This window comes from Rousettus aegyptiacus, unplaced genomic scaffold (assembly GCF_014176215.1).
Source record: "Rousettus aegyptiacus isolate mRouAeg1 unplaced genomic scaffold, mRouAeg1.p scaffold_m13_p_7, whole genome shotgun sequence".
Lineage (NCBI taxonomy): Eukaryota > Metazoa > Chordata > Mammalia > Chiroptera > Pteropodidae > Rousettus > Rousettus aegyptiacus.
Window position 1 is genome coordinate 91640748 of NW_023416310.1, and position 260199 is coordinate 91900946.

The window sequence follows — 260199 nt, forward strand, 5'->3', positions numbered from 1 at the left end:
GCCACAGGCTAAACTTGGCCGGCAGCTGAACCCCTCTCAGGACTGTGCCACTGGACACCTACTTCACAGATCCACACTAATAAGATCAGGGGACTTAGGAGCTTTGCTTAGTACATAGAAATAGACACAGAAAGGCAGACAAAATGGGAAGACGAAGACGCAGAAACCATATAAGAGAACAGAACAGAGATCCGGATATAATGGAGTCAAGTAATTAACAGATGCAGAGTTCAAAACACTGGTTATAAAGATACTCAATGAACTTTTGGGAAGTGTAGAGAAGTCTAACAAAGAAACAAATATGGAAATGGAAATTATAAAAGGGAAATGAAGAACACATTATCTAAGATGAGAAGTATATTAAATGGAATAAACAAAGTGAATAAAGAAGAGGATCACATGCCCTACCTAGAGGACAGGAAAGCCTATCACAACACTCAATCAGAATGGCAAGAAAAAGGATGCCAAGACTATAAAAATGATTTATGAGACACTATTAAGTCTCCAAATATTTGTCTGATTGGCGTAACTGAAGAAAATCAAGATGTTGAAAAGCCGTTTGAAGAAATCATGATGGAAAACTTCCCTAACCTAGTGAAGGAAATGGACATAAAACCCCAGGGAGCTCAGAGAATTCCAAAAATCAGGGATCCAAAGAGGCCCACACCAAGACACATCATAATTAAAATGCCAAAGGTTAAATACAAAGAAAGAATATTAAAAGCAGCAAGAGAAAAACAAATAATTACACATAAGGGAACACCCATAAGACTGGCAGCTGATTTCTCAAAAGAAACTATACATGACAGAAGGGCTTGGCAAAAAAATATTCAACAGAGTGAAGACCCAGGACATACAACCAAGAATAATTTATCTAGCAAAGCTATCATTTAGAGTTAAAGGGCAGATAAAGAGCTTTCCAGACTAAAAATAAACTGAAGGAATTTATCACCACCAAGCAAGAGTTACAGAAAATGTTGGAGAGACTTCTTTAAGAAGAAAAAACATGTATCAAAAACAAGAATAAAGAATGGTGACAACTAAATTCCTATCAATAAGTACCTTAAATGGAAAAGAATTAATTGCTCCAACCAAAAGACAGAGTGGCTGAAAGGATAAGAAAAAAAGACCCCTACATATGAAAAGGAAAGGAAAGGAAAAATATATTGCTTTGATAAACCTAGAAGGTATTTAAATCAGACAGAGAAAGATAAACACTATATGATTTCACTTATATGCAGAATTTAAGAAATAAATAGAACAAACGAATCAAAAACAGACTCACGAATATAGTGGACAATTTGGTGATGGACAGAGGGGAGGGGCTGGGAGAATGAAGTGAAGGGTTAAAGAAGTACATATTAGTAGCTGATGGATGGTCACAGGGACGGGGAGCACGGCATAGGGAATGCAGTCGGCATTAATACATTGCCAGGTGGAGGGTCAGGGGAGGGAGGGAGCAATTGGGGGATCATTTTACTAACTATATAGATGTCTAACCAATGTAGTGTATAATTGAAACTAATTAAAAATTTTTTAAAAACTGCATTGTAGTATCCATTTAAGAGGGACTTTTTTGTGATTCCTGTACCTGGGCCTATGTCTTGGATCTAGGTGGGGAGAACTTCTCCTTTGAATGAATCACAAACCTTTCCATGACCTTAGCACCCTTTCTCCATGCCCACTCCTTCTCACCTGTTGAATTACCTGTCAAAAATTGCTGGTGCACCACCATCTACCTTCCTTTTCTACTGCACTAAACCAGGATATACTCACTTATACAGTTCTATTTACTAGTATACAAAAAAGTAAATTTCAGGAAGTAGAACATAATAAATGCTTCTTTTCTTCACATTTAAGGCTTGGGAACTTTATGTGGGAGGAGAAACAACTTCAAAATACCTGTTGAGACAAGCTTTGCACTTTATTCTGGCTGTGGCCATATTTCTGAAATCCACATTCTAAGCAAGCCGGACAGGTTTGGGCACTTCATCTATGTCAGTAGGCTTTCTCCAAGCCAAATGCAGGACTCTCCAATTCTTACACTGGGAGAAGAAGTCCAGCTTTCACTGGGTAAAATACCATTTCCAAGTGAACCAACAAGAGCACTAGAGTTTACCTCTGAATATCCTGGGAGCCAACACGTGGCTCTCTGCTCACCCAAGGCAAGTAGGCATTTCCAGCATTAGGTTTTTACACAGCTCAGACATAACCTTTGCATTCCAGACCATGACAAAGTCACCAGCCCAATCCCACGCCCTCTTATAAGTCACAGAAATTGAGGGACAGAGACTTGCTCAACGTCAGACAACTCATAAGGACTGTGCTCCTAATCCTCTGCCCTTTTAGTAAAATGTGACACTTCCTTTTGGCAAACACAGCCACCACTGGGAGTTGTTCTGACCAGCAGCTATAGAGGACTGCTGCTGGCAAAATCTTCCTTCTCTTCTGAATTTTCCAATATAGATCCATAAACTACCATATGTGGAAATGGTGGTAGAGATCTCCCCAAATTATTGTGACAGAAAAGAAGAAGTAATGGAAGAAAGGAAAGAAGAGAGAAAGAAAGAAAGGACACAAAAGAAATTTTTTTCAATGTGTCAAAATTTCTGGATTATACCAAATTAAAGTAGTGTTTTACTTGATACTTCCTGATGCCTTTAATATGATAAATTTCAGGAAGTAGAACATAATAAATGAGTTAATATTTATTATCAGAGTTAATATTTGTTATATCTTTCTTACCAAATCATTCTAAGTATGTTTTGCTGCAGCAGAGAAGAAATAATTTCCCAACTTTTAGGACTGTGATCTTATAGTTAAGCAAGTCATGTATTTTCTATTTTTCAAGACTTTGCAGACTAGCTACTAAACTGAGTACTTTGATTTTGGTTTCATTCAGATTGGCGTACATAGAGTATGGGCATTTCCCTTTCTGGAACTTCCAGGTCCCCAGCAATGATATTGCCACTAAGAACACTGGTCAATAGTTACACTTTAACCATACTTATAAATTCTAGTTCTTTAAAATACCATTTATGCTTTCAATTTCCCAGTTAGTGACTGGCATTCATCAAGGACCTATTCGGTCACCCAGGGTTTTCGTTACCCCCTCCTCCTCTACTTTACAACTTATATTTCTCTGTTCTTTCTTCTCACCCTATCCCCAGTTCCAAAATTTGCAAGAGATTTGGAAATAAATAAAAAGTAATATAGATATACCACTCTGCACCAACAGAAAGCTATAGAGAGTAAAGAGTACAATAGAAGACAGAGTCCAGAAAGGCAGAAGGCTAACTTCGCCCCACCCCCATCCTTGTTCATACACATTCACAGTTCCTTTCCCTTCAACAGTTGTTCAGAGTCTGAACAATTTTTTTAAAAGTAAAATGTGGTCAGAACTATAGTTCTGGAATATTAATCTGATGGTCATGTATGTATATTGGACTAGAGAATTAAAAAAAAAAAACAAGAAGCAAGAAATTTATTAGGAAATCATTTTATTAGCCCAGGTAAGAAAAAAAATGAGGAATTAAACAACAGTCTTGTCAGTGAGAAATAAGCAGAGACTATAACAACCAGTGATATTGTGGAACTACGATTTGTTAGACTTGGCTTTGAGCTTGGCTGATTATCAGGAGAACAGTAGTGACTTCATCGTGACACAGAAGCAAAGGAGGAAGATGAAGAAAAAGACATTTAGTTGAGCACTTACGGAGACTGAAGGGTTTCTTCAACATCTAGGTGGTTTTTCCTCATGGGTAGATGGCAAATGGAACTAGAGAAATGGAGTTGAGGGTGAGCCCCAAAGACAGGATGGCTAATGACATAAACAGATAGAATATCTTTTAACTGCCATCAATTAAAATATGACTGATTTTATACAGATTAAATGATAATTTTATTCATGTTTCAAACATACTTTTAAAATAGCAAATGAAAGTTGCTAAAATATTTTTTAAAATTGTTTATGCATTTGTTTTTTCATATGAGTAGTTTGGAGAGTAGGAGTGAAAAAATAAATCCCAGCCACATAGTTCATGGGTTGAATACTCTGTATGACAGTATATGTATTGTGTTTAGTTCCTCATGAATCTCTTCTTAAAACTTCAAAGTTATTACTTTTCATGGAACTGTTTCTTTCCAGCATTATTTAGGTATAATTGACGATTAAAAATTATATATATGTGGTGTGTACAACTAAATGATTCGATAAAACACATTGAAATAATCACTATATCAAGCAAAATAATACATCCATCACTTCATATAGTCATCATCATTTTTGTGTGGTAGTGAGAACACTTAAGATCCACCTTCTCAACAAATTTAGAGTATACTATGCAGTACTGTTAACTATAGTCATAGTCTACATTCGATCTCCAGAACTTATTCATCTTGCTCAATGGAAACCCTGTACACCTTGACCAACCTCCCCCTACTTTCTTTCTTTACTGCCCCTGACAACCACCATTCTACTCCGTGCTGCATTCGTCAGGGGTATTAGCCTGCAGTTTTCTTTCCACCTTCCTTTGTCTACTTTGTCCTTTCCACCTGGAGTATTTGTCACATAGTTAAATGTAGCCATCCTTATAAGTCAACAGCAAATGCCTCCTGTCCTATGAAGATTTTTTTGATCACACTATATGGAACTGTGAATTCCCCCCTTCTATTTTCTCATTCCTTGGCATTTTAAAATAATGTTTTGTAAAAAAAAAATAATAATATTAGTATTTGTTTTTAAAAACAGACATGTGTGTCCATACTCACCTAAGAATCAGGGAAAGTCGAAGTGCTCCTATGAACAGCTAACACAGACCTTACGTGTGCTCCGTACTTCTTGGTCACACTGGTTAGTATTTGTTCTCATATCACAGATAAGGACCATTGCCATTTTTCTCTTTTCTCTTCTGTCAGCCGTTCATACCACTTCCAGAATAATATGCCAAAATGACTAATCATGGCTCATACTCACTCCAAAAACAATGAGGAACCTCTGTTGTCAACTGAATAGAATTCATTCCTTAAAAAGGCGTTCAAGCCTCTCCCTTATCTCACCCCCTAACCTATATTCTCAAGCTTAGTTTCAAACGCTTCTCATGCCACAGCCTCACTGCAGCTTAACTCCTCACCATCTCTGAACGTGTCCCATAGTGTCCCAGCTCCTATCTTTCCTGCTTCCTCAGCCAGCAATGCCTAGTACCTGCTACTCCTCCCACTTCCAAACCCACATCTAAATCACGCCTTTGGTTAGTAATAATCCTTCAATTAGCAGATCAAATGCCACCATCTCTGCTCTGAAGGGATAGAGACACCCTGGAGCGAATTCAAAATACGGCAACGATGATGGAGAGGGACTTTTAAAACATGGCTTTTGAGGAAAGTTTGAAGAAATTGAGATGTTTACCATGGAGGAGGAAAGATCTAATGACAGAAGAGCTACTCAAGTCCAAGGGCAAAACCTAGGCCCAATATTTGGGAACTGGAGGAAAACATTTTAGGCCAGAACAATTAAGAAATATTTCACCAGTGAAAGGTGTCAAAAAGAAAACAATAAAAAATATCTATCATTTTTTAACACATTACCTGTGCTAGAGGCTGTGTTCTTTGCTTCCATGCCTCATCAGCTTTGATTCTGTTGACAAGTCTGAGAGCTGGGTATTATAATCTGCATATTCTAGATAAGAAAATGGAGATTTAGGGAGATTAAATAACTTACCCAAGATATCGTTGGTAGAGCAGCATTCAAACCTCATTCTGACTTCTGAGTCTATGTATGTTGCACCCCCTATATTGTTGTAATAGGTACAACAACACATCTTTAATACATCTTTAGAAGTATAAAAGCAAAGTGTAGATGCACACTTGGGGGACAAGAGAATGAGGCTTTAGGCAGATGATGAGTTGAATGGAACCTCTGCCTGATTTTAGGCTTTTCAACCACATGAAACTTTAAATTTTAATACATAACATGCAGTGATGAGTTCAACAGGACATTTAAGATGAAAGCAGCAGAATTGGCAAAAGCAGAATATTATTTCTCCCTTTCTCCTCAGTATGTCGATTATAACTTTATTATATTCTTCCTTATATTAGAGATTTTTTACATGTCATATATTTCTGAAACACCTGTTTCACAGATAAGGAAACCAGCCCTGATGTAGATGTTTATCCTCATGGGTCTCCTATCTCGACTCTCATACCACCTACTGAGGCTTATCACCACCATGACACTAGCCCTCCTGCAAGTGTCTGAAGACCTCCTTGGTACTCGATGAAAAAAACATCACAGTCTTGATCTTCCTTGATCTCTGAGTAGCATTCAACACAAAAGAACAGTTTACCCCTCCATAAAGCCTCTTCCCTTGGTTTCTATTATATCTAAATTTCTCTTTTTTCTTTCAGTCTTTCTGATTTCTGTTTCTGAACTTCTCCTACAGGGTTCCTGGCTTTGTGGTGTGCTGAAACACTGATGTTTCTCAAGCTTCTGTGTAAATGCTCTTCTCTGCTAATTCTACCCACTTTCCTTGAATAATCTCATCCCATGGCTTTATTTCTCAGTGGCTTCTCCAACTCCTTATCTCATGTAAAGTCCTCTTTTCTGAGTATAGGTCAGAAAGTATTTGTTGATAAATGAGTAAATGCAGAATGAATAAATAAATATATGAGAAGTAACCAGGTATTTCAAACTCGAATCCAGTAAATGCATTCTTATCATTGATTTTAGCATCAATTAGAACTGACTTCAAATCCGAGCTTTACTCCTTACTAGAATGATGTTTGTGAATTGAAATGCCCACGTTTTAGTTTGTTTAATTTTGTCACTGTTTGTTTTTGTTATCTTTGTAATAATTTACAAAATTATAGTTATATCCATCTTGACCTTTGTTTCAAGTCAGTAATTGTGAGGAATGCATGAGTTCTCTCATGAGAGAGGGTGGTAGGAATGAGAATTATTCTTACTAAACTGAATTAAGCTGTTCCATCAAGAGAGACAGGATGCCTAGCAGTATGCAAGGTAGATGTTTTGTTTTGTTGTGTTTTGGTTTGTTTTGGTTTGGTTTATCCCCAGGCTCTGGGTAGCTGCTGATGGCAGCTGTTCACAGCTCAGCCGTAAGCAGCATAGTGAAAAAAGCATATGAAGGATAAAGGGTGGTGGCCAGATTAACTCTAATCCTAGGCATCCACTACACATACCTGTCATGAATGGCAATGCCTCAGAACATGAGCTCATCCCCGACCGACCGTAGCCAGGGTGCCTGGTCTCAAAGATTGAGGGAATATAAAAGCAAAGAGGGAAATCACCTCTTCAGTCATCAGAGAATGCCATGGCTAGAAGGTACTCAAGTCAATATCCTACGCAATGTTCTCATTGGAAAAATGGAAAAACTTGGGCCCACAAAGAGGAAAAAGCGCCAAAGATCACCCATCAAGTTAGCTGCAGAGCTGAGATGCAAATATAAGTTATCAGTCCACTACATATTCTAACCACTCCAACCACCAACACCATCTACAAGGCTATTATTATAATGACATTTTCCCCTTTATTAGGGAATTATGTATATCTAGGAAAATATTAAGGAACAATTTACATATAATTTAAATATGCATGTGAGAAATAAAATATAAAATTTGTGAGTCTTGCCAAACAGAAAACTTTGTAACTACAACCACACTTAGAACACAAAACATCCATCATCCTGAAAAATCCCCTCATGCCCATTTATAGTTAGCCCCTCCCTTCCTGCCCAATGCTTGTCAATCACAGATCTATTCCCTGTCCCTATAATTTTGTTTTTCTTCGAATATCATATAAATGAAATTAAAATTATACAGTATGCAGCATTTTGAGTTTGGCTTCTTTCATTTTAAAATAATGCATTTGAAATTCATCCACGCTGTTGCATGTATCAGTAGTTCATTCCTATAGTGCTCAGCAGTGTTCATTCATGCAGATGGACCACAGTTTGTCTATCCATTCACCAGTGAGGGGATGCTGGATTATTTCCAGTTCGGAACTATTACCAGTAAAGCCTCTATAAACAGTCATGTATATTTTTTGTCTGAATATAAGTATTTATTTCACTTGAGTATATCCCCTAGGAGTGGGATTGCTAGGTCATATGGTTAAGTACATACTTAACTTTATGAGAAACTGCCAAACTATTTTTCCATTTCATAATCCTCCCCAGCAATCTATGGAGAGTTCCAGGTTTTCTGTACACTCTATAGCACATACCGTTATCAGTTTTTGCTTTTTACATTCTGATAAGTGGGTAGTGATACCTTATTGTGGTTTTAATTTACTTTCTCTGATGATAAATGGTGCAGCATATCTTTTCATGTGTTTATTTGTTATTCGCATATCTGCTTTGATGACATATCTGTTTAAATATTTTGCTCTTTCTTTTTAATCTGATTATTTTCCAATTATTTAGTTTTGAGAATGATTTGTGTATTCTGGCTATAAATCCTTAAGTTGACATGTGACAAAGAGTTGTTCATATTATTTATTCCTTATTATTTGTTAATAACTATGGGGTCCATAATGATGTCCCCTTCTCAGTCCTGATACTGGAAAATTGTACCTTCCATCCTTCCTTCTCTCTTCTTCTCTCTCCCTGTCTCTTTCATTGACAAGTCTGTCTCGATGTTTGTCAATTTTATTATTTTCTTTCGAAGGACCAGATCCTGGTTCTATTTATTTTTCTCCATTCTCAATTTAATTGGTTTGTGCTCCTATCTTTATTATGTTATTTCTTTTGATTGACTTTCTCTTTATCTAGTTGCTTAAAGTGGAAGCTGAAGTCATTGATTTCCCTCTTTCAATACAAGTATTTAGTGTTATAAATTTACTGCTAAGCATTGCGTTAACTGCTTCCCATAATTATTATATATTTATTTTTATCCAATTCAAAATGTTTAAGTATCTCTTAGGTTATCCTCTTTGACTTACAGATTATTTAAGACTTTTTAAGTTTAGTTTCCAAATATTTAAGGACTTTTGACATATTTGATTATTTAATTTCTAGTTTGATTCCATTATAGTACAAAAAAAACATACTTTGCATTATTTCAATTCTCTTAAATGTATTAAAGCGTACTTAATGACCCAGTAAAGTCTATCTTGAACAATGTTTTCTATGCAAAAAGAGAGAGAGAGAGAGAGGAGAGGGAGAGAGGGAGAGAGAGAGAGAGAAGGAAGGAAGGAAGGAAGGAAGGAAGGAAGGAAGGAAGGAAGGAAGGAAGGAAGGAAGGAAGAAAGGTGCATTCAACTATTTGAGGTGATTATTTTGTAATGTAATTTAGGTCAATTTGCTTAATAGTGGGATTCATGTTTTCTGTTTCATTCCTGATTTTCTGCTTGTTGGTCACTAACTGAGAGACTAGTTTTGAAGTCTCCATCTATAATGGTCAGTTTGCATATTTCTCCTTTCTTGTCTGTCAGTTTTGGCTGCATAAATTTTGAGGCTCAATTGTTAGTTGTATACACATATAGAATTGCTACATCTTTTCAATAAATTGATCCCTTTATGATTATGCAATGTACCTCTTTATCTCTGGTAATATTTCTTGTTCTGAATACTATATTTTCTGAAAATAATATAACCACTCAAGGTTTTGTTTGCTAGTGTTTGATGATATATACTTTTGTATTCACTTACTCTTATCTATATTTTTATATTTAAAGTGATTTTCTGTATCCATTATAGTCTGGCAATCTCAGTCTTATTACTTATGTGTTTAGATTGTTTACACTTAGTGGAATTATTAATATGGTGTGTTAAAATCTACAGTGTTGCCAAATGTTTCCTTTTTAGTCCATCTATTCTTTCTATTCTTCCATTTGCCTACTTTTGGAATAAATGATTACTTCTTATGGATCTATTTTATCTCCATTAGTGACTCAATAGATAAGACTCCTTAAATTTGTAGTTTTTAATTTATAGTGAAACATTTCAGTTTTCAAATCGATTGTGTATCCACTACCTCATTGGGTAACAGAAATAACTTGTGGTTTAAGTATTATATACCTGCATCTGGCATAGTAACTTATGTATGACTGACATAGAAATATTTACGCTCTGAATTCAGTGCTAGTGTCTTCATAATTTAGGAGAAATTATGTGACTTTAATGCTAAATTAATGATAAATTAATGCTGCATTTTTTTTAAGTCCCCCTCATTCTATCCTATGTGCCTAAGTGAGGCATGACCAAGTACATCTTCTAGAATGTTGACTCCTCCTTCAACCATAGCTCTAGCTGCCAGAAAAACAAATGCCACTGGACTCTTAACTGCCTTTGTACCTCATCTATTGGCCTTAGCTTTGGCTCTCATTCTAGTGGGGCTCTGGAATCACCTCCAACCATGGACCCCAATTGTCCATTCTCACATTTAATGAGCATTCATTGAATTCTCACTGCATTTACTCAGCACTATCTACTTGTCAGTCGTAGTTGTAGGCAAAAGGTATTTGAGAGTAAAGAAGGCATGACTCAGGCTTTAGGAGCCTGTAGCTTAATAAAGCTGTCAGATATAAAATAATAACTTATGTTTCAATGTAATACACACAATAATAGAGACGTGTACAGAGTGAGCAGACAGCAGAGTGATTATCTTTGCCACAGACAGGTTAGGGACGTGGTCACGATGTTTACCTGAAGCATGTAATAATATTTGAAAGATGGGTCGGTTGGGGTTGGGTATTCCAAGCAAAACTAACTGAGTGATAGAATAAGTAACAGTCTGGAAGTATGCCTGGTCAGATAATAGAGGAATGTATATGCTTAGGAAATGATGGAAGGTTATAATACAAATAGCAACAACTCTTTATAGCATGATGTCATTCTCATAAAAATTTTATGAGGCTGACACTCTTGTTATCTTCATCTTAAAGGTGAAGAACCGAGTTTAGAGAGTATTATTAGCAACTTGCCAAATTTCACTATTGGGAACTGGGAGAATTATATTATATAACTGTGAGGGTACAAACACTGATCCTTCATAGAGGACTGGATAGAAACAAGCAGCGCGAGCATTCCAGTACGTGCCAGGTAAATACCGGCCCTGATGAAGTCAGAGATGGAATCCAGAGGCCTTACTGCAGACCCTGCATTCTAAGACTTACTTATTCTACACTACGGCTAAGATCAAGATGGAACTATTGAGTGAGAATAAAATATAAAGGGCTTTCTCTATGCGAAGTAAGGACATGGAAATTATTAGAGAAGGAAAATGACAGAGGAAGTACACATAATGATGTTTTAGAAGAATGAAAACCACAGCAATGTTGAGGAGGAGGGGGAGGCAAACATCAGGAGGACGAGATCACTATTAGAATAGTCAAGACAAAGTCCTAAGCTATGATACTTATTGTCAAAATAAAGAGAATTTCATAAATTAAGAAGAGAATCAACAGGACTTAGTGAGCAAATAAATGAATTTTGCGGTGAAAAAAGAGCTAAAGAAAATTCACATTTCTAACTTAGGTAACTGGATGGATGGCAACTGCTCAGCTGAGACTATCATAGGGAAATAACAGAGGAAAAACTAACTATGGGCTGCAGTACTTCATGATTTGTGATTTTTTACTCACCCCCTCACCCACCCACCTTTCAGTACTCTGCTTCCTCTTCTCTCTCTGTCTCTCTCTCTCATTCTCTCTCTCTCTCTCTCTCTCTCTCTCTCTCTCTCTCTCTCTCTCTCTCTCTCTCTCTCTCCATTATCTCTTCCTGGCATGTTCATTAATAAAAACACGTTTCAAGATTCAGTGAGCGCACTTTAATTTTTACTTCTAATATCAACACTGAAGAATTTGAAGGTTCATTCCTAGAAATACTCCATGCTCTTCCATGCCTCTGTGCCTTTGCAGATGTCATTCTTCCTACCTAAAGTGTCCTCCCCATAGTTTGCTGGCACAGTGATACCTGCTAACCCATTTTCAAGGGCCCAAACAAATTATACCTTCATGATTGCTTCCCAGGCAATGTTAACCACTCCCTGATAATCTGTTCCTTACTCCATTAGCAGTTCTCATATTTCAATTGCAATTATTTGATTACATGTTTGCATCCTCAGCAAAACGTGAGGTCAGGAACTGTTGTTTTGTATTTTCTTGTCTCCAGTGTCTAGCAGAGCACCTGGTAAATAGTGCAAGCTCAGTAAATGTCCAACGAATAAGAAATCAACAAATCGATTAGTGTCATGAGGATTGACTAAGTTATAAGCTATGTGTAGAAAGGTGATTGGGTGACAAAGACTACGGACCTTCCTCAGTATATGGGCATCATGGGAATGAGAGGCCTACCTGAAGCCACATGCATTCTTTCCAGGGCTGGAATGAAAATTTAGCTGGAGTGAACCAAGAACAAGAAAAGGGCTAATGAATTTCTTATGAGGAATATATGGGAAAAACATGTTCCAGATGTGATATTAAAGATCAACTGGAGCCCTTCAAAAACTTCTATTTTCCATACATGATTTTAACTTTTCACATACATACTTCTAGCATTGATTTGACCTTCTAAATCTTGTCCTTCACTCCTGATCTGAGGTTTAATGTAAGAAAACACTCATGAGGATCTCTATAGGTACGAATGCCAGATTCAGCAAATAAAAGTACAGGATGCCCTATTAAATTTCAGTTTCAGCTAAACAACAAATTTTTTTTTTAGTATGTCCTGTTAAATATTTGTGACATACTTATACTAAAATAATTACTGTTTATTTAAATTCAAATTTAATTGAACATCTTGTATTTTATTCTATAGCTGTATTTCCAGTTTACTTTCTGCCAAGATGCTTTCTGCAAGTGTACCCTGCACTTCTGATACATCAAACTGAGCTAATACAAGAGGTGAATGATGTGCGCCAGACCTTCATTGAGAAGGTAATGGGAAATCTAGGGACTAATGGCAAAAACAGAGGAGACACAAATGAATCTGTGAAAAAACAGGACAAAGGCTGCAGGGCTCCTTGCTTGACCCAGGCTTTTTGCCAGTAGCTGCACTGAGCAAATATCAGCACAACATAATATAATAGTTAAGAGCACGAACTTTGAAATCGCATGTCCTTAAACAGGGTTCCTTGCTCTGGGTCATACATGATTTGTAACCCTGGACAAATTACTTTACTCCTCCAAGCTTGAATTTCCTCATATAAAATTAGGATAACAATAGCAGCCTTCCAACATCTTTGTTGATATGTTGCATCTAGTTTGATACCTGGCCAGAGTTAACAGTAGCCTATTATTATTATTATTATTATTATCATCATCATCATCATCATTATTAGCCCTAAGGCTGTTTGCATGGCCAACTGTCACTCCGTCCTCTGGGACAACCCAAGGTAGAACAGGATAGGGTAGGATAGGATAGGATAGGATAGGATCACAAGTCTATCTTTTATTTTTCACTTAATATGTACAAGGCACTGCGCTGTTTGCATGTTATTTTCTAAACCAATCTTCATAACAACTCTAAGAAATATTATTATTCCTATTTTATATGCATTGGATCCAAGGCATAAAGAAATCATATTCTGAAACTCAAACCTAGTTCTGTCTGAACCCAAAGTCCATACTTTTAACCACTAACACATACATCAAAATCTCTCTATGAGTTTTCCTACCCAGACTGTAAATCTTTCCTACCCTAAGGACTCTGATGACTTGTACTTATGCATGGAAATGTCCACAGGAATTAAAACATTCCACATTCATTTTGTTCTCACATCTCCTCATCAAATAGAATGGCATTTTGGAAGAAGGTCCTCATCCTTCTCTCTCAGCTGAGTCAAATCATCTCTCATAATCTCAGTTTCTCCTCTAGTTAAAGTCAAATTTATTTGCTTATGCCAGTGGATGATAAGTGATAGCTTATATTAATATGGAATACATTCTTTATAGTTTATCAGGCATTTTATCTGTTACCTCCTATATCCTTAAAACAGTGCAGGTAAGTAGGCAGAAAATTATATGTCCTAATTTTACAGATGAGGAAACTGAGACGAAGAGATGTATCAGTCATTTTCCAGAGTCACGCAGATAATAACTGAAAGAACTATTACATGAGTCCAGGCTTCAATTCCCAAAATTATTCATTAATTTTCCTATTTAGTGCATATTTGTTGGATATTCAATGTATATCTGTGTGTAAGGCACTGTCCTAAACCCCAGTGCTGTCTCTGTGAACAACACAGAATAGAATCCTTCCATCCTGGATTTTGACATCTTGAGAAAAGAGACATTAAATAATCAAATAAAAAATAATATTGAAGTGCTAAAAAGGAAGATCACAAAATGTATAAAAGGTCATAACATAGGGATCTGTGTTAGATTAGAGGGCCACAGTTTTCACCAAAAAATAAAAAATAAAAAAGATATTTTAGCCAAAATCTGAGGCTAAAAGGAATAAGCCACGGGAAGAAAAGAGAACACAGCAAACAGAGAAACTGAGTGTTCGGCCTGGTAGGTGCTTAATCAGGGTCTCACAGTGGAGTCATGGTACTGACAGGAAGAGAAGCCAGCTATCCTGACCCTCAGGATGCTGCTATTTCCTTGACACCAGACCACCAAGAGCATCTGATTCAGGACTCGTCTGCATTCCCCTTTTAGCTGATATCTTTGAGAAGCCAGCAGGCCTCACTCCTAGGCTGCAATATCCAGAGCTTTGGCTTGCCTGTACATTGTTCTTGTGATGAATTAGAAAAATATGCCCCCTCTGGGCTGAGGGCTCAAAGCTTGTACAAGGTAAAAGGTACCGATTACTACTCTTTCCCAGGCAAATCCAGGCACATGCCAGGGCCCATGATGTGTCTAATAGAAAACACCTGAATGTTATTTCTCCACTAGCCCTTTGGGCATGCACAGTGCTCAGTCCTAAGCAGTGAGCCTGATGGCATAAATCTAGCTTGTTGAAAGCTTTCCACCATGGACCACGATCTCTAGATCACAACTCTTCGTACAGGAGAGACAGAATCAGAGTCTTCATGAGAAGATAAGTTGGAGAGGCCTGTATGCAATAATTTTATTGTTTCTTTCTTTTTTGTTTAATGTTTGCTATATGCCTTGAGTAATATGTATTTAATTGTGAAAAAGATAGCCTTCTGCCCATTGGTGGAGACATTTAATCATGCACCTCTTAGGTACATGAGAGAAACACCTAGTTCTTTCTGGAAAAACCAGAATGAGTTCCCAAGGCAGTCAAAGCTGAGACCAACATCAAGCACAATAATAGGCTCTTTAAGAATTCAGGAGTGAAAAAAAAAAAGTCTGACCTTAAGAGTTCCATAAGCTAAGAGAGAAAAGAACTATTAAAGTACTTAGTCCTCAAACGACAGGCTAAGGGTTCTACATGGCCGATGATAGAGCAACTAACTGGAATACAGTGGAATGGCCATCGCGGGGTTTCACAAAGAAGGGGGCATTTGAACCTGAGCCCAAGGAATTAGTAGAAATGCTCCAAGGGAAGATGATGGGGAAGATGTCCCAGGAAAAAAATAAAGAACATGAACACAAGCATAGGGTTGTGAATGGGCATGCCCATGTGGGCACAAGTAATTAGCTCTGAGCATGGGAAAAGAAGCAGAGTGCACAGGGAGGGAAGTAGGCACACCTCGACAATCTAATCTGATGCTTCTTCCTTGATACAGAATAATAGTTCTGGCTGATACACACCTAATTGTTACTGCTGGCATCGGAACTACTTCCAAAAAGAGTTACTCCAGCGCCATTTACAAGTACACATTAGAAGAACCAAAAGAGTTTTTCTTTCCCTATATGAAAAACTAGGTTTGAAAGATAAGATGGGGCAGGGCTCATTAGTGGAAATCTAAGAGCAAGCCATGTAGACATCTTGTGCAACAATCTAAATTCCATAGCAGATGAGGTCACCTATAAATGTCCTATAAATGGGGCAAGGCTTTGGGTACATTGCAACGCTTTATCTTCACCAATAGTCAGTGCTACAAACATGGCTGTCTCAGTGCTTCGGATGACCAGTGTCCTGGGACTTCTTATATTTATCCTGACTTGCTATGCTGGTAAGTGCTTCCAAATACATTTCATGCAGTGTGCAGTGGTTAGCCATGATTAGAGGAAGTTAGTGGCACTGATCCAGAACATAAAAGAAATAGAGGGGGAGGGACTTTTAGGCACTGGACTGGAAGATAAGAGGCAGATCTTCTAACAAAAAGAAAGTAAGATTTTTCTTTAAATGTGTTTCAGTTATAGCCTCTATCCTCCAAGAATGTATGAAGTCTGAAATAATCTTCTTCGTATATATTCATGTGATATAGCCAAACTATTATATTATAAATCCCTTGAGAACCAGAGGTGTTTATTTTTTCATGATTAAAACTAATAATGTTTAATGGTGAAGAGTATATACTCTGGAATAAGACTCCTAAGCCTGGCTCTACCACTGATCATGACTTCAGACATGTTATTTAATCTCTCTGGACCTTACATGTAAAGAAAAATGTCATTAATTAACTTCCTCATATAATTATTATGAAAATTAAAGAGACAAAACAAACTGGGACAGTATTTGGTCCATAATAAGCACCCAATAAATACTAATTATTATCATGCATTATCTCACTTGATTCTTATAATAATATTCTTAGGTATAAATGCAATTTTATCATTTCCTTTTTTGCAGGTTAATAAACCAAGCTTGCAGAGGGAAAGTTACTTGGGCATAGACACAGGTAGCAGTGGCACACCGGGGCCTGAAACCTCAGTCTCTCGATCCTTTCCATTATAACTAAGCATCTACTTCTTTCATGTCTGTTCCAAGACATAGAGAACTGCAAGGCAGCATGCAGAATGCTCATTAATTTATTTTTGGTCTGCAGAAGATGGTGAGCTCTTGACTTGTCTCTGTTCAGAAGGATAGGTCACGGAACACGGACAGTGCAAATACCGCCTTTTAGACTCTTCTAAATGTAACTCGGCAGAACTCACATGCTCAGCCATGGACTGTCCACTGGCACAACACACAGGCAGACACTCCAGCAGAATCACTGTAGAGATGGCCTCAGAGGCTACTACGTCCTTCTACTCCTAAAGTGATCACCCCCAGGAAAGGGAAAGGTCGCATAAACTCCGAAACTGGTTTAATTACTTCATGGCTTTATCTTCAGTTTCTTCATCTGTAAAACAGAATAACTATCAACTGCATTAGATCAAATGAACATGCTTTCGTATCACTTTGTAAACTATAAAAACTGTACAAGCATCAGCACTACTGTAATTTTTCAGAACTTAATGATTACATGAACAAAGAAACTCAATAACATAGTTAATGTAAACAAAGGCTATTCCTATTATATTTAAAAGAGAAAATATTCAACTATTGGCTTTGATAATTTGTTTTTAGAATGTCAAATTTCTCAATTTTATTATTATTAACTTTTGTTTCATTGTCCAACATTTTCAATTTTCTTAATATTTTAACAGCACTTTAAAATTTTTCATAATGTCCTAAAGCACTAGAGGAGAAAGTTACTATGAACCATTTTGATATTATTATTAATAATTGTAATACTATAAGCAAGCATTTATTGTGAGCTTACCTTAGGCCTAGTATATATATATAACATATGTAATATATACATAGATATAATATACATGAAAGGTAGTCGAAATATCTTTTAATCCTGACAATAACACAATGAGGAAACAGAGTGGTAAAGTGTTGTGTGCAAGACGGCACGGTTAATTTTTTGAGGACAGAAATCAAACTCCAAAACATACGACCCACCACATCCTAATACCTCTCAGTATATACATGGTCCAAGGACTGGGGCCAAGGATCCGATTGTCACACATGCTCCATCCAGAGCACACATCCAGTGCTCCTTGCATATTGCAAAGCTACCATTTAGTGTCACGTTAAAATAATAAGTTGAAAAATGGTTATGCAAGCAGGCGGATCGGAACACAGGAGAAAAAGAATTCACTTTTCATGCAAGGAACTGGTGTGCTGTTCCCTGATAAGTGTCTTCGGGGGACAATCGCTGACAGGCAGTAGTATATCACATAAATAACGTGGTCTAAGGAGTAAAAAAAGAATTAGGTCAAAACCTGGCTCAGCCACTTTCTAGATGTGTGATTTTAGGTGAGTCATTTAATTTCCGTGAGTGTCTGTTTTCTCTCCTGTAAAACTCTAGTATCGTCACTGAACTGAATAAGGACGGAAGCGCTATCCAGCACCTGCATAATGGGCATATCGCAAACATTCATTCTCATTCCCTCCCCTCCCCGTGAGGAAAACAAAGCAATGCTGGTCACTGTGGTTGCCCTGAACTTTACTTGAGGGTCGGGTCACATCTATACATGTCCATTTTTACCTTAACGCTTAGCATATGCCACGTATATAATAGTAGGGCTCAAAGAAAATACTTGGAGAAGCCAACAGCCGAATGAAGGAATACTTGGTGATTGCCATATTAGTTTTGGTAATAGGTCCCAGACCGGTGCTTCTATCAACTCTTTTATTGTGGCATAGTAAACGATAAATGTTTGCAAAATTGAAAGCCATTTTTTTACTAAGAGTTTCCATTTTAGAACGCAAGACTTCGAACATAAATTGAGAGCCTCCACACAAAAAGTTAGTTATATTCACTTAATTCAGAGTCATGGGATACATTTTCTAGAAGTTGGGGCTTTCTGAGTCAAAACTTGTGGTGGGATTGCCTGATAAAATATGGGACACCTAGTTAAAACTGAATATCAAATAAATAATGAATAATTTTTTAATTTTTTTTTAGTTTAAGTATGTCCTAAATATTGTATGGGTCATTCTTATGCTAGAAAACTATTTTTTGTTTATCTGAAATTCAACTCTAACTAGGCATCCTGTGTTTTTACTTACCAAATCTGGCAGCACTACTTGTGAGGCTATTAATAAAATGAAAAGATTAAGTCTTACTTAATCTTTGGGTCCAGCTGGGAGGCCAAATGTACCTAACTGCCACTCTTTCATTCCTTCTAATTCCCTCAACCGTTCAGTCCACTCACTAAAGCCAGACTCCCCCAAGGGAGCTTGCATGTCCCCAGCCTCACTCTCTGGATCCTTGGTCTCATTCCAAAGGGCAGTCGATTAAGAGTCAGGGTTGAGAGGCCTACAGTTATAGTTTCAGCCTCTTTTCTTATTCTAGTGAGTCTCCTGCGAATCATTTTTTCAGTTTCTTAGCCCAGTGAGTTAAAAACTACATATCCCATAAGACTGGTCAAGGGTAAAATTACACAGTATTTTTTAAATCATTATTTTTAGAACTATCAGCTGATGTACAAGTGATATAATTTCTCCTCATTGTCATTGTTACACTAATTTCTTTCAGTCTTGTAACACACTCGTGGTTAGATCACAACTTTTCTGTCAAAGACTATGCAGTTCATCGCTGAGTGCTGAAGAATCCAGATTATAAAATCAGTCAGACATGGGATTGAAGTCTCTTTCTGCCACTTACTAACACGGTGACATCGAACCACTTCCTAAAGCTTTCTCAGATTCCATTTCTTTATCTTTAACTTGGCATAATAATTTTACCTATCCCATAGGGTTTTTGTGAGAATTAAATGAGGCAATGAATGCATGCCAATTTCCTGTCATGGGTATGTGCCAAACAAATACTACCCATTATTATTTCATCCTTATTATTACCATTACCACAGGCCCAGGGATTACATGGAGAAGGAGACATGAAATCAGGCATTCTGTGTTTCAGGCCCGGCACTGGCATACACTAGCTGCTTAACTCTGAGCCAAAGTTACTTAACCTCCATGAGCCCGTTAAGTCTTCTCATCCAGGAAGGAAACCAATATCTACCAAAGAGTTACTGTCTATTGGTCTGCTCGATTGTTTTCAGGAATAAATGAAATAAGTGCATGTGAAGATTTTCACTGGGCAGGTATTAAATACTAATAAACGCAACTACATGAGGCTCCATAGTTAGTGGTAGTGTAACAGGTGCTGGGGGCTTCCCTGTCTTGGTGCTGAGAAGCTCCTCCAAGATTCTGTTGTGTTTTTCAGATGACAAATCAGACCACAAAGCAGGCCACAAACCAGACCACAAACCAGACCACGAACCAGACCACGAACCAGACGACAAGCCTGATGACAAGCCCGATGACAAGCCCGATGACAAGCCTGATGACAAGCCTGATGACTCAGGCAAAAAACCAGAGCCGGAGCTCCCCCGGTTCCTACACCTCTTGGGTCAAGAGATCATTGAGAACGCAGTGGAGTTCATCCTCCACTCGGTGACCAGAGAAGAACGTAAGCGCTGAGACAGCCTTGCTTTTGTCTAGTTCACCGTTGGCAATGACCGCAAGGCATTAAAACGAGTGAGAAACAAGTACTGCACATGCCCGTGTATTGTTTTAATTGTAAAGTACTTAAGCTCTATTTGCACCTGAATGAATTTCCCTGAAGTCTTTTGGGGTGAGCACATTCCCCTCAAGTGGTTCTATAAACATATGCTTTTTAATCTCAGGACCAAGTAACGGGGATAAAGAGCACTAGACCAGGGGACAGAAAGCCAGGTTCTGGTCTTGACACAGATGCTACTCTACTGTGTGATTTCGGGCAAGGCGCTCCCTCTCTCTGTGTCTTAGTTTGCTCATCAGTAAAATTAAAGGAATAAAGCACCTACCCAGTGCAGGCACTGCAGTTCTTTGGTGAAAGTGGTGGGTAATTGTGTATTTGTTAGTTACAGTTGGGATGAGTCCTGCCTTTATTCTCATTTGAGTAACTCAGGAGATGTAGCAGACAGTGGCTAATCTCTTTTTAGAGACAATCTACAGACTGAATCGTATGAGTGTTTTAATCATGAGGGACCGCCCTGGGGGCAGATTACACAGCCCAGAATTTTACCAATGTTCCCAATCTGCTTCTAAGCTTCTAATACATCTGATTCTGGCCTACAAAGCTCTGATTTTTACTTCTACTCCACCCCATTCTTCATTTTCCCCACATTAATCTTCCCAAATTCAGCTCTCCAAGATAGAATTTGTTCTTTTGAATTTCCAGGTACTTTCAAACTCTACCTCTCTGAACCTCTGCTCTCTAATTCTGTCCTTCATAGACCTCTAAGCAGAGTTTGACGAAGTGTGGCCTCTTAACCACTTGCTTCAGAATTCCCTTGAGAACGTAACACAAAATGCAGGTTCCTTCATCCTATCTTTCACCTTCCTGGGACAAGGCTAAAGCTATGCTTTTTCACAAGCTTTCAGGTGATTCTGATACACAATACATTTTGAAAGCCCTTGAAGGAGCGTGCCTTAAAGATCCACATAGCCTTTAAATTGGTATCTGTATTTTGTGTAGATGTGAATATTTGCATTTTTCTGGAAAAATTGCTTTTTACTTTTATTAGATTCTCAAAGGGCTCTATGAAATAGTGTATTAAGAACTACTGTATAGAACTAATAAGGTCTTTTTGTAATCTCGAATCTGATTAAATCAATATGTATTGTGGGTGGACAGGAATTTATGTACAGTCCTCGTGTGCAAATGTTGAAACTTACAGACTTTCATTTTTGTATCGTTGTTTTGTTTTTTTGATGGTGGTTGCTTTTGCAACTGGTAAATGAGGAAACTGACAAGTAAACCGTAAGAATAAAACCCATATGTACAAAGTACAGATCAGACTCCAGTTGAACTCATATTGTTATAAATCACAAGCAAGGGGTTGGAACAAGAATAGATCTTTTGATTCTTCCTCTGGGGAATTCCTCAGAGATAAAATAGAACTTTTTTTTTTCTCTCTCTGTTAACCCTGAAAGTTGACTGTCTGAAATACCAAAGACTTGCTGTCAGCTCTGGGTTCAGAAAAGGCAGCTCATCTTCTACCATTTTCTCTTCCATTATATTCTGAGTAAATGGTGTTCTTTCTGTTCCTGAAACTTACAAACATTTCAGGCTCTCTGTCCTCGCTTTCATTTCTGTCTAAAATACTCTTTCCTATTCTCACGGCTGGTTCTTTTGTCCTGCAGTTCATTAAAAGTCACCTCCTAGAAAACTATTCTAAGCACTAATGTCATCTTCTTTCATTCTCTGGTTATTCTCTATCACTTGACCTTGCCATGGTGTCATTATAACCTATATTACCATCTCAAATGATCTATTTTTAATCATGTAGCTATCTGAAAGTAAAGACTGATCTATTTAGCTTGTTGTTACAGCACAGAACCTTGTAAGCTGTATCACACACTCTGTCAAAGGGAAAGCCTTAAAAATGAGCCGGGGCAGGGCTGGGAGGTTAGAGGGGAATGGAAGGAGATCATTAAGAAGTATTCCTAAACATGTAATACGTACGAAGTAAGGGCAGGAATTGTGAAGGAACAATCTAGACTGTAAATCTCTTCTCAAAGAATTTGCAGTTTTTATGATAAGATGACATGAGCTAAATCAACGATAAAATGCTACATAAGATAAATGTCAGTTAAACATCACAGGTACTTTCTAGAGAAAGGAGCTGTCACTGGGGCCAGGATGCTAAGCACAGTGCTTATGGCAAAGGTGAGACACAATCTGGACCTTAAAGGACTTAGTGAAATTTGATTGAAAAGAGAGAATGACAGAAGTCATAGACTGCAGTGTGGGTCCCAGGTCTGGCTGTGATCCAGGCTCATGGCTAGGGACAGAACTCTGGATTTAAAATGTTACATTAATGTAGTAAGGCGGCTGCGCCTAACTTATGCAAGTATGACTCAGCTTATTGTTTATTATTCATGTGTGGCTGAATGCCACTGTTGTTCTCTGACATATATACAGCCCATGCGGTGCCCAGCCAAAAAGCATGCACTCCCCACAATAAAGCTGGTGCCTGCCATTTCGTTCTCATGTCGGCTCCTCGTGCATTTTTTCAACTGGACGTCTCACCACCAAAGCCTTCCCTTCGTGATCAGCTCGGCGCTGACATGCAGAAAGAAGAAATTTTGGTTTATTTACTTCAATATAGCCGATGCCTAAGTACTGCGTCAGGCACATAAGAAATGCTGGATATGTACTTTTAGAACAGTGAATCGACCGGCTCATTCCCTCCACCTGCTCCCTCAACATGCCTTCTAGATACTTTAGAGCTATGTAAACCAGTTTCCAGTCACCTTTGAGAAGCCTATAATTCTTCTGAATTTTCCTCCTCCGCCTGGGCTTTCGGGACAAGACATTTTTCTGGTTCTCTTCTTACCTCTAGCCATTCTTTCTCATTCTTTTTATGACTTTTCTTCATGCATCTGCCTCTTAAACATCATTGCTCCTCAAGGCTCCAAATGTAGCCTGCTTGGTTTTTCATACTGGGAATATTACTTAGACTCTAACGAGCTTCGATTTCAGATGTCTGTCGCACTCTTTTTCCTGAGCTCCAGTCTGAAACAACTGCCTGCTACAACACCCCACTCAGATCTTCCATCAACACCTCAAGTTCAACTAATCTAAATCCAAGCCGCTCATCTCACTTATGTACCTGCTCCTCCTCTGGTGTCTTTATCTCTCAGTAAGTCACATCCACTGTCCCTTAAAATCTAAAACCTCAGGGTCTCCTTGGACCCTTCCTGCTCATCACCACCTTCACCCACTTGCTGAATAATCTACCCTTAACTTTTTTACTACACCATTCCTTTTCTTTAACTCCACTGACTCGTCGGCCTAGTCAAGTCCTTTGTCATCTCTTTTCTGAGATCTTTTTTATTAGATCTGTAATTAGTTTCACTGTTTTTATCTACCTTCACTCCAATCCATCCACTAACCTACTATCAGAATTACCTAACAAAAATGCAGATTTGATTCCTACGCTTAAAACCCTTTTGTGAATTTCCTTTGCCTACAAAAGCAGAGCAAGTACATTCAGTTGATGTTAAAGGCTCTTCCCTGATGTCAACATGTCTTTTAATCATTTCTCTTGCTCCTGTAGCCAAGCACCTGATGCCCTAATGACAAATGGATTCTGTTTCAGAGCAGACCTTGTTCGTATAAATTGCTGATATTTTTGCACATGCTTTTCTCTCTGCCAGCAATGCCTGGCCCCAACCCCAACCCCCAACCCCATTCTCTTCACCTGACCAGTCTAATCATTTTCTGAAGTCCAAATCAAAGACAAGCTCTGTGAAAACATCACAGAACTCTACAGTTAAAAAATTCAGATACTTATACTCTGGGATTTCATAATGCTTTGTAGGAACATTTATGACAGCTTTTCCCCCTCATTGTTTTAAATTACTTGTATCTTAATGCATCTGTTTTCTCCACTAGACTATAACCTCCTCACAGACCTTATTTACCTTTACCTTTCAGAGCTACCCCACACCCAATCTTTGAAGAGTATAGTGGCTCTGGAACTGATTCATGATTCTGGAGATCTAAGTTTTAGACTTTGCTTTGTAGTTTACCAGCCATGTGACTTGGACAGGTTGTTTAATCTCTCTGCGCTTAAAAAGATAAAAATTCATTCAGGTTTTCCATTCGATAAATATTTATTAATTTATAGTATATGCCTAGGCATTGTTCTAGGTGCTGGGGATATGTTACTGAACAAATAAATCAAAATGTATGGGTATATGGAGTTTAGATATGAAGAAAACTAACTAATAGATTTGCAGATTCAAAGAGGTAATTATGCATAAATGGCTTTTCAACCATGAACTATTATGAAAATCTTTGATCTTATTTCTTTATGGCATAGGAAAATCTGGAGGAGAAAAATATGGACCAAACATTATAAGACACCCTAGAGATCATCCTAACATTTCTATTCAGTCTAAATTATAATTCATATTTTTCTCTCTTATTTTCTTTTCAAGAGGATTTATGGAATTTGATGATAAGTAAGAACATTCATCAAAGTGACCTCCCAGGTGATTTTAACTTACGATTTTCAAATAAAGTAATAGTATATGGGATAAAGCAAAAAGGGTCTGTCTGATTTTATGTAATGAATTTGGTCACCCATGCCTACCTAGCAGCAAAAAAAAAAAGTATAGTTTTTGTTTTGTTTTTGCTTTGTTCTTGCAGGAGTTTTTAAAGATTAATTTTAAAGATTTTTTTTTAAATCACCTTAAAGATGATACTAACATAAGGATTAAGGGCGGAGGCACGATTGTGGTGTGAAACAAGTACTAGGAGTTAGGAGACCTGGTTCTTGTCAAAACTCTATTAGGAACTTGTTTTGTGCGCACCCAGCCTATAAAATGAGAGGGATTATATGCACTAAAATCTAAGGGACCATGTAATCATGCAATTTAAGTCACTCACAGGAAAAGTGAGATTTGCTGAACTTAATTGTATGGGGCCAAGTTATGAGCGAAGAGGAAAGGATTTGAACTCATGCAGCTTGATTCCAGAGTCTGTTCTTTCTCACTAAGCGATAATGCTACTGGAGAGCACAGGAGAATGTTGTAGGGAGCGGGGGGCAGCAGAAAATGGTGATTAAGCTATTTGGCCTTAGACATGTCTCAAGGTGCCCACAGAAATAAACCGCTGCTCCTTTGGTTAGCTGAGTTACCCTGTTTGCATCTCCAGGAGGCATGGACTTTCCCATCTTCCATTTCACATCTGATCTGGGAATGCTCCATTTCCCTACTAGCTCCATTTCATTGCTTGGGTGTGATTAGTATATAAGCTAAGAAAGCCACTACCAATCTATACCAGGACTTAGCTTACTCTTTTCCTAAGCTTTGAAGGATGGAAATCAGGTTTGGGGCACTGGAATTAAGACTTGCCCAACCCAGCACTCCCGATTCTCACCCCAAAGCCAGCCAAGCTCCTAAAAACAGTCGGTCATGTTTGCATTTTTCCATTCCCATCTTTTCAGAGAGCAGCCTACCTCTCGTTGCAGATGTCCTAACCCTTTGCCTTCATTCAGGCTACTGGACATATCTCTCCCTATTGGTACCCATGCCCCAAATTCTTGGAGTACTTTCTTAGAGACTCAATGTATGAGGCAGTCCAATAGGCAGACAACGTGAGAGAATTAGAAAGAGCAAAATGCATAGAGAAGTAAATCTGACTTTTAATTTGGCTACTTATTGATTATATGACCATGAGGAGGTTACTTGGACTTCTTGAGGCTCCCTTTCCTCCTTATTAATATTCAAAATGTGAGGGACTTAATTGTTTCAGATCTTAATGCCAGAATTTATCTGTATCTAAAAAGCTTTGAATAGATTTATGAACCAATAAACTCTAAAGGGCAAGAAGAAATGGCTCACTCTAGAGACAAAAAAAAAAAAAAAAAAAAAAAGGGCTTGAGAGCAGGAAGCCTCTAAGACAGAGGTTAAATTTTGTATGGTTTGATTAGGTATATCTCTTCAAACTTCAGTGAAGGTGCATTTAATAAGTAGCTTTAAAAGTTTCATTTGTATGATAATTGTCTCATCTAATCAAAAGCAAATCGTCACATTAGATGCCAATGCTTCACAGAAATGTCTGTTTCTCCAGTATAAAATATTTGGCTAAAGTTCTAAATTATTTCCTAGATTGAGACAGATAGATATTCCATCTTTCTCCTACAACATGCACACCTCTTTCCTGTATGCGCCTTTAATGCTTATTTAATCCATGCCTACTATGTGTCAGATTCTGCTAGTGCTACTAAGATGAGTAACACTGCCCAGCCACTGAGAAATTAACGGTCTAGGCTATCACTTAGTACAAGGTACCCCAGGACCGTGGAGGGAAATAATAAAGTTATGTATAAAAGTTCCTTGGACATGCATTGAAGAAAGGATATAAAAGGGAACATCTAGGAGAAGAGGTGGGCATTCAGAGGGCTTTACAACGAAGGCGAGCTTCTGCGTGCATTCTCAGGTGATGTGTAGAGAGGGGCAAGGTCTCAAAAACAAATCAGCCAATATTTGGACACCTGATCAATCTGAGTCTATTGATCACGTGAACATGATTTCCTTGCATTCATAGATTTACAACCTTAACTCTTGTTGCCCTGCATCACTTAAAGTCGTCTGTGTCTTAAGTCATTTGACATATTACAATATAAATTTCCTTTCTCGTGTTAAAAGTAATCTGATAAACCTTATTAAACTATTAAGATTATCAAAGGAGTGAAAGATGAGAAAGAATTTTATGAATTCTTCATTTCCATATACATTTATTCAATTTAGAAAAATATACTATGGACACTAGAGCACATGCTTAGACTTACTGAGTTAGAACTTCTTAGGAATAAGTATATTTAATAGGTAATTCGCATGTAGCTAATAAGTACAATTGCAGTTGGGCATGACGTCATTCAGTATCCACTCCACGAAGTCTTATGACAAAAGATTCTTTTAAAATTTCAGGGGGAAAAAAATGCCTTCCCTAAGGACTGCTGCCTCTTTCCTGATAAGATTTATGTAACTTTGCCTATTTCTTTTTTTCCTCTCTATCTGGAAAGTCAAAGTTAAACTGATGACTCAATTTATGTCTATGTTTAACCTATGTGCATTCTTTCCTCATCCCTGTTACTGATTCTTGCTCTATACATCTTGCATTTTTGTTTTTGTTGTCATTGCTTATTTCCTCAAAGACAGATTACAGTTGATTTCATTAAAACCATTTCACATTCTAAAGCACAAGGACATAAAAATCTTTAAGAAAAGATGAAAAGGTCTTTGCGTTTTTCTTAAATCTCAAGCCATCTCTAGCTAGCAATTGTTTCCTTCTCTCCGGCTTGTGTTTCTAAGGAGACACCTTCATGGCTCCAGAATAAGCCAAAGGCAGCCAAACCCTGCTTTTCCAGTTCTGCTTCACAAGTCCTTCATGACAGAGGCCTCAAAGCATCACTCAGCAAGTTCTCAGCAAGCTGAGGGCCCTGACTTCGACCAAATACAGCTCATTTTGAACACCCTGACTTTGCATTTTTGCTTCTAGAAGTCAGAATAAACGTGTCCTCTTGGGGTCCCATATCCTAGTTCATCGAGAAGGTTTTTGTTGGTGGGAGTAATTTTTCTGGAGCATGTTTAAAGTATTTAATGCTACAAAAATAGCAAATATATAAGATTATTAACCAAAACACTCAGAGAATGGTTCAAAGTAAAGAAACTAAATCTCAGACAAACAAGTCCAAAGTTGTAACAATGACAAATGATAAAAAGAGGCTTTTAACCTTACTCCAAAGAACAAGCTCTTAACTCCTAAAAATGTATGAAGTTTCGAAGTTAAAAGTTTCTCGTCTTTTATAGAAAGTGTTTCAAAAGTATCTGGGCCCACTCTCCTGGACTGGTGAACAAAATACTGATCTATTTTAAAAAAATAATAAGGTTAGTGCTGTTCCACTGAGGCCGTGTTACTCTCGTAAAGCAGCAGAGCGTCAGGGCGGCAGAGCCCTTGAGAAGCCTAGTGCAGCCGGGTGGTTTGTCCTGTCACCTCACCACAGACGTGGATCCTCAGGGGCCATTGCTGTGGTCCTGGCCGGGTAGTCACAGAGGATCGTACCATTATATAATCTGACCCAAAAATGCCGGGAAGATTCACCCAGAATTATGTAATAGGCACAATGAGACGAGACTGAAGTCATAGATCACGATGACAATTCCGGCAGCGCTCTAGAATGAAAGATCTACGTGCTCCTGCTACCCAGTTCTCAAGAGCTGTCCTGGGTCCTGTCTCTCTCAAGCACTTTGACTCAAAAAGCAACTCCTGTGTACTTTCAATAAATTTTTGTTTGTTCGATTGTCTTTGTATTTTTCTTAGCCAGGATAGGTCTTCGTGCAACACAAAGATCCTTTAATAATATAAATGGCTAAATCAAGAGCGAACACCTACTAACTATTGGAAAATACATTAGATCTTCTACAACAGATTCAGTAAACCCACCCTCTGCATTTTCTAGACTGTGCCAATTTTTCCTACAGCTTCATTGAGGTATAATTGATATGTAATGCTATAGATGTAAGATATAAACATGATGGTTTGATACACATATATATGCAAAATGATTACGACAATACTGTCAGTTAACACATCCATCACTCATACAGTTGCCATTTTTTGAGGAAGTGAGAGCTTTTAAGGTCTCTCTTAGCAACTTTCAAGTACACAATACAGTATTGTTAACTATAGTCACCATTCTGTAATGGACATTAGAGGCCCAGAATAGATTGACCTTATAACTGGAAGTTTGCCCCCTTGAACACCTTCACCTATTTCCTCCCTGCGGCTCTGCCCCCGGCAACCAATCACAAACCTACTCTCTGTTTCTGTGAGTTCCATTTTTTTTTTTAGATTCCGCATATAAGTGTGATCATACAATATTTGCCTTTGTAAATCTGATTTATTTCATTCAGCACGATGCCCTCAAGATTCATCCATATTGCTGCGAATGGTAGGAGTTCCTTCTTTTTTTTTAACGTTGAATAATATTCAGTGTATATACAGCGTTTTCTTCATCCACTCATCTGTTGAGGGACATGGACACTTAGGTTGCTTCCATATCTCGGCTACTGTAAACAATGCTGTAATAAACATGGGGGTGAGGATATCTCTTCAAAACAGTGATTTTATTTCTTTTGGATATATACCCAGAAGTGGGATTGCGGGGTCATATAGAAGCTCTATTTTTAACCTTTTGAGGAATCTTCACACTGTTCTCCAGCATGGCTATAGCAATTTACATTTCCACCTACAAGGCACAAGGACTCCCTTTTCTCTACATCCTTGCCAGCACTTACCATTTATCTTTTGATAATAGCCATCCTAACAAGTATGAGGTGATATCTCTTAATGATTTTGATTTTGATTTTCCTGATGATTAGTGATACTGAGTACCCTTTCATATACCTGTTGGCCATTTGAATATCTTCTCTGGAAAAATGTCATTAGGGTCCTTTGCCCATTTTTTAATCAGGTTATTTTGTTTTGTTTTGTTTTGTCTTGTTTGGCTATTGAGCTGTTTGAGTTTCTGATATATTTTGGATATTAACCCCTTATCAGATATATGATTTACAAATATGTTCTCCCATTCAACAGATTCCTTTCTACTTGTTGATTATTTCAACACTGCTAATTTCAAATATCATATCTTCTTAACCAAAATCACCTAAAATTTGTATTATATTCAGCATCTGACATCAGGCTACTTCTCCCCAACAAAAGTGACCCAAATATACCTTTTCAGACTCCGAGTGCCTAACTTGTGCCTGGAAAATAAATTTACTGTAACTACAGTAATCAGTGTACTATGTTTGGGAAACATGCTCTATCGGAGTTTATCTTAATATAGTCACCTCTTTGTTGTACAATTTTAAATCACTCTTCCATGTTGGTAAAACAAAGACAATAAAAGCAGGTGCCAGATCAGTTCAGGATTTGATGCACTGCTAAGAAGTAACTGTCTAAGATCCCCAGTGATCGAGAGCTTGAAAATTTCTAATTGCTTAGTACAGTTTCCTCTTCCTATCCTTCATTGCATTCTCTTCCTGCCTTCCAATGAGGCCAGCAAGGGCACCCGTTTCGAAGACTAAGAATCTCTTACATCTGCATAGTGTTTTTCTGTTATAGTTCCTTCACACTACTATCTCACTGTAACCTCATGATTGCAGTACACTTGAAGTTAGCTGGTCAGGCATCATTTTATTCATATAACAGGTGAGGAAATTGAGGCTCAGGAAGAACAATCAACACCGTGCCTAAGATATATAAGCTGGTATAGGCTGAATGGGAACTCCAACCAGGTTTTTCTGACCTCAAACACAGCACGCCCCAGTGACACCCTGGGGACATAAACTATATAATCACCACTCTGTCCCAAATCCAAAAATTCCTACCATGACTTTTGTTTTTCGAAGGAATTTACATCTTGGATGTTGTATAGTACTTATATTAATATATAATTAAAGTTATATTAATTCCTCCTACTACTTTCTAACTCATTCTGAGCAAAATCTGTATTTTTTAAATTTCCTGCTTCTCAACTCTTGCCCAACTACTCATTCCTTTGCTCCCTCCATTCCAGTCATTTGGGGTCCCTGCCTTTCTTTAAACACTTTGGGCATGTTTTCCTCAAGAGCCTTTCACTAACTCTTCTTTCTGCCTAAGATACCCTTCCTCAAGATAGGCACATAGCTTGTTCCCACCTCAAGTCCTCCTCAGAGGTGATTCTCAGTGAGATCTTCATTGAGCATTCTACTTAAAATCGCACCCTCTGGTCCACCATTTCTTATCCTCTTTGGCCGCTATATTTTTTCCCCTAGCACTCATCTTTTAACATAGTGTTAAACTTTTTAAAAAATTTTGTTCCTTTTTCTGCCTACTCCCAAGAGAATGTAAGTAAGCTCCATGAGGCAAGAACTTTGCCTCTTTTGTTCAACGTTCCTGGAACTAAAGTAAGCGACTAGAACGGTGTTTGGCAGAGGGTTGCTGATCAATCAATATTTGTTGTATTCTATAGTAAATAAAGAAATTGAAATCATATAAGTCCCACATAAGAACAAGAAAATAAAGATGTGACATTGAACATCCCGTGGTTCTTGGCTTCGCATAGTTCACATGATGAAGAATATGTGACCACATAATTAACTAACCATACTCAGCATGATATGGTTTAAGAGAGGCACAGATATTGTAGTCTGGTAAGCAGCACAAAGAGCCATTAATACTCTCTTGGGAGATCTGAGAAGACTTCTCAAAGGTAATAATATTTGAACTGTATCTTGATAGATGAGAAAGGATTTGGAGACATAAACAAGCAGAAGGAAGGTCAATTAAACCAAAGGGGACAGCTTAAATTAAAGCTAGCTAGGATGATAAACAAATAGATATTATAGGAACATGCACCACGTTTGGTCCTTCTACATTATTTAATCCTCACATCAAGTACAAGAATTAGAAATTACTATTCCCTTTTTGAAATAATGCAGTTGAGAAGGTGGAAATTTGAGTAACCTGCCCAAATTCACTTAGATCACTAATGCTAGAGCCTGAACTCGACCAAAAATCTGTGAGAGCCTAAAACCCCTGTCTTTGACTTCACTGCTTTTTAAGTCAGTGGTAGAATTTCCTTTTGTTATTTTTGTTTTCATTTTGAGAGGGAAGGAAACTTAATGTCTAATGTATGTTAACTGGCAAACCGTTTTCTTCAAAATTTCACTTCAATAATTATTAAAACAGCATATGCTCACCCTAAGAGAAAAAAATGAAGCAAAAAGGGAGAAATATGTATATATTTTGTTGTTAAGTTTTGAGAGACATGCTGAGGAAGAAAGGAACATGGTGCTCTCAGAACCTATAGCAAATGTGTCTCATCTACACGGGTGACCAGGGAGAGTTTCCTAAGTAATTGTGACTTCATCCGAGATATGACAAAAAAAAAAAAAAAAAAAAGTGAAGTTAAATAAGAGAAAAGTCAGGAGAAGAAAATGAAGGAGAAGAGGTATTTATAATTGAGTGGACAGCATTTGCAAAAGCCTGTGTCAGACATACTCTGTGCCAGCAATGAAGGAGGTCGAGGTGGCCGGGAAGCAAATCAATGCTAATGAGAAAAAGGGAGGAAAGCGAGCGCTAGCCTGACAGCTTTTCAACTGGTTCCTTTCTAAAATTAAAATAAAAAATACAGCAAATAATTTTACTTACTTATATGTTTGTTTGTATCACCTGCCTTAAACACAGAGGCCAGAAATAGTATGATTCATACGCTGCATCTCCTGTTCCTCCAACATAGTAAAAAGGGACGCATTGTTTCCTCAGCCAGATCATACCCTAGACATAGTCTTAGTCCCCAATCTCATCTTTGGGAATGAAATTGTCTGACCTCAATCACCTCGGATCACAACTGCTTTTTTCCAATGGAAATTTGTTAATAGCTATCAGAATTTTAAACATCACACAATCCTTGGCATTGAATTTCCATTTGTAAGATTTTCTGATAAATTCAAAAATGAATGCGAATATACGGATATTTGCTATAGCACTCTTTATAATATGGAAAATAACTAGAAGTAAATATTCGCAAAGATGACAGTTTAAACTATGACTCATTCATATGTGCATGTTTTTAAATGTGCAGAAAATGTCTTGAAGAATCACATAAAACTGTTGATTGGTCTCCTCTAGTTTGTGGTATTTATAGAAGAAAGGAGTGTTACATGCATAATTATATATAGTTATATATCATTATAGTTATATATGACATACATTAATTAAATTGTATATAATATGTATTTCTATACTATATCTTCATAGTGTTTTAATTAAATTTTTTGTTTTGAGATAATTATAAAGTTATACACATCTGAAAGAATACAGAGATCCAGTATATTCTCCACTGAGTTTTCCCCAATGTCAGCAATGGCTTGCAAAACTACACTACAATATCAAAACCAGACAAGATAACTGGTAGACAAGAAAACTGATACAGACAAGATACAAGACATTCTCATCACCACAAGGACCTCTCATGTAACCGTTACACTTTCCTCTTACTTGGACCCCCACATCACAAATCAGTTTTCTTTTTTCCATAATTGTGTTTTCTATTTCCATAATTTTGTCATTTTGAGATTGACAAATAGAATTATACAGTATTTAACTTTTGGGGATTGGTTTTTTTCACTTAGCATAATTCCCTGAAGATTCATTTAGTTTGTTGTATTTATCAACAGTTTGTTCTTTTCCATTGCTGGTTGTATTCCATCCATTAGATATACAACAGTTTAACTATTCATTCATAGAAAGACAACTGAGTTGTTTCCAGGTTTTGACTATTACAAATAAAACTGCTATGAACACTTGTGTATAGGTTTTTGCATAAACATTTTTCATTTCTCTGGATAAATGCCCAGGAGTACAATTGGTGAGTCATATGGTAGCTGCATGTTTAGTTTTTCAAGAAAATGTCAAACTATTTTTTCCAGAGTAGCTATATTATTTTACACTCACATCAGAGATCCAAGTTTTCTACATTCTCATCAGTATTTAGTGATGTATTTTCATAATAAGTTTTATCAATAATTTCCTTCATAATGTTTATTACAAGTTTCTGGCCAACTTCTTAAACATAGTCTGTCCTCAGATTCCTTCTTAACTCAATCACTCTCATTGAAAATACAACCTTCAGTAAAAATGTCAATCCCCAACAGATTGCCATATAACAACTACTACTCGGAGCCTGATGCCACAGAACTGATTCTCAGTCTTCTCCATTTAGTAAGTTGAATGAAAGCATAGTTATCCATCTCAAATATACAAAACACACCAAAATGGGAGAGCAAAGAATAGCTCAATAATACGAATGATGGGAGAGAACAAAAAGGTCAAACCAACAAGACAAAATTAACAGAAACAAATCCTTCCACTGAATTAAAACAGACCCAACATGGACGACCTTCAGGGTCTGTGCTATATTCCGAGGAAATGACATGAATAAGTTCAAGTCCCTCTGCATTTGACTTTAGTCTAGAAAGAAGACTTCAAAATAGTATAAAAATAAGTATGTCTACTTCTCTGTTATGAGTGTTGATTTAAGATAGTATATGTCTGTTGAAAAACTATCAAAAGAGTTAGAAGCTGGAGAATAATTCTTGTATTTTAAGAAAACACTTTTTCTGCTGTGTGGCTTGTAAAATGGAAGAGATCGGCTTCGGGAATACAGAGGCTATTTGAGAGATTAACATGGCAGTCTGACAAGAAATGAATGACACACTTTGGGAAGAGCTGGAGTAATACTACAGATAATAAAAAAATGTTTATATTATAAAGAAGGTTTATAACAAATAGGACTTTCTTATCAATTAGAAAGTAAGGACAAGTTTCTGGTCCAGGGAGCCAGGAAAATAGTAGTGCTATGTACCGAGATAGGATATTAGAACATTGGCGCATGTTTCGAAAGAAGAATAATGAGTCCAGGTGGAAGTCAGTTGAATTGAACATAAAAAAGGGCATCTGTTGGAGGTGTCTTATAAGTGGCTGAATCTCTTCTCCTCAAAGAAAAGATACAGACCATAGCTATAGTTCCTAACAAGGATATCATACTAGCAGCCATAGGAATGGATAGATTCCCAACGAAGGTGATGCATAAAGTGAAAAGTGAAGAAGAATCAAGTTTAGAATTTTCAGAGGCATCAACATTCAAAGAAAGTCAGGACAATGAAGACCATTAAAAGAAACTGAAAAATAATAGTCAAAAAGTAAGAAAAAAACTAGAGGCAGGAAGAAAGATAATCCAATAGAGTAGTAAATATCAAGTAGAATGAGATACCTCAGGTGGCAATTTATTTTAAAGAAGTCAAGTAAAATGGTAAATAACATTATGTTCACCCATATTCGGCACCCTCCCTTCCTGTAGGAGAATTGTGTACCCTTTTCCTAAATATGTCAGACATGGTTATGAGACTTGCTTTGGCCACTGAAACAGGACTAGAAGTGAGGGACATCATTTAAAGTTAGCCCATGGGTCTCTAAGTTGTCTTTTCCCTTGTGCCGTGATGATCAGAAACACTAAAGATAATGACTGTTTCATCAGTTCTAGGTCACAGAATTCAGACAACATGAGGAACTATAGCCAACTCAAGATGGCCCCATAGTGTGAGAACAAATTAAAATGCTGTGGATGTACACCCCTGAGATTTGGGGTTATTTATTTCTACAGTTGGGCAACCTATTCTATTCTTACAGACTCGGGTAAAATGAGAAAGAAAAAGAAGAAGTTTCACAAAGTGCAACAGTTTTAGTTATAACAAACACAAGGGTCAAGAAATGACAGAAAATCAAGACAGTTTTCGAAGGAGAAATGAAAGTTAATATTATATTAGTCAGGAGCCAACTAGGGAAACAGAGATGATTTTAATGTTTAGAACAGAGGGAATGTAATACGGTAGTCCCCCCTTATTTGTGGGGAGTATGTTCCAAGACCCCCAGTGGATGTCTAAAACCACAAAGAGTAGCAAGCAAACCCTATTTATACTATATGTTTTCCTATACATACAAACCTATGATAGTTTAATTTATAAATTCGGCACAGTAAAAGATTAATAATGACAATTAAATAAAATAGAATAATTATGACAATACACTTTAATAAAAGTCACATGAATGTCTTTGTGACCATTATTTAGTAGCATAAGGGTGACTTGAACATAAGCACCGTGATATCATAACAGTCGATCTGGTAACTAAGAGTGCTACCAAGTGACTAATAAGTGGGTAGTGTATATGATGTCGATATGCGGGACAAGGGATGATTCACATCCTGGACAGGAGAGAGCAGGACAGAGTGGGATGGCACAAGATTTCATCACAATACTCAGAACAGTGCAATTTAAAACTGATGAACTGTTTATTTCTGGAGTTTTTCATTTAATATCTTAGATCATGTTTGACTGCGGGTAACTGAAACCACACGAAGCAAAACTGCAGGTAAGGGGGGACGGCTGCACACACAAATAATTCGAAAGATAACAGAAGACCTGAAAGCCACATAGGTGATGGAGAGGCAGCGCCTTAGAAACTGGTATCAGGAGGAAGCCACTACCAACCTGAGCCGGAGAGAGAAAGGAAAGAGGTGGTGTAACCAGAGCCAGCACCTGGAGTCGCCTGGCAAAGGCTGGAACCAGTGCACACCCACCCAGCAGGACCTGGTGGCTCAAATGTATACAGGCGCTTCCAGAGACTTCTCCCAGACAGACAGGGAGAGGAGGCCACACTCTGGCTTTCTCCTTTTCCCACCTCCTGTCTCCTGCCTGGGCCTGCCAGGTGCAGAATGCAAGCCAAATATTAGCTTACCTGGGAGCCTGAAAAAGACAGCCTGCAGGGGTCGGCTTCATGCCTCCTCTTTTCCCTTACACAGAGCAGAGCAGAGCAGGGGAAGGGTGAGGAATGGATCCGAGAGCGAACAGTTCTAAGACTGGCACAAGATCAGGTCCGAAGGCAGGCTATGGAGAAGCTCCATGTAGGAGGAAACTTGATTTTTCATTAAGGCATTAAAATGTTAGCAGCAAAGAGATTGAGCTATTTTTTTCAGTATGGCTGGGGGTAGAGCACAGGCAAAGAAAGGAATCTTGACGAGAGGACACAGGTAGACAAAGGCCAGATCATGAAGTGTCTTGCATGCCATGCTTAGGAGCTTGAAACCTATTTTATCTGGTCATGTATAAACAGAACTATATCTTGGAAAGATAATTCTGGTATCATTATAGATGGCGGCATAGGAGAAAGGAAAGGATAGGTCAGAACCCATTTGCCAAAGTCTGATATAGTCAAGGCCTAACTGGTGAAGCTATGCAGTGGCCCTCCCGCAACTACAAACGTAACGGAAACTTGCCTTCCGGTGATACTGGCTCCAAACCAATGAGGCTTATGAGACCCTAGTCTTGTCAGGCAATTCTTTGAAAATTCTTTTACCTTTTATGTTTTAAAATTTCTTTAGACGTAGGAAAATAGGAGCATAAAAGGTTTGGAAAGACTGTCACAGAAAGGACAGCTGCAGACAATGGAGATATTTAATGTAGAGGGGAAGAGAGGAAATTGGAGCAACGAGTTCCCTTTAACAACAGGCTCTCCAGAGTTTATGACCCACGGGGAAAATTATACAGTTAAGCCCTTCTGAATAGAGCCCCCCAAACAGAAATAGGACAAGCTGAAATCTCTTCATTGTTTTATTCATTTTTCTCGGGGGTCATTGCACTTTAGGATGGAAAGCTTCGGCCAGGGAGGAGGGGACCGTCATTCTCCTTCCACCTCCACTCTCGCTTTATCCTGACGTCACACCACATGTGACAGGGCTTCCTGAAAGGCAGAAGGACAGTAAAAAACATAAGAGCAGCTTCCATGTAATTAGCACATTTCCAAAATAGTCACTTTCCTACTTAGCACCATTTTACTGATGGGAAAACAAGCTCAGAGCAGAATCCAGAATCCCAGAGCTAGGAAATTGCAGTCACAACTAGAACACAGGTCTCTCTCGTTCGAACATCCCTACTAGAAAAATCTAGGTATGAGATTTCCTTGACGTTCCTGGAGAGATGCAAAGTTTATATGAGCACAATCAGAAAGGGAGAAACACACATTCACAGTGAGGAGAAGGGTGAGGTGGGAGTGGGGGTGGGCAGGGCGGGTACTCAGGGTGATGAAGCCCTGCCCTTCGACAAATCCGCCCCACAAGCTGTAGTTACCAGCAGTTTCTTCACAGCCTCAGAGGCCTCTGGGGTCAGTCCATTCACACTCTTCCTGAGCCCTTCCAAAAGGTACTCAACAGAAATGCCCAGAACATTAAGAAGAAGCTTTAACGGATCCTTAAAGGGGAGAATGTTGTCCAGAGGTAAGGCATCCTTGACAGGATTCAGCACACTGCTGACAGGGAAGGCAGAAGCTGCAGAGCAAAAGAGAGTCCAAGTGAAACAGAAACATCCCGCCTCTATGGCCTCAGCGTCTTCCACACTGCCCACCAAGGGCCTCACCCCAGCCCTACAACCTTGAGGTCCCACGAAAACTTCTGCCTCGGGGCCTTTACAAATGCTGTTCCGACTCCCTAGAACCTTCTTTCCCCAGAGAGCTACAGGTCTTCCTTCCTCACATTATTTGATGTGTCCTAAAGTGTTACATTCTCAGAGAGCTGTCTACAATGGCACCCTTGTCACCTTCTGTCTGTGTTTTTTTTCTTACCACTACTTAAAAATATTAAATCTTATTATTATTATTATTTTTTTTTGTCTTCATCCTCTCACTAGAATGCAGGCTCCGTGAGAACACGGAATTTGTTTTATTCACTACCGTACTCCATTCCTGGAATAGACTCATGTAGGAAGTACTCAAAAGATACTGGTGATCAACTGACTGGGGATGTATTTTGCATGTGGCTATCTCCACAGCCCACAATCGTGAGACCAACAGGGGAGATGCCATGATGAATTTCCACCTGGGCACATGAATGAACCCGACCATAGCCCAGGAAGCTGCTCCATGATGGAAAGGTAATTAAGCGCCGACTCGATGCCAGTTGGTGCAGCTACATAGATGAGTAAAACGAGAACTCCATTCGGAGAACTCAGACAGTCTGTTGGAGAGTGAAGATCTGTATACAGCACGATGTGGCATGGGCTGCGCTGACATTATGGACAAAGCTCTATGGAAACACAAAAGAAGGAATGACTAATGCTAACGTGGGAGAGTGCTGCGGGGATTGTCCAGAAGCCAAAGCTGTGTCTTGAGGCAAATGTCAGGATCGCGAGGTAATAAAGGAAGCAACATTTTAAAAAGGAACAAAATGAACAACAACAGTACTGAGATGTGAAGATGCATGTGTATGCACAGGATGGTGACTCTTCTGCCCAGAGTGGCTGGAGCGCAGAATTCCAGTGGGTATGCTCAAGGGGGATATAGGTGAGCCTGTAAAACTCAGGTGAGGTCAGGCTTTTGAAAGCCTTGAATGCCAAACTAGTGGGTTTCAGTTTTTTTTTTTCCTGAGGGCAGTGGGAAGCTAGCAACACTTTTATATGAGACACCTGCATTTCATGTCTTCAGTTATAGAAAGATAACTTTCACATAGACAATGAATCAGAGGTAAAGTATGAAGGGAAAAATATGTATGACATTTTTATAGAACACATGTGTGGGTATGTAAACACACATGTACATGATCTTACACATAAGAATTAAATGGACCTCCTGCTAGCTTAGACCCTGCCATAGTTCATTTTCCTTTGGAATCCTCTTTATTTACCCATTTAAATTGTAAAAATGGAGCCCGAGCACCTGTCTTCCCTTCATCTTTTACCACCTAGTTTCCCTCCAAAATTCTCTTCCAGAGGGACGATATTTATTTCCCTCCACTCACCTTTCAGATGCCACCTCTGCAAATAGTTCTTTGTCCCTGGACACTAAAGGACAACAAAACAGCTAAAACTTGGGAAGTTACAAATTGTCGAAAATTCAATAAAAACACAAAACAAAGTAGCCAGTGTAGGTGTGGGCAGAACCCAGGTTGTCGTGATTAATCTCCTTAGTTCTTATTCTAAACACTTTGGTGAGTGTCATCTCTGTATGTACTCACACATTTCTGGGGAAGGACCCTCAAAGCTTCCTGTTCTCTGAATGAGCGGTGGCCATCACAATGCACTTTGCAGATGCACCCAAATATATCTTTCTGTTAGTTACAGTGACTCCCTCCAAAAAGAAAGGGTCCATTCCCATTCTCCTGCAAGATGCCAGCTTCTCTACCCCACCTAGAAAGTGAACTGTTCATCCCTCAGCACTACCACAGAGCACTGTCTATATACTTTGTACTGACTTCTGTAGAAACCTTACCTCCTCTGTCAGACTATGAGCACCTTGAAAATGCCAATTATATCTGATTCATGTCTGAGTCTTCTAATGCTTATCTAGTTCCTGACAGACTGCAGCCATTCAATACATATCCATTGAGTTTATGAACAGATAACTGTAGCTATTTCTCAGGAGATCCAACCTAGAAACCTGACTGATTAAAGATGATAGCAAGAATGACTCCATATAATTTCAAAAGCATAAGAGAAATGAGTTGCAGGTCAGATTTTGACTAAAGATTAAGGAAGATAAAGAAAATCGTAATGATTAGTGAATGTTCAACAATGAAATCTGCTAACTTCTTCTTTAGGATGCGCTAAGGATGTTGGATTAGGGCTTGGACTGAGGGCTGAATGGGGTACATCCAAAATCACTTCCAACCTTACTATTCTGTGATTCTAAAACTCCCTCCACCATATTCCACTGGGAGCCCAAGCTTACTAGTTGTGTTTCTATTAACAGAAAAGTAGAGGAATATCATACGTTCCAGGCTACTCACCAGAGTAACTGCAAATGCTGATGGCCACCAGCAGGAACACAGTGACCAGCTTCATGACAGATTATCTGTGATATTTACTTGGAGTTTAAAACTGAACTGGAAAACCCAGTGAATCCACCGAGCCAGTGGTTCCACTTGCAGTATCAAGTGTAACCGCTGCTTTTGCACACACACGTATTTATGCACTCACCGAGGACCTGAATTTCAGTCACTACCACTTGACTCGCCCCAGCAAGGAAGAGCATGAAGGTCACGTTTCTTTACTAAACACATTAGAGGTTTTTCCACTCTCCTCCACGTTCCCATGAGGAACAAAGCCTGAACTTAAGCATTTTCAAGGGCCTCTTGCACAAGCCCTGGCCCAGAGATGACAGGGGTTAGCAAAGAGCTCTGGGAGTCCCTCTCTGGGAAGAACACTGAAAAGAAGGGAAGGCTTTACCTTTAGATTCACAAGAGTGAAATTTCTGTTCTTTTCTCCCAGCTTTGAATTCATTTAAAGTTCAAAAAATTATTATCTGATGAGCCACTCAATTGTAGAAGCCATCTGGAGGTCCCATCATCCCTAGTATAATATAGACTCAGCTCAATGGCATTTAGTGGCATATTTCTCCACCCACCCCATTTGCACTCACACATCTACTATGGCAAATTCTTTTATTTTTTTCCTACTGTCTCTTGGTTATTTGGGGAAGCCCCAGGATGTGCCTTCTCTGTGCTCTCATATAGAATAATAGGCTCAGGATCTAAAATCAAAAATGCCTTTTTAAAAGCCTGAGATTCAATATTTATTTCTTTGTGTAATTGAATCAGACATTATATCTGTAGTACTGGTCTCTTCATCTAAAATAAGGACATTAACAGCAGGACAGTCCCAAAGGTATGTGACCCTGAGGGAAAAAAAATTGCAAGACTCTAGCTATATAAACAATTTCAGTTACCAAAATATGCATTTCAGAACCATTCTGAAAGTTCAATCCCTTGTAATAATGCAAAAGAAATACTATGCTGGCCGCAGGAACAATCTGCTTAAAAGGCTGCCCTCCTTGAAATCAGGGCTCAGCCATGGGGACCTAGGATGACCCTATTTGTAAGCCCAAGTCCTGGAGTTCCGTGGGGTACCTGGTGCCTCACGTGCAAGGAAGTGGGAGGAAAAGAACCCTGAGGGAAAGAAGCAAAGATCACACTCCCTCACTAACAAAAGTATCCATATGTTTACACATAGAAAAAAAAATAATATATGCATATGCACACACACAAATCACATATAATCATCAAGCACTGCTGTTTTCACTTATTTGTTTAACAAATATTGCACATCTACTGTGTGCCAGTCCCTGAGTCTGGAACTAGGACTGGAGCAGTAAACCAGACAAGCAAATTTCATGTGTTCATGGAGCTGGCAGTGTAACGGGATAAACAGACAATATACAGGTAAACAAAAAAAGACAAGAACTACTAGTCAGTGCCATGAAGAAGCCAATAGGCTGCTACACTCCAGAACAAGTGGATGGGGGGCCATCAGACGTGAAAAGAGATTTGGTCTTGGCTACTTCTATGTTATGATTCATTGCATTAATCATGTCTTTTTATTTTATATTTGTAATGTTTTGACATGTTGGAGCTTTGCTGGCCCTGGAGAGATTGTCTCTAGCCAGAGCCGGCTAATTCCTAGAGACAATAAACAATGCCCCTGGGCGTGCACCTTTTATATGCAAGCCAACCAGTACAGAGCCCATATTGCCAACCACCTCCTCTAAGGGCCACTATTCTGCTGCCCTGGGCCAGGTACCACGCAATGAGGGGCAGCCCTGCGCCCAGAGCCCACTGAAACTATTCAAATTAGCCTACCTTAAACCTGCCTACCCTGTCTCCCCCATCCAGCCTATGGCAACCACAATAAAGGCTTTTGCCTACTTGCTGCCCGCTCCTAACAAACTTGGTGCTTCCTGTGCGTTCCCTCCCCTTCTCTGTGAGTATAACAAACTATCTTCTCAATGGCAGTCATATCCTGACCTGTTAGCCGGAATAATAATCAAACATATTTTAAAACAGCCATCTAGCCTTTCTTTGTGACTTCGTTATGGTGCTGATACTCTCTCTCTTTGCAGCATAATTATTTGTACTGTCTTGTGTCCCAGGACTAATCTTTAAACATCTTGAGGGCAGTTTGTTGTGTTCATGTTTGGATCCTAACACAAAGCCCTACACACTTGATACTATTATTAGGAACCACTGATCAATGCCAGGCAACACACTTTGCATATGGTATCCATTTCATTCTCCCAAAACCACTGATAAGAACTTTTATCCCATTTTATAAATGAGCAGTCTGAAGCTGGAAGCAATGAATGGCCAAAGTCATGTAGAAAATATTGTGACCAGAATTTGAGTCCTTTCTTTTCTGATTTGTATTTCTTTACCTTCAAATAATTAATATGCACTTCCAATAAGCATTTGTTAAATAAGTTAATTCACGAAGAGAAATTAAAGGAAAAAGAAATGAATGTCGGTGTTTCTCAATTTTGGATGTGCTTTTTGAATAGATTTTTTTGGGAGATTAAATGTATAATTGGGAGTATAAATTCAATTAGCCATTCGACAACTATTTATGAGCATGTTTGATATATCTGGTTCTGCAGTAGTTTCTGGCAATATAGCAGTAATAAATCAGGCATGATTCTTAGCTCATTTGAAATATATTAAAGAAAACTGTAAGAAGCAGTTGGTAAGTCTTTTTTTTGTCTCTGTAAGAAGAATGACAATTACAAAGAAGTCACTGAATGTAGTTGCAAGACACTGATCAGAAAAAGAAAAGAATCTACCTGAGATTTTATAATTTTACTTTTCCTCCTAGCTGAAAGGAGAGTCACTGCAAATCACACTGGAAATATCAAACCAGAGCCTGTTATCTTCTTCTCCTCGCTGCAAACTGGATGGTCAAAAGCTGCCCAAACTTAAGCTTATATAAAAAGGGAGAAAGTCTTAAAATATCTTGTAAAACACCAGCATTTAACATACAATCAAGCATCACAGTTCAGTGTATAAATCTCGTTAAGCCTGGAGAAGAGTAAAAATATCTGTTTCTGGCTCCTTCTATATTGATCAATTCCTATTTAGTGAAATCAGATCATTGTCATTTGAGGCTAACTTTTAGCCCCTTTCCTAGACACTGCAGGGAAATCCAAATAGAATGTGAGTCCAGGAGGATTTAACACAGGGAATGGTGGCTAAACCAAGAGCCGATGGAAGAAAATTCTACAGAGCATCAGAAGGAAGATAAGTGACTGATTATTCAATGAAGACTTCATGAATGCAAGTGGCTCTTAAATTCGAAAGTCTGAATAAGCAGAGAAGATAAGAAACAAAACTAGATTTTACAAGGTTTTATTTTAGAAAACTAACTGAGACAATCCTGTGGGCTGAAAGGAAAGATGTGTGGACAGTGTGTCATTATTCATCTTTCTGTGCCCAGCACTGTTCATTCAGTGTCTGACCACGGTAGATGTCAAACAAATGTTTAGTTTACAACCAAACAATGAGTTGTGTCAGGTGAGTTAGATGAGAAGGAATGGCTATAAAATACTAAACTCTATCTGAGACTGATCTGACAAGACTTGATCAATAGTAAGAAATATGGGTTCCTGAGCAGGAGGAAACATGGTCATAGGAGTTTATAAAGCAGATCAGTGTAAAGGGAGATGACCTTTACTCGGCGCAGATGACCCCATACTGTCAATCCGTGGCCCACTTCCACATTCACAACTAATGTCTTTGTCTTGTTAGGGGACCAGGATAGCATCTGTTATACCTTACTTCGACCAAGATGTCAGCCCACACAGAGCTCTTCGGTGTCCTGGAGGCATTCTCCACACCATGAACCTGTCCTAAGTCCTGCCTTTCAACTGCCCTCTGTAGAGGCAAAACTTCGCCATGTACCCTGGCAACCTTGCAGGGATCCACGCAGGCAAAGGGTTGAACTGTTGCTTATCTGAGACTTAGGGGAACACCTGTGACCCAACTGGAAACCAAGAGGATGAGAGGCCTGTAGGAGTTGCTGTAAGCCATTTCTCATTCGCTTTCCCATTTCCCCTGGAAGGCTGTCAAAAGACATTTCTCATTGCCTCTCAGGGTTTTCCTGGCCTACCCGCCTGGGAACGGAGCAGCAGAATATAAAACCAAACCTCTTAGCTACAGTCTAGAATTGACTGCTCATAAACAGGATCTCCCACAGTTCACACTGCAGCCATCCAGTTCCTCTTGTTTGGGTGTCATCCTTTTTGATGTGTGAGACAAAGACGACAGGGAGCTAGAACTTCCGGGTTATTCTTCTTGTGGCTGTCTACGGGAGTGAGGTTCCAGTGAACTGAAGTTCACTGGATCTTTAGCAGTGGAATCAGTCAGGCCTTGCCTTTGCCCCGTTCGATTATAGGTGAGCTTGAAATACTGCCTACAAACAGCCAAACTGCACGTTTTCCAAATGGGCGCAGCTCAAAGAAAAACGTCAAAAGGTCACGGTGTACTTGGCCAAGTTATGGGTCCTTGCTCAGTGCCTCAGCTATAAATCATTTCCCACTTTCCAATGTTTATACTATGACTCTTTTGACCAGAAGTACAGGGTGGGGAGGCCTTTTGACCAAGGCATGTCAGCTCCTGTCAAGCCTCACACAAATGTGCATAGTGGATGATGTTTGCTCAACAAAGTCTCCAGCTTCTCCAAATCTTCCCAGTGTTGAGGCTGCTCTTTTGTTCCTTGAATGACCTTATTCTTCCATTAGTGATTAAGAGCACTGGTCCTGGGGCCAGCTTGTCTGCATTCACATCCTGACTGGGGAAACTAACTTACCTGTTGGGGAGGCTGCCCGACTCTTCCACTGTATTTTGTGGGAAGGTAATTTGAAACTATATAAATATCCCATTCCTAATAAACTTACAATTTATCTTTAAATATCAGAATGGATTCATGGTTTCCTACTTTATTAAAAGGATTATAATCTATGACTATAATGTTTTCTTCGGTAATTAAATTGACCCAAATTTTGCCAGTGAGAGTCACTTCGAGTTGGCCTCTGCCTTTCTGTGTGTCTTCATCATTCTTCATGTACTTTCTTGCTTTCTGGTACTGTAATATGTTACAGGCTCATCTTCAATACTCTCTGTCCCAGGATTGGAATAAACCCTTTCTTCAATAGTGACCCTCAGTTCTTTGTAGTAGAGTAATATTATGGAATCATCCACACACTAGTTTGCTCATTTCCGTTTGGGTTTTCTGTTCCAAGGCCCTCTCAGTAGACAGAGCTGAGGAATACAGATGTAGATGTACATGTAGACATAGATATAGACAGACGCGGGGATATGTAAATGCCTCTCCCACTCTGCAAGGTCTTGGACTCTCTTGCTGTTTGTTTTCTCAGTGGATGCACTCCTTATTCTCTCTGGACCCTGACTCTTCATGCCAGGCCAAACCTACGAATGCCTCAATTTTCTTAGTGAAATCAGTTCTCCAATGAAAGAAGCTATTGTTTTGTTCCTATCCTGTGTCCATGTCTCAGTTTATTGGCTCAATCCACTTATATTTATGATGGGATGGTTAAGTATATAAAACACTGGCATCTGTAGTTGGCTGTGGCTAGGAGCTCAGAAGGGCCTGTCTCCACGAATTTGAGAAAGTGTATTTCAAGATAAGGAAATTGAAAGTATAGATTTCCTAATGCTTAGCCTCAAAAGATACAGAGCATCTCTTATGCTACATTCTATTATTTCAATCAAGCTGTAAGACCAGTCTGGATCCGAGAAGGGAGGAATAGATTCTACTTCCAACTGCAAGCAGTACATATTATATTTAATCCACGATAAACCTGTAAGAAGAAGGTTTTCCAGGCTTTCAAAGGCTCATATGAGAGACAATTAATGAATGTGGGAACATTGGCCTGGAGATAAAATAAATCAAGAAAACCTTAAGATAATGTTTAAATACTTGGAGGGTTAGCACAATGAAGGAAGAATAGACTTGGAGAGAGAATAGAATTTGAGAGGTTTTTTTTTTTTGAAATGTAATTAAAAATTATAAGAATTGTATAGTTTAGTAACTCAGTATTAAAAATGACAAATAGAGATTGACTGTTATATTTACTGTAGAAAAAGTTCTTCCAATAGATTAGGTCATCTTCATTACCCTGTCCAAAGCTATGATTTATGATTCCAATAGGTTCCTTAACCTAAAGCTTAATTCACGAAAAGAGTGCCCAAGACTGCAGTAAGCCTCTTTAAAACTGGTCAAGCTTCTCACTTGCTATTTTTTCTGGAACCGTATCACCAGCAGAAGTCTCCAATTCAGCAAATAATTGGTATACAAATTATTTTCCCTATGGGTCCCAATGTTTTAAAGGTTTTGGCTATCAAGTAAGTAAAGCTATAATAATTTAAGTCAAAAGTAAAGCTATTTGATCTTTAATACCAATTTAAATACTTAAAATATTTATTTTAAAAAATATTTAAAATAACTTGCAATGTCTCACCAATATTTTCACGAGTGACAATATCACAGGTCCTGAGATCTGGGTCCTCTGAGTTGACAAACTAGCCTAGATTATGTCTGATATGCCTCCCTGGTCTAGAAGCCCTGTAACTGCACATTTTTTTTCTTCCATGGAGTAAGAAGTCCAGGCCTTGAAAAACCATAACAGTTTGTGAAACTTGATGTTGAACATGAATAATTTTGAAAATGGTTCACAAGTGCCCCCTTGTGTCCAGTTCAGAGATTGAGCTAGAGTCGGTCTACAAAAAGCAAATAAACTTAACAGAAACGTTACTAAATGCCCTCTTTGTGCAGGTCCTGTGCTAGAGGAAAATATGTATTATAAAGTTAAAAGGAGAATTGGAGAGCTTATTGTTTGTTGTTGTTATTGTTGTTGTTGTTTATTGTACTTCTCAAATGATAAGCCAACTTAAAGAAACACTATGTCAAATGTAGCAGATTTGGAAAATATAGTAGATTTGGGCATATGTACGTGTTTTTGTGTCTCAGTAGGTTAGAGTACACAGAGTGATGGCAAAGTAGTCAAACTGATGAATGTACCTGGAAGCCCTGCGAGCCCCTAATCCTCAGAGATTTTTATAGCATCCCTAAACATTTAGCAATGTAGCGGGAAACTTTCAGGATCCTTCTGTCATGCCCAAACTTTGATAAATAAACACATTCTGGTGAACAGAGGCTGTATTAATATTCAATCCTTGCATTCCTAAGTCCACAGATGTCAAATGCAGGACTTCCAAGATATCATCTTCAAATGCTTTCATAGTAGAAACCATTCAGAAAGGATAGAGCTGCTTTCTGATTTCACATGTAAGGAGTTTGGAAGTCGCCACGCTGACCTAACAACAAGAAAAAAGATAAATAGACTGAAAATCAACAACTCTTTTTGTATCTAGACACAGGGCAAACCTCTGCCCCCAACATTGGAGAGATAGACAGGCAAATACAGGGAGTCACAATTTACCATAACAGAGACTCATGATTCACATTTATTATTTATGTTAATATATTTATATTCAGTATTGAAATTCAGACATATCTAATGCTATCCTTTACCTACTCTTCCAATTTAAAACCTTCACTCACTTTTCATGCTTCCCATAACGTTCCCCCTCCTATCTTTGGGCAAGTATCCAGTTCTGAGATTCTGCATGAAGGGGAAATTTCTAGACATTCATTCTTAAGTGCCATTACCAGAATTTCTATGAGACTCAGTTTTCTCACCTATCCAAGTATAACCTGGAAAATGGTCTTGAAAATGGCCTTTCCAATTACGAATACAAACTCTCTGTACTCTTTTCAATATTTGTGTCAGTCTAAAACTAATGTAAAAGGTTTACTTTAAAAGACAGCAGGATGTAGTGAGAATTAGGAGAATGTTTCAATGAGTTAGTAAAAGTCTGAATTAGGGACTTATCAGTGGAGAAAAAAGAACAGAGGTAAGTTTTGAAAGTAGGTTCAACATGACTTGGTGACTATGTTAGGGGAAAAAGGAAACTGGTGAGAGATTACCTTATTAGCGAATAGCCGAACAAGTCCTAATCCAAATCCTATGCCTCGTTAGGACCATTAGATGCATGGCATATAACTTATGCAAGAGCTCATCTAAAAAATCACAGGGGAATAATCAAAGCATGGGGCAGAGCAATGGACTAGAAGTAGAAAGAAGGATGTGGATAAGAGAGGAACTATGAATTTTGGTTGATGAGATCACAGACCATGGAAAAGTAGGGACCAAAGACAGCTTTAAGCCTAAGATTTGAAATGATGTTCATGGTTTCAAAGGAACAGAAGTTTGGCAAAAGAGGTTTGAGAGGAAAGGTGATCAGATTTGTTTTATAAAGTATGTCTGAAATGATGTCAGGCGTTCAGTGGACATGTTTCATCATAGAATAAAGCCGGGGAGAGTCTGGAGACATATACCATGCGTCTAGAGATGTGAGGAAGACTGAAAAGAGCACTTGAATTGTCAAGAATGAATTGATAAAATGCGAGAGGTCAGTTTCAGAGCGATAGGATCAGCAGCCAGAAACCACTCCAACTGTTTCTGTTCTTCGCACACACTCTCCCTCTTGCTGTAGTTGTTCCATATCCACCCTATATTTCCTCATTTGAAATGTGGTTAGTTATATAATACTGATCTTTCGTCCCCAAATATATGCCTCTACCTTTAGCTATAGATTCTTATCTGTTTTCATATTTCACAAAATCATATTCTTTTCTTCCAGTAAACACATTTCTCAACTGTAATGCTTCCTTGTTTGAGTATTTAGTTAATTATTGCCAGAGAGGAATCAGTGCCAGGTTGGAAGAAGAACAAAGCTTCTGGGAAGTCAGACTGAGAGCCCCATCAACAAGCAAACAGCAAACCTTGTTGCCCGGATGGGAGGTATTTACAACTGTTCTGGGCCCAACGCGGGTGGTCCCCAACACTGATGGTGGGCCCTTTTTAACAAAGTTAATAAATATAAGAGCAGTTCAGAAGTTTCCTATAATTTAAATATACATTATATAAAGCTTTTACCAATAGGAGGAAAGAGAAAGGGCAGAAAGTTGATCTTAGGTTTAACGTGAGCTAAAGTATGGCAGCCAAAGCAGTAATAACCATGCATGGAACTTTTCGTGTCATGGTCTGAGCTGTGAGCTCTACATGCATCGCCCTCTTTACTGCACATGACAATTCCGTGAAGGAGGGATAGGTCCCCATTCCTAATTCCTAATTCCTAACCCCACAGAACTATGAAAAACAAGTTTTTGTTTTATTCTTTAAATCATTTGACAGCAAAACCTGTAGTGATTATTTAAGGCTATATATTTTGTTTTCTTATTACATTACTATGTGTTTGATTAGCGGGTACCATCCTAGACACCACTCAGTTTTTTGCAATGAACAGTATATACATCATATGACTTATCTAAAATTAAAAAAAAAAATTCTGAATTCTAAAACTCATTTGGAACCAGAGGTTTTGGAGAAATGATTGTGAAAATTGAGGGTCAGAAATGTGAAGTTCGGCTAATGTTACATGGGCAGAGATTGGAACTGAGGTCTGTTGTTCTCTGAAGACGGGCCTTTTAATCAGTATGTAACGCACTGAAAATGTTACCTCGACAGCTGGCACCAGAATTTATCTTAGGGAAAAAAACTATCTTTTGGGGGAAGATACCCTGAAAAGAATTTATTGGGTGTGGTATCTTAAGAATCTGGGTGTCATTTGGTTCTGTTTTACACAAAGAAAGAAACTGGTTGTTTCGTTCTAGAGTGGAGAGGGTAGAAAACAGAGAGGAGGAGAAGCAGCAACCAGACATTTGTGTGGTTGGCTTTTGCCTGGAGGAAAACAAAGGCTGATGTGTCATGTTAAAGTAGTCTGGCGGCCGGTATGTGAGGCAATGTCCTCCACCATTCCTTTGCAAGCTCGTTAAAGTCTACTATGCCCACAAACGCTTAAAGTAAATGGATCATTTTCCCCATTTTATCAGGAGCCTCTAGATTGAACAGTGTGTTTAACTCTGGAGATTTGAAGAAAAAAAAAAAAGTCGTAAGTCCAGGAGTTTAGTGTAATAGAAGAGTGAGAAAAAAATGAAAAGTTAGAATTCTTGGTTTAACGTTCTATAATAGTAGCATGCATAAGTGCAGGGTAGGAACAGATAAAGGAGCAGCTCTTACTGCCTTGTAGAGAACCATTATCCTAGCTACACATCTGCTGGGGTGGCCAAAGACGATCTTCACATAACACTGCAAAGTGCTTCTGTACTACTATTATCTGGAAATATACTACTAGTATTCCCAAAGCTGGAAGAAATTTTCCTCGTGAGTCTCACAGTTGCTTTTCATCGTCTTCAGCAGTCCCGATTAAAAAATATGATCGTCTCAAGCTGTCTCCTTCCTTTATTATCTCCACAGTAAATATTTATCACTTGACTTTTATGTGTTGAATACTGGAAGGCTCTATAAAGGGTTTATGACATTATTTTCTCTCCACTCTGGTAAATGATTAAAGAAACTAAGAAGTTTGAGCCTGCAGAAAAGAGTATTTAGAATGGGCCTAGTAGTTGCCTTCATAAATCTATAACTGAAGTATATTGTTTCCTATCTTAAAACTCTTTATATCCCTAAGTCCACTTTCAGTAACAACCTCTATTGCCCACTCTCTTTGGAAAATAACTTCTTGAAGTAGTTATGTTTTGTTTGTCTCTATTTCTCACTATCTGTTTACTCTCTAAGTTACTATAAATGAAATTTACATATTCCTTCTACCAACACAAAACACATAAGTCTAATTAAGTATTTGTTGAATAAAAAAGGACATCAGTTATAAAAGTTCCAAGTGTTGAGGAAGTGGTAAGGTTGAAGCACATCCCCATCGGTTCACCCTAGATGATCAGATATTCCTAGTGTCAGCAAAAAGATAGAAGTGAGAAAAGAAACTTAGCATATCATGTGAAGGGAAAAAAGATGTAGGTAAATTTTGTGTAGTAAAGGAAGTAAAAGTATAACTTTGAGTTGGAAGATAATTAAGGAGATTTTAGGCACCACTATTAGAGTTTTACACACACACACAGAGAGGGGGGGTGACTGTTCTTAGGCCATTGCCGTGGTCAGACTGTCCCAGAGTAACATCCCAGGGAGTCCCCTTTAAAAAGCACAAAGCCAAGATGGAACTGTCCTGAGAAAGAAAAACTTGAAGCAATATCAAATTAGTAGTCAATAGACTAGGTTATCTCATGGAAGAGAAGATCCGAGTGGAGTATAGTCATTATTAACAAATATTTGAAGGAGGATCATGGCAATAACAAAGAAGAATTATTCTGAGGTCAAGGATTAAGAAAAATAGATGGAAATTCCAGAAGGACAGGTTTCAGCTCCGTATAAGGAACTGCCAATCCCTATGTATCCCCTGAAGTATTTAAGAATTGGCTAGATGCCCATCAGTAGATAGATGAGAGTTGGAACAAATGATTCTTATTCTTCCCAGTCCTATGAGGAACACAGTTATTCTGTAGAACAATTGCAAACCCTGGAAAGGTATGTTGAGACAGGCAGCTGACATTCACTTTGCCTTAAAACTGTGTTATTAAAAAAGTAGTATTTGTATTCCCTAAGGTGATGATTGACGGTGATGATGGTGATAATAATACAATGATGATGTTAAAATAGCCACAATTGGAATGCTGAGGAATATCTTAGCCCAGTTCCTGACAGCAAGTGCTCATCGCCATTGTCCCCAACATTCTCTGACTATAAATAAACAAGCCCAAGAAAGAGAAGAACATGTCAACACAAGATAGATTCTCAGTGGTATCAGTTAAAGACCTATTTCAGTGAGACTAACCTGGTCTGAGATGGATCAGGGTAGATTTTCGCTAGCCACAGGATGGGCCTCTACAAAGTCAAGAAATATTAGCCAATAGCAAAGACAAGACATCACAGAGGGTAAGCTGCCATCTACTGCGTATAACAGTAAACAAAGGTGGTGCATGTATGAGGCGCAAGTAGCATTATATAGAGAGAAAAACACATCAGAAGAAAGGTGTAGTATCATATCTGAGCAAGGGTAGACAAAAGAGAAGAGGATGCAGACAGTTACCCACAATTATATGACCAACTTGTTTTTGGCAAGAGGGATGTTGCATAGTGATGAGGGAAAATGGAAGTTTTAATTATGAAAAGTGATTGACAAATCAATGTTAAAAAATTTTCAATGTTAAAAAAGATTCAATAATCTTGACTTCTATTTATATCATCCACAAAAATTAATTACAATGGATCGCAAGGCTTCTAGAATTATATAGACTACCTTCATAATCTTGGGGCAGGCAAAATTTTCTTAAATGGGATACAAATAAAAACAGTAACAACAATGAAAGGGAATTGCTAAATTGGGCTCAGTTAAAATTAAGAATCTTCATTCACCAAATAATATCATTAAGAGGATAAAAATATAAGACACTCAGTAGAGGATATATTTAAAGAAATTGAAGCTAGCAGAGTGGAGATCTTGCAAAACATGAGACAGGTTGCCAGTGGCAATATTAAATTAGGAATCAAGGCATCCTGAGGCTTAAGCCAGTGTTCTAACCATGTCATTAAGCTTAAATTAACTATTTAAAGCTGTAAAGTGGTAGGACATAAAGAAGTGTATTGGGATGATTAATCGAGAAATTTGAAGTCAGATATACATTATACATACACATCTATGTATGTATATATAATGTATACATATATATGCATATCTATGCATATCTTTAAATGTATATATCATAAATATGTCAGTATTTGATATAAATATATATATGTCATACACACACACACACACACACACACACACACACAGGAGTATTTGATCTCTGTGACCAGGACATTAAACAACTAAAATATGTTGCTTCAGTTTTCTTGCTTGCAAAATGAGAATAGTAATGCTGTAGGGATTAAAAATGATGAAAATAAGGTAGCACAGTGGCTGGTGTAGACGCTTTGGAAAATTTTCAGCAGTAGTGTAATGGTAATAATTGTAGTTATATGATGATGTAATTAATACACTCTTTTATTTAGTGATAGCTTTATGAACTGGCATGAGAGATAACAAGAGAGAGGAAATTGTTACTAATTGATTCAAGTACCACAGATATTTTAGCCAAGCTTTACAGAATGGGTACAATGAAAACCATGGGAACCTGTTTGGAGAGCAAGCAGTGAAAAGGAAACAGAGTCACTAAGAAAAGTCATGAAGATTCATGAATAATAAAAAATAAGATTAAAAAGCAAAGGCACAGCTAAGTCAAAGAGGTCTTCAAATGTTAGGTTAAATACATTAGGCTCCATATCTCTAGTTTCTGTCATTTTTCTTACTAGTCAAAACTTGGGCACAAGGTGAAAAAGGTGAAGGGGAATAAGAGGTACAAACTTCCAGTTATACAATAAATAAATCACAGGGATGTAATGTACAAACAGGGAATATAGTCAATAATATTGTAATGACTTTATATGGTGAAAGATGATTACTAGACTTATCATGGTGATCACATCTTAAGGTTTATAAATGTTGAATCACTACATTCTACACCTGAAACTAATGTGACATTGTATATCAATTATACTTTAATAAAAAACAACTTGGGCATAGGATGTGAAAATCAACAGGTGCCCAATAAACATCCCCATTCCGGTAAGCATTATCAACAACCATTCGAAAGTTCTCTTAAGTTTTGTCATTATTCTTTATTCAGGTGAATAATTAGTCCTTGAAACAGAGAGAAGAGTAGGTCATAATATTTGCCTGAGTTCCTGATGATATAAACACGTAGATATGTACACAGAGAGGTAAGGAAGGAGAGATTTACACAAACCCAGGCCATGTAAACACTTTAAATATGACTGAACAGTCTAGCACAGTAGCAGACTTGTTCCACTCCCTACTGCAGACAATATTTATCTTGTCAAGACATTTATCATGTGAAACCTAAATGTGCCATCCATTATTTCAATCAATGGGAAGAAGAGTGATATTATTATCAGCTAGCAATAATTATTTTAAGGAAAATTGAAGATAAGATTTTTTGTACAATCTTTTTACTCTTCTAGGTTTATTCTCATGTCAGATGAATACATTATGATATGTATTTATGTAGTTAAGGAAAATGATTTACCCAAAATCACATGATAGTTGAAATGGCAAATTTGTAATTGGAGCCAGATCTGTCTCTTCATGTTCTCGTCAATTTGTTGCCTCCAAAGAGCCATTTCCCATTAGAATTTTTAGGGCTAGTTTCTAACTTGAATTTTATCCTAGTTTTATAGCATTAAGAAAATCAGATTGTATGGACTCCACAGGATATCATCATAGTGAAATGTTTTTCAAACTCTAAGTCAGGATTGGAGAACTAGGAGAGAACAGAATAGAAAGTACAAGAATCATCACACATAATAAAGCTACATTTTGCTTCTTAACAATTTTATTTGTTCACGTATATGTATACATACACTAAGCCATAACACAAGATTTATTTTTAACTTTGCGTCCACAGTCAAAATGTGTAAAAATCACTGTTTGGTGGGAAGAGCCCAGGCTCTGGCACCAAAGACAGACCTCGATCTGAATGCCATGACTGCCCCTACTATTACCTAAGGAGTTCCATGACAAGATGGCAGCCAATTCCCTTCTCCTCAGACTGCTTTTGAGGTCAAAGAAAAATTCCTTTTCTCAAATATTAACCCCCTTTGACAGTGGCTATTAGAACCTTCTTATTGGCAACAGAACTACTATCTAAATCATTATTTAAGATGGAAAAAAAAAAAACTTTACTCATCCAACCAATATCTATCAATGCTTAGCCTAAACTCCATGAGGGCAGAAATCATATTCATTTTCCTGGCACCCAGGCCAGAGCTTCTAAATAGTAGGAACTCAATAAGTATTTGGATTATAACAATGGTTAAATAAATAAGATTAAATGAACTAATAAATGACTTCTATATCAGGCACTGGAGATATAAAATGAACGAGGCATAAATCTGGGTCTTCAAGAAAATTTGTGTGTGTGTGTGTGTGTGTGTGTGTGTGTGTGTGTGTGTGTATAAATATATATACTTTAATTCATGTTTCCAACGAATATTTATTTAGGAGCTACTATTTTCCAGGCACTTTGCTAGAGAATGCTGTAAACATAACAATCATATTTGCTTCCTAAAGGTGAAGATACATTATATAATGGTCATATGAAAAGGTGTAGAATAAAATTTAAATGTTATGTAGGTCCCATGAAATCATATAAATAGCAAGGCCTAATCTGAATGCAGAAAAGAGTGATGGAGAACTCAGAAAAGCAGCTCCATGAGAAAATTATATTTAGCCCCTAACACCCCCATTAACAGGAAACAGAGAAAGGACCAATGTAGCTTGACAGACTGAAAGAGGAGGAAATTGATAGGAGATAAAGTGAGAGAGGTAAAAGGAGCCAGATCATGAAGAGCTAAACTGTCCCTGAAGATGCTGAACAATGGGAAACTGGAGAGTGGCATGATCGCATCTGCATTCTATGAGGATCTCTGGACTGTCCTATGAGAGCAGCTTTGAGAAAGAAATAACAGTAGACTTGTTGGGAGACAACTTGAAGGAAATTTCAGAAAACCAAAGTGGAGAACTGATGGCCTCATCTTAGATATGACCATGTAAAGTGGTGAGAAGTATCCAGAATTGAGGTTGTTTTAGACACAGATTTAAGAACAGAACTTGAATGTGGAAGAAATTAAGAGTGGAAAATGGTGCATGGTAAGGGCCAAGGGAGGCATCAAGGAGAGCACTTAGGTTTGGGTCTGATCAATCAGATGGAAGGAAAAGAAGCAATGGGCAGACGGAAAAGGAAAATATTTGTGGTGAAGGATCGAAAAGTAGTACAGAACATACTAAATTTGAGGTGCCTATAAGAGGTCCAAATGGTCAAGAAGACACTTGATATCTGGTCTGAAGATCAGAAGACAGATCTAGGGAAGAAATATATATTTGGAAATTTTATATTTTATAAATGGGTGTGTGTGTGTATAACTTAAATGATGTGAATAAACGAGCTCACGTAAAGAGAATGAAGAGTGAGGCATGAATAGGGCCCAGTGCCAATACTTGAGAAACTCCAAGTCTTTACTTATTACAGGAAGAAGGATCAATAAAGAGGATGGAGAAGCTATGAGTGATGTAGGTTACCATGCAGCTATGAACCCCAAGAAAAGAGATTATATTAAGTGTGATCAAGTGTGAAGAATTAGAGAGCATATATTCTTTAAAAAATGTTTATGGAATTAATCAACCTGAATTCATGACCTAAACAAGAACAACTTTACGGGCAGTAGTAAAGGAGGGAGCTAAAATGGTAAAGGCTGAAGCATACATGGAAGATGGGGGAAGTAGTCATATAAACAAACAGTTTCGACAGTGTGTTATATGTTATATTCGGGCATGTTCAAAATGCCGTGGAAGCCTCGACTGAACTGAGGAAGCATTCCAAAAAGAAACAACATTTGAACTGATTCTTAAAGAAGAGCATTCGGGTTAGACAAAACAGCATTATAAATACTGAAAAAAATAACAACAATAAAAATAATAGTAACGGATAATATGTCTAAGTGTTTACCATGTGCCAGAAACGGTTCTAAAAGCTTTACAGGCATTAATTCACCTAAATTACAACATCAGCCTCTTTCTTCTACTTTCGGCGCCATCACTTGGTTGGATTCTTACAGTAGCCTAGCAGCTGACTTTTCTGCTGCTGAACATGCCTTCTGGTTTATTCTCGCCGAAAAATTAAAGTGACGTTTTAGAGCAAACACCATCCATACTCTCCAACTGTTTTCCCGTTGGTGAAAACCAAAGTCCTCACCATGATCTACACGGCCCTTTTTTATCTAGGCCCCGCTGCCTCCTTCATCTCACCGCCCATGTTTATCTCTGTCACTCTGCTCCAGCCAGACTATTTTCCAACACGGAGAGCAAGTTCCTGTCTCGGTGTCTTTGTACTTGCTCTTATCTCTGCGTGGCGTGCATGTTCTTGGATATCCGCATGGCTAAATCCCTCACTTCCTTCATGTCTCTGTTCAAATGTCACCTACAGCAAAGCCTTGTCCGACCAACCTGTCATACCGTCTCCCAAATCCTCCAGCACACTTACCCTCTCTATACATTTTTTCCATGCTATGATCATAATGTGATATGCTTCATGACTATTTTTTTTTTTATTGTCCGTCTTCCCCAACTAAGATTCAGTGAAAGCTCCATGAGAGTAGGGCCTTCCATCTCTATTCAGTGATATTTCCTCAAGATAAGTACAGTTCTTGACACGTGTCAAGATCTGTGAGGGTCTGCAATTTTACCCTACTTGAAAGCTAACAAGTTAACTTGCCATGGCCAAATGAGTGTTGGCAGGAGACAGAGGGGTCAGAGACAAGGGATTTAATTGTTTAATAGTAACAGTCAGCAGGTCAGCACTGGCTGCAGTTTCCCAAGCCCCATTTTTCACAGGGTGATGTGAAGAAGGCCAAGTTGTACCTGAACAGAAAGAACAGTGTGTTACAGGAGTAGGAAGCCCAGCTTTTTAAAAAATCCTTCATCTTTTTAAATGGGCACTATATCTCCATAAGCATTGCCCTGGAGAGGGATATGATCTTTATTTTACTGAACGTAAGCAAACCTCCCCTTTATTCTAGAGAGAGAGAGACACTATTCCACCTTCCCAGGCCACTTGTTACACGCCCTTGAGAAGATCATCTGAAACACAAGCCATCAGCACCTCTATCCACAAAACATGCGGAAACATGATAGAGAGTGAAGAACGGTCTTCCAGTAACACAACATAGACACAAGACCTATTTTTGAATGAAAGGTGAACACTTTGAATTAGGTGCTATTATTACTTTTGTCCTTAAATGTATAAATCGAGGCACAACAAAAGTGAACTAGATATACAATAGCAGAGAGCCAGTAAGTGTCTCTGTCAAGCACATTCTAGCCCCAGAGCACACACACACCTCAGGAAACTGAGTCCTCCTTGTCTCTAACCTTTTCCTCTGTCTGCTATTTTAAGCTCTGTGAATGGGTGACAGCAAAAGGAGAGAAAGAAGAGAAAGAAGAAAAAAAGGGAAAAGCCGAAGAAAAACAAAAAAGGATAGAAAGGGGTTGTTTTTTAAACATCCACACCTATTCATTTATCCAGAACTACAGACTATAAGAGATCTTTGAGATTCCCTTACGGAAGAAAAAAACTGGGGCTCAAGAAAGGAAAGGCCTCCCCATAAACATAGAGGTTAAAGAGAGAACTAACACACTAACCACCCTTTAGAACTCTTTTCCCAACAGAATTCTTGGCCTTGAACATTTCGGACCCATGCTTTTCCTTTCACTTTTCTTATACAGATGGCATCCAAGCCCGGGGCCAACCTACTGCAAAGTCAATCAATAACCAAGGAGATCTACGACGCAGGGCAGCAGGTGGAGCTAGGGCTGTCATCCTGCCTATATAACTCTTCCAGTCCAAGGGTTGTGAAGAGAAGTAGTAGGTTCAGTGTGGTTTCTGACTGAGCTCTGGACACACAGCTTCAGTCATGAAGGTAACAGGCATCCTGCTTCTCATTGCCTTGGCTCTGATGAGTTTCTCTGGTAAGTGTTTTTGCATATTTTTCTAATTTGAGTAAAACCTGCTTTAATGATCACATTACCTTCTAGGTTTAGGCATAGCCTAGTCTTGGACAGAACTTTTGGTCCCAGTGAGATGAAATAAGATCAATGGATGAGAATTACAGAAAGAGTAATTTGACATAAAATAGGGAGAACAATTTTTAATATTATTTACAAAAGGAGATTTAAAAGTAATTGCAAAAGTTAGTTTTGTGTCAGAAGACCTGATAACCACTCATGGTAACTGTTTCACAGCTAGTTATAAGCTTTCCATATCTTCATTGGTAAACTGAGATAAAGATATTTGTATCACTTATATCACTAATTGTGAGATCAAAGATCTAAGTAATCAGTTGTTAGAATGTCAGTGAGCATTCAGAAGATATTTGCTCAGTGTCTATTCATTTCAAGGAAAGGGGTCAACTTTTCTGAAATACCAAATTGAGATACTTTGGTCATAATCAAATTTTTGCTTAATTTTTTTTTAGTATTCATCACACAGAGTGAAGGGACCCCAATGAGCTGTCCTTGAGAGAGAACAGGAATAAGAAGGAGTAGGGAGTGGAAAGGCCAGCAGAGAAGTCACAGTCTTAAACGGAAGCAGAAAATTCTGAAGTAGAACAGGTCTGGTTTCTTCCGTTCAGGAAGCAACTTCACATGTCTGATTTATGTTTTCTAGGTAACGCTAGAGCTGACGTCACGGGAAGAAAGGTAAAAAAAATTTTGTAATTGCTTATCTCTCAGGCTAGAACTGTTTGTTCCAATCAAAGCACAGTTTAGCTGTTACCTTTCAGTTTCACCCGAAGTCAAGACGAGGAGTATGAGTGCTAGCGAGGCTTAATTTATTAAACTAAGATAGTTAATAGTAGTTACCCCAAAGGAGCTTATGTTGAAGGGAAAATTAACTGATTCAAAGGCGACTTCTATGTAGTCATCTAGTGCTTGCTGCAAAGGGATTTTTTTTTAACATACTAGGGCTATTTGGAAGGGCAAGGATTTAGGGCGGAAGCGCCCTTAACCTCACTCCAAATATCACTTCCTCCGTATGTGCCCTCATGAGATCATAAAGTTCTCCAAATCACCAAGGTGGAGCTCTAATTAATAATGAGCAAAGGAAAATAATAAACTAGGTTCTTCCTCAAGGAAAATATTCTATATCTAACTTTTCCATTTTTTCCTGTGTTTATAAGGTAAAATTCAGTAAGTTTGGAGACCAAAGGAAGAAGTGTTCTTCTTCTCATTACATTTATATCTAGTGGAGAGGCAGATAACAAACCAAAAGTACATAAGTGAATAAATTATTATATTTGTGATAAGTGTTATAAAGAAGTTTTGCGACCATTAGGAACTTAGCCTAGTGATCAGAGAAAGTCCCTAAGTAATTGAGGTTTATTTTAAGCCATGAAAGATAAATGAGTGTTAGAAAAATATAACCGGGAGGAGAAGTAGTAGAGTGAAGGCATTAAAAGCTAAAGCTCAGGACCTACATTGACTGGGTTTGAATCCTGGATCCAAGAATTAAGAGCTGCGTGGCCATAGGTGATATAATTTGTGCCTCATTGTCCTCACCTAAGGAGGAGTTTTAAACAGAGTAATAAATTAAAAGCACTTAGGACAGTTTCTGGCTTATAACAGTCATTCAGTAATTACTAGTACTTCCTGTCACAGAGGAAATAGGTCGTGCAAAGACCCCAAGGTGGAAGGCACCTAGTATCTTCGAGCACCTAGGATCTTCAAGCACCTAGAGAAGACCAATATGACTGGACCATAGTGTGCAAGGAAAAACATGCCCCAAGGTGTGGCTGACCTGAAAGGGGCCAGCAGTAATCAAAAATTGAACATTATCTAACTTACCTTGTTAAAACCTTGTAACATCATTGTGAAGGAGGTAGGAAAAATAATAAGATTCCCATTTTGCAGATGAAATGACTGAGGTTCACAGACACCAAGAGATTTACCAATGCCACACAACTTGTCAATAGTATAGGCATTTCTTAAAGCAGGTTTCCTGACTAAAATTGTGGATTCCTTCTCTTGGAACACTCTACCATTCTCCCAATTACAATCATACTTCTATATTTTACCCAAGCAACTCCAGGGAGGTAAAAACCATTTTAGAGATTTTACCGTACACTCAAAGAATAAAAAATAATGGAAAATTATTGTTAAATTCCATTTTTAGGCAGTATGTACCAATAAACTGAGTGGATGTCCCAGGATATACAACCCTGTCTGTGGGACTAATGGAATTACATATACAAATGAATGCGAGTTATGTATGGAAAACAAGTAAGTACAAACTTAAATTTCTTTTAAAATATATTTTAAACAAGTTGTCTTAAAATTTTCATATGTCTGATCTTTTCAAGCCCCAATCAACAATCCAATAACAACAATCTTGCCATGAGAGAAACAAAACACCTACTTTTTCCAAAAATAAGTTTCAATCCTTTTTCTCCTTATTATATATCTAGCATAATTATATAGAGAGGTGTGTGTGTATATGTGTGTGTATGTGTGTTCTGATAGAAAATGATATTTACTGTGCCAAGCTTTGCATGGGGTATTTAATATTCACAATGAGACTATGAGGTAAATAATACTAAGCTCATTATACACGTGAAGAAGTTGAGATTCATTAGTTTAAATAATTTGCTTCAGATCACCCCGCAGTAAGTGGCAGAGCAGAGGGCGAATCCTTGCTCTTTCCACTATTCTTTAAAGTCAGATACCAGACTAAGTATCTGTGGGATGCAGAAGAAAATTCAACATGCTTTGTCTCTCAATCTGCTTACCCTCAATGCTGACACCGTGTGACTGATGAAAGTATGAGCACAGTGCTCTGAGAGTACAAAATTAAAAACAACTAATTATGCCTGCTCGGGTTTGGAGGCTTTCTCTCTGCCATAAAGAAGGAAAGAAATAAGAAGAACAAAAGAGAGACAGGAATTAATAACACTGTGCACTATAAAATGTGTTAAGAAAAGGACAATAGAAGAGGGAAAGTGTTTGAATGGTTCTCTCAATGAATTTTTTAAAGAGTCACTGGTAGATAAAAATCCATACTTTTATAGCAAAACGGTAGACAGTCTGGATTTTAAAAAGCTCATACACCTAAAATACCCTTAAATTTAAAATGTCATCCTTTGTGACAGTAATGATTGTGTTTACTAAAACCTCAAATATGCAAATAAGAATTATACAGATTAGGTAACCAAAACATATTTTTGTAACACTTTTACTTATGGACATGAGCTCAATGAAGCTCAATTTCTGAAGTGATTGCCGACAGGTGATGAACCTCAGACTTGGGCAGTCAAAAATAGATTTGCCACAGATTTTCTATCTTTCTCAGGACTGAACACTTAATATGTGGCAGCCCTGTGCAGCCTCCTCTGCTTTTATTGTGCTTATGGCTAAGAGGAAATAGGTCATGAGCGCAAATAAGGTAGCTTCTTGTAACTTGTGGCAAATGCCACCAAATGAGCTGTGTGAGCCAAGTGCTATAGGAGTGAAGGAGAGATACAGATTCCTTCTTACTTAAAGGGTCAAGAGAGGATTAATGAAAAGGATACTATTTAAATAGGGATCTGAATTTTGGTAGCACCACAAAAGTATTCCAGGTTAAATAGAGGTGTAAAACAATCAAAACAAATAAAGATTTAGTGAGTGACCCAGAAAATTCTTAGTTATTATGAAACTGCTTTGTATTAAAGACCTTGATTTAGGCTCCGATGACAACATACATTTCTATTATTCCACAGTATTCGTTTTCTATAACACACAACCCCTCTTCGTGGTCCGCTTTAAATCATTTCAGAAAATTTTCTGCATTTTAAACAAGGATTGTGGAAATAGTTCTTCATGGAAAGAGATTTAATATCTTAAAGTTTTACACTCAAAACATTAGGTGTTCTGCTTTGTAGTAAATTTCTTTCCACATTAAAGATTTATAAGAGGAACCTGAAACCACTTGCTAATTTTCTCATGACCTATGTTGTTGACACTAAGATCAAACATCATATTTCCATCCAAGGGAAGAAAAAAAACAATAGAACAGCCTTGAGACTTAGAAAGTTTCCAAGAGCCAAGACCAAAAGGCCCAGTATTTAGAGTGAACCATGTTGGAAAAATAGGAACATAGAGCTGGGACACCCTATTCCCTTAGCCTTTAAAACCTATCAGGCTTGCTTGTTCTTTCTATTCCATAAAAAAAAAAAAAAAAAAAAATGTACATGGGAGGAACATTTGAACATCAGAAATGTAACTTTTCTTCCTGTATTTTTCAAATAAGGCCTACAGAGAAAATGTGGCTTTCTCGAATGCAACATCTTTTCAAATGTACCACATTGCCTTTCTCTCTACTGCCCATTAAAAGCACCAGACAAATGCACTGTACAGTTAACTACGGTGAGGTTCTGACTCTAGTTGTTGGGTTTTGAGATAAGCATACAAACAAGGGCTTGTACGTCCTTGTTCATTATGTGCTTGACAGATATATTCAGTAAGGACCTTTTCCTATTTCTTCTGTGTCTTCTTAGGGACTTCATACTGACAAATTCTTTTCAGCATTCTCTAGTAGAACTTTCTGCAATGACCGAAATGCTCTCTATCTATGTTATGCAATATGAAAGCCACTAGTCGTGCCACCAGCACATAAATATAGCTAGTACAACTGGGAAACTGAATTTTACTATTACTTAGCTTTAACTGATTTTAATTTAAATACCTATATGTGGATACCGTCTACTATACTGGACAGTACAGCTAGAGAAAAAGTGAACTATGTGCTCCGTTTAGATGTTTGTGCTGTGCATACTAACTCAGAAATAAGTATCATGAGTGGTTATGGAACAAGAAAGCATCAAAAGCTCTTAAATTAAGAATTGGAAAGGCCCAGATACATACATATGTAGAAGTTAGATGTTCTCAAGTAATAGAGAAATAGAAACATTTTATGTCAGTATATTCAAGAAAAAGATGGATTAAAAAATGAGAGATCTGGAAACAATCTCATGAGGAACAATGATAGGATTTAGGAACATTTGTCTTAGAAAAGAGAAAGCTGGTTTGGGAACAGTGGTGTGTAGGGAGCAGAAAAGTTTCTATCTAGAGGCGGGATGCTTAAGGCTGGCAGATAACATATGTGATAGAGAGATGACTTCCTCTTGTGAGATCTCATGGATGTGCATCCCTAGAGTCCTAAGGCAAAAGATCAATTAGAAGGGCTGCAATAGTCCAGACAGCAACTAAAATGGAATTATGGTTCCTAGAAAGTCACATCAAGAGCAAAAGACGCAACAATGGACTGGAGATTCATTCAGAGGTTTACTGTAATGCCCTATAGATCTGGAAACTCTGTAAGGACAGATATTTTTCCTTCTGTTATATCTGCAGTGTCTGTAATTGTTCTTAAGCAATATTTGATGAATTAATGAATAACTGAATGAATACATGAACGAGAGAAAGAGAAATGGGAATAAATCTCAAACCTTTCTATCTAAAATAAAGCTAGACATTTTGTTTTTGTTTTTCTCCTAGAGTCAACCTTTTTTTTTTTTTGTCAGCAAAGTTTAAGCAATTTTTTTTTCAATTTCTTCTCCAGGAAGCGCCAGATTCCTGTCCTCATTAAAAAAGATGGCCGTTGCTGAGAACCAAGGTTCTGAAATCCTATAAGGTCACCATGATGCCCAGTTGGCCTGACTGCTGAATAAAAATGCATCTAAATACTTTCTCAGGTTCCCATGTTTTTTCCTCAAAGGCATATTTGATTATACCAGGGACAGAGGACCAAGTTTATGAAACCCAGAAATCCTATAATTTCAGGCAAGGTTTCTTTTCCTTCATGGTACTTTTCCTTTCCCCATCTTCCTTACATTCTGAGGACTCTGTCTCAGGAAATATGACTGCATATATTAAGTGATGGGACACAGCTGATCTTCATTGCATATAGGATTAGAATAGCACTTTGAGGAACAGTTCGAAAACTCCCAGCTCAAAAACGTTATCCGTCACCTTTCACTGACCAATGTAATGCCTTTAGATTTCCTTGGGATTTAAATGAGCATCTATTGTCCTTGACACTGATCTAGGTACATAGTTGTGAGATTTTAAAGAGCTGCCTAACTGGAAGAAAACAGTTTAATCTTAAATTTTTCCATATATCTTAGAATGTAGATTTAAGGTGAGACACGGTTTTCTCAAAGAGGCTTGGAATCATTGAGGGAACCAAAAATGCAGCATATTCTCTACTATGCTGTGGGCTTGACTTAGAGATCTGCATCATAAGTCCTGATAGGTTTCTGCAGAGAGTAAACAAAGACTTGATTCTGACGTAATTTGAAGAATGGTCTCTTTTACCACCAAACCATCCCAAAGAGTTGATCTGACAAAGAGGGAAGGGACTATAAACCAGATGAACTGATGGTGAGGACTTTGTGGAGTTCATTTTGCTTTACTCATGAGCTACGATAACCCTGTAAGGTTATCTGTGTGTTGTGAGTAGACGTAGAAAGGTTAAATAACCTGGTTAATATCACCAACAAATAAGACGATAGAGTTAGACTTTTAATCCAGGGCTGACTCCAAATCCAACACTTCTTCATCTAAACCACAATCACTTCTGGGGAAATATTCCTTATCTATTTCCTCTGTAGGAATTTTAGGAAATATCCTCATATCAAAAGGCCTATATATTTATATTCAGAGACAGCAAATAAGGTATAAATAGGGAATTACCTCCAAATAAGAAAGTCTCTATGATTACTCAAAAAGAAAAGAGAAAGCAACTTGATTCCTGAGCTTATATGAAGAACTAGCTTAGAATGGACAAATGAATGGAAGCTTGAAAGAGGCTGAGATGCTTCAGGTTCTCTGATACATTGTGAGGGAACAGATCACCCATCAAACCAGAAATAGCCAATCAAAATCAGCCCCACACCTGCAAAAAAAACTGACACTCAAAGGTTTATGCTAATTTCTTGTGATATTCAGAATCTACATGTCTTGAAGTTTCAATCTGACCACTAGAGGATGCTGTGGTCTGACGAGCGCCTGAGGCAAACAAGCACCTAACAGCTCACTAGATAACATGCTAAGAAATGTTAGGGATGCAAGATGGCTTCCAATGTTTTCTCTGGGATGCTAGAGGGCACTTGGAGGGCACCCCTATTATTAAGAAAATTAGCCATGGAAAACGGAAATTAAAATATTGAAAGCTAGAAATGATCATGTCCTTGACAAGAATTTGAAACTCTGTCCAATGATGAATGGCTGAAAGAAGTAGGAAAATTGGATCTGATTAAAAGGGAAACTCTTAGAAATTTGGTAGGTCATTTCAAACAATTTAAGGGAGAGAATGTCAACACCATAAAAGCAAAATCTTTGCTCTTTTTTCAATGCTGTGTTATGGGCTCAAAGGCAGTATCTAACATTTGGAGGTGATTAATTAATGTTCTTTTCTTGCTACATAAATGAAAGAGGAAGAGCAACGAACATGTGTTGGTTGGCCCCAACAGGTAGAATTTAGACTAATTAGAAAGGGATTAAAGAGAGACTGATTTGGGCTCAGCAGGAAAGCATATACTATAATAGTTAAGATCAGAGCTCTGATTTAGAGTATGTGGGCTGAAATCTGGCTGTCCTACCACCCAGCCATACATCCTGGGAGAAGTCAGAGAATTTCTCAAAGTCTCAGTTTTCTCATCTCTAATATGGGGTTAATGATAGCGATTCTCTCATAGGGCAATTGGCACAATGCCTACCATACAGTAAGGACTCAAGAAGTATTAGCATTACTGTTATTATTCATCTCATACATGAGCCTTTGAGCTCACTAAAAAGGTCTGGTATGTAAACATTTCCCTGATAGGAGGATCTTCGCTTCTCCAGGTAACAATTCATCGCATTATTGAATTGTCAGGGATTTTATGAAAGAGATTCCTCAACTGGGTAGCAGATTGTACTAAAATCTCTCTGCTTTCAATTGTAAAAAAATTCCATAATTGCACACCACACCTTCAAAGTAGGAATTCAAGAGTCGTGGTCAAGAATGAGCTTTGTGAACTGAAAAAGTTTTGTGGCCTTGGTAGGGAAGTGGGTAGTAAACCCATCTCCCACCATTAGGTCCCCAATGCTAGGTAAAGACAAGGACTGCAGTCGTCACAAATGCAGGGCCACACTACTGTGGCTAAACTCCAGGAGAGCATGGTCATGAGGTCAATAGATATCTGTACAACTTCCTTTATTGGTTTCAGAGTATTTGAAATATGAAGCTATTGGAAGGGAATAGTATACCAAAAGTGTTTTTGCCCCATTGAAGAAGTAAACTTGTTTGAAATTACTATTTTTTTTAAACAAACTATACTAAGTCTTTGAAGAAATAGGAACATAAGAAATATAAAACCTTTATTTCCATTTCTCTGATCCGATTTATTCCCTATAAACCTTAGCTTATTCCAACTAAGTAAAAAAATAAAATCTATTTGCATAATAAAGGAGGCAATTACCTTAAAAGGTACAGAGCTCTTACCATTGAAAGCCTTGGCATGGCACTGTCAACAATTTCCTTTGTTTTTTCATTAAGTGGTAGCAAATTTTAGCAAAAAATATGGAATATGTAGATAAAATGATGTTTACAACAAAGGAACAATATAGATCTTTTGCTTCTAAATAAGTCAATATTCACTGAAAAGCTAACAAACAACAAAAAAACAGGCTGCTTGGGGTGACAGGTAACATATTCTACTTATTGTATGTGTACTCATGAATAAGGAGTGTAAAATAAAATTAATACTTTTTTTGGCTTTTTATTATTCCCTGTTGGAGAAAGAAGGAAAAAGAGAGTACAAAGGGGACTAGGCATGACCAGCAGAAGAGATTTGTTATAAATAGAAACAGAAAAGTAAGCACAAAGAGAAAACTACAAAAAAAAAAAAAAAAAGAAAGAAAGAAATATCTGTAGAAGTTAGAGGGGAGGAAAGCAGAAAGAGCCATGTGTGCTACGAAGCAAACCAAAACAAAACAAAAAATCATGGAGATAAGTACCTGACTAGAAAAAGAATGAGAAACAGAGAGAAAGTGAAAATTTAGTAGTGTGGTTCTGGATGGTCACTTTTAAAATAAGTTACTATATTTTAAATGTCTCATCCTAAATTTCAAGTTTTTTAAAAGCCCTTTTATTTACTGAAGTAAATTGTATATGCTTTTCTTTAAAAGTCACAACTACATTTTTTAAATAATTTTTTTTTTGGAGTTCTAGAGACCTTTAAAATCTTCAATAAATGACTTAAATAGAAATTAACTGCCAAACATAAAGACGCAAATTAGCCCAAGTGAGAGTTAGTAAAGAATAATAGGTAATAGAAGCTGAGCTGTATTGAGTAATTTTGTGTGTCAGACCTTACAATAAGAAATGGTAACATCAGTAGGAGTACAACCTCCCGAATTGCTGCTCAGCTCCGTGATATGGATGCAACCATAGAAGCAGCGGCCATGCATATGACAGCAGCAGGACTATGAGCTCCTGCATCCCAGCTCCACCTCAGGATGCAGTTTCATTGTTAATGGCAGCACCTCTAGTGGATAGTTTGGCAGGAGCAGGCAAGGCTCTAGGTAACACACTTCTTGCTTTTGTTCTTTCAGCCCTTCTGGGACCATTGTAACCAGTTCTCTGTGTTAAATCCCTCTTTGAAATATTCAGCGTGTTCTCTGATTTCTTCTGGGCATGACACTAACTGATACACATATGAACCTCTGATTTATAAAATATGGAAGAAAACTGTTTTCCAAAGCTGTCTACTCTTTCTAGTCACTATTTCCTAGCCTAGCCTGGTTTATTGTTTAGCAAATTGGGCTGCTCATCTCAGCCAGAAAAACTGTGGCATAGAAGAAAAATAGTTACGGGATCTTAGGTAAATTAAAATCATCTTTTAGTGCAAATTTCCTTCAAAAGGAAATAAAGAATATAAGGTTGCCAGAAAAAGTTGAGATAATTATTAAATGCAACACAAAATTATTTGCTTAATAACTAGTTAAATGGCTTTAGAATTTTTTTAAAAAACCCTGAAATTAACATGAAATATGAGGCTATCTGACTGTTAAGGGGTTGGAAGTTTCTGTTTATTCTTCTTTATCCTACTGCTCCAATCTCTCTCTCACACCCCCAACCCCTTAACTCTATATCTACCTCCCTAGATTCTTTCTCCTCCTTTACTTATTCTTTCTTTCTCTGCTATAGATCCATCTCCAGAGAGGCATAGTCTGGTATCTCCCTTCTTTGTTTAAAGTCACTAGTAATGTAATCCCATTATCCCAACATCTGCAACTATAACTAAAAACTTAATTTACTAGGTATTATAAGTATTATCTACTGAACATTCCCCTGCCATGTAAAAAAAAAAAAAAATGGAAGTTTCAAAGTCTGTAGAAGTGTAATTCAGATATCATTTAATTAACTTGGAATTATAACAGGCATAGGTACTTAAAAACAAATATGAGAAACTCTGAAGAGGCTGGCTAAGCAAGATATTGGTCCAGGCTGAGGGCGAAGGATCAGGATCCTATCCAGAGATGATGCTGTTATGTTGGTAGGTCCTAAACAGAAGTGCCCTTCTTTGCTCTGCTGAATCATAATCCTCTGAAGAAAGGAGCAGAGGGGCAAAAGGTCAAGGAATATGCTGAGTCAGTGAGCCAGTATAAAGAGAGATGCTGAGTCTGGGGAAGGAAGAAGAATGCAGAAGATGCTGACTTCCCCTTGTCTAGAAAACCCCTACCACTACCTCTACCATTACCCCAACCTGTAACTCTGAAAGCTACCGCTAAGAGGGAGCATCTTGTGAGTCCAAGGGCCTAAGGGCCCAGAAACGCAGCCTCGCTGGGCTCCTCCATGGAACTGCTACTGATCACAGCGTAATCAAGCAAAATGTCCTGAGCATGTAGGACCCCTGGATGAGCTGCTCCTTCTGTTCTACAGATAAAATCCTGAACACACTATAATGGAAGAAAGGGCCACTGTCCATGAAAAAAGGAAATAGATGTCAAAGGAGGCAAGGTTCAGGAACTGGGAAGTAATGCTTTCAGTGAAGCCGGCAATGGGAACAGGGCTTCTTACGGGTTGGAGGAGAAGAACATGCATGCTGTGGGTAAACAAACCTAGGGATCAGGACAAGTAAATGTCAAGGAAAAGATTACCACTGCTGCAAACACATCATCTCATCCTCGTGCCAGATTTCTTACCTGTTGCTCACCCCTACTAACGAATCCTGCCCCCACGTAATGTATGTCCTTACTTCATTTCTACCTTTCTCTGATCTTACCTTTACCTGTTTGTATTACCTTTAGCTAGAGTTCTATTATAAGACAGTAAAGCATATCATCCCTACAAGTTGAGTTTATGAGAAATAAAACGAATATTTTTCCCACTCGACTAGAAAGGAGGCTTATTAATTGATAATTCTGAAAAGCTAGACAGTTTTCATCTCAGATAGTCAAGAGTCAAAGGCCACAGGTAACTTACCTGACATAAAGTACTTTCAACCAAACATGATTGAGAGAGACTGGTATCAATGATGCTAATTTCTGAAAAAAATGTGATTTGGCCTATTCTAAGAAATCTGTGTGAAATACAGGCATACCTCATTCTATTACACTTCACTGTCTTGTGCTTTGTGGATGTAGCATATTTCTACAAATTGAAGGCAAGACTTTTCACCAGCAGAAGATTATGACTTGCTGTACTTTGATTCTCTACCATGGAAGTCTAGAACAGAACCCATGATCTCTCAGAGGTATGTCTATTCTACTACTGGAGCAGGCAGAGACCAAGGTGGGGACAGAAAGAAAGCCCCCTAACACTAAGGCGGCACCTGGTTTCTTATTATATCTTTGGCTGGAGGTCAGTTTCTGGCTGTAAGCAAGGAACTAAGGAAACACTCACCGCTGTAGCGGGTTCTTCTGGCAATGAGAAGATCTGTACTTTGTTCCCGGGAGAGGAAATTGTGAACTTCTCTAGGAGGGAAGGAGGGAGAAAGAAGGAGCAGTCACTCTGCCCTCTCCACTCTGACTCATGTATTGTTAACAGTCCTGTATTGTCTAAGATGAAATTCCTCTTAGAGCCCTGAAAACCCAGGCTTTCTTTCTGCCCCCACCTTGGTCTGGTGCTCTTTATGATGTCCAGCATGGCCCTGACAGCAGCCTATGAGCTTAGCGTGTAATTGTCCACCCATCCTTTGAGAATGAAGGGAATTTCAGGGATCACATCTTTTTCATTGCTTGAAAAGGAAAACGGAGGGTTGGGCATCAGATAGAAACATCTGCCTCTTTCCTCCTAAACTTCTGATTTCTACCCTTTGACAGTCACCAAATCCCACCTGTCTAATTCCCTTTGAAAACCAAAGAGTAGAGAGAGGTATATGCTTCGGTTTCCCCGCTTTGATTCCTTCACATTACAGAAACCAGTTACGCGTGCTCCAAGACAACCGTTTGAAATTAGCTTTGAATAGGCAAGGTTTGCTAGGATCCATTTTTCCCCTTGGCCTGGGAGAGAGTACTGCACTTGTGAGAGAAGGAGAACCACAGGTGCAAGGGGCAAGGAAGGCAAGACTGAGCAGAACGTGTAAGGCAAGGGCCAAGGACAAAACAAGCATTGGGGCGGGATTTCCCAGAGCTCAGATCATATCCGTCTCACACCCACACCAGGACCAGTTTGAGTGTTCCCTCCATTCCAGCAAAGCTCTCCAAGACTCTCTGCCACGTCCCAGGTTAACCTCGTCCCTCGCCTGATCCAGATTCTAAATCTTGTAATTACCTGTACAGCCTCTGTTTTCTCAGCATTTCTGTCTGCATGTGTCTGTTGCCCCAGGCAGACCAGGTTTGAGATATGTCCATCTGTCCCCTGAGATCAACTTAATTTAAATGAGCATGTCCTCCTGGCTGCAAACAAGGTAGTTTTGTTTTTGTTTTTTATTGATGTTTCAGGAAAACTGGGACAAAGTCACTTCTAAGATAGAGCACTCCATTTATTTACTCAAAGGTACTAGGAAAGAATGATTGATGAGCCAAGGTTTGCTTTTTACCATATGTAACCAAAGGAGCCTGCGTTCAGTGTTGCTCTGTTTCTCAGCATGTGGTCAATGGAAAGCATGTTTAATTGGAACAAGAGAGAGCTATTTAAGTCACTTCCTTTATTTTAGTGTAAATATTAGACTGTATATGAATCAGGTCTTCTATATAAAAACAGGAATTTTTAAAGCCATTAAGTAAATACAAAATAATTAACTTTCACCACTTAAAACAAGGATGATCCATGTATTGAAGCATATGAGCATTTTTATAATCAGAAGTACTGATTCTCAGGCCTAAAAGACTACTTGAATATAAATGGGAGAGTCTAACTAAAAGGCTTTTTTCTAAAGATTTACATGACATTTTTTGTATGATTATCTGGATCCTGCAGTGAACCTGACCTTGTGTTTAACTTGGTTTTGCCACATTTGCTTACCTTGCCTTTCTGATTAGTCTTGTTCTCATTGCCCTTTTCACCTGAGATTCGCTTCCCAAGTAATTAATTGCACGGAATTCTCTCCCATTCCAGAGAATATATTCTTGATGCTCTTCATTGCACCATCCTTGAGGTATTTCCTTTCAGTAAAGGCTGGCAGAAAATCACATCAGTGCCAATGCAGTGAGATTTGTGAGACAGGATGATATTATACATGGACGTTGGCTATTTGTAAATTCCCTTACATAGGTAGGCTCTATAGGGCATTTGAACTATACTTCCTTGAAGAATAATTACATCATAACACTGGTCAACAACGAAAATTGTTACTCGACCAGACAGTGGGCCCAAAAAATCTCCATAGCCTTCAAACATTCAACCGCGCACTTGTATTGTGTAAAAAACACGCAGCAGGAGCTCAGGAAACCAAAGGGAGGAGAAAAGACTACATTCCATTTCCTACCTCTTCTAGCTCCTGCTTTACTCATTTGGGCATAGAAAGGAAAAAGGGGCCTGAAACAAAACCCAGCCTCTGCTGTAGATCTCTGTGACTCCATCCATGCTGAGACTGGGAGCCATGGGAGAATGGGGAGCACACACTAGAGGTGCACAGGAAACTGCATGCCTACTGATTGTATTTGAGTTAACTTGTTGCCCATGGTAGGCCATGTCCTACGAGGACTGTCCAGTAGTTAAGGCCCTTAGAAGGGCCAGTAGAGCGGAGACCCTAATAAATGAACAAACAAACATCTCAGCTCCAAAGGTCAAATTTGGAGAGATTTGGATATGCTACTGAGAGGGAAAGACACTCAACATGCAATAGAAGTATCTTACATTCAATAAAGTTTGAAGGAGAGAGTTAGATGATCTCTAAATGTTCTTCCTTGGAGAAGGAAATCATAATACTTGATTCTCAACTACAGATCCCAACGCTAGTATTGTAAAAAACTTGCCAAGAATTTTATAGAACTTCTAACCACAAGAATAAAACATATGGCTTGCTTCCTGTGGGATAAAAGTGTCATTTTCTTAAAAGGGGACACTAGGAATTTTGACCCCCTCAGAGGTCAGAGTCCTGCCTACCTAAAAAGCAACACGAAACTCCCTCGCCATGGCTGAATCTCTTATACTGAGTATAAGTCAAGAAGCCACCACCTAGAAAACTTCGAAGGGCTCAAAGGACAAGAAAGTGTTGTCTCTCGGTTTCACGACCGCTCTTCAATCTCTGATTTACAATGTTAGGCCTGGGACAATGCAAACCCCATCACTGCTTGACCAGCCAGCCAACTCTGCCACCAGGGCGGGTGGGTGGGGTGTTGGAGGGAGACTAGAGACTGTAGGCGGGGGAAGGAACTTGTTCTTTTCCATTTGTGTCCTGTGTGTTTGAGGTCCCCGTGAGCATCACTCCAACAACATTAGGAATGGGGGTGGGGCAAGAGGGAATAAGTCAGTGGAGGAGAAAGAGGGGAAGGAAAAAAGGAAACCTGCAGAAGAAAGTTATAGACATTATGTTCTTTTCCATAAATATTTCTGTGTGTATTTCCTAAAAACAAGCGCAATTGATACTTCATGACAATTGTTATGAACTCCTCATAAGAAGAGTTCAGTTATTAATTATTAATCTTTTGGTTTTCACACAGGGTCCAGCATATCTGCCACTATGCCCGCGCCCCCCAGTGTGATTGGGTCAAGACTGGTTCAAGAACCAGCACCACATTCTACCTGAACACATTGTTTCCATATATTCTCTTTTTTGTCCTCTACTTTCAGTTACCCCTCTCCCAGAAGCAGTTGTAAAACGGGAGGGTATTGTGAGAGATGAAAACATTGCATGAAATGAGAAACCCAAAATTTAACTTTGGGCATGTTGTGATTCAGTGAATGGGGTCAAAAAAATTACCTGGCGAGACCAAGATATGAAATTCCATTTCTTCATCTTCAGTATCAAATCATTGCGCCCTTAACATTCTGTGTTAAGGCCTCTCCCAGAAACAAGAGATAAATATTTATTCTGTCTATTGATTCAGGTGATACAAGGGTTGGCTATTAGGACCTACAAAAGATCAACTACTAGCTTAGTTTATTCAAGGTCATAAAGATTAGCCTTGTGGGAGTTCATTGGAAGATGGTGGATTAGGGTTCGTCTCCTCCCAAGACCACATTGAAATTACAACCAAATTATAAAATAAACAACTTAGAGGGTCACCTGAAGTCCAGCTGATCATAACACCTACATCCGATAATATAAAAGACCCACATCGAAGCTGATCCAGCATAGGCAATAACCATCAGCACATCACTTTGTAGTTCTCACCGGGTAGTCCTGAGCAATCAAAAGCAGTGGCTGACCTTGGCCTAGGGGGAGTCCCTTCCAAGGGGGGGGGCCACAAAACTAAAGCATCGGAGACTGACACCAGACCACAACAGAGCAACTCCTGACTAGTTCCAGTAGTGATACACACAAAGGGTGGTTGCAACAAGTACACAAGCCTGCTAGGGCAAATCCCACTCAGTGGAGTCAGCCCCCACATAGCAACTCTTATTCTGAAGGTGCAGTCAATTCCCAAAATTAGTCGGCCTGAATGTTAATCCCACCTACTGATCTACTAACAACAATAAAGGTTTAGCAACAACAGAAGATCACACACAACCCACATAGAGGTCACATCCAGAGCTCCCAGCACGAGGGATCAGGGAGAGTGTGCCACTGGGCCACACACATAATGCCTTCTCCATTAGGCCACCTGACCAATGCTGACACACAGAAACAAACACAGAGAGGCTAATAAAATGAGAAAACAAAGAAACATGCCACAAATAAAACAACAAGAGAAAACTCCAGAAAATAAGCTAAATGAAATGGAGGCAAGCAAACTACCAGACACAGTTCAGAATAATGGTTATAAGGATGCTCGAACTTATGGGGAGAATGGATGAGCACAATGAGAACATCAACAGAGAGATAGTAAGCATTAAAAAGGACATAGAAACCATACAAAAGAACCAGACAGAAATGAGGAATGCAAAGACTGAAATGAAGAATACACTAGAAGGATTCAACAGTAGATTGAACGAAACAGAAGATCGAATCAGCGAATTGGAAGACAAAGTAGCTGAATATACCCAAACAGAACAACAAGTAGAAAAAAGAATTTAAAAAAATGAGGATAGTTTAAGAGACCTCTGGGACAACACGAAGCATAAAAATATTCAAATCATAGAAATACTTGAAGAGGAAGAGAGAGAGCAAGAGATTGAGACTCTATTTGAAGAAATAGTAACAGAAAACTTCCATAAGCTGGCAAAGGAATTAGACATACAAGTTCAGGAAGCACAAAGAGTTTCAAATAAGAGGAATCAAACAGACCTACACCAAGACACATCATATTAAAATGCCAAAGGTCAAACAAAAAGAATCTTAAAATCAGCAAGAGAAAGAAAGCTGGTTACTTACAAGGGTACCCCCATAAGAATGTCTGCTGACTTTTCAATGGAAACTTTGCAAGCCAGAAGGGAATGGCAAGAGATATTCAAAGTTATGAAAAACAAGAATCTACAACCACGAATACTCTACCCAGCAAGACTTTTGATTAAAATGGAAGGTGAGATAAAGAGCTTCCCAGACAGAAAAAAGCTTAAGGAACTCATCTCCAACAAGCCAGCATTATAAGAAATGTTAGAGGGTCTTCTGTAAAAAGAGAAGGGGTAAAAAAGAAAATAGAATAACAAATATGAATAATAAAATGGCAGCAACAATGTACCTATCAGTAATCACTTTAAATGTAAATGGATTAAATGACCCAATCAAAAGACATAGGGTAACCAAATGGATAAGAAAACAAGACTCATGCATATACTGTCTACAAGAGACCCACTTCAGATCAAATGACACTCACACACTGAAAGTAAAGAAATGGAAAAAGATATATCAAACAAAATAGACTTTAAAACAAAGCCTACAATAAGAGATAAACAGGGGGCATTATATAATGATAAAGGGATCGATAAATCAAGAGGACATAACCCTAGTAAACATATACGCACCCAACATAGGAGCACCTTTTGAGCAATTATTGACTGACATAAAAGGAGAGATCAATAGTAATACACTTATAGTAGAAGACTTTAATACCCCATTGACACCAATAGACAGATCTTCCAGGCAAAGAATCAACAAGGAAAAAATGTGCCTAAAAGACACACTAGAACAGATGGACTTAATAGATATTTTCAGAGCATTTTACCCCAAAGCAGCAAAATACACATTCTTCTCAAGTTCACATGGAACATTTTCAAGGACAGACCACATGTTAGAAAACAAATCAAGTCTCAATAAATTTAAGAAGATTGAAATCATATCAACTGTCTTCTCTGATAACAATGGTATGAAACTAGATATCAACTACAAGAAAAAAAAGTGGAAAATACACAACACATGGAGACTAAATAACATGCTACTAAACAATGAATGGGTTATAAATGAGATCAAGGAAGAAATCAAAAGATATCTAGAGACAAATGAAAATGAAAACACAATTACTCAAAAGTTATAGGACACAGTGAAAGCAGTCCTAAGAGGGAAATTCATAGCAATACATGCCTATCTCGGGAAACAAGAAAAAGTAAACAATCTAACCTTACAATTAAAAGAACTAGAAAAATAACAGCAAACAAGGCCCAAAGTGAATAGAAGGAAGGAAACAATGAAGATCACAGCCGAAATAAATGAAATAGAGTCTAGAAAAACAATACAAAAGATTAATGAAACCAAGAGCTGGTTCTCTGAAAGAATAAACAAATTGACAGACCCTTAGCCAGACTCATCAAGGAAAAAAAAGAGAGGACTCAAATAAATAAAATCAGAAATGAAAGAGGAGAAATAGCCATGGACTCCACAGAAATACAATGGCTCATAAGAAAATAATATGAGCAATTATATGTCAACAAATTGGACAATCTGGAAGAAATGGACACATTCCTAGAAATACACAATCTCCCAAGACTGAGTCAAGAAGAAACAGAAAATCTACACCAACTGATATCTACCAATGAAATAGAATCAGTAATCAAAAACCTCCCAAGAAACAAAAGTCCTGGACAAGATGGCTTCAAAGCGAATTGTGCCAAACATTCAAAGAATTATCACCTATTCTTCTCAAATTATTCCAAAAAAATTTAAGAAGAGGAAAGGCTCCCTAACTCCTTTATGAGGCCACCATTACCTTGATTCCAAAACCAGACAAAGAGATTACAAAAATAGAAAACTGTAGGCCAATATCTCTTATAAACAATGATGCAAAAATCCTCAACAAAATATTAGCAAACTGAATTCAGCAATACATTAAAAATATCATACACCATGATCAAGGTGGGATGCAAGTTTGGTTCAATATATGCAAATCAATTAATGTGATACACAGCATTAATGAATAGAAAGATAAAAACTATATGACCATATCAACAGATGCAGAAAAAGTGTTCGACAAAATCCAGCATCCATCTATGAAAAAACTCTCAGCAAAGTGGAAATAGAGGGAACATACCTCAACATAATAGAGGCCATATATGACAAACTACAGCTAACATCATACTCAATGGAGAAAAGCTAAAAGCCTTTTCCTTAAGATCGGGAGCAAGACAAGGATGCCCACTTTCACTACTCCTCTTCAACACTGTATTGGAAGTCTTAGCCACAGCAATAAGACAAGAAAGTGAAAGAAAAAGCACTGAATTGGAAAGGAAAAAGTAAAACTCTTGTTATTTGCTGATAACATGATACTATATACAGAGAACCATAAAGATTCCACCAAAAAACTGTTAGAACTGATCAATGAATTCAGTAAAGTAGCAGGTTACAAAATAAATATTCAGAAGTCAGTGGCATTTTTATACACCAATGATGAACTTTCAGAAAGAGAAATTAAGAAAACAATCTCATTTACAATTGCATCAAAAATGATAAAATACCTGCAAATCAAATTAACCAAGAATGTAGAAGATCTGTTTTCAGAAAATTATAAGTCATTGGAAAAAGAAATTGAAGAAGATGCAAATAAATGGAAGCTCATACCCTATTCGTGGATAGGAAGAATCGACATTGTTAAAATGGCCATACTACTCAGTGATCTATAGATCCAATGCAATCCCTATTAAAATACCAACGGCATTTTTCAGAGAGCTAGAACAAATAATCCTAAAATTTACGTGAAGCCATAAAAATCCCCAAATAGCCATGGAAATCTTGAGAAAGAAGAACAAAGTTGGAGGTATCACACTACCTGATATCAAACTATACTACAAGGCTACAGTAATGGAAACAACATGGTACTGGCATAAAAACAGATACACTGACCAGTGGAACAGAATAGAGAGCCCATAAATAAAACCATTCCTATATGCTCACTTAATATATGACAAAGGAGGTAAGAACATAAAGAGAGAGTCTCTTCAATAAATGGTATTAGGAAAATTGGGTAGATACGTACAAAAAAAAAAAAAAGAGGAAGAAGAAGCTGGATCATTTTTTTATATCTCTCCTCAGGCAAGGAAAACAAACAAACAAAATAAACAAATAGGACTACATCAAACTAAAAAGTTTTTGTACAGCAAAGGAAACCATCAACAGAACAAAAAGACAATTGACTGTTTGGGAGAAGATTTTCGCTAACGATACATCTGATAAGGGGTTAATATCTAAAATTTATAAAGAACTTCTACAAGTCAACAAAAACAAAAAACAAAAAATCCAATTAAAAAATGGGCAGAAGACTTGAACATATCCTTTTCCAAAGAGGAAATACAGATGGTTAGCAGACAAACAAAAAGATGTTCAATGTTGCTAATCATCAGAGAAATGCAAATTAAAACCACAATGAGAAATCACCTCACGCCTGTCAGAATGGCTATCATCAATAAATTAAAAATAGGAAGTGCTGGCGAGGATGCAGAGAAAAGGGACCCCTCATACATTGTTGGTGGGATTGCAAATTGGTTCAGCCGCTATGGAAAATAGTATGGAGGATTCTCAAAAAATTAAAAATGGATATATACCTTTTAAACAAGCAATTGCACTTCTGGGTATTTATCTTTCCAAATGACCCTTGCTGTGAACTGGGACTCCATGGGGCAGACATGAGAAGGGCAGTACATTTGGTTGGAGATTGAGGTGTATGAGACACATCTGATCCTTCCATCACTACACCCAAGTCAACATCTGGACTGTACACCGCCTACCGGGAGTGTGGACAGAGGAAGTTCCAGAGCCACAATTCAACATGGACCCTTCTAATCCCAGAGGCCAAGAGGCTCCTCTCTGAGGCCTCAGCTCCTTTCTGCCTTCTTAAGCTCAAAGTAGACTTCTGGACTGGAGCAGACACCCACCTCCCCAGCCCTCAACTTTATGCTTGGCTGGTCATGGTGGGTTTTATATACTCATTTAAAATTGAGAAAACTGAGGTTCAGAGAGGGGATCACACAGCTAATAAGTGACAGAGTCAGAATTCAGACCAACAGCTATCTGAAGTCTCCCAAAACTGAACTCTTTCCACCAGTTTAAGGCTGCCCTTTTGGCTTGTTCCTCGACAAAGATGGATGCGTGGATAGGACGATGGAAGGGTGGACCAAAGCATCCCTGAGATCACTCTCTGTGGGTGGCCCTAAATTCAGCATGAGGATACAGAGAGGAATGAGACATAGTTTATACCCCAAGGAGCCCAAATTGCCAGTGAGTGCTTCTCAAACTTCTATACCCAAGTACCCACAAATGACTGAACATTCCCTACAAAGCCACAAGGTGCTGGGGAAGCCTGTGCATTTGCTGCAAGTGAGAAATTTCTCGGAATTCTCCACTTTTAGCTTACAATTCACATGAATTGAGTGTGTTATTCCATATCCCCTCTCTCTCTCTCTGTCTCTCTCTCTCTGTCTCTCTCTCTGTCTCTCTCTCTGTCTCTCTCTGTCTCTCTCTGTCTCTCTCTCTCTCTCTCTCTCTCTCTCTCTATATATATATATATATATATATATATATATATACACACACACACGATGGTTTGTAAGTTGTACTGAACCACTCTTATCTTTTCATCTGTATATCGCTTATAAAGATCTAGCTTATCAATACTTTTGGGGTCAGTTTTAAAATATTTTAGGTCCTATGATATAAACAAACAAACAAACAAACAAACAAACAAACAAACAAAACCATTGATGTGTATATTTTACATTTGCCTGAGGGTCTTGATCCTACCATTTTGAAAATTATACTTAAACGAGAATTTAGAATTTTATAGATTTATTTGAGAGATGAATTACAGTTTTGGTAAGGACTGAGAAATTTATTAGAAAGAGAAATAGATGCTCTGAAAAAAGAAGCAATTTGGACTTAGGGTAAAAGGAAAGAGGTTTAAAGAGTTAAAATGAAGAAAGCTGCTTTGTTAGACTTTAACTACCCCTCTCTGGGTTTGGCCCTACCATGACCCCCACGTAGAATCAAACCTACTTGGTTCAGAATAGTAGTCTCCCACTTCTCAGGAAGACCTCTTAGTTTTTAGCAGGGGCCACAGCCAGGGGCATGTTAAGCAAGAGGCCCCAAAAGGAGGTAGCAGTGGGCAGATGTAAGAGAGCTCAGAGATTTTCTTGTGAAGTTTTGTTGCCCACAGTGGTGATAGTGGGGAAGGGGGAGCAGAAAACTCCAATATCTTCATTGTACACTTTTCTAACATGGAAGTGTTAGCAAACTCCAGGCTCCCAATCTCACACTTCAGACCAACCATAATAAACAAATCAAATAGGAATAAAAGGTAAATGCAGATGTAAACATTTAAAGGAACTAGGCTCATAAATGAGACAGACCACGAAATGTATAAGCTCCACTTTTAGCCTACCCTTTTCTCCTGTCAGTCTCTCGGTATGTCTGTCAGAGGAAAAGAAGTACTTAGCCATTTGAGGGAGCTAAAAGACCATTTGGGGGTCTTGAGGCGGGAGGTATTAGGGAGTTCTTTCAAAATTTTGGGAGCTGAAAAGATTGGGCTTTAAAGGCTTTGATAAGAAAAATTCAGATAAAGGGGATAGATAATATGAAGAACAGCTGGAACTCACGGAGATCCTTTTGCATGCCAAGCATGTGCTAAAGTTTTTACAAACATAATTCATTTAAATCTCCATTCAGTAGGCAAATGCAATTTTTTAACCTGTATGCATAGATGAGACAATGAGAGAAGTTATGGTTACCTCAAGGTTAGAAGGTGGAGGAATCAGGATTGTCCACTTAAGAACCACTAGTTGTGGAAGAGAATATGATTTGCAATGTTTAGGAGGCTGAGTAGAGGAAGGGCTGCTCTTGTTGGCAAGCTGCTTCCCAAGGCTGACGGGGTTTTTGAGTCAAACCCTGGTGTTCTTCCAGCCTTCGTTTATCCCTTCTTAGTCAAGATGCTTATCCATAGTGTAGATTTGCTCAACACGCTGACTGGTCATTCATGCCTCATTCTCAAGAGCACTAGATCTGCAGAGAAAAGGAGAAGAGACCCCTGAAAGCTAGGTGCTTAGAACCCCTTCAACTTTCCCCACTCTTTTGCAGAGCCAGAGCCCTGAGACTTTCCTGAATACAGAAGGTAAAAACTAATCAAAAAGGAAGATAGTTGTACTTAGAAGCGATCTTTGATACCGGCCTCTCCTTTGGCCCCAATGTCGAATTCATCAGCAAGCCCTCGCAATACCACTTCTAAAATATATTTATTCAAAATAGTCCGATTTTCCCCATTTCCACTGTCGCCACTCTAATCTAACCACTATCATCTCTAGCCTAGATGACTGCAGCTTCCTAACTATATCCACTTTTGCCCATCACCAATTCATGTCCCACAATGCCTAGAACCAAGTTTAAATTCTTCAGTGGCTCTTCAATGCATTAAAGAAACCTCCAATCGCCTGATGGTGGGCTACAAGGATCTGCACAATTCGATTCCTGGCCACCTTCCCAACTTCCCCTCATGCCACTGTCTCCCATGCTCACCATATCAAGATGTACTGACCTTCAAAGTTATTTCTCATTCCTGACATTCTCTACTCTGAGCTCATCCTTCCATCGAGAACTCTTTTCTTCATTCTTACATGACTGGCATAATCCATACGTCATGTCTCAGTTTAAATGTCACCCCACAGTGAGTCATTCTCCCTCTCTCCACCTCAAGTTTTACCTTCCTTTCAGTCATTCATTGTTTCATAGCACTCGTGAAAATTTGCTATGAATTTAGCGGTTTGTTTTCTTGCTCTTAGCTGCCCACCCGCTAGACTCTAAGCTCCACCAGGACAGGAACTATGTCTGTTTTGTTTGCTGTGAGATGTATGTGTTTATTGTACTTCCTGGCTCATGTTCTCCACTCTTAGTGCTGTATGTAATAAGGCATTTTGAGTTCCTGAGCACTGTAAAAATCATAAAAATTATGGTGCCTCCTTTAGACAACTAAAAGTAAAATCTATGCTAAAATTAAAACTTGCATGTATAGTGAAATTAAATCAGCTTACTGTAGATTTTCTAATTGCAAAATTTTGGAAAAGATCATTGAAACATAACTTTTCTCATTTGTTTGGTGTCCCTGATTTGCTGGTAACCTAAGCACATGTGTTGTCTGTCATTGGGTAATATACAAGTGCCCAGGACGGGAAAGGAAAAACTGTTTCTTGTTTCAGTATCAAAGCAAAGGGTTATATTATCATGTACATCTTACGTAATAAATTTGTACTGGAGCAGTGGTCACCTTTAGCATCACACCTCTTTTCCCATCATAAGAACAATGAATCTGTTGGCCTCCCTTCATGCTTTCTCATCCTACACAGCCTACCAGCTCCTTAGCTATTGACAAATTCTAATGACCCAAATAAATTAATAGAAGGAAGAAGTTGTGCGAAAAACATGTACGTGGCAAACAATGTATATGCAAAAGTATTATGCTAGTATTAAACAAAAACTGAGTAACATGCTGTGTTCTTCCACATCTCAGGACCTGCATACGTTTCCTTCCCTCTGTCTGTAACGACTTGCCCCCGCCCCACCCCACTTTCCCTCCAGTAATATCTTTCCTGGGCTTCCATACTCAGTTATATCCTCCCTTTGTTTGCTTTAAGAGCTTCCTGTTGTTCTCTGCTGTAATCTTCATCATCATTTATTTTAAGTAATTACATAGTCTCACTTTCTTTTTAGATTATAAGCCCCATGAAAAGAGTGCTCATGTTATCTTAGTCACAGCTATGTCCCTGGTCCCTAGAATAGCACACAGTAGCAGCTAGCAATAAATGTTTGTTAATGTTTCAAAAAATGAATGAATGAGCAGTATCCCTGACCTCAAAGTGCTTATAATCAAATAGAGAAAGACGAAGGAAAAAGTCATTTACTACTCAACATCAGAAGTGTAATAATAGACATAACAGGGGACAATGGCAACTTCAGTTCTAATGCTAATCCTGGTATCAGCAAAAACTCCCTGAGGGGAATGATGGATAAACACTGAAGGCTAAAGAGTTGGGGCAGAGTAGTGACTTCCAGAGGAGATGGGGCAAGCAAAGGCAAAGGTGTCTGCTTGCCATACAGGGAGTCAGTCACCCATAAGACAGCTGGCCACAGGAGTACAGAGTTCATGCCTGCTTACTGATGCTTCCCATAAAGATATGCAACAAGGTCAGAGGATATTCTTATTCTTAGTGAACTCGAGAAGACCCTGACTGTTTCCATTTAATATTCTCTGTAAATATACACTACATTAATAATCTCTTGTCGATGAGACAGGGAATAAACTACAGTTTATTTGAACTCCTCCCTCTTTGCCCCTTTTTTTGCAGGTAAATTAGGTTACTGGCCTACCTCTGAGATAAACAACTCCACAAATCCTCAGAGCCTGCTGAAAGCTGGTCTGCGGTCATAACAGCAAGTTCATAAAAATAATTCTGAGTGATCTGAGTGTTTTCGAAATATCCAAAAGAATGTGCCATGCATAACCATACTTATTATGTTATATTAGGAATGATATTAGCTAATATTATTTGCCATTTACTATATGCCAGATACTTGTCAACTCTTTGTACACATGAACTTTGATCTTCGAAACAACCCAATAAAGTAGGTACTGCTATTATGTCATACAATGAAGAAACTGAGGCACAGAGAAATTAAGCAACTTAGCCGAGGTCACTCAGAAAACAAATGGTGGAGCATGAACTTAACTGAAGTGTCTGTTTTCATTTTACAGCTTCCTCCCATTATGATATGGTTTCTCCTGAAAATTTAATGCTGCTTTTGGAGCCAAGACCCAAACCCTGTTCCTTTGCAGACATCTCATAGATTTCAGAAGTCAAAGTTGGAAAAGTCTCGAGAAAGTTAGACAGTCTGGTTACTGGTAGTATTATTGGAGGAGACACTCTCAGAGCAAAATCAGTATTTTCCAAAGAACCCATGGACACTACTGACAATATACTAGATGAGTCTGAACATGCATGCACAAACATTTCCATTTTAATAGCTATGTATTTTGAAAATACAGATTGGATAGACATTACACTAATATGCATATATACCAATAAAATAATTATTTCTTTTCAATTTTGAGAAATATCAAAAATATATGACTACACAAATAATCTTATAACTTATATAGCCGTGATTCAATTCAGAGGTTGCTGACATTATAATTATTTATTAATTTATTCATTCAAGAAATATTTATTGAACATCTAATATGTGTCGGCATGTTCACAAATAAACAGACAAACAAACAAAAATTCCCATACCTTTCAGAGGACCTGAATAGCATTTCTCCAAAGGGACATACAGACAGCCAACAGGCATATGAAAAGATGCTTACCATCACTATTCATCAGACAAATGCAAACTAAAATGACAATGAGATATCACCTCACACCTGTCAGAATGGCTATCATCAATAAATCAACAAACAACACGTATTGGCAAGGCTGTGGAGAGAACACTTATGTGTTGTTGGTGAGACTATAAATTGGTGCAGCCACTATGAAAAATAGTATGGAAGATCCTCAAAAAATTAAAAATAAAACTAACACATAACCCAGCAATTCAACTTCCTGGTATTTATCTGAAGAAATCCAAAACACTAATTTGAAAAAACATATGCACCCCTATGATTTACAATAGCCAAGATATGGAAACAACCTAAGTGTCCATCAGTAGATGAATAAAGATGTGGTACATAGATACAATAGAATATTACTCAGCCATAAAAAGAATAAAATCTTGCCATTCGAGACAACATGGATGGACCTAGAGGGTATTATGCTAAGAGAAATAAGTCAGACAAAGACAAATATTATATCATTTCACTTATATATGGAATCTTAAAATAAATAAATGAGTGAACAAATAAAGCAGAAACAAATTCATAGTTGCCAGATGGGAGGTGGGGTAGAGGGCTGGGTGCAAAGGGAGAGAGGATTAAGATATCCAAATTGCCAGTTACAAAACAGTCATGAGGATGTAAAGTACAATATAGGGAATATAATCAATAATATTGTAATACCTACGTATGGTGTCAGATGGGTACTAGACCTATCCGTGTGATCACTTTGTAAATTACATAAACATCTAATCACTATGTAGTACATCTGAAGCTAATATAACATTGTATGTCAACTATAATTGAAAAATAAATTTTAGTCTATGGCCATGCTACCCTGAACAAACCTGATCCCGCCTGATCTCAGAAGCTAAGCAGGGTCAGGCCTGGTTAGTACTTGGATGAGAGACCACCTAAGAAGACCAGGTGCTGTAGGTGTAAAAAATAAAAAAATAAGAGATTGTAAGCTGACAAGGTCCTTGCAATCTGTGAGGTCAACCAAGGGTTGCCTCGCCTAAAAAATAAAAAAAAGAAAAAAGAAAAAGAAATTTTAAAAGCTATGACCTTTCATATTAGAAGATAATAAATACTAAAAAAAAAAAATCATAAAGCATGGTAAGGGGATGGCAGTAGAGAAAAGGAAATTTAAAGTTTTATTTTGTTAATTAAAAATTATTACAAATACATTTGAAATCTCTTACTTAAAAAAATAGATGATTTTGCTTTAAGTTCCTTTCTCTGGGGACACTCTATTTACTATGCCTATTTTATCATTGTTTTTCTGAAGCCGGAGACAGATGTCTTTTTAAATAATACATAATTAAAGTACATAAAAATAAATGCTACATAAGTGAAGTAAATATCTAAAGAAATTATTTGATAATTAATAAATATTATTAGATAATAATAACAGTGCTGCATGGATATGGCAAAGAATAAGAGAATAGTATTTGAATGTTTAAATTGGGGAATTATTCACCTGGAGAATACCAAACACCTTTTTCTCCTGCCCATCCTGCCTAGTTGATTCTGTTTGTGTTGGTGGGAAGAGAAAACTAGAATCACTCACCCCAGCCAGGTCAGCTCCTGGTATTGAAGATAAAATAAATGCTCCTTTGCAACGTTAGTGGGGAGGATTCCATCACCTAAACACATCTGCATTTCTACAACCTGCAGGTTTCTTCTCTGCTTATTTACAGGATCATCTCTGTGGAGACAGCAGGAGATTCGGCACAGAGAGAAATACAAAAAGAAGCAGGATCATCACCACTTATTCTTTTATGTTACACAGCTCCACTTACATGACGCTCATGGTTCTAGGTACTTTTGCCGTACGCTTCTTTCGCCGCAAACATTTTCGCCACGTAACTAATTGGCCATAAGGCAATTTTGCCGTAAAAGGAAGGAAAAAGAACCACAAATAAAAGAACATTAAAAAGGACATCATGAAACATGAAAAATGAATAACAAAATTGACTTTATTGCAAAATACAAGATATTTGAATGCATTTAAAATGTCAGTAGCATCATGGCAATACTACGCAAATAACTGATTTTATTTTGTGAATTGTACCTAAATGCCCTCCCCCCGTGGGAAATTGAGTTCAACTCTACGCTCTCAGAGGTTTCTCCCCATTGTAATGTTTCAAAATAAGAAACCACTAATTCTTTGGGGCAAATCATCATCATCTGGAAGAAATGTTAACTATTTTAAGACCACCACCACCATGTCTACTCATAACTATATAGACCATTATGAAAGGTAAGATTTATGTATATTATAAAGATGGGAGTAACTGTAAGAAATTCATCCAAACGACCAACCAACCAAGGAAACAAAAAACCCAAACTATCAACCGGTTACTATATCTTTTTTACAGAGGTTGACTTGTCAAAGGAGAAATTAACCAACCCAATGAAAAGTTACAGTATCTTTTACGACAAAATTGCCTTACGGCCAATTAGTGATGTCGCAAAAACGATTGCGGCAAAGATGCTTACGGAGAAAATGCCTGCCAGTGATGCTGACGTGGAAGTGCACGCGCGTCCTGTGGTTAGTTGGTCAGGCTCTGGTGGAAGCCAGGGGCCACGGGCTGCACAGAGCAGGATCCAGGCTTTCCCATGGAGATGGATAAGTGCCGAGGATAAGTTACAACCCTTAACGCAACCACCTAAACTCCTTAAGAATGACCCCATGCAGGAAAAAGTTCTCTCACATTTTAATATTAATTACTTAAGAATGAGTAACAAATAATCATAGCTAACGTTTATTGAACACGTAACGATGTACCAGACGTGCTAAAGCTTTATGTGCATCATCCTATTTAATTCTCACGATGACTCCGTGAGGTACTACGATTACTGCCATTTAACAGGTGAAGAAACATAGGTTCAGGCAAGTTAATTAACATGTCTCAAATCATATCTATGGTAAATCGAGCCTAGGCAGTCTGACTTTGAATTTTGTACTAATCCCATTTGAACCTATACATAACACTATGGGTTAAGAAAAAAGTATTTTCATTCCATGGAAGAATGGCAGAAAAATGTAATGGATAGGAGAGCAGATGCTAGCGTTAGAAGAATGAAAGTTTTAATTCTGCCTCTGCCACTTATTAGCAGAATTTGGAAATTTGATCTAACTCCTTGAAGACTTAAAACCTCCCACATTGTCACACTTTAGAAAACTTTTAATCTCTCCCTACCTGTTGTTGTCATTATCGTCATCATCATCACAGCTATCACATATTAAATGTTTTCTCACATTAATTTTTTTCCCATGTCCGAAATTGCTATGTCATTCCTTTAACTCTTTAGATTAAGAAGTGGCTACAATGTACTATTACTACCACCAATAATAATAGTAGTAATAGTCATTTATTGTACACTTACTACATGTAAAGTGCTTTTAGTGTATTATTTTATTCTACCTTTATAACTACTATATGACATAAATACTAGTGTTATATATAATTTATAGTTAGAAACGTAACTCACCTAGAACGCAACACTGCTAATTTCACCTCCTTTTCTCCTACTACCCTGACTACCAGTTGTCTTGGGACCTCCAAAAGAGCAGGAAATTGAACACTTCAGGAGTTTGACACACAAAAATGTTTGCAACTATCCAAGTTGTATTCTTGAGAACTGTGATTGCTCAAGAAATCTGTCTTCTCTGTTTCAATTTCCTTTTCCACAGAGGAGGGCCAGATATCTCTTGGTCCTCTTCAGAGGGGGAGCTGAAAAAACAGTAGGAACAGGTGACTCACCTGAAAAGAACAAGGGAGAGCGAGTAGTGCCAAGGAATCAGACTATTGTTTTATTGCAAAGTCCAGGCGCTTGCTTTCCTTTTTAACAACCTTGAACGGCATTGAGTAAAAGATGCTATAAGTGACAAACATATTTGGAGTGATAATAACTTCCTATTTGACAACATCATTTTCTCCATATTTGTTATTAGTTTTTACTGACGGCAAATTTAATACATTTCATTGGAGAAACCATAGAAAATGCACAAATAGCTATTTTGATGAAATTTAAATTATCCTTTTTCCGTGCCTATACACACACCTTTGAATCGTTTTTAAAAGACCCGAAGTCCAGAAGTCCAGGGTAGGAGAGACCAAGAGCATCCCAGAGGCCAGCAGCACAAATACCTTCCCCTCCAGGTTTTGCAGCTCGGTTCACCCATCTCCCCTCCCCCTTAGTCTTGTCGCTTACCATTGGTCATTACCATGACAACCAGCAGCTGCCGGAGCAGGCAGCCTCTACCGCAGCAGGGGTGGGGCTGTGGGGGAGGGGGCAGGAGAGGAGGAGCCAGAGGAGGTGTCTGCTGCAAGTTCCTGGCTGTTTCTGAGCTCACCCCATCCTCCGAGAGGGAGGAGGCCAAGTGGTGATGCTGCTGCTTCTGCCGCCTTGACTGCTGATACTCTAGTGGGGCTGGAAGGGTGGTTCCTATTCGCACCATCGCCAACCCGAGACGGAGGAAAAAAAAATATCCCAGCAGTCGCTGCTGATGTTGGGTTCGGAGACTGTATCCCACTCGGTCACAAGGAAGATGGATTCAGTTTGCATCTCTTCCCGCTTTCAACAGCTTCTCCGGGTCTCAGCATGGTAAGTAGAAGACTGTGGTGATATCTTTTTGGTTTAGCTTGCTATTAAATGACCTGTGTATACATTTGTGGCCTGCACTTGAACAATGACTCCCTCAGAGTAGGAGAGGAAGATGTGGAGACAGGGATGGAGATGGAGAGAGTGGAAGGTTGCCAGGAAGAGAGAGAAGTAAGAAGGCATCCGCTTGCTTTAAAAAAAAAAAAAATGATGTTCTGATTTTATCTTGAACTGACTTAGAATGCAGACTGAGCTACCTGGTTGCTTTCCTTCTAAGCTTAGCAACAGAATCAGGGGGTGGAAAAAGAGCTCACAACAAATGGGTATTATTGAAAGGAATCATTTTATTTGCAGCTTTCCCGTGTAGGGCTGGGCCTTCCTCAAAATCACATTCGGTGCGTTAGAAGCTTCCTGGCCTAATTATAAGGTGCTTTTGCTTGTTTCCTTCATTGCTTAGAAAAAGTGGCCCCAGAATTTAGCATTCTTTTTCATATATCTAATGTACTCTTGTTGAGAAACCATTAGCCAGATACAGTTTCATTTTAGTGCATAGATTTGATTGTGAATATACCCTATGGATATGCACATATATACGTGTCACTTAGCATTTATAGTGCATTTTTGAAACATTTATATGCAGAGCATTCTTTGCAATCATTTTTATGAGTTATAAATGCCCTTGCATGCTTGGAGGTAATTGCATATTTTTGAAACCATGCTTCTGGTTTATAATATTATTCATTGGCTTCATTTAGATTAATGTCAGATTTATTCTTGTTATTGTCCTTTAGTTTCGTTGTGACCAATTAGGACAGATGCCTATCATTTAATCTGTATCATAGCCCTGGATGCGAATTCATAGCCTGCCTCTTTATTTTTAATTAGGTTTGTGGGGGGTGAATGGAGAGCCCAGACTTGACAATGATGGGAAAGGGAGGTGGCTTGTGGCATTATTTTGTGTCCAGCATCTTGCCAAATGAATGTTGAAATAAATCAGATTTCTCGAAATTCTACCCCAATCCTTTCTTGTTGGTGCCTTGTGTCCCAGAAAGCGCAGACGAGCCGGAGGGTGACATGCATTCTTTTTATTTAACAGTGGTGCTGTTTGCCGTTCATTCCTTCGGTATCCAGGCACCATTTTAGAGTTCCCCAAAATGTTGTATTATGGATTTACTTCTTCAGATGGTGAAGTAGGAAAGTAGGATTGTTTTGAAAAATCTAGATGTTCTCAAGTACCTGAGCCATTTCCAAATTAGCCTGCTTACACAATGAAACAGGAGAGAGCAAATGAACCAGGAGAGAGCAGAGCTTAGGGCAAGAATGTGTGATTTGTAGCCGAAATGGGGAGCTATTGTAGTTTACAAATGCTTACTGGGATCTGCTTGACCTTTTATTATGTCAAGACTTTAACGCAGCTCAGTAGACTAAAGATGGTTCCATTACACCCAGAGTAGTGGATTTCATTGAATTAAAGCCAAAAAATTCCTTAAAGGTAAAAGTGTGCTAGTAATACTACATTCATCATATGGGTAGTTATATCCATCGATCTCGTCTCTAACAATATCATTGTCAGTGCAAACATTTTTTTTTACAGTGTAAAATATCAGTATTTTTTGTTTTAATCTTGCATTTTATTTTACACACAGCCCAGCCCTTCCCCCTCCATTTAAAATTTTATTTGTATTTGAATCAGGTTTATAGTTTAATTTCTCTGAGAGTAAATGTCCTCTTTGGTTTATGTATGAGAAGGCTCTTCAGCAACTTAATGGGAAGAATGGATTTAATATGCTCATGGAATATTATAGATTCACAACTCTGTAAGTCATGCTACCATGTGCCTAATTATAACAACTACATAAAGTGGGCAAGGAAAGAGGTAATAGGCTTATATGTCATATCGAAATTTTTGTAACACACTGCATCCTTCATTTTTAAATGATAACTTTTGACCTCCAAAAATTAACTTTCAGGTATATCTATAGTAAGCTTTAAAAAGTTAGTATACATTATAGTTCATCCTGTTTCTACAATTAAAACATATCTTGGGGTTTTGTTTTATTTCCTTTGTGTTGAGTATTCATTGAGATGTGGTTTAATAGGTGAAGTTGATACAATTTGAGCAGAAGCAAATCACTGTAGGCCACAGGACATAGACCTGATGGTTGATGTTTCAGCCATGTGGTCAGACCCCTGATAGAAATACAGGTCTGGTTTTCATTCCCATAACTTGAGATGATTAAATGGCCTTTGCTGAGGAACCACAGAAAAGTGAAGGATGTTTAAAGGACTACAAGCTGAACTCTTTAAGAAAGGATAAGGAAACTAGGATCACTTCCCTGGAGGAAACAGAGATGACAATCATTTGCTTCAAAGAGCTGAGGGTTTTTACAAAGGACATAACTTCTTGCTATTTTTTGGAACTTAAAATATGATGAATGGGATTCAACTTCATTAGGAAGAATGAAGATTATAATACAAAATGTAGAATTTCCTGATAGCAAATATGAGCTGTCAGCTGAGTAACCAGATAAGGCATTGCATCTTTTATCAAAACTTCCAAAAGTATAATCTAGACATAGAGATATTTTGAATGAACTAGATTCTTTCTCAAAAACTCTGGCTTTTTCTAGAGTAAACTTTCCATTTAAGAGTGTGATTTAGTTGTTTAACATCAGAGACTTCCAGACCTATAACAGTAGGACTTCATTTTGTAATGGGCTTCTAAATTACAGAATCTGGATATTTTTAAAGAAATCAAGTGCTTATCTTTTTGGAGAAATTTATGTCATTTTCTCAGGATGCAGGGAACTGGATGTTGGCTTCTTCATAAGAGTCCTTTCTCAGTAGCTCTATGAAATGTGATGCCTAGTAGCTATATTAAAATTATTCCCTTTTGCTTGGCTAACTTGGAAAAATGAAATGGGGTTTAATAGGGTCTAGATACACAATAATTCAAGAGCCATCAAGTTGATGTCAGGAAAAATAAAATACATGAAAGATACATCCAAAATTATTGTTTAAGTGCACTGTTTTAACAACAAATTAGTTTAGTTAATTATCTTTTTTCTCAAACACTATGTTGAAAGTGCCATTTTCGTTGAGAAAGTAAATACTTTGACTGGTTTTTAAACTTTAGTAAAACTTGTTTTAATTGTAATAAAACACACATTATCTAATTTCTCACTCTGTGATAGGATGTTCCTATTTCTTCACGTGACCCAGAACACATTTCAGTTCTCCATGCATGCTTCAAATCTCCATTAGGGTGATTTTAAAAGTATCTGGAGAGTCAAGACTGTTTTCTGCATTTCTCGTAGGTTCATGAAAAAGATTAATGCTTCCTTTCTATGGTTTGTGCCTAAAAGAAAACCAAATTTATCAGGAAAGTTTCAACATAAATAATTCAACATTCAGTTTTTACTAAAATAATAAAACTAGATTTATACTTGAGTTTTATTCTGAGGGGTCAGTCACAATTCCCCATTTGCACATCCCAACTGTTATTCTCCCAAGTAAAAGTATGTTTTCAAATGAGATGACTTAATCAATTAAAAAACAACTATCTGTGGAGTTCTTATATGATTAGCACAATTTGCATATACTACTAACAGAATCTCTTTGAGTGATATAAGATGCACATGTGTGAAAGAGTTAATGACAAAAACATTGTATCTTATGTTAATCATTACACTTTTTATTAATATAATATTTTTTAGTTCTCATTTTACATTATTTTTCACTTATATTCCCCCAAATTTTATCATGCCAGTAAAGCTAGTGTCAGTGTAATTATTTTAAATAAGTACAAACAGGTTCAGAGAGGTTAGATTTGTGCAGATATGGGTTTGGTAAATGATTTAACTGAGCCTGGATTCTGAATCTCATGAGCCCAAATCTGCCATATTAGAAAATTTAACAAATTATCTTGACAGTTTGAATTTTTCATCAAACATCAAATATAGTAAATCTGCATTAAATGTGGCTCGTTTTTATTTGCATTTTAATTTTAATATTTCAGGTGCCATGATTTGCTCTTTGGTCATATTGAATTGTCAAATAGACTGTATGTTTAGGGTATCAGCCAAAAAAAATGGTGCAAGCAAAAATTACTTTGGAGAAAATTTGGGATTCCTGATATTTCAGAAAAGCATAGAAGTATTTGTGTAGGGAAAAATTGGAACTCTATTTAACTGATATGCACTTACTTTATAACTTAGTATTGTTTTTATCTTTAATGACATACAAGATAGGAGGTAATGTAATTTTTTTCTGTGCCTTAGACTAAATTAAGATTCCTACAGATCCTAGACCTTGAAAAAATGTAGCCATACCTCCTACCTGTATGTCCTAAGACTCTCTCCACTCCACCTACATGTTCTTAAATAGAAAAATGATATTAAATCATATATTTGTACATCAGTCCAACAACTTTCTGATATTTTCCCTGGACAACTACTTTTCCACTTTTCTAAAATATCAAAAATCATGTACTTTTCTCCAAAACATTCTCATTTTTTTGGTGTCTCCTTTTCTTTGCCAATGCCCTACTTTGACTGTTTGGTAATTTGGTGCTGGCTAAAGAGCAGATCATGCCATCTGAATGACCATTCCACATATGGAATTGTCTTTCATAGTTAATTAGCTTGCAGTACAAGTGAGATCTGTTATACCAAAGATTTTCTGTGTTAAATCAGTATTCACCAATATAATTAAAGGTTTTCTTCTAAAGGCTTTTTTCACATTTAAAAAATACACCTCCCTCATTGTGAGAAAAAAGAAAAGACAGAAATGTATACCGAGAAAATACCATATGTCTATCATCAAGAGATAATTACTGTTAGCATTTTAGAATATTTCCTTCTTGATTTTTTTTTTTTTATGTAATGATATAAACACACTCAGACATACAATTTCATGAATGGGACCATACTCTAAGCATTGTTTTATAGTTCTTTTACTTCATATAAGGGGGCCATGTATCCATATCTATGAAATATGTCTACTAAAATTTTAATATCTGTACATTTTTCTTGATGATTCAAGGTGTTTTTTTCCCCACTTGGGGGCCTTTACACTTTGCTTTTAAATACTTCTTATGATACAGGTAGAACCTGCTTGATTTACAGCAGCTGTGAGTCAAGCATTATTTTCAGGAAATATGAGATCTGTTACTGTGACCTGTTACTATCTCTCACGATGAGTATTAAATCTCTTGTGGGTTGAGAATGAATGAGTTTTAAGCCCGAGTCAGTGAAATCCTTGTTTGAATCAGTAGGAATTTGACCAGGTGTGTGCATAAACAGCAGTTAAAAAACAAAAAACAAAAACAAATGCCTTTCAGAATCATGTAAATTTTCCTCAGTGTGGTAGTAGCATCCTGCAGTCTTAACCTCTGTGACCAACTCAAATCTTTTATGGAAACATATTTAAACAACATACATTAGCTGTCACAAATATATCTTAGACTAAGGTATATTTTTGGTGTCTGTATATTCCTTAAACCTGTATAAAGTTTTTATTTTTTTTTTATATTTTTATTTTTTATTAAACTATAGGTGACCTACATTATTATATTAGTTTCAGGTGTACAAAATGGTGATTCTGCGTTTATATGCCTTACAATGTGAGTACCACGATAAGTCTAGTAACCATCTATCCCATACAAAATTATAACGATAAGATTGACTGTGTTCTCTATGGTATACATTACCTTCCCATGACTTAATTATTTCATAACAAGAAGTTTGTACCTCTTATTCCCCTTCACATTTTTCATCTATTACCCCACCCCTCCTGCCTGGCAACCATCAGTTTGTTCTCTGTATCTATGAATCTGTTTCTATTGAGTTTTAAACCTGAATATAGTTTTAAATAAAAGCCCAGTCATCTGACTCTTCCTCTTTTAAAATATGAAGGGTTGGATTCTTCTTACACTTTAAGTTTGAGCTTTAAATATGACTCCTTGGAGAGGTTTCTTTCCTTAAATATGTAGATCTCTACTATTTCTCTGCACCCTGTGTGTTTCCTTCACAGCATTTATCAAAGTTGTAATTATAGAGCTATTTATTTACTTACTTGATTTTCCCTACCCTTCACTAGATTGTAAGCTCTGTGAGAGCAGAGAATGAAACAATAACACATGACTTGGTACAACCAGTAAATACTGATTAACTGACTGACTTACTGACTGGGCAGTTCTCTCTAGCCTAAGCACCTCTGGCCTAAGATTGTAGAAAAGCTTTACACTATGATTCTCATCTTTTTATTTTGGCTGTGAAAATAAAATGGGCTGTATTTGTATATATGATATTCTCAGGACTTTACATTTTGATAAAAGAAAACCAAATTTTTAAAGGTAATAAAATCACGACACTTAAAAATCCAACATTACAAATTGTTCACTATACGCTATGTGACACAGATAAGGAAAGCTGTAAACATTTCTTTCCTTACTTTGTAGTTACTTTTATTCCTTTGGAAAATGGATTTGCAAGTCAGAAATAGTGATATCGTTATAGGAACACCTTTGGAGTCACTAATTTATTCAAATAAATTAGTTATTTAATTAATATTAGCATCAAATTACATGATACACACTCATAGCTATTTTGCTGTTCTAGAAATCCACCCTACTAAATTTAATAACCATAAACAAATCATTCCTTCATATCTATATCAAAAAAAATTAAGCTGAAATAAGGATGGACACAATAACCAGGCTCAAAACATAAATTAAGGCAACATCTTGCTTTCATGAGCGTTTGAATTCAAATATAAAAAGAGTGAGTTGAAAGAAAGAAATATCCTTGGCATATACAGCGAAATACCTTCAAACTAATGGAACAGCCACCTCTGTAGGTGCCTTACCTGCTGATGCACTGAAATTTAAGTGTGAGGGAAGTCTTTCTTTCTTTGGCATCTAAATCAAGGTCGTTCGCTGCAATGCTTGGAATTCTGGAGTCCAGCTGCAGTTAAAATATACATGGAAAACCAAATCTAAGTTTAGTTGACACTATCTGGTCAGAAAACAATTCATTGGTTATTATTTTCAAGAAGGAAATTTTGCTGAGATCATCGTGACTCTAAAAAAGCCTCGTGAGCATGTGTTTAAGAAAAGAGGTTGATATTTTCATCATGTCTTCTGTTCCAAACTGGAAATGTTCCTCTGGAAAATGCTACCCAGTGTAACCACAATGAAAATGGAAACCAAGCAAATGTTTCTCACCTACATTTCTTATCTGCTCTTATGTGCAGCATTTCGTGGAGAGAGGTACCTTCCAAAAATAAGCTGAGTTCTTACTCTGTAGTCATCACTAATCCATATTTAAGCCCTATAAACAATTCATAGGTCAGATAGACCTAATTTGAACATATTCTCCAAAAATTGCATTTTAAAAAAAAATACAAGAATGCTGATGAGAGCTAGAGGGAATATTAAATAGTACCTTTTTATAGAATTTAAGATATGGTGTCATTCTACCAGCAAGCCATTAAAAGAGTAGCAAGATAATCAACAATAATTCTTTATAGAACAATAACCAATCTTGAGATTTTATCTTAAATTAACAATGAAGTCACATGAGAACTCGTAATATTCTCATTCTGCCAATTGGCACTGACAAGACAGAGAGGAAGACTGAGGTGTTTTAAAAATATTATCAGTCCCATATTTCTTTCTGTCGAATTTCCTAGATAGTTCAGATTGTGAAAATGGGTACTCTGAAATGACTGGATTTTTTCCCCATCGTCTGCCCTGCTCTGGGTACCTAAACCCAGAGGAAAGAATTACTCTAACTGCATGCACTGGCTTGGTCTTTGTCTTCTGTATCTCTTGAGGAGGAATTTAAGTGGTAGTTAATTAACCATAAAATGGATTTTGTATTTTAGAGAACAGATGATATTTTTCTGTGTTAAAGAAAACATCTGAATTATGACTTAACTTTTATTTTTAAAGCACTTGATAAAAACATTCACAAAATTTAGAATTTATAGTATTTTGATCCAGGTGCCTAAAACATTAGCAATTATTAAAAATAAACCTAACTTTAAAAAAATGAAGTAGCAAGAAATTCCATACCCCTAGTTAATTTTACATAACAGTTAGCCATCTTGCTCTCTTCTTAGCTAGATTGTCCATATTTTAGGCTCCACGGGGTGCACTGCTACACTCTGAAACCAGAGAAAGGAAAGTACAACAAGGGAAATTGATTCTTCCACCACAGTGCGACCTTCAGGTTTTTATCCTGTACAGAGCCCATTCTCTAAGTGCATGCTTAAACAGGCCTGATTCATAATGCTTCTGTCTACACAGGTTTGACTGTGCATGTTGTTTAATCTCTTCTAACTGTGGTATATGATTTTGTATTTTTCTCCTTTCCCTTTCCATATGGTTTTTGATATCAAACCTAAATGGTTTAGCCAAGGCCCCTGGAAGATAGTAAAGAGACAAGACTAATATTTCCAGTTAGTCATTGTTCATTTGCTTATTGAACTTTTACTAACATTTGAATAGTTTGAAAATATCTACTGTCTAAACTTACATTATATAATCTTCTTGCTTTGAAACATCGTTCTTTGGATGTATTGTCAACTGTAATCTAAGCAGAATTGATTTGTTCTCAGCTCAAATGGTGCCATCGCTTTCTTGATGTCCTTAAAAGTTGTTTGACTAAGGAAAGATCTTAATGACTGAGAGTAGCTGATAAAACAGTGGAAAAGCATTTTGTACAGGAGACAGTAATTTTGCAAAGAAGCATTCTCTCTTGGGTCCATCTGAAAAAAACAGGTCTTGATGCTCACTCATCTCTAATAATTAGGGATATCCATAGTTTCAAATTTTCTTTAGAATTCAGGTAAAACAATTTATTCCAATAATGAATGAGATAGCCCTGACCCTCTTAATAACAGGAATAGTGATATGCTCTGAATAAAGCAAGTATAAAAAGAAGAAATCAGAATGACTCAGTTTCCAGAAAAAGAAAAAAAAGCTAAATTCTTTGAGCACCTATCATGTATCTATTAAATTGTTTTCATCCACGTCCATTTTTGCGATCCTAACAAAAGAGGAAACCAACTTTGCGAGAGGAAAATGAAGCTCAGATAGGTTTAATTTCTTAGCCTCAGCCATTCCATTCGTAACTTTAGAGCTAAGAGTGAAATAAGATATGATTCTGTAGCACGGTGATTAAAAACTGGAGCTTTGTGGGCTGGACCCAGCTCAGTGAAGTGTTTGTAAACATGTGTAAAGTGTTTGTAAATGACAATATATGCTTCCAGCACAATATTTTAAAAAACATACTTTTATCCAAAACTATAATTTGACATTTCACAGAACATCTGAGTGTCTGCCTCCTCTCAGAAAATAAGAAAAGCTGGCGTCACTAGGCCCACATCTCCTCATGGTAAACTCATCTGGAGCTGAGCAATGGGCGTTACTCTGGGTGGCTCTTGTGCTCTGCAGTGTGCGCTGCATTGACTCCCAACTCCCCTGCCCCCTCAGTTGATTTACATTAACTCTTTGACCCTTGCGACAGTTGGGCTTTGACTCCCATTTAGCCATTTTCATTCCGCTATACCATGTTCCTTCCTAGTTAATCATCTTTAGGGAAACATTCATATTTCTTTAATATAGCAGCTGAAAATGAATGTAAAGCAACAACCCAGCAGATAACCATTTGATAAAATGCACTATTTCTATGAAATTTAATGCTGTTGATCTGGTTTTGAGGCACTCACCGTGATATTTTAACAAGATAATTTATAACTTAAAATGTTTCTTCTTGTACCCCATCCATTATTTTTTCTCTTTATAATTTGTAAGCTAAGGCATTTTTTCACAACAATGAATATGTATCCAATATTTTATTTTACAAGTTACAAAGAACTTTTGATATTTAAGTTCTCACAAGCATATAGAGGTGATATTATATACTATGTTATATTGCATTATATCACATTATATTATATTATGTTACATTATTTATAATCATCCTCAGGGAAAAATTCTGAGTGTCTGTCTATATTCGGCATCACTTAACCACAAAGTGAAAAGTATGGTACTCGAATCCAGATTTCTTTCCTTTAGAATTTTTTTTGTTCTATAAGATGCTACCCCAAACAACCAAATGATCCATGAGTGATGTGAATCAGGGCCAAAAAAATATGACATGGTTTGACCTGGCCTGTACGTCCTAACTCAGGCACTAAGGCAACTTTGGTCTTTTGGTTGTCCTCACCAAGTCCTTCAACTTACATGCAACCAATGGATATCTATGTGCAGAAGCAACTAAATAAGTCAAGAGCTTTTGGAGGGATATGAATAAATAGTTCCCACATGTGTGTCATTATCATCATTATCAATACCATAAAAGCCTTATTGAAGGTCCTGAAAATAGAAGGCATTCATAGACTCCGATTATTATCCCTGGTCCCTGTCCAAAAGGAACTTATGTTTTTAAAAGAACCAAATTTAACTAGAATATTAACACATGTAACACTTACATGGAATACATAAATAGCACCACAGTTCCCATCAGAAGTCTTTGTGTTTGAGAAGCGATCACTGCTTCTAGCTAATGGCCTATACTATTAATGCACATGTTGAGGAGGATGGCTTTGAATCAGTATTCAATTATTTCTTTCTCTTCCTAAGTTATAGCTTTCACTTGATGAGCCAATATAATAATGATTTTATCAGTAGAGATTATTGAAGTACATCAATCGACTTTTTGGACTAAATTCAAGTTAAAAATGTCTAAGACATTTTTTTTAAAACATTCGATATTAGTGTTAGTCATTGTGTTGGTTTTTGTTTTTAATTGTGACCTATCACAACTGTGGATACAGTGAAGCCCTTTAAAAGATATGTTGTAGAAAAAGTTTCAGTGACATAGAAAATATGTAAGGTATGTCTTTTAAGTTTAAAAACAAGTCAAAATCAAAAGGTGGAATTTATTCCAATTTTCTAAAAGGGAAAAATTACACAAACATGTATATATATATTTTTAAAAGGACCAAAATAGTATAAATTAAAATATTAACAAGAATTAATTCTGGATGGAAAGTTTATGAGAAATTTCTTCACTGAGTTTTTTTTTTATGTCTTCTAAACTTACTAAAACACATTTTACTTATTTAATTAGCAAAATGTGGTATTTTTAAATGAAAGGTTTTATCATCAGAATTTCTAAACCTCCCACAAAGCCAAATATTGAACTATCTAGAGTGACTCTACAGGGCTTCTGGAAGATGGAAGTTTTGCTTTCTCAGGGTTAGCGGTTACAGACTGGTTTCCATGCACAGCGTTCCTGATTAGCTATAACCAGAAGAAAAAGGATAGGAAGATAGGAGTCTGGCTCTCTATACAAAATACCCATTTGGTGTCCTAAAGTTTTGAGAAAACGATCCTGTCACAAAATAGATTGAAATCCAATGATATAATTGATGTCATTGATATTCTGTGTGCCAAGATATCTGTTTTCTTTAAAAATTAAAATATTTAATTTTTACCGTGTTATTTCCATTAGCTTCTAGTGGCTTTAGTTCACAGTAGTTATTTGAATCAGTGTTAATAAGACAGAACTCCAAGCTTAACTTTATGAGATTCAGTCAAAATTCATTTTTAGTGATGACCTCAAACGAGGATAATTAGATGAGAGAGCAAAAATCCACACAAATTATTCAAAAGTCTGACCTTTTTCTCTTTAGGAGGTAGACACGGTTATCCTCACCATGAAGGACCTGCTTACACTTTTGCTTCCCTCTCTGTAGTTTAAACGCAGTAAAATCTTTCTATTCTGTAGTCTAGTAATGATGATGGTGGTGATAATAATGAAGACGACAGTTCATACTTTGAGGGTGGGGTCTGGAGTTGCTCAGCTCCAGGGAGGACTGTGTGGGTGGCATCTCCCAGAGCAGTGCAGTGGAGGAGTACTGAATCAGCATCTGCTGTGTGTCAAGTGAAGTTCTGAAAATTTTACAAGAGTGACACGTTTGAGGTAGGCACTGTTATCCCCCTTTCTTACCCCTTCAGTTGAGAAAACTTAGGGAAATGTTCAATCAGCTAACAAATAGTTTCTGAATGGTTTCTAAGTGCTTGTCTTTATAATAGGTGTATGGGATAAGGATCAGGGCCCTGTTCTCAAAAGGTCTATAAACAAAGGGTAAACAATAAAACATAGCAAATATCGTAATAGTATGGCTTTCCCATTTAGCCACCAAAGGACATGGTCTCACAAAAAAATTAAATACCTTAACTTTTGTCATCAAGATATAGGTTCTTATTTAAGCTAAACTGTGTTTGTTTCTTATTGAAGAAATAAAACAATGTGAAATATGTTTAGTGACTATTTCCTGTTGCTGTATTTTACACATTGTGATACTGTTCATTAGAGTGTGTATTTTAGTACTATCTGACCAAACTCATCTCAATTGATAGATCTTAAGATAACTCAAACGTCTTATTTCTCATGTGAATTACTAACTAAAGGTTATGTTTTTGTCTTCATGATACATCTTGTAAAGCTGTTCAATGAGAAACTAGGGATATATTTGAACATTTTGAATTAAAACAACTTTAATGCAGTCTTCAAACCAAATGCAAACTCATGTTTTTTAGATTTGTGGTCCAGATTTTAACACAAAGAAAAAATAAATTAAAAAATAATTCCGATGCCTCAGAGGTATTTTTCTAAGTTAGGTACATGTGGGGAGGAATAGAGAGTGGGAACATGCAAAGATGAATAGGACTCACTCCCAAAGGTGCAATAAACAGCAAACAGTTAGGCTCTGAAATTATGCCAAAAGACATGGAGGCCTTTATCAGGCCGTAAGACCGTTTGCAAATTGGATATCAAACGTTCTTACAAGGAACATGAATGAAGAAAAATAGTAAATATACAAAGATTGAGGTTATTCACCTGCAAGTGGGGAAAGGTATTGTAACCTACCTTGCTTTAAAGTTAGAAAGAATGTTACAGTGACGGGAAATCAAGCCATAAATGGCTTCCTTTTTCAGAAAATAATGTATAATATGGATTTTAAATATAAAGTAAAACAAAACCACACAAACAATTCACTTTGCAGCATGAATTGTTTGCTGTGCTCTGAATTTCAGCATACTTGAAACTTTATCACTTGGGGAAGTATTAGAAAACAAGTGAAGTAAGGAATGAGTTAAATCCTGAAGAAAAATTATGAATGGCCTTCTAAAGTTTTTTTTTTCCCTTCAAGCTCTTTCTAGCATGTGAATCTAATGAGGCCATATGTACAGCAAGTATTGGAAAACATGTTAGATACATTGATTCCAGTTATAGTCAAGGGACTCTTTCATTATTATTTTTTCTGTATGTAATATAGAAAAAGTAACCCGGAAAGTGAGGACAAATATAAATCCAGAGGGAAAGGGGTCAGTGGGTATTTAATGAGAGTATTGATCCTGACTCGTGTGCCTTCACTTCGGTGTTTTTCCTTCTTAGAGCTGTGATTCTCTTTCTCTGTCTCACCTTCTCTCTCTCTCTGTCTCTCTGTCTCTCTCTCATTGATGACAGAAACTTATAAAACCGTGGCAAATCTCTTCAAGTCTTTATTTTTCTTTAACTAAAAGAAAAGTTTTGGGCTAGATTATCTACAAGAAGGACCTTTCCAGTCATAAATATGTTTATGACTCTGTGACTGCCCATCACATTTTTGTCAGTCCCGTGTCATAGTAAATGTTTCCCGAGATAATAAAGCAATCTCTGCTTTGTCATTTTTCTCTTTCACTCAGTATGTGTGTGTGAGTGTGTGAGTGTGTGTGTGTGCGAGAGAGAGAGAGAGAGAGAGAGAGAGAGAGAGAGAGAGAGAGAGAGAAAGAGAGAGAGAGAAATAAAGAGAGAGAGACACTATTCATTTTAGCAGATGGTTGTTATATCCAAGCCATACATCTAAAGGGGCATGTAACGTGGTATACTGGTGGGCTAATTAGTAAGTCCAATGCATAAAGGTATTGAGTTTACTTTTTCTTGACTTCAGTCCAGATACTACATCCATAGGTGCTAATGTTTAAGAATAAGATGAATGATTGACAGAAATATTATTGAGAGGTTTTCTGGCTTATTTAAGGGGTTATGTTAGATTAGTTTCAGGGACTCTTTCCATTCAGCATTATGAATGCATGGTAAGTAGACCCCCCCAAGGCAGGAGAATTCTCTGCCCAATAAAATATTTGTTCTTGCACATTCAGAAAGTCACTTTCTAGATTTTCCTTTTTAGAGGCCATGTTGGAAACCAGCTTGCCATATGTGTGATATTTTAATCAATGTATAAAGATATCTCTGCTTGAAAGAAGAAAATCAAATAAAGGGCCCAGGATTATTATTATGTGTGGGGGTAAGGGTTCTCTCCATTTCTCAAGACACCTTTTGCTGTTGTATATTGACTCAGCAGAATTTCTCCTAAAATCAGAGAATTCCTTGGCTTGACAAGTATTCTTTGCCCACAGACTTTGTTTTGGTGCCAGATTCAGATAGTCCAGCAGTGATTTCTTTCTTTCTTTCTTTCTTTCTTTCTTTCTTTCTTTCTTTCTTTCTTTCTTTTTCTGCTTCTTTCTTCTTTCTTTCTTTCTTTCTTCTTCTTTCTTTCTTTCTTTCTTTCTTTCTTTCTTTCTTTCTTTCTTTCTTCTTCTTCTTTCTTTCTTTCTTCATTCCTTCTTCCTTCCTTCCTTCCTTCCTTCCTTCCTTCCTTCCTTCCTTCCTTCCTTCTTCCTTTTTTGAGGGAGAGGACGAGTGACATAGTGTGGCACAGTGCAAAAGCACAAAACTGGGATTCAGAAATCCTGGCCTTAATGTGAATTCAAATCATTATTATCATAAGTGTGTACAAAGATGCAAAAATCAGATCAAGCAAACCCAAAGAACACCACCACCAATGTAGAAATGAACAAGCTTCCTATTCTAGCTACTAGTGATTATATGCATTAATATAGAGCTGTTTCTTTTTTGGAAAGTATGACCTGTTGGTTTATATTCATGGATCCTTTTCTTAACTTACAAAATGAATTCTGATAAACCATTATTGTCATCTATTAGTATTTATTCAGTGCATACTCATACTGGGATCCTTCTTAGTCATTCTAGTTATTTTTAAATGTATCTCTTAAGAGTATGAATTGATCTCCATAAATTATAGGTCAGTTGAACAGTTAGATTTATCACTTTTGCTTAATTTATTCAATGTCCTTATCACTTGCTTGTGTCTTTGCTCCAGCAACCCCTTTTCCTCCCACTCCATTTCAACATCCTCTTTCCTCCATTTGCTGCTGTTACTTACCCTGACACCAGAATGTAAGACCCAACACTTAGACAAATCTTTCGCTGGCAGAGTAGTACAGTGCACTCAGATCTCCCCTTGTCTGAATTCCTATCATACTTGTGATCACTACTGCACTGTTTAGTGCATAATTGTTCTCCTTGTTTCAAATGTTTTCCTTTTGTTTCCACATCTAGATTGAAAGGCTCTTGAAGAATTTATAGTTGTTTTCCCAGGGTGGAAGGAAAACTCTATTTTTTGAGTGAATCCCATACGTCATGTACCATGCTGGGTGTTTTGCATGTTATTGCATTTAAACCCAATAACTGCTCTGTTAAGTTGGTATTAACATCCTCGCATGTCATGGGATGACGCTAAGAGAGTTTGCCTGCTTTCCTAGGCCACACAGCTGGTTAGCGTCAATGCCGTCTGCCTCTGGGTCTCGGACTGTTTTCTGTTTCATCGTATTGCCTGTATAGTTGATAATAGATCCCTTCAATGTGGTAGCTCATTTGTAACTTTAATGAATTTTATACTTTTCCTTATTTTTGCTTTGTTGACATAGTTAAGGTAAAATGTAATGGTGGAAACATTAAATATAATCAACTTTTGGTTGTTTGCCTTTAAATGGCCTTCCCTGTTTCTGCCAAGTTTTTCTTCCTTTTTGGTGACTTCCCCATATTTTTTCCATCCACCAAAACACATTAAACCTTAAAGTGCCAGGTCATTAAACTCCTATAGCTCAGGAACATTGTTAAAAACATAAGTATGTGGTAAGCTCTCCTTATTTCCCACATGAAAGAAGTTACCTTCTCTCTTTCAATTTGCAATTTCACTCACCTCTAGATGAAAATATTCCCCCGATTGCTGATGCACCAGACTCGAGATAAAAGGCATTGAAAAGGAAGCAGTGATTCCAGACTATATTCCCTGCAGTGCCTCCAGGATATTCAGAAGCCTGAGGTAACCTGACTCCTGCAGGAGACAGCGGTGTGGAATATTCATGGAGAGGATGCTGAGTAGAAAAAGGCTCCCTTTCAACTGTTCTAGCTTAGCAGGAAGCAGGAGACAGCTTCAGAGGTGCCCCCCAATTTAACCACACTTGTGAAACTCTTCAAGCAGTACTGACAGATAGTAAGATGGCACAGGTATTTATTAATTCCATGAAGAACTAACACTGGGGCTTGGTATGCAGTGTTCACCATTGGGAGCACCACTCGCCAACGGTGGCAGCCCAGGTGTTCGCATGTATCAGAAACATCTGCATCTGTGTCAGCTCTTTTCTCACTGTCTAACTGGTGAGAACACCTTTATTTAGGAGCTTTTTCGAGAATCCGTTACTTTTTAAAAATTCTATTGTTATAAAAACAGATATTAAGCCACACCAGAGGAAGGAAGATTCCCCGTGGTGTCCTCATTTAACTCTTCGGTTACTCATATTTCCTTCCAGTCTGCCTAACACAAACATGAGGTCATGGTTATAATTAGAATGCGTATGCCTTGTGCAGGGCCTCATACTTTTCACAGTGGAAGAATATCCCTTCTGGATAGGAAGAGTGTACCTGCGAGGCAAGAGAGTTGCTTATGCGCCCTGAATCCCCGGCCCCTCTCAGCTCCTCAGGGTCTCTCCTCCTGCTGTTGTACTCACTCCTGAATCATTCATTTCTTTCTCTTAACTCAGTTGCTGGCATCAGCATATAAATAGGCTCTTGTATCTCACATCTTTGAAAAATTCCTCTTTTGACTTCACTATCCCCTCTAATCGCTCCTCTATTTACATTCTGGCCTTAAGCAGCAACACCTGTTGAAAAAGCTGTTTCTCAGTTCTGTCTGTACCTACTCACCTCGGGCTTTTCTCTTTAATGGGCTGTAGATGGGCTTCCATTCACATCACTCCTGATGAAACTTCTTTTGTCAAATCCCCAGGGACCTCTGTGATGCCAAATTCCAATCATTCAGTCCTTTTCTGTGCTCAGCTTCTCAGATAAGATTGTTGACCAGTCCTTTCTTATTCTTCCCCTCATCATAGTTTCTCTTATACATAGTCACCGATGATTTGATTTCACTGGCTCCGTCTTATCCTTTCTTGTGCCCGGTTCCTGTTCTGCTTTGCACTTCCAAGTTCACCAGGACTCAGTTCTAGACCTCCTGAAGCTCCCTGCTACACTCTCAGGTGGTCTCATGCATTTTTATCTATAGGATGACAACCGTCATTTCCAGTCCTGATTTCCGGGAAGTCCAGAATCATACTCAGTCGCCTATTTAACATCTCCACTAATGGGTTTACTGGTCTTTCAAACTTAACGGGACAAAGTAGAACTCATGTGCAAGTCACAGGGAGCACAAACTAGTCCTTCCTTAGTCTCCGTCTTAGTAAATGGCATGTTACTAGGCAGTTACCTTCCTAGTAACAGTCGCCATTTTCCTCTGCCTGAACCCCCCTCAACAACCCCTAGTGGGACTGCCTGCTTCTTTCTCCCTTACAGTAAATTCTTCTCACAGAGATCGGGAATCCTTTTAAACATAAATCAGATCATAACTTCAAAATCATCTAATAAATACAAACTCCTTATCCAAGTTTACGCAGCCTACAGATGAACCCTGCGCACCTCTATAATGTATCTCTTCTGCTAGCCTATTCCTCAGTGCTCCACTTTCCGCTCTTCAGACCTGGCCATGTCCTTTTCTGTAACTGCTTAGATGTAGTTGTAAAATTGGGAAATAGAGGGCAATGTTTTGATTGCCCCAGTACTTATGTGTTCCCATCGCTGGTCTAGTGGCATATTAATTGGAGGAATCAAACTTCAGGAGCCCTTATTATTTTTCGTCTCTTCACGAAACTGTTCCTTACTGCCTCTGTTTTTTCCTAGAATAAAGTTCATGATGACATGATGAAAACCTTTTGATAGATAAATGTGTCTTTTAAAAGTTAAATAACATGATTTAGTGTATGCATGAATTTAAAAAAAAAAAATTCATGGCTCATGTTATCACTCATTTCATGGGAAGGGAGACCAGGGTCCAGTGATGACAAGACTAAGCTGAAGGGAAGTGGCAGAGGCCAGATTCACACCCAGGCCCGTCTGACTCCAGAGCCACTGGGATACTATGCATGACTGATTGATTGATGTGACAAGCTCTCTTGTCTCATGAAGACTATAACTTCTCGAGATCTTCTCTAGATTTTTATAAAAATTTCAAGACCAAGTTTAATCCCGTGGGTAGAGAGACTAAGGTGTCTCCCTAATACCACGTATTACAGCTTCTGCTTTGCTACCAAAGTCAAGAACTAAGGCAAGGACTTCATTCATGAAGAGTTCTCGTCTACCCTCAGTACTCTGCTCCACTAGGGAAAAAATCTGTGGGTAATTTGTATTCATTGTCCCAGTGGCTACTTCAGGCCCTCATCCCGTGGGTTCCTCATTTTTGGTAGTAACATTTTCTGTGAACGGACTGAGTCCTACTGGATGTAATCACTATCAGAGCATATTAGCCAACCTTGACCTAGCCCTTTGCCTGCCTTTTGCTTCATGCCTCCAAACACTGATACCTAAATCGGCTTCCTTCACGATCAGCAGTTTTAATTCACAAGGACTCCTCTTTTTCTCTACAAAAACCAGTTTCCTTAATCAAATAGCATAAATCATAACATACATGTCAAATTCCACTAGTCTCTTCCTCACGTGAATTAAATTAGCATAAAATCAAGAATACACTAAGTACTTATTGAGTGTCTATTAGGAATGTGACAGCATCCAGCACGGTTTCCTGAATACTAGAAGCACTCCGTAATTGTTCCTTTTTCTTGTCTTCCTTTTTTTTTTTTTTACCTGTACTTCCGTTTTGTTCACTGTTGCTCACCTGTGTTAACAGATGGCAAAGTCTTGAAACAGCAGCTACCACATGGGAAGGGTAAAATGCTGGCTGTTTATATTGACAAAGCCTATCAGCGGATGAATGCGAGCACTTTGGTGACTAGATGACAGTGGATGGTTTTCCACCCTTTTCTCCTCTCATTCTCTGGTCTCTGTTTACCTGTCTCCAGAGTCCATTGAGTACAGAAGCGTTCCCAGGAGCAACTGTCTTAAAGAGATTTATTAGATCTCGCTTATAAAGCTTTTTTAATTCCTCAAACAAAAAGAAATATAAATACAACACATCATGCTCGACAAGTGTTTTTGTTTAATGTTTTATAACCATGAGAACTTTTCAGGCACAAAGCCTTACTGAATAGCTCAGAAGTTAAAGTATGCGTTAATTCTAAGGTTAAGTGGTTAGAATGTTCTAATCTCTGCACATACTACTGTAAGGGATGAGAGCAGGAGCTTCCCTGTCATTTTTATTGACCTTTACCGAAGAATTATTTCTTCTGTAAAGACAGCACAAATGCATATTGTCTTTGATGCAATTCTTATCTCTGACATTTCGGTCACTACATAAAAATGTAAAGTACTTTAAAAAATACTTTGTTTCAAGGTATTTTAGTTTCATTTAATTCATTATAGTTGCAACATTAATAATTAAGTGACTACTCCTTTCTAAAAAAATATTTAAATATTCCTAATGGGCCCTTCCCCTTTAATTGATATACTCATCTGTTTATGATACTTTTATATGGATGTTTGTAAGTAACCTGTTCCTTTTTGTTAAAGCAATATAAGATATATATATATATATATATATATATATGCATATAGATTAATTAAATAATCTCCATTCTCACTGTGGGTCCCCAATTGGAATACGTTCAATTTACTGGTACCTTAATATCAGTGAATGCTGAAATCCTCTAGCCATTAAATACTTGTTCATGGATTAGTTGTAAAAAAGAAAAAAAGAAAAAGAAAAAAAAAGAAAGAAAAAAATTTACCTTGATTAATTTCAAACAATTAAAAACAACAAATTTGGAGGCACTGGGAAAAATAGTGTTTATTATCAGGTTAAACCTTATTGTTAACATTCATGTATGACTATAACTACCATTGGTGTTGCTTTTGTGTTTTGGGTCTTTATTCTCATTCTCACACTTTGCCTGGGTGCACATGATCTCGCCTTTTCTGTGACTCTTAAATCTATCTTTTCAAGACCTATTTCTATATTACAAATTGATCCTTGGAAGTATCAATTTGAATATCCATGGACCTTCCTCTTATGTCCCAAATTACACATCAGCACCTGCCATAATTCAAGTGCAAATCACTATTGTCAGTCATGACACTCCTTCATCCCTTTGATTAATTCATTCAGAAATCATGTTGATTCTTCCTACAAAAAATGGATTTTCTTTATACAGCCTTATCTTTTTCTTTGTCCTCACTGCCAGTACCCAACTTTGGACCCTCTTCAATTTTCGTCTGGATTATTTCCATAACCTTTTAATAAAGTTTTCTGGCATTTGGTTTTTCCAAAGCTGTTTCACAGCTCCTGGGATTATCTAATCAGCTTATTCTTGATCATGTTACTCTGATTCTTACAAGCATTCAAAAAGTCCTTGCTGCCTGTAGAGTAAAGCTCCAATTCTATAGTCCTAAAATCTGAACCCAGTTTACAAGTTTTATATTTCTCACATTGAAATGTGCACAACTGCACCTGACCGCTATCCCTCACCCAACGCACATCAACGCAAGCTCTAGTCTACTTATAATGGACTTATCTCTAGTCCTCAAGCAAAAATATTTTGAGTCTAGCTACTGCCTACCCTACCTGGTGTTTATTAGCCCAGGCTTTCAAGTCATACAGACCTAGAATGGAATACAAATTTTTCCAGTGACTACCTGTGAGGGCCTAATCTTTCTAGACCTCAGTTTTTTTAATCTGAAATATGGGGATTTAAAACAAGGTGAATTTATTGGGTTGTTGCGAAGAATGAGACATATGTACTCAGTACAGTACTGTATTCCTGGTAGACTTTTGAGAGATACTAGCTTGTCTTACTGAAAATGCACCTCCTCTTACAACTGATTTCTGAAACTCCAGCCATCCTTAAACTTAGAGCTGAGTCGTAACCTTTCCTGTATAGCTTTCCTTGATCCACACTTCTCCCAGCTCTGCCTCCATGAATTCATTATTAATCATCTTTTTATCTAAAGTCCCAGAGCATTTGGTAATCCTATTATAAGCTGTGTCTCATTTTATTATTATTTATGGATCTGTTTCCCCCACTGGAATGAGGAGAGCTCGCGGCCAGGGGCAGCAGCTTGTTCATTTTGTATCCTGGCACCTAGCACAGATTCTGGTGTATAATAGGCATGGAGCAGTTGTTCACCAAATCGAATTTGTTGGATTCTTTAAACATCTTATTTCCTTCCTTGTTACGCTATTTAGAAGTTGTTGTGCTTAAAATTGAAAAGATAAGCCAGTGATAGCATTTTCTAACCTCCCACTTGTATGAAATCAACTTAACTTGGAACCATTACTATGACATCTCGTCTCCAAAAACCAGACTTAGTAACTAGAATCTGGGGGGAAGGGAGGTGGGGCGGGGGGTGGGGAGACAAGGGAAAAAAGGAAGCATTCAATATCTTTAGTTCTAAAATTGCTTGGCTTGTTGGCACAGTAAGGTCAGTGTAGTTGCGTCATTGCATTTGGGAGGACTACACAAATTCATTAGTGACACAGACAATATGATTTGGGGTTTTGCTCTAGTCATCAAGCCAGATGTGCAAACATCAGAGAATGGCTACAGTGTTCTAGTTGCAAAAAGCAAGTGACCAGTGCAACCCTTAGCTATTATAAGAAACATCTTCAACAAAAAATACATTTGGCCGAGCACACAGAGACAGTGTGTTATACCAGATTAACCAATAACATTTACTAAGAATTGGGTTAGAGTTTCTTCTCGCTAGGAAAGTGATTAATACATAAAGAGGCATGTAGGAGGTACCTGCTGCAACTGGTTCTCTAATGCTTACTCTAAAACAATCTCTTTTTTTTTTTAATTCAGAGATTTCACATTTATAAAATAAATTGGATTTACAGCTTCTCTTGAAAAATGAGACCCTTACTTTTCACAAAGTAAGGCTCATTGGCAGCCAAGAAGCAATTGCTCACTTAAGGAAGGCTATTCACCCTACGGTCCCCCTCACCCATTTACATCTCCTGACTCAACTCAGTAGGACAGGCACTTGTGCCTTTGATCCCTTGCTCTGAGCCTCAGTTTCCAAATCTGTAGAGTTGGCATAGTAGCAACTAGCTCGTTGGATTTTTATAAGGATTAAATAAGGTGATGCATGTGAAGTGCCTCTTTGAGTTTCCGATGTCATAGAAAGTTCTCAGAAAATGATTGCTGACTATTTCTTCAAAACCTGTATTTATTGAACTTCTGCTGTGTGCAGGCACTGGGCTAGGCATGGAGACATAATGGCTCTTGCTTCCAGAGTGTTTATGGTTTAGCATCCAAGGAAATGTCAGTTATCGCTCTCTTGGCCATGTGACTCTTGTTCGTGTTATGAAAGAAGGAGGGAGAAGAAGTTATTGGGTTCTTTTGAAAATCACTGCACAGGAAAAAAAATAAATAAGTAAGAGAACGGATAGGCTTTGTTAAAAGGCATTTCAAACCGAATGTCCCCCAACAGCTCTTCGGTCTCACTCTTCCCAGGAAGCTACTCCTCCCCAGAACTCCGTTCAAGCCAAAGCACGAGGAATATTTTGATTCCTTTCTATGCTCTCCTCCATCCCCACCACGTTTAATTTGTCAGCAAATTCTGTCAGCTTTTGCACAGCACGCTGAGAGCTGTCCACCTCCCACCTCCGCTACCAGCCAGTGCGAGTAGAGCCACTGTCGTCGCCTCTCCATTGGATGACTGCGCAGCCTCCTGACTGCTCCTCCTGCTTTCACTCCACCACGCTTTTTCTGTAAAGGGGCAGATAGCAAATACTTGAGAGGTCAAAAAAAAAAAATGTTGTGGGCCATATAGTCTCTGTCACAACCACTCAGGACTGCCCTTCTAGGACAAAAGCAGACATAGATAATACTCAAACCACTAGGCATGGCTGTTCCCCAATTAAACTTTATTCACAAAAACATGCTGGATTTGGCCTGTGGGCCACTGTTCTAATTAGGTACACTTAACTTAAACCTCTGCAAAGGTTTCTCAAAGCACTAAGAATACATCCTCAGCTCTCCTGGTCATGTTCTGCATGACCCCAGCCACATCATCCTTCATTCTGATTTTCAGACACACCAAACTAATTCCCGCTTACGCCTTTGCACCAGGTCCCTGAATTCTCCTCCCAGTTCTTGGTGTGGCCTGAAATTCAGATTCATTCTAAATGACTATTTAAAGTCGTTCATTACTATCTTTTATGATCTTTTCAATACTTACCATCATCAGAAAATACCTCATTTATTGATTTGTTTCATTTCAGATGGTTGTCTGTATTTATTACATATCAGTTTATAAGCTAGCAAAAAAGACTTAGCTCTATCCCCAGGACCTTGCCCAGTACCAGGCAGAGAGCAAGCCTCAAAACAAACAAACAAACAAACAAAAAAAACCTTTTGGAAGGAAAAATAAATAAACAAATACTCTCAATCGGTATGAACTACAGTACCACTTTAAGCCTATCGTCCTTAAAGGCCAGTGGAACCTTATCAGTCAGTGCAGGCCACGGTTTCATTCTGCCCTCCTTGATCAAAAATTGACAACTGTGGTTGGACCTAAAAAATGAAATTGTAAATCCTTTTTGACAAGAAAGAATTTGAATTTCAGAAGGAAAAAGATTCAATCCATACAACAAAGAGCCTGTGTCATTGCTAAGTTTACACTGATTTCCGCTGTGTGGCTGGTCTTTGCCTGTGGCCTTTTGCCTGTTTTTTGATGTCTGGAGGGAGGTACTCAGAGGAGAAATTTTCCAATAAAGAGGAACTTTACAAAACAAATGTTATTTGTAGGTTGTTAATATTTTTTTTCTTTTTATCGGAAGTATGATAGCCAAAACATCTGAACTACCCCTCTCAAAAGGAACACAAACGTTCTTTGTTCTGATAAGCCATCCTGTTCTTCTTTGGATAACTATCACCATTTTTTTATAGGAGGACAAGAATAATTTAATATAAATATTAGTCAACATATTAGTCTACTCCAGCTGTCATAGAGGTAGACCACAGACTGAGAGACTTAAAAAACAGAAAATTCACTTTCTCACAGTTCTGGAGGCTGAAAGTCCAAGATAAAGCTTCCAGCAGAATTAGTTTCTGGTGAAGCCTTTCTTCCTGATTAGTAAAAGGCGACCTTCTTCTCACTTTGTCCTAACATGATCTCTTCTCTGTGCACGTGGAGGCAAATCTCTGGTGTCTCTTCATCTCCATTAGAGGACACTGGTCCGATTGAATTAAGGCTTCATTCTTATGACCTCATTTAAACTTTTTTACTCCTGGAAAGCCCTATTTCCAAGTACAGTCATGCTGGAAGTTAAGGCTTCAACATATGAATTTGGGGGAACACAGTTCAGTCCATAACAGTCAGGAACCTACAAATGCTTCAGGAATATAGTTTTCTTTATTGATTAAAGGAGAAATATATATGTATTTGTATTTACTTGCACCATGAATGGTATCTTCTTAGGGAAATCTTTTTACCTTGAGTGCTTACTCTTTTTATCTTGTCCGCTCTAACACTTTATAGCCAGTGTCAATCTTGCAACTCTTAATAAACTGGAGATCAGAGTTTCCAAATAAAAGAGAAGTACATACGAAATTTATTCTGTCAGTGAGATGGGAGAACAAAGGAAAACCCGCACCGTGGGGCCTTTATCACACATGGTAACAGCACAAAGACACCTGCTGGGGATTCTGTCTCTTGGGTTAAGAATGAAGCTGTTTACCATCAAATGGTCCCCCTTCCTGCCATTTCTCACATGCCTGGCCCTTTCGGGGTACCTTTTCCTAGAGAGTTATTTATTTTCAATCCCTTTATCTTCACACAAGTTTATTTCATAATATTTGTGATCTCTCCTGAGGAAGATTTTAGATCTGGATGAGAGCAGTTGCTTGAATGATGAAGGAGCTATTCTTTAATCATTTGATTTTTTAAAAAAATTGGAATTTTTTATTTATCTAGCAAACTTTACTGAGTGCTTACTATGTAAGAGTCACAATGCCAAGTAGCTTTTATGAATATTTTTATTTAATCCCATAAAATATCCTAAGAGGGAAGTATGTTTTTTATCTTTTATTTATAGAGAGGAAACTGAGGTTTGGAATAGGTAAGTTAAAAAAAAAAAAAAAAGTTGGTAAGCCTGGGACTTGATTCCAGCTTCATCCAGCTGCAAGGTTGAACCTCTTAGCTAATGTGAAAGTTGTTTCTCATTTATTAGTCATTCTGAGTAGAACTGGACTCAAGCCCTTTGTCATTATAACTTAATGTCAGCATATATGCCAAATATTTTCTATGCGACATTCGACTCTTCATGATCCAACTTCCTACGTGAAGGTCAGTTCACTCTAAGATTTATTATGCATCTACTACTTGGAAGACACTTATTAGACAGTGTGAATGGGGCAGGATCCAGCTTTTCAGGTGATTGACAGGTTGGCAATGCTGTCTGACAGAAGCACAACTAACAAAGTACCAAGTGACAAAGAAATACCTTCAGCTAAGAAAATTGGAAAAACAAAAGAGTAAGGGAATAATTTCAGCTAAAAGTAAGGCAGAAGAATATTGTAAGAGTCTAAGTTTGAGTCCTAGCTCTGTCACTTATAAACTGTGTGACTGAATGTATTTCTCTAAAGCACTTATAAAATGAGGATAAAGATGGTCTCTGTTTGCTAAGTCAGCTGTAAGAATTAATGAGATAATGCAAGAATAGTGTTGAGTACTGTGTCTGGCATCTAGTAAATATTCAATAAATGTTAGTAAATATTATTGTTGCTGTTATTGTTCAGACTTCAGTCAGGAAAATCACTAGATTGAAAATAAAGACAACTAGTCTATCCATATTCCAATAAGTAAGATCACAGATTTAGAGTTGACAGATTGATATGTGTGTTCTGGATCTGTCACATATTAGTCTTGTAACTTTGGACATGTTTCAACCTTTCTAAGCCTCAGTTTCTTTAACTCTTAAATGGGAATAATGGTGACATCTACCTTGTAGCATATCATGAGTTATAATAGTAACAACATTATATATTTACACTATAATTATGATGTGCCTGGAATTGTTCTAAGGGCTCCACATGTATTATTTTTCATGATCCCCATGGTAACTCTATTAGGTCTTATAACTATCCTCATTTTACATATGAGGACAGTAAACACACAGAAGGTAAATGAATTCCCATATTCATCAGCAAATAAGCTGTAGAGCCAGGATTTGAACACGGACACACTTTAATGCTACGTTATCCTTTTCTTGTTTGTTACATAAGTCTCTTTCTCAGAGTGCCTAGTGCAATGCAAACATTCAGTAAACATTCCCAGTCGTTGTCATCAGTAACAACATATGCAAAATAGCTCCTCAGAAGAGGTAGTATATGAGATACCCTTTGAAGATGCACTTAACTATTTACTTGATGACAAGTAAATAGTTAAGCAAACCCAGGCCTTGAGGGAATTTCTGCATTTAGACATCCAGACATAGCTTATGCAAAGATAACAGAGGCAGGAAGACACAGGACATATATGGAAGATAGTGAGAATTTAATCTGGCTAGAATATAGGATGAGAGAGAAAGTCTGGGACAACAAGCCTGAAAAAAACGTAAGTTGGGTTAACCATTGGAGTGGTTTAAATTGCATGAAGGTATCTGACAAGGGAAAGTCACTTACTGGTTTTGACTCAGAAGAGATACTCTTAGGCAGTAACTTTGAAGAAGGGTTGCAGGAAGCAGAGTCTGGGAAAGACTGACTAATGGAAGGCTACTGAGTTAGTTCACGTGGCATATGATGAGGTCCTGAGATAGACCAAGTGGCCACAAGACTACATCACAGTCAGCCTCTGTCTATTTACGTTTTCGCTAATTACCAATTTTTATTGCAAGAATCTTCTTTTATCAGGTCAGCTGTATCCAGTGTTGTAATTTTTGTTTTTCAGCTTGTATAACTTACCCCTAGAACAGAAGTTCTTGATGCCAAGTACAAGTGATGTTTTAAGCAATTTTTTTTTGCAGGGACATTTTTACATGTAATGATTTCTAGCCTTTATCCCCATCAGAGAACAAGCAGTTCATTCCCCAGTGTTTGATTGCACAGCCTTCTCTTGGTCGTACCATGTCACCACCAAAATTTATAAGCACCTTGTTTTGTAAAAGAACTTCTAATGACTACTGGGCACAAGCTTCAAAGGGTCCTCGCCCATTGGACCTCCCAGCAATGAATTTGTTGTCACACATGAAATGCTGTCTACTAAGAAGGCTCATTAGAGACTCCGCATTCGAGGTTTTCACTGGGCACTGGTGACATAGAACTCTCTACCGAGCATGCACAAAAATTCGAGACTCTCCCGGGTCTTCAGGTACCTCTGCAGTGCCTGGGTAGGTAATGTAGGCGCTGTGGCATGTGGGCAAGGGGGCATTTGTACTTATGTGAAGTCTTTTTCACAACCTAGGAACCATGACACTGCCTGATCATTAATAAACATTGGACACAGCTTATTCTGCATAGAGAGTTGGTCCTGGTAAAGGCAAGTAGGAAAACATTTCCCGCCTTAAAGTGGAATAAGCAGCTTATAAATGCTTAAAGATGTAGGAATCGCAAAAAAACTATACTAAAGCAAACCTGTAGACGGGCTTTCAGGTCTCCAATTATAAGTTAAATATGTGAACAGCAATAATGCCTCAATATATGTAAATGAGACTTTATGAGTAATAATCATTTTTAAAAAAACAAAAATATATTTTATAATGAATGAATTAAAAAGATAAGTGTAAAAACGGAGGAAATACAGAGATGTAATAAGTTGATACTTGCAAATATTTCATACTGCAGTAATGGAACTAGGTAGTGTTTCTTGAATGTTTTTACATGTTTCAAGCTCCATGATAAATTCTTTGCATATATAATATAAATTTATAATTCATGTATTTTTATTTCATGTTTATTATTTATGCTTTATATAGTGATTATATTTACATATATTCCTATATTTATACATAAACCATATTTTCTATAAAGGATAAGGGCACCTAATGTCTCAGAAGAGCAGTTGGCTCCAGGAAATTGGTCCTCTTCTGGCAAATTGGAGGTCTGTCTCCATGTTAATTCTATTTCTCTTTTTAATCCATGGATACAGTTTAGGTCATCCGGCTTATTCTAGGGAGGATTAGATGAGAAAATACCTCTCCCAGGCACAACTGAACGAGAGGCCATTAAGCAATTCCTGAGGTTTGGTGAAGCCCTGCTATACCGATAGCTTGGGTACTCCAGAGAACCCTGAAAAGGTGTATATGTTTACTCTGGCTGACTCTGACGCATGGAAAAGTCCACTTCTTTGAAACCACGTATTTATTTTGGATATTCTCAACTTAGGTCCTATACTCTCAGAATTTCAAAATTTAGTATCACCTCCTCAGAATTCAACTCTAGAAACACAGCTAATACAGTAAGAAAATACTATTACTATAGTAATAGTATTACTATATTACTATAAGGGTGTGACTTCTGTTTTACCATATATTAATATTGACAAAAATTCTGTGCACATTTTTCTGAATGATGAATCTGAGGCTCAGAGAGTCTCTCTGAATAGGCAAAAGAACAAAAATAAATTCACAGAAGTTCAGGTACTAAAGTTGATACTCTGCATCTTGAATTAATAATAACATCACCCCAAGGCTGTTTGTGTTTTGTTTTTGTTTTTAAATACAGCCAACAAAGTTGATCCTTTAATCTTGAAGCTCTCGGGGCGGGGGGGGGGGGGTGGGCGACATACAGGTCAGAGAAGAGTCTGTTATTCGCAGGCTCAATAACAAATGTGAGAAATATAATCATTAACAATGAAAGGAGAGAGAGTAAAAGGCCATAAAAATCAAACATACAAGGTGAAAGAAACCTCCTGGCCGTCTGGAGTGAGGGAAGCGTGGATCCTTTCATTGGTCTAGTGAGCAAAAGGAATAAGGGCCGCAGTAAAGACAGTCACTGGTCCTTTTAGTGAGAGTTTGTTTAATCAAAGACCGGTTAATCAAGCAGAATCTAACAAAATCTAAGTTTGGGAAGCAAAAAGAATCAGTCTTGTGTCATCCAAATCATTTCAAGACAATTTTAGTTGCCATTTTCCTACACTGGCAAATATTTTACTGACGAGCAGTTCTCAGGTCATTGATAAGTGTTTGTTAGAGTGCATCTAAATTTCACTCCTCAAGGCACGTCTGTCTGTGTTTTCCTATAAGATCTGTTGTTCAAGGAGCAAACTCGATGGGGCTATAACAGGAGCAGAGGACGGACTTCATGTCCAAAGACAGTCTCACATTTAAACTTCGAAGCTGTGTTTACATGAGGAGCAGTGTACAATCACAGAGATACCTTGACAGGACTGAAAACGCCCATCATAAAATCTAAAATTATTGTTCCATCGTAACACCTTATGGCCTTTGATGAACTGGGATTAATTTTATTTAATAAATACTGTAATCGTTTTTGTGGGGAGCACAGTTATTTTGTTTTGCATCATTTGTATTGAAGTAGTATTAATGGGTTTAATAGGCTTATAATATATAACCACTTTTGGAGAATTATTTTGGATTTTTTTTAATACACCTGGACTTTGATAATCTTTGTCAATTTATTTCTAAACATTAGAGAATGTTTTTCCAGTGCATTAAGAATTTGAGCATGTTGTTAATAATGTCTTACAAAGGGCAGGTTTGAACCTGGTGGCTTCTCATTATGGACATAGTGTCATTACAAAAATATGACATGACAAACTGGAGAAGACTTGTTTTCTTTTGCCAAGCATCATTGGGAAAAAAATTCATTAGCCATCCCAGATCCACTTCTTGCTATCTCCAGATACCTTTTGGAGACAGGCCAATTCCCTGTGTGGGCTTATTTATTTGTCTCTTTTTTTTCTTTGAAAAACAAATGAGGCAACTTGCTTATAAAGAAGGAAAGAGAGGCAGAGAAAGAAAGAGAGAGGGAGGAGGGGTGGAGTGGGGGAGAGAGAGGGAGGGAGGGAGGTTGGGTAGGAGGATGGGAGGGAGGGAGGGAAGGAGGGAGGGAGGAAGGAAGGAAGGAAGGAAGGAAGGAAGGAAGGAAGGAAGGAAGGAAGGAAAAATTGGGTACTGCAGAAAAGGAATATTGAATTCAGGTTTTGATTAACCTTGGAAAAATGCCAGCCTCCACAGAAGAGCATAATTTTCAGTTCTCTTTTTTGAGGCTGAGTCTTTTGGAGAACATCACTATGAGGTTAAGGGTTTCAAGAGCCTTCTGGTAGTTCTGGAAAGTTCACAAGGAAATCAGAGCCAACTCAAATGTAATACCCAAGCCAAAAATGAGAGAAGGAAGACAGATCTTCTAGACAAATACCCTACATTCATTAGGTTATTAGGTGCTATAGACCATTCTTAAATAAGCACTGAGAGTAGCATTGGACTGTTCAATCAGGTAGCTTATCCATGAATTATTTTCTGTGATAATAGAAAAGCAATAAGGATAATCTACTAACCCAGATTTCTTTCTTACTCAACTTTAGCTTCATCCCATCAGTGAACAGAAGAGATTTTAAAAATATCTGAGCTATAAGTTTCCTTTGAGATCATAGTCTAATGCCTGCATTTTATTGTGAGGGATACACAGATTCTAATTAAAAGAAAGGATTTTTCCTTCACATACACACCCATTCAAGCACTATTATTCAAGTACTAGCAGCGATTTTTGTATCTTTAAACAGATCAACCAGCCTTCTGCACGAAAGCTATTTCGAATTCAATAGATAATATAAGGTTTATTTGGACAATGCATGTGAGAGTGATGAAGAATGCTAACTCAGCCCAAATCAGATAGCCTTGGCTCCATGCCTGTCATACGTCCTACAAGCTGTGTCTCCTATGCTCTCTAGGCATGTTTCCGTATCCATAGACAAAAGGATCAGTGAATACATCCCTCATAGCATTGGTGTGCGGACTCATAAAATGATAATCTAAAGGATTAACACAACAAGTCATTTATTTATCACAGTAAACACTCAGTAAGGTAGGTTATAATTATTGCTATTTGAAAGATTTCTCAAAGAGAAAAAGCTGAACATTGAGGATTGAGATATCGTGTAGAATTCTAGAGGGCTAATCCAAATTCAGTCCTATTTCCAGTTTTCAGTGTTTAAAGTCAACAAGCCTTGCAGTGTACCTACTATATGCCAAGTACTGTGCTAGATATTTTTCTAAGCCATTAATATTTATATTTCAATAATTAATTTGCTCCTAACACAAAAATAGTATAGGGATCATTAATAACTCAGTAAGTTAAAAAGGAAATGCCTTGGAGAGGCCGTAACAGCTGAGCACTACAGGTCATTATTTCTAGAAGGACCAATTGAACAAATGTAGGATTGAATACAGTGGTGCCCATTCACTTACACAAAAAGAATTTATTGAGCACCAACAATGTACTTTCTTGACCATGCTGCATAAATAAACCTTCATATCTCACTCCCTTTCCCTGCTTTAATTTTTCTTCTTAGTTACTTGCCATACTACATATTTTTTAGTTGTTATCATCTGTCTTCCCTCAAGCCTGTAAGTTCCATGAGAGCCAAACTTCATTGGTTGTTCAACTGATAGTTGGCACATAGTAATTGCTCAATAAATATTTCTTGAATAAATGAATGAATACATGAATGAATGAAAGCAAACTTACTCCTTGCCACAGAATAGCTCGAGAATAAGTTGGCTTATGCAAGTCCACTTGCTGTGACTGAGCGAGAACTCAGAGCGCATGGGAGGCCAGGGCTGTGAGGGGCTTGTTCTGCACCTTAGTTGCGTCGAATAAGCAATTTATCAGGGTGTACTATGCACTTTGAGCCAGTAGTTCAGTATTGGTTAGCTGTGCTTTTGTGACAGCTCAAGGTATCTCTAGTTATTGTGAGGAACATGTTGCTATCCCACCAAAGTCCCACAAAAATTCATTTAAAAACAAACAGTAGTATAAAAATATATATGATCCACATGGCTTATGGAGAGAGAGAGGATTCATGTGGCTTAAGAGAGGTCACAGGTAATGCAACAAACAAGTAACAATACCCTGTTCATCAGTGTGGTTCCACAGTAGCAAAACTGTTGTCTTTTAATATCATGTGTCTATGTGTGTATGTGTTTGCATGTCACATGTGTGTGTTTGTGTTCAAATGAAATTTTCATGGACCTTTTATTAATTGATCAAGAAAATAAGCCAAATTTCTTGCTTCTAGAGAAATGTATATACTTATATAACTTTTATCTTCTTATATATTTAACAAGTTGTATATGTGTTCATTTAGAAAATAAAATGATAAAATTCAAAGAAATAAATACAAAATAAGTGCCATCCACAATTTGGTCAACATTAAAACTATTGTCACCTTGATTGATACAGTTAGCTGTGACCTCCAGCAGCAAATGGAGTTCATCTTGAGTGCTGTTTCTTTTCAGGAGTTTTGCTGATGCCCATACTCACATTTCATTTCAGCTCGGGTATTGATCGTATTGACCATTGATTTTAAACTAGTAGCATTAATTTAATAATTCAGCTCACAGGCTTTCCCTGAAGCTAGGAAGACAACACTTTCTTGTGTATTGCTTAAGGAAAGTTATTTTCCTTTAGTTAATCTTCAGAATAAATATTACCCATCTCTATTTATTTTCTGTATAAGTATTTTCTTTAACCAATAACAAATATATAACCAAACTCTGTAGACAATGGCAAAGTAATACAAAGATTTCTTAAATTTCCTGGTAAATAAATCAAGAAAAAGTAAAATTTCTTGCTTATAGGAAACATATACTTATATAAATCTTACCTACTTATATAATAAACAAATTCCATGTGTTTATTTTAGAAAATTTAGAAAATAAAGTAATAAAGTTCACAGGAATAATAAATACAAAATAAATCCCACCCACAATTCTCCTCTCTAAGAAATAGCATTTAGGCATTCACATTCTGAAGCTGCAGTTGGTATATATTTTTTAAGGTATATATCTAATCGTTTTTTGCGATGCAGTTATCAGAATTATTTTAAATATTCTCTGTGCATATATTTTTAATTTGTATTTGGTGAAGTACTGAAATTACTTTAGAATGTAGGTAAGGTTTTAAAAAATTCTCATGCAGTGATACCTTATCACCTAACTTAGCTCGTTAATGTCTGTATTTTGTTTAACTGGGTTTTTTTTTTTGCAGCAGCAGCAGGATATAGCTAATAATGCACTTACAGACCTGAATAGACAGGGCACTCTGTACTGATCACCTCCCTCCTAAGTCAGTCCCATGTGAAATGTGAGTTGTCTAGGGCACTGTGAGGGGCTGCAATAAATCATCTCATTGGGCCTTCCAACTCTAACGATTTGTGATTATACTTAAATTCCTCTTCACATAAAAGGAACCCGCAGTGCATTTGAGAGACAGTGTTCCTCTTCACCAAGCTTATAAGTGAGGTTTGTGCTTCCAGATGGGTTACAATGATGACAATGAGACGCTTTCCTCCCCTCCCCCCCCCAACTTCGCCCTTTCCTTATGCCGAGGGATTCTCAGAAGATGAGAGAAGAACCTGCAAAATTTCAGTATTATCGTGACCATCCCATACTACTTCTAAGTTGTCCAAAAGTTCTTGGAAATGCAGATAGGCTTTCCCCAGTGGGGAGAACTTGGCATCGAAGAGAAGATCCATCGAGGTGACTACCAGGTTCTAGCCATGGAAAGGCTGTTAGTCAACTGGCAGAAAAAAAGAAATTTTATGAAATTGGCTTGCTCTTTAGGACTAAGACTATGACCAGATCTGCTTGTCACAGCTGCTATAACTAGCACCCTAACCCCTCCCCTCTCCTAGTAATGTTCAGTCTGATTTCACAGTGCACTGATTGTGTGTGTGTGTGTATAAAATGTGTATAAAATGTATGCAAAAATATGCATATGTATGTAATGGCAATCAGTCCTCAATTTCTTCTTTATATCTGAGTAATTAATGTGTACCTTCACTCTGATTTTATGATTAGGCGTGAGATCTTAGTGCCACCTACATTTCCAGTTTACATATTTGTCCCTATATAACATTATGCTAGAGTACGTGTGACAATTACTGCTTTGCCTTGTTGGCACCAGGCTAAAGCCAGGAAATCAGGTTAAGAGTGTTAAAACTGTGATCAAGAAAAAGCACCATACAGTTTTATGGATAGGAGTTTGGTATCTGGTAAATAAAGTTTTCCAGTTGATTAAAAAAGGAGAAACAGAGAGCAGTTTGTACATGTAGTCAGTTGTACTTTCAACAAATACAGCTAATAGAACACAATAAAACACTTTGTTTTTTGTTTTTATTGCTTTCTTTAAAATTTACATACTAGGCATAATCCTTCTAGGATCCTGGATGGAAAAGGCAAGGAGCTATGACTTTTCTGGTCAGTCTTAGGTAATAGAAAGTCCTGTGATTTCTTTAAATCACAGATAGTCTCATTTTACTAATTAGACTATCTAGTCCCAGAAGATGATTACACCGAACTTAATTTAATGTTGAATTTTCTCCCATCCACAATGGCAGCTATCTTCTTGGAGTTTGTGGGGAGAGGGTGTAGGGAAGTCCTTCTCTCTTTCTCACCCCCACCCCCCAACTCCCTCTCTGTGTTTGGAGCATTGGGAAAAGAAAGGCAAAGGAAGATAAAGGAGTTGTTATTACTTGAATTGGTACTGTTCCAAGATGGCTTCTCCTATGGACTTTATTTTTTTCCTGCAAGAGAAAAGTTTGAAGCTAACTCTTTTACCTTGTAGACACATTTGTGTGTTCTTCATGTAGACATTCTTTGGGTACCTGGAGCAATAACTCTCATGGTCACCCCTTTGGCTGGCCACCCTGTCTCTCTGCTGCTGGTTGTCTGGGAGGACAGTCCACATGGACTCTCATGGGTAGGGTCCCATTGCTCCTTCCAGGTGGTTCTCTTCAGATACGTGAATATACCCCTAAACTAGCTTCTCCCCCATGTAGCTTAAATTTGAGAGTAAACGCACATATTCTTTGATCTGCTGTTAGAAGGAATGCAGTGACAGCAGGAACTCTCTTTCACTGTCCCAGTAAAGCATGACACCGGCCTCTCTGCTGCTTCCAAAATTTCTTGGTAGAAGTCAGCCTCAAGCCCATTGCCTCGAAGGTTCTGGGAGACCCATATCAAGCTCTCCCAGTCCAAGCCCCTCACTAGGCTTCTGTGGTGAGGACAGATGTTTCCTCCCTCATCCCTTCTCCTTGGTGAGGGTTAAGGAGCAGGTGTGATATAGCATCTTCTGAGACCTCTTTTACAAAATCAGCTAACCAAAACCCTTCTCTTCACCCTCAAACATTTTATATCCTACAACTTCTTTAAGATTCTTCGGTGAAGACCCATGGGACGTAAAACTAGTTGTCAGGATATACACTGAAAACTTATATTTTGATCTTATATCTTTCTTCGGCTTGCAGCATTTATTATATCATTGGCCTTGATGAAAATTTTAACAGCATTCTTTTACTCATGATTATCTCATGATCTCATTAAATCCTAATGACCATAATGTGAGGTTGCCGACACTCATCATTCTTTTTCCAATGTGCAGATTGAAACTTAGCAAAGTAACTGGCTCAAGGTCACACATCTGGTAAGTGGCAGAGCTAATATTTGATTCTAAGTTTTTCTCCCTCCAAAGCCCAAGCTCTTAATCACCAACGTCACGTTTTCTAATACACTTGCCATTATTCATCTAACAATTCTATAAAGGAAGTTCAAATTTCAGTGTTCAGTGCTAAGTAATTGTCTGCGTGACCTACACATCGTATTGCCATACCTTGAATTTTTTTCATAAAATAAAGATACTTAAATCCATCGTAGTAACATTTTATTTTTAAAAAGCATATCTATATATGCATGTGCTCAGTAAGATACTTGCATCAACTGAGACATTTAAGTCACTCAAATTAATCCATCCAGAATACTGACTATCTTTAATGAGAATGTTATTTTCCAGTAGAATGAGCTTATTTCATGAGCAGAATCTTAAAATCAATCAGCAGCTGTTGGAGCCAATCCCTGCATAATATTTTAAACAGCTATACCTATGGATCTGTTACAGCCTAAAGGCACTCTTGGTCAAAATATGTACTTTAAAGATTACAAAATTAGGAGAATTATGGAAAAATCTGTAACATTTTCAACCTTCAAGAACTTCAGTTCTAAATTTAAATCTTCAGCATCTCAGTTAAGGGAAATTAGAAGCGCAGAGCCACTTCATTTCTCCCTGCCTCAAGGAAAAAGTACTTGAACATCTTGGTCTAAAAATGAAAAAATAAAAATGTTCATTCTTCTTTATTATAGTCCAGATTTATAACACTGAAAGAGCTGAGTTACAGCAAAGCTAGAACAGGGCACAAATAAAAATTTGGTGATAATCATATGCTTCAGCTCTATAATTAATTTTATTAGGAAATATTTTGACATTAAAGTTGGAACTGTTCTACAAGATCAGACAATACATAAATCAAAGAAATCAAAATTAAATATAGCATTCAAAATTTCTGTTATACAGTGACTGTTCCTGGAAATATTCTGGCTTTTTTCTCCAAATTGTGTTCTTTAATGGAGATTGCTAGGACTGACATCCGATAGTCAGCAAATATCTTAACTAATAGGACCAATGCCCATCCCTGTAGTAAGAGACATAAATGAATACTTGTGTGGTTTTACAAATCAAATATCTCAGGCAATAATAGTAACTAGGGATACCTCGAATCTTTCCCTTTTAAGCATAGTGTCTCTTCTTGTCTTCTTCTCGTCCCTATATAACATTGTAAACTTAGTTAGGAAATAGTAATAGTCAGCAGATATATGTGAAAAATTGACCTTAAATTCCCTAAAGTGCTACCAGCTACCTGAATATGTCCAGTATTTTAACATTGAAACAATACAGGGCTCACATAAAATTTGTGTACATGCTCAACATCAGATATCTTTAAAATCCAGGGTTTTGATTAAATGAACATTGCAAACTCCCCTTAGTAAGTAATGTTCCTTAAATAAAATGGATTAGTATTTCTAGAATGTTCTTGGCAATGATTGAAGTAACATTTTAGTTTTAATTAATCAGGAAATTAAATGAACTAGAAAACTTTAGCTCTCGAGACTTGCAGGTGAGAAACAGTTTACTACATTTCTTTCTTAAGTCAGGTTAGGGAATAAGAGGTGGGAAATAACATGAGTTTATAGGAATTGCCTTATTTAATCTGCCTGAGGCTCAAGGAAGAGAATGACTTGCCCAGAGCTGTAATGAGCCAGAAGTCCAGACTGAGACCAGAACTATCAAACTCCTGGCCTCCAAACCAGTGCTCATTCTTGTCCACGTGCTGACTTCGTTATTTCATAGAAATGGTACCTACGCTGAGTGACCAATAATAGTGTTTGCTCGGAAGTACAGTAGCTAAAAGGAACAGAATTTTGAACTATACCTAATGAACAGAATTTTGAGATAGCCAGTTATTAACTAAAGCTAATCATTAAATATGAGAATTCAGTTGGTGGAAATCTTAGCAAGATGCTTCTTGTAATAATAACGAGCAACTTTCTTATTCTGTAAATTATTGATTTGAGTTTCGTACCACCCACTTTTTTCAAACAAGGGAATTAAGAGACAGGTTCAGTAATTTGACCAAGGTGATGTTGTTGGCAGAGCCGGCACTCAAACTGAGGTCTGGCAGATGAGAAACACATTGAATGGCAGGGTTCTTGGAGGAGTCCTTTTTTTGGTTGCTGACTCAGCATATGGAGATCCACAGGAGATTCCCACTCTGACCCTCTGCTGGAACCTTGCAAAATTGTTGGCAAGTCTGCGTTGGAGGAGGGAGCCTTTTCTTGTAGTAGAGCATTTTCTTCTCATGTAGATAGATGTCTGTAAGGGCCCTCAGGGTGCCCCCTACACCTCCTCCCTTTTACGCAGAGGATAAATCAGGCTCTGTGTTCACACTCATTAGAGAGAGAAAGCAGTTTATTAGAAGTTTGTTACGATCTGCATGTAGTTTGTAAATCTTACCCCCAAAATCAATTACTATTGTTCTTCTTGGAAAGCAGTCTATTTTGTCAATATCCTTACATACGAAGATGCTGAAACAGCAATGTCAAATGGAAGGATGAACAGTATATCAAAAAATAAACAAGAAAACGAAAGGGCGTAGAGAGCAAAGTGGAAAACACCAACACAAAAGGATATTAGTCAGGGGAGGCAAGAGCGAGGCGGTGCAGTAACAGCGCCAGCACAGCGACAGATACTCCCCTCCATGTCTTTCTCCTTTGTCGCTCATGGAGCCCAGCAGGGACCCGAGTTGTTTCAGATTTTCTGTGGCTGATCTGCTCTCACCACTCACAACTAAAGTGAATGACATTGTCATGAGTAAAGTTTTTTCTTTTTTTTCTTTTTGTTTGTTTGTTTGTTTGTTTGTTTATTTATTTATTTATTTATTTATTTATTCAGTGAGCATTAACTGGACACCTGCCTGTCAACCTTTGTGCTCATCAGCGGAGATGAAATGATTGATGCCATCTCTCCCTTTAAGAGCCTCAGAGTTTAATGGATTAAAAAAAGTCCTCACCTAAACCATCACTTCATTATGAGTAACAGTTTCACACGGGCGATCTTAAATGTCAATCCGAAATTCCATGAGCATCATAAAGATTTTAATTTTAAGTATTCCTTTGAAGGTGCCTGGAAGACAGAAGGATTCTAATATAACCTTGTAAGATTATAACAGCAGGATGGTGTTAGGTATGTCAGAATTTCCTATGTGAAAGGGAAATATCATAGCATGAGATGAAGAGCAAATTCAAAGGTCAGATAGATTTGGATTTAAATCCTGATCTTATGAAAAAGTACCAGCTGTGTGGCACTGGGCAAGCTGCTTAACCTCGCCAAGCCTTAGTTTCCTTACTCAAGCAATAGGGTGATAGTACTAAACTGACCTCATCAAGTTTTTTTGAGGATTAATGACATAATGCAAGCAAGGCTTTCAGCACCTAGTAAATGTTCAATACACACTTCTCATTATCACTAACAGCTCAGGTCATAGTGCTCTTAGTAATATCACTTATTATTATTATTATTATATCTGAAAGATCACAACAAGCCCTATGTTTTCTCTTCTATCTACTATTGAAGCAGAAAGGGAGAAATAACCATATTTAAATTTCACTTATTATAATTTAAGAGTGTGTTCTTACAAAACACACTCCACTTCTTATGAGAGATAGAGCCATCTCTTTTTTTCTGTGATAATAGCAGCTATGAATAGAACTCTAGGGGCCCCACAAACACATGGTGAAAGAGAAGAATATTAAGAATTTCTCCAGCAAGATGGGAGACGGGCATAAAATGGCAGTGATTCCAAATGAAGCCACTAATCTTTTTTTATCATTATGTTGGGTGTTATAAGAAATACATGAAGTCACACGACCTGCTTTCTTAGATGCCATTTAATCAAAGCTTTATACAGAATCAATTAAATGTGCTGAAAAGAATTTGTTAAACATGGGCTAAGGTGGTAGGAATTTGGAGATGCAAATCAGGAATCTGTATTAACCACTTTTCTTAGAAGAACCAGTCAGGGACACGGAAAGAGATCATCCATGCAGAAATTAATTTAACTTGCAACTGTTCAGTAATATTTAATTTTTAAAACACGCATATCCCAACCATGTTCCAGCTTTTCTATAGTGATGCTTTGTATGCACAACACACTGATCCTAATTGATATGCTGAGTAGTTTGTTTCTGCAAGGTTCAAATTCTTGATACATCTTCTGAATATCAAATACACGGAACAATGCTGCAACACTGGCAGATGTGCAAATAAATGTGTTATGTCGGGTCTCTGCCATGATACCAAGAACAGCTAATTTCAAAATCATCCTCAGCCCCAGATGGCTCAAAACAAAATAGTTTCGAAATCTAGGTGACCTATTTTTCAAAACTATTGTTGTGATTAATTTAGAGAAAAATAATCTAGATTAAAAAAAGGGAGAGGGAAGAGCATGGCTGTGTTCTCTAGGACGCTAAATCTGAGGCTCTTTTTCCTGGGTAAACGTGACCATGAATTTAAGAGACAGTACAAAACCTCTAAAGCATGTTACTGAAGGATCTTTGGCTTTCGCAACTTTTTTGAAAACCTCATCTAGAATCCGTCCCAATAACTCCTCCTTTATTGTGAAGCCTCAGAAGTAGGAGGACTATGTATAATTTATTGTCCAGACCTGGACACTTTTAGATTACTGTTAATAGTTACACGAGGAGAGCAGGTGTGAAGCAAGTCTGTTCTGAGCAAACTGGAATGTTACTATTGCTTTACTCAGAAGTCTAACTTATCTCACATCCACTGGAGGATTTCTTTCATCTTTAATGATTTATTTTTGTAAAAATTCCAGCAATGCCTTTTATTGTCATACTAGGTTAGGTCCTCGGGGCCTCATTGACTTCTGTCCCCTCGCCATTTGAAATAGAACCAATATTCTTGTTTCTGCATTACATCAGCTCTGTGAATATGTCCTGGGACATTCACCCTCATATCCTGTTCATTCACTTTGTTCCAGTCTAACAACTTGCCTAGTTTCTTCCTAACCCCTCTACCTGCTTGCATTCTTTATTAACCTAAAATGACCTGAAATCACTCAGGCTTGACCTACAGTTAAAAAAAAAAAAAAAAAGGCATTGGTAGGAAATCACCCAGGATATCACTCTGGAAAAACCATTTATTGAGCATTTTTCTAAGCACCAGGCACATTTTTTCTATGCCAGGCACTTTGCGTACATTATTTGTATTTAATTTTTGCAACCATATTTCTGATAGCTGTTATTATTCCTATTTTATAGATAGGAAAGTGAGATTTAGAGATGTTAAACAACCTCTGTGCTCTTGTAGATAATGATACGGCCAAGCCTATTTCAAATCAGGCACACCTGACCTTGAAATTGGCTTCCCGAACTGCTGCACTCTACTGCTTTCTCTGTTAAGGACAAACTCTTATGCTTGCTCTGCTCTCCTGGGAAAGGTTTTCAGGGAATAAATATTTCATAGAAGAAAGCTTTTTATTTGACAGCATCTAACCCTGCCTTAGCCTTTTGAAACTGTAATGCTTTAGAGATGTAAACCTCGGTGATTTTTCTGTCCTTTATTCTCCCTCTCCCCCCAGTTGTTATTGATGACACTTGAGCATCTCCTTTCAGGTTCCTAAATGCTGTCTCAAACATCCTAGAAGGTGAGCTAGGCGAGGATCGAATTAAGACTTTATAGATGAGAAAACAAACACGAGAAAGTTAACTGTGCCGGCCAAGGTCACGCATCTGTGACTGAAACTGATGTCAGCTAACTTTTAATTCAGGAACCCTGGCAAATATGGGATAGCAATCTATCTATCTATCTATTTATCTATCTATCTATCTATCTATCCATCATCTAACTATCATCTACCCACTTACCTACCTACCTTTCTACCTACCTACATACCTACTTATCTGCCTACCTACTTCCCTGTATACCTACTTATCTGTATCTCTAGACAGTGATTTTAAAAATGCTGATACAACTCTTTTTAAAAACCAGTCAGTTCAAACTGCCTTGACTTGTGAAGACTTCATGATGATGGAGCAGTTACATGAAAATCTTCTGTAGCACCATTTCACATAACACAACTGAGTTTGAGTTTGAATTGAGTCTATTATTAGCCCAGTTAACTCAAGAAATTTAGTAAATCACTCCAATTAAAGTGATTACAGTTCTCACCTGATAGAGTTGTATAGATGGATTTAAAGAGCTGATGCCTATACAGCATTTAGCCCAATGCTGGGCACATGATAAGTACACAGATATTAGATTTATTTCTTTTTATTATTGTTACTGTTAAAGAGCAAGAAAGACATGAAAAGAGACTGCTCTACAATACCTTGCCTTATTATATCAAGCTGCAGGTGTGATAATAAGAGGGCGATGACAAAAATAATGGTACGTTTGGCATATTTACATGGACCTTCATTTATGAGCATATGGCACATTAAATAGTAAAAGAAAACTACTTTGCTTTGTAATATGTTATGCATCTCTTCTTTTGGGTTTCAGACCATTCGTTATATTTTTAAAAGAGTTAAAGTGTTTGGGATTACTATGCCCAAGCTCCTGTGAGGAGATAACTATATAGCGATAGCTAGTGGATAAGATAAAATGAGTATTTCTACAGCCATGTGCTGTTCTTCCCTGTAATGTTAATGATGGTTTATACAGACTGCATAATGAATGAGACACAAGCAGAGCTGTTATTGCTAAAAATAACTACATCAAAAGGCATGGAAGAGTGAGGGAGCATCGTCTTGTGAATATTAAGTAGTATCATCTTTTTACTCTATTTGGATTATTTTTACCTGTTTTTTTTAATTGCCTATGACTGAACACCCAACAATGAGAGAAAGATTTTAAAAAAAAACAAACAAAAAAAAAAAAACCCCAAAAACAGTGACCAACCTTCACCCCAGGATATTATCCAAATTAATGTTAAAAACCCAGAGGAGGAATTGTAATCGAATGTACTACTTAAAATGTACAAAGTCATTGTATTAAACTCTTCCCATACCTTGTTTGAAAAAAGAATTTTTTAATCACACAAATATTTCCTGTTTTAAGGAGAGTTATTTTATATGGGCTTCACGTTAGTTCGAAAACTCTTCCAGTTAACATGTGAGAGGTTGCTAATTTATTGAGTTTAAATTGTATTTTATTCTCTAAAGATGAAATCTTCTCTCATAGATTAAGGGTAGGAAATGGAACTATTTTGTTTCATAAAGTTTTATGTAAGGTAGAATGTTGGCTATTAAAATTAAAGTGTTATGTCAGTTTATAAAATGTCTAGCTAGGATATTAAATGTCATATAAATCAACATGTTTACAAAATACACATATATCTGGATTTTGTGTATCTGTGCAATATATGATGTGGTTTTCCTAGGTCTGATATTAAAATGAAAGTAGTAAGGCATCAAGTTTCAGTCGCTGAGAAAGACAACCCTATCAAAATGTAAAATATATGGATGATAGTCTAAAACTCCCCCAATTTCCTTTGGATTCAGTGCTGTGCTAATAATACATGGTTGAATTTTTCAATATTCAATGTGTATTTAATTACATAAGATTCTTATTTTTCCTCTCCCACAAATGCTTTGCTGTGCTGGGTAACTATACTAGTACTGTCAAAGTAGTGCAGTCTTTCCTGCAATAAATGATATGAAATGGGGTAGCAGGAAAAAAGGAAAAAGTTGCAGATAAAAATGACCTATACTATTTTTAACCTTCAGTTTTTTACACTAGAAAATAATTCTTTGAGAAAATTAATTATGGCATCACGAGAATAGTGAATTACAGTTAAGTTAGTTTTATCAGACAAAACACCAAACTTGACATCTTCAACATCCCCATATGACTAACATTGTCCCATGTTATCCTTTCTTTAGCTACACTTTGCTGGAGCTGGTCATGCACATTAAAAGCCTCAGGTCAAATATTCTTGTGAGAAAAAAAAAAGAAAGAAATTTCAGTGTATGATTCTATGATACTCTGGAGTTCGTTGGTGGATATCCTCAAAGATTTAAAAAACTAGGAAATCATTAAGAAGAATTGTCAGGAAACAACCACTCCTTACATAAGGAACCACAGAACAATCAAAAACAAAGAAAATGAAAGGTGGGAAAGAGGTGGCCATGGAGAGAGAAAGGAAGGGAAAGAATAACTAAAAAGAGCAAGGAAGCAAACTGAAACGTGCGATAGCAAGTTATATAACAGCAGCATCCTTAAAAGAATGGGTATTTATAAAACCATCAAGGTGAGAACCGCAAGCAGAAGGAAAAGTAGTGTAGAGAGTGCAGACAACAATTAGTTGATTTTTAAAATGGTGTAGATACCGAGGACCCTTTAGAAATTATTCATTTCACTGGCTTTAGGATGTACTATCAAGTGCTTTTATTATGTCCCCAAAATTATAGTTTTCTCCTAAGTTCTTTTGGACTGATAGGAAATATTTAATCAACAAACTTTTTTCTATTAATTTAGAAGTTATACACTCCTTATTTTATTCTTTTAGTGTCAACCTTAGGAAGTATATTCTAGAATCATCAAAGTTTAACTTGAATTCATATATCTATCTTCTTCCAAGACCTTAAAACTATGTTTGCTCTTCTTGATTATAAAATTGTGGGGGTTTTTTTGGTACATTATATATATATCACACAAGAAATGTTCTTACTTTTAAATAGGCAGTGTTCATTTAGATTTGCCTAGATAACTTCCTGCATCATTTTCTTCTGCCTAAAGAATACTCTTTAGAATTTTCTTTAGCATGCATCTACAATGTCTATTTTACCTTCATTCTTAAAGGTTGTTTTCAGTGGATATAGGATTCTAATTTGACAGTTATTTCCTTATATTGAAAGTATTATTCCACTGTCCACAGCTTCTCATGTTGCTTTTGAAAAGTCAGCCGTCAGTTTAACTGTTGTTCTTTTGTCATTCAGCCATCTATTTTTCTCTGACAGCTTTTAAGATTTTCCCTTTATCTTTAATTCTTGCTATTACTTATTGGACTTCGTGACTCTGTGGATTGCTATGTTTCATCAATTCTGGAAAAAACTTAGCCATTTCTTTTTTGAAGCATTGCCCCTGTCCCATTCTGTCTCTTGGATCCTTTGATGGCTCTATTCTTTCGTATCTTGGACATTTTACCTCTTTCGATCTCTCCATGCTTTCGACCTAGCTTTCATTCACTGATTCTGTCTTCTATTTCACCTGAGCTGCCAATGAATTCATCTGTTGATTTTTAATTTTGGTTGCTGTTTTTTTCGTTTGTATAATTTCTATTCTTTCCCAAATTTCCTGTATCACCTTTTATATTTTCAGGTTGCCTTTCAAATTTTTCAACCTTGATTTTTATCTCCTTGAATTAAGTAGGCATATTGTGTTACAGGACTTTTCTGATAATTACAATATTTTAAGTCTTTGATTTTCATCTCTTGGTTCTGCTGGTTCTTATGCATGTTTTTTTTTTTTTTTTGGTCTCCTCGTGTGTTTGGTCACTTTCGATTGTGTGCCGAGCATGATGATGTTCATAAGTGTTAATAGAAATCATTTGAACCCTCCAGGTCGATTTCCTTTTGCTTTGTCCAAGCTTGCATGGACAGTAGCATTCTGGGATTACCTTAATCTAAATTGGCAGTTTGAGATGTTCTGGGTCAACTAGATGACTCACAGCCAGGCTGCCGTCTTTATGAATATTTATTTACTTTTACTTCATATTTTCTTTTAGTATACAGTGCTCTGAGGTCCCCACCCAAAGCAAGGACAGCTTATCTGGATTCCAGCATTTTCCTCTAGCCCCATTCATCTATCAAAATCTCAGTTCAGCATTTTAGCCATCTGTCATGGATCAACAAATACCATCAGACCAAAACCCCTGAGTGCTCTGTGTTCTTATTTCTGGGTTTCTATTTCTCTTCAAATCTCAGCCTGGTAATTCTTTATAATCTTGTTTGCTCTTCAGTGCTTTTTAAAATTTGGCATTTTTACCCCCAGCCTTTTAAGTTGTCTTTATTGATTGAAGCTTGGTCAGGATTATTTAGTCTGCTATTAACTAAGTATAATCACCAATATACTTAAAATTTTTACCATTTTTCCTACTATTAATGTCCTCATAAGCATAAAGGACATTATCTGCTTTTTTAGACTCTTTAGAGTTAATCAATGCATGTAAAGCCCCAAGAATAGCATCTGGTCCTTTAGTTTATATGATTTTTCCTAATATTATTGCTGTTTGTTTACAGTGTCTCATGTAAAAAATGGAACTTTGAAATGTGAGCTCATATTTGCAGAAAGGCTTCTTAGTTTGTAAACTATTACAAAATTGAGCAAATGTTAAGCAATTTTGTATTAGTATAATAAAAATATACTAATTATGTAGTCCTTGAAGTGAAAACAAATCTGAGCCATTCATTTCAGATACAGCTGCATTGTATCATTCCTGGCTAGAAATGTTTTAAATGTAAATGTAACAAATTAAATTTATACAATATATTATTGATATTCAGGTTGTGGCTTATTTTTGGAGAATGCCAGTTTCGACAGTTCCTTTTACTCTGACTTTTCTCCTCAAACACGCATTTCTAAATTGTTATCATATTCCTTAAAGGAAGCCTGTCTAAGTAGAATTACTTAGATTTATGAACTCAGCATAACAAAGAGTATTTATTTCAACCCTTAGCATTCTTAAAAGAGTTACTGCTAAGGGTTTTACTAGAGAAGGAGAATGGAAGTATTTGTGTTTGAAGCTGAAATGGGTGCCCTTCCATTTTTGCTTTTAAACATTCATAGACGTGGCCATTATTTCCATCAGAGTGAGAGGAATGGGTGCCAGGTGCTGTGTGGTTATAGTGTCTAAATTAAGATGGATGAAGGAACAACCAAGTGAAACATCCAATTCCTAGTTTTAAAATGTCTTCTCCCCCTTCCACTAACTGATATTGGCAATGTGATTTTATAATGTGCAAAAGCCACACAAAGAGATGAAAATGAAGCCCTATGTAAGTATTATTAGTTGAAGGACTCTAAAATTTCTCACTTGGCCTGTATCTTCCTACTGTTTCAATAGATTTCAGGTGATTTTCGAAGAGACTCTGCCAAAAATATGATCATTTTCATACATTATTTCTCAAAGAGCAACATGGTGTATATTTTCAAGATCTAAATTATGAATAAAGCGAGCTTCTTTGTATAATGTTCTAACATGGCATAAAGTCTGTTCGACTAGTTTAAAGTTGTATAGCTGGTAGAGAAGTCTTTATCAACACCTAAAGTCTACCATTTACTAAGAATTTACTATGTATCACACCTGCGATTTATATTCATTGTTTCATTTAATCTTCTAAAAGACTCATGAGAATAGAAATAGTACTATTTCGTTTTTAACCCCTGAGGAAACTGAGGCTTAATAAGTGTCTGTCCGTAAGCCGTCTGCATTCTCACCAGTATGCTGCCCTTCTTCCACGTTCTTAAACATTTTTTCTCTGTGTCTGATTGAAAACTCTAGGAAGAAAAGAAACCCATCTGTTTTTTTTTTTTTTTCTATAGACTGCGGAATCTCTACTTTCAAGCATGGTGCCCAATGCAAAATAAATGCTTGTTGAATAAACTAATAAATGACTAAATGAATAGCATATACATACCATTTTATTATCACTCCTGTGGGCTGGCAATTACCTCAGGATTCTAGGAAACCACAGTCTCTGGGTTTGATGTATGTTTCTCCTTACGTTAGGCACAAGCATCTGTTTCTTAGCAGTCATGGTCACGTTCTCTTTTGCCATCAAGCCCATGTTCTCAAAGTCCTTATGAAAATGAAAATTAGGAAAGTTGTATTTGAAGGTCGGTCCATTCATGTCTCTGCTGTTACAGAATGTTGTCATTTAATATGTTATCTTTTCAACGTCAATGAATAGTTTTCAGAAGGATTTAAGAGCCTACAACTTTTGGCTTAAATAATAAATAGTATAAAGATTTTTATTTTTCTCTTCTCAGAAACATTTATTTGTTACCTAGATATTTATTTTACTACTTGGAATGGGTTCCTGTAACTTTCAGAAATCTGCATCAAGACATAAAATAATATAACCTTACATTTGCATAATGTAATTAAGTTTTCTGAGCTGCTTCCCATCACAGTTATCATTTTATGTTTCTTTCTAGGAGAGCCTTGGTGCATTTTAAATTCATCGTGCCCTGATAATATAGAGTCAAATACCATTAAAACATTGGTACTGAGGTATAAAACTACAGCCTTCATTCGTTCAGTACCATATAAAGTGCTTTCACATATATTAATGGATCTCACAACAATGCTAAGAAGGACATAAAGCAAGTATTATGATCTTTATTTTATAGACCAGGAAATGGAGCCTCGAAAGGAAGTTAATTGACTTGTTTCTGAAGGTCACCCAGCCATTAAGTGGCAAAGCCCATACTAGATTCTGAGATTTCTCACTTTTAAGTGAAATGAGCCAGTTGTAAAAGACCAGATATTGTGTTTTTTACTTCTTGACACGTCTCTGTACATACTATGCATACCTGTTGGTTTTAGGTATTTTACTTGACTTTTCTTTTTTGATAGTTAATATTTGATGGAAGAAATGATAAAATTGTGTCACAGCAGAATCTATATATCTGCATAATGTTATAAAGCATATTATTTTTGAAAAAATTTTAATATGTGAAACAAACAAACAAAAACCCCTCCAAATCCCTTGGAGAATAACTAAACCAATCTTGTAATTGTAAGGATGAGTAAACTGGGTTCCAACAAAATTAGCTGACTGGCCCAAGGTTAAGAAAGTAGTTAGTAAAAGACCTCGGAATAGATGGAGCTCATGTTTCCTGACTAGTCTATCTGTTTGGTACTTCTTCAGATTTTATCAAGCCTCTGTTATGTGTAGATCACTCTGTTAGGCACTGAAAGATGTGAATACCAGTAGAATATCATTGCCTTTAAATAATTTGTAGTCCATTGGTGAGATGAAGTCTGCATGTTAATGAATAAAATGCAAGGCGAAGTGTGATGGGACCTTATAAAAACTAACAGAATAAAAGAAACATTATAATAATATTTTTACCTCCCATTTACTTTACATTGACTTCAGAGTACATCATTAGTACGTGACTTGCTCAGTTCATAGGATAGACCACAGAAAATATTTAATTGCATTTTTTAAATATCTTCAAATGCATACTGTATACATCAGTATATGTGTACATATCTAAGTGATGCTTAATAGACTCGTGTGCATGTATATAGAATATTTATATGGTTGTAATGGTAGGCATGTCTGTATATGTAAGTATAGATGTATATGTACATAAATATTTTTAGGGGTTGCATATGTGCATTTTTTCCCCTGTGTACAATTTTTGTAATTTTTTTTCTATTTTATTGAGATAAAATTGACATATAACATTGTATAAGATTAAGGTATACAATATAATGATTTGATATATGGATTTATTGCAAAAATATTACCACGATAAGTTTAGTTAACATTCATCACCTCACACAGTTAGTTTTTCTCCAGGTGATGAGAACTTTTAAGATCTACTCTCTTAGCAACTTTCAAATGTACAATACAATCTTATTGATATTCTCACTACACTGTATGTTATAGCCTCAGGACTTATTTATCTAATAACTGGAAGTTTGTACATTCTGACCACTTTCACCCAATTCTCCCACCCTTCACCTTTATACAATATTTGTCTTTCTCTAACTGATTTTATGTGTGTATATTTTTTTCATACACAAATACATGCAAGTATATATATAACAATTTTTTATAACGTAGACCCATAATAGTCTCAGCAGATAGCTAAGATTTTCTCAACTCCCCTAATGTAATTAAGTTTTCATAATACTGTTATAAAATAGCATTTAAACATTGGACAGCTCCATGAATTCAAACCATTCATATCATTCATTAAATAGATTTTATTTGCCACTACAGTTTAACTCCTTGATTTATTCAAAATTCTTCTTTTTAGATTAAAAAATCACTCTTAGACTTTTCCACACCCATCACCAACACCAACCGCTGGCTACTTTAGGGATGATTTTCACAAGGAAACAAAATGTGCTATAATTGAGGTAGTGATGATTGCTTTACTACTTCAGGAGAGTAGTAGGAGAGTCATTGCTTTTCTAAAGAGTAAGGCTGCTGCTCTGTGACATTGGGCAGTTGTCTGTGCTTGCTCACCAGAAGTCACTCCAACTACACACTGGTTTCAGAGTGCTCACAGTCTGAACCCAGGAATCTTCAAATGGCCTCATGTTGTGAACCTTCGAGGTCACTTGCAAATGTTACATTTCTTTAAGACGCAATTCATCGTATTTTATAACATCGATTTACTAACAACCTTTCATAAAAAAATGTAAATTGAGAACAAGCAATTCAATTTCAGTGACATTGAAATGTCAAGAGAGAGAGTTCATATAAAAATTAAAGAAACAGAAATTAAAACAATGAAAAATAAGTTTTAAGAGGTATTCTGTAGATTAATTATTAAACTAATCATACTTAATATATGTGTTGATAATCATGACTCCAATTCATTCCTCCTCTTATATGACTAGCTGTCAATTAAGTCCATGTTTTAGAATGTGTTGTACATCAGAATCACCTGGGAACTTGCAAAAGTTGGAGATTCCCAGTGCTCACTTCAGAGCTTCTAACTCAGAATTTATAGAGGTGGAGCCTAACGTCTGTATTTTTAACAACCTCTTCAGGTGATACTAATTCTCTTCAGGGTCTGAGAATCTATGTCTAAAACCCAGTGCTGAGGGAAACGTGAATCTTTCTTTGGACCACATTCCTTTCTTATTTTATTTTGTTTTTTGTTTGTTCGTTTATCATTTTCAAGTTGGCATTATCCTTGCATTGCCACTTGAACCTTAGTTTGTTGGAATTTCCCCCTGCGTATCTGCATAAAATATTTTCATACTCTTTGACTCAATAATTGCACACTTCCAAGAATGTGTCTAAAACCCTTTTAGAAAAGAAGCAAATATTTGTTGATATATATGTAATATAAATTTTAATCTCCCTTTCTGACATAATCTTAGGAAACATTGCTCAGAAATCATCCCAGTTTAAGCTTTTTTCTAACAGCTTTTTTTAATTGATGAAAACCAATTAAACCAAGTCGTATAGCCTACATCAAAACAGCCCAACTTTTGTCCTATGGAAGCCTTCAGTTCTGATCATGCTTCTTCCCAACCTCTTATTTCGATTCTTTTTTTTGCTAAGAAGACTCTTTACTTACTATTTTTGACCTGATTCAATATCACACATTGACTCATCATCATCACAAATTCAGTATCACAAACCTGTTGTCACGTGTCACAGATCACATCAGTAGTCTGAGTAGAACATTCGGAAGGAGAGTGCATGATGGCAAATGGATGTGTCTGTCAGTGTCGGAGTTGGATGTGTCGCCAGGCAGGATGTACAAATGTTAGTGGAGCTCTGGTAGCTGCACACTGCATTTCTGTGAGCAGTAGCGTTATGAAACTTGAGTGAGAGAACCTCACAGGGCATGGGAGGGGGCGTGGTCACTGCCACAATTTGGCATTAATCCAGAATTTCCCAAAGTGTGATGTTAGATGGGACATGAATGGATTTTTCCCCCATAATAATATATTTATTGTAACTTATGCTAGAAAAATATTCCCAGCACACCACAACGTTGCTCTTACAGAGATGTCGGCTTAGATTGAGGCTCAAAGAGATGTACTTTAAGGGAGGAAAAAAAATTAATTAATATTACAGTCAGCATGTGGATACTGCAAGAATTATGAGGGTGGCATGAAAATGCGTGAAGTTGGAACGCAATGCATTTGTCAGTACTGGTCGCACATCTAACATGAGTGCCCAGCATCACTGAGAGCACAGGTTGTCCATTTCTGTTCTTTCTAGGATGCTACAGCTTGGCTGCTCTTGGACTTAGCACAGTGCCTGGCACCTAGGATTAATTAATATATATTAAATCACAGAGCCTGCATAAATGTTTACCTTCCTGTAGTATAAAAATCTTCACGTGCCCTTAAAGAAGGCCCAGGAGTACAACATACAAGTGAACACACTTAAGCTTTGATAGCATAAAAAACAATGTACTAATCTTAACATCTTACTGACTGTCATTCTTTGAGTCATTTATTAAACTTCTTTGAGCCTGTGTTTTCTCATCTGACAAAGGAGGATAATATTTAGGTAGATCACAGTTTTTTGGATAAGTGGCAGAATCTACATAAATTTCTAGTCATGCCGCATGGCACATTGTAGGTACTCAACGCTATAATTGTTATTCTTTTTTTTCTATGTCCATTATGTCACGTGGCCATAAAAAGTGTTAAGAAAAAGAATTTTGAGTATTTATGACCACAAGGTGTTAACACATAGGCATCGCTGGAAGGGAACAATTGTAGGAAGAGGGGTAAGATAGGGGAAGAGACCGTGAGTGGATGCCTCAGCCAGAGTCCCCGTGCGCCATCCTTGCCGGTGTCGACTGAAAGGAGTTCCTGGTCAATTCTTCTTAGAATGCAGTTGCCGGCCCTACACCCATTCCTGATAATCAAGTCTTAGGAAAAATGAAAAAAGCCAGCATCCCTTTTGAGTATCTCTTTAATTAGCTAAGTAATGTACTTCTGCAAGGGTGTTTTCTTATTAACATATTTTACATTTTTTCTGTCAGATCTATTCTTTATTTGTAATAGCTATAAATCATTCTACTGTAGAGCTATTCTGTTACAGATACTAACATTTAAGGTGTTTCCAGTGTTTTGCTCCTACAAAAATCACCCGACACGTATATATATAGGATAAATTGCTAGAAGTAGACTGTCTAAATTAAAGGGTGTGCATGTTCTCAATGGTAAATATGGTGCCATGTTGCTCTGCAGAAAGGTTGTGCTCGTTTATACTCCCACTGTAATACATGTTTCGCCACATCCACAATAAAACAGTGTACTTAAAACATGGTTTTTGCCTGACATGTAAAAAATAGAATTGTAGTTTTAAATTGCAAATCCTTAATGCCTAAGTTTGAGCTTCTGCTCTCCCAATGCTTTGTGTCAAACTGAATGAGCAGCCTCCCAACTACACGCTTTATCCTGAGGTTAGAGAGTCAGAGCATTTCTGCCCTCGAATTGACCTTCTATTTTCCTTAGTCCAGCTCTCTCCCTTTGCAGACCTTGGAGTTGAAGCCCAAAGTGGAGAAGGTTTTTCCAAGCACCTCAGACGTATTCTTTACTTAACCAATGATTATTCACTGTCTGAATTGGGTGCTCATGGTATTGTCTTCCAGTTCTAATAACCTACTGCTTAAGGCACCGAAAAAATAAGTGCCTATGTTAAAACTCTGGGATCCAAACCTAGCTTAAGCAAGACAGGTTTGTCCATACATTCGCAGTGGGCTTATCTGATGTGAAAGGCATTCCAAGGAATCAAGAAATCAGAAGACAGTTATCCTTAAGAGTAAAGAATACTCTCTCGCGCAGCACCAATCCATTGCAACAGATTCCAAAGAGATTTCACACATCCTGGGTATAACAGATGACGAGGTAAAAATATCCTCGCCGATTTGCGTGCAGATGTTTGCCTGTACCTTGTTTTTCACACTCTGCTATGTTGTTGGTGCTATTTTCTCCCTCTGGCTCCCTCCAGTGAACGCTGTAGCCTTCAGAAAAGTGAACGAACACACCTCCAGCGGGGCCTCTGGCCACCTTCGCACACGGCCACACTGCAGTGCTTTTTCTTCAGAGGAGCTTCCTCCCCCTGCCCCGAGCCTTTCTTCAAAGTCAGAATAATCAGCAATATCAAACGAAATAAGTCAGACAGAGAAAGACAAATGACTTCACTTACACGTGGAATCTAAAAACAAAATAACGGGCAAACAAAACAAAGCTAGCGATACAGAGAACAGATCGATGGTTGTCAAATGAGAGAGGGATTGAAGGGTTGGGTGAAAGAGATGGAAGAGATTAAGAAGTACAAATTGCCAGCAATAGGGAATATAGTCAATAATAATGTAATAACTATGTTGGTGTCAGATTAGTACTAGACTTATTGTGCTGATCACACTGCAAGGTATATAAATGTCTAATTGGTATGTCATACATCTGAAATTAATATCATATTGTATGCCAACTATAATTGAAAAATAAATTTTAAAAGAAAAAAGAAAAAAGAAATTTTTTTAAAGCTTTATCAAAAAAAAAGAGAGGATACTCAGCAATATCGAGTACAGGTGATTATCAACAGCCAAAGGTGATTAGAAGTAGAGGAAGCCAAACCTCTGCTAAACTTCACTATTGAGTAACGACCATGCTTATTGATTATCAAAGAGAATCCAGTTGGTTTGCCATGGAGAAGCTGATTGATTATTAATGGATAATTTAGTCCTCTGGGCCAATGAATCTTTCCTCTCTAGTTGTCTTTCCTCTTATCGTGCTACACCTCTGAAGTCGTCCTCCCTCGGCAACAACATCCGCAGTAGGGGGAGGCAAAGAGAGAAAGGAGAAGTCCCACACCATCTCTTCTTGAGAAAAGAAAGTGCGGGAGACCTCGACTTTGGCTCTAGGTCTACCACTGACTGACTGACTTGGAGCACGTCCAAACACTTCGCTGGGTGTCCTCTTCGTCTCTGAGGTTTTTTACGGCTTCGAAGTTCTCGAATGGGCCCTTTATGCCTTGCAAAACTCCTATTGCAAACAAGTTCTGTCCATTTAAAATTTTCCCAGCTACAGTTGTCAGGAGTTGTTCTTTCACAAGTGGCAGAAACATGTCAATCTTAGTAAACCTCATGCCATGTAGAACAAAGTCTTAAGCATAGCTGGCATTTGGTATCTGCTTACTAACTTTTGTCCAGCCTCCAAAAATAGATATCTCAAAAATTTTTGTAATTACCTAGCCTTGTTGGGGAACATTAACATAGGTAAAAACCTGTATATTGGGAAGCTCTTTCTACAACATCATCTTGTTTTTGTCTTTCCTTTAAAATGAAAGCAAATATCAAAATAATTATATTCAGATTTTAGATACGGGGTTTGTGTGACTTTAAACTGTATAATAGAAGTATGTATTATTCAGCATAACCTTCCAGAAAAAAATGTTTTGACTTATATAACTTATGTTTCAGTCAAGTCAAGCAAGTATGCCAAATGCTAGTCCTCAGCTCCTATAAATTAGGATGCAGTAAATGACTATACATGAGGGGAGGGTCCCCAAGCTAGCTAGTTCTTTCCCTCTCTTTCTCTGTCTCTCTCTGTCTCTCTGTCTCTTTGTGTGTGTGTGTGTGTGTGTGTCCCTCTCTTTCACACATACACACGCACACATATGCATGCAAGCGCATGCGCGTGCACACACACACACACACACACACACAAGACACACCTCTGTAACAATGGGGAAAGAAAACAGAAGTAAGCCTTACTTTGATGGTCAGAAGCTAGATAGGAATGCAGATGTCTGGACCTAAGGCACGGGCTAGAGCTGCTGCAGTTGAAGCCATGCTATTTCCATTAAATAATGCCATAAGAAGAAGTCCTATCAGTTGGCTCTCTATAGAGAAGAAATATGAAAACTGTAGCCAAGCAGCAACTAAGAGAAGCCATCATAAATTTCACTTACCTCGAGTCTAAGGAAAGAAAACCTGCATCCTTGAGAGTCTTCTACCTTGTGGAGGGGGTGTGAAAGGAAACCCTGCAATTGGTGCCACTTTGCTTTTCTTTCTTATCCTCTCAACCAATTTATAGGCCTTTGTTTAAGTTTGTGTTAAAGATCACTTAAGTTGGATCAGTAGCTGTCTCTAAAGAGCCAAGTTTAGTACAGAAGTCACTCTGAAAAAGTCCTGAGTGTTGATACTTACCATGTCTTCAGCTCGGTTTGACTGTAACTTGATCATGAATACTCATCCTCAGTCTAAATTTGAAAATGGGGAGAAAATCCTTCTGGTTCAGCATCTAAAAATGGTCGCATGGAAAACAAATTGGCTTGCTTGCATGCGCTTCTCTTATCTTGTGCCTTCAAATTAATCTCCAGTGTAGAACATAAAACAAACCCAAACTTTGTCACAATTCCATAAGTTCTGAGCCACGTATGTACTTTGGTCAAAAGGGCAAGAGACATAAAATGTAATTTCTATGCCTGTCAGAACAGTTTAATTCTCTGTGTTTTATTTTCTTCATTTGACAGCTGTTTACATCTTTACTGTATCCTTTCAAAGATGAACTCTAGTTCTCAACAACAAAGGAGAATGAATCTGAACAACACTAAGCAGTAAGAAAAGTTTGAGAAAGATAGTCTCATGGGGAAAAGTAACATGGAGACACATTCAGGGAGACCAAATTATACATCAGGCTGTGAAAGCTGCAGATGGAAATTGTCAGCCACAAAGAGGGAGGGAGGAAGGAGAATGACAAACAGTGACTTTGACAAGCATAGCCTATCAACTTTGCTACACAATTATAGGATCTGTAGAGATCTTGTTGAAGTAGTTTATTTTCCTGTGTGGCCTCTACGTCTTTCAGGAAGTTCCGGCCTGGGGTAATGACCGCTTGTGGTATAGACGGCCTACCATTCTGTTTTAGCTACCCCTGATATGATTATGATCCCAAAATTAGCCACAAAGTCAAGATAGGAAACACCCAAAAAGATAACAGGCTGCTGGCATCCCTCTGAAAAAATGAACTTTATCTCCTGTAGGAACTTAAAGGAATTTTTTAAAACTCAGTATTTTTCTGGTGGAGGCAATAGCAATACGACTACCAGCAGACAGTTCAACTTTAAATCTGAAATTAAATGGCAGTGATTTTATCTGACACGAAGAGAAGTGCCAAGTTTCAGCCACAGCCTCTTCTGATCAATGGTTTGAATATATTAATTGGCCATTAAATAACAAACAAGTTATTGAATAAGTTGTTAGGAGAAATTCTTTTAAAATTTTTTTTAATTGAAATTATTTCTTTGAAAAGAGGCAGACACCACAGATATGCTTGATAGATTTTATTTTCTCTTAGAATCTGATTTGTCTAATCAGAAATTCAACCCCCAAATTAATTGGAATTCTGAATCATTAAACCATTTAAACCATTTTGTTAACCTAAGTTTTTAACAGTCCTTTGAAATTTAGGTTTGACAGGACTGAAACTAAAGTTCAAAAACTTGAACTTAAAAAATCGCCATGAAAATAAATTAACGCCTTTAAAAGAATGCAAATGGGGCATTTCAATTACATTTTTTGACATTTTATGCTTCCTTCTCCCTTGCCAAAAAAAAAAAAAAATTAATTAAGCTTTCAACATTTTTCGTTGCAGAGAAATGGGTTTACAAAATCTCTTTGCCATTCCCAACCCCACGCATCACTTACCCGTCTATGTTGTTCATTGCTTTCTAATTCTAAAAGATGGAAAAGGAAAATGATTTGTAATGACATAGATAGATGAGATTATCTCAATGACTACTCACACTGGTCTCTTCAAATATCAGATGCCTAATAGCAATAATAATGCTAAAAAGTATAGAGTTTTACTATGTGCCAGTTACTCTTGTATGTATTTGCACATATTAGCTTTTTTGATCGAAACAACAACCCTTCAAGACAGAAATTAAAAGCTGGACAGAAAAGAGTTAAGTGATATATCCGAGGTCATACATAAGTGGTCAGAGCTGGTCTTTACTTTAAGACTAGGGTTTGACTCCAGAGCTCTTGCCCTTAATCAACATTAGGCGACATCATTTTTCTGTAATTCTTAAGATGTATGAGTATGTGCTTATATATGGCTAACTCTAAAGACAGAAAAAAATATATGACTTTTACTGGTTTTATTCAATGAAAACTGTTTACAATTTTAGATTATATATAAATTAATGATATGATTAATTATGCTTGTGATGTTTGATAAGACAGAATGATGAAGAGCATACATTTTCTCTAACTTATAAAAAGAAATCATTTGTTTTCAGTTTCACAGTTTTATAGTATTTATCATCAGTGTCGGTGTTGACAGTTTTCCTTGACGTTATGAACCATTTTTGCCAATCTTATTCTTCACAGTTTTAAAAGAACAAATGTTTTGAATCTAAATTGGCGAAAGCAAGAGAATGAAAGAGAGAGGCAGATTGAGAAAGAGAGAGAGGGAGAGAGAAAGCAAAGAAGGAATGGAGGGAAAGAGTGGGAGTTTGTTTTGCTCGAAGGGACCCTTTTTTCATACCCCTCCCCACAAGGCCAGAATTACAAGTGTTGTACTCTCCTCTTGCCATTCATCAATCCATTCATTCATTCACTCTTTCATTTAAAAAAGTACTTATTGTATATTCTGTACTGTTTTTATGCTAGTCACTATGGTGAACAAAACCTAACATTATCTCTGTTTACACAGGGCTTTCATTTTAGCAGGCGAGGTGGCGGGGTGGATATTGATTTAAAAAATGAAGCAAACCCAGTACCACAAGTCATGATGCAGTGCAATTTAGAAAAAAGTAGTCGCTGCTGTGAAAAATGCACTCGAAGATGCCGGGCTGATCTGGCAAACCAGGAAGGCTCTGTGTTAGTTTCCCAGGACTGCTGTAACAAATGGCCACAAACGGGGTGGCTTAACACAACAGAAATTTCTTCTCTCGCAGTTCTGGAGGCCAGAAATGTGAAATCTAGGTGTCGGCGGGGTCGGTTCTTTCTGGAGGCTCTGAAGATATTAGCAGCTTCTGGTGGTTGCTGCTAATCCTTGGTGCTCCTTGGCTTATAGAGGCACCACTCCGGTCTTTACCTCCAACTTCCCATAGTGTTCTCCCGACTGTGTGCTTGTGTGTTTGTGTGTAAGTTGTCCTTTTCTGAAAGGACACTCATCATTGGATTAGGATTTACCCTAACCCACTGTGGCCTCATCTTCATTTGATTATCTCTACAAAGACCCTATATCCAAATAAGATCACATTCCCAGATGCTGGGAGTTAGGACTTAACCATATCTTTTGGAGGGGCACAAGTCAGCCTGTAACAGTTTCCTTGAGTCAACTACATTTGAGCTATGATCATTAGAATCTGAGGAAGAGGAGACCCTGCAAAGGGAATGGGATGTGTAAAGGCCCTGAGGCAGGAAGGAACATTCTTTTTGACGACTTGAAAGAAGGATATAGAGACAGATAAACACAAGGAAACAGGTGTGAAGAGACTCAAGGGCGTGTACTTATAGATGTGGCACATAGGCTTCCATGCAGGCTGCTCTCACGCAAGGCGCAGACAGTTCCAAACCTAATAATCCAGCGCTTTGTAAACTTATAAAATAAGGAGTAAGAATGTTAGGCGGCACTAGGAATAGAGAAGATTAATAACGCTTGGCCTTTTAAGCCTCACACAGTCAAATGCCTTTCCAGTGACAGAAGGAGCAGGGCTGGGGTGGGGGTGGCGGCTATTAATAGAATTTCCCCATCGGTATACCGTGGAGGTGGTGAGAAGGTTAATAATAACAATAACAATTAAGCTGTGTGCGGTGGAGAAGCCGGGGGAGTTAATATTAATCATCTTAATGACAATTTATGTACAGCGGTTTATGGATAACAACAAGTTTTCTTATGTGCAATCTCATGCAAAGCTCGTGGCTCCTACATCTCTTTTTAAAATGAATCTCATCAGATCAGGGGGATAGGAGAATCTGTAAACACAAACTTATCAGCTAGCACATTGACGAGAATGCTTTGTCACATTTACTGATCTTGAGCAGGCTGAATGGAGTGAGGGCCTAGGCGAGAAGATGGTGACAAAGGGAAAAAAGAAAAGAAGTCAGAATGGGGCTCCAGTTACCCCCAAACCCCTAAGAAGCCTTGGGAGAGGGGAAAGAAACTGAAGAAACCTTGTTTTCACCCAAAATCAATTCTGTCTTCTCTTAGCGTCTCAGCTTTACCTGAAAAAGATCAAAGGGTGTAATGGTCAGAGCTGTCCTCAAGGTGAGGGTTATAATGAGTAGAGGATGACACAGCAGCCCCACAGTGGAGAACTACCTAAAGGCTGACCTTTCGTCAAGAAGGGCGGGGTTGGAGCTCTATTCCCAAGAGGGTTTGAAGCAAATGATGCGAAGCATCTAGGAAACCTTTTTGACCCCTGAGCGAGGTGGAACCTTTCACCCAATGCATCTTTCTGAAATATATAATAGCCTTATATACATATGGGTACACATAGAATGCATGTGGCCACATTCTGCCTCCTCATATAGTTATGATGTGGTTTCCTTTGACTACAGTTAAACTCAGAGGGGCAGGGATAGTCAGTCACCCTCATCTCTTCCACCTGCAGCGCCTGGCATAATGCCTTCCTTAGAGTTGAAGCTGAATAAATTTTGAGACAAACAGTATAGCACATCTCAGCTCCCCAGTTGACTGGTCGTAATTTTTGGCCAAACACCAACTTAGAAAGCATTAGCAGCAGCTTATATCTGGTTCCTCTTACCACCTCCAGAACCGCCTCCCTGGCCTAAGCCACCATCGTCTCTAAGCTGGATATTTGCAGCGTCCTCCAAACCAGTCTGCTTACTTCCACTCTTATGCAACTTCTACTGTTACTACTGCAGTCAGTGAAATGTTAAAACCTCAGTCAGATGAGGGTGCCTCTCGCCAAACCCTCCAGTGGGACCGCACTCTGAGCAGACGCCCAAACTGATGTATAATGGCCTACGAAGCACAGCATGGTCTGCACACGCTGCCCTCCCATTAATATCCGCCCTCGACGTGGCTGCTGTCCTCGCTGCTCACTCCCTCCAGCCCCACTGGCCTCCTGCAGTTCCTGGAACTTGGCTGGCAGGGCCGCCTGTGGAGCTCTTATATGTGTGCCGCGCTCCTCCTGGAATGCCCCCCCTCACCCCAGCTCCGGGCATCCGCATGGCTCCCTCCCAGCCTTCAGCCAAATAGAAATAGCACCACTTGGGTGAGGCTTTTCCCAGTCTCAACCTGCAACCCCACCTGGCCATTTCCTAGCACCTCTGTGCTTTACTGTGCTTGTCCCATAGGGCGTGGTCATCATTTAGCATAAAACTTACTAATTTATCATAATTATCGTGTGTCTCCCAGGTAGCACATAAATCCCATGAACCAGAGATGTGTGTGTTTTGTTTTATTTATTCAGTGCCAAGAACAGTGCTTGGCAGCGATTATAAGTGTTCAATGCCTGTTTGTCAAATGAACTGATTTAAAAAGAGAACACTTATTTGACACCCTGCTAAACCTTTTACCTGCAGTATTCCATGTAATTTTCACCACCACCCTGTGAGGGAGGTATTATAGGCACAGTGAGGACAGTGGGCTGTACAGGCAGACGGCTTGCAGTAAATCCTCGCTCCTTTGCTTACCAGCTCTGGGCCAAAGATCAATCATCTGTCTTCACTAAGTCTCTGTTACTCCCTCTGAATGAAATCAAGGGAAATATTAATGATTACGGCTTATTATTATTGGCTGTATTTTGTCAGACTCTATACGAAGCAACCAGGTCAACACTGTAATAAGTTTTCAACCATAGCCCTAAATTTAAGCTTCAATTCCCATCTTATTTAATTATCCACCTCATGATTTCATTTAAGACTTAATAGCTATTTTGTGCATACTGTTTTGCAAGAGTAAAGTACTCCCTTGCCTTATACTACTTCACATAGGAAAAATGTTGACTGTCCTGAAAAATGGGATTAATCAGTGAAATGCCCTAAGCAATTAACTCGGTCGGTGCTCAGTGCATTGCTACAGTAACGCTACAAAAAATCTTGTGTTGGATTTTGTCATGCTCTGGACAAGAAATGTGTTTAGTAGTCTCACATTCTGATTTCTACAGAACAAGACTTGTGTTTGAGTCATCTGAGAGTTTTAGAGATAATAATAGATATGAAAAAGAAAAAAATCCCTTTTGATACTAAAAAAGAGACAAGTGCCGTATAGTGGTTAAACAAATGTTTTTGAATCAGGCTGACCTAATTTTAAATTTTGACAGACACATAATAGGCTCTCAAGAAACAACTGAATTAATAAATGGCTCGTAGACATGCAAGCTGTGTAATTCTGGTCTGGGCAGATTTAAAATTTTTAATATTCTCTCATATAATGGGATAATATCTATATTATGAATTTGTCGTAGTGAGATAATATATGTGCAGTAGGTCGCGACTGTGCTTAACATATAGAATTATTATCAGTTTTTTCCACTGTACAGCAACCCTCCTCCCCCGAATTCAGTGTTTCACATGATGTGTAGGAATACAGATGAACTTAGTATCAGATACAAAAATGAGCCCTTTCCAAATTCTTTCCTCCATCTTTCCCCCAACTCCAGTTAATCAATAGCCTTGGTACATTCATAAGTCCCATCAGATCTTCTTATATAATATTCATTCAGTTCTTTCTTATTTCCTCAAGCACATGACAAATCCTCTCATCTTTCAAGACCCAGCCCAGCTGTCCGCAGGGAAGTGGCTCTCCCACTCTGTGCCCCGGTGCTGCCTGGTCGTTTCTCCTTCCCAGCACTTATCACATCCCCGGGCCTGCAGTTCATTATTTACATATTGGTCTCTCCCAGTGGGGAGAGCTGTAAGAGGATTCATAAATCATACACTCAGGTCTGGACTAGATGACTTTAAACACGCATCTCAGAGCATTAAAAAGGGAAACCTATAAATAGTTTAGCACAGTGGCCAACAGCAGTAAATGGTTGGTGATAATAATGAGGATGGTTAGCAGTAGTGGCAGTATTCGTCTGCCACAGTGTGAGGTGAGTAAGTAGATGAAGTCTAATTATCTACACATATGCTATTATAATCTAGAATATTACGGGCCAGGGCCTCAGAGCTTTGGAATATCAAAGATTGCTTACTGTGCAAAGAGGAAATAATGGTTCTTAGACTCTTCCTTTAGAGTCCATGTGAAGAAAAATATTTGAACCTTCAAGACTGCATTTTTTAACAACTGTCTATGGAAATGGTCTAAAACTTGAAGTGAGAAAGTGCGATCTCGAATTTCTATGCCAGGAAGTAATAAATCAAAGAAAATACCAGGAAAAAAATGTGTTTCTCAGATGCAAATTGCTTACACTTGAAAGTATATTGCTTAAATTTCTGAGTACTTAGATACTCTTAACATACCACGGAGTTTAATATGGGGTAACATAGCATTATGATTATGTCAGCAGTGATTCACGCCTCTTTCTGTAATAGTCCATATTGTAGGAGAAGATTAATATTTTGCAGGTTTTAGGGGGTTCTTTACTTTTGCCAATGACAATTTTATTTTGGCCCCATTCACTTTATTTCAATAAACACTTTCATTTTTGAGTACCTACTGTCAGGTGCTACGTTAAGCACTGGGAATAAGCGGCGCACAGGCCCAGATAAATCTTTGTGTTTTCTTTGTGAAGTAAGAAGGGATAGAGATATTAAAGAGGGGAAAGTTAATTTCATAGATAATGCAGTCGATTTTCCTGAGTGATCTGTGCTCTTGAGTCTAAGCGTGGGATGTGCATGGGAGAGGCAGTAAAAACTAACATAATATTGATTCAAAAAAAAAACAACAACAATGCCCCAGTTATCAGTCGAGAATAAAAAGATGGTACTGCTGTCCTTCAACTGCAAACAGGAGTTTTCTGGTACAGCACAGGTGTTGGGTTCATAGGCTCTGGAGTAAGACTGTCCATGTTAGGTCCTGACTTTATTATTCACCACCTACATAATTTTGCACAATCCATTTTTCTATTAGGGGCTTCTTTTTCCTTATCTGCAATATTTACAGTGTTGTGAATTAAATGAGAAGAAAATGAGTATTTGCTATTTAGCATCATTCCTGGCTTATATTAACCACCCTGAAAATATTAGCTCTTGTTATTTGTAAGCACACGTATGACTGCTATCATCTTCGTGAGTTTGTCGAGGGTACCCACATTCTTTCAGTGTCCGATGCACAGGCCTCGGCATCATCTCCTACCTTTTCTTCTCTCTTTCACTACTTTCCAACAATCAGCACATGATATGGACTCATCACATATCACAGACAGCTGGTGAGAAGTGTCATGGGTTAAGTCCATAAGAAGCTTCAGGCTCAAACAAATCTTGACTGTGCCATTTACCTAGCTTTGTGACTCTGAGTAAGGAATTGAACTATCAAGTCAGTTCTCTCATTTATAAGTAGGGAATAATAACTGCATATATCTCATAGTTCTGTTTTAAATCTGAAATGGGAAGATGGACATAAAATGCTGCATCATTCAGTGCTTGACACATACTAAGTGCTCAATAAAGAGGTGTTGAATGATGACGAAGAAAATGGCGATGGTGAGATGAATAAGTGTCCTTTAGCTTAGGATGGAAAAAAGCCCTCCTCCCCTCCATCTGAATCCCAACTTCATCTCTTTATATCTGAACATTGGCAATGTATTCCTATCTGGACCTCTAAGCTCTCATTTCTTTCCGTTTTCATTCTGCCCTGCACATAACTTCAAAATTAATCTTCCTTTAAAAAATTGGATCATGCCTCTTCTCTTAAAAATGTTTATCATATTCTTGGTAATTATTAAGTAAGATATAAATTCAGTATCTAGGCAGCCAAGACATGCATAATTTACCCTTACTTTGTTTTTCTAGCTGTACATCCATTGGTTCCCTACAGTGAACTTCCCACTCCAGACTAGGGATCTACAATTTATTCCTCATACTTACATTCCACTTGTCCTACCACTTGCCTTTCCTCAATCTCTCCTTTCATCCTTCATTGTCCCAGCCTTAAACATAAGGCGCTCTCTTTTGCTGAAGTCATTTGCTTATTTAGAAATATTTATTCAGAATCTGTTTTGTGCCCGGCACTGTACCAGGTACTGAGATTCAACAAGGAGCCAGAGAGACATAGTCTTTGCTCCTTTTCCGTGTGTGTGTGTGTGTGTGTGTGTGTGTGTGTGTGTGTTTCCCCTCTCCTTTGGCACATAGAATATGCAAGTTTGTTTGGTAGATACATATTGTATCATCTCTTCAACTCTAAAAATAATACCTTGCACATAATTATGGTTCGAGAGATAGTTGCTGTTTTGTTTTTTGAAATGATTTTTCCTGTAGTGTATGGCCCATGTTGGGGTTAGGTTGACTACCTTCTTTTAGTCTAACAGTCTTGCTTCAAAGACCCCATCAGTTGAAAAAAAGTGTAGTTAAACAGAATCCTAAATATTAAAAAAGGAATAATCTATATTGTTCTGTAACTTATTATACTGTTTTATGCCACATTATAACATAGAGAAAATACGAATAGCCAGGGGGTTTTTTTTAGTAGAGTGTGGAAAATTAAATGCAGTTCTTTATAATAGATATATGGTATATATGGTATATCCAAAATTTATTTTATTTAAACTTTATCCATTTTACTTGCACAATATTAGTCAGTATAAGTCTTAATACAGAAATTGTTCTGCCTTTTTTTGTAAGTAGCAGATACACGTTATTCGTGTCTTGTATATAGAAATTTCTGCTCATGTTTGACACTGTAAAAGAGTCTTTATAATAGTTTTTCTTTTTTTAATCCAAGGTCTTTGAAAGCAATTACCAAGAAAACAACAGAATAGTTTATAAATGCTTCACTTAAACCTAAAATAGAGAAGCTTGGTGTCACTTATAATTATCTAAAGACCACTCCCTCAAGCGATGAGGGTATTTTTCTTTAACTTTATGTGCCAGTTTGCTTTCGATAACAGTGTACATGCAAAACAAATGCTTACCTAGGCAGGAGTTCCAGATGCACCTTTCTTGCTTTGTCTGACCTTGACTGCGTAATGGTTTCCTGCTGTTTGAGATGTCCAAACCGCAGGAAACTATGTCCGAAGAAGTCAGTACTTTTCATTTTACAACAGCTGTAAAATAGTTCGAATCCAGAAAAAAAAAAAAAAAAGACATTACAAATAAGCACGCATATATAGCACTGAGAGATTGTCTTTAGAAAAGCCTTCTGAATCCAGACAAAAAAAGATAATGCAAGATACTTACCCGGTACCTAGGAGTGAAATTAAACTTGAGTGTGATGGATAGCAGCCAGGTTTATAAAATCTCACCCTATGGCTAAATAAAAATTCATTTAATTTTGTGGTTTATTGAACTGTTACACCAAGCATTAACTTTTGCCTGGAATCAAAACAGTCATTCAAGGCCTCCTGCGAAGTAGAAGAAATTTCCCATAATAAACTTATTATAAATGATCTTTGTGGAAATTGTGAAGTAGGTCCCTCAATCTCAGTATTTTACTTGGACGTGGATCAATGTTAATTAAATTGAATTTCACGGTGGCGATTGTGACAGGGCCTGTGCCTGTGACTCAGTCATTCACCTAAAGAGTAACTATAATGTAAGCGGACGTGGGCACAGGCTCCGAACTGTTCTTTCGGCATCTGTGTTACCCCTGTAGTCCATCCCATCTTTTGTTGCCAGAAGGCTGTTACTCAAACCAAATCATAACTCAGAGGCAACAGCCTTATCGGAAACTCTAAGATTAATAATGCCTTTACTTAGCGTGTAGCTTAGGGCAGAACCAGCTACAAAGCCAAAACTCCTGGGAATTCAAGTCCCGTTTCCCCAAAAGCATAGCATGAATTTCTTCAGTCTTTCCAGGAATCTCTGTTTTTCCTAGCCGTCTTTTTAACACGAATGGTGATAAATGTGTTTCTTCTTCCATTAAAATTTAAGAGGGCTTTTAGTAGATAGTTTGGTTCTAGAAAAATAATAATTATAATAAAAAAATAATAATTGGCTAATTATTTGACGCACTTTAGCTGATTTATTCCTTGTAAGAGCTCAGTGAGCTAAGTATATCCTTTTTCTCATTTTTACAGTAAGGAAACGAAGCTTTGAGATTTTAAGTAATTACTCAAGAATATGTAGCTAAGAGATTTGATTCAAAGCCAGTTTTTCTGATTTCAGATTTCAGTCTCTTAACCATGACATTCCACCGTTCTATTTTGAAAGCCCCAACTGACATTGTCATGCCTTCGCCATCTCTTTAGTCCTGCCCTTCCTTCCAGACAGTGTTATAGTTAAGCTTTGGAGACTAACACGTGTATTTGAGTTGCAGCTCTACCATTTTACAGCTGTGTAATTTTTGCAAGTTAATTAACCTCTGTGACCCTCGATTTCCCTGTCTAAAAAATAGTAAGAGTAGATATCTGGAAGTGTTGCTTGAAATAGTTCAGTAAGTTAGTGTACCTAAAGTTAGTGTACCTTTGCACTATTCCTGGCACAGAGTAAGAACCCAGTAAGATGGGCAGCATCGTTCAGAGTCAGCTCACACGTCACCATCTCTATAAAGGCTATATCTTCCCCAGTCCACCCTGAGTTACAGCATTTATCAACTATATTGTTTGCTGCTTTCCAGAATATTTACTCTTTGCAGATGTTCATCTCCTTTTATAGGCCGGAAGCCACAGGAGGGTAGGCATGATGCTCATTACTCTTATTAACACCTATGAAACGCCAGGATCAGTGCCCAATAAACAGTGGCTGTATTTTCTTGACCAAATATATGGCCACAATTCTGATAAAGAAGTGTGTGGTATTTTAGGATATGAGAGCCAGTACGAAATATAGTTGGACTTCAAAATAGAATTTCTAGGGCATTTTTACTTTCCCGGACAGACTATGCAGCAAGGATTGTAACCTATGATTAATAGCATATATTCATCATATTTAAATACTTATAAATTGATTTAACGTTTCTAATTTCTTGACTTTATTCTTGTGTCTTAAAAAGAGAATTATGCTGAATGGCAGTTTTGAAACCTGGACATTTTGTTATAAAGGATAGATACTGATATTCCATAAACACTAAAAGCCACACCTGAGAGTACTTGATCTCAAGATTATTTCAAATGCCGCCTCCTACTTAGAGTCTCCAGAAGTGGCATGCCAGGAGAAACCATGGAGAGGGAGGAAAGAGGCTTCACATGCTCATGTTAATGTCAGTCCTCTCTCTCATTGGTTTCTCTCAAGAGTTTTGTGCCAGTGCCTAAATAAGTCTATAGGGAACCAAGAGTAAGAACATCTTTTTTTGCAAATGAACGAACAAAACAGAAACAGACTCATAGACACAGAGAACAAACTGATGGTTGCCAGACGGGAAGGGGGTCAGAGGGTTGGATGAAAAAGGTGAAAGGATAAAGAAGTACATAGTGATAGTTACAGAATAGTCACAGGGATGTAAAACGCAGCATAGGGAATATAGTCAGTAATATTGTAATAACTATGTGTGGTGCCAGGTGGGTACTAGACTTAGCAGAAGGATCACTTCGTAAGTTATTCAGTTGTCTTACCACTTTGCTATACACCTGAAACTAATACAAAATGATATTGATGTCAATGGCAGTTGAAAAATAAAAAAGAAATGAAAATCAAATCAATGCAGATCTATCGAGGCCCGGTATGTATCGAGTCACTGTGAGCGATGAAAAGATGCCTAGATACAGTTCCCACTTTTAAACGTTTACCATCTAATGGTAGAAGTAAAAAACCTAAATGCTTAAAAATTATTATAAAAATAACACTGAATAGAGGGGGGAAGGTGGGATAAATAGGACAGGAAGTAATGGGAAATCTCTCTGTACATTTTACTCCATTTTGCTGTGAACTTAAAATTGCTTTAAAAAATAAATATAGAAAAAAAGAAAGAACAACTTTTTTAATATTTGAAGCTTTCCATAAGTGTGGTACTCAAATTATTATTTTTGAACATCTTCCATCATTCTTACTCATTTTAAGCGTCTTGAGGACAGCATTTGTTGGCAGTAGTAGAAATAGAGAGCACACAGTAAATGGTAACGCTCGTGTCATGAGCTGTGTAAGACCAGCACTTACATTCTTTCATTGAATTGTCAAATAATACAATTCCATAGTAATATATATCCCTATTTTCCTCACCCCCATTTCAGAGATGAGGAATATTGAGACCTAGAAAACTAAGTGCTTTATCCAAGATCCACATCTACTAAACACAGAGGTGGGACTTAAACTCAGGTCTATCTGACTCCATAGCCCATACTCTTAATCAGAAGTTCTCAAAATTGCCTATGCATCAGAATCACCTAGCAAATACTACATCAAAATCCTCAGAGGTAGGGCTCCAGAATCATAAAAGCACTCCAGCAGATTTTAACACAACTGGACCAAAGATTTGGGAAGCTCTGCTCTCAACACTTCATTATATTTCCTCCTTGGTAAATGTCTGTTTGAATGAATGAATGTATGATGGCTGTAATTCTTCCATTTATAATCCATTCCTGCATTAAGGTTTACTCTCAAGCAATGATCCATTTTAAAGTGCAAGTACTCCTGAGAGGCTATCTCTAAATGTTCTGATATCTTTATCAGAGACTTGGTTACAGAGAAACTCAGCCTTGGTAGCTATGAGAGGTACCCGATTAAGGACAAGGTAAGATAGGAAGGATAAGCTAAAATTCATATCATTGGTACCTCACAATGTTGCCTGGGGCTACTACTGCCTGCCTATGTAACTAAGTTCTGGAAACCCAGGACTCACTTAACATTGCTTCGAGTTTTTTTTTTTTTTTTAATCTTGTAAGGTCCCCCAGGATTGGCCCTTAGTTGAACAAGGTTTTTATCCCTCCTCCAAATCACCTGCTGTGTCAGACATTACTAGTGAGTGACAAGGGCTCTTAGGGTGGTCCAGAACCCTTCCATCTGCGTGTAGTATACCTTTAAGCACTCCTTTATGCTCTCAAGCATATTCCTTAAAGGGGTGGTATCCATCTTCCAGGCTGGCAGCTTCTCAAGCCACTTAAGCAAAGGCAACACAAGTGTCCATCAACTGATGAATGGATAAATAAAATGCAGTTTTAGCCATCCGAAGGACTATTATTCAGTAATACAAAGAAATAATCAATGCATGCTGTAACATGGATTAACCTTGAAAATATTAAGCTAAAATAGAAGAAGCCAGTCACACACACACACACACACACACACACACACACACACACACACACGTATTGTATGATTCCACTTAATACAAAATATCCAGAGTCGGCCAATATATAGAGACAAAAAATAGATCAGTGAGTGCCTAGGGCTGGGAGAATATGGTGGGGAATAGAAAATGACAGCTAACAAGGATGGAGGTTTCTTTTTGAGGTGATGAATCATAAAGTTCTAAAACTGTGAATATTGCTGAAAATCACTGAATTATACACTTTGAAAGTGTAAATTTTATATGCGAATTGTATCTCAACAAAGCCATCCAGAAAGAAAGAAAAAAAAAAAAGGCAGCAGAGGGTGACAGAAGCATTGTAGTGAAGTTATACGTGAGAATTATAAGATTGCCAGGCACCCATGACAACTGGAAAAGAGGTTCCCCTCCATCAGAGGGGCAGATAGGACCAGGCTTGCAAAGGGCTGTTCACGGTGAAGTATCCAGAAATTGATTGTACCAGTAACTTTTTGTGAGGCTTTTTCTCTACTAAGCACGTTGCTAATTTTTTAATTATTTTCTTTTCCCCAGCCCTTACAGGACTAAGTTCACAATAATGTCCAGGCTAAAAAATATATGAAGTCAAGCACAAAAAAATATTCTTCTGGAAAGGATTAGAAATGAAAATGTAAAATATGACTGTTGCTTTGTGCATTTTTGCTACAAGCAATATCAGAGAGCTTGTACTGATTACTTAACAGCGAGAGAAGTATGGTGTTCAAACCAGTAACAATGTTTAAAAGTGAGACACAGTTCCATCCAAGTCTCCATGTGTCAGAGTCGCCACCTCTGTTTTTATCCCCATGGCCATGGTCCGGGTCAGGGCAGCCTTACTTCTCGCCTGGACCTTTGAAGTAGCCTGATTTCCTGCCTCCAGTCTCTCCCTCCCCAGTAATTCATCTTCCATCTCACTGCCTGTTACTTTGCTAAAATGCAAGTATGAGGCGTCACAGCCCAGGGGATAACAGCCTGGTCCCAGCATCTGGCTGCTTGGATTTGAATCTGGGCCTCACTCTCAACCTAGCCCTCTTAGACAAGTTACTTAATCTTTCCATGAATCATTTTCTCCCTATTTTTAGTGAAGATTAAATGAGAGCAGTATGTTAAGTGCTTAGTCCAATGATGGGTTCACAGTAGTCAATCACTATAAGTTTTTATTATTACACTTATATTCAAATGCGATGATGTTTTTTCATTGCTATATAATGAAATCTAATCATCATCAGTTAAATATAATCATCAGTCATGCAGGAGCCTATGAAATCTAACCTCAGGCTGTTGTTCACAGCCTTCTCTAAATGCATCAGGCAAATTTGTGACTCAAAAGTTTTTCTCAAGCTCTTTTCTCTGCCATATCTGTATCTCCAAATAGAAAAACCCATTCTATATTCTGGATGACTGACTGTAAGGCTTTCAGACACCTGTGACATTCTTCCCTGTGCGGGGTTTGAGAGAAGTGGACCAAAGTGAGTCAAATAATGAGTAAAACAAACCGGACTTCCTGGTGGACTAGATATGAGAAATGAGGGATAAAAGAGGAAAGGATGACTCTAAGCTTAAATCCGAACAGCTGTGCATGTGAAGGTGTCATTTATTGATATGGGAAAAGATGGTGTGGGGGGGGTGGGATAAGGTTTTGAGGGACTAGTAATAAAGACATATGCATTGGTTAAGTTAGGTTTGAAACGCCAATCAGATATCCAAGTCGATTTGGTAAGCAGTGGAATATATGAGTCTGGGGTTTGGGAAATGGTCAAGGGAATGAATATAAAACTGTGAGTTATAACCCTATAGGTGAGGCCAGTGAAGGTAACTTTGGGGATGCTCTGGGGACCAGCAACATCCAGAGATCCACTGGAGGAAGGGAACCTGTTAAACATATGTGTGTAAGTTTCCTCACTCAGTACCCGCTTGAAGTTAAGCACTGTCTTATTTATCTTTGTGCCTAAGGTGTTCGTTATACAAATTTTCAGTAATGCTTGTTGAATTCATTTTAATTCTCAAAGCGAAGAATGGTTCCTCTTAGAAGTCTCCCAGCAGACACTAATGATTTGGCAACATTTGCAAAACAAGCATGAAGAACAAGTCCAGCATCTAGCTTAGGGTGGAATATTGGTGGACAGACTCGTGGCTGCTGGAGACAGGCAGATACCACTATCCCCTAACCTTTTCCTATCCCCTTTCCCTAGGGACGCTCTCCAAAAGGCATAGCCCCAGTGCTCATGGGAGGAATGGCAGCAAGCCCAGGATCTTAGCACGGTCCTCAAGGCCGAATACCAGGGGTTTGAGAGAGCAACAGCTGCTGGAGCATATGGGCGGTCAGTAGGAATTCCCATTACTCCTGGACTGAAGCACATGCACGTACTCAACGCCCTGTTGTCTGAAAGGTCACGTCGGAGACCTTCTCTAGTATCTCGTCATGTTATTCCTTTTGACTGTAACAGTTTACTATTCAGATTGTTCTAATCTCCTTGTTCCTGTGAAGCATTTAAGAATTTGTAAATCAGAACGCGCCCCTCTTTTTCTCTCACCTCTTGCTGCTGCTGTGCCGATTCGGCCTCATCATCCTCCACCTGCGCTCATTCGGTCTCGTTCTGCCCCGTCTCCCCGCCTCCGCGTTCTGCCGGTCTCCCCGCCTCAGTTCTGGGGCCGCCCTGCCACCAGCATAACCGCGCCAGCGAGCACCGCTCTCTTTGTCCTTTCACCTGCCAAGAACTTCAACAGCTTCCCCATTGCTTACTGGAAAAAAAAAAAAAAAAAAAAAAAAGATTCCGAAATGCAAAGGTCGGCATTCCAGGTCTCCCATAACCTATCATTCCAAGCAGCCTTTTCAGAGTTAGTGCCCAGCAACCATGTCCTGCGTGGTAATTACTCAGGAGCCCACAAAACAGTTACTGTTCTTTTTATTATATCTCAGCGCCTGCCATTTCTTTCACCCAGGATGCTTCACCGATTTCTCCTGCTCACTTCTCATCAGGGAGCCTTCTTTACTCACTCATCGGAAGTCTTGTCTATACTTCTGAAACAACTGGTTTATTTCATTAAGGCAGTTATTAAATAAATGATTATGATGAAGATAGACAAGTAGATGGTAGATAGATAGATAGATAATAGAGATAGAAGTTTTATTTTTTTTTGCATTGGAATTCTAACTTATTTTCCATTTCAGCGTACTGTACCTAGCATAATTTATAGAAAAAACTCTTAACAATATTGACTAAATGACCCAATTAATGCAGTATAATTAATTCCCACTTCTCACAGTTTATCCATTGTATAATTCTAGGTCTTGATATATCAGATTTTGTTAAAGTTAGGGTTCTTTAGAGGGTGACCATGAGGTCATCACATGGGTGACCTTCTTTCACGAATACTAATTAAGTACCCGGTATGTCTCAGGCCTTATGAGCAACACATTTCTGACTTCACCAAGTTTACATTTCCATGGAGATGAGCACAATTAAGCAGTAAGGGTGGGTAAGAACTTGGGGGGTGGTCCCAGAAGGAACTGATGTGAAAGCTGAGATCTGAAGGACTTGTACAAGTTAACCAGACTACACTGGGTGTGTGGTAAAGCGTGAGGATGAGGATACAGGGAGGACTGCGTGAGGAGACTGGGCGGAGGATGGAGAAAAATGGAGTAGGAAAAGCCCTTATGGGAAGAGAGAAGGAATCAGAAGATTAAAAGGCATTCCTTATGGCTAGAGTGTAAGCGAGCGAGACGGAGGAGAGAAGGCTAGGGGAATGGGCAGGTTAGGCATGAGGAGCACCCACGGTGTGAGAGGGCTCCTCTCTCCCATATCCCCCGTCCACTTTTCACATGATTTTCCAGTGATCTTTCCAAAGGGCTGGTCCGATCATGTCAATACCTGGCTTAAAATTTTTCCAAGATAGTGGCATATGCTGGAGAGGGGACCCCTCAGGAGGAGGCTCTTACAGGCGGCTCAGCCTGAGAGTGACTGGCATTAGCCAAGTTCTTTGCCACAGCAATCACGACTGTCTCTGCCTCTTCTCAGGGCTTCCAGGGCAGCGGCTAAGGAGACCTTACCAAGGAACACCACGCACTAGATGCTGAAACATCGCACTCCGGGATAAGAAGCAGTAACATGGCAGCACCTGTTTGAAAGGAATTAAAAACCAACAGACTCCCTTCAGAAAGGAACAATGTCCAAGAAAGGGCGAAATAAGGGCGAGAAGCCCGAGGCGCTCATTGTCGCCCTTCAAGCTGCCAATGAAGACCTCAGGACCAAGCTCACAGACATCCAGATAGAGCTGCACCAAGAGAAGTCCAAGGTGAGTGAGGCTCCCAGAGGCCACAGCCTGGAGAATGGCTCTGGCTCAGCTCTGGCTGCTGGCCCCGCTGTGTTCTCTCCTCTGCCAGTTGCCAGAGGGGGAGCAGCCCCTGTAGTACGGAGATTCTCTTGTGTGTGGCTGGAGGGAGTTGAGCACAGGATACACAGAACGTGAGACTATCCTGCTCTTGAGGGCCGATCTCTGCCTCCTCAGGAGGCCTGGTTCAGGAAAGCAGATAATAAAAATTGAGGCAAGGACCCCCTCCCACGCCTACCTCCTGATGACACTTAATAGTTGTATGACCTTGGGCAAGTCATTCTCTCTGTGGCATCTAGAACAGTCTTTCTAAACTGTATCACATCATGTCACTCCACTGCTCAGAACCCATCAGTGGCTTCTCACCTGTCTTAGAGTCAAGGGTTTTTCCTACCGCTGCAGGATGTTCCCTCCGGCTCTCTCTCTGCTCCAGCCTCTCTGCTCGATCGAGAGAGACGCCCACCACGTTGAGGGCCTTCACTCTTGTTCTTCCCCCTCACCTTTCAGGTGTCAACTGTGGCACTGTTCATCTGACCACAGTCTCTACACAACACCTCCAGTGCCCAGGTCCTCCCCATAGCTTGAGTATTTTTGATTTATTTCATAGAAAATTATGTATTTATTTTATTTACTTATATAGTGCTTCTCTCTCCCCAGTCAGATGTAATGTCTATGGAAGCAGAGACTTCTCTTACACCTTTATATCTCAAGAGCCCAAATATAAATCCAGAACTGAAAAGCTCAACATATGTTTGTTAAATGAGTCAAGGAACGAATGAAAGGTGATTCATTCCCTCTGCCTTAGTTGCTTCATCAGTGACACGCTGCTGTCTCGTAGAACTGTGAAGAGGTTTAAATTATTCAAGTACATAACGTAGTTATGAGGATTAAATGAACAAATTCATGTCAAGGCTCAGAGCTGCCTGGCACGTGAGAAACTCAAAAAACTGTGAGTAGTAACATCTTTTCTAATATGCTCTGCACTTGAATCAGGTCTAACTAGATTTAGGAAAGCCTCTTTACTTCTCTGAATCTCATCTCTTAAATGGACTTCCCAATGCATATCTCACCAGAATGCTGCGGATATCAAATAGGGTCATGGGTAGGTTTGAAATATCCAAGATGCAAAAGACATTTTTGCATCTTGCAAACTGGAAGCAACCATGTCAGCACAAAATTGCCTTCTCTAGATAATTCTTTGATCAAATTATACATCACAAATCAACACTAGAATATCCATATTCTATTTTATCTCTATTTTCCTCCTCGACTCCTAATAAACTTTAGTTATTTTCTTTCGAATCTATTTCTCCTGGTTTTAGCGGTAATAAAGCTTAGATCCGCCAACGCCCCTTGTTCCTAGTCTTAGCTAAACCTTAACATTGGATAAACAGACTCCAATATGAAGTTTGTGAAGGAAATTTTAAGTTTTCATGAAGCAGAAAGGAACACGATGTTGTTTTAAAAACAAAACATCAATTGTTTGAGAGCCAGAAGACCAAAGCATTTTCTTTCTCCTTGGGGACAAATTTAAGTGTCTCAATGTCTCGATCTGTAATTCAGATGACTGAATGTGTTTCTCCATATCTGTGTCTCTCAAGCATCACTGTGCATTAGAAAAACCTGAGGGAACTTATTAAAAATTGAGATCCTTGGCCTCACAATCTAAGGATTCTGATAAAATAACATGACGACAGGCATCTCTAACAGACAGTTCAGGGGATCCCCCGGCAGGCGGTTCTCCACCTCCATGTTAACAAACACTCCACTCTAAGTTTCCTTTCCAGGTCCGACAGCCAATGAACACTTTATTGGTTTTAACTTTCCTTGGGGCAACATAACATTTCCAGAGAGGCAGACTCGTTTCATTGTAGTAACAAGATGACAAACTACTTTCATAGGAGAAAGCCTGGCGCTCTGGAGACTGGTAACCATAGACTGGCACTGATTTGCAGAGAACAGACTCATGAGATTTCAAAGAGGCGGAGGCCCCAAAGACCCCACCACTGCCAATTTTCCACACATTCAGGTCTTTTATAATGGGTGACTTGAGCCTGGCCAGGGCTGCCTGTTTATCCAGCCTGGCGCTGGTTTCTAAGCCAGGAAGGTCAGTGTAATCTCCCCTTCCTCTGACAAGAGACTGGAAGCCAGCCTCTGGAATAAAAGCGCCCCCTTTATCCTCCCCTCCGCAGGCTGCCTCCCTGTCTCCCTCTCCTTGGCAGTTAATTACAGTCCTAGCGCAGGGGCCAATGCAAAGCCTCACTGCCTGTCAGCAGCCTTCCCCTAGGAACAAAGGGAATTCAGCAGGCAAACAAGTCATAAAAGCAGTTTTATTAAATATGATTGTGTTTCCTAGGACCCAGGCTTTAAGAGAATATGAGCAATGCCAAGATATGAATTCATACTCTTAGTTTAGTTCCAAGACAATGTAGCTCCTGGGGAGTAGACTAGTTAGAGAGTGGAAACCTTTGGGACAATGGGGCATTACTTCTTTTCCCAGAAAGACAAATCGTTCCATTGATATTTACAGAACACACCGTGTAGAGAGCAGAGTCATAAATGCTTTGGGCTGATAATAGAAATACCTGCATTTTATTAAATGTTTACTATCTGTCACACACCGTAATAAGCACATTTCCTCTTGACATAATCCCAGCTCTTTCTCTCAGCACCTGAGTGACCCTGAGCAGGTTATGAAATCTCTCTGTGTTTTCCTTTCCTCAATTGTCAAGTGGCGTAATAGTAGTGTCTACTTCATAAGGATGTATGTGCGTATGTTAGTTGTGAGCAGTTAGATTGTGCCAAGCATGTTAGGTGTTTTAATTCATCATCTCATTTCCAACTCACTGCTACCCTCTGAGGTGGGCACTATTACTCCCATTTTAGAGATGAGGAAACTGAGGCTCGGCGAGGTAAAGTCGTTCACCCGGAGCCACATGCTCGTAGCTGGCAGAGCGGTTTCTTCAACTCTCCTTCCCTCTTCACTACAGTCTAGGCCCTTATTTTTTGATATCTTTTCCTCCTAGTGTTACTGAGATATAACAGCATATAAACGTAAAGTGTGCAACATGATGACTTGATACATTGCAAAGTGATTACCACAATAAGTTTAATTAACAGTCATCACCTCACAGTTAACTTTTTTACTCGTGTTGAGGACTTTTAAGATCTACAATCTTTTGCAACTTTCTAATACATAATACCATGTTATTCACTATAGTCACCACGTGATCCATCATATCCCCCGGACTTATTTATCATAACTGGAAATTTGTACCTTTTGATGACCTTCACCCATTTCCCCCACCCCCTGCCTTCTACCTCTGGCAACCACAAATCTGATCTCTGTTTCTGCGAGATTGTTTTTTTCGATTCCACATGTAAATGAGGTTCTATAGTATTTGTCTTTCTCTGTCTGCCTTATTTTACTCAGCGTGATGCCCTCAAGTCATCCATGTTGTTGCAAATGGAAGAATTTCCTTTTTATGGCTGAATAATATTCTGTTGCATGTATATATTACATTTTCTTTATCCATTAGTCCATCAGTGGACACTTAGGTTGTTTCCATGTCTTGCAAAGCCTTTGCTCTTAAAAAGTGTGAAGGTCTGGAAAAACCTCCAGAGGATGGGAGAATGTTAGAACTTTCTTCTCCATTATTGTGTAAATTTGGAATGGGGAAACCATCGTTGGGGGCTTAGGAACATGCCCATGTCCTCTGCACCCCCCCACCATGGCTTCTGCACTTTGACCACAGGAAAGCGAAACAAAATTGTTAGACACGGTCACTTCTTGTGAGTAGAAATTACCTAAAAGATTTGCCAGGTGCTCCTAGGAATAAGCATATAGAGAAGTAGGTCACTTTCACTGCACTGCTGCCATGAGGGCTGAGGCCCCTGATGCGGAGGCCCCGTGTTGGGGAGAAGAGCACAAAGTTGGGTCTTTGTGCCGGACGGCCATGTCTTTCCTGGGCCTGCGTCCTCACATTTTTAACGTGAGTGGAGTGGGCCAGCTAGAAGGGGCAAGGTTCTTCCAAAACAGTAGGGCTTAATCGGGAAAGGCAGCCGCCTCCCCCAGCTCTTCCCACGTTGAGATAGTTTGCAGGGCCTTTCCGCGGTCCCACCTCCCTGGGCGCCTCGTCTGGTAGTACTGTCCCCCTGCTTCCGTTTACTCTTCCACATCACCCTGTTAGAGTTTTATCATAGGCTTCTGTAATCTCTGAAGTTATTTTATTTGCTTGTTTATTGCCTGCTGCCCCACCCCGATAAATGTGAGCTTCTGTCGATAGGAGACCGTGTCTGCTTAAGGTACCCCCAAAGTTGGGTATCTCCCATGTTAGAATGCTGCCTTGTGGAGCTGCTCAGTACAACTTGCTGAACGAATCTTCCTGATGCCTTTTAAAATTTTTCCCAACAATGCCGCAGCATCAGTAATGGTATAGTATTTATTTATGTGGGAACCCTCGGGCTCTAGGGAAGAAAAGATTTCCATCCAGGTCTGTCTGTTACTCGGACCAGCACTTTGAGCCATTAAGCCATGGTGTCTTCCTCTGATTGTCTCTTCTGTGGGCACTGTGAGGCTATATGATCCGCTGCTCAGGGTGTGCGAGCACACCGGGGCTTGTTGTGAGACGTGAAATCCACCCACTCACTTCCCCAGGGCTTCCTCCTGTCCCTCAGAGGCAGCCTGCAGCACAGTGACAGAGGGGACGAAAGGGGTAGGAGCAGAGAGCGGGGCCCCGAGGGTCGAGGCAGCGGGCAGTGAGCCTGGGGTGCAGGGACTGGAGGAGTCAGCTCCAGAGAGGAGTTTTCCACCATTGGAACAGCCCTCCGACTGCAAAGCATTTTCACAGTGCGCCTGGGACAAAGGCAGGGTGCGATTACTGTTCTGATTTCACTGAGGAAGAAAATGAGTTCAAAGCCTTTAGCTCATTTGCTCCCAGGTGACACAATGAGTAGAGGAGCCAAAATAGGAATCTCATCTTCTTCTCTAAGGCGTGATCTAGGTAATGCTGAAAATCTTACTCTGTTGTCTCTAGGGCACACTCAGAAAATCAGCCGCCTTTCTCTGTCCTCAGGTGACTCCTTCAGAGCCTCCAGGTTCAGGGCCCAAATTTAGGGTACAGTATTTCTTGTTTTCTGTACCTTTAATTTTGTGTTCACGAAGCATAAGGAATGAAACATCAAGAAATGAAAAAATACAGATCCTTTATACTTCGCCAGGTTGTATAAAATGCCCTTTATAAGTAACCTTTTTATGGTGGCCGCTGTTCCCGCCTTCACATCTTCTGTTTGAGTGTTACTTAACGCCCATGAAAGTCCCTGCCGGCCTACTGTGAGTTTCGACCTCCAGCAACACCCAAAGCAGATCATCCAAACCAAAGCTTTTGTAAGATCGTCTCTCCTTGATAACCTCTCAGCCCTCCTTACCTTTGACTGGGCCATCCAGTTCTTAATCCTGGATTTCTAAGGCCACATTAAAGATCAAATCACCTAATCTTGGCAGAATTTACACTGGCATTTTGCAAAGGCCAGACTAGAATCGGGACAGAAGAGAAAAATGCCGTGTGAGGCCTGTGCGAGGTCGTCATGAATTTATTTCCTTCTGTCGTAGTGTAAGCTTTCCCCACTGGGATTTTTCTAATGATTTTTTTTTTTTTCTTCCAGAAAGCCTCTCAGGTAGAAGGGATTTGGGGGCTGTATCATTCAAATCTCTGTTCGTTGCTTACTTAACCTCCTCGTCCTGTCCTGCTCCACACCCCGCTCCTTCTGTGTGCGTATCATCCAAGCATCTTCCCGGTTAAGATTAGTTGCCACCCATTCAGGGAAACTCAGTGCCTCCTGAGGAAACCTAAGATTGCCCTTGAACAGTGATTTCTGTTAGGAAAACAGTTATTACAGTCTTAATAAGGCAAGAATAATAATGTTAGTCATCACAATAAGATGGGTATGTGTATTTATATTGGTATTCATATAGCGTTGCATGATATAATATTAAAATATGAAATGATATTTATCGATATTAATATTGTATTGTCTACCATATATTAATAATTATTAATTTCCCATGTGGTCCAGCCTTCCTGAAGTACTTATGATACGTTACCTAAGTCAGGCCTCACAATGCCTGTGAGGCAGTGCCAACCCCTGTTTGTGGACGAGAATGCTGAGAAGCGAAGCCGCTTCCCCGTGGGATCAGAGCAAACGTGAACCTGGGCTCTGACCCAAACCCGGTTCCTGGCCACACTGGACTTGTTCCTCACTTTTCTCATCTGAAATTAAGATGAAACAAATGCTACCTGCATCACGCAGCTGTGGAAGAGGTTTAAAAGTACTGATATGTGTAAATCCTTTATAAAGGTGCTTGACCTGTGTAGTAAGCCCTTGGTAAATGCTGTTATGTGAACCAGCTGAAATTTCTCTCCCTAAAACGTTTCCACTAATCGAAATTGATTCTTTTTTCTACTAAATAATTTTTCCCCCTTCAAAGTATTATCATCATATTTTTTCATTGTTACTCAGGAATAATTCTTCATCTTTTTGTATACTCATTCTCACAATTTACATTAAGGTATTAAATCTCTTTCCTTAGTGATGCAATCTGAGCTGTAAATAATTTTCCAAAAATGATTTTACTACAAAATTTTTTTATTGACTTTTTTCTCCAAATGTCAGTTACAGTTTTTTCTAACTCCTTTATAGTGCAGCATTTATCCTATGCTTTAAAAAGCAGTCATACCTAGGAAATCCTACAAAAACACTAGTTTCCATGACAACCAGAAATAATTGAACATAATAGGTGCCAAATATAATTCAATGCCTTTTTATTTTGTTTAGGTTCTATGGATTCATTTAAATGATGGGCAGGAAGGCCAGTTTTTGTTTGTATTTGTTTTTGTCTTCAGGTTAGAATATATTTTTCATGCATCTCTATTTTCACTTTTTTTTCATTTGTCTCTATAGTCTATGCATGAAAGATTAGAGTTTATAATTTGAGAGAAGTGATAGGATCACAAAGTGATAAAAACTAATGTACCTTCAGAGAATTTGACATAAATTATTTTAGATTATCTCTTCTTATACCCAGTAATGATACCTTACATTTTATAGTACTTTACAGTTTAAGATACTTTCCCATGCATTAATTAATTCAAATGCAACTCTTTTGTAGGTATTTTTAAGTATAATTTTATCCTCAGAAGAATTTCTTATTCTTAGTGAAATCAAAATACAAAATTCCTTACCCTTCATTCATTTTAACTACAATTTCTCATTATTCTAGGAAGAATTCCTAAAATATCCCTTAGTATCTTGTTACCAGACAGCCCTGTGGTCATGGTGCTGTTTCAAATGCCCAATGTAATACATCTTTCTGAAATGGAAGTTGACTAACATTCTGTTATTTGAGCTAATGCCTTTTCTCAGGGTCCTAAATGGAAGGTAAATTATCAGTTAATAAATCAGTGAAAAATAAGGGTCCCCCTTTTCAAAAAGATTTCTTTTCTATCTAGAAGAGGAACCAGCAAAGTGATCCTGTAAAGGGCAAATTAGTAAATATCATAGGTTTTGTGGGACAGTCTCACTGAGACTACTCAATTGTCTTATACCCTGAATGCAGCCATAGGCAATATGTAAATGAACAGGCATGGCTGTTTCCCAATGAAACTTGGTTCACAAAAATGGGACAGGAAAGATTTGGCTCATGGACTATAGTTTGCCTACCCAGGGTCTAAAAGATACCCACTCCTGTTTATTGTGGAAAATAGGAGAGTAAGAGTTAGGCTGTCTGAGAGAAGTACTGAGAGCAACATTAAGCAGAGGACAAGTAAGCATTCTTATATGTTAGGGGTGTCTTTTGTTTTATTGTTAGTTTACGCAAGGAAGGGATGGGTGAGGGGCTGCCCTGAGTAACCTTATAGGCCCGTGTTCTCTAAAGCGAATGACAGGACATGCCATTCTTGCCTCTGATTGGGAGGCTAAGTCAGCGAAACATATCGGCACATGTTCTGTATTTCTACACACACCCTTGGGCTTCTTATTATGTGTTGTGCTGGCAACTGTTGGGTAGACAGAGATGATCGAGGCTCATTGACAGCCTTCTAGGCATTTCCCATCCAGGTGGGGGTAGGAGAGGACGTAATGAGGACAGACACGTGTACAAGAAAACAGCATGAAGAAAAATGTGGACAGGACCATTAAGGAGGTGTTAGCAAAGTACACTGAGGAGACAAAGGCAAGGGAGATGAGCTTTCCCCTGGGGTGGAAGGGGAGCAGAGAAGGTGACATCTCACTGGGCCATGAGGAATGAAGGAGTTGAGGGAAAGGCAGGTCAGGAGGAGGAAACCATAGGCACATAGGTACAGAAACGCAGGGCATGTGCAAAAATTAGCATAATCCCTGCACCCAGAGAGGAAAGAGTAAGGAGCAGATGTGGCAGCTGGAAGTCCAGTCAAATCGTCTGAGAACCTGGAAGGCAAAGCTAAAGTGTTAGGATTTTATTCCACAGCATAAAGGGGCCCTGGGTGACTTTCGAGCAGGCCCATGAATCAGATCGGAACTAGACTTTACACAGACAGTATCACTACCTGTGTGGGGAAGGCTAGGTTCATTAAATAAACCTCCACGACCCCTAGAGAGAAATGTAGTACGAGCCACGATGCAAGCCACGTATGTGATTTTAAAATTTATTATAACCACGATTTTAAAAGTAAAAAGAAACAATTAGTTTTAGTAATATACTTTATTTAACCTAATTTGCCCCAAATATTTTATAATTTCTATATGTAATCAATATAAAAAATTATTAATGATACATTTTACATTCTTCACACTAAATCTTTGAAATGCAGTATATATTTTACACTTAGACCAAGTGTCAGTTCAGGCTGATGATATTCAGGTGCTCAGTGTGGCTGGTGGCCACCGTACTGGGCAGCACAGCTCTAGAGTGTATAAGAGGAGGACGGTTGTTTGAGGATGCCTGGCTGCTTATTTTGCCAAGTCTCCTTGTGCCCTGAGTCCTTTTAGAAGGATCAACATGGGAATAATTGCTGTGCCTTTAAAATAAAATATTCATAAAATGTCATGTGGGCTTAGAAAGTTCTATTCCAACTAAAGGTACGTAAACTGTAAAGGTAAGTAAAATCTCAGACGTTTTACCTTATCATTATAATAGTGCCAATAAGGAGTTTAAATCTTAACATTTTTCAGCTGGAAAGCCTCTTAATTATTTTATGAAAGCTTCTGATTTTACAAATGGCAAAGCCTCGATAGCTTGATGCTACTCAATGAGATATTACTCCTGGGGCTGCCCAGTTCTTCCCTTTTTCCAGGTTACTGTGTGTGTGTGTGTGCGCGCGCGCGCGCATGACAGAGACAAAGAGGAACAAAGACTGGCAGCAGAGAAGAGGTAGGGGAAGAAGACAGTAGAACAGGAACCATGAGGCTTTTCCAAGCTACAGATGCCAAGGCCTCACCCTGATCTGCTGAATCAGAGACAGACTCACAGGCAGATTAAGGACTAAGGACATGCCATTGCTGATCCATAAGGAGACCATTGTAACAAAATGCGGGGTTTTTTAACCGGAATACCCGAATAGTGGTAAAGTTAGAAGGAATACTTTACTAAACTACATGGTGCCAGCTTAGTGGGAAGCAAGAGGAGATCAGAGTGGAGAGAGAGAAGGGTGCAAAGAGACATCCATGGAGCAGGCAAAAATAACAAGAGTTGCTAAATTTCTTTAACAGAGGACCCAGTAGGCTGCAGGGTTTGGGGGCTGGCGTGGGTGTACGTATAAAGTTTGGGATGGAGCCAAATTGCCATAGTAAGAAACGGAAGTGAAGGGTATATCAATTGTCTTCACTCTTCACCTTCCCCTTAGCAGCATCTTCTCTTCCAAAAGAAAAGAAAGAAAAAATGGGAAATATTTAATAATATTACTTTAGGCACAATTTACTAGTCTGTTTATAATATTGAACTATGAACTATCTTGAGACACCCACATTTATCAGTTTGGACCTAGCTAGAGGTGTTTAGTTTAGTTTAGTTTAGTTTACAAACTAAATACCTGTACACCAATCACTTGGGGATTTATCAGAATGCACATCCTGATTCATAAGTCTGGGATGGAGCCCCAGATTCTGCATTTTCGACAGGCTTCTGGATGATGCGTGTGTTGCTTATCTGCGGCCCACACATCGAATAATAAGGCTCCAGCACATCAAATATTTGTCTGAACAAAGTAACTTAAGCATCCTTAGGGATTTCCTCCTTTTACACACTGTATTCCCAGCTTTAAAGCCTGTGGTTCCCTTTTCTCCAAGCACACAGTAGCCTGGAACTTGAAAAGAGATGAGGAATTAAGAGATCACAGGGGCCTGAGCTGCAAATCCTGCCTGGGAGCACACCTTTCCTTTGAGGCTCATCTCTCTTATCCTTTCGCCTTTCTGCCTTTAGGTATCTAAGCTTGAAAGAGAGAAGACTCAAGAAGCAAAGAGGATTCGTGAGCTGGAGCAGCGCAAGCACACGGTCCTGGTGACAGAACTGAAAGCCAAGCTGCACGAGGAGAAGATGAAGGAGCTGCAGGCCGTGAGGGAGAATCTCATCAAGCAGCACGAGCAAGAAATGTCAAGGACAGTGAAGGTGCGGGATGGGGAGATCCAGAGGCTCAAGTCGGCTCTGTGTGCCCTCCGGGACGGCAGCAGTGACAAAGTAAGGACAGCGCTCACCATTGAGGCCCGGGAGGAGGCCCGGAAACTGTTTGATGCGGAGCGCCTTAAGCTCTTACAGGAAATTGCGGACCTGAAAACTGCCAAGAAGCAGGTGGACGAGGCTTTAAGCAATATGATCCAAGCGGATAAAATCAAGGCTGGGGACCTGAGGAGTGAGCATCAGTCCCACCAGGAAGCCATCTCGAAGATCAAGTGGGAGTCAGAGCGAGATATTCGGAGGCTGGTTAGTAACCGGGTGCAGTGACCCAGTGTAGAGCCTTTCTCTTCCCAGGTTTCGGAGCCTCAAGGGTTTGCTTTTTTAGGTATTTCTCATGAGCGGATTATAAACAGTGCCCACCCTTTGTCTAATGTTCTATCCAAAATATGAGGTAGGTCGATAACCAGGTAGGTGGGTAAATAGATAGATGGATGACATGCCCGTGCCAAAATCAGAGTCATAAAATGTAAACGATTTTGCATCACCTTTCTCAAAAAAAACTGGATTCTTCCAGCCCCGTGCATATGGAGAGTGTCTATGCAATGACTCCTGTTTTCCTGGATGCCTGTAAAAATATTCTAAATGATGAACCCTTCTAAAATCAGCATGCTTTCCATTTATAAAATGTTGTTGGGTTTTTACAGAAGTTGGGGAAGTTTTACGGCTTTCAGGATGGCTGACAAGGGCAGCTACTGGAAACATCCTGAGTGATTCTCCAGTCTTCTTTCCAGGAACCATGTCTGAGAGCAATACATAGAGCTAAAAAACTCCTAATCATTTTTAAAATAGCTCTTTTCCCCCTAAATAAATAGGGGCCATTGTGATTTTTAAATCGGATGTCATTCCTAAGTAGCTTGTTCTTTGTGACCAATTTCAGAACTCACTTCACCCTCTACAGCGTTGGGTCTTTTTTTTAAAATATGTATCACCAAAAGCCACATCACTGTGTTTAAAAATTAAACAAATTGTTGTATGAAAGTTATACTGTCTTAGAATAACCTTGTCCAATTGTTTTAAAAGAAACATTTACATATGTATATACTCAGAATGTTTAGCATTAGTTATATCTTAGTTATATCATCAAATTAACCCTTACCTGTTGGAATGTGCTTTATACTTCTCTAAAAATAATAGTTTCTTAGGAAAAACTACACTTTCCTTCTTGTGCCTGCTGATTTTAAGCAATTATTTTCTAAAAATTCTAATTCTGCTCCTTGAGTGATATTGCTAGGATTTCAATTTTAAGTAAAAAGTGGTGACCATAGAACATTTTAAGAAGCGAAACATGTGGTTTTCTTTGCACCGTAGCACAGTGTCACTATGAAATGTTGCCTTTGCTGTACTTCTCTAATTCTGTATCTGCAATTCATTCTGTTGCACTGCCTGACAAAAAAAGACCAAATGCAGTGCAGAAATACTGATCTCTGCCCTGCCTTTGGTTTTTGAAACAACAATGGCTGATAAGAAAGAATCAGGACCATGAACTCTGGGTTCAGCAGGTAGGTAACTGAACAGGATGCTTCACATGAAATGTTTTTGTTTGTCGATGATTTTTAATGTAAAATCTATGAGTATATCCACTTGTTAATTGGTCATTTTTTTTCCGTGACTTTCTTTTACTGGTACATTGCTAAAGGAGACACAAAGTCCCCCGTTTTAGCAATGTAAAATCTAAGCTCCTTGAAGAGGGTTCAAAAATTGGATACAAACAGAATAACATGAGAACCTTTTTCAGTAATGCAGATGCATCTGTCTTAATTTTTACCTTCATCTTTTCCTTTCCCTAACCTCACCCCCAGCTCCATTTTTAGAACTGGAAGTGAGAGGGATGAGAGCAATTCCTCAGGAAATTCTGGTATATATCTCCTTCCATCTGAGAACAGAACTTTGGAAGATTTCATTATTCAGAGACCCAAGTCCATACTTATAACCACCATCAATAGAGCCTTCTTGACGATAATTACTGGATATCCCTATAGAAAACCACTTTGGGAAATGCTGGAAATTTATGGATAATATCGGTGCCAGTACAGCAGTCTAATAGAAAGGGCTCTAGAGTTGGAAGACCGAATTTAAAATCAGGCTTCACCCTTATTAGCATTATGATTGTGCCCATATTAACCCTTCAGGTCCTCAGTCATCATCTATAAAATGGTGATTGCAAAACCTACATAAAAGAATTGTTAATCAAACGAGTTAAAGTATGTAAAGCTCTGAGTTTAGTGCCTTGAATGTGGCCAAAGATCAATAAATGTCAGTTATGATGACACTGATGGAATGACTTCCCAGCAAATTTAGCTAGGTAGGTACATCGGAACCAACTAGGAGTATGCAGATGTGGAACTATGATAAACAGTAAATAACACCATAGATGACAGATCCGACAAATGAATGTGCTACTGTTAAGAATAACATTGAACGCAAGTCTTCTATAAGAAGACAGGAACTAAAGACAAGGCTCTTATTCCCAAATCGAGAGGAAAGTGTTTCATTCCTCACTGAGTTATCAGATGATATTGCAGGGTCATGCAGAATTTAGCCCAATGCACTCCCAAAATAGACCTAAAATTTCATCATGTGACTTGGTGTCATTAGCTTGCAGATATTTACATGTGGGAAATATGTGACTATGTAACACAACTTCTATCCCAATTTTTTTTTTTTAGTCTAAGGAACACAACAAAGAAAAATTTATGCAAGATGATTTATAATTATAAGGAGACATTTTAAAAGAGAAGAGTATAATATTGTCTGTGTTAAGTGTTTTTCCCTATTTTTTTTTGAATATCCACATAAAATATAATGAATAGAAGAAAGATTTCATCTGATGGCTGTGCTTTCTTCAAAAATTATTATGGACAGTCACTTCACTAGCCTTCACCCAGAGATGGCAAAAACGTTTCAGTCCAATGAAATTCTGGGCAATTGGTATCAAATTCATATAGGACTTTAGTTGAGAAACGTTTCTGAGGCTATACCCAGGCTTAGCAGAAATGAGTGTTGGGATCAGTAAATATATTCTACAGGTGCATGAGGGGAAATAATGCTGATATAACCAGGTAGTTTCCATCCCTGTTCTTGTTCCAACCATGTTTTTCTGTCAATAAGGGCAAAATGTTTACTAAGAACTGCTCTGAAACATGGATAGGAATGGAATGAGCCATATAACATGAACCACAGAAGGACCTCAGTCCAGATTCACCACTGAATGCAAACATATTGGTATTGGAAAATGACCAGGCTATTGGGAAGTTGGCAGCTCCTTCAGTTACAAATGACCCATTCGTAGTGGCTACTGCCGTTTGAACAGAACTCAAAGGTTATTCTCCCAAAGAAGAGGTCACACCAAAAATTGTTCTGAGAAACACTGTAGTGGAACAGTTAGTATCTAAAATGAACCATTTTAAAGTTAACTTTTTCTTTCCATTTCCAACCAACCCAGACCTTTTTAAAAAATATATTGAATCAAAGCATCTCCACAGAATATACTAGAGAGAAAAACTTACTCTCTGACACCTAATCAGCCTAGGATAGCCCTTCACTATTCAGTCTTGCCTTGCCTTATTCATGAAATCAGTACTCTTTGCATACTCATGACTTTTTTCTGTATCAATCAGCCGAAAAAGTTGAACTCATACCATTATAAAAATGCATTTCTTTACAGCATTGTTAAATAAAATGTCCTGGGTGTCATTTAATTCAGATGGATGAAATCAAAGCCAAGGACAGGATCATCTTTTCCCTAGAAAAGGAACTGGAGACCCAAACAGGCTATGTACAGAAACTCCAGCTGCAGAAGGAGGCTTTGGATGAACAACTCTTTCTGGTCAAGGAGGCTGAGTGTAACATGAGCAGTCCGAAACGAGAAATTCCAGGCAGAGCAGGAGATGGCTCCGAACACTGCAGCAGTCCTGTAAGTCTATTTGAACGGAAGCTAAGAACACAGGAGTCATCTTTTATTTAGCTCCCAGGTTTTACTTTTCACTTAAGCTCTTTTCCTGTTTACAAAGAAATCAATTCTTTCTCCTACTATAAAACCAGCTGGTATCTTGGGAACAAGGTTTTTCTAAACTTATAGACAACAAAGTGGTCTACACTGCATTAGCAGATCACAAGAGAATTACAGGTCTTTTAAAATCTTTCATAGGATTTTGCTAGCCAAGAAATACCTATCCAAACTGCAACCTATTACAAGAATCATAAATTTGATGAAAATATTTTGCCTCTTGCCAAGACTGGTAATTTTCCCTTGTGTGAACAATTGGTTTGGAAATTGGTAAAGACGGTTCTCATGTACAGCAGTCAAAATGTGTAACCATAGAAGACTAAACCATTTTTATCGTTATCTGAATTTTTCTCATATCACTGAACTGGCCACTTGTTTCTGTAGATTTTCATTATTTTATATGAGAAATTATTTTCAGAAGTGCAGTGATAGAAAACAGCTCATACATACTTGGTTTTCATATCTTATGCCTTTCAAATTATTTAGCTGCTAAAAAGATTAAAATGAAATATTTAGGAACGGAGACAGGTTCCAAAGTAGTACTGAGAACCAAGTAATGAATAATTTATGAATTGATATTCAGGATATATATATCCCAGTGGGTGGTGGGAAAACTACTGAATTAGGATTTAGCAGATGTAAGTTTCAGTTCTATCGCTGCTGTACTTGTAGTGTAGCATGGTTGTCAAGAGATTGGACTCTAGAGTCAGATACTTTGGTTCAAATCCTAGCTCTGCCATTTACGATGTGACCTTAGGCAAATCATCTCACTGCTCAGAGTTTCTTCATCTGTAAGAGACATTAGTGGTACTCCTTAAGGCCGGTCTAAGGTTTAGGAGAGATGATCTATAAAATGTTGGATACAGTGTCCAGCCCATAGTTAACATTACATACATATTAGCTATTGATCTGTTGATATTAGCCAGGAGACCTTGAGCAAGTTATGACCTCCCTGTTTCTTACCTGTTCTGAATCCTCCAGGATATTGTGAATCAAGGAATATAATGTGTGTGAAACAGTACATACAGCACAATCAAAATTTAAGATGATGATGGAATTGCAAGCGTATGATAATAATGGTCCTGCAAACTCTCGAGAATAGAATTAGCCATGACTGGTGTGTGTAAGGTGATCTATGGCAACTATGCTGGTCGGGAAGCCAGTCACTCTGAGCAAAATACACCAGTGAAGGCTATCCTATAATCTACCACCTTTCACATGTAAAGGTCATACACTTGCCCCCTTACTCTGATCTTTTTCTCCAGGAGTATGTAGGAATTTACAAAGTCTGTTCCTACCTCATACTCTATCCTCTCTTTGGCTAAGTGGCATAGCATAGCAGAACACCTGTCTAAGCTGTGGGAAGCAATGTGCGGCCACGACACGAGGATGCTCTTCGAACCACAAGAAATCACAGCATCACCATGGTCTCATAGCTCACAAATTTGATAAGCTAATCTAACTATCTACCACGCCGCCTCCGAGGAGTCAGGGCTCCAGGGAGTAGCTGCCACATGACATTCATCTACAGTTTTAACCAGGGTTGGTCTTAAACCCAAGTGGTAAATATTGAGAGTTAGAAGAGGGCAAATGTTTACTGTTCTCTGATTGAGAGAACATTTTACTTTTATCTCATAAGTCAGATGTGAAAAACTAAGCCTGTTGCTTTTATGAGCAGTATTACAAAACTTCGTGAAAAGTGTTGTTGAGGAAATACACATTTTAATTTTCATGTGTAGGATTTGCGAAGAAATCAAAAGAGAATAGCCGAATTGAATGCCACTATAAGAAAATTAGAAGACAGAAATACCTTGCTTGGAGATGAACGAAATGAATTGGTGAGTTCTAATCAGAATTTTTTATTTTATTTTATTTTATTTTTTGTGAAGCATTACATTATAGAAGAATATATAATGTTATAGACACATAATAGAAAAAAGTAAACAAATAATAACGATGCAGCTCAATAAATATACCCAAAGTGATATACGCATATAATCACCACCCAGTGGAAGGTCACCAGCATCTCAGACCTCTCCTTTTATGACCTCTACCCATCACCACCCTTCTAGAGTTAACCACTGTTTTGATCTCTATCATGATAGATAAATATCTACACCATTTTAAAAAATTTGTTGTAAATGGAATGATATGAATATTTACTCTTTTGTGTGTGGTTGGTTTTTTTTTGTTGTTGTTTTGTTTTGTTTTGTTTTTGCTCAGCATTACTTTTGTGAGAGCCATTCATTGTCTTGTGTATAGGATTCACTCATTTTCATACTCTATAGTATTCAATTAATACACCATGTTATGCTTATCCTTCTATTGTTAATGAAAATTTATGTTGTTTCTTAACAAGTTTAAGCTGTTGATGGTGCTGCTTCTTGTCTTTGGTGAGAAAATGTGTTCATTTCCAGTGAGAATACACCAAGGAGCAGAATTACTGGATCATAGCGTATGCATGTAGTCAGCTTCAGTTAGTTTGGAAAACTAAAGTTTCCCACAGTTGTAGCAGTTTACGTTCCAACCATAAATACACGAGAGTTGTAGTTTCTCCAAATCTTTGCCAAAACGCAAAGGTAATTGTTCATTTTAGTCACCTTGATGGGTGTGAGGTATATTTTTATAGTGATTTTCATTTTTATTCTTCTTAAAAATGAGGTTGAGTAACCTTTCAAGTATCTCTTGGCCTTTTGAGTATCCTTTGTGTTTTGCTCTTTTCATTTTGCCCATTTTCTTTTGTATTGCCTTTATTTTCTTATTAAAATTAGGAATTTTTTAAATGCCATCTTTTGGTTCTGCTCTGTGGCTTACATTTTATATTCTTAATGGTGCCTTTGGTATAAAGAGGTTATTTTTCATTTATAACATTGGTGTCATAAATGTCTTTCTAAGCATGGTTTAGCGTTATTACATGGTTTTTATCTCCTAATGTATTGCTATTTAACTCAAATTTTTTCTAATATCATAAAATTTCTTCTTTGAAATTTCGGGTTACTTAGAAGGGTATAGCTTAATTTCCAAACATTTGAGATTTTTGCGTTACTACAGTCAGGAAACATGCTTTGTATTATTTTATTCCTCTACATTGTGTGGAGATTTACTTTATGACACCAGCTTATGGTCTAGTTTAGAAATGTTCATTTTCACATGAAAAGAAGGTGTACTCTGCAATTATTAGATGTGTTCGACTCAAGTTTATTAATAGTCTTATTTAAAATCTTCTATATCCTCACTGATATTTTTGTCTGCTTATTCTCCCAACAGATGTGTCCATTTCCATTCTTAGTTCTATCAATTTTATTTTATATTTTTTAAAAATTTATGATACTAGGTGTATACAAATTAAGATTTGTTATATGTTTTTGGTGTAGCAACCCTTTTATCATTATGAAATTCTTTTTTATCTCTAGTAATACTTTAAAATCTTTGTCTAATATTAGTTGAATTACATCAGATTTTTTTCCTTTAGTGTTCCCATGAAAATATGTAACTTTCAACCTTTCTCAATTGTATTTAAAGTATGTCTTTTAAGAGAAACATTTTTTTGAGTACTATGGAATTGTGATTATTGATATATGGTACATTAGAATTGCAGATATTTCCTTTTCTTTGTAAATAGCATACACTAGGTAAATTTATATATTTGAAACCCTTGTCATTGATCCCCAGAAAAGCAATAAAATTTAAAATAGTGAACCTAGTGGAATAATTCATTTGCCTTTATGTATTCAGTATTTAATATTAATGCTTCAGATACTGAAGGTCAAAATGAGGATTAAATGAAATTATTTATGAAATACAAATTCAGTTTTGGCCTTTAATCTAAAATAGGTTTTTTCAAATGTCAATTAGCATGGAGTTGGGGACTACTGTTTTAGAATCACAAGAGAAGCTTTTTCAAATATTCATCAGTAGCTAAGCTTCCTTCCCTAGCACTTCCCAAAATACTAGGTTCTCAAAAACAGGAATGAGTAAAGAATCTTTTCAGGTATTTTTGATAAACCCCTCCACTCTCCTTGCTTTGATTCCTCTTCCCTAATACACACTTACATTCAGAACAGTTAGTGTGAAATGAACGAATTAAACTGTGTGAAGGTTAACATTGAAATCTGCTGTGTATAGGGTGCCCATAAAATATGTCATGCAAATGGGAGAGTTTGGGATATAAAATGGGAAGGAAGGACTCTTAACAATTACCTCAAGATAACATTCATAAACTTAGACCAGTGGTTCTCAACAAGGGGCGATTTTGCCAATATCTGAAGTTGTTTTGCTTGTGACAACTGGGAGGGTGTTACTGGCATCTAGGGGGCAGAGGCCAGGGATGCTCTTAAACGTCCTACAGTACTCAGGACAGCTCCTTACAACAAAAAATATCTGGCCCCAGGTGTCTAGAGTGTGAAGGCTGAGAAACCCTGCCTTAAGGTAACCGGGCAGACCAGAGTATGGTCACTCTTAATTATGGGTAGGTAACAAACAGTTCAATCATTCTTCTCGAGGCCTGCCGAAAATTAGATGTTCTTAAACACAAATATCAATAGAGTTTCAAAAGTAAGATTTGTTTTATTTCATCTTCCTCAATAAAACTAAAATAAACAGACATAGTGTGAGTCAAACTTGGCAAGATCTCTGATGGAAAGAATAGGCTTGGGGGACAACCCAAACCCAGGATTGTGTTGCCCGTAGGATTCATTCATTTCCATACTCTATAGTATTCAATTAATATACCACGATATACTTATTCTTCTATTATTAATGAACATTTATGTTGTTTCTTAACATTTTTTAAGCTGCTAATGGTACTGCTACATGTCTCTGGTGAGAAAACGTGACCCTGTGATTCCAGTGAGCTGCTTTATGTCCTTGAGCCAATGAGGCCCAAGGAGAAGTGTGAGCAGCATGAGATGGGGGGTGAGCAGAGCAAGGTAACTGGCCTGGAGAAGTCAGTGGGGAACAAAGAGCGCAACTAATTGCACTTTCTGAGCATTTCCAAAAGCATAATCTCGGCGGCACCTCCTTTAAGGTAATGATAGATTGATGGAAGATTGTGAAGAGTATGATGAAAAGCCATTAGGGGAAACTGTAACTTGTGTCTTTCCAGTTAAAACGTGTGAGGGAAACCGAAAAACAATGTAAACCTCTTCTGGAAAGGAACAAGTGCCTGGCCAAGAGAAACGATGAGCTGATGCTGTCTTTGCAGCGCATGGAAGAGAAACTAAAAGCCGTCACCAAGGAAAATTCAGAAATGGTGTGTATCACAGACAGCGAAACTATAGCTGCCTTTTTCACCTGACTTATCGTTCCTTCTCAGTTGTTTTTTTCTTTAAAATACAATGCTATTTATAAAAGTTTGGATTTTTCCCTTATGTAAGCAAGGAACCTTTAAGGAAAAAAAGCAAAAGAAGGTTGCTGGCTCTGAATTTTATGGAATTTCTAAATTTGCAGAACAATAGGACTGCTTCCAAGGATCTGTACACTCCCCTAAAGGCAAAGTTCCAACATAGCTCCTCAGCCACAGACACCTCCTTCCAAGAATTTCACTAACGTGCTCTTTACAGAACTGTACAGTTGGTATCCCTCATCTCCTAAGAGTTTGCATAATAGTTGGGAACTAGATGCCATCTTTTGTATTATGTATGGATAAGTACTCTGCTAATGCACTTCTTAACAGACTTTCACTGCAGCTGTAATGATCTTCAGACATTGCTAGTGATGTCACTTACAGCAGATAAAATGTAATGGAGGGTTTTAATTGGGCTCTGTGTGCATTAAAGTTGGACAGTTTTCAAATTTAGCTGGAGCCTCACGAAGTGTCTACAGATATTTGATGTTAACCACTAAAGTTTGGGATTTGTTAAGTCTCCACTTATACTTCTTTTCTAATCTAGAGAGAAAAAATAACATCCCACCCACCCTTGAAGAAATTAAAATCTCTGAATGACCTCGATCAAGCTAATGAAGAACAAGAGACAGAGTTTCTAAAACTTCAGGTCATCGAACAACAGAACATTATTGATGAGCTCACCAGGGTAGGTCTTGATCAACCTACAAACTCTAAGTTGTTCTCAAGGACAGGCAGCCAAGACATCCACATACACGGGAAGCATATAATAAGTTTGAATCAGTCCCAAAGGCCCAAGTTTATGTCTCCAATATGTAAACAGGTTCAAGAGACTATTCCAAAAATACTTTATATTATTAAACTGTTTTTAAAACTTTTGAGTTCTTACCTGGTTATTAGTAATTATAATAAATCAATTGGTTAATTAATTTTGTAGCACAAATAATAGCTACAAAGCACATTAAAAGAAATTCCAAATGCATTGTAATGCGAGTAAGTAGGAAGTATAGGTATGTCTTATTATTGACTTCCAATATCAAGACTCTGAGATTCAGAGGTTAAATATTTTGCTTACAATAACAGGAGCATATGCTTCTTGTTTCCCAACACCTAATTCAGTCTCTAGAATATATAGTTGCAGTTTAATAAATATTTGCTGAATAAACAGCAACATTATAAGTACATGACCAAGCTGAACTCCCAGTCCAGATCTTCGGACCGTTACTTCGGTACCTGGTGAAGTAGGTGGAGCAGGTATTACTCCCACTGGCTTCTGACTGAAGTCTTTGTTCCCAGCAGTTGTGGACCAAGACCTCCCATGCCTATGAGTTTCCTCTTTGCCTTTCTGTCTTTATTCTGTGAATGGCATCTCTGGTCGTTCTTGCTTCAGGGCCAAACCAAGACCTAGACAGTTGAGGAACTAGTGATGAGGGGTTTTAGGCAATAGTCTCCAGAGTAGGGTGAGCAAGATGATTTATTGCTATTGAGGGAAGATAAGATTATAACTTCTGTTTATAATCACTGGTGGTTTACCCTTTTAAAATTTTCTACGTTAGATATATATTATGATGCATATACTGTATTAGGAAGGTAATCTAAGCATAAGTTTTAAGTTGTAGATATCTTGAGGTTGCATGACCAAAATACTTTTACTTAATAAAGATGAGTAATCAAAAAGGCGAACACCACTGTCTTAAACCAGGTTGATTATCAGACGTGGCTTCCTGAAGTGCTGTGGCCCTCACTTCACTTCTGTTCCTTTAACAACTCATAAATCTCCCAGAATTTGTTCGGCTTTAAGGATCCCGAGTTTAAGCTAAAAGTTTCTTATAGAATTTTGACATGTTTAGACACTTCAACCAGATTTTCAGGGAGGTACAAGTGTCCCTTATTTCATTGACCTTTGAATTTGTACGGTAAATACATAACGTACTTTAGCAAACGAATACCAAATTCTGAGGGTATCTTCATTCACAACAAGAATGAATTGAGAAATTATTATTTTTAGATATTCTTGAATTTCCCAGAAATTTCCAACAGCACCCCTCTCCAAGAAAAAAACACTAGGCGATTTCAACCAGGTAGGTAGAGACTCCATTCCCACCTTCAGAGGCTGCAGGTAAGAACAAGGATCCAAGGATAGTCAAAAGATAGATTTCTATGCATTTCAAGTGATTAAATGAAAAGAATAAAGGTTTACTTTATTGTGAATTAATATTTTTTTAGCACTGAAATTTAAAATAATTTTGAGTCTGAGAAAACTGAAGAATTGTGTTTTGGGACAATGTAGGTAACTTATTTTCAAAGCTACTTGATCTTCAAGTATAAAACAGAGGGTTCTGATTAGAAACACATGTATGTACTTCCTGATTGTGAGGATTTCAGACCCACACATATTATCAGGAAAAGTCGTAGAATTTTCTTACTTCAAAAATATTAAAGTATCAAACTCAAAAGATGCTAAAATTTACAAAACATAATCTTATTTTAAATAGAAATGTGTAATGCCTCAGGGGTATAAGCAACTCTCTGTAAAACAAAAGAACAAACAAACAAACAAACCTACAAGGAAAAATGTATCAATTCAAGATCTGAAAAGTGCTTCTTCTGTTTTCCAGGACCGAGAAAAGCTCATCCGCAGGAGAAAGCACAGAAGAAGTTCCAAGCCAATTAAGGTAATGAGGAAACTAGATTATCAGACATTTGCCACAAACAGCCAGAGAAGTGAGGCTTGCCAAGGAATCTTCCTGCAAAGATGTGATAACTCAGATATTCCTGACCTGCAGCAAATCATGGACTTTATTTACTAGAGGAAACTCCACAGTTCTCAGAAGTCCAAAGACGATTGTGTTGTGCTTTTCAACCTGAAAAGATTTGCTTTAATACGACTTTCTATGAGTGAAGAAGCCACCAGGTTTGATGGAGAAAGGGTTGTCGGACAAGTTGGAGAGTCACATTTCAAGAACATGCAAGTGACACACATGATTTGATGTGTCCCACTGAATAATGCTAGCATCTGCTGCCCAACCTATAATTGTTTGTTGTATTTTCATTATTCACTTGGACAGTATTATTGATAATTATATTCCCAATTCACCAATATCTATACAACCTTTATAATCCACAAAGTTTTATTATTTAATTTGGCTATTTGATTTTTGTCTGTATCAAGTACATTATTTGATTTGGATGTAAAATTATATGATAAGACTTAAGATTTGATAATTCTTTTTACATAGATGCCTAGACTTTCAGAGTCCTTTCATTATATTTTAGATACTAGAACTAGTAAATCACATAAACTCATCATGATAGAAAATGTAACACAAGAAACTCCAGTGCTTCTACGAAGAGGGTCAATATTAATGAATCGTCCAGAAAAAAAAAACAAACCAGAAATGAAATAATATAGGACAAAAATGTATTGGAATTATTATGTTTATATTCATATTTTTATATCCATTTTTTATTTCATCAAAGAAGCATTAAAGGGTCGGTGACTTTTATATTCATTTGCATGTATGCCAGTCGACAGTGCTTTAATAATATCCACTTACCCCACTTTTACTTGTGTCAGTTAATATGTACTTTCTCTCCATTAGAGGCCTGTTTTGGACCCATTTATTGGCTATGATGAGGACTCCATGGATTCAGAGACGTCATCCATGGCCTCGTTTAGAACAGACCGAACACCGGCTACTCCTGATGATGACTTGGATGAAGTAAGCTTTTCCACTTCTTTAGTCTTTTCTGATAGTGTCACAAAGTCTTTCCTGTAAGAGGAAGATAAAGCATTTCCCTTTTATCTCCTTTATGACTAGCACAAAGTGATCTCTTAATAGTGACCAATTTGGACCACACTTGACTTTGTTACCTCTTAGAATATAGTTCACTCATCGCTTCTCAGCCTTTTGACTAAGATCAAGTGAAAATAGTTCACCCACATCACGTAGCCCTTTTAGAAACTTCTCTAAAGTTCAGCTCTGTAACTTGAAGACTTCTTTCAAAAATCTAAAAGCTCGTTCTTCTAAGCTTGTTCCTTGGTTCACGCCTTCCCTAGATGAAGAATCAGTTAGAAGAACAAGCTTTTAGTTGTAGTTTTAGACAGTATTAAGCAAAACATGCCCAAAAGACCTCCTTCATTCATCAGAATCATCGAGGGAGTTCAATTGCAATGAAAATTCCTGGACTCTACCGCACAACTCTTGACTCAGGATCTTGAGGGTGGAACTCCAAAATCTGCATTTTTCACAAAATTCCTTGGTGATTGTATTACGCTCTGAAGTTTGAGACCTTATGCTGTAAAACTATGGTTTTTATAATTATTTGGGGAAGAAGTTGTTGGATATGAATGTATTGAAAACAAGTGAGACTATAACTCTGAATATCATTTCTTCACATTTGGATCTGTCATCATCAGGGTGTAAGTTTTTCTTATTTGGAACCAAAATTGACTATAACCCAATCCCAAATGGATAATAATAAGAAATATGTAAATAAACGAATGCTTCTTTTCTAAAAACAAATATGTAAATATTTCCATGATGTTTATCTTGAAAGATTTACAGAACTTGTGTTCATCCACATACTTTAGAATCAAGAATAAAATAGCACAGAATCCAAAATCAAATAAATTTTTAATTTCTCTTTAAAAAGTGGACAAATATTAGAATTTCACACTGAACACCGGACCCAAACATAACATAATTATTTTTTGGCCTTTACCTTTGTTCACCTCAAGAGTTTGGCAGCTGAAGAATCTGAGCTGCGATTTCGACAATTAACAAAAGAATATCAGGCCCTCCAAAGAGCATATGCCCTCCTGCAGGAGCAGACTGGAGGCATCATCGATGCTGAAAGAGAGGCCAAGGTCAGTGTGTGTCTTCCTGGAGTGCTCAGAACGGGCTTTTTTTGTGCAGCAGTCACAGCATAGAAGTACCAGGGACATAAATATATCAGTAGGGTAGCTTTCCATGTACCTTTCTCTTGACTGTGGCTTTTGAACTTTTGTATCTTTTATGTCAACAAACCTTGGATCTAGAGACATTAGATCTGGCTTAGATCAATGCTTTTGTTCCTTTTAGATAGTTGAATATCTTGCTATTTGAAAACAAACATTTTCAAAGCTAGACAATATTGAATTTTATAACCCTTTTTTTTTTCAGTTTCTTGCTTGAAAAAAACTTATCTTTCAAAATCAATGATTAGCCTTTTTCTTTTCTTAGTTAACAAATGCATAACACTACATTGACAGCATACCAAGAATTTTCACTGACAGTATCTTATTTAACCCTGTAATAGCTTCCTAAAGCAGATATTTTATAGTAGAGGAATTTGAGGCTCAGAGGGTAATTGAATTGCCAAAGATCACGCAGGATAATTAATGGAAGACTGAGATTCAAACTCAAGTCTTAGTGAGTCAAATGTTTTCTCTGTTATGTTACAACTGCCTCTCATAAGCCTATTTCGAAACTAACTCTCTCTCTCTCTCTCTCTCTCTCTCTCTCTCTCTCTCTGTTTATTGAGTGCTTACTGTGCTCCAGACATTGTGCTGAACACTTTACATACATTTATCTCATGTAAATCTAAAACAACCCTATGATGTAGATGTTACCTTCTTTTTACAGGAGAGGAAATAATATCTTAGTGGGAGTTAAACATAGCTTAGTTACCTGAAAACTTGGATTAAAGCTGGAATATGAACCTAATCGTTCTGAGTTTAGTCGTAACCACCATGCCATAACTGCCCCTTAGATTAATATATAAGGGGCAAGAAGGAGTGTGCTCACCTAGTGATTTTATCCTGCTTCCTGTCTAGATGGTCTATAGTATGCTGAAGATTGTCCTAAGAACTAATATTAGTTGTTTAATGGGAAAGGATAAATATTATAGCTATGAATTTTTAAGTAGTAGCATATATACATACATGCATATACATATATTTGAGTGAAGATGTTTTAAAAAGCACTGTGATTTGGAATAGATGGGCAAGCAATCATTAGGAAGGGATGTCTGTGTGTACCTTCCCATTTTCTTTACTGAGCTCTGGAATTTTGATTTCACTAGGCTCAAGAACAACTCCAAGCAGAAGTGCTCAGGTACAAAGCCAAAATTGAAGATCTGGAAGCAACTCTGGCTCAGAAAGGACAGGTAGGCATTTGGTTGCTGGTACTTCTGCAGATGCAGGCAATTGGATCTGACCTTCCTCTAGATCACCCTGTGCATGGGCCGCATCCAGGACACGGCTTGGCTCTCCACAGTGACCTTTCTCAAACAGTGTCAGAATGTTCAACTCTATGTTTCTGTCCCTGGTGTTTTTCTGGCCAGAACGTGCACCAGCTACAACAGCGAATGAGACTGGGCAAGAAAGAGAGTGCCAGAGGAAGAGGAGCCCCGTACAAGTAGCTTAGAGTGGTTTTAAGCTGCTAAGACAAAGGCCCACCCCTCCAGCTGCATTCTTTGCCTCTATGCTACATTTATGGTTCTGCATTTTAATGTTTTCCATCCATATGTATCTAGCCTGTGTGCATTCTGACCCTTGTCACTTTTTGCCTGTGTGGTCACTTCTGAGTCCCCAGAAGGCTGGTCCTGGATTATTCAGACTGAAAAAGGTAGAGATAGTGAGTGACAATAAAAAGGGGGTTAAATTTTCCTGGCAACTTCGGCCCCAATGTCTTCGAATAAGGAACTGGCAGGGGTGGGTGTCATTGACCAGGTGTTGGCAGGCAAACAAACTAGGTGGAAAGAAGACAGTTCTGGCAAAGTGGTTAGACGACACATGCTCTTTCATGCCGCTCTGAAATGCTGACTGCGCGATATTCTTTGTCAAACAGGATTCACACTGGGTAGAAGATAAACAACTTTTCATTAAGAGAAACCAGGAGCTTTTAGAAAAGGTATGTTGGGCAACACCCTAGTGGGGCAGAGGAGAAATCGATGAGAGATCCAGGAGCAGCAGGGGGTCCTCTCAGGAGTGGCACAGGGGCTAGGGGAAGGGGAGGCTTTTCGGCGTTGCACTCTCCTCTGCTGCGTGCTCAACTGCATCCCTGTCACCGCCATCACCATCAGTGAAGTGGCACGTGTGCATGGCTCTGCGCTGGGCATTGTGCCGACTTTTAAAAGGATGTGATCCCCGAAACCTATTGATTCGTTAACCAAATATATATACTGTATATGCACTGTACATATATATATGTGTGTGTGTATATATATACACACACACACACACCCCTGTGCACACATCTTATGTGGTCATCCATCTATAAAAAACACTGTGAACAGGACTTGTTATTTTGTGCAGGGAAGTGACAGAATTTGACTCCAGGATCATGCTGCAACCTAGCATAGACCGTGTTCTCATTTTTAATCTTTTTTCTAAGCTTCGCTGTTTATATACATGTATTTTTTTTTTAATAAAAGAAAGCACGAAACCACGTGTCCAGCATTTTGTTCAACAAATCAAGATGCAAAAGCGTGGTTTAGTCCCAATAGATATAATTAATTTTGCTTATCCAAACATAGGTTTTTGAATTAGGGCAATGAAATATAGCAGAGATTATTTTAAGTTCAGAAGCTACTTTTCCTATAGTATTTGCCGTCCACAAATCTAGTGAAAAAATTACAAACGATCTTATATTATTGACAAAAATGAATTTGAAAGCCCATATGAAGAAAGAAAATAATTCTATAGGTCGATCTCAAAGTATGTAGAAATTATTTTAGGATTATTTCTACCAGTGTTCACTAGCCTTGACAAGAAATATAAATGAACCACAACACTCTTATAAGCATGAGAAGAGAAAAAAGATACTTGACCTCCCTCCTCTCTTATCTGGCTAAGTTAGAACACCCTATCTCACTTTCTGCGTGATGAAAGACAGACCTGATACATAGAAAGTGGGCGAGTGAGTGTTCTGGACCGAGAACTGGTACCCAGAAAGGTGAAAACTTCCTAGAAAGAAACTTCGTCAGACATTGGCCCTGGTCTATAAATTACAACCATTCTGTAAACCACCAATCTGATTGCCAGAACTAACCACCAGAACCAGGAATCTCACCAGATATCCCATCTTTGATCCCAATCCAAGATGCTAGGAAATAGAATCTCTTTTGTAATCTCAGTCAACTTCTAAAAATCTAGTGTAAAAAACTTGAGTTGACTACATTAATTAGTGTTACATAATATCTCACTATTTCCCCACCTTTATTTTCCTATCGCTTTTCTATCTTATGAGGCTACAAGAAAAAGATTTTAGTAGTATCAGCGATGTCCAGTAGTAAGTGTAATTACATTTATCAACTAAAAAAATAAATTTCATTATGTCTTGTGTCTGATTCTCTTTGGTCTTCATTTCTTTGGGCTAGAAGTGGAATTTTGAGCTCAGCTTTTGAAGGAAAACTGAATGACAAAGCAAAACACCCTGCTTCAAGTGTGTGTACTTGGGAAAGTAAAATTCATCCTATGCTAAAAAGACCCCATTTTTTCAAATTCTAAAATCAAGATTTTAAATAGTTACTGTGCAATAAGGCCCACTAACACAGCTGATATCAAAGGCAGCCCCAAACCTTTTGCAGATCATGAAAATTTGTTGATTCCTTGTAGGCATGGACCCTGTATATAGGGCAAAGCATGTCTGTACACAGCGAACTTAATTTCATACTTCATCAGTTTGTACTAGAGGTACTATAGTTGAGCCCTATAGGTAAACAGAAGGAAGAGGTGTCACCTCTGAATGAGTAGGCAAGGAAGCCTATTATGGTAGGAGATGGCAGAGCTTAGTGTTGAAGGAAGTATAGAATTTCCTCGCATGGAAAAGGAAATTGGAGGGCTCTTTTCAGGCAGAAAGGTGAATAAAGACAGCTCTTGAAGTCACCAGTCCATAGGCTAGGTCTGGGTTTCTAGACTCTGGTGTGTGTGTGATCACATGAGTGTGTAGAGAGACAACAGTGATAACCTTTAAAACTAGAAAGCTACTTGGTGACCAGATTTATTAAGGTTTTTTAATTCCATATGGAAGAGTTGGGCTTTACTCTGTGGGTAACTGGTATTTCAGCCAAGTTTGTACATGATCAGAGCTGTTTTAAAAAAATTATTCCTCTGACAACTTGTAACTCCAAAAATAAGAGGTGTCAGACTCCGTTATTTACACCATTGAATCTAGTTCTAGGGCACAGTCCCTGACCCCACAGCAAGGCCAAAGTGACTACGCTAAGATATGCCATTTATAGGGTCTCTCAACTTTATCTCAACAAACGGAGATGCCTTCCGAATTTTCCTCTATGAGCCAAAAAACTCAACCGAAAGATACCTAGAAGGAGAGCCAAAGATTTGTCTTTTCCACATCTACTTGGGATTTTTCATGGTCAAGATGATGTATTCACAGAGTAAATGAACACTATCTGTGCTTGCCTTGCAAAGTTGTACTTGCAATATTCACCTAATTTGAGGATTTACTTTATTAGATAGAAAAACAGGAGGCAGAAAATCACCGGTTACAACAGGAACTGCAGGATGCCAGAGACCAGAATGAGCTGCTGGAGTTTCGAAACCTAGAGCTAGAAGTAAGGAAACAGTAATAATGATGATGATGATGATCATAACAATTAATGTACATTGGGCGCATCCTATGTGTGAGAAGCTGAATTAAGCATTTCTGGTGCATATTCTCATTGGATCTCACAACTATAATCAAGATTTTATACATAGTACAACTGAGGTTAAATAACTTGGCTAAGTCCTATGTCTTATTACTGGTAGAACATTGATGCAATTCAGAATGTCTGCTCAGATACTTTACTTTTCAACACTATTATTGCCATGATGAAGAAGACTAATGAATACTTTTTAAATAATTTAAGTAAGAGATTTCAAACTTTATCAAAATTTTATTGCTTTTAAATAATCATTTCCGTCCATCTTTGAATTCTGACTTATAAAAATGTCACCTCGAAGATTATATTTTAAAATGTGCTATATACAAAAATATTTTATCATTAGACACTTGAATTTGGAAGTCAGCATTTTAGTCTATAGTGCATTTATGCCAAAAACTAAGTAAGGTAGCTTGTTTAGGAAATACTTTGGTTAATCTGACCAAATTTCAGAATTAATTTGTTTTGTTGTTGTTGTTGTTGTCGTTGTTGCTAATTTTAAGTAAAACATACAAATCAAATCAGATTCTGTAGTGTCATGCAGAATCTGGCTTAAGTTGGTTGTACATTGAAATGTAAAAGTTGAGGAAAATTCCCATTTGATATCTCTGTTATTTTGTCAGCAATTTCTTCTTGAGGTTTTTCACATTAAGTCTGGATAGAGTTGGCAGTTGATTTGCTTCAGCGAAGAAGAGTTAGCTTTGGTAGCCCACATATCTTATTCATAAAGCTTGAGTGGACTGCGTATGCAAAAGGTGCTACCTGCTACAAAACTTCATGGTCAAAAGATCATTTTTTGTGAAACCCAAAAGCTCTTAATATTCATAGAGTTTACATTCAAACTCCACTTCCCACATTTCCCTGATCAAAAAATTTGCAAGATTCGATGACACCAATCTATAAATTCTCTCCCATACCTCTTAGTTGACTAATCAGTTCTTTCCATTAAATGTAAGCATGAACATCTTGAGTTCATTTTTTTTTTTCAAATGTCATATTTATAAACTGCTGAAGTAGCATAAAGAGAGAACACAGACAACTGGTTTAGTGTTTAATCAGTTGTTTTTGTTTTAATTCCCATATATTTTTCACTATATTTCAAGGAAAGAGAGAGACGATCCCCTCCATTTAATCTACAAATTCACCCATTCTCAGATGGTGTGAGTGCTCTACAGATCTACTGTATGAAAGAAGGTGTCAAGGTAGGCAGATATTTAATTTTTTTTATTTTTAGAAAATAGAAAAACTGGAAATTGGAAAGGTGAGGTTGCTCGTGATCATTTTGTCTTTTAGTCTCTGGATATCATTTTGATAAAAACTACGCAGGAATTGAAAATAGTCACATCTATTGGAAAATCAATAGAACATAAACAAAATAAACATGTGACAGATGTGTGAATGGTAACAGCAAAGAACACGGGAAGCCACGATTATGTAGAACGGAGTGACATAAAGAATGATATAGAATCAAAATATATATCATGACCATTACCTTTAATGATCTAGAAGAAATATTAAATAAATTCAGTATTACAAGAAACATATTTCAAGTACACCAGATAAAAAGTGTTTGTTGAATCTCTTTGTTTTGCTGTTCTAAGTCCTATGGAATTCATAACCTTGGAATTCAGCATTTATAAGAGACCTTGATATCTAGATATATTTAATTTAGGGAAGATTTCTCTTTTGGCAGAAATTATAGTTTATAACATGTTGCTCACTTAGACAAAATACAATTTTATCTGTAGTGATATTGGAATACATTTTAAATAATAAGGTCGAATGGAGGTGGCGCCATCTCCTGGAAAACACATTGTCCTTTGATGTAATGAAACCATATGGTGAATATCTATTCCAGAGGTAAAGCTGGGAAGCCTCCTGCTCTTCCTGGTCTCTCCTTTACCTTCTGCATGGCCCTTCCTGCTCCCACTCTGAGCTGCCAAATATACCTGCTTTAGTTGCCTTCACCCTACCTATGAGATTGAGCTTAAGACTGTCCCCTTCCTGGTGGTAGGGGAATATATATTACATTTGAACATTAGAGGAGAAAGTGGTACTAGTGAAGTAAAAAGTGATGAGGGAAAAATTAAGTCGTAAAATTGTGCTTCCTTGTCTTTTATCTCAAACCACTTCCATGGTGTTTAAACTCTTGGCCTTTTTGGGCTGCATGAAAAGTTGTCAACCAAAGCCATTTTTTTATTCTAATTTAATGAAAAGCAGTGTATTTCCTCTTTTCCTTAGCTGTTTTTTTTTAAGATAAATTATAAACAACCTAATTTAATGGATGTAATTTTTATCCAAGGGAACTCTTTCAGAAGGAGTTCAGCTGCTTTAAACTGATTCAAGGAATATAGTAAAAATCAGCTATTTTCCATAGGATGAAATTCGTACTGAACACCTGAAAAATGGAACTGCACTAGAGTTTTCTAGGTGGCATTCAAAATCTCGACCTGGTCAGAATTCCATTAATTAGAATGAAATTGGTTGATTATTGATACATAGTACCTATTACTTTTCTTTATACCTGAAATCTATCATATTGAAAAAAAAAATTGATAACTAGAAGAAAAAAAAATGAGCTAATTTGAATCCTTCCTACATCCTAGACTCTTGTACACAATCTCTTTATCCTCAAGATCAGCCTATGAAGAAAGTACTTACTATCTCCATTTTGCAACTGGTGAAATTAAGAAAGAATTGTTTAGTAGTTTTCTCAAGTTTATGCAGCTTATAAGAAGCACAGTGGAAACTTAAAACCAGGTGTGCTTGATTGAAAACAACTCAAGGAATTACTCAAGGCCCTAAAATGTCTTCTCTAACTTAGGGTTCAGGCACTGAATGAATGGTAGGTCACCTTTGTGTCTGACTTGAATGTATCTCCTTGATTTTGCAGGATGTGAACATCCCAGATCTCATAAAGCAGCTTGATATCTTGGGTGATAATGGAGTAAGTATCAAATTAGTGCAGTAAAAGTATAAATTTGACTAAAGAGAGGCAAGAGATATTTGCCAGTGTATCATGTATAAAATAATATCAGGCGGGAGGCCATGTTCGCTGAAGGATGTAGCTCTCTGGAGAGAATCAACAGTTTACCAGACAACCTGACTAATGGGTTATAAGGATCTCTGGAAGGTGGCAAGAATGGGAACTAGTAGTGCTTTTCTTGAGCAGGTTTGGGATTTGAATGCGAAGCACATCTGCAGTGATTGAAGCTAATTACCTTCTGACTGCTGCTTGGAGGCATTCAGCGTGAAATTAATCAGTCATGCAGTTGCAAATGCTGCTAAATAGTAGGGTTGATGGTAGCCCCATGAAGATGGACCAGGAAATTATAATCCCTTTTCTTTCTAAAAACACCTTCCAGGCAGAGTCAAGGCATAGTAATTCAGTGGGAAGACTATTCATTGAGCTATTAGTTGAGTGATGCATGTAGGTCGAAGGAGTCACACTATTTTTTTTGTCTTAAAGGATTATCAAAGGAGAGAAGGAAATCAATTAAATCACATCAAACTGCTATGAAGAGATTATGCTTTTTTTCATTTTGGTTTCTGCTTTTCTCATAACATCACTATTGATGAAATATAATATGCTTATAGTGAAACAAAATCAAGTTAGTATCAGGGAGATATAAATAAAAAAGTAACTATACTTTTTACAAGTTTTGAATGAACTCTTGGATAAGAATTATTACTAAATAAAAACATTAAGATTTCGTACATATTTATGCAGTAGTGTCTGTGGTAGGTACTTAGGCAACATTTTCTGATAGTGTAAATATCATAAGTATCTTAAGGTTATTTTCTTTCTTTCTTTCTTTTTCACAGAATTTGAGAAATGAAGAACAAGTGGCCATAATCCAGGCCAGCACTGTGTTGTCCCTGGCCGAGAAGGTAATAAGTTGTACTAACATTCAAGTCATCTCTGTGTCTGGCCAAAGAGCAGGGTAGGGTTAAAGGACATCGTCTTTGCACATGACTTTGCATGGTTGAATACCTAATAAAATTTTATTTTTCAGGGCGATACAACTCAGATAAAATGAGAATACATAGGAAAAGAAATCTACACACTGAGTTGGGGTGGGTGGGTAATTCTTGCTTTGAAGTCTTTTAAAAATGTAATTCTTAAGAAATGGACAACCTTCTAAATTACATTATCCAAGCAATCCCTACCAAGCTGGAAAACCAAATAAAGAAGGATTTTGTTATTAGAACAAAATTCAGCCGGGTAAATTGGAAGATATAATTTGTCTTTAGTAAGTGATTCATGAACTGGGCAGCATCCCATCTAGCAACTGGAAGGGTGTTCTTAGGGGTAGTACAAAGGAAGGTTTTTATAGGGAGAAGGGTGAGGCAAAGGAGCCATTAGCAAAAGAAAAATTGTTTTTAGGCTGGGACATTTTTGGGGTATGGAGAGGGACCAGAAAAGGTTTCATGATATAGATCACCTCTTCTTCCTATGAGGGATGGAGAAGAGCCCAAGTAACAGATGATCTCAGCGGTGTTGACCAGAAAATCCCCTCTCTGGTTGATTAAGATTACATTTCTGGTGAAGATCTAAACTCCAGTTTGGTCAGATACTAAGTTTAGGTTTGGTATCATAGGCCTTAGCAAACGTGATGCCATTTTGGTATTCTTTTTAACAACTGAGAGCTGGTAAACTGGAGCATGGCTCTTTTTATAGGCTTTTCCTTGAGTGTGTACATACAGATTGTTACCAACTGATTCTGTGACTTGGTGGCGGCTCACTGCAGTCCTCATTCAGAAAGCCCAACCTGGGGACTGTCAGAACCACAGTGTGCTTTGGCCCTCTTGTGTCTAAACCTGGTAAATTTCAGGAAGAGTGAGGAGGAAAGAACCAAGTGGAGAAGCTTGATAACTGGCTTGTATTTGGAGTGCCTTGAGAATCAGTACACAGTTGAGAGTCATGTATGTATGGTTGGATAAATGAGAACTGTATAAGTTTCTTGAGATGCTTTCTTAATTGCTAAATACATAAAAAGCTTGTTATAAATTAAATGAAACTGTGAACAATCAGCTTAATTCAGTCTGAAATGAGGGAATTTTACAGGTCAGAGGAGCCATTTAAGTTACTGAAACAAGACAGTGACTTCAGAAAACAAAAACCAAACAAAAAACAATGGCAGAGGGAGAGGAAAGGACTGCTATAAAATAAAAATGTATTTAACTACTGAAATGATCCCTTTTATCATCCCGATTCAAGGTTACACAGCCAGGAAAAGCTAGAATTGGGATTAGATCCAAAGCAGTCTACCTCTAGAACCCACACACTTTATTATACTCAATTGCCTTCTGAAGAGATAAGCTGATGTTTAACTTGGTAGAGACTCAATATAAGTATTTGTTCTATTAAGTCATATATTTGTGGTGGGCTCAACCCATAATATTCAGAGTCTAAATTTATTCAAGGTATTGATCAATGCTAACATTAATGCCATGCAACAGAATGATATATTTTAAGTGTTAGAGAAAATTCTAAGTCTTTTAATGTGATTTAAAATGTCTCTACTCACCAAAAATGATTCTTCAACACTGAGCTATGATCTGTTTTATATACTAAAAAAAAAAAAAAAAAAAAAATGCCTTTTTTTTTTCAGTCTAACCTGGCTTTTCTTTCTTTCATCATGCTCCTGCCAACCATGGAGAATTGGACATCCTTTCTGGTTGGAACTTGTGCCTCATTTTTGCCTAATCATCTCTGACTCATTTTTCAGATTCCAATGCTGTTGTCACTTCCAAGAAAGCCTTCTGTGGTATCTTCCAATGAGGGCAAAAACATGTTGGTGGGCAAAAATGGGACTGTTGCCATCACAACCCTAGTACCTAGCACATTGCTTAACACGTCAGGCATCAATGAATGCCTTTGTTGGAGGAATGAATGAATAAATAGAAAACTAGTCTTGTCTCTGAACTAAGAGATACAATGCACCAAGTTTTTACTTCAGTTCTTAGTCTGCTTCCGGAGTTATAAGGGGAAGAGACTAAGCACCTCAGTAGGCAGCACAACATACACCATGTCAAGAAATCATGTCCAACACTTTTGTCTCGCTTAGTGGATCCAGCAAATTGAAGGAGCAGAGGCGGCCCTACACCGGAAAATGATGGAATTGGAAAGTGACATGGTGAGTACAAAGATGAGCTATCATAAAAATGAAGACAAATTGACAAGACAAATGGAAAATGACTATTTTTGGCCAGTGTTATCTGGCACCGATGAAAGCTTGTAGCCTTCCCATTATTTTCTGTACAGACTGGGGAACAAAATTCCCTGAAATATCCAACAATTTCAAGTTAAAATCTCCCAAAAAATCGTGTTGTATTTTTGTGATATTTCCAAAACTAATGCTAAAGAAAATTCAGTTCGGTGTTTTTTTTTCTTTGGCCAAAAAACTTTCCACCATATATAATTATAGCAAAATTACAGATAGAGTAGGTGTAACTCTGATTTTAAAAATCCCCAAACACCTTACACATGTTAGGATAGCTACTATTAAAAAAAAAAAACCTAACCAAACAAACAAAAAACAGAAAATAACAAATAATGGTGAGGCTATGAAGAAATTGGAACCTTTGTGCACTGTTGATAGGGAATGTAAAATGGTGTGCAGCCACTATGGAAAATAGGATGGCGGTTGCACAAAAAATTCCAAATAGAATTATCATATGGTCCAGCATAATAACCTCTGGGTACATACCCAAAATAATCAAAAACAAGATCTCGAAGAGATATTTGTACATCCATGTTCATAGCAGCATTATTCACAATAGCTTAAATAAGGAAGCAACCCAAGTATCTGTCAGTGGATGAATGGATAAGCAAAATGTGGTCTATACATACAATGGAATATTAGTCACCCTATAAAAAGGAAAGAAATTCTGACACATGTTACGACATGGATGAACCTTAAGTGAAATAAGCCAGTCACAAAAAGACAAATACTTTATGATTCCACTTATCTATGGTATCTCACCGACTCAAACTCATAGAAACAGAGAGTAGAATGGTAGTTGTCAGGGGCTAAGAGGGAGAGGAAATGGGGGTTGTTGGATGGGTATAGAGTTTCGGTTTTGCAAGATGAAAAGAGTTCTGGAGATTGGCCGTACAACACTGTGGATGTATCTAACACTACTGAACTGTACACTTTAAAATGGTTAAGATGGTAAATTTTATGTTTAAGATGGTAAATTTTATGTTTCTGGATTTTGCCACAATTTATCTTTTTTAAATTCCCAAGCATGAGAATTGGTCATTATTAACTTACAGCAATATGTAATAGAATTTTATAACTGCTGTCATCAATGTCATTATTATCAATAAACAGGTAGTGATTCCTATCAAGTTAGGTAATCCTGTAATAAGAACAATTTGCATTTATATAGCATGTGACAACTCTACACATCATTTGCTTATATTTTACCAAGAGGTTAGACCCCTAAGTCAAAGCATGTAACAAGAATTGTTTATGTTCAAAACATCCTTGGAAACTCTTTAAATACACAAATATTAATTATGTAGTCAACCTGTAACTAGCACTATTCTAGGCATTGGAGCTCAGAGGGAATACTCAGGAAAGTGATCAGCAAAATTGCTCCATGTAGGCAGTATGCACTCAAGGCAAATACGTTGTACACAAAGATATATTTTTAAATCTTAATGCAAGATTCTCACAATATGAGAGGCACACAGAAGCCGAGGATGAGCAAGGGAGCATCAGATTTAAGCCTCCCAACTCACACTGGCTTTGCAGCAGGAGCAATCACTCATTAAGCGGCATTGTGGTTGTGGGTAGAATCGCCATCACTCTCTAAATTGTTATCTGGCTTTGTGTTTGCTAATCATACACAAATAACTTTGGATAAGTTTATTATACGACTCTGCTGTATTACATTTCATGACATTCTCACAAAAATATACTATTACAATGTATTTCCACAGACATAATTATCAGTTAACATTTGTCTTGTCAAAATCTATCCTTAATCACATTTTCTTGGATTGCCATAAAAATCCTTTAAAGCATTCTATGTGAATTGGTCATTGTATCTTTTATGCTTCTTTTCATTGATTTTCGCATTCTCTGATGAAAGTTGACCTATTTCACTAATAGACAAAATCGATGACTCCACAAATACTAGCAATGTGTCTTGTGACCAGAATTAGATAAAACATTAATCAGTACAATTTATATGTCACTTTCTAGTTAACTAAGCTAACCCTATCAACATGGCCCTTTTTATAGGAACAGTTCTGCAAAATTAAAGGCTATCTGGAGGAAGAACTGGACTACAGAAAACAAGCTCTCGACCAAGCATATATGGTGGGTACAATAAGCAGTCAGGACACCCAGAGTGTTTACAATTATGTGCTATGGAGGGAAGCATACTGTTCAACTTGTCATGCCTTGTACTTGAATAGACTACAAGATGCAGTTAATTTATTCAGTGGTTTCCCATTCTAATTTTAGAACAAATATATTTCTAGCTCTTTGCTCTTATATTCTTGTAATACTTAATAAATAATTATATTTCATTTTTTTAAGATTCAGTGTATGTTGTTATATAACATTTTATTAAAAGACAGGTTAGCAGTTTAAATTAAAGAAAAATTGTACTAAATCCAATTGTTTGGGAGACTAATCTAGTATAAAATAATAAAATATTTTATGTTGGTTATATATATTTTAATTCAATTATTTCTCACAACAGCCCAATGAGGTGTAGGTAATATTGTATTCCTATGTTACATATGAGGACATGAAAGCTTAGAGAGTGAATAAACCACCCAAATTGGTAAGTGGGTGTATTTAGATCTGACTCCAATCATAATAGGCATAACTATCATAACATGTAAGGGCTGTATCAGTAAATGGGCCTTTTTCTATCCCATAGAAGATTATGATCCATTCTCCTTTACCAAAATCAGAAAAAGTAATTCCTAATATTGAACTATAGCTTGCATTTCTTCCCTCCATATGCAACACCCTTCCCCCCATTAATTCACGATAATGACTCAAGAGAAAAGGAACAAACTTAAAAGAGGAACATTTCAAGGAGTCTCTAGTAGAGGTTTTTATAATGCTTTACTGAAAGCAGCCTGAGTCACTTGTGGGAAAAGAGTGAAGCACTTAGTTTATGTTTGTAACAAAGATGAATTAGTATTTCCCCTCTAAAATGAATAAGAGATTCTGAGCATTACCTGAGGGGGAAAGGAGAGAATCAGGGGGTCACTAGAGAATAAAGAAGGAAGTGATTCTTCACCTCCCTTCCTATCCTTTTATCCTTGCTGCTCCACCTGTACATGATAAGATTAAACTATGTATTTGCATCCCATAACTGAGTGATCATTTAGACCATTATATTTAACTTTGAACAGATGAGATCTTCATAGTTCACAAGAGCCAGGGCAGCATCCCTCACCGGGGCATGTCCATTTACCTCTGTCAAAGTCACAGGGAATAAAAGTGTAGATTTTGGTAGCTGTATCTGAAGCATGTTAAACAAATAAACAGTCTGGGATATAAAGAAGAGTAGGCTCTTTATCTAAAAAAGGGAAGACTAACTGAGGTATTTTATAGCTAGAAAAATGTAAACCACAGAGTATTTAAAAAAAGAAGAAGAAAAAGAACAATTCTAGAGATTCTAGGCCATTTTTAGATCATTCTTCCCCATTTTTATTTTAAGGAAAAATATGAAGCTTGTAAAACCATCTTCACATACAGAGGCGTGTCATGTGGAAGAGAGGTGGCATTTTGTATATGAAATATATCTTCAATTTCAAATATTTTATTCTTAGATAACTTTTTAATACTTCTTTCTCAAAGTATGGCCACCATGATAGATGTCCTTATATATCTGAAGAGCTATCAAATGGAAGAGAAAACAAACTTATTTTCAGCTACATTTGAGAATAGAAAGATGTACAGGTTATAACAAAGTAAGAACTTTCTAAAAATGAAAGTTGTGATATAGGCAGGATCCCAAGGAGAAGAACAAATTTCCGTCATCCGAGAAGTTAATGTTTTGGCTAGATGACTCTTATAGAATCTTATAAAGGGGATTATCAAAAGGGTAGTTAGGGAGGATAAGCTGTGAGGTTTATTTTATTGCTATGATCCTGTAAGACTAAAATAATACATCTCTCCCCATATACATACATTGATGTACATTCACACACCACACATAAATGCTAAGTTCCAAAGTTAGACTTTTCTAATTTTATTTGCCAGAGAATCCAGGAACTAGAAGCTACTTTGTACAATGCTCTGCAGCAAGAAACTGTTATCAAGTTTGGTGAATTGTTAAGTGAAAAACAGCAAGAGGAGCTGAGGACAGCAGTAGAAAAGTTACGGCGGCAGATGCTGAGGAAGAGCAGAGAGTATGACTGTCAGATTCTTCAGGAGAGAATGGAGCTCTTACAGCAAGCGCATCAGGTGAGGATCAAGTGACGTGTGTGTAGGGCTGGTACTAAGCAAATGGGACTTAGTACTCAGTACCTGGTATTAGGTAAGGGTATGGAGAAGCCCAGGAGCTAGAAGCTGTTTCCACAGGGTAAAATAAATAACTTGTTTTCCACCCACGCTCAGATACAGGATGACAGTTTTATAATGATTCAATCTTAAGGAAATTTGGCATTTCAGAGGCATCGTATATTGCTATTTTTGCAACTACTCCGTCATGAAATACCTTTTGAATCTCATGGAGCCTGATTATCTTCATTATGCAAGGAAGCAGGACTTTCTCTAGGACAAAAATAATGCTTTCCTCCTGTCCCTCATCCTAGTCCATAACCTAGCCCGATCAAATAATCTGAATAGGGTGAAAGAAACAAGGGCCTTTCTCTTTATTCCCAGAACACACAACAACATCAAAGCTTAGAAGCTGCCACTTTCTTCCGGGCATTTGCTCTGTGTCAGGAACAAAACTAAGGGTTTTACTTACATCATTTCATTGAATCTTCACAATAGCCCACTAAGGTAAGTATACTTATTATCCCAATTTAGGAGATAATGATACTGAAGATAAGAGTGCTTAAGTGATTTGCCCAAGATGACACAGGAAGTAAGCATCACAACTAGGATTACAACCCAGTTCTGCCTGACTCCAAGGCCAGTGCACATACCCACCGCACTATACTGTCTTCTGCAGCTTGAGCCATATATGATTTATATGATTCATCTGGACCAGCAAGCCCCAAAGTAGATGCCCAGTATTAATTTTTTAATCCATCTCTTAGTCGTTGTCATAGCTTGATAGGCAAGGACTAGGTAAACAAGTAGATTCGATGAGAATTCCAGAATCAAAAGTGCCAAACTATAGTATTCGGTACCCAGAAGCTGTAACAAGCAACTGGTACAAAATCCAGATGGACTGTACAAGAAGTAAGAACACATGGTCATCAGAGACCAAGGTGAACTGAAGGGAACAGCGATTAGTTCATGACGGCAATAACAGTTTATGGGGAACTCAGATGTAGCTGGTAGCTGTACAGGTCTTTATAGGCTAGCGGACTAGGGAGCTCTGAAGCCATTTGTCCCGGATGATAAATGCATGCATGTTCGTTTCAGCGCTACTTCAGATTCCATTATAAAGCTTTGGGTTTTGACCCTGGAAAGAGTTTTTCAGGCCTTTAATAATAGACTCTATGGCAACATTGCATTACTGCAGGCATCCTTCTGTCAGTGAATGAACGTGTCCTCTGCATAAATTCTTCTGCTGTAATGGCATTTAATTTCAAGAAATTATAAGTTGTACCATGGAACTACAGAAGTGTTTTAAATTTTTAAGGTGTACAGATAGTTGTCCGAATTTATTTATTACTAAAACCTTGTCACCTCTTTTGGGTCTCTCTTTATTAGCTAAGTTATTTCACTCCAAAAAAGAGATGGTTTTATTTGTTTTAAGTTATCCAGTCTGAGCTGATAGGAACATAATATTTCTAAGCCTCAGAGAGTTCTGTTGACATTTTCTGTCCTCCAAACAAATGTTCATTAGAGTATTCCTTTTCTAGTAATTCTATTCCTCTTCCTTTTTAATCAGTAGCTTTGATTTGAGAGAATTATTCCAGAAGACATTGGCCAGGATTTGTTGTGGATAAGTATGTAATCCAGTCTAAATTCTGGAGTTATGTCACTAGCCATTTGTTAGGCATTCTGTTCAAATGTTTCAGAGTGAACTTAAATGAAACCTACCTAAATCTCCTTACTTTTTCCCTTCTCCCCTGATCTGCCTGTCTTGGTCAGTAGAATCACTGTATCCCAAAGCACTCAGGCTGGAAACTCTAGAACCTCCTTCATCCTTTAACAATAGTTAATATAGCACTACATCCAATGGCTGTTTCCCCTGAAATGTTTTTGAAGCTGGTCCGTTTTTTCCACACTTGTGTTCCCAGGGATATGCAAGACGTTTCATTACTGCAGTAGCTTCCAGGTACTGCCAGCTGTCCTCAGAGGGAACCTGACACCACCATTTGTGCATTTATTTAGTCAGATGTTTAAATGCAGATTCTAGATGTAGATACCATGTTAGACATACAGGATTCACCATGGATCCTGCTTTCATAAAGCTTAACATCTGTAGATGGAGACAAAGGAGATTAACATGAAGAAGAACAATTACCACATCTCTTGACAAATGACATAAAGACATCACATGCACATGCCTTGGAGACCTAGTTGTGGAGATTTCCCATTTGCCTCTCCAGTTCGTAACGCATATCACTGCAGATCTCTCTCATCTTTCTTTATGGTGCATTCTTTTTCAAAAGCCTCCATGATCCCAATTTCCATTTGAGTGTTGTCCTACCCAGGTCTCTCTAGGTCCTTCATTAGTGGACTATCTCTCTCCAGAATAGCCTGATTTGAGACGCTCTCCAGGGCATATCTTTCTCTTACTTGTGCAAAACTCTTTCTGGTACCACGTGGGCCATGACTTCCCACCTCCAAGCCTTTGTCGGCAGGAAGACTCACCCTAAAATGCCCTTCAACATCTGCAGCACTTACCCACCTGTTCTCATTTTTCCAGTCCCAGTTTACTATCCACCTCATTCACGATGCTCTCTCTGATGAAAATAATAGAACTCATACTACTGAAAAAAATCTACATTCCGTATCCTATCATCCGCTCATTCAAAACCATCTTTTGAAAGCTTGCTTGTGGCAGTTGCTGGGAATGTAATAACGGGCAAAGACATAAGGTCACTGCCCTCATCTTTCCTACAGATGAAGAGGGACAGAGTAACAGCACGGATGCGCAGTGACTGAGGCTATTTCAGAGAGGGGCGATAAGCACCGTGAAGAAAATATGAGAGACTTCGGGCATAGGATTGGCCACTCGAGACTGCCTGGTTAGAGCAGGCCTTTCTGAGGATGTCTAAAACCCAAGGAACCAGCCACACAAAGACCTTGGCAAAGTGTCCCAGAAGAGAGGAACAGCAGGGGCTAAGTCTCTATCGTGGGAATGTGTGGAATGTTCAGGGAACAGAGAGAAGGCCAGTATGGCAGGAGCACACAGGGCCAGCGGGAGGTCGCTATGAGGTGAAATTGGAGATAAGACAGGTCTAGATCATGATGGACCTTCAAGGAGCTTGGGTTTTATTCTGAGTGCAACTCAACTAACCCTTCTCCTTCCTTACCAACTTGAAACTCATGGACTACCGTGAGCATTTCACATTTTAAGAGTTCACACTGGCTTCTGTAGATGGACGTAGAATGGACAAGACTAGAAGCAGGAAGAGCTGGCAGTAAGCTATCACACCAGTTCTGATGAGGGACAGCAAGCGACTTGGTACACTTGGTGGCAGTAGAGGTAAAAAAGTAGGTAGAAAGAAGATCTCTTTTGGACTTGACAGCATTTCCTGTTGGATTGGATGCCAAGCAGATAGGAAGGAGAAAGAACTAAAGTATACATCATGCAATGTAGCTTAACTAACTCATTTAATATATATGTAAAGACAACTTCTTTGTGCTAAACATTGTCCAAACTATTAGAGATGGTGACAAAGTTATGCATGGTTTTGCCATTGATTACCTCTTCTATTTAATTTGTTTTAAATTTTGTCTCCCACCTGGATCTGATAGTTCTTTGAGATCGGGAACTAATCGATCCATTATTTGTATTCTTCATTACGTCTAGCACAGTACTGAACATGTAAGAAGTTGCCCAACAAGCACAGACTTGATAGGTGAATAGATACTGCAATAATTTCACGTGGCCACAATTTTATTGAAAAGATATTTGTCTCCTCTTCCAGTAGACACACTGAAAAATTACTTGCACACTCAACGTGGAACTGTCTAGCAATTTTATTCTTTTAGGGTGTAGTTTTGGAGCATGAGCAGCACTGTGAAAATGTGCGTAAGCACACAGCACACGCACACACACACACAGCATCCGCATTCTCGCCCCATTCCCTTCACTGTTATATAATTTCATCATTATATAATTTCAAGGTCAGTCACGATGATCTCTCTGACCGAAACACACCATCCCCTCCTGCACAAACCTCAGCACCTTCCCTTTAAAGCAGGATTCTCAGTCTCTGCACTACTGACATTTGGGGGCCGTGATTCTTTATGACGGTGGGCTGTCCTGTGTATTGTGGGGTATTTAGCAGCATCCCTGGCCTCTGCCCACTGGGTGCTAGTTACACACAAACTCCACCATTGTGACCAGCAATCACATGTGATTAAAAAATGTCCAGACAACTAGATAATGATGACGGTTGCACAAATTTGTGAATATACTAAAACCACAGAATTGTATGCTTTAAAATAAATAAATAGCTACCTTTTAAAAATGTCCGGACGTTGCTGGATGTCTGCTTGCAGCAGGGCACAATTGTCCCTGGTTGAGAACCACTGTTTTAGGAAAAGGGAAATCCGATTTCCAATTAAAAGTATTCTTTGTTCTAGCTTTCCATTTTCCTCCACACATTGCATTATAAAAACCTCTCTTTCTGTATTATCACCCCATTTGGCTTTCAGTGTTTTCTTCTCAGACTCCAATTCTCCATTTTCTAATTATTCTTAAAAAAGGCATTAAATAATAAGCCTACACTGTGTAACCATGTACTGGGAACATAAAAGGCCTTTACTTTGCCAGATAGGTTTCACTTGCAAATAATTGTCTATATAATGTTGATTTCAAATCAGTGCTATTTAAGTTACTGGATTTTTATTGTATAGTTGATGAATAAATTCTAAAATAATCCTGGAACATTTTTGTTTTCAGGATTACTTGTGCTATTTTTGTTTGGCTTAGTTTTTTTCCTAATTTACCAGTTCCATCTTTGGAATTTTTGTGGAAGTGTAATCTCTCTAATCTGTTTTATGAGAACTTGCCTATCGTGGGGTTTTTTTTTGTTTTTTTTTTTTTTAGGAAATTCTACCCTGACACAAAATTAAAATGAGTTTGAAAGGAAAGGTTAGCAAAAAAAAATAGTGGAATCGTTTATATATGCGTGAGCCAGCTTTAGCCATTCTTTGCTGTGGTAATAAGCAACCAAAAATCTCAATCCAACTGGTTTACAACAAAGTTTGTTTCTTGCTCACTAGTTCTGGTTCATACCCCGCCTCTATTCGGATGTGGCATTCCCACAAGTCACATCCCACAGGCCTAAACAGGTCCCAGGGTCAAGCCCAAGGACAAAGGGGTGGGGATTATACCTCTCTCACAGGGAGGGGGTCTGCAGGCACAGACCCAGTAGAGAGAGGTAGCAAATGTCATTTTTTAATATAATCAATAACAGTGATTTTTCACTACAAGAACAGGTAATTCTGAAAATGCAACAATAGGTATGGAAAAACGTATACGTGCTGTTTCCACCTGCTAGTACTAATGTTACTATTTTTATAGAAAGTTTTCCGTTTTAAGTTGGTGAACAATCTTTTTGTTCAACTTAATAACCACTAATGGTTTCCTTTTTTTCTTCAGAGAATTCGTGACTTAGAAGATAAAACAGATATCCAGAAAAGACAGATAAAGGACTTAGAAGAAAAGGTATGTATTCACTGTAACATCTATTTTAATCTTTATTTCTTTAATCAGAAAATAATATCGATTTTGCTCCCTTTCTTCTCCGTTACTGTGTTTTTTGCATAGACAGGTGTTGTAGATGTAGACTTCACCTTCAGCCAGGCACCAAGATTCCAGCAAAAGTTCTGCTTTTAGTAACCTAGCCTTGGCGTTTTGCCCTTTTTGTTGATTTCTATTCTTTTCTATAAGTATTTTCTTTCTTCAGTTTCCTCTTATTCATCTTCATTTCCTTTCCAAAAGTTTCTTTTGAGTTTTGCCACTCCATTTTCTTTTTTAAATATTTTTAACACTTAAAAAAATTTCCTGTTATTATTCATAAAAAAAAAAATCCCTTTGTTTCTTGTCTCGCAGTTTTACTTCAATAATAAATTCAGAAATTTAGGTTGGTGTATGATGATTATGCCCCACGTACTTCCTCATTTTAGCTCTCCCAGTGGTCCGAAATCACTGCTTCTTTCAAGTTAGCCAACAGTTTTTTGAGGGTAAAGCATAGCAGTTCTTACAGAGGGTATTTGGAAATGTGTGCGTGGTGGTAGAGGGGAGGGGGGCTCACCCACTGATGCTGAGCAAGCTGCAGTAAGCTAAACAGCCTTGCACAACAACAAATTATCTCACCTGTGATGCCAAGAGCGCCCTGCCGAGGAAGACGTCAAGGACAGCAAGAAGCTTTCTCTGGAGTGTTAATCGGATTGACCGAAAGTAGCTGCCCGAATACCTGTGTTGCAAAATAGCAGGGTTGTTTTGTAGTATCTTCCCTGGTCACTCAAGAAGAAAATAGCAAACCATTTGCCATTTCTGAGACAATGGTTAGAATTCGGTGTATCCCAAATTGTTTCTATAGTTGTCCATATACGTTAAATCAGAGAAAGTCAGTGGAGGCCAGTAGCCAGACCAGCAGCCACCTGGATTCTTGCATAGGCTGGGTCTTTGAGTACTTATTTGACCTTGGGTAAGTGAATTCTAAACCATATCTATAAAATAGGGATGCTAACACTCTCCTTCACCTCCTCTTATGGATTCCATGAGGGACAAATGAGGTCACTAATATGGATATTAGGAAACACGAAGAAAATGTAAGCCACATTTAAAAATATAATTTTTAAATTTTAATTTTCATTTCAGAAGGGTGCCACTTAGTTCTGCAAGATTGAATGAGGCAAAGGTAATCCAAGGTCTTCGTCTGATTTCCCAGTGTTGGGCAGGGAGACCCGTAGGAGGCAGCGATAGCCCCACAGCTTCCCTGGTCGTCAAAGGACATGCCAGATGTCTCCCATTTTTTACGTTTTTGAATGGCGAATTCTGGGCTTTAGTCATTTTTTCTACTAATTCTTACATAGTCCTGGTGCTGGCTCAAGGAGGAAGTCACAGTAAGACAGTTCTGCCCCAGAAACTTTAGTTCACGTCAGTCTTCATTTAGCTAAGGAAAACAAATTTAAAAAGAATTTATTTTTTTATATCCATCTTCATAGGAAACGCGGGAAGAGGGGAATTAAGATTATGCTCACTGTCAGAATTCAGTGTGAACCTTTCATTTCACAGGTCTGACCTTCTTAAACATTTATGATAATGTGATAATGTACTTAATAGAAAATAAGGATTCTTTAGCTGTCAGAGCAACATATTCTACATATAGAAGTAAATTAAGCCACTTGAAAAATAATCTTGTTGGTTTCTGATTAGAGATTTAAATGAAATGAGCACCTTCTACTCTCCCGTTCACTTGACCTCAGTTCTGCTCACCCACAAGCCTAATAAAAAGGCTCAAGATCACTTATGCCAGAGACAGTCTTCTTTTTTTTCCCTCGGGATACATGAACATCCCCTCAGGGTACATAAAATATTTCTTCTTTGTTCGTAGTTCCCATGCACACAGTGAATGTAAATCAGGTGATAACGAACAAAGCAAAATCACCCTAAATGTGCAGCACTTTACCGCATCCAAAACACTTCCACTTCCGTTATCTCATTCGATCCTCCTAAGTATTCTTTGAGATGGACACAGTGGATGTTATGAGTCATAGAGCAAAGGCTCAGAGACATAAACAATTTTCCCAAGATCATATAACCAATCCATGGCAAATCAAGACCAGAGGTCTGCCCACCACACTGCATGGGCTAAGAACCTCACTGCAGACTAAATGACAGGCATCATGCCCAGGGAGATTGTTGATATCTGACCTTCTCATAGGAATGGCTGAAGTTTTTTGTTCCTCTTTCTCCACTTTCTTCTACTTTTGGTGTCATTATATATCTCTCTGTCTTCAAAGAATGGGGAAAAAAATGACAGAGTTTCTTCATTTCACACTAATAGAATAGTCACCAATATGAAGCTCTTAGCACCATATTTATAATTTGTTCATACAGTTTTGCAATAGTAAAGCAAGAGACTTGTTCCTTTAGCATTAAAGGAAATATGCAAACAACATGCCCAATGTAGAATGCCATACATCACCCTTATTCAGAGGTGTCATGGGCAACAGAATGCACCTGATGAGTGATAACAAGGCAAAAGACTTTCTAACTACAAAAGAAACCAATATTTGAAAAAACGGACCTGACCTTTATAATATGCCAGTGCTCCACAGGCATCTGTTAGTTCACCCAGCTATCTGCTTCTCTAGTGAAATTCCTGGTGTAGAGAAACAAATCAGACTTCACTTACCTTCTATGGGTCAAATAAGGCGAGATCTATCTCAGAAGCATGGCAGGCTGGAACAGCATCATACATTCATTATCTGAAGTGTCCACCGATATATATAAGCATGTTTCATACCAATAGGAAGACCACAAAAACTCAATCGTACAAGACAGACCCAATTTATACATGTTACTCTGATCGAATTAGTGTAAACAGTGCCCCGTTTCCCTCTCAGGAGTGTCCCGCTGTGGATAATTTGTCGTACATTTATTCTACATATTGATATTCTTCCTGCCGTGCCTTAGTCCTGAAACCTGACACATTAACCACCAGTCAGTCATAGTACTGACTAAGTGTATGCTTTGATCATATTTTGTGTTTTCGAAATAACGTTCCACATATTAAAAATAGAGAAAATAATATGTATTAGAGTAGGACTCAGGAGATCAAAGCTCTAGGTTTCACTATGCCATGAAATTGTGTGAAATTATTCTGTTGTTTAACTGTGCTTATTTTTCTCACTTTCAAAATTATCTGTAAGATCTCAGATTTCTAAAATGTGTGAGTCGATGTTAGTTGAACATCACCAGTTAGTCATTGCATTGCTTTGCCAATAGACAAATTCGAGTTATGTTTGTTGGACACAAAAAAATACTTGGCGTGTATATGAGAAGTGATCGGGCTTGAGCAATGCGGAAAAGCTGAGGTTTTGTGCAACCGGAATGGCACTATGGAAATTCAGATTTACATAATCTTCTTCTTTTTCTTCTGCAGTTTCTGTTTCTATTCTTGTTCTTCTCTCTTGCCTTTATTCTATGGCCTTGATGTCAAGGTGCCTCTTAAGGTAAGATTCCTTTTAATTCTCGAAATGTGATTCCAAGAGGTATTTGATTAAAAGATCATATACTTAATATGCTCGTGTTTTAAAATATATATACTTGGCTTGATTAGCTTAAATGCCATAAAACGAGAAATAGATCCAATCCGAGTGGGTGTTTACTAGAGAAATAAAGCAGCTATGAAGTATAATTGGAATCAAGAATTTTTCTTCTAGTTAACTGTTTTGTTTGGGGAAGTTACAATGTCTGGATCTCGGTATTCTCATTACAGAAAGAGTTGCTTCTGTATCTGAAAAATGAAGAAATATGAGTATATTTTTAGTATCTTTTCCAGCTTGAAAATTCTAATTGCTATGAATCTTAACAAGCTAATGATGACTGATTTTTTTTAAACCCTTTCTCACTATTTCTCTTTATCCGAACTCAGGAAAGCAAGCTATTAAATGAAACTGGATCTTGGGTTTTCAAATAAGATAATCTTCAAAGTCAATCCAGAAAAAAAAGAAGAGTCTTATTGTTGAATTATTAATCTCATATCTTATGAACACATGTGCTATATATAATCATAGACAGTGATTCCCAGTGCTATTAAAACAGATTTCAGGGCCTTTCTTTGACTTAATGAAGCAAATTACTGGACATGGATGTGAAATAGATTGTGGGAGAAAGAGAGAGAGCAAGGATTGATCTATATTTTTAATGAACATAATGGGAGATTTTGGTGTCCGCCCAGGTGTGGAAACCACAAATCTCAATACCATTATTTAAAAACAAAGAAGGGCTAGCTGCTATTCTAAGTCCATTTATCACAGTCCGTGTCACTTTGGTTATCTTATTTAGGTATAGTGTCCAGGAATTTTTCCCGTACCTTATGTTATTTAACATTTTCTATAGCAAGTTGAAAAAATAGAAGAGAGACACTTTCTCTCTCCATCCATGGGTATCAACTCTGTTACCTGCATGTGTAAGAGACAAGCAAAAGGGCATCAGCATGTACAAGAAAGGAGTTAAGCAGATATGCCCAGAAAGGTACATCCTCATATAACCAACTCTCTGGCTTTATTCCTTCTTCCAAGATTTTTTTTTTTTTTTTCAGAATGACAGTTATTCTTTGTCTGGCACAAAAGTAGTAGATAGCGTTGTAGCACATACAGAACAGGACAGAGTCTGTTAAATTAAATGAGAATGTCTGAAGTGAAATGGATAAGGTTCTTAGGAAAGGATCAAAATGGCCAGAGCATCAGAAAATAAACAGTTCTCTCTCCAACACCCCTTATGGTGCAGGAGCGATAGCATGGAACTTTTCAAGACCATACAGCTACAGTGTGTAGGACTAGGATTTGTACTTAGGCAGCCTCACTCCAGAGTCTACTTTTAACCACCACACAAGTGAGAGGGCATTTGTCTCGCACAAGTGAGAGGGCATTTGTCTCGCACCTTGAGAATCACTTATGTTCATATATATCAGCAACTAGAGGGATCTTCTGCGATTTGAGTAATACTCCTTACTTATCAGGTTTTGACATTATAATGTCCTCATCTCTATACCTTTTCACATTTTTTGTTATTCCTTGGGGGATGTACAAGATTTGATTTGCTTCTCAAGTAGTACATAATTGACACTTAGTAATTGTCGAATGAAAAAACATAATAATGATGTAGCAAATTAATGTGGCAATGTATCTGGGTGGAATAAAATATGTACAAGTAGCTGAGTAGTTTAGAGTGTACAACCTTGAAGTTAAATATACTGTTAAATTTGAATCCTGCCATTTACTAACATTGCCATGGTAGAGGTTTAAACTAGATTAAACCTAGATTAGGTCTTCTATTCCATAAAATAGTTATAATTATATTATCTACAGCATGGTGTCATGTTAAGAGAATTAAGTGAGATTATGACAATAAAGGTCTTATCACATTACCTGGCATGTAATCAGTAATAAGCAACTCCTAGCTATTATTTTTTTTTTTAAGAAAAGCTACTACATTTACTGAGTTTGCAAATATATAAATTTGAAATTATAACCTCTAGTATTGCCAAGTGGTTTACCACCTAAACCAAAACACAAAACAGGTATCTGCCTTTTCATCTTCTCTTTTCAGGGAGTAATCTGGACTTTAAAAATACAAGAGAATAAGCCATTGGAGACTGATTAATGCTACTTATATAGCCAAAGCAGGTGAGAGAGAGAGAGGAAAAAGTAGGGAAGAAAAATGCTTGGCTTGCTGTCAGGTAGTAAAAGCACACTGCAAATAACCATAAAAACATTTTCCTACTAAATTCATGATTTATGTTCTGCTCTTAAGCCTTACTAATTTAAATTATATATAAAGACACCCTCCTTAAAATAGAGTGACTCATGCTTCCTTTCTTTTAACAATTACCTAAGTCATTTTTTGTCATCGATGATCTAAAAGTTGCTGAAGGCCCAAAGAAAACCAAAACACCAATTTGTAAAGATCTGTGCACCCCTATGTTCATGACAGTGATATTCACAATGGCCAAGATATGGAAGCAACCTAAGTGCCCATCAATAGATGATTAGATAAAGAAGTTATACTTCATATATACAGTGGAATATTACTCAGCCATAAAAAAAAATGAAATCCTACCATTTGCAATGACATAGATGGACCTAGAGATTATTATGCTGAGTGAAATAAATCTGACAGAGAAATATGGATACCATGTGATTTCACTTATGTGCAGAAGGAACAAAAGGAACAAACTAAAGGAAAACAGGCTCACAGATACAGAGGACAGTCTGGTAACTGCCAGAGGGGAGGGAGGTTGGGGGGCTGGGTGACAATGGTGAAGAGGTAAAGAAATTAGTAGTTATGAAATAGTCACAGGGACATAGAGTACAGCATAGGGAATATAGTAAAAAGTATTGTAATGGCTACATATAGAGCGAGACGGGTGATAGAGTAATTGGGGTATCACTTCATAAACTATTTAAATGTCTGACCAACGTACTGTATACCTGAAACTAATATAAAATAAAAATTTTAAATAAGAAAAATACATAAAAGCCGCGTAAGTCTTCTCAGGAGACAGCCTTACTGCTCAGTGGTTGCTGACTATATCATTCAGTTCCATGGGTTGTACGGGGGCTCTTACCTTAAGCAGGGAGCCCCAGGCAGTCTCAGGAGATAGCATCTGCCCATTCATTCTGTGTATTTCTTCCACTAATTCTTTCACATTAGTTACACAGAGAGACAGGAAATTAGAAAATGAGAGGAGTACAAAAATAGTTATCACCGGGTTACTCGTTATAGCCTCATTGCAATGACCTTATGAAAATCCTTTTCTGAGGAGAGATGGATCAATGAAGAATGTAACAGCACCAGCTTTGTTCATTATGAAGCTGGGGAGACCAGACAGAGAAGAGGCGATCATGATTCTTCATTCACACACTCTCGTCTAGTTCATTTTGAATGATGCTTCTCTAGTGTCAGCCATGAATTCTTGAACTTGATAGCTCAAAATTTTCACTTCTTATCTAGTAACATAAAACATTTTATGGCACATAATTACTGTATTATTGTTCTGATAGAAAAAAAACTCAACAAAAAAATAAATACTGTAATAGAAAAACAGCCACAGTTAATTAGTTACAAAGTCTTCATTACATTAGGCAATTGTTTATTTCTTATTACATTTATGTTTTACGAGTCCCTCCTATCGATGCCTGTATGTGACCTATGGAAACACAAATGGCAACATGACCAACGTGTACTATATTTGTTCTTTAGAATAGGAGAATTTTGCTCCTTATTCTTTTTTTCCAGCTTCATTGAAATATAATAGACAATTAGTCATTCATAGTTACATTGTACAATTCAATGGTTTTTTTTTTAATTTATAGTTGGCGTACAATAATATATTAGTTTCAGTTGTACAGCATAGTGATTAGAGATCTATATAACTCGCTAAATCTAGCGCCCCACTTCCCCATTATATATTTATTATAACACTGTTGACTATTTTTCTTATGCTCTACTTCATATCTCCATGTCTATTTTGTAACTGTCATTTACACTTCTTAATCCTTTTACCCTTTTTTACCTTCCCCCAACCACCCTCCCATCTAGCAGCCCTCGAAATATTCTCTGTATCTATGAGCTTTTTTCCGTTGTTGTTTATTTTGTTCTTTAGACTCCACATATACGTGAAGTCACGTGGTATTGTCCCTGAGGTTCTGGAATATCCAGAAGGGCCTCCTAAGTCAAAGACAAATTTATATTCTGTGTGGTTTTGGTTATAGTGTACTGACCTTTGGTTTATTGAAAATTCGTCATCTATGGTGACCTACTGGATAACACTTCAGTTTTTCATAATTTCAGTTTGAATAAATATGGCTTTGCTGAAGAAATCATAATTCCTTTTAAAGATATTCAATGTACAGAAATTTAATATTCTGGGAGACTGCTTTTAAGTTTACTTGTTTTTTGGAACCAACGTGGTTTTACTCAAATGATGGGCTTTACCTGTTGTGACTGGCAATTATTACACGTATGTGCTTTGAAACAGAATTTAGTGTTGATCCCTGAGAGCATGTAAGTGGAAAGTTTGCAAGTAAATGACTTTTGTGTTTACATATTTATTTACATATACAAACACACATACGCTACATATTACGTACACATGTACACACATACGCATACCTTAAAGTATCTTGTATATACATTCTGATCAGTACTCTTCTTGAGAAGGGAATATGGGCATATTCTAGTTGTTTAGGTCTCTCATTCCAGTTTGATGTAAATATGAACATAATCTTTTTCTCAGCGCATGGCTTTTACTCAAGTTCTGTGTTATTTCTCTCTCTCATCCTACAATTAAATCTTAGGTTGGTTCCCAAAATTTTTAGTCACTTTCAGTTCTTGAAAATCTAGTGGAGTTTAAAAATTCTGTATAAGATTTCTTTCCCTTCCCTTTGAGGCCCAGCTCTTCAAAAGGGCAGAGACGGGAGAGAGGGGTCCCTGTCTCTCAATCCCATTGGCAGTGGTTATAGCACTCTCCCTGAGGTTGATACTGTTCCTCTGGCTGTTACTGACCAGACTAGCTCTCCGTGTCTTTTCTTTGGGAGAGGATAAAAGACGGGCCATGTGGGGAACATATGTGTGAATTGCTCAGAAGCCGTGTGGGGCGTGCTCACTGCACTTTCCCTGACTGGCTGAGCCCCCAGCTCTTCACTGCCACTCTGGGTTCCAGCATTGGTGGTACCAGCCCCAGCTGCTTGCTTCTTGCTAGGAAGGGAGCTACTGTCCCCATCTCTGCCCACCATCGCTCTCCAGTTCTCTGCCCAGAGAGACAAAGGAAGATGAGCATTGCTCTGTGTTTGAGCACCAGAATGTGAGTCTCCTTTGTACAAGCATCACCAATTTCTGTTTAAGCCTTTTGTTACCTGCTTCTCCTTCTAACTCTCATCCCAGCCATGGACCTTCCTTTCTGCTGGTTCTCTGTGACTCCGTCACTTTTATCCCAATCTAATCTAGTCTTTTGGAGCAGATAGAGTGGCTCTGCAGGTGTGAATTCCATGGTGAACTGCAAGTGTCCTTGGGGTACTAAGTGCCCCTTTGCCACCACTGTAGATTTGGTCACCATTTCTGGGGTACCAGTAGAATCCTGCTACAGAGTCAGTATCTTTATTTTATAGATTGGGAAATTAAGACAGAGAAGTTAAATAACTTGTCCTTGGGCACACAGTGAGAAAATAGAAATATTTTTCTCCATCTACATCATTCAGACTCTAAAAGCCATGACGTTAAGCAGCACATAAGAGCACGTCCCCCACACCATTTCCAGCATTTTTTTTTTTTTTAAGAGAGCATTATGTCTTAAACTTCTATGCAAGTGAAAACCCGGACACATGGACTTAAAGAGAAACAGAACTAGGAGCCCTGACTGGCGTAACCCAGGGAAGCACCTTTTCAGGGACACCTTTGGGGTCAACCAGGAAACCTGTGTGGGAAATTTCACAGGGAATCCTCGGCTCTGGACTTCTGGGGACAACCACCTGCCATTAGATACAATTGTTGGAAGGAAGTATAACATAAAAGTAAGTCACCCAAAGGGATAGAAAGATCTTTCAAAATAGTAGATTGGTATTTAGGGGCATGATGATTCAACTAAGCTTCTTAAGGCATCACCTTGGAAGGCCACAGAGCAAAAGGTAATAATGATAATATTTAATATTTCAGGCCACTTAGAGTGAGATAAGAAGCGTTGGTTGCTTTATATGCATTACGTCACAACCACCTTTGAAATAAAATACTTCTATTTTCTCATTTCAAATTAATGGAATTAAGCTTAACAGCTTTCTTTATATAACTTGCACAAGATCATACAACTCAAAGAGATGGTAAATAATAAAAACTACTTTTTTCTTAAAAATAAGGTTTAGTGTTTTTCTGTTTCAGCTATTGACAGAAATGATGATTAAAGACTTTTCCGTGTTTTACAGACTAATCGAAAACATGGATAAGACCCCAGAAAGGCAAATGCTTCTAAACCTTCAAGATGGCAGAAATGTTTACAGCAGTGAAAGGGAGATCGAAAATTAAGAACTACCCTGTAGCCAGGACTACAACTATGTATTTTAAAGCCATTATTCAAGGTTTCTTACTTGACAGTTCCTACATGACCCTGTTGAAAATCTACAATATATGCTGCATTTAATGAAACATGTATATGTCAAACCAGAAGAAAAGAACTATAAACATATATTGTGTAAAGAAAAAATTCAGCAATGGAAACAGTTTCAGCAGATCAAGCAAAGATGTCTCGGGCATGGAACCAAAGTTACAATGAAACATTCTGCCCCTGCTGTGCAGGGGGGGGCCATTTTACTGTAACACCACACCCCATGGAAACACTAGTCCTGAAATAAACAGCATTTTAAAAAAATCAAAACAAATAAAACACAAGGGTGGGTGGGGAATGAAGCACGAGGAATACCTATAAGGAGCTATTTACAATAAAATGTTTCATTTGAAAAGTCTGGTTTCTTAATACAGGGATTTGCTTTTCTGTCTTTATTATTGTTTAAAACTCAGGAACAGAGACATCTGCAATGTGAACGGGAAAAAGAGCACTCTCCAGTTTTTCTCTGCAGAAGGTAGAGCTGGCAACTGCATTCATTCCACAGATGACAGATGAGGGGCAGATCGCAATGACCGCGACTACACTGGCGACAAGGCCAAGGACTCAGGCGAACATAACGTGAAAAATAAAAGCAGACTTGCTGTTTCCTTGACCTTCCGTCACATCTGTGTTCCTCCATGAACAACAGACTGATCTCGTTCATATCGAAAAATTAAGAAGATAATGCTCTAAATCAAAAGCTCCCTGACTTAATTCTTTTTAGAATGCCAACATCTATAGGGAACATGGGCCAGAGAGCATCCCTGAATCTTTCAGTTTTTGAAATACTGGTGTTCAAATGGCTGCTTAAAATGTCTGTAAATAAATGTTATGTTATTTGAGTAAAAACACCATAGAGGTGATAAGTTAAACTTCTACCAGCTATTGAGTTTGCCACAGATATGTGAATATCAAACTAAATTATGATTATTTTTTAAATGGCCTGATATACCTGGAGCACTCAAACCTCTTGTCATATAGATCGATAACCTTTTTTTTTTTTTTCCCAGAGAGCTGACAACAAAAAGATAGCTCTACTATTTTATACAGAAGTAACATTATGTTACTGATAAAGTTGTTTTCTACCAGTGTCAATTTGAAGCCTGGGACTTTTCCTAAGTTATAGAATACTGAGTCTTAGATTCAGGTCTGAGAGCAAATAAATGTTCCCGAAAAGCTAATTTTACACCTCATTTACTGTAGATAACAAAACAGCCTCAATTTTTCAAGTTGTCAAGGTTTTATTTACAGGGCTAGAATTCTCATGCATAGAGAAGGTGTGTAGGGAGCCAGAAACTCTTTTCTATGAAATGCTACCCAAATGCCCCCATATGTGGGTTCAGTATCTTCGGTTTTAGCACTGGCATTTTCAAAGCCAGGACAATAACTGAAGAATGTACAAGAAAAGCTACAATGCTGGGCTCCATTTTTTGTTCTTACATCTACTGATGACACAGGTATCTTTGGTATCTTTGGCCCAGTCACATAACCTCTCTGTGCCTCAGTTTCCTCATCTGCAAAATGAGGTTAAAATGCTTGTTCATAAAGTTTCTTTCTTTTTTTTTTGCAATTCTGGAACAAGAGGTGCTTAAAGTAGCACAAAGTGCTTTGTAATTATTATGACTGCTATTATTATTTGAATTTTTTGTATTGTTGAGAAGAAGAGTCCCCTGCATAATACAATAATGCTTCCTTTTGGTTAGATCTCAGCCTGCAGCAATGACGCTTTCCCTTCAAACTACCAGGGACGTTATTAGCAATAAAGATCGAGAGATCCAGAGCCAGGATCTCTGATAACCTATAGTAAATAGATCATCTCCTGCTACTGAACAAGGTAGGATGTGTCATTTCAGTGATGAGTATCTCCCAGCTCTCCTACTGCATATGCACACCATAATATCAAACTCGACTTTTACCATAGGAGAGCCAACCATAAAGTTAAGGTTGGAGTGAACCGACAGCATGACATGATCTGATTATCCCTTCCATTTGGGGGGGGGGGGGGGAGGTCCAGTGATGTGACTGGGAATTTACAAAATAATTATCCTTCTGCTGAATACTTTGTTCGACTGGGTGGCTTAATGTGAATAGTAGACTTATTGTGCAGCAATGTGAAAGAGGTGCCACTACAGTCTGTGACCCACACCTTTCAAGGATCAACACATCACTCTCCCGTATCTTCAACTTTTCCCTTGCTCTTCATTGGCTGTGCCGCGGTCCATCTGAGCAAATTCATATTCCATCTCCACCACCAAACCTACTTTTCTTCAATTCATCCTGCTTTCTCCATCCCCCCTCCCCCCCCCAAAAAAAGTGTAGTTTATATCGGAACGCTGACTATTTTTTAATGATTAGAAACACTTGTAAAAATTCTATGGTTTAATCATACACGTTATCTGCTATGAATCTGATTGCATCACATGAAAAGAATCACAGAAGAGCAATACCTAGAATAACCATCTAAGCAACTTTAGGTGTGTTTAGGGCGAATGCAAAAGGAGGGGTTCTTGTTGCTTAAGATCAAGGAGAATAGCAAATTTCTCTAGACTTTAGGTAAAAGGTAACATTTTTACCAAGTCTCACTCATGATCCTCAAAATTAATGTACTATTAGATAAGGCTAAATATTATTATAGGTACATCTGTTACCCACTTCCAGTTATAAAAACCAGCAAAATCGTAAATGTACTTGAACAGTCACTCATGGATCCATGGAAATGGACCGTATGTAAATGATGCTGCCCTTGTAGATGATGTACAGCAACAGTAAAAAGAGAATCTCGTTACTACTAAAGAGGTTTACTGTGGCCCCACTTCTTACAAAGAGTGGATAATCCCCAGTCTGGTCTTTAATTTTTTTTTGTAACTATCCTGACACATTTGGCCAATGAGTTAGTAGCAATCAAAACAGCATTTTCCAGGGTTGATTTACTTAATATTTTCTTAACAAAATATTCATCTCTTGGAAAATTAACATAACTGACAATATTTAAAAATAGCTTGAGATAAAATGAAAACCCCAATCTAGCAGTTATTCAAGACAGGAAAATTTTTATGGAAAAGGGAAAAAAAATGGAAGACTATATTTGGCTATCATAATAGAAAGCATCTATTACTAAATCGACTTTTATAGTGCCACCAAGTTTTATTTTAGGAAACACTAGAATTTGCTGAAAATAAATAGAAGATTCCTTTTAACCTGTGTCGTATAAATGAAATTATTGCCAATAGTGAGATTTTAGAGATGGAAGAATAAATTTTTCTTTGACGTTTTTCCTTCCATTCACAAATACCTTCACATAGGTGGCATGGTTCTTAAGTAGGATAGAGATGATGTAGAGGGCTCATGGGTCATCACTGGAGTAGAAAGTGGACATTTGTTCTCTACTAGTAATAGAGGAAATAAAGTTTTGCCAAATAATTTTTGCTACAGTATTTTATTTCAATTAACTTTGCTTTAAGTTTAAAATAAATCTCTGGCAAACTTATTCTTTTTTGCCTACTGTCAACTTTTTGTAAAACTTGTGTAATTCATGTATGTTCAATGTCTTCAATGAAATTCAGAAGTTTATTGTTTTAAAATGAAGCAAATCTTTTTAACATGCTTAGGTTTTCATGGAAACAAAATATTCATCAGTTTTGCATTGATGTTTAAATAATTGGAACATGTGTTACGTTGCATCAAAATACATGGAAAGCGTTTTATTTTTTAAATATTTAATTGCATTTTTTTGTCAAAGAGCGGCACAGAAAATATATACATTTATCTACTATATTGAAGAAGTTCAGTATAACTTTTGAGAGATCAGTTATCAAAGCTTAGATGACTGCTTATGTAATGAGTTAGTGCTTCCATAATGGTTCTGTGAGTGGACTTCTACATTCTAAAGGAAAAAAAAAAGTAGGTCACAAGGTCTTGAGAGAGAAACATTTCCACTCCATTCAACTGCCTTGTTATTTCTATGTAACATGTTGTCTTGAGACTGAATTTCAGGAGTGTTGGCAAGAGGACTCACATAATAGAAGGTTGGAGTTGATCCTCTGTGATTCCGTTTCAGTACAGGGCAGGGCAGATTCGCATTCCTTTGCTGCCTTTAGGTTGGCAGTTTAGTTCTTCCTAAATAAATCTTCTATTGTTGAGAGTCCAATGTTCAATCAAAATTACTAAAGATATACTTCAGGGGCAATGTGGCGAAGAACAGGAGGATTATCATTTTCTGTATTCAAACTCAAAGGTGCAAGTCGTTGGTTGGTTCCCTGTTTTTGTCTCTGTATTTCTGCATTGAGGTCTTTGTACCCATGCTTCTATTTCCATCCTTGTTATATCAAAATTCTGCATGGTGGGAGTGGTGTGGATGAACAACTTTGAGTCCCACTTTGCTTACAATCAAGATTCCACAAACGCGCTGAATTGTGGATGATGCAGTTTCCCAAAAGCATATCCCCAGCATCCGTTGATAACAGGAATCACTAATATTTGATTGACATCTCACAAAATGTGCCTGTTTCCCCTATTAACCATAATAATGAGGCAGATCAAAATCCAAACACTTATAAATGTGATGTACATATACACACATACGTGTTCTGTATATAGTATGATGGTGTGCGTGCTTATTACATGTGTACGTCCGTCCTGCCACTGAGGACTTGAGGAAGGGGTCTCCCTGACACTGCTGGGTAACTCATGTTTCTGTTCAGCATCAGGTGTCTGTGCTCTTCCTCTCCTCACCTGCCTCTTATCCCTCTTCCCCCACCTTCTGTTCATTACTACTCTCCCTTGTTGTAGACTGAGGCAAAGAACTTTTCATTGGTTTTGCATCACCCAAGCCCTCAAACCTGCCTTGTAGTAATGCCGATGGTTTTCTGGGGAGAGCAACAGTAAGTCCAGCACAATCTACAGTATTAATATCAGCCAAAATCTCGTATTTTTATCAACTAAAATCCCATTTGCAGAAGAGTTCATGCATGTTTTAACCTTCAAGATCCAAGTCTGTGGGGACTCAAGTGTAGAGCCAAGGTGTTTGAATCCATAATCCTCCAGATATCTACTGCATACATGTAGCCAGGGGGCCAATTTCTCAGAGCTTTCATCCAATCAGCTGCCTCAGTTGGGGTTTTTTTCACCTCATTAGCATGAGTCCATATATTGCTTCAGTGCTTGTCTGTTAATGGAAGAAAAATATAAATTGAGTTTCACCAGAATGATCCTCTGAAGTACAGCGAACATGTACATGTACTATATGTATTACCGTAGAGACTGGAATCCACTTATTGTATGTAAAGTTTTATGAATGGTTATTTTATAATTTATGTATTTAATATAGGAAGCGATGAACTCTGGTGTTTTAGTTTATATAAAAATAAAACAAGCTGCATTTTTTAAAACTTTATGTTGACTTGTTCATAGGTTTTTTGTTTTGTTTTTAGCTGAACTGAGGCAAATCAGGGCTATCATTGTAACCAAAGATAGTAAATAGGTTTTTTTTTTCTCATATTCACTCTACATTTTTTATTATACCTGCCAGGGGCACTGTGATGAGGAATCCAAGGTAGAATTTATACTCAAAAGGAGAGAACAATGATCATTAACTTACCTGCCCAGAGTATATTTTCGGAGCCGATCTTGACAGCTATTTGCCATTCTTCCAGGTATTACTTCTTTTCCTTTTTCCACCTACTGTTTTTTGTCTACTTCGTAGAGCCACTAGATGTAAGAAGTTGACAAGTACATGTCGCCTAAGCATCCACTACGTGCCCATCCCTAAGGGTTGTAAGTGTGGGTTTGCCCTCAAAGAGCTTAAGGCAGGAAACAGCTCAGTATACATGAAGCAAAGCCAGCGTGATACACTGTGCAGTACAGTTTTGTAGGTCACTGTTAAGAACTATTAAAAATATTAATATTTGATGGTGGGGTTGAAAAATTCATGCTAAAAAGGTCTCTTCTTTCTATTGTAACCTCTTATTTTAAGTAGCATAAAGGGTCGCTAATCGGTTCATTACAATGTTCTTCACCCATTTATATGACCTGTCTACATGCCCTGTCAAATCCTTAAAACAGAGAAGAGTAACTAAAATGTAGCCCAGCCCTCACGACATCACCATCTACGTCATTTGATGAAGACTTACAGCTGACCGAGTCTATGAGAAAAGGACCAAGCATATCAGCATGCTGTGAAATAGGCCATGATTGTTATGATTCTATAAATAAAAAACTCTGTTTTAATGAACTGCAATTCTGGTATCAAACTCAGATAATGCTGTCATGTCAACAACACACCTGATTTCTTCTAGCTGCAGAGGAAAGCAGCCTAGTGTCTTCTGGGGATGCTAAAGGAGGTGGAGGACGCTTTCTACCACAGTGTCAGTGAGAGAGTAAACGTCCACCAGGCCCACACAGAGGGCTTCCTCCTCCGGGCTCAGGACACGGCTCTGCCTCAGACCCCCAGGGCAGCAGGTGCAGTCACAGATGTTCAGATGTGTGGCTACATGCTAACCTACCCGGTAAAGATTAAAGGTGTGATAGTTAATGTGGTAGAGATTTGTGCCAAATGGCTGATGAAGAATGCTTATTTTATTTAAGCAACTTCGTATGTTACATATGGAATGTGAAGGTGAAATCTGAAGGCTTTTTTTTTCTCACTGAAACTACTCCAAATAAAAATCTGTTTTTAACGAATACATTTTCATGCATACAGATGCACTTTTAAAAATATGAAGTCAATGATCTTGATCAAAAACCTCCATAACAAATAGTCATTGGTAATCTGTGCCTATAGTTACTGTATGAATATTGGAAACATGTGCCACTACATTAATGTCATCTCTGTGAAGGTCCATAGGACACTGTTTTAGAATTTAGAAGGAGGAAGAGGAAACACAAAACAAAATATCAACCACCTCAGCACTGGATTTTTCTTCCTTTATGATCGGAGATGAATAACTTACTGCATAAATTATTTTGTCCTGACTGCCTAGAAATGCATGAACAAATCTAAAATTTAATTACAGTATCATCAATTTTATTTCCTTTTTACTTTATCGATTTTATTCTTTTGCTTTTAATTTTGCTTTAATTTAGACCCCCTCAAATCTATTTTCGTATAGTCCCAGGAGATAAATTCGATATTTTTAAAATAGACATTAAATATTCTTAGAGATACTGTAGGAAAATATGTAGAAAAGTAATCAAAAATTGGAAATAAGACAAAATGATGAATATGGATGTATCTTTAAATTTTTACTTCAGACCGCTTCTAACATACCAGCTGAAAAGGCATCTGACTCTGGGGAAATCTAAAAATTGATGCGAGCCCAGATGTTTTACAATCCTGTAAACTTAGAGGGTAACTTACAGAAAATTGATAAGGTGTGATGTATTTTATTTTATGCTTGATAGAAAAAAGAAAAACCCAAAGCTTAGGTTTTTTCCCTACAAATTAACCATGTCGGTTTCTAACATTGCCTTCATTGCATCATACCTTTTTGCCATTCTTTAAATCCTTCTTGAATCAGCTCAGTCATTCTACTGGTTCCTTTAACTAATGGGTACATAAAACTTTGACACATGCTCCTTTACTTTTGCCAGTGACATTTTTAATAATTTGCTAAGAGTGCTTTTTCAAAAGGCCTCCTAAGGGCTGTGGAGACAAGATGTGTTCCTTGCTCCCAGTGAACTTATAGTAAAATAAGGCAAAGAAGGCCCAGAAACAATGAAATAGAAATCAAAATGGGATGGTTAAAAGCCATAAGCATACCACAAACCACTAAATATCCTGGGTTAATCTTTCGTTCCAGGCCTGCTCTTTCTCCTATGTTCCTCTGACTTGGTGAGAGATCCTGGATGGAATAATGATGGATTCAAGGGTTTAATTCTTTCCTGCTTTTCCCTCACCCGCCACACCCAGTCCTTCACAGGTGCTACTGATTTTAGTTCTCCTCTGTTCTCCATCACTTCTCCTGAGAGCTTCTCACCTGAACTCCTGCAACAGCGTCCTAATTAAATTAACTACTTCCAGGTGTGTGCGCCTGGAACACAGCCGGTCCTTGGCTTACGACGGTTTGACTTACGATCTTTTGGTTTTACGATAGTGTAAAAAGCGAAACGTATTCTGTAGAAACTGCACTTCGAATTCTGAATTTTGATCTTTTCCCAGGTTAGGGATGCTAGCAGCAGCAACGAGCCACAGTTCCGGGGCAGCCACGTGATCACGAAGGTAAACAGCTGATACTCTACAACGTACCGTGTCACCTGCGTTTTCTGGACACCGTCTTGTCTGTGACACACCCATCCATGTGCCCGCTGTGCTCTCAGCTGTGTGTCAATGGTGAGTGCCCATACAGCCATTCTGTTTTTCACTTTTAGTAGTTTTCAATAATTACATGAGATATTTAACACTTTATTGTAAAATAGGCTTTGTGTTAGATGGTTTTGCCTATCTGTAGGCTGATGTAAGTGTTCTGAGCACGTTTAAAGCAGGCTAGGCTAAGCTCCGATGTTCGCCAGGTTAGGTGTAGTAAATGCATTTTTTACTTATAGTATTTTCATCTTACGATGATTTTACTGGGATGTAACCCCATTGTTAAGTCAGGAGCACCTGCACACCCTACTTGTTTCCAACTTGATTTAATCTGCAGATCATACTGGGTCGTTCCCATCTTTAAAATTCCTCCTTTGTTTCCCATGCCTATCTGGGGTTAATTCTCAAAATGCTTATGGAATTATACACATAACAAAACATGGGAATTGGGACTGGGGTAAGACACCGCACCAGGCCACTGTTTTATCTAACTCAGCTCTAGAAAATAAGGTTCCAACTCTCTTAGCATGGTCCGAATAAGTCTTACTCATACCTGAAGACTCAGTAGCCGTCATCTTCAAGAATTGGACAGATCATCCTATGTTTTCCCAAAGCATGATGTGTGTACCTATCTTGTCATTTACCATGTATATTAAAATCACTTGTTCTGGTCATGCCCTTTTTCCCCCCCAATTAAATCTGAGTTGCTGAGGGCAGAGAATATGCCTTTTTCAGATTTCAGTCTTCAGCATCTAACATAGTTCCTAGGAAGTAGGCAGTCTCTCTGTTATTCTAATTCTGTTGTTTATGTGTTGGACTGTGGAGAGAGGAGTCGTTTCTTGTTCGAACGGTAAAAGGAAGATCTGTGAAACTGGAAATAGGAACTCTTTTGGAAGATTATTGTGTTGTTGTTTCCGGGTTTCTGTTTGTTCTTTACCTCATCTCCCCCTTTTCATGGAGAGTTTGGTTCCATAAACCAAAAGGTCTTCAGAAAACATTTGCAAAGAACCGAACACATTCCCTACCTGACTTCACCTCACCCTCCTCTTTCAAGTTTCTTTTTCTCGCCTGTATTCTGCTATCTGACCACAGGGGGGAGCCTTTGTCCAGAAGCCTAGGGGAAAAAGTGTCAGCTCAAGGAAACTCTGAAGCTGATGTTATGGGTATTTGGTGTCCTCAGTTTTGCGTTTCTCTTCCACATATCCATACGAATGCAGTAATCCAAATAGAAGCACTGCCTTGTCCATTCTTCTGGCATGGTTTTTCACCATCTTCGTTTCCGTAGCCTCATTTCAGGGAGGCCGGGTTGTTGTCTTCACCCAGGCAGCAAAGCCTTTTGCAAACACAAAGCCTCAGGGAAACTTAGCGACCATTTACCCAGTCTCCAGATATTCCAGACTCTCTCAGACGCTAGACAGAAGGGGTCAAGGCAGCTCATTAGATTCATTCCCTAATTCTGTACCTCAGAAGTAAGTCTTCCCCAGAGAACAGACAAGGAACAGTATGTTGTTGTGTCTAGAGTTTCTCTGGCTGTGTGAATGCAGTTGAAAAAAAATTTTTTTTTTGAAAGCCTGGAGGTTTTTATTTCTCCATTGGCCCACAGGGTTGGTGGATGGGCCCATAGCGAATATTTTTTTAAATAAGTGTTATGTTTTAAATATCTTTGCCAAAACATATTATGTTTCTCAAAGGGATTTTTAAAGAAAAATGGGAATTTGTTCTTAACATTTACCTCCCAAGAAGTACAAGAATGAAAATAGCAATAATTCTTGTCGTTTGTTCAAAACGTTGGCCAGATAAGCTTTTATTCCACAAGTCTGCCATTTTTAACCATAAACTGCATTTATGATCATAAACTGCATTCACATCACTCCAGTTGACAAAGGATCCCTGCTTCTTAGTGCTGGCATCGTCCCAGCTATGAGGGATGCTATGGGAAAGCTCAGTTCAGAATAAGCCAAGTGCTTCAATTTTATTTTTAATTACTGATGGAAGTAAAGCAGACACCCATTTATGTTGGCCTTTTCTCCTTCTGATCTATTTTTCTTTCTGCTCTGTTATAAGAAGCAATATGTGTATAAAAGACAGACATTCTGGGTCCCAGTTCTATGTGGGACAAGGTATGTGTCATGGAGTAAGTAACAGAACCGTTTGAAACCTCTCTTTTTTGTAAAATAGGATGATAAATTCATTTCCCCTGTTGGGCTGTTGTAAGAATTAAATGAGATCTGTAGCAGAATTAGTACAAAAAGTTTTAATGTATGACTGGTATATAAGGTTCAATCGATAGGCTTCTTACATCGTATTTTTATTATTTGTTATGTCTTTAGTTCACTTATTAGTATAAAAGGAGAGAGAGTACAAAAGGTTAATATAAGGGCATGGAGGACTTAGGAACAGCCGTACACTCCTTACCCCAGACATCCCTGCCTTCACCGCCTTTCCTGCCCCTGCCATTCTGACAAAGCCAAGTAAAATGCTAGGATCACTCGGTGGTAGAGGAGGAGCAGACAAATAGCAGAGCAAATCTTGGGCAAAATGCCCACACCGGCCGCTGCTGGGTAGCCCGAGCCATAACTTTTGCAGTTCTCACTATTCACCACAGGGTGTCACTATAGGGAACACCTGGGATCTAGGGTTACCTTTGACTCACATTATTGACATTTAACTTTTCACTTGAGCATTAACTATTTAATTTTTCATTTGTGTACATCATGGAAGTCATTTTTAAAGACTCATAAGAGACCTTAAACACTCATTCATTTGTATATTCGTCCATTTGTTTATTCCTTCATTTTTCGATAAGTATTTATTGAACGGCTACCGTTCAGTATGTGCCTCTTTGTATGGATGAGAACTACTCGTGTAAGTGACTTGCTGCATTATTGCAATTGATAAGATATCTATCTGGTCTTCACAGTTCCTGGCTCACAGCTCCCACAACCCTAGGAGTTTCCTAAGTGTTGAGAGTGATGAAGGTGTGTTTCATTACGTTAAGGAGGAGACTTTTGGACTCTAACCAAGGGTAGGGGCTGGTTGCCAGAACTGACCCTGTGGTTAGAGGTTTAGAGATTTCAGTCCGGTCCCCCTACCCCTATCCTAGAGAAGGGCAGAGGGGCTGGAGATTGGATTCGCTTTGACTGTGTAATGAAGCCCGGGAGGACCTTTTTTTCCTCTTTTTGAGAACTTCTTCATAAGAGGAACAGAATGTTTCTACATGCCTCCTTACAGTGCCCTAAACTCAAAGAGGATAGGATCTCCTTTGATTGGAACCCCGCGCTATGTCTCTCTTCACCTGGCTGTTGATTTGTATCCTTTAATATCTTTCTTAATACATCCGTGATCTAGTGAGTAAAACGAATTTTCTTGGGTTCTGTGAACTATTCTAGCAAATTAACTGAACCTGAGGAGGGCTTCATGGGAACCTCTGATTTATAGCCAGTTGGTCAGAAGCACAAATGACAACCTGGACTTACAGTGGAGGGGGTCTTCTGGGGCTGAGCCCTTTACCTGTGGAATCTGATGCTATCTCAGGGTAATCGTCAGAATTGAGTTAAATTTTTGGGCGTCCTAGATAAAAATATATTAATATAATTTTCAATATAATACCTAATTATATATTAAATGAATAACAATGTAACAATGGCTGAGCCCCTACTATATGTCAGAAATTTTTAATACATTTTTTTTTTATAGAGGCTATGTGGCCTCTAAAGTGGTCTTTGGAATCCAAGTTCTGTTCCCTATTAATTCTGTGACCTTAATCAAGTTAATGAACGTCTCTGAGGCTCAATTTTCTCATCCACAAAATGGAAAGAATACGACCTGCCCTGTAGGGTTATGCTAAGGATTAAATTGAAACAAAATAAGATGAAACGCTGTAAAAATATACATAAAATGCATGGTACAGGGTAGTGGCTCAATTAATTTTTTTAGCTTTGCTTTTACTCATGAGGAAACCTGCACATAAATACACTTGCCCAAGTGTATTTAGGGAGTAAGTGGCCGAGTCAGAATTTGAACTCGGATCTAAGGCTTCAGAGTTTATGCTCATTCCACTATGCTCTCCTGCTGATGTGCTTTTTGTCTCCAGTTAGCGGGTCTTTGATGTGAGAGAACATTTACTACAACCAACAGCCTCGGGATTAGGCTACTTATATCACAGTCAGTCCATAGACGGCTGTTAAATGAGCAGCATTTTCAGTTGAGGGGAGAATACAGAATGGAAACGTTTTTGCTTTCTTACTCTTTCTGTCTACAATTAATGTATTGAGGGTTAAGAGGAAACATAGCTAATTCGTTACCGAAAGATGAACGGATATGGCCCTTTATTATAAAAAAAGCTTAGGAGCGACCACACTGCGAAGAATCCCTTTGCTTTTGACGCCTTTCAGGTTTCAAGAAAGGTTCTCTTCCCAACAGAAGGGACCATTGACATCCCACAGCCCACAGAGGAAAAAATGGAGTGGGGGGTAAAGGCAGTGACCCCGATTGTGGGTGAGATCACTGGTCGTCTGCTTGCTGGGGTAGAGAGTGCTCTGCAAGGCCCCGTTGCTCTTTCAACTGCCTGTCTCTGTCATGCCCTCAAACACTCTCTTGGAATTAAAAATAAATCTATATTCCAGAAAGTCCCTGGGCAGAATGCAAGTGAGTTACCCAGAAGGGTTATATATTAGGGTGTTAGACTCCATTAACAGGAAATTCTTTTTTATTAGACTAGTCCTATTTTGTAGCCCTGAGGGGAATAGGATCACGAATGACAAAGGACCGTCCTGCTGAGGAATAAGGCTTTACTGAGATGAGGTGAGGAGAGGTGTGTGGGGAGCCAGGACAAACTACCCTGTTTGTGGCAGGCAAGTAAGGAACCCTAGGAAGAGAGAGGGAGCCCTGATTGATACCCTTCGGATTTCTCCGGAGTCAATCCTCCCACACAATTTCTGAATACATAGCAGCGGGCCGTCAGCACGGGCACGAGCCAGCTCAAGCTCTTTATTACCAGTGATTTCGGATCTGTTACCCTATAAGTGATAGATTAGGTGACTTTTCAAAGTAGGTGTGTGTTTGCCCCTATACAGGGAAATGCACTCTGGACCCCGCCCCGCCCCTGTAATACTCACGCTCACCGAGAAATAAGTGAGTTCACAAGCAGTGTCACCACAAATCAGAGGATGTAAAAACTGGTGAAATCTCAATCAAGCTGTAGTTCGTAGTGCACCAATGTCGATTTTCTGGTTCTGCCGTTCTGTAGTTATTTATGCTGTGACCATAGAGAGAAGGTACGTGGAACTCTGTACTATTTTTCCAACTTTGAGTTTATAATTATTTTAAAATAAAAAATTGGGTGGGCAAAAGCCTCTCAAGCAGTATAGGAAAATATAAAGATGGCAGTAAAAGTTACCCCTAAATCATACCGCACAGAAATAATCATCACTATCATTAGGTGGGCATCATCCTAGACATTTTTCTATGTAAATATACAGGTAGAAGGGAAAAGGTTGAGGCTACTTTTAGCAAAAAGGAATTCTATAAGAGATCCTATTTTTAAATATATGTAAGTGACTTAATTATACTTGAATTTAACAAGAGAACCTTATATCAAACTGTAAGAATCAGTGAACTTCAAATAAGTTTGCTGTTACCCACACCCCCCCAAACCCCTCCGCCCCCACACACAGAGTGCAGTATCATATTTCTTAAATGGCCAGACCAGAGCCTGTGGAACCATTTCTCTGGCCCTAAAATTAAGGGCCTTAAAATTATAAGTTGAGTTCATCTATTTCCTGTTCTCAAAAATCATACCACTAAGAAAGGAAGCCCGGGAAAGCCAGCCCACTAAGTTTTCAGAAAAGAAAGCAAAAAACACTGAGCTTTATCCCTTCAAAACATCTTAGAAACTTGATAGAAAACTGTGCTTTCTATATTTGACTTCCTGCTTGGTTTCATAGCTAAAGCTTTTGACCATACTGTCCTCTTTGTATCTCTAAAGCCACTAATACGGTAATACAATCTCAATAAAAAATAAAAAAATATTGATGTTTCATTAGAGTTCACTTAGCTGAGTATTTCAATGAAATTATCTTACAGATGTAGGAAACTTAATCATTTTAAAAGCTCTGCACAGTCTTCTTCCTCCTTTGAATGTTATGGCAACTCTATACAATAGTCCAGGCTGATATTTTACCCCCATTTTACAAGTGGTGACCGTGAGGCTTTCAGAAGGTAAGCCACTTGCCCACATGCATAGGTTCATGTTGTTTGACATACTCCTGGACCTTCTCCCTTTCTGTCGCATGTTAATAGAAGCTTACAAGGACTTTAGAATCCTTAAAACCCCAAAATGGTAAATGTAATTTAATATAGCTTATAATACACTCAGGACATTAATGCATAAAAGGAATTGAAATCTCACCTACTCCCCCCCACTAAAAAAAAAATTTCAAAGCTACTAAGAGATTAGTAAGATTGTATTTTAAATCATATTAGCAGATTATCTCATCTTGCAAAGCAGGATTCGAGAGAATGGAATACAAGATAAATAGTTTCATACTGAATGGGAAACATAATAATAGACATAGTTTTAATAAGTCATGACACTGTAATAAGTATTTATTTGTATTATCTAATACTCATAACAATCCATCAAGGTAGAAAGAGTAATTATCCCAATTTTGCAAAAGAGGAAACTGAAGTTTGAAGAAATCAAACAGATTGGAAGTAACAGTGGATTTGGGATTTGAGCCCATATTTGTCTGGTGCAAAATTCTGCATTTTTAATGAGAGTGAGGCTACCTTGTACTCTCTGGAAAATAGAGAGAAGTCAAACAAACAAAACCCAAGATTGATTAAAGGTACAGCTGACAAGGACAGTTGACTTTAGGGATTGTCATGTATTATCTGCCTCTTCTATTCCTCTTCTCACCTCCAGTTACCCAAAGCCATGGGAGTCTATCTTTTCTCATCCACATCCAAAGACCCTCTGTAAAAAGTGTCTAGATCTCATTTACAATTTAGGACATTTAAGAGTTCTTGCTCTGGACGCTTTAGATCAAGCATTAGTTAATCTTCTGGAAGCTTAAATCGCTTAGTTCTCACAAACTAAAGATTTTGGATAGAAAAAAAATTCTTAAAAATATGGCATGCAGTTCGTTGATTTTTTAAATTAACCTTTATAATTGTAGGCTCACGTGCAGTTGTAAGAAATAGCACAGAGAAATCCTTTGCACCCTTCACCCAGTTTCCTGCAATGGTAACATGTTGCAAGATTATAACATAATATTCCAATCAAGGAACTCATATTGATACAATTGACCAATATCATTCAGACTTCACCAGTGTGTTTTTGTGTGCGTGAGTATATATGTATGTGTGGTATTTAGTTCCATGCAATTTATATCACATGTGTGGGTTCATGTACCCTCCACAGCAGTCCAGGCATGCAACAGTTTCACCACCACGGGGATCCCTGGGGCTTCCCTTTCGTGAGCACACTCACTTCGCTCCCCACCCCATCTCTAATGCCTTACAGCCATTAATCTCTTCACTATAATTTTGCCATTTCTAAAATGTATCAATGGACACATATTTTGCGTGCAATCTTTTGTAAACATATTGTCAATATTTTAAAATTCACCGTCTGATTTTATTTGTATATAAAACTACAATAGAATTTTACATTTTAATCTTCTAATGTGTAAACTTGCTAAACACATAACTTGAGTAGCATTTTTTTTTTTTTTGGTAGATTCCTTAGAATTTTCTGCATAGATGATCATGTCACCTGCAAATAAAGACAATTTTAGTTTTTCCCTTTCAATTTATGTAACTCGCATTTCTTCTTCTTGTCTTCTTGTACTTGGTAAGCTCTGCAGCATAATGTTGAATAACAGTGATATGAATGACATTCTTGCTTCGTTCTCCAACTTAGGGAAAAGCATTCAGTGTTTTACCATTATGTATGATGTTAAGTGTAGGGATTTGTAGGTTGAAGATGTTCTCTTCCATTTCTTGTTTGCCTACAGTTTGGTTTTTAAAAAGTTTATTGGAGTAACATTGGTTAATACAATTATACAGTTTTCAGGTGTACATTATAATTTGACATCTGTATATTCTATTGTGTGTTTACCACCCTTTAGGTACCATATATTTGATCCCTTTAACCCACTTTACCCACCCCTACGCACCTATATGTGACTCCCTTTACCCCCGCTCCTTCCCTAACCCCTACTCTCTGGCAACCACTAGTCCATTGTCCATGTCCATGAGTCTCTGCTTGTCCTGTTTATTTGTTGCTTTTAGGTTAATATTCCACATATAAGTGATATCATAGTGGCTGTACCAATTTGCAGTCCCACCAGCAGTGTATGAGGGTTCCTTTTTTTCCACATCCTCTCCAACATTTGTTGTTAATTACTTGTCCTGTTGATTATAGCTATTCTAACAGATGTGAGATATCTCATTGTAGTTTTGATTTGTATCTCTTTAATAGCTAGCGATGTTGAGCATCTTTTCATGTTTTTGTTGGTCATTTGTATGCCCTCTAGGGAGAAGTGTCTGTTTCAGTACTCTGCCCATTTTTTGATTGGATTGTTTGTTCTTTTGTTGTTATTGAGTTGTATGAGTTATTTGTATATTTTGGATATTAGGCCCTTTTCGGAGGTGTTGCTTGCAAATATGTTTTCCCATTTGGATGATTGTCTGTTTACCTTGTTGACAGTTTCTTTTGCTGAGCAGAAGCTTTTTATTTTGATGTAGTCCCATTCATTTATTTTTGCTTTTACTTTCTATTCCTTTCTGGCTTGTAAGGTCTGTGCTGAAAAGTCCAAGGATAATCTAATGAGTTTTCCTTTACAAGTTGCTGTTTTCTTCTCCCTGGCTGCCCTGAGAATTCTGTCTTTGTCGTTGATTTTTGATAATTTTAATACAACGTGTCTTGGTGAAGGCCTTTTTGGGTTGAGATAATTGGGTGTTCTGTTGACTTCTTGAATTCCAAGTTCCAGCTCTTTCCTTAGATTTGGGAAATTCTCGTCCACTATTGATCTGAAAATGCTTTCTAGTCCCTGCTCCTCTTCCTCGCCTTTGATAATGCCCATTCTTATGTTTCCTCTCCTGATAGTGTCAGCCAGTTCTAGTATGTCTCTTTCATTATTTTTCATTCTTTGGTTTCTCTCTTTTTCCTTCTGATTTATTTCTAGATTTCTGTCTTCAGTATCACTGACTCTTTCCTCCATCTGGTCAACTCTATTTCCCAAGCTTGCTATTTCATTTTTCAACTCTTGCAGTGTGTGTGGTGTGTGTGTTTGTGTGTGTGTGTGTGTGTGTGTGTGGCGTGGTTTTTTTTTTTTTTTTTTTTTTATCTCCAGAGGTCTATTTGATTCTTTTAAAGGGTTTCAATCTCCTTGCTCTGGTCAGCTAGTTGTTTTTTTCAATTTCTGAAATTGTTGATACGACTCGTTTCAGAACTCACCGAGTTTTTTCAGAAGTACCATCCTGAATTATCTGTCAATTAACTTGCATATTTCTATGTCTGTAAGCTTATTTTCTGTAGATTTATGTCTTTCTTTCTGAGATGCCTTGTTACTTTGGTTGCTCATGGTATTTAATGGACTAATTCTCTGCCTGGGCATTAATGGAAGTGTATTCTGCTATTTTTCCAGAAAGAAGATTTATTATATTAGGGTCTCTCTTTAGCCTGCTGCAAAGAAGGTGCTTTTCTTTGGTTTCCAGTAGGTGGCGTCTAAGCCTCTTGGATCCCTGGTTTATAGAAAGCCTAAATAATGCCTCTTTCATTTTCCCGTAGATATTGAATCACACTCGCTACCTTCAGTTTCAGTCCCTGTCAGTGTCAGCAACAGTCTCAGCAGCATTTGCTCAGATTCCCCTGGGGGTCCATGGGGACTGCTCTAGGAGGGTATGAGAGGAAGGGCCCTCCAGGTGGGGATTTGGGGGCTGCGGCTCAGCCTCAGTTTTGCAACCGGGGCTGGTAAAAATCAACTATTGTTTCTCTGCACCCCATCCTACCTATCTGCTTTTTGCCATGATGACTGGTTCCTGCCACCAGATGCGTGGAACTCACCACCCTTCCAGGCAGGGCTGTTCAGGGAAGTTGCCGCTCCTTCTCCCCTCCTCCCCCTGCAGGGAGCTCTGGAGGCTGCGGGAGGCAGCTTCTTTATTTCTTCCAGTCCACCGCCTGACACCCCAGGTTCTGACCTGTGGTAGCTCTTATGTGCAGATCCCATGCTCAGACATGATGGTGTGCAGTTTGGGTGTTTTTTTAAATTGAGTTTTAGATGTTTAGCTTATTGTTGTTTCAAGGGGAGAGATCTGAGGACATATCTCACTCTGCCGTGTTTCCGAGAATCCTCTTATTGATTTTTGATATGAGTGCCAAGACAATTAAATGGAGGGGAAATAGTTTTTTAAAGACATGGTACTGGGACAACTGGATATCTACATAAAAGAATGAATTCAAACTCTTACTTCACACCATATACAAAAATTAACCCAAAATATATCATAGACCTTAATGTCAGAGCTAAAACTATGAAATTTAGGAGAAAGGTATAAATCTTCATGCTCTTAGATTAGGCAATATTTTCTTAGATATAACACCAAAAGCACAACCAACATAAAAAATTTAGTTAGACTAGATGTAAACAAAATTTAAAACTTTCGTGTTTCAAAACTTTTGGGAAATCATACATCTAATAAGAAGCATGTATCCAAATATATAAGGTAAATTTCAAACCCAATAATAAAAAATAACCCACTTAAAAAGTGGGCAAAGGATTTAAATCATTCACCAAAAGAAGATATACAAATGGCCAAAAAGGACATAAGAAGATGCTTATCATCATTAGTCATCTGGGAAATGCAAATTAAAGCCACTGTGAGATATCACTTCACACCGGATAGTATGACTCTAATAACAAAGAAAGATAATAACTGTTGGCAAGGTTGTGTAGCAATTGGAATGCTCATATATTGCCAGTGGGAGTATAAGTTGATGTAACTATTTTGGAAGACAGTCTACAATACCCCAAATGGTTAAACATACAGTTACTATATTACCTAGCAATTCTACCCCTTGGTGTGTTCCCCCCCAAATTAATAACATGTCTACACAATAACTTGCATATGAATGTGTATTGAAGAATTATTAATAATAGCCCCTAAGTGGAACAACCCAAATATTCATCAACTGATGAATAAAATGTCCATACATTGGAGTACTATTTGGCAATAATGAAGTAATAATACTTACTGCAACCTGGATGGACCTTGAAAACATTATGCTAAGAAGCCTGTCACAGTAGACCACATGATATATAGTTCCGTTTATATAAGAAGTCCAGAATAGACAAATTTATAGGAATGGCAAATAGGTTAGTGGTTTCCTAAGGCTGGGGTGGGATGGAAGGTTGGAAGGTAGTGGCTAAAGGGAAAAAGTTACTTTTGGGGGTTATAAAAATATTCTAAAGTGGTTTTGGCAATAAATGCAGTACTCTGTGAATAAACTCAAAGCTGTTGGAGTGTACACTTTAAAAGTGAATTTTATCTCAATAAGGCCATTTAAATTGGGCAATGCAAATTAAGATGTCACTACATACCTTTTAGGAAGTTAAAATAAAAAGTAGTAATAATACCAAATACTGGCAAGGATAGAGAAAAACCAGATCTCTCATCTATGCTATTAGGAATATAAGTGGTACAGCTACTCTGGAAAATAATTTGGCACTTTCTTAAAAGGAAACTATGCATGCTCTTACCATACAACCCAGCAGCCATGTTCCTGGGTACTTACCCCAGAGAAATAAAAACTTATATTTAAATGAATTCTGTACATTATTGTTCATAACAGCTTTATTTGTATTTTCTAAAATCTAAAATAACTACAATGTCCTTTCAAAAGGACAATTTTCTCAAAATATGGTGCAACCATAATACAGAATATTACTCAGCAATAAAAGGTGATGAATTATTGATACATGCAACTCGAGTAGATCTCAAGGGCATTATGCTGGGTGAAAAGGGCCAATCTCAAAAGTTCACACCTACTCTACCATTCTCTATACATTGTTCTCGAAATGTCAAAATTATAGAGATGGACAACACATTGGTGGATTCCGGGGTTTAGGAATGGTGGAGGGAAGGGGGTGGGTGTGACCACAAGGGGTAGCATGAGGAAGATCTTTGTGGTGAAGGAACAGTTCTGTATCTTGAGTCAGGGAGTGGTGACGCTAACTTATACATGTAACTAGATGACACAGAATTATACATACCTTTTACCAATATCAGTTCCCTGGTTTTGATACTGTCCCGTAGTTAGGTAAGGTGTTAACATTGGATAAAACCAGGTGACATGTACACAAAAGTCTATATTGTACCTTTGTAGCTTCCCATGGATCTATATTTATTCCAAAATAAGAGGTTCGATATATGTATGTATGTATTTATATGCGTGTATGTTTATATGTAAGGCAATATACATAAACATATTTCCATAAATATACATATTTATATGTGACAATGTAGCTGGTGGGCAGTAGATAACTATTAGCTAAGCTATTTATTTAAGCACTATGTGTAAATGTACAAGAAATGCAAGAAAATTCATTAAAATTAAGCACATTGCTCCTCGCTCCTCTTAGACAGCAGAGCCCAAGATAAAAACTAAGAGAAATCAACCAGCCGGTGGAAAAGCTATAATACTGAGATGCCTAGTCTACCTCGAAAATGTGTGCAAATAAATGGTAACAAGCACAACACATTTCCTAAATTTTGCCGGCTTCTACGTATTCGTTGTAATTGTAGATTTTGGTTTCTAAAGATCTCGCAAAGGTAGCTGGGAGCCTCCAGTCTGGAGGAAACACTATGCTGCACCGGCCATGACATCATTTCCATCATTTCCTTCCCCAGCCATCTTCCCCCTTTCCGGTATCTGCTCACGTGAGAGCCCCCCATTTTTCACTCTGTGGAGCAGCTGGTTCCCAGCCTTGGAGTAAATCCAAACCTCGTGGCTCAGAACGTGCCAGCAGCTGCCAGAAGAATCCTAATCTTTGAGTTCTTGGACCATTGTGAGAAAGAGTTTTGGGCCAAAGTAATCAGAGACTGACGCTGCTTCTTAACACAAACCAGACAGCCAGGCTGGAGAACTTCCCCTTGGGAGCCTGGCTCAGCTTCTCATCCATACAAACTCCTTTTGCAAGGTCTCAGCTGCAGGAACCTCATCCATCGTGGGTCAGGTCCCTCCCCAGTAGGCATGGGGCAAAGCTCTGAGAACTTGGTGGCCAGATGCAAACTAGTGTTCTATCTCACAGGCTGCCGCAGCCCACCAGGCCAGGATGGACTCAACAAGGAAGCCCGAAGCACATGGGAACTCACCAGTGATTAGCTTTTCTCCTCTAATTTCAATCCTTCGAGCCTTCCACCCAATTCTGAACCCACCACCCAAACTTTCACTCTACTTCACACTGCGTGAGCACTTTCTCATATCCTATGAAGTCTCGTACAACTCACATCACAGTCCAGTTACTGTTGCTGACATTATTACTAGCAGTCACTAGTTTTTCACAAAAACTTACTATATTCCGGGGAATTATATAGAGTATTTAACTTATTCATGCCAACAACCATAAAAGTTCGGCAACAACAAACTGAAGGCTATGTATTTCCAGAGTCCTTGCTTTTTGTGTCGCTATCATGGGTTTCCTTACTGTCCCAAAGGTCATGGTACTGTCCCAAAGGTCATGGTCGAAGCCGTGACCTTTGGCATATGTGACACAAAGTAGATGACTTTCTTGATAAGTGGCTCTTGCATGGCACACCACGATCTGAGCTTTATTTTATCCTTTGTGAAAATCGAGGTTGAAAATAATGCCTGCCTACCCAAGTTGTTTCTTTCATTAAATGAGATAATAAAGTATTTTAAATACTCAGCATAATACCTGACAAACAATGGACCCCAATGAGTGTCTGTCAAAAGATTTAAGGAATTAACCTGTAGCAGTTAGCATGAACAGGGGAGACGAGACACAGACAATGCCAAACAATGACTAGAAGGTGAGCCAGTGATATTTAGCATGTGGTGTGGCCACAGACTTTTGGACGAGAAAGCCCAATGGCTCTCTCCAGTTCTACTGGCTATCGCTGTCTGTAGATGTTCAACCTTGAAGAGGCCACAGCCATGAGGATCTCCTCTGCGAGCAATTCGCTTTGGTTCCATGGGCACCAATTACATATCTAAGGCAGCCCTTCAAAAACACCGTTTTTGAGAGGTAACAATTCAAAAATAGTTATATCTGAAGAGTTTTCCCTCCACTGCTAGACAGAGAGGTAACTTCACACAAAAAGCAAAAGTCATAGAAACACTGACTCATCTGTGTTTCTGTATTGTCAGCTCACCACTTCTACGACTTGAAGATTTCATCCACTGGTAAAATAGGGGGGAAAATAGGAAGAAATATTAAAAAGTAATTTTATAAAATAAAGGGGATTTTTAAATCAAAAGAGTAGAAAGAACTTATCTGCATATTTTTCAATTGTATAAAATTTGATTAACATTTATCACACTAATCTTAGTTTTCTTAATTCACCATATGCCTGTGAAAATTTTGTTATGGAAATAATCCCAGTATATGGACAGATATTTGGGAATGATTGCAGTATATTATTTTTTAGAAAACCAGAAACGGTTATTATTCTCAATTTACAGAGGAAGAAACTAAAGAATACCTAGACTAAAGAGATTTTCCAAAGACACAGTTCATTGGGTGGGCCCAGCCTCAAAAATCTCAGAATCAGGAAGTTCTCATGATGCAGTAACCTAATTAATAAAACCTTTGCATAACCAATTTTAGGTTATAATTATGCAGCTCTACGTACATGAAAGAAAATCGAAAACTGCATCAGTTATCTTTAGATTTTTTCCATACACCCCCAGACCCAAACTCCATATCTAGATATAGTATGGCTACTGGTTTATTATAAGGATAACATTTTAAGCTGTATATATGTAGAGGCCATAACTTCGCCATTCTCTCTTGGTCACCCTCCCTTGTCCCACTTTCTTTTCCAATTACTAACACGTACTCCCCTACATTCTCAGTCCTACCTAATGCTCTGCCCTACATACTATAGTAGGAAAGAATTCGGGTGAGTAAAGTTTTTTTTAAGTATTTAGAAATAAGTTGATAATGAAAACATCTTGGAAACTTAACTAATTAAGAGCCAGTCAAACTTTGCTGCAAGGTCCCAGTGTCATGATAATGTGTTTCCCACTGAACTCGGGCCGCCTGGTTCTACCCATTAAGACTTCTCAGCTCCAGGGTCTTCAGCATTATAGGCCTTCAGAGCCACTACTTTAGATCAATGCCTAATGTCACCATAACTGCTGCAAATAATTTTTTTTAAAGACCGAAAACTCTGCATGCAAACACTTGAGCTGACTACACATCTGGGTGAGCCAGTTTATAGACAACTCCGTTCCTTGGAGTGATTGGAGAGCCCAGCTTCCAAATGCACATCTCTGTTCCAAATGGACTCTGTCCTCTGGGATGTCAGTATGTGCACCTTCTGCTTCCTCCCACCAAACAGCAGCAGCAGCAGCAGTAGAAACAACAACAACAAACGTTTCATATTCAAACTTATGCGGTTAACACTGGATTACGTTGTTTCCTTATAGACCTGTTCAGAGCCTTTATCCTAACGTTCCATCAGGAATTTCCAAGTACACTGAGTTTCTCAGATATATTTGACCAGAGAATCCATTTTTATACAGTTCGAGGAGGTAGCTTTTAAAAAATTTCCTGGACTATTTTTCTGTAGGGCTGTGGTTTGGGAAATTATGTTCAAGCATCAATGTGCTAAACTGGCGTAACTTACTTGAGATCTTTCAGATTTGTAATTTTTACTAACTTTGTATCCTAGAGTGAAAAGATAAATTGCAGATGCCTTTAATTTTCAAAACCCATGAATCCCTGGACTTGGGCCTGAAACATTCTATAATTTTCTTCTTTCCAGGACCAAGGCCACCTCCCTTCATAAATCTATCCTCAGCTGTAATTAGAAAAGCAAGCATTTAATCAAAGCTCAAAATGTGCCCATAAGCATGTTGCATACAATATTTCATTTAACCCTCTAGTCAGTGCTATTGAATAACTAGAATTATTATCCACATTTACAAATGAAGGATTTGAATTTTGCTAGGTTAAGACATTTTTTCAAGATAACTTGGGTAATTACTAGAACCCTGAAACCACTGTCTGCAGAGGAGCATCTTTCAACACCTACTCCTTCTCTGCTGTAAACGAGCACCTCCACTAACGTCCCTTCTTGAGACTTTATCATACTTGACCTTGTAAAAAACCTGCACATGACTTTCCCCTTCTGTGGCCCCCAGTGCCCTAAGGATATGTCGGTGTGTCATCAGCCCTTTTTTATTTGAATAGAGATGAAAATAGCCGAAAGGATCAAGCCATCTGCAAAGAGGCAAAGGCGACTGACTGTCTGTCCCTTCCCAGACAAAGGCCTTGTCCATCTCATTCCTTTGTGAGCTGCTCCACACTTGAAGGACCCTCAGGGAACACAAAAGATTTATGAAATGGGAAGAGCAGCCCAGCTGACTGATAAAAAGCCTTCTCTGTGTCCTGTCCCTCTGACTTGGACCCCAGTGAATACCATTTGTTTAAATAATGATCAGAACACAATAGATACGATGAGGTTGCCAAGAGCCTGTCCATTCAGCTCTGCTTGGCTAAAGGAAAAAAGGAAAATAAAAAGGAAAAAAAAAAAACACGCTAAAGTGGCCGTGATATGCTTCACTGGGCTCAGATTTCTACAAACTGAAGTTTGAACTGGAATTCCAAGATCTATCAATTCTAAGGAATAAAGAAGTTGGCAGACAGACAGGCCCTTCCCCACGCCCAACCCACTTCCGAAAAAACAAGCTGAGTGGAGAGGACAAGTAGCCATTTAGGAGTAATTATCAGAGCAGCAGACCTTAGAGCTACTCCTTCTTGTTATTCCCCTTGGTGGGGAGTGGGGCGGCGGTGACTAACGTATTTTGAATGGCCGAAGTATGAGGTGAAGGAACAGCACCTCAGGTGTCCCTGGATTGAGGTGTGAAGCCCAGCTCTTCCTCGCCCAGATTAGGTACTCTTGATCAAGCTGTTACTTCCTGAGACTTGGTTTCTTTACTTGAGAAATTAGAGAAAATACAGCCACCAAGTTTTACGCAAATTAAATGACTTCGTATACCTAAGGGCTGTGGAAATGGAAAATTTTTGCTCATCATTGGAAGCAGAATCCTATCATCAAAACTATGGATGATTCATTACTGTCCATCTCCACTCTCACCCAAGAATTCTCAACTGTCCTTCCCGTTTTAGACACATGCCACGTAAAAGATTTTTAAAGGAGCATGTAGTGCTTGAAATCCAGTATAATAGATAATGAAACAAATAGAGATGCTGGTGGAGGCATTATGTTTTGAGCTTCCATGAGAATTACGGCCATTTCTAGGAAAGAGAATAGGTGATTGTTGCAACTCATCAGTACCATCTTCACAACTACTCCTGGTGCACCCTGAAGCCTGGCATTCTAATTTAGAGGCATAAAGGCACCTCCCTGGCCTGCAGCAGAAGGAACTCAGAACTGCCCATTAAGGAATGACCACTGAATATTGCGTCTGCAGGTAGAGACCTTTGAAGTCCAGACTTCTCTGGGCATGAATGCTGTAGCCCAACTAGCAAAACCCATCTCATTGTGTTGCCAGTTGCATTTCCCTTCATCCAAACTCCATGTAACCAAGGGGAGGTACCAGATAGTGGTAATAAACTTGCCCATTGATTGGGACCCTGCACACCTAAGAAATATCACTACATACACAGCAAGTACTCAATAATTGGAAGCCACTTTATAAATGAAAGATGTGACCAGTGGGGTGAGAAGCTTCTTCTCAAGACGGAAAGAATTTATAACCATGGACAGATTATCATCAAGGCAAGTCCAGAATATGATCCTCACGATTGCTAGAAAAATGTCATCTAACCTCTATCTTTTGCCCAGATTTTCATTTTCTTTAAATTCAATCACCTTAATTTGGTTCCTAATTGACTTTCTGTTCTCCAAAATATCAAAGTATAGTGTCTTTACTGTATGCTTCCTCTCATTGCTCTTGTAGAGGAGGCAAACTAATTTATTCTCTACCCTTCTACATTCTTGGCTGACACCAGCCCCCTCCTATTATAAAAGACAGATGAACAGGAGAAAAATAGGCTGAAGTTCAATAACATGTATGCTTCCTGTATACATGAGAGATACGCAGGAAAACTAAGTAAATTCTTGAAATAATCCAAGTCACCACTTTAAATACCTTTAGAAAGATGAGGAAGGGTTGTGTTTGAGAAGGCCAGTTATGGGAGTTTTTCAGGCAAAGCACAGTAAACAAGGGCATGGTCATTATTCAGATTTAAGAACATGCCTTCTCCATTAAGAGTTTCTAGAAATTTGATCATCTTCCTGGTACAGAGAGGGCAATACTCTTATAAATGGAGATTTTTTTCTTAATAGTCTCCCCCTTACCTACCTTTTCTATTCCTCAGTTTTAGTTAGAGGTGGTCAACTATGGTCCAAAAATATTAAATGGAAAATTCTGGAAATCATAAGTTTTTAATTGCGCACCACTCTGAGTAGCATGATGAAATCTTGTGCCATCCCGCTCTGTCCTGCCTTGGATGCGAGTCCTCCTTTTGCCCAGCACATCCATGTCGTATGTGCTCCCTGCCCCATTAGTCACTTAGTAGCCATCTCAGTTATCAGATGGGTTATGAGAGAGAGACAGACCACATTCATATAGCTTTTATTATAGTATATTATTACAATTATTTCATTTAATTATTGCTAATCTCTAGCTGTGCCTAATTTATAAATTAAATTTTATCATAGGTGTGTATGTATAGGGAAAAAAAAAACACAGTTTTTAAAGGGTTCGACATTTTCCAGGGTTTAAGCATCCACTGGGGGTTTTGAAACGTATCCCCACAGATAAGGGGGACTACTGTAAATTTAAATTTCTTTTACAAAAGGGTAACTTCTCCTTGGTTTTCAAAGGTTCGCCTATGTCTGCAGCCTCTTGAAAATAATCAGCCCCAAGTGATCAATATGCCAAAGAGGTATATTTTGAGGCGGCATATTTTGCTTCTCTTCACTCAAAGCTTCTTTACTCTTGCCTTAGCTCCTTTCTGTATAAGTGGACGTTATATCAAAACCGTACCCAAATTATTCTAAAATAATTTAGAATACATATCTCATATATATCTAAATTAATCCTAACCCACTCTCACCTGTCCTTCACACACACACATACAAAAAATATTATGTAAAATCAGGAATCCGAGATAAAAAATGACCAGGTCACTGCAAAGAAACCATTCATCCTCTGTCCCCTCCCCACTGCTGCGGGTTTGCAGAGAAGGATTTGCAGCCCTCACACTAAGAAGCTGGAGAGTACGTTAGGCTCCATGGAATAAACAAGAAAATTGCAACAGTGAATTAGACACAAAAAATTCGAGTAAAGGACAGCATTTGTTCCTTAAGCGTCTGGACGTGCAAGCCTCAAAAGTTTCATATTGGCTTGATTTGGCCAATTAAGAAAACTATTTTTGTTCACTTTTTTTTTTTTTTTTTTGGCCTAGCTCTAACTATTTAGTCCCAAACGGAGCCCACCCAGGGTGGTATATCAAGAGAATGTTAGCTCCAATTTTGATCTCTGTGTGAGGCCTTCAGAACTTAATCACAGGAGTCCAGAACCAAGCAGCACTTAAGAATCAGTTCTCTCAGTTGTCCATACAAAGAACTTCCTGGGACACAGGCAAGCACCAGACTGACTCAGCCTGGCATTTACCCCAGTCATGAAACTAGACCGACAACCCTTCAAGTGGCTCCCAGTGTAGGTGGAGTGAGTCTTTTCTCCCAGGACAGTCATGGCTGCCTTGCTCCTAAAGCCGTAAGGGAGGCCAAGCTGTGATTACGGGTCTTTCTTGCCTTCTTAAAAAAAAAAAAAAAAAAAAAGTATTGTCAGAGTACAAAATGATATAGCTGGCAAGTTCCCCAGCTGAGAAGAAACACAAAAGTCTCATTCTATATTCTACTGCTTTTGAGCTCATGTAAAAAAAAAAAAGTTCAGATGATAATGATTATGTCAAGAAAAACACAAGGTCCCACCAGACTTCTGGGGAGGAGTTTTATTGAGCAGAGAAATGCATGTGAAGGTACAAACTAGAGGAGCCAAGACCTTCCTAAAAAAAAAAAAAAAAAAGTGGCGGGGTCCAGAGGGGGTGATCTTGGAGGGAAGGAAGTCAGCAAGATGGGAAGCCCGTACAAAAGAAGATGTGAGGAAGAGAAAGAACATGTCTGGCACCTAGAAAGAAAACAGAAAAAGAACAGAAATAGAAAAAGTGGATTTTATGAAGTTTGGATATCCATCTATTTAAGATGTTAGTATATTTGTAAAAGAAATGAACCCGAAATCAAGCTGGTGATGGATAAACAGATCATGCTAGGGGATCTCGTCACATTTGAGTTATAAATCCCTTTTTAATGAATATTTTGAAAAGGCAAAAATGGAACCATTTATCTCTTGTTAAAAGATAAACTGAGGGTTATTAAATTTTTTAAGAGTTCATTTGAGCAAAAATCCATTTGAATCTGGCATCTAATCTAGCATATAGAAAGGAGCTCCAAGGAGCTGTAAAAAATGAAAGACTTTCACAGGCAGAAGGGAGTAGAAACAAGGAAGTTATACTGCACAAAAAGCGGGTTGGTTATTGCAAGGTTGCTTTCTTTCACGGTCAGGCAGATGACCTAACTAGTGGTGATGAGGCAAATCCTGTTCCACTGGTTAAGATTCCATTTCTGAAAAAGCCAAAGTTGTATTTAAGTCTGGGTTTGGTGACACAGGGCTTAGCATAAACAACTCCATTTTGGGTCTGTTGCCTTGTTTTTTTCACACTCTTTAAATTCAGTGCCTAGGACTTTAAGCACAAAAGCCATTCAATGGACATTTATTTCTTTTTTCTATTATTTATTATTATTTATTATTATTATTATTATTATTATTATTATTATTATTATTATTTATGCCTGGTCTTCCTAGGTGGTCTCCCATCCAAGTACTAACCAGGACCGACCTGCTTAGTTTCTGAAATTAGACATCAGGCTTGTTCAGGGTGGCATGGCTGTAGAGCATGGACCGTGGCTCCACTGGGGCGCCAACCAGGACCTTCTGCATGTAAAGCAGACGTGTTAACCGCTACACTATGGAACCACGTCCAAACATTTATTTCCATTTTGACAGCAGATTTTATTCTTTTGGTGAACAGGAGGGGGCAATAGGAGGTATAAGAGAGTTCTGTCTCTCCCTTCAGCTAGCTTTCTATAGTCTAATTCTGATTTAATTATACTTCCATATAACTATATACACATTTAACTGTTCCATACAACTGTAAAACTACATTTTGTGCTGAGCATTTTCAGATTCTTATGGCCCCTTCCTTATCTAAGAGAATTCAAGTTAAGAGGTTTAGGAACTTACACAAAATCCATGGCCAAGATTGGAGACATGTTTTTGACTCCATGATTGGAGTTCTTTCTACCACATCTGTATGTTTCTCAAAGCATGGGCCACAGACAGCAATATCATGTCACCAGGGAGCCTGTCAGTAATGCAGCTGCCAGCTAAGGGCAAAGAAAAGTACTGCACAGAAAAACCGTGAATTGGCATATGAGAGCCCAATAGAAATGTAAAATTTCTTGCCCTACTCCAGACCTCCTAATTCAGAATCTGCACTTTAACAAGATCCCCAGGAGCTTCGTATGCACATTTCAGCTTAAACGCTGGCATTCCAGCATACCAGCTTCTCCAACCAGAGGGCATCCATTGCTAGTTATGGCGTTACTCTGGATACAAAAAAAAGTTTGGTATGAAATTTGAAAATCCTTTGCCGTTAAGATGCCATATGGGATTTACAAAATAGGCTACAAAGCTGTTTGTTTAGAATACTTGCATTTTAAAATAAATTTTGTATAAAAAGGCATGTATATCCACACAGAGAATAAAGGCTGAAAGGATTTCGATGAAAATGTTCTCCCTGGTGATGGGATTTAGGACAGCTTCGTTTTTTTTTTTTTTTTCCTTAGTTTTATTTAGGGAACAACTATTAATTTTTTTTTAAGTAAGATTTTTTTTTTTTGGCAGAATCTAGTCAGCTAAAGGGTCATAAAAAGTAATGCATGGAAAAACCACAAATTGGCATAAAAGAGCCCGATAGAATGTCACTACTGAAGTTTTCTGGGGTACCAACCAAGCATGAAGGGAGGGCTCGCAAGCATTCTGATCCATCAGCCTCTCTACTCCCTGCCAACAAGGGGCTCTTTCTTCTGGCCCCCAGAGGGCAGCCCTGCTGTAGGCTACAAGAACCAGCTCTACTTTCACACAGTGCCTCACATCAACCACAGCTCATCCATCTACACGGAGGGTCTGAAAGATTCTGGGCATTTTAACCTCAACAAATATTATAGACAGAGAGTTAATATTTCATAAACAGGGCAAACTCCCCAAATAAACAGAAAAGAAACAAAACACAAACCACCCACATTGCTCGGCATTAACACCAAAGCATCTGTAGCTACAGCGATATCTGTGTTTGTGGAGGGCTGGGGGAAGGTGGGAAAATATAAACACAACACAGACACTAGACAAAGTTCAGATTGCTTAAGAGCCAGTCTGGTGTTATTCTTACTGTCCGTTTATCCTTGGGTAAGTCATGTGATTGCTCTGTTCCTCTATTCCAACCCATTGTCAGCTTCCCAAGCCTCAGCTTTGAGGATTTAAGAAGTGCTTTGAAAGCTCTCACGTATGTAGATATGAGTTTCTCTGTTGTGCTAGTCTAAAGACACACTCCCGTGTGTCTTCTCTCTTCTCAATTCTCTACTACAACACTGTTTCACTTCTGCCACTAGACGTGAGTTTTTCACACGTCAAGCAATTCTGTGACACTCGCTGGATAGCCTACAATTTAATTCAATTCTTACACTATCTACTTGGAGATAGAAATGGAGATCCCACAGGTTAAGGGCTCAATCCAACAAGACAACCCCTTCATCCTTCAGGTGCCAATTGTGAATCCCAAGTTGTCACTTGTGCTTCTGGATGATGGGCTGTAAATTGGAGGTTACCGCTGCCCCCTTCTCAGGTTCTATTAATTTGTTAGAGTGGCTTACAGAACTCAGGAAAACAATAGATTACCAGTTTATTATAAAAGGATGTAACTCAGGAATTACAATGTACATATATAATGTTATATATAATATAAGCAAATATTACCTTTTCACCTTTATATAAAAGGATATAATTCTGTTGGGAAATTATATGTAACTCACATGTCTGGTGTCACAAGTGAAATAGTGTTATATATTTGTCTTTACCCTTCCAGGTTCTTTCTTCTGGTCTATTAATCAAATAGATATGAGACAGATTAACAAAAGAAAATGACTGAATTTAACTACATACGTACATATGGGAACTTTCCACACGTGAAAGGTTCAGAAACAGAAGGGGAAAATGAGGTATATATGACATTCTGAGCTAAGGATGAGGTAAGGCACCCTGGGGTTCTAGAGATGTAGAAGGTCATTCTTGGGATGATAAAAGCAGATGTTGAGTAATTTGAAGTTCTCCCTGTTCTGTAGATAGGTCACAGAAAGTTACCTCTGGTAATAACTCTCATCATAGGCAAGACCCCAAATTTAAATTATTTATGGGAAAGGTAAAGGTTTCTTGTGCCCCCACAGGGTCTCAATTGCCTTCAGCTCAAAATAATTCACATGCCATAGTGGTACATCTTGGGAGATGGTACTTGTTCTGAACCCCTTCAGTTTCAACTACCTGATGAAAGAGAGGCGTAGGGGAAGGTGTGTGGGAAGGCGTAGGAGCTTCCGTGCCCTCTCTGGGCTAGCCACTCTCGCAGCACCTCCCCGTGTTCCCTGACCCAGGTGCTCATGAAATCTCATTCAAGGGTTTTTATAGACCTTCGATCTCCTCTAATCTCCTTCTAATTTACTTGGTTTTTCTGGCAACCAGCCCCTTTCTGAGACTATGTGGGGACCTCAACCGAAATCACCTTAAGGCATAAAGTCAGGAGTGATTGAAAGGGCTTGTTATAAATAACCAAAGATAAAATTACAAGGAAAAATTCCAAGGGTTTTAGAAGCTTTGTACCAGAAACCAGGGACAAGGATGAAATATATTTCTTATCTTAACCACAGCTGATGATTCAACATTTGTCCCACTAAATCTATTCTATCCAGTCTGTGTCTTTGGACTCTGTCATCCAGACTCCCTTACCCATTGATTTCTGTTTGGCTTGGCAGATTGGAAGCAACAATAAGAAACCAGACATCGTGAGGAGATCAAGGTAGAGATAAAGTTATTAACTCCTTCTCTCCCACACCCTTCTCACCACGTACCTATATTACTGTAAAGAAACCTCAGGGGTGTACATGCCACCGTCTGTACTAACTGAAGGCCTGAAGACATTCTTGAGAGTGTGGAGGGGTTTTATGCTCATTATTATTAGGTCTACTTATTAACTTTGTTGCCAAATAATCTGATAAACCTCAGACCTTTAGGATGGGAAGTAACTTGGGGTGCGATTAAGCCTTGCAGCTCCCAGATTGTTGGTGACAGTTCCCCGGTATTTGAGGAGCTGTGGAAGGGAGCACCAAATGTCATGTGCTTGTCTGTGGTGTAGTCTGCAGGTGGAATAAATCATGTGTCAATACAGGAACTCCCTGTTCTTTTCCAAATGCATGTCGATAAAATTATGACAAAATATAAACCTTGTAAAGGCATGACTGAATTCATGGGGGCTTATAAATCATTGCAGACTTTCTTGGTATAATTAAAAGTACAGTCACTATCATAGAGGACCGTTTTAATATCAAAATTTTGGAATAATTCATGTAGGCTGACTTCCAATAAATTCTCTCTTTTTATTATGTTCGTTTATCATTTTGGGTAAACCGTTTCCCCTTCCACTGATACATTCCACAGAAACTCATTGAACTCCTCAGATATGTTTGGCATTAAAATAAACATTTGGAATCCTTTGAAAAGCGAAAAGACAAACACCATCTCATGGACCTTATGTTCTAGTGAGGAAGGCACTTATTAACAAATTATTATCCAAAGATTTGTTTGGATTACGTTTGTGACAAATGCTGTGAATGAAAATTATAGGGTAAGAGCGTACATATACCAAGGGACATTATCCGGTCTAAAGTGTCAGGGAAATTCTCTAAAGAAGAGATTTTTGAGTTGAGATTTATTAATATCCTTGAAGGAAACCGCTTTGCCACACTTTGCTGTTCACTAAGCCAGTGAACCCCACTCAGGACTTCTCCACCAGGTATATCTTATAGCTGGCATTTTAAAATGAGCCCTTAACAATTATCAACATATTTCTTTGCACTCTTATTATACATGAACATTTTACTTCTTGCCATGCACATATTTTTAAAGATGCTCATTTTAAGGCCCCTCACACTAGATTCTAAAACAGGACAGAAAAGAAGAAGTATTATTGTGATTGGAAGCATTTTTCTTTGCTACCGGAAAATTAACCAGGAGCAGATAATAAGTATGAATGTATTTGTTTAAGTTATCTTAAAAATATTCTGGGCTATGTTAAATAAATTCATTAGCCTTTGATTCTAAGGTCATATACATCATTTTGACTCAATCTGGTTCTAGTTCGTGCTGTGGATATTGTAATTTTAAGAAGTTATCATGGACTAGGAGACAGCTCTTTGCTGAATGTAGAGTTGTCAAGGCTGTGAGATGTGAATCTAACTCATTTGACACTGGACTTTGAATAATTCTTGAAACTCTCTAGTGTTCAGGGAAATGAAAACTTTATGTATATTGAAAAATATCAGTATTAGCAAAGAACTTGAAAAGAACCCTAATGAATCCTGAATGAATGCAATCACAGAAGGAATAGGGAATTGCTGGAATACAGCCAGTGCAAAACCTCCTAGCAGTTGTCGAAATAAGAGTATCTGTAAAGCAAAGTGTGAGGATAGGGAGTCCAGGGTGGGAAAATTCGGGGAGTTTGATTCCCAAGGGGGATGGTTCTAAGTTACCAACCATGCTGTTAGAGGGGTTCTGGTACCAATTTCAATGTGGGGAAAGAGTTCCCCCCAACACCACCTAGCGATGTTCCACATACCAGCTGGGTGTCCTCACAACTCAATTCTGACACTATCTACCAGGTTAAAGCCTCAGTCCTTCGAGGCCTTTTCCCCCACCCCACACGCTTCAGATGTCAGCTGTGAACCCAGGTTGTTACCTATGCTTCTGATTGACTGATCGGAGGCCCCTACAGCCCCCTCCTTGAGTTTGATTAATTTTCTAGAGCAGCTCTCAAAACTCAGGGAACTCATTTACTCACTAGATCACTGGTTTATTATGAAAGGTGATAACTCAGGAACAGCCAGGTGGAAGAAATGCAAAGGGCAAAGTGTGGGGAAGGGGGTGAGGAGCTTCCATGGTCTCCACAGGTGCAGCACCTCACAAATCTCCACGTGTTTTCCAACCGGGAAGTTCTTTGAACCCCGTCCTTTTGGGTTTTCATGGAGGCTTCATTACATAGGCATGATTGATTAAACCATTGATCGTCAGAGATCGAACTCAATCTCCAGTCCCTATCTCTACCCTCCCTGGAGGTCAGGGGCTGGGACTGAAAATCACAGTCCCCTAAAATCACTTGGTTGGCCCTACTGGCAACTAAGCCCCATTCTTAGGCGGTTTCCAAAAGTCACCTCATTAACATCACAAAGGACACTTTTATAGCTCTCCCCATTTGGGAAATTCTAAGGGTTTGGGGAGCTATAAACCAGGAACCATGGAGGAAGACCAAATAAATAAGAAAATATATTTTGGTTATCTGAATAACTAAATATGTGTTTTTGTTATAAATCACGATATCACAACTGGGATGGATTTTAGAGAAATATACGATCAAAGGCATTGAGTCCTAATCATTCATATCTCACTGTTAATTCTAAGGAGCAAAGTGGGTAGTCTTTGCTCTTTCAGAATGCCAGTGGTCTTTCTTGTTACTCCTGAAATCACACCACACATAACACCATATCAGTGAGCTTCCATGCCAGACAACGAAACCCCAGCTTCCCCATCTGTGTAATTGGATAATACTAATACTTGATTTCTGTGATTACTGGGAGGTTTAAATGAGGCAATGCATATAACAGACTTGCCACAATGGCATGCACATAGCAAAGATTAAAAAATACTGGCCATCATTATCAGTACTGTAATTGTGGTAGACAGAGAAAGGGCCATGTACTCATGACTATATTCTTTAGTGTCTAGCATATAGAAGGTGATCAAAATTTGGAATGAATAAAGATATTAAAAATCTAGGCTTCCCAGGCTTTAGAATTCAGAATAATGAAAGGTCTCTTTTCATTTCTCTATGGCTCAATCAAGAAATTTAATTAATGAACACAATCTTACTATGACACTGAGAAAGCTAAAAAACTCATGGTTTTATTCTAAATAACAACAGAAAGAATGTGTTTCTAATTAGGGGAAAAAAGTACCTTGACCACCAGCTTCCAACCACTGACTTCCTGAAAGAAAGTGGAAAAAGCCAAATCTATATAAAAATCTGCAGTTTCTCCAAAACTCATGCTCAGGGTCATATCAACCAATATTCAAGGAGGGAGTAGCTTCCTTCCACCAATGAACCTAGCCTCCCTTTGCAAACCCTCTTTTATAGGCAGAATTCCTTGGGGTTCTGTTTCACTTTGTGGGCTGCTCGAGATATTCTGGTTTGAGGGCAAAAAAGGGGGAGAGGGGGCAAAATGCAGAGTGAGTTCCTCCAAATGTCAGGCAGGGTAGTGCCAGGACAGCTGGGCCTGAAACCCTGCACCAGGGGAGGGGCACCGGCTTGGCTGGGAAGGATGTGAGCTCAGCCCCATCTGGTTTCTTTTAATGCTTGCAGCAAAAGGCCTGACTTATTGCATTCTTTCTCAATGTCTTACATTAAATCAGATTATTAAGTGCAGAGACAGTCGACTGTTCTCTGTCCTCCTGGCTGGCTTTCCAGCATCACCATAGCAATATCAATAAACAGAGAAGTAAATTAACCTCTGAAGAAGAAGTCTTCTGGCTTTATCGTTCAAATTGCTCTCACTTCCCCTGCTTAAACACACACACATGTGCACGCACACGCTCACATACACTGCTGCTGTGACGGTCATTTTCCTTACTGTTAGATCTATGAGCTATTTGACCCAGTGGTGACAAGACCTAAGGCACAGCTCATTTCCTATCACCATTTTGTTGAAAAAAAGATCTTCCATTGCTCCCTTTTGCCTACAGAATTAAGTATGATTCCTTTGCACAGCGTTCAGAGTTCCTGACCTCTTTCAAAGCCACATGTCTACTGTGATTTGTCAATGGCCCCTAAAGCCATTCAAGAAGAAAAAGATAAAATTTCCCTACAGAACTCTTTCTCATCTGCTTTTGGCATTTCTGTCCCTGCCCCCTGCTATCGTCTCAGCACAACCAAAGCAACCTTCAAGTCCATCGCCAATACTGAATCTCAAACTTCCCGTCTCCTGTTTCTACTGCAACCAGCCTGGACCAAGCTGTTCACAAGTCCAATCCAGATGACATCTACAAGAGCCTCTGAACGGTCTCAGTACTTCTACTCCTGACCCGAGTGGTCTGTTTTTGACACAGCACTCAGAACGGTCTTTTAAAAATAAAAATCATATTAGTTCACTCTCCTCAAAACTTTTTTGGGACTTTCCTGGTCCATAGATTAACTTCAAAGGCCTTATGATGCCTACCATGTCCTGTGTGACCTGGCCCTTGCCCATCCATTCGACTTCATTTTATACCCTTCCCCCACCCCTGGCTTGTACTCTCCAGAATCATTGGCCTTTCATCCATCCTTAAACATGCCAAGCCCTTCTCTGCTGTTGGCCATTTCCTTTGATTGTCATGGGCGGCTGCCTTCTAATCGTTCTTCAGGTCTCAGCTTAAGAGAATTTCTTGACCACCCTATTTGCAGTCATCACCACCCCACTTCAGCACTCTGTCACATTGTCTTGTTTTGTTTTTGTTTTTGTTTTTGTTTTTGATAGCACTTTAACACTCCAGACGTTATCTTGCTTATTCATTGATAAATTAACTGATAAATCATTGTCTGGGTCTCTCTGTTAAAATATAAATAGGGCAGGGACCATTTCTGCTCATTCACCACAGAATTCTCAGCACCTAGTAAAATGTCTGTCACAACAAAAAGCCATCAATAAATAATTTTTGAATGAATAAATAAATAAACCTCATTTTTTAAGATCCAGATTATAGGTGACCTTTTCCACAAAGCCCTTATTACTCATTACTAGAAACCTCCTCTCCTTCCCATACATTATCTCCTACTCATAATTGATCACTTCTTTTCTTTTAGAGAAGTGACTTATACAGCTCCTAGATCTTCTCTATTAAACTGTTGTTTCTTAAGGATTGCTTGATTTGTTTTTATAACTTACCATACATAACTTTATATATTTTGCATCTTACCCCTGTAAAAACTCACATGCACAGGCCTGGTCCTACAGTTGGCACTGCTAAATGTTGAGCAGACAATATTTATTTCTTGGTTACCAATTAGAGAAGACATTTTCAGTGGCCCACATCACATTCCCTTGCCCACATCTGATGCGTGAGCTCTTGAGAACAGGTCTTTGCAAGCTGAAGCATAATGGCCAGTGTCTCCAAGTGGGTGGCACACATAAGAGCCTCCTTCGAGGTTCAGCAGGCCACACCCCCCACACATGCACCCTTCAGAGTTGCCAAAGATCTATTGCCTCCCAGGGTAATCCTCAACCAGTGGAGACAGAAACTGGGAGTAAATTTCTGTTCTCCTTCTCTTGTTCTTCAGATGTATCATTTGGGAAGATAGCTTAGGTAGTTTTCAGATGTCCTAGTAGAACTGAACCTTTGTCACTTATGGCAGCAACCTCTATAATATACTTTTATACTGGATTTTATCTTTCCCCAGGTCAATCTCCCCTTTCCCTTACTCCTGCTTCCTGAGATCACCTTCCAAATAAACGCTCTGTAAATAAGCTCTTGTCATAGGCTCTACTTCAAAGGAAGCCAAACTAAGAGAGAAAAAAAAAAACCGGTAAATTGGACTGCATCAAAATGTAAAACTTTTGCATGTCAAAGGACTCTGTCAACACAGTGAAAAGACAATCTAAGTATTGGGAGAAAGTGTTTGCAAATTGTATATCTAATGAGGTGTTAATGCACAACTCAACAAGAAAAACAGTGCAGTTCAAAAATGAGAAAAAGACAAATAGCCATTTCTCCAAAGAACATAAGTAAATGGCCAATAAGCACACAAAAAGATGACCAACATCAATAATCATTAGGGAAATGCAAATCAAAACCATAATAAGATACCACTTCATATCTGTTAGGATGGCTGTTATCAAAGAAACAGGATATAACAAATGTTAGCAAGGATGCGGAGTAATTGGAACCCTTGTGCATTGCTTGTAGAAACATAAAATGGATCACTCTCTGTGGAAAACATTATGGAAGTTCCTAAAAAGACTAAGTATAGAATTACCATATCATCTAGCAATTCCATTTCTGGGTATCTACCCCCAAAAAGTTGAAAGCAGGATCTCAAACATTTGCACACCCATGTTCAAAGCAGCATGATTCGCAATAGCCAATAGCAGAAGTGATCCAAGTATCTGTTGGTAGATGAGTAGATAAATAAAAAGTGTAGATACACAATGGAATACTATCTAGCCTTAAAAAGGGAGGGAGAATCTGGTACATGCTACAGAGTAGAAGAAGCTTCAAGACATGACGCTAGGTAAAATAAGAACAAATACAGTATGACCCCACTTACATGATATACCTAGAGTAGTCAAATTCATGGAGACAAGAAGTAGAATGATAGTTGCTAGGGGCCCTCAGGTGGGGGATGGGGAGTTAATGTTTAATGGGTACGGAGTTTCAGTTTTGGAGAATGAAAAAAGTTCTGGAGACAGATGGTCATGATTGTATAACAGTGTGAATATGCTTAATGCTACTGTAATGTACACTTAAAATGGTTATAATGGTAAAAACAAACAAACAAAAAACCTCTTGCTGTAAATCTGTATG

General features: G+C 38.0%; 4 protein-coding genes and 1 pseudogene across 6 annotated transcripts; 4 read left to right on the forward strand and 1 right to left on the reverse strand.

Moving 5' to 3' along the window:
- Nucleotides 1-15974: 15974 nt before the first annotated feature.
- CUNH5orf46 (chromosome unknown C5orf46 homolog) lies at nt 15975-24840 on the forward strand. The gene is made up of 3 exons (XM_016150382.1): nt 15975-16044; nt 20116-20289; nt 24815-24840. Exons 1-3 carry the CDS (start codon nt 15975-15977, stop codon nt 24838-24840), a joined length of 270 nt encoding a protein of 89 aa, XP_016005868.1.
- Nucleotides 24841-37563: 12723 nt separating this feature from the next.
- On the reverse strand, nt 37564-40911 carry SCGB3A2 (secretoglobin family 3A member 2). The gene is made up of 3 exons (XM_016150313.2): nt 40760-40911; nt 38112-38308; nt 37564-37725 (listed from the first exon to the last, which is right to left on the reverse strand). The coding sequence occupies exons 1-3, from the start codon at nt 40812-40814 to the stop codon at nt 37702-37704; spliced, it is 276 nt and encodes a 91-aa protein (XP_016005799.2). The 5' UTR covers nt 40815-40911; the 3' UTR covers nt 37564-37701.
- An 18413-nt stretch (nt 40912-59324) lies between these two features.
- Nucleotides 59325-65181, forward strand: SPINK1 (serine peptidase inhibitor Kazal type 1). The gene is made up of 4 exons (XM_016150311.2): nt 59325-59434; nt 60132-60163; nt 61635-61741; nt 65058-65181. The coding sequence occupies exons 1-4, from the start codon at nt 59380-59382 to the stop codon at nt 65101-65103; spliced, it is 240 nt and encodes a 79-aa protein (XP_016005797.2). The 5' UTR covers nt 59325-59379; the 3' UTR covers nt 65104-65181.
- A 21443-nt stretch (nt 65182-86624) lies between these two features.
- Nucleotides 86625-86743, forward strand: LOC118605797 (annotated as a pseudogene).
- A 3383-nt stretch (nt 86744-90126) lies between these two features.
- Nucleotides 90127-222144, forward strand: JAKMIP2 (janus kinase and microtubule interacting protein 2). 3 transcript variants are annotated; one of them, XM_016150319.2, is made up of 22 exons: nt 90127-90418; nt 164427-164703; nt 175193-175690; nt 179148-179357; nt 181190-181288; nt 184555-184701; nt 185342-185482; nt 187413-187469; nt 188397-188516; nt 189536-189664; nt 190861-190944; nt 191628-191690; nt 194257-194355; nt 195549-195647; nt 197339-197392; nt 198271-198336; nt 200517-200585; nt 202704-202781; nt 204690-204893; nt 210394-210459; nt 213908-213977; nt 220446-222144. In XM_016150319.2, exons 2-21 carry the CDS (start codon nt 164575-164577, stop codon nt 213956-213958), a joined length of 2463 nt encoding a protein of 820 aa, XP_016005805.1. In that variant the 5' UTR covers nt 90127-90418; nt 164427-164574; the 3' UTR covers nt 213959-213977; nt 220446-222144. The 3 variants fall into 3 exon arrangements, with proteins under 3 accessions (XP_016005805.1, XP_016005807.1, XP_016005806.1); XM_016150321.2 differs by lacking the exon at nt 204690-204893; XM_016150320.2 differs by lacking the exon at nt 191628-191690.
- The last annotated feature ends 38055 nt before the right edge of the window (nt 222145-260199 follow it).

Bases quoted from the DNA above. Each gene is read 5' to 3' on its own strand.
- JAKMIP2 (XM_016150319.2), top strand. From the start codon at position 164,575: ATGTCCAAGAAAGGGCGAAATAAGGGCGAGAAGCCCGAGGCGCTCATT. The intron at 194,356-195,548 runs GTAAGGAAACAG...CTATATTTCAAG, and splicing joins TTCGAAACCTAGAGCTAGAA to GAAAGAGAGAGACGATCCCC. The intron at 210,460-213,907 runs GTATGTATTCAC...TTTCTTCTGCAG, and splicing joins TAAAGGACTTAGAAGAAAAG to TTTCTGTTTCTATTCTTGTT.
- SPINK1 (XM_016150311.2), top strand. From the start codon at position 59,380: ATGAAGGTAACAGGCATCCTGCTTCTCATTGCCTTGGCTCTGATGAGT. The intron at 59,435-60,131 runs GTAAGTGTTTTT...TATGTTTTCTAG, and splicing joins GGCTCTGATGAGTTTCTCTG to GTAACGCTAGAGCTGACGTC. The intron at 61,742-65,057 runs GTAAGTACAAAC...TTTCTTCTCCAG, and splicing joins GAGTTATGTATGGAAAACAA to GAAGCGCCAGATTCCTGTCC.
- CUNH5orf46 (XM_016150382.1), top strand. From the start codon at position 15,975: ATGGCTGTCTCAGTGCTTCGGATGACCAGTGTCCTGGGACTTCTTATA. The intron at 16,045-20,115 runs GTAAGTGCTTCC...ACCACGAACCAG, and splicing joins TATCCTGACTTGCTATGCTG to ACGACAAGCCTGATGACAAG. The intron at 20,290-24,814 runs GTAAGCGCTGAG...TCTTTTCAAGAG, and splicing joins CTCGGTGACCAGAGAAGAAC to GATTTATGGAATTTGATGAT.
- SCGB3A2 (XM_016150313.2), bottom strand. From the start codon at position 40,814: ATGAAGCTGGTCACTGTGTTCCTGCTGGTGGCCATCAGCATTTGCAGT. The intron at 38,309-40,759 runs GTGAGTAGCCTG...TTTGCTCTGCAG, and splicing joins CAGCATTTGCAGTTACTCTG to CTTCTGCCTTCCCTGTCAGC. The intron at 37,726-38,111 runs GTAACTACAGCT...TCTGCCTTTCAG, and splicing joins AGGCTGTGAAGAAACTGCTG to GAAGCCCTGTCACATGTGGT.